This window comes from Eptesicus fuscus, chromosome 1, assembly GCF_027574615.1.
Source record: "Eptesicus fuscus isolate TK198812 chromosome 1, DD_ASM_mEF_20220401, whole genome shotgun sequence".
In the NCBI taxonomy this organism is placed as follows: Eukaryota; Metazoa; Chordata; class Mammalia; order Chiroptera; family Vespertilionidae; genus Eptesicus; species Eptesicus fuscus.
In genome coordinates this window covers 113,710,132-113,998,489 of record NC_072473.1, presented here as the reverse complement: position 1 = coordinate 113,998,489, position 288,358 = coordinate 113,710,132, and the positions used below count along the sequence as shown (strand labels likewise).

The following is a 288,358-nucleotide window of genomic DNA, read 5'->3' as shown; positions in this document are numbered from 1 at the left end:
ACCTCAGAATTTAATTTTTAAGAACAATTTTCAATTTATGGAAAAGCTGTGAAGATAGTACAGAGAGAATACATGATATTTATTTTAATCTAAACTGAGATGCTTTATTTTTGAATCTATATTTGATATTTTGTCCAAGCTATAACTAATAGTTTGCAAAAACAATGGGACATTACCCCCACTTGTTATATGGAATTACATTTATTATCACAATTTAATTATTTACTTTTTTTAAAATTTAATAAATCTTTATTGTTCAGATTATTACAATTGTTTCTCCTTTTTTAAAATATATATATTTTATTGATTTTTTACAAAGAGGAAGAGAGAGGGATAAAGAGTTAGAAACATCGATGAGAGAGAAACATCGATCAGCTGCCTCTTGCACACCCCCTACTGGGGATGTGCCCGCAACCAAGGTACATACCCTTGACTGAAATCGAACCTGGGACCCTTGAGTCCGCAGGCTGACGCTCTATCCACTGAGCCAAACGGTTTCAGCATGTTTCTCCTTTTTATCCCCCCATATCTCCCCTCCACCCAGCTCCCCCCCCCTGCCCTTACCTACCCCCACTGTCCTCATCCATAGGTGTATGATTTTTTCCAGTCTCTTCCCATACCCACCACACAGACACCCCTTTCCCCCTTAGAATTATCAATCCACTCTGATTCTATGCCCCTGATTCTATTATGTTCACCAGTTTATTCTGTTTCTCAGATTTTTAATTCACTTGACTTTTAGATTCACTTGTTGATAGGTATGTATTTGTTGTTCATAATTTTTATATTTACTTTTTTCTTCTTTTTCCTCTTTTTAAATAATACCCTTCAGCTTTTCATATAATACTGGTTTGGTGGTGATGAACTCCTTTAGCTTTTTCTTATCTTTGAAGCTCTTTATCTGACCTTCAATTCTGAATGATAACTTTGCTGGGTAGAGTAATCTTGGTTGTAGGTACTTGCTATTCATCACTTTGAATATTTCTTGCCACTCCCATCTGGCCTGCATAGTTTCTGTTGAGAAATCAGCTGATAATCGTATGGGTGCTCCCTTGTAAGTAACTAACTGTTTTTCTCTTGCTGCTTGTAAGATTCTCTCTTTGTCTTTTGCCCTTGGCATTTTAATTATGATGTGTCTTGGTGTGGTCCTCTTTGGATTTCTTTTATTTGGGGTTCTGTGCACTTCCTGGACTTGTAAGTCTATTTCTTTCACCAGGTGGGGGAAGTTTTCAGTCATTATTTCTTCAAATAGGTTTTCAGTATCTTGCTCTCTCTTTTCTTCTGGAACCCCCATAATTCTGATGTTGGTACACTTGAATTTGTCCCAGAGGCTTCTTACACTACCTTTAACTTGCTGAATTCTCTTCTCTTCATGCTTTTCTGGAGGCGTGTCCTTTTCCTCTTTGTATTCCAAATCTTTGACTTGATTCTTGCGTTCCTCTAATCTGCTGTTGGGTCTCTGTATAATATTTTTTATTTCAGTCAGTGTATGGTTCATTTCTAGTTGGTCCTTTTTCATATCCTTGAGTGTCTCATTAAATTTATCGGCCTTTTCCATGAAATTCTTGAAAAACCTTATAATCGTGGTTTTGAACTCTATGTCCATTCGTTTGTTCTCCTCCATTTCTTTCATTTAGGATCTGTTTCATTGCCTCCTCATCTCTTTGCTTGGGGTTTGGTGGTTTTGGAGCAGTTTGACTGGTGCTTCAGTTTATTTGGTTAAGCTGCCACAAGGCAGGCCATTTATATGCAAAAGCCGCTGTGTGGAGCCTGGGCGGGTTTGTAGAAGTGCGGGGCAGGGTCTCAAGCCGGGGCGGGATCTCAGGGCAGGGCGGGGTCTCAGCGCATCACTAGGCTAGGGCGTGGCAAGCGGCGATGGCTGCCATCAGCCATCTCTGCCTTTCCACATTTCCAAGTCCCCGCATCCCACGCTCCAGTGCAGTAAACACTGATTGCTGGGCGCACCTCTGCAAAAAAGTCACTCTCACTTTCTGACCTGATGGCTGAGAGTCCAGCTTCTCCCCTTAGGTGTCTGGGTCCCCCGCGTGTCCCCAGAAACTAGATTTCAGAGTGATTGGGAGCTTGTCTCCCTTCGGGTTGAAAAAAAGCCATGCGCCCTGTTGTCTGCCACCAGCCCACTACGCGTGCCTCCGTACCTCAGCTTTTCCGCATTTGTTCTCTTTTCTTTTTCCTTCTTAGTTGTAAATCTACCATTCAGCCAGCTTTCCCATGGTTCTGGGTGGTAGATGTTTTGTCTTTTAGTTGTATTTTTGAAATTGTTGTGCGAGGCGGCAGTTTAGTTGTTTAACTTTGCCGCCATCTTGGTTCCTCCTCTGAGTCATGTTTTCTTAAGCAATCCGTTACCTTATCTCTTTTGATTGGGGCATTTAATCCATTTACTTTTAAAGTTATTATTGATAGGTACTTGTTTGTCGCCATTTTTATTCTTTACCCCTCTGTTCCTTCTTTGCTTCTTATTTCTGTTTGGTTTTTTTTACAGCATTCCCTTTAGCATTTCTTGCATTGCTGGTTTGGTGGTAATAAACTCCCTTAATCCTTTTTTATCTGTGAAGCTCCTGATTTCACCTTCAATTTTGATTGATAGCCTTGCTGGGTATGGTATTCTTGGATTCAGACCCTTCCTTTGCATGATTTTGTATATTTCATTCCATTCCCTTCTTGCCTGATGTGTTTCTGTTGAGAAATCAGTCACTAGCTTGATTGCAGATCCTTTGTAGGTAACTTTCTGTCTCTCTCTGGCTGCTTTTAATAGTCTTATTTTGTCATTGGTATTTGCCAATTTAATTATAATGTGCCTTGTCGTCGGTCTTTTGGGGTCCACTTTGTTTGGGACTCTGTGAGCTTCTTGGATTTGTGTGGGTTTTTTCTTCCCTATATCAGGGAAGTTTTCTGTCATTATTTCTTCAAACAGGTTTTCTATTCCTTGCTCAGTTTCCTCTCCTTCTGGCACGCTTATTGTGCAGATGTTGTTTTGTTTCATGTTGCCCAAAGTTCCCTTAGGTTCTCTTCCTGCTTTTTAATTTTTTTTTTCTAAAAGATGCTCTATTTGGGTATTTTTTTCCTACCTTGTCTTCTAGGTCACTGATGTGGTCCTCTGCTTCTTTTAGTCTACTCTTGATGCTTTCTATTGAGTTCTTTATAGCAGCAATGTCATTTTTCATTTCTTCTTCGTTCTTCTTCATTTCCACTTGGTTCTTACACATGTTGTTGAATTTGTCTTCCATTCTTTTCAACCACCTTATGACCATTTCTCTGATTTCTTTCTCTGACAGGTTGCTTGCCTCCATTTCATTTACTTCCTTTTCTGGTGATGCCTGCTTTTCTTTCATATGCGGGCTGTTTCCTTGTCTCCCCATGATCTCTCTTCTCCCATTGTCTGGTTATGTAGTTCTCTCTCTCCTGCATTGATTTAAAGGCACAAAATACAACACAACAAGGAACAACGCACAAGGGACTGAACACAAATGTATTCGTGATATTAATAACCCCAAATAAAGGTGACCACCAGAGAAAGGCGAATTAGAGGATAGGAGAAAAAGAAGAAGAGAAAAATAAGAAAAAAAAGAGGAGTGCAAAAATGAAATTGGGAAAAGGAAAAAGAGTAAGAGAGAAAAGAGAGAATAAGAAAGAACAGGAGGGAAGAAATCAAGATGGCGGCATAGGTTAAACACCTAACCTACAGCCTGGCACAACAATTTCAAAAATACAACTAAAAGTCAAAACGGACATCATCCAGAACCACAGGAAAGCTGGCGGACTGAAATGCCCACAACTAGAAGGAAAGAGAAAACCACAAGGATAATCAGAGGAGCCGTAAAAGCCTGAGGTATGGAGACATGGGCGGAGACACGAGCAAGCGCGTGTGCGGGGAGGACTGAGCCAGAGAGGAAGGGGCGGCTGACGGCCTGGCCGGCGTTCACTAGCAGGAAGGAGATAAAAGCTCCAGATTGTGCTGAACACCAGCTCCGACTGCACTGAACCCCAGTTCCGGGCAAAACCCTGGGAAGCCAGGCGCATGCTGGGGGAATGAATCTGGGCTGTGGGGCGCAGGCACAGAGGAGCAGCGGAAGGCAGAGCTCCAGAGGCGCGCATGGGAAGGTGCGCAGAAGAGGGAAGGTTGCCTGTGCCGCTGAAGCGCCAGACTGCGCTGAGACCCACTTCCAACTACACTGAAACCCAGTTCCAGGCGAGAATCTGGGAATCCAGATTCATTAGGGGAGAGACTAGACTGTTTGGCAGCGGGCGAAACTCCAGGGCGCGTTTCTCTCAGAGGTGTTTGCAAGGAGTACAGAGGGACACAGACACAGGAACCTCATAGGGCGGGGCTGACAGGAAGCCAAGGTTGTAGGCTCCACCCTGTAGCTCCGCCCCATCCAAGCTGAGCAGAAGCTTTTCCCTGCTGAGTGCCTCAGGCAGTAGCTGACCTACACTCCATTGGAGACCCAGAAACGAGGGCATCTAGTGGTCGGTGTGAGATGACACCAGATTTCAACCACGCGCACAAGGGTCACATTCAGGAGGCAGACTCAGTGAGCGCCAAGGCATTGCTGCATCAAGACCCGGCCCATAAACATGTCTCCTGCACAGCAACTCTTCCTATATAGACAAAGAGGGCCCTCACGGCCAATTGGCCTGGAGGACAATTCCTCCCAGTGACACCAACAACAATCAAGACTTAACTATACAAAGGAGGACCAAGATGGAGGCATAGGGCAGAAGCCTGATCGTTGCCTACCACAACAATTTTGAGACTACGACGGGATAGCAGAGCAGACACCATCCAGAACCACCGGAGAGCTGGCTGAGCAGATGCTCTACAACTAGAATAAAAGAGAGGGGTACGTGGGATGATGTTGACGCCGGTGACCCAAAGTCCACACTTTAAGAACTACGGCTCAGGCGACACAAGGGCAGCCTGGAACGTGCTCGGCGCAGTTCCCCCAGCGGTCTCCGGCTGAGGGGACGGCTCCACTCGCTACCGAGCACGGACAGACGAGCCCCTGGGAGACATGGGGTGGGAGACTCTGCGCATGCTGACCTCCGAGTCTTTCAAGAATCTCAACGCCCCAGAAGCGGCCAGGTGCGCACGCTCGGCGACCGGCCACCGATGCAGACCCAAGGGCCGATGCAGCGACACCGGACCAGCCCGCTGCCGCGCACCGGGCACACCGGAGCTTCGCCGAGCCCGCCGCCCAACGAGTTCAGCGGCAGCCACCCTGGAGCTCTGAGAAAATGACCGAAGGAATTGCTGAGAGGGAATTCACCAACAGGAATTGGGATCAAGAAGACGAAACCCTGCTGAGACCTGGGTCCAGGCGAGGCTGCGAGCCTCTGGGCTCAGGCGTGGTCATACGCCCTTGGGTCTAGGTGAGGCCTCACGCCCCTGGGTTTGGGTGAGGCCACGCGCCCCTGGGTCCAAGTGAAGCCAGATTCCGGGTTCCGGTGAGGCCATGCGCCCCTGGGTCCGGGTGAAGCTGGAATCCAGGGTCCGGGTGAGGCCGTGTGCCCCTGGATCTGGGTAAGGCTGGGTCCCGGGTCCGGGTGAGGCCATGCGCCCCTGGATCCGGGTGAGACCATGCGACCAGGGGTATGGGAGAGGTCACGCGCCCCTGGGTCCAGGTGAGGCCACGTGCCCCTGGGTCTAAGTGAAGCTAGATCCCGGTCCGGGTGAGGCCGTGTGTCCCTGGATCCGGGTGAGGCTGGGTCCCGGGTCCAGGGGAGGCCATGTGCCCCTGGGTCTGGGTGAGGCCACGCGCCCCTGGGTCTGGGTGAGGCTGGAGCCTGGGTCCGAGTGAGGTGATGTGTCCCTGCATCCGGGTGAGGCTGGGTCCCGGGTCCGGGTGAGGCCTCGCACACCTAGGTCCGGGTGAGGCGATGCGCCCCCGGGTCTGGGAGAGGCCACGCGCCCCTGGGTCTGGGTGAGGCCATGTGTCCCTGGATCCGGGTGAGGCCTCGCGCACCTAGGTACGGGTGAGGCCATGCACCCCTGGGTCTGGGAGAGGCCACGCGCCCCCGGGTCCAGGTGAGGCCATGTGTCCCTGGATCCAGGTGAGGCTGGGTCCCGGGTCTGGGTGAGGCCATGCGCCCCTGGGTCTGGGAGAGGCCACGCGCCCCTGGGTCCGGGTGAGGCCATGTGTCCCTGGATCCGGGTGAGGCCTCGCGCACCTAGGTCCGGGTGAAGCCACGCGCCCCTGGGTCTGGGAGAGGCCACGCGCCCCTGGGTCCGGGTGAGGACATGTGTCCCTGGATCCGGGTGAGGCCTCGCGCACCTAGTTCCAGGTGAGGCCACGTGCCCCTGGGTCTGGGAGAGGCCACACACCCCCGGGTCCAGGTGAGGCCATGTGTCCCTGGATCCGGGTGAGGCCTCGCGCACCTAACTCCGGGTGAGGCCACGTGCCCCTGGGTCTGGGAGAGGCCACGCGCCCCCGGGTCCGGGTGAGGCCATGTGTCCCTGGATCCGGGTGAGGCCTCGCGCACTTAGGTCCGGGTGAGGCCACGCGCCCCTGGGTCTGGGAGAGGCCACGCACCCCTGGGTCCGGGTGAGGCCTTGTGTCCCTGGATCCGGGTGAGGCTGGGTCCCGGGTCCGGGTGAGGCCGCGCGCACCTAGCTCCGGGTGAGGCCACGTGCCCCTGGGTCTGGGAGAGGCCATGCGCCCCCGGGTCCGGGTGAGGCCATGTGTCCCTGGATCTGGGTGAGGTCTCGCGCACCTAGGTCCGGGTGAAGCTGTGCCCCTGGGTCCAGCCGAGACCAAACCAGAGGGAGTCGGACCTCCGTTACCACCATTTGTCCACCATCCAGAGCTGAGGGGTCAGTGCTGACATGTACACATAAGGAACTGGTGGACATTGAAATTGGGTCTCAAAAGAACTGTTGGTCCAGAAAGAAACTCACTACAGACTGATTCATCTGCCTGTCACCATAACTATTATTGCTCGTCTCACATTCAGTTCTTATAAGTATATCTCTAGTGACACATGATCTCGCTCATCTAGGGGAAATAATGAACAACATAGACTGATGAACAAGAACAGAACCAGAAACAAGGAGGCATTGATCAGACTATCGGGCCTCAGAGGGAGGATAGGGGAGGTTGGGGGGAGGGGGGAGAGATCAACCAAAGGACTTGTGTGCATGCATATGAGTCTATCCAACGGTTAAGTTCAACAGGGGGTTGGGGCATCTGTGGGGAGGGGTGTGGTATGGGAATGTGGGGATGAGGACAAATATGTGACACCTTAATCAATAAAGAAATTAAAAAAAAAAGAAAGAAAGAAGAGGGGGGGAAATCTATATATATGGGGAGAAAACTCCAATAGAACAGCCACTAATCCCAACAAATGCCAGCAACAAGTACCTGGAGGTGAATGCAAACTTCAAACAACAACTAATATCCAGGAAGGCGAGGGAAAACAGAAGCAAAAAACAAAGAAACACAAAACAACAAAAAGAAAAAGAAAAACAATCTCACAAGCAAGCATAAAAAATCAACATAATCAACAATCAAGCAAACAACAACAAAAGGACAGAGAGAAAAAAATTTTGGATAGTGAAGGGAGAATAGAGAGGTGTGTATGGACTTGGAGCAGGGGATTGGAAATTAGATATACAAGTAGAGTGAAATTTTAACAGGGGGTAAAAAGAAGAAATAGGGAAAATCTAAAGCAGGAATAGGGTAAGAGAAACAGGACAAAAAAGAGAGAAAGTGAGGAAGAGAGTGTTGGCATAAAGGTCAAGTTGAGATAGAGTAAAATGATGCTAAAGGAAAGATGAAAATAAAATGTAGAACACTAATCCCAAAGTAAAATAAAGAGAAAATAAAATGACACTTAAAAAAAGGTAAAATAGTAGTAGTAATAATACTGACTGAACATAAAAATGTAATAATTAAAAAGGTAAAATCAAGTGAGGAAAAAAGAAAAAAAATTTAGTTTCTTAAGTAAAAGATGAAAAAATAAAAATAAAAATGTGCAGTAGTGAAGGTCATTCACTTCCTCTACTGTTCTGTTTGGCACGCCTGTTTCCTAGTCAGGACAGTTTTGAAGTTCCCTGCGTTCCACTGCTCCTCAGTGTTGTAAGCCAGTCCTGATTTTTAAGCAAGCAATACGTCTCTATTTCTTATTTTCCTTTATTTGTTTTTACACAGGAGTCAATTTGTGTTTCAACCCCTGGGTGGCAGTGTTTCTGGATTGACCTCCGGGTCTATAGGTTAAGGTGACCAGATGTCCCGCTTTTGGCGGGACAGTCCCGATTTTTAACAATTTGTCCCGCATCCTGCGGCATTTTTAAAAAGTCCCGATTTTTGGAAAGAATGCACGACAAGCTAGGGAACAGCGGGAGAACGGGAAGGGAATATATGGTTTTTGGCGGCCATGTGGCTATTTAGCCAGGATATGAGTTTTATATTATTTTTGTTAATTTTATGTTAAACTTTAATAATAACAAATAATTGTTGAGAACTGATTATTGAGAACTGCTTATCAAAGTTCGCATTGTTGATCAGTTGTTAGAATTCGACCACCATTGTTTGGACTTAATGAACAATGGCATTTTTTGGGATTGGCAACGACGAAAACATTTTGTAACTGTCTCTCAGACAATACACATCGTACTGCGTGCTAGTAAGCTAGTTAAACAAGTGATGTCATTACAAATCAGCTATTCAGATAATTTAGGTAAGTAATTTATTTATTTCATAAATACATAAATTTTCTTGAATTTAGCAGACAGTACGCGTATTATTTATATTTTATAGTGGCGGCAAAAAGTCTAGCGCAGGCCTTGAAAGTGACACGACTTACGTTATGGCAAATTCAGAGGAAAAATAATACATGCTATTATTTAGAAAGAAATATAGGATTAAAATAATTTTTAAAATATAGTTACTTTATAACAATCAAATTAATTTAATTTATAAACTAACAATAAAATATGTTCATGTAATTATGTACCTACTTACTGTGTTTTTAAGCTATATGTATATAATAATTTATAATATAATTTTAAATTATTATTTTTAGATTTTTAACATAATGAGTAAGAGGATGCAAATTCAACGATGATCTAAGTGGATTTCCTTTTATTAAAAAAACCAAAAGCGATTACAATATAGACCAAATTTTTAATGAAGAACCCCACCCCCCCAGGCCGAAACCGGATTGGCTCAGTGGATAGAGCGACAGCCTGCGGACTCAAGGGTCCCAGGTTCAATTCCGGTCAAGGGCATGTACCTTGGTTGCAGGCACATCCCCAGTAGGGGGTGTGCAAGAGGCAGCTGATCGATGTTTCTCTCTCATTGATGTTTCTAATTCTCTATCCCTCTCTCTTCCTCTCTGTAAAAAATCAATAAAATATATTAAAAAAAAAAAAAGAACCTCTCCCCCCCTCCCGGTCAATGGTGTCCCGCTTTACCAATGTTAAAATCTGGTCACCTTACTATAGGTCCTCTCTAGCTAGTGTTTAGATTTGTTTTACCTGAAGCACTTAATACCGGTTTGGTGGAGTGGGTTGCCCCAGAGCTGGTTCTCTGATGGTTATTCCTCGCTCTGATCCCCAGGTTCCAGAAAAACAACTTTCCCCTGCAGTCTCTTACAGTGACCCCAATTGGTTGATCCTATGTATTGGGCTTAGTAATCAGAAGCAAGGATTTAAAGAGGGGAAAAAAGAAAAAAAAAAAGAGCCAGAGTAAGTGTGCGAACTCCAGGGTTGCGCGCAAGTCTGTGCAGTCTTTTTTCCCCTTGGGTCTAAGCAGCCGGGACACTTTTAAAATTTTTAGGCTGTCCTTTTGCACCCAGATAAAAATGGGTTGCTTTTTAGAGTTCCCTTCTGTTAGCACCTCTGAGGACCCCCTTCCACATTCACAGATCATGCCAGCCCCATGGATTTTCCTAGTCGCAGACTTCCCCAGGTCTCCAGCTCCCGAGTGCGCGTGTTCTCTCTCCTGCCTGGGCCAGAGACCTCACCTTATCCCAGGTGAAATCTGACCTTTCTGTGGTGGAGTGTCGAGCTCCTCTGAATCCGCGTGTTTGCACCACTCGGGGACCAATGTTCTCGGGTTCGCAGCTGTTCGGTGGGTGCCATAGTTGTAGATTCCCTGGGCTTTTCAGGCGTCCGATAACATCCACTTTCCCCTTCAAGATGGCGCATTCTCCACGTCCGATCCTGTCGCTCTGAGAGGGAACCCAGCAGCAGTGGGGGCTGCCTGGTCAGGGGAGCCCCGTCCAGCAGTCCCCCACCATCTCCTGGAATATAGCTGTCCCTCAACTCACCAACAAACACTCCCCATGCAACCCTCAGCTGTTCTTTCTATCTGCTCCAGGACAAGGCTTGGGACACGTCTGTCTATTCTGCCGCCAATTTCTCTCAATTATTTAATATATTTTTATTGATTTCAGAGAGGAATGAAGAGGGAGAGAGAGAGATAGAAACATCAATGATGAGAGAGAATCATTGATTGGCTGCCTCTTGCACACCCCCCTCTGGGGATCCACCCCACAACCAGGGCATGTGCCCTTGACTGGAATCAAACCTGGGACCCTTCAGTCCACAAGCCGACACTCTATCCACTGAGCAAAACCGGCTAGGGTTTTTAGTGCCTCATCTTAATGATAGAGACAGTACATCATCAAGATTGAAGCTGACCCTATGTTTCAAGCCAGTACCCCCCACCTCTATTACATATTGTCTTAACTCCTATGGGATTGGGATATTCATTCAACAGACCTTTATGAAGGACCAACTATGTGCCCAGTACTATGCTAGACATTGTTGGGGATACAAAGATGTACAAGACACAATCTTGTTCTCCTGTTCTAGGTTAAGGTATTACATCTATCTTGCTATTCAGACTTCCCAACAAGTCCAGAAAACAGAAAAGTCAGAAACAAAGGATGAAATCTGGTTCAGTGACCAAGTTCACTTAACTCTGGGTCATTTTCCTTTTTGTCCTGTTGTTTCCCTGTCCCCTTTATCCCACAATTCTTCTGTGCCTGATCTTATCCTTTGAAATTCAGACTGCCTTTCTCCCCTCCTCAAGTTATGACTCATTTTTTGTTCTTTAATATCTTCCTGCTGCTTCATGAAGATTTACCCCAAAACTCCCTCTGATACTTGATACTTCACCAACTCACATGCATCACACTACCCCCAATCCTAATACGTACACCACCAACAACAAAAAGGCCCCTGCAGTTTCAATTATGAGACCCTACGAATCAAAAACTGGCAACCACTTGGTGGCAGCATACCCAAATTCAAATAGCAGGAACTATTTCTAAGTAAAATCAGCCTGAATTTACAAAACTAAAGTTAGAAAACGACAGATATGCAAAGCTAAAGTTAGAAAATGATAACCATGTCACAGCTATAAAGTAATATCAGTTGTACTCAGGAAAATTGTATTGAGAATGTGTTGCAGTCCTTCCTGATAACTGGAGGGAGGGAAGGAGAGAGAGAGAGAGAGAGAGAGAGAGAGAGAGAGAGAGAGAGAGAGAGAGAGAGAAAATTTATTATGTAATTAAGGAATGCATTCTCAGGGCCATAACACAAGAAAGAGTCCTGAGTCCTAATGTTTTAGCACTAATGACAGAAAGAGTGTTGTATCTCCATATTCCCTTAGAGAAAACTGAAGTTAGACTAATTGAGTAATCCAGACTATTGGAAACAATGATAAGCTAAATGAAAATGCATATATAGATATTTTTCTTTCTGGTGTAATAGGTCATTAATAGGATACTTATAATAATACAAGCAGAAGTGTATGGCTTTAGGGAATGCACTCATAAGAAGTCAGCTCTTCTTCTGGGATTTGTATCAAATGTCAAATGAGCTCCCATTGATGCCGAAGGCAATGGGCTGGCGTAGATGTCAACCCAAGGCTCTTGAATTCTACTAAAACACGGAGCCTATATTCTAGTTACTAGTAAGTAGCCAGAACAATGTAATGATTAGCAGCTCAGCATAATAAAGTGTCCCTGATACCTTTGGAAATGTGAGGTTTAGAATAGCTTTGCAATTAGCCCTATAATCAAATAATCTCTAATTTATTTTAAAATGCCTATGCTTGCATCCTAGATGCCTGAAAAACAAACAGCTACTCCCTCTCTCATTAGAGCTTTTCTATTTCTAGTGGAGTAATTATATAGTTTTCATCTTTAATAAGAAACTCAAGTCAAGAAGTTCAATGATAAAAGGTATAGAGTGTTTTAACTAAGTTGGCATGCATATGGCCAGAGTAAATAAAAAACATAGATTGAGTCCCTACAAAGTACCCATCCCTGTGCCAGCTATGATAGGGTAAACAGTAAAAGTATAGGCATGGTGCCTCATCTCAAGGGCTTACAATCTAGTTGGGAGATAAGATTAATATATAAAATAATTAAATGACAAAATGTGTTTCAGGTTGTTTAGAGGCTAGGTATTAAAGGCATTAAGAGGAAAGTGATTGTGGACTGGAGTTTTCAAAAACTGTGAAAGGTCTGAGATCTTACTGTACTTACAAGCTGGCAAGTTATTCTGCCACATTTTCATGGGTGCTGGTAGAAAATATGAGATTCCTAGATTAGAGATGAAGAATAATTTATTGCTCATAGCAGTAGCAAGAGTATCGGCATTTTTGCATTGCTTCTGCAGTCCCAATTTCTACAGTGGAAGTGCTGTCGGCCCCGATGGGCCCCAAGGAAAGCAGGACCATGGCGGGATGGTGGAGCAGGTGAGCAGGCAGCATCAGGCCAAGGCAGGTGTGAAGGGAGGTCCCGGCCGGCAGCCGGGAGCCGGCAGCCACTAGGGACCCCACCCGTGCACGAATTTCATGCACTAGGCCTCTAGTCTTTTATAATGGGCAATGCTTTTTGCTCCACAGACACTGTCTCTGTATTACAAGGTTTTTCACAATACAAACATCCTTGAAAAAATAGTCCAGAACAATGGGAAGTCAGTGCCTCACTTGCAAGAAATTCAGGTACAGGAAAGACTTGGTAGTTAAGCAAGGGTTCATGGAGTCATGAACCCTTGGTAGGGAGTGCAGATCATAGCACAGATGGCTCATATAAATTCTTGTCCATTACAAAGCACATGTCCTAAAGATGAGAGATTTCTTAAATTGGCTAATAAAATCCTAAAAGGCCTTTGTCCAACACACTCATTTTGCAGGCATGGAAAACCAGTCCCAGAGAAGTCAAGTGGTCCTAATATCATTGTGATGTACAACTAGCACATTTCTCAGGTGTTATTAGATAGGTATATTCTGTACCCACTGAACAATGTCTTACTTTTTGTAGTAGGAAGCTAGTCGAGCACCTCATTAGGAATAAAATTACTACCTGCACCAGGTTTACACTAATGTATTGACATCTATAGCACTCATTAAATGAACTGTAAATCCAGTACACTGAAGTCATTTTCTACCAAATCAAGTCTGGCTTCAGTCAAAAGAATTAGCATTGTGATATAGTTAATGCCTGGCATTTTCAGGGGGTCTCTGACTAGATCATTTCAGACAAAGAGAAAAAAAGTTGTGGGTTCATGAAAGAGTCCTAATTAAATGTCATACTGCAAGCATTCTAACAAGAGCGGGAAGTTTGAGGGCAATAATCAACTCAAATTGACTAATTGGTGAGGCTATCTAAGGACTCACAGTTCTTTGTTTATTAATCTGTCTGCACTTCACTACTTTCTCAAGATTCACAAATAAATAATAATATTCACAAATAAATAATAATATTCACAAATAAATAATAATAATAAATAATATCCCTTGCTTTGTCTAAAAACACCTTTAGTCCTTCTCAATTTGCATAGCAGCAGAACTATGGAAAAGTGTGAGGGGGAATATAATAACTATCCAGAGTACTAAAACTGAACCCAAAGTACAGACAAGCCTTCTTGTATATGTGGGAAAACTGGATAAATGTAATAATTCCAGAGCAAGAAAGTTAATTGGACTTCAATATATTTTCTGGTTAGGTTTCATTAAACCTGAAAGTCAAAGGAGCAACAAATGAAAATTCTACTTATGAGTTTCTGATTTTGTATGCAAATCATGCTACATTGTGAGAAAATAATAGCTCTTTTAAAAACTGGGAGTATACTGGCATATAAAAACCAAATATGGGATGAAGTTAAGTGTGTCCTTCAGCCCCACACTATTTATGGTGAGAAGTTGCCTATTAATCTTTGGTTACCTTGTAAATGGTAAGTCATTTTTCTCTTGCTGTTTCCAATATTTTTCAACAGTCTGAATATAATGTGTCTTGGTGTGGCTCTCCCTAAATTTATCCTATTTGGAATTTACTAATCTTTTTGTTCTTCAACTATTTTTCTTCTCTTTTTCTCTCTCCTTTCCTTCTGGAATACTCATCATGTGTATGTTGCTACACTTAATTGTGTCTTATGTGTTCTGAGGCTCTGTACATTTTTCTTTGTTATTTTTCACTTTGTTCTTCAGATTCTATTATCCCTATTGATCTATCCTCAAATTGTCTAATTCTTTTATTCTACCAGCTCAAATCTGCTATTGAACCCCTTTAGTGAAATTTTCATTTTGCTTATTAGAATACAATTCTAGAGTTTCTATTTGCTTCTTTGTTGTAACTTTCATCTCTTTATTAATATTTTCTATTTGATTAAACATTGTAACATGTCCTTTAATTCCTTAAATATGATTTCCTTTGGTTCTTTGAACATATTTATAATGGCTACTTTCAAGTATCTGTCTGCTAAGTTGAAGATGTGGACACCCTCAAAGACAATCTCTATTGGATGCTTTTTCCCATGTACAAGTCATATTTTTTGTTTCATGTCTCATAAATTTTTGTTGAAAAAATATTTTTAGATTAAATATTGTACATCTCTAAATTCTACTACCCGCCAGAGATGGTTGTTATTGCTGTGTTTGTTTGTTTGTTTGTTTGTTGCTATTTTCTTGTCGGTGTTCCTGGACTAATTCTGTGGAGCTTATTTTCCCTGCAGTATATGGCCTCTGATAGTTCTGCTAAGTTTCTTTTGTGTGTGTGTTTTTTTTAATCTGCCTTCCTGAGGGTTGTCCCTGGGTAAGAATAACTTAGTGGTCAGCCAGTAATGGCTCAGAGATTGTGCTTAAAAACATCTTTAACTAGTAAGACCCATTTTTAATAGATTTGTGTGTGGCATGGGGAATGCTTTAAAAATTCAAACAATTTACAATCATGCTTTTGCAAGGCCTCATGTTTATCCAGGGATGATTACCTTATCAGGATCCTCTTGGTCTCTCCCAAGGGAGCACAGCCTTGCACATGTACACAGACTTACAGACCAGCAGAGATAAACAGAATCTTAGCAAGGACCTTTGGGTTGTCAAATTCTTGAATTGCTCTGTTAAATCTCTGACTGGTCTGTTAGTTTGTTGATTTTCTCCAACCAATGTCAGTACTGCCCAGGCTAACCACAATGTTGGCCTTCCTGGTTGTTTGCTACTAATATCACTATTGGTTTTGACAACTCCCCTGGATATGGGTTTTCCACACTACACTCCAAGTCAGCTCCCTCTGGCAGCACTCACAGCCTTTCCTGCCTTCTCAGGTGGAACTTCCCTGTCATGAAGTTGGATAAGGATAGCAACTCCAAATAGACTCCTTTTTCCCAAACTTCACTAGATTATCTTTAATAAATGCTTCTCAATGTGTATGCCTTTGGTCAATTTCCAGAGTATTTTCATGGTTGTTTAAACAACTTTGTCCAGATTTTTATCCAAGGAGCAAAGGATCACAGAGGCAGATTAACCCACTTTAATCTTCAGAGACCCAGAGTAAATAGAACTCCATGGAATGCAGGCCATATTCCTTAGAGGCCCATGACATTTGAATGTCTAAGAATATGTTTCCCAAACTGTAGACCCTGGATCAGTAGTAGGATAACACACATACACACACACTGGTCATACTTCTATTTTTTCCTTTATTGATTAAGGTATTACAAATGTGTCCTTATCCCCCCAATTCCCCCCCATGCCCCCACTCATGACCTCACCCCCCGGTGTCTGTATCCATTGGTTATGCTTATATGCATGCATACAAGTCCTTTGGTTGATCTCTCCCCCTTAGTCCCGCCCTTCCCTGCCTTCCCTCTGAGGTTTGAGCATCTGATCAATGCTTCTCTGTCTCTAGATCTATTTTTGTTCAGCGGTTTATGTTGTTCATTATAATCCACAAATGAGTGAGATCATGTGATATTTATCTTTCTCTGACTGACTTATTTCACTTAGGAACTCCTACCATTTGTAACAGCATGGATGGAGCTGGAGAGCATTATGATTAATATTTTTTAAATGCTTAGAAGAGGGCCTGGAATATAACATGAACTATATATGTTTGATAAATACATAAATTACCAGCTGGGAAACTTCCTAGCTGTGTGACCTTAGTCCTCAATGTCTTCATCTGGAAAATGGGGATTCCATTACATGCCCTGAAAAATTGTGGTTCAATTTACTCTCTGACATTCATGGTGGGAGTGCAAATTGGAGCCAGCCTTTTGGAAATACTTGTTTCCATGTATAAGAATCTTCAATTTTTAAAATTGAACACCTAAAATTAATTTCTATAACTCTAGAAGTGAACCAAAACATGGTGATCAAGGGTTATTTCCCCATGATTAAAGGTCATTGTAAAATAATTTATAATAACTGAAAGATGAAAGCAACAGCAGCGAAACCGTTAAATATAGTATATATACTTAGTATAATATTTTGCATCCATTAAAAATGATAGTAATAACAGTGTTACTGTAACATGGAAAAATGCTTATTTTATAACCAGATAGTAAATTAAATGCATAGTATAACTTTGTTAGAAAATGTCATTTCTGTTTTTTTAACTGCCAAAATTGTGATTAGTTGAGATGACAAAATTAAAGTTTTCTTCATTTTTCTATTTTCTAAACTTTCTATTCTTATATTTTTAATATATTTTATTGATTTCAAGGAGGAAAGGAGAGAGAGAGAGAGAGAGAGAGAGAGAGAGAGAGAGAGAGAGAGAAAAGAGAGAGAGAGAGAGAGAGAGAGAGAGAGAGAGAGAGAAACATCAATGACGAGTATCATTGATTGGCTGCCTACTGCATGCCCCCTACTGGGGATGAGCCCACAACCTGGGCATGTGCCCTTGACTGGGAACCTTCAATCCACAGGCTGACGCTCTATCCACTGAGCCAAACCAGCTAGGGATATTCTTGTATTTTTTAATATAAGTTTAAATTATACTAATCTGTCTTCTGTCTACATAACAGGCTTAGCATGAGGATTAATGAGACTGTACCATATAAGAAGTGCTTTGTAAACTCACATATAACAATCTGATCTAAGATGTTATTATTTCATGGAGAGTTGTGTACAGTGTGTACAGACCTACATGTGCATTAAATGGCACTTATGTGCAGTGCTTCCCTCATTTTCACATCAGGACACCCACAGAAAATTAAAATGGTTGGCAACACACAGAGGAAGATGAACTAGGCTGCTTACAACCAGAGCAATGGGCCAAGGTTCTGCCCATTACAGGCCCTGCCCCACCTGAGGATCAGAGGACCAATATCTCTGCATGCCAAATGGGAATCTCTGCTCTATTGACCTTGCACTTTTTAAAAAAGAGGCCAAGAAATATAGAGTCCAGAGATCCAAATGACCTTGGATATTACTCCACCTCTCATTTACAAATGGAGACAGCAGTATTCCTTTCTTCCTGGCCTCAGAGGGTCAAGTGAGTATCAAATAAAATGATGGATGTGAAAGTGCTTTGTTTGGGAAGAAAGGAGATAAGGACATGTGGTAACCATGTTATTATTTCACATTAAACTCCAAAATTGGACTTCGACATTAAGGAGATTAGAAGCCCGTATGCTTTCAAATGATACACAGATGGTGCTCATTTGTTCTGCAAGTGCTTACTGAGTGCTCCCTGCTCACAAAACACTGTGCTCAGTGCTGAGAACCAAAATTTCCTGTTCTCCTAAGAAAAAACTGATGGAATCTTTGGCCATAGCAACAAGTAACCCCTGGAGCCACTCTTAAACTCATTTCTTTTGTCAGTGACGCTCTGAAAGCCAGCCAATTAGTGGTAGCCCAGTACCTGGGAAAGAGCCAATCAACAGCAAATACCCTCCAATGCCATTTTGCCATAGCTAAAGATGTCAAGTCTGTAAATACTTCTGCTTCTGACATTCACCAATTCCTGAATTCCACATTTTCCAAAACCCGCCACAAGATAAACTCTCTGCTTTTCTCAGAGAATCTACACCTTATATAGTAAGTGAAGCTCTCCCTTGCTTAAGCAAGCAATAAATTCAGCTTTTATTTAATGTATTTGTATTGATTTTAGAGAGGAAGGGAGAGATAGAAACATCAATTATGAGAGAAAATCATTGATTGGTTGCGTCCTGCACAACCCACACTGAGGATTGAGCCTGCAACCCAGGCTTGTGCCCTGACTGGGACTCAAATCATAACCTCCTGGTTCATAGGTCAATGCTCAACCACTGACACATGCTGGCTGGACAATAAATTCACATTTTTATTTCAGCCATTGAGTAATAGCCTTCAACACTACTGAAAGATGTTACATAAATGAGCTAAAGATGGCCTCTGTATATAAGCCCTATGTTGTTGATTTCCTCATAGCAGGCTGGGATGTGTTAGCTCAAAAGCCAATAGGCACCACACTCAAATTTGTGCTCATCCAATTGTTTTAAATATAGCCTAAATTGGCAGATGTTTTAGCCTACCTGTTTTGTATACCCTGCAACTTCACCTAACATCTGCTAGGCATAGATAAGATAAACCCTATAGCTATAAAAGACTATAAGCCACTGCTGCCCTTCAGAGCTCTCTGACCCAGAGGATCCCCATTATGCTGCTGAGCAACATTGCAAGGACATGTAAGCTACCTCTCCAATTCCCTTCTTCCCTGGAAGTCTCTTGACACTCTCCCCTCCTCCCTTTCTGGGTAGTGACCCCTATATGGTGGCCTTTGGAAGGTCTCAGCTGTAAGGGACTTTTCTATCCCTACTCCAACCTCACCATGCAAACCTGTCAAATTGGAACACAAATAAATCTTACTGTGTGTTACTGCCACCTCGTGGTCATATATTTTATCCTTGATCAGCCTCCATATGCCTTCAAACTTAATGCAAAGAGAAATCAGCCTGGCTTGACCTTCTGCCCTCCTGGAGTTCTCAGGTTGATGGGGAATTATGACAAATCCATTCAGATCAGTTTGCCAGTTGATAGAAATAAACTACAAGTGGTCAAAATTGGGAGGAGGTAAGAGGTCACTGTGGACAAGGAAGTATCAGGACAGCTTCCTGGAAAATGTGGAAATTGAAATGAGTAGTGAGATGACTAAGTAGAGAAAATGATATAGAAACCAAAATTTAAAAGCAGGAGAAAACAAGTCAAACCACTCATCAATAGAGTGATTTTTTAAATTCTAAATCTTTTTCAAAGACCTAGTATAATTAGGTTCCCTAATTCTGGCCAAATACTGGAAACTCATTTCTACCAAGTGGCTCTGTATGTAAATAGTGTCTCAAAGGTTCTTCCCCCCATAATGGTCACTTAGAGTTAGAACACAACATGAAAATGGTCACAGGCTAAGTAATGTGTGGATCACGATATAGACCAATTTGATTACCCACCTGTCCCTGGGTCTACATAATCCCAGAGAGAAATAACCTCTATAAACACAGAGGAAAGATTACATCCCACCATGGTTTTTCAAACACTCACAAAAAAAAATGTTCATAAACACTCTTTGATTTCACCAGTAACAGAAGTTGTTCACAGGAAAATAAAACCATCCTGCCCCCTCCCCCATGCTGTCCCCAGTCTTCCAAAGGCTTCCCACTGCCCTGATCAGGTTATCCTCCTTGAAACAAAGTAACTTTTAATAAAGTGGGTCGCTGGAAGGGAGAACCTGATATGATCACACACCTGTTATAATAGGATTTAATTCTGTTTCAGATGTGGTTTTAATAAAAAAGGGATTGAGCAAATCGAAAATAAATTACATTGAAAGGTCAGGCTTATTGCTTGTACTGTTATGTTAACTCCCCCACCGACACTTTTAGAGACTGTATTTATGAGACCTTGTGATTTGAAAAAGAGAGGTATAAAATGCATCTACAATTTCCCTATTATTTGCAGTGGTATTTCATTTTCAAGTGTCAATTCCAAGCACTTAAGTATGGCATTCTTTAACAGGAGTAAATCTAAAAAGTATGAGTTGTTTACAGAATGCTGTTATTCAATATATTAATAAAACAAGTGGAAAGTTAGAAAATTCCTTCCAGAGTTTATGCAGCATGATAATTCACTTTAGTGCATGGGGAGCATTTATTAAGAATGTGTTGATTTGCCCTAACCAGTTTGGCTCAGTGAATAGAGTGTCGGCCTGAAGACTGAAGGGTCCCAGGTTCGATCCCGGTCAAGGGCATGTACCTTGGTTGAGGGCACATCCACAGTAGGGTGTGTGCAGGAGGCAGCTGACAGATGTTTCTCCCTCATCAATGTTTCTAACTCTCTATCCCTCTCCCTTCCTCTCTGTAAAAAAATCAAAAAATATATATTTTTTTAAAAAAGAATGTGTTGACTTCTAATTTGAATGGATATATTCCTTTGACACAACATCTCCTCTGCCAGAAGAAAAACCTGCTTGATTTAGTAACTAGGGATGGATGGGCCCACCAAAGATTATTTTCTACATCTTTCTAATGGGACATTCAAGTATATATAATGAGTTTGATTTTTTACTCAACTCCAAATTAACTAGAAATGTTACGATAAGCAATTCCAAATGCCCTTCCTTGTTCCTAGGTTGGTTTCATGATCCATCCATCAAACATAACAGAATGTGGAAGGAGACTTCTCCTATTGTGCATAAATAGGTGACTATAGTCTAAAACTGAAGCAAATAATAATAATAATCCGGGCCAGTGTTGCTCAGTGGTTGAGTGTTGGCCTATGAACCAGGAGGTCACGGTGTGATTCCCAGTCAGGGCACATGCCTGGGTTACAAGCTCAATTCCCAGTAGGGGGCATGCAAGAGGCAGCCAATCAATGATTCTCTCCCATCATTGATGTTTCTATCTCTCTCCCTCTCCCTTCCTCTCTGAAATCAATAAAAATATATTTAAAATAATAATAATAACAAACAATGAATACTTGCATGGCATTTAATATGTACCAGGCAGTGTATTAAACACTTTACAAACCTTAATCCAATTAGTCCTCATAATAACCTTATCATGTAGATATTATTATTATCCCCATGTTAGAGATGAAGAAACTGAAGCACAGAAAATTTAAGTGAGCTGTCCAGTGATACACATTTTATAAGTGGAAGAGTCAGGATTTGAACTCAGGCACTTTAGCTCCCAAAATGTCTTGTAGCCTAGACTATCATTCCAAAGACAGTCACCAACAAATGGGACCATATATTTTCCTTAGGATTTATTGGACATACTGTCATCTACTATGCTCTACTACCCTCTACCTCCAGTCTACTCCCCTGAAGCCTGGAGGAAGAGATGAGGGCAAGTTATTGGTATTTTCATCCTGGTAGAAAGAGGAAGTTTTTCTCTTCTCTCCACCAGAGCCAAGTGAAGTAGTGGTTGGGCCCCAAGAGAATCTCTCACAGATTTTGGGAGAGCCTAAAAGGAGTACAGACTGGCATCTTGCTCTCCAGTAGGATGCTTGAAGAGCTATAAACCCTACGTACTTACCCTCATGTATTTGGACAGAATAAGGTGAGACTCCTTAAGAGAATGTGATATAGGTTCTATAAAGGCAGAGGCTATATGTGAATATTGATGCTGGGACCTGCTCCTCACCTGCAGATTACTGAAGCCAGGTGATTTCTTGGAGTAGTCCATTCTGGTAAAACATGAAAGGACTGTAATATAATGTAACTTGGACAAGAATGAGATGATATTCCCACCCCAGATCACTGCCATCCTTAATAATCACAGAAAGGGACTACAGCAGTTCTATGACATCGTGTAAAGGAACATAGAGTAGAAGAGCAGGAACCTTAGTGCTATCCAGGTAGTTTCTTGTGTCAGAGGCCTAGACTCCTATTTCATCTTGTTTCTTCCATTCCCATTGTTATTTCATGGTCCTGGTTTGCTGCTGGGGCTTTATTTATGATGATCCAATTCTATCCAATAGAAAGTAGAAAAAAATGAGAAGGGCATGCTCACTCCCTTTAAGAACACTTATTGGAAGTTGCATGGATTGATTCTGCTTATAATTCATTGGTCAGAACTTAGTCACATGGTCAGACCTAACTGCAAGAGTAGCTGGGAAATGTAGTCCTTATTCTTGATACTCATGTGGCCTGCTAAAGAACTGAGGTTCTATTGCTGATGAAGAAAGGAGAATATATTCGGGATACAATTAATCTCTACCATAGGTAGGTACATAGCTCCCACCTATGACTGTGCATCTTGTAGATTTTAAAAAGCTGAGAGATAGGTGGAAGATGAAATCTAGCCAGTGCCCACTTAGCTAAACCAGTATGCCATAGTTCAAGGTTTAGTCATCCCAGAAGAAGAGGTGCCTTATTGTATTAGGTTGAACTATATGAATTATCATTTTCATAGATTTAAAATGATGGAATATTGGCCTGACTGGGTAGTTCAGTTGGTTAGAGCATCGTCCCAATACACCAAGGTTGCGGTTTCAATCTCCAGTCAGGGCACATACAAGAATCAACCAATGAATGTATAAACAAAAAAACAACAAATCTCTCTCTCTCTCTCTCTCTCTCTCTCTCTCTCTCTCTCTCTCTCTCTCTCTCTCCTTCTTCCCACACTCCCTTCTCTCTCTCTCTCAAATCAATAAATTTTAAAAAATAAAAATGATGGAATATCAGCTATTTCATGGTTCAACCTCATAATATGACCATACCAATATGCTACCTGATGGGGACAGGCCCCCCTTTTCCCCAATGGCTAAATGCTCAATGTTTAACAACCAGTAGGGTGAGCCCTTATTTGTAATATTTGCTGATTTTCATGGTATAAATACTCCCACCATGGCCAATCTCAGACCTCCAACTTGACTTCACTAAACACAGAGTTGGGAAGATACACTGAGTGGCCAGATTATTATGATCTCTGAACACATAATAATCCGGCCACTCAATATATATATATTAGAGGCCCAGTGCATGAATTCATGCATGGGTGGGGTCCGGCCAGCCTGGCTAGCGGGAGGGGACATGGGCGGTTGGCCGGCCTGCCTGCTGGTCGAACTCCTGGTCAAGGGGACAATTTGCATATTAGCATTTTATTATATAGTATATACACTGAGTGGCCAGATTATTATGTATTCAGAGATCATAATAATCTAGCCACTCAGTGTATATGCAATAGTACACCATACAGTATAAATAAATAATCTTGAGAGCATACATAATATTAAAATACCATCAGTTCATTATGAAGTAATGAGTATTTATTTTTAATATGATTTTAATTATATGTTTATATAAGTTATTTTTTAATTTTTAATAATGGCTGCATTTAAAACTTGGATTGCAATAAAAAAAAACTGAAAAGCTGACCATTGGATCTTATAATCCAGAATAAGCCAGCTCTAGCACATCGTTGTCTAAGGGTCATAATTCAATTATCCAGCCCAGCAAACTCCTTGCTTCTTTCTCTAAACCAATACCTAGCTAGCCATCTCTCCAGCCCTCCTGATGTATATGAGTTAATTGAATAGTTATAGCTTGGCCTACATCCTGGGATCTCTCTCTGTCTAAATATTACCACTTCTTTAACCTCTACTATTTATCTTTTCAGCCCATACTGTTCTGCCTGGTAATAAAATCTGTATATACTCGGCACTGGGTGAAGTCCATATTTCCTTAATTTATTTATTCTAAAGCAAGCACATTAGTCCTCTAACTTCAGAAAAGGTCTCTTATCCTCTTTTTAGGATCCAACATAGATAACAGCTCCATTTTCTCCTGCTCCCCACCCCCATTCATCTTCCTGATAACAAAAATCTCTATCCTGTCAGCCATTCTTACTCTATGTAGAGGAAACCTAACATTTTGTCCTGGTGGTCAAATTTATCCACCCATCCATCCAGAAGATGTATTCCCATATTCTCCTTGGCTAGTCTCATCACCTTCATTGTGGCATTAGATTAAACATTTAAAAGTTCATATAGGACCCTTTATAAAGTCCATATAAGTCTATTTCTGGAGACTCCAAATTTTGTCACTCCCTACCTCACACTTGACATTTCAGCAAAACACTGAAAAGCCTGGAGCACTTATACTCTCCCAGGTATTTCTTGCCTGGTACTGTTGTTTTTCTCTCTGTCTCAAATGCCCTCTTTCCCTCTCCTTCATGCTACATAATCATGTTCACTTGTCAAATGCTTGGTCATGTCTCTTCACTTCCTCCATGAAGCCTTCCCTGATACCTTGAAGCAGAATGAATGTCTCTACTGCACAGCTTCTCTATTATGTACATATTTTTATTGTTGTGTGACATATAGGGTGACCAGATTTAGCAAATAAAAATACAGTAAACCCAATTAAATGTAAATTGTAGATGAATAATGAATAATTTTAGTAAAAGTATGTCCTGTGTGATATTTGGGATATATTTATGTTAAAATTATTTTTTGTTTATTTAAAATGCAAACTTAACTGGGCATTTTGCATTTTATCTGGCAACTCTAGTGACACTACATTAATATTTGTGTCTGGCAGCTCATCTATGGGTTCCTTGAAGGCAGGGATTTGGGCTTGTTCACCTATTTCCTTAGCACCATGTAGTCCTTAGCACATAGTAAGTGCTCACTGAATGTTTTGGAAACTACATTTGGACACTGCTTTGTACCATTTGAATAGTTTTACGTACATCATCTTGACTCTCACAAAAAGCAATGAGGTTAAAAAACAGATATTATTATCTTCATTATACAGACAATAAACTGGGGGCCAGAGAGAAGTGATTTACACAAGATCATACAGTGTGACCACAACAGAGCCAGAACTGAGACAGGTCATCCTGAGTTCCTAGTTCTTTTTACTAAACCACACTGCTGTTTTTTTGTATGTGGCCACAGATTTTATGCAACTTTGCAATTTTCAGAACTATTTCCAAGCTTTAAATAAATGATCATACTTGCTTTGTTTTTAAATAATATTAGGCCTCCATTGGTATAGAAGTGACTTTAATATAGCTTGAGGTGCTTGAAATTGAGCTTAGTGAATTTTTAATTAGATATCAATCAAATCGAGAGACTGGTTATAAAGCATCATTTTCCAGTAAAGTCAGCAACATAGTAAATGATTTTATTGGTAAACCATGAGCTTTCTTTACACATTTATTATTATTATGCCAATACAGGTTTCCTCTATCTGCGTATGTATAGCAGTTGACAATATCAGCCACATTATTAGTTTGGTTTCCTCTGCTTGCTTAGCTTTTCAGTTGTGGTAAGTGAAATCTGCATTCCCTGTCTCAGCACTTTTGAGAAGTGGAATTTACAGTAAAACTTATCTTAACTTGCACCCAAGTAATAAGCCCTTCGTTAATTGAAAAATTTCTGCACTTGGCTCTTATGGAAAAAAGAGGCAATTGTATGAAAATGGATTGACAAACATTTTTTCCCCCAGAAATGTCTGACACTGGTCTATTCTGTCCAATTTCCTGTGCTACTTATTTCCATTTAGAGTTCTAAATAGTAATGGGTGATCAGAACCTTGGCCTTTACAAAGGACCCATCTCTTTACTAAGTTCTATGCGGTTCAAAAGAGGCAAAAATAAATGAACATTTATCAAATGACAATAATGAGCCTCTCTGGAAAAAATTCTCAAAAAAGTTGGTGTGTGGTTATCTCCTGGGAAGGAAACTGAGTGATTAGGGAATGGGAATGAGAAGGCTTATTTTGCACTACATTCCCTTGTGTACATTTGAAACATTTTATTATGCACCTGTACTAATTAAAGAAATTAAACATTGTTTTAAATGCCCACTATGTTCTTTGCATGATTTAATAAATTCTCACAATGACCCTTTGAGATAAAAATTATCTCTATATTTATAGAGAGAAAACTTGGCTCAGAGAATTTAAGTAGTTTGCCTCAGTTCACACTAGTTAAATCAGAGAATCAGAATCTGAACAAAGGTTGGCCTCACTCCAAAGCTATGCTAACTATGCTGCTCCCCCAAAGAAGATGAAAACCTAGTATTTGTCCTCAAGAACAATCTTGCCCAGTCAGCATTGCTCAGTGATTGATCATTGACCTATGGAACCAGGAGGTCACAGTTTGATTCTGGTTCATGGCATATACCTGGGTTGTAGGCTCGGTCCCCAGTGTGGGGCATGCAGGAGGCAGCCAATCAGTGATTATCTCTCATTATTATGTTTTTGTCTCTTTCTCCTCTCTGAAATCAATAAACACATATTTTTTAAAAAGAAGAATCTTGATGGACAACTGAGACATAAAATTCTGGAGTTAATTACCATATTTCACTGATTCTAAGAAACACATTTTAAATGTTCTAAAATTAGGATGTGTCTTCCAATGGATGGCATGTTGTAGTATATTTGTTATTGTTTTATTTCTCTTAGTGATTCATAAGATGATGGTATGTTTCCCACCAATGGTATATATTTTTTTAAATATATTTGTATTGATTTCAGAGAGGGATGGAGAGGGAGAGAGAAACATCAATGATGAGAATCATTAACCGGCTGCCTCTTGCACACAACCTACTGGGGATCAAGCCCACAACCCAGGCATGTGCCCTTGACTGGAATCGAACCTGGGACCCTTCGGTCCACAGGCCAATGCTCTATTTGCTGAGCCAAACTGACTAGGGCTCCAACAATGGTATCTTGACGTCAATGAAATAAAGTTCTAATATAATGCAGAGAATCACAAAGTCCAAATAGGCAGCACAAGTAGTAGATGCTGTAGGACAAGCGTGTCAAACCCAAAGGATAAACAAGGCATACGGCCTGTAGGCCGCGAGTTTGACATGCTTGCAAGTTCTAAGGAAGGAGTGTCCCCTTCTGTAAGAGTTGTAAGGGAAGGCTTTGCACTGATTTGAAATAAGCCTCAGTGATTGGGTAGTGTTGCCTGTTAATCTATTGCCACAATAATGCTGTGCAATGAACCACTCCAAAACTCAGTGGCTCAAAACAAAAACTATTTTCTAATTATTGCTCTTGGGTCTACAGTTTAGCTGAGAAGTTCTGATCATCTAGGCTGGGTTTGTTCATCTGTCCACAATCAGCTGCTGATCCAGTTTGGCCTCAGCCTGAGTGAGGGGCGATATGGCTCTGCTGCATGGGTTTCTCACATAGCTCCAGTGGGTTAGCCTAAGCATGTTCTCATGGATATGCAAGGGAGCAAGAACAGAGGTGCAAGAGTGAGCAGGAGAAAATGTGCAAGCATTTTTCCACGTCTCTGTTTGCAACATGTTTGCTAATATCCCACTGGGCAAATCATGACATGGCTTAGCCCAGAGTCTAGAGATGGATCAGAACACACTGCCTACAATGGGAGAAGTGATGAGGTTCATTAATGCAATCAATCTATCACAGGTAAACTTCAGATCTGCTGGTTGAGGAAAGGAAGGAGGTGTTTGCTGGCTAGGAGAGACCCTTCTGAAAGAGGAGTATCAACCAAATAGATTGTATGTGTGTTTTGAGGGGGTTGTTACATCAGCAAAGAAAGAACCAGACCAGGCTATAACTGAGAGTTTACTTAGGGACAATGTTTATAATGAAAACTCTGAATCATTGTTTGAAATAAGGATACAGCCAGTCCTCCCATAAACTCAGGCTCCCCTATCTCTGCACCCAGAAGCTCCTAGGGCTCAACCATGGAACCCTAGACTCTACCAAATACAGTTTGAAAACTACTGCATGGTATTCATGGCTCTAGCATCAGGCCTAGCCTGTCTTTGTTCAGCTTCCCAGGGCAAACATAATGAATTCAGCTTGGAGTTTGGGCATTTTGGTCCTGGGAAAGTCAACCTCCAGCTCAGCCATCTTGTGAAGCCAAGGTGTCTTCCTCACAGACCAGGATCATTCCTCAGTTCAACTCCCTGCAAGGCCAGAAAGAGTTCCCCATCTTAGCAGATGAACTTTAGAAGGACATGTGAACCATCTCTGCTGGGATACCATTGTGCACCCTAATAATGTTTGCAGGGCTTTCTTCTCTCTGATATTGGTAATTAACCACCTTTGAGCTCTGAATCACACAGGATATCCACAACACTGCGATTTTTCTTTGGAAAACAAAAGGGAAATCAATTTCAGCCAATTCAGTTGTTGCTATTTTATAAAGTTAAGATGTGCAGTGTAAATTAATGTTTTGAATGTATGCCTTTAATCAATAGGTGTAATTATTGATTAGAATCACACAAAGCCAAAAGCAAACCAATCATTCCTGACACTGTAGGCTTTATACCATGCAGATAAATCCCAAATAAAACTGCACTGATCTCAAGGCTTATGTGGCACCCCCCCCCCACCTCTATGTTACAAATCAACTCTTGAAAAGAATGCAAACATGTTTGCTTTTTGCCTCTCTTCCTGTGCAAACTTCTGCAGATTTTTTTAAATTAAAAGGATCCATAGATTAGAATGGGGGCAGTTGTTCCTGACTGGTCACTTGCCCCAGAAGTGACGAACACAGTTCCTTATTCTTAATAATCATATTGCCAGTAGGAAATGTAAATTAATCAGAATATACTGATGTAGAGCCCTCAGGCAAAGCTAGCTTGATTTTGTTATTGGAGGACCACTGAAGCCCCTAGCCCCAACCCCATGAGCTTGTCCTAGTTTCCAAAATTATTATTTATCATTGTCAGCATGCCCAAAGACCTTTCCCTTCTTAAGCCTCAGAATCCATTCTCAGTCTCAGGTTAACACTCATTAAAGTCTTACTTATGTGCCAGGCACTCAGCTAAGTATTTCACATGCATTACCTCACTGAATCTTTACAAAACTCTATAAAATAGGTAATAGTACCCTGGTTATGATTCCAAGATGTCATTGATTTTTAAAATTCACTATCAATTTAACAATTTCTGTGTGAGTCACACAGTAGTTATATCAAGTTATCATATCAAATACATATCAAAATCAGAGGTGTTATAATGTTAGAATCAGGAAAGTAGGTAATATCCCATTGACAGATGAGGAAACTAAAGCCTGGAGGAGTTAAAAAAAAAAACACAAAACAGTCCAAGGTCACAAAGCTAGTAAGTGGTGACTAGGGTTCAATCCCAGATCACTGATTCCAGTGCCTATGTCTGCCTATAGAAGCATGATCTCTTTGCCACAGGTCTCAGATGCTTTGTCCCTTTCCTCTCCAGATGCCATCTTCCATTCTGTTTCATGAAGTTCTGTTCACCCCTAGAACTCAGCTGCAAGGGTGACACAAACTAGCCAGTTCCTTATTTGCTGAAGACCTCAAACATCCAGAAATGAATGATCATGCCAGGAAATAAATAGAGCTAGTATAATTTGGTAGACAAAAGGTGCAGGATCACTGATTTCAAGATGGAAAGCCTAATACATGCTGCATACAGCACCATCCAGCACCAAAACTATTGAAATATAAAAGAATCCTTGAAAGACAAAAAGCATGTGGGATAGTATTAAAGAGAGAAACTATAGCCCAGCAAATAGGCAGTGAAACTGCTGTGTCAATGAGAGAGGTACAAAGGATGCCTCATGCTCTCAGGTGGTGTAAACAGAAAGGGTTCAAGCATAATCATAGGACAGCGATTGTCAATCATAGTAGGGTACCTTAACACCCTGATGACTTCTCTGGACCAGACAGAAGGACCTACTATACTTTCATAAGGTACATAGTAGGGTACCTTAACACCCTGATGACTTCACACCCATAGATCTTCCACACAAAAATTTAATAAGGAAACAATGACTCTAGATGAGTGGATAAAAAAAGCTGTGGTGCATTTTTTTACACCATGGAATACGATGCAGCAGTAAAAAAGAAGAATCTCTTACCTTTTGAGACAGCATGAAAGAACCTGGAGAATATTATGCTAAGCAAAATAAGCCAATCAGAGAAAGACAAGTATCACATGATTGCACTCATATGTGGAACCTAATGAACAAAATAGATGCAGAGAAAACAACATCTGCATAATAGGGGTTCCAGAAGGAGAGGAAACTGAACAAGGAATAGAAAACCTGTTTGAAGAAATAATGACAGAAAACTTCCCTGATATAGGGAAGAAAAAATCCACACAAATCCAAGAAGCTCACAGAGTCCCAAGCAAAATAAACCCCAAAAGACGACACGAAGGCACATTATAATTAAATTGGCAAACACCAATGACAAAGTAAGAATCATAAAAGCGGCCAGAGAGAGACAGAAAGTTACATACAAAGGAACCCCCATCAGACTAGCAACTGATTTCTCAACAGAAATTCATCAGGCCAGAAAGGGAATGGAATGAAATATACAAAGTCATGCAAAGGAAGGGTCTCAATCCAAGTATACTATACCCAGCAAGGCTATCAATCAAAATTGAAGGTGAAATCAGGAGCTTCACAGACAAAAAAGGACTAAGGGAGTTTATTACCACCAAACCATCACTGCAAGAAAGGCTAAAGGGTCTGCTGTAAAAAAAAGAAATAGGAAGCAAAGAAGGAACACAAGGGTAAAGAATAAAAATGGCGACAAACAAGTACCTATCAATAATAACTTTAAATGTAAATGGATCAAATGCCCCAATCAAAAGACATAGGGTAACACATTGGATAAGAACACAAGACACATATATCAGCTGTCTACAAGAAAACCACCTCAGAAAAAAAGACGCATACAAACTGAGGGTGAAGGGATGGAAAAAGATTTTCCAGGTGAAGGGAAATGAAAAAAAAAAAAAAGCTGGGGTAGCAATACTTATATCTGACAAATTAGATCTCAAAGTGAAGGACATAACAAGAGATAAGAAAGGCCACTTCATAATACTAAAGGGAGCAATCCAACAAGAAGAAATAACTCTGGTAAACATATATGCACCCAATACAGGAGCACCCAAATACATAAAAAAAACTCCTGGAGGATATCAAGGGTGAGATTGACAGCAATATAGTCATAATAGGGAACTTTAATACCCCACTAACACCACTGCACAAATCCTCTAAACAAAAAATCAGCAAAGAAACATCAATCCTAAATGACTCACTAGACCAGATGGAATTCATTGACATCTTCAGAACATTTCACATCAAAGCCACAGAATATACATTCCTCTCAAGTACACATGGATCATTTTCAAAGATAAACCATATATTGGGTCATGGGCAAAGTCTCTTCAAATTTAAGAAGATAGAAATCATATCAAGCATCTTCTCAGATCACAGTGGCATAAAACTGGAAATCAACTACAATAAAAAACAATCCAAAGAAATAAAACATATGGAGACTAAACAGCATGTTATTAAACAATGACTGGGTTACCAGAGAGATCAAGGAGGAAATAAAAAACATCATGGCAACAAATGACAATGAAAACACAACAATCCAAAATCTATGGGACACAGCGAAAGCAGTCTTGAGAGGGAAGTTCATAGTTCTACAAGCCTACTGCAAAAAACAAGAAACAATGGTAATAAATTACCTAACCCTACAACTCAAAGAGTTAGAAAGAGAGCAACAAGAAAAGCCCAGTGTAAGCAGAAGGAAGGAAATAATAAAGATCAGAGTAGAGATAAACGACATTGAGACCAAAGAAACAATACAAAAGATCAACAAAACCAAGAGCTGGTTCTTTGAAAGGATAAAGAAGATTGATGAACCTCTAGCCAGGCTCACCTAGAAGCAAAGAGAGAGGACCCAAATAAACAAAATCAGAAATGAAAGAGGTGAAATAACAACAGACCCCGCCGAAATACAAAGGATTGTTAAAAAATACTATGAACAACTCTATTCCAACAAACTGGACAACCTGAAGGAAATGGACATATTCCTAGAAAAATACAACCTTCCAAAACTCAATCAGGAAGAATCTAAACAGCTCAATAGGCCAGTAACTATGGAAGAAATTGAAGCTGTCATCAAAAAACTGCCAGCAAACAAAAGCCCGGGGCCAGACATCTTCACAGGGGAGTTTTAACAAACATTCAAGGAAGAACTAAAACCTATACTCCTTAGACTATTCCAAAAAATTCAAGAGGAAGGAACACTTCCAAGCTCCTTCTATGAAGCCAGCATCACCCTAATACCAAAACCCGATGAAGAAAACACAATGAAAGAATTACAGGCCAATATCTCTCATGAAAATAGATGCCAAAATCCTTATGAACATAGATGCCAAAATTCTAGCAAATTGGCTCCAGCAGTACATCAGAAATATCATACACCATGACCGAGTAGGATTTATCCCAGGAATGCAAGGATGGTACAATAATCACAAATCAATAAAGGTGATACATCACATAAGCAAATTGAGAGATAAATATCACATAGTCATATCAATTGATGCAGAAAAAGCATTTGACAAAATCCAACACTCTTTCTTGATAAAAACTTTCAACAAGGTGGGAATAGAAGGATCATAACTCAACATAATAAAAGCCATATATGATAAACCACAGCCAACATCATACTCAATGGGCAAAAACTAAAACCATTTCCCCTAAGAAGAGGAACAAGACAGGGATGCCCACTCTCACCACTCCTGTTTGACATAGTACTGGAAGTATTAGCCATTGCAATTAGACAAGAAGAAGAAATAAAAGGCATCCAAATTGGAAAAGAAGAAGCAAAGCTGTCCTTATTTGCAGATGACATGATATTGTACATAAAAAAAAAAACAAAAGACTCCATCAAAAAACTAATAGACTTAATAAATGAATTTGGCAATGTAGCTGGATACAAAATTAACGCCAAAAAATCTATGGCATATCTATACACCAATAGTGAATTTACAGAAAGGGAGACTAAAAAAACAATCCCATTTACTATCGCACCAAAAAAATTAAGATATCTAGGAATAAACTTAAATAAGGAGGTAAAAGACCTATATGCGGAAAACTACAGGACACTGAAAAAAGAGATAGAGGAAGACATAAACAGATGGAAGAACATAACATGTTCATGGATTGGTAGAATCAACATCATTAAAATGTCCATACTACCCAAAGCAATCTATAGATTCAATGCACTCCCCATAAAATACCAACAGTATATTTCACAGATCTAGAAAGAACTCTCCAAAAATTCATCTGGAATAAAAAAAGACCCCAAATAGCCACAGCAATCCTGAGAAAGAAGAATAAAGTAGGAGGGATCTCAATACCAGATTTAAAGCTGTGTTACAAAGCCACTGTTCTCAAAACAGCCTGGTACTGGCACAAGAACAGACATGTAGATCAATGGAATAGAATAGAGAACCCAGATATTGACCCAAACCATTATGCTCAGTTAATATTTGACAAAGGAGGCATGAACATACAATGGAGTCAAGACAGTCTCTTCAATAAATGGTGTTGGGAATATTGGACAGATACATGCAAAAAAAGAAAGAAAGAAACTAGACCACCAACTTACACCATACACAAAAATAAACTCAAAATGGCTACAAGACTTAAACATAAGATGGGAAACCATAAAAATACTAGAGGAATCCACAGGTAGCAAAATCTCAGACATATGCCGAAAGAACTTCTTCGCTGATACTGCTCCTAGGGCAATGGAAGCTAAAGAGTAAATAAACAAATGGGACTACATCAAAATAAAAAGCTTTTTCACAGCAAAAGAAAACATCAACAAAACAACAAGAAAGCCCACTGTATGGGAGAACATATTTGCAAATGGTATCACTGATAAAGGTTTAATCTCCAACATCTACAGGCAGCTTATACAACTTAATAAAAGGAAGATAAATGATCCAATAAAAAAAATGGGCAATGGACCTAAATAGAATCTTTTCAAAAGAAGACAGAAGGAAGGTCAAGAGACACATTAAAACATGCTTAAAGTCACTAATTATCTGAGAGATGCAAATCAAAAGGACAATGCGGTACCATCTCACACCTGTCAGAATGGCTATCATCATCAAATCAACAAATGACAAGTGTTGGAGAGGATGTGGAGAAAAAGGAACCCTCATGCACTGCTGGTGGGAATGCAGACTGGTGCAGCCACTGTGGAGAACAGTATGGAGTTTCCTCAAAAAACTGAAAATGGAACTCCCATTTGACCCAGTAATCCCACTCCTAGGAATATATCCTAAGAAACTAGAAACACCAATCAGAAAGGATATACGCACCCCTATGTTCATAGTAGCACGATTTGCAATAGCTAAGATTTGGAAACAACCTAGGTGCCTGTCAGCAGATGACTGGATCAGAAAACTATGGTACATCTACACAATGGAATACTATGCTGCCATAAAAAAGAAGGAATTCTTACCATTTGCAGCAACCTGGATGGAATTGGAGAACATTATGCTAAGTGAAATAAGCCAGTCAATGAAAGAAAAATACCACACAATCTCAATCATTTGTGCATAATAAAGAACATTATAATCTGGTGGACTAAAAGGTAGGTACAGAGGCAATAAAGCATCAAACAGACTGTCAAATTACAGCGGGAAGGTTAGAGAGAGGTGAGGGAGATAAGAGATCAACCAAAGGACTTGAATGCATGCATATAAGAATAACTAATGGATGCGAAACATTGGGGGGTGAGGGCATGTATGGGAGTGGGGGGGGGCAATGGTAAGATATGTATGCATATAATACCTTAATAAAAGAAAAAATAGATGCAGAGACATAGAAGCATGGAACAGACTGTTGAATCTCAGAGGGAAGGCAGGGTTGGGTTGGTGGGTGGGTAGGAAGAGACCAACCAAAGAACGTGTATGCATATATGCATAACCCATTGACACAGACAATAGAGTGGTGAAGGCCTGGGGTGGGGTTTGGGGCAGGCTAGAAGGGGTCAATGGGGGAAAATGGGGACATATGTAATACTTTCAACAATAAATATTTTTTAAAAGAACTAAAGATTATTTTAAAGCTAATTAGAGATCTGGAAAATTAAAATATGTTTGGAAATAAATAGCTTGATTGATGGGTTAAATAGCAAATTAGATTCATGTGAAAAGCAAACAAGCAAGCTTCAAGATTGAACTGAAAAAAGTATCCAGCAGAACCCAAAGAATTAAGACATAGAGGACAAAACCAGAAGTTTTAACATCAATCTAATAGGAATTCCAAGAGAAGAGAACACACAAAATAGAGAGGAGGCAATCTTTTAATAAATAATAGCCAAAATGTCCACATAATTAAAGAATGATATGACTCTTTGATTGATAAGGCCCATCAAGTGCCAAGAAAGATTAATTACACACACACACACACACACACACACACACACACACACACCCTTAGACTCATTGTACTACAATTTCAAAAAACAAGGTTAAAGTGTTGTAAGCTACCAATGATCAGAAGGAGAAGTCAGGTCACCAGAAAGGGATAAGAATTTGACATTGGACTTCCAACTGCAACACTGGATGTCAGAAACAAGGAGCACTTCATATTACTAAGGAATTCTATCAATCAAGAAGAAGGATAAAATACTTTTCCAGTCATGCAAAGACTCAGAAATTTTAAAAACCACAAACTCACACTGAAAGAATTACTGGTGGATATATTACAGAAAGAAGAAAATTCAATCCAAGAGGCATTAGTAAGACTCAATTCCAAAAATATCAAGATGAGAATTGGGGATGGAGAATAGTGGGTAGTAAAAGCATGCTAAGGTTATTATCTTTTCAGGAAGACTAAGTAGATACTAATTCTAGTGTTAAAAATATAACTATGTGTATTAAAATTTTAAGGGTGATTAATAAAACAGAAATAAGAGGTACAATTTTCCAACTTGAAAGAAGAGAGAAATAAAAAACCTTAAACCATTCAACAAAAAACATAAAGGAAAAAAATTAAGAAAGTGAAAGAAATGATAGGTTTATAACAGGAAATAAGAAAGCAGGAATAACTCTATGCATATCATTAATCACAGTAAATGTGAATGAATTAAACTTATTAAGAGAGTAAAAATTATCCAGCTAAGTATTATGAACAAGAGACACACTGGAAACAAAATGACTCGTGTAGATTGAAAATAAAGAGCTAGCCGAAACCGGTTTGGCTCAGTGGATAGAGCGTCGGCCTGTGGACTCAAGGGTCCCAGGTTCGATTCCGGTCAGGGGCATGTACCTTGGTTGCGGGCACATCCCCAGTGGGGGGTGTGCAAGAGGCAGCTGATCGATGTTTCTCTCTCATAGATGTTTCTAGCTCTCTGTCCCTCTCTCTTCCTCTCTGTAAAAAATCAATAAAATATATTTTAAAAAAAAAGAAAAGAAAGAGCTAGAAAAAGATAATTCCCAACAAATGATAACAAAAGGAAAACTGGTGTGACAATATTAAGAGCAGACAACATATAAATTCAAGGCAAACATAAATTAGAGACCAAGAGGGAAACATTATCGTGATAAGGAGAAAGGACACTTCACCAAGAACATGTAACAGTTATGAACTTTTCTGCACAGAGGATCAAAATATAGAAACATAAACTGATAAATGTACAATAAAAAGCATGCTTTACATAAATCATAATTGCAATGAGAGAATTTAAATCATTCCTCTGAAAAATTGAGGTATCAAATAGACAAAAATTAATATTATAGAAATCTTTAATAATACAATTAATATATAGAACTTTGTATTCAACAAATAGAGAATATACCTTCTTTTTAAACATACACAAATATTCACCAATAAAAAATGACCTTTCATTAGACTATAAGAAAATATCAAATTCCAAAATTAGAATGTTCTGTAGGCCATGTTCACTCTTCACAATGCAGTAAAATTAACAATCAACAACAAACATAATTCCTCAAAATATTTACACTTGGGAATTTTTAAAGAACACAATTCTAAATAACTCTTGGGCTAACATATATGTAAAATGGGAATTGTAAACTATTTTGAACAGAACTAATCACTAATCCCAAAACTTTAGGAATGGGAATTCAACTTCATTATTCATCAGGGAAATATAAATAATAACAGCAATGTAGTACCATTACATATTTGCTGAAATGGCCAAAATTAAAAAAAAAAAACAACAGCAAGTAAGTGTTAGGATGCAGAACTAATGAAAATCTCATATGCTGCTGGAATGAATACAAATACTTAGGGAAACTGGCATGAGCTTCTACATCTGAACACATATATACCCTCTGATCCAGCAATCTCATTACAATGTATATACTCAAAAGAAATGTGTGAATATGTTTATCTAAATATATATACAAGAAGGTTCAAATCAGCTTTATCTATTACTAGAGGCCCAGTGCATGAAAATCATTCATGCACGGGGTGGGTCGCTAGGTCTGGCCAGCAATCAGGGCCGATCAGGGCCGATCAGGGCCTCCCTTCCCCGGATGCCAGCTGCCGGCCAGGGCCTTTCTTCATTCCACGTCGCCCCCTGGTGGTAAGCTCGTGTCATAGCAAACGATCAAACTGGTCTCCCAGTCGAACTCCTGAAGAGACACTGCATATTAGCCATATATATAATTGCTAACAACTGGAAATAATCCCCATTTCCATCAATAATAGAATGGATAGATTGCAGTACATTACAATGAAATACTACACAGCACAGACAATAAAAATTACCCACAAAAATACACATGAATCTTATAGTATGAAGTGAAAAAATCCAGAATCAAAAGGATATATACTGTATCGTTCCATTCACATAAAGTTTTAAAAAATGATACCTTTCTGGGTCTATATGATGACTGCCTGGTGTCACATGATGCATAATTTTTTTCTTTTTTGGTACTAGTTTTTGTTCATCTAGAGAAGACATTTTGGGAGCAGATAGGTATTTGAGGGGAACCATCAAAGGGAAGCAGGCTCTCCCATTTCGTAGCTGCCCAGCTCAGATGTTTAACTCAAGGCTAATTTGTTTTCAGACTTTCTTTTCTTTTTTTAAATATATTTTTACTAGAGGCCCAGTGCACGAATTTGTACACAGGTGGGGTCCTGAGTCGGGGACGAGGGGGGCAGGATGTGATTAGCACTCTGGGCGGGCAGTGGAATGCCCTTGCTAGCCCAGGATCCAGATCCGTCCCACTGACATTCGCGCCAGTTGTCGGGAGCCACCTGGCAGCCACTTTTATATTGTTTCTTCCTTGCAGAACGTCTAGGGAGGGAAAGTGGCTGCAGTGCCCAAAGCTGACTTCCAGGAGGCCGGCAGCACTGTCGAGATTGTGCCGGTGGCGCTGGTCTGTCAGTGCCTGACCCGTGCTCCAGAGATTGGACTTGTAGGACTACTGAGGGAGGGAGTGGCTGCCGGAGGGCTGGTGAGCCGCCAGAACAGCTGAGCGGCACTCCCACTGCGGGAGTGCACTGACCACCAGAAGGCAGCTCCTGCATTGAGCATCTTCCGCCTGCTGGTCAGTGCGCATCATAGCAACTGGTTGTTCTGGTCGTTCTGGTTGTTCTGGTTGTCAGGTCACTTAGGCTTTTATATATATAGATTGATTGCAGAGAAGAAGTGAGAGGGAGAGAGAGTTAGAAACATCAATGATGAGAGAGAATCATTGATTGGCTGCCTTCTGCACGCCCCTTATTGGGGAATTGAGTCCGCAACCCAGGTATGTGCCCTTGACCGGAACCAAACCTGGGACCGTTCAGTCCACAGGCTGATGCTCTATCCACTGAGCCAAACCAGCTAAGGCTCAAGACTGATTTTTTGTCTCTTAAAAGGCAGCAGGCTACCCTGGGCATTAGGTAAGAGCTTTGAAAACATAGCTTCTGGAATATATTAAGATATTCAATCTGCCTTTCCCAGAATTGCTGGAGACAGGGCCCACTTCTCTATTAGCCATGGTGTGATTTCCTTGTTATAGACCACAAGCTCAGGAATCCAAGATCTTCTTTTAGCCAGTAGCTGTTGTCTAAGAGTTGAGACTGAGGCCACAGAGATCTGACCAGAAAGCTGCCTTGTAACCTTGCTGACCTGCTGGGACATTGAAAAGGCAAGATTCTTTCTCCAGGGCTTGAAATTGGCTCCCCCTTTTCATTAAAAATGAAATTCCCATAATTTAGAACTTCATGAAGTTGGAATGTTCACTTGCTGAATTGGCTTTTAATGGTCTCTCACTTCTCATCTGTGCTTTCCTGTGTTTCAGCCTCCAGCCAGCATGCCCTTATATAACATGAAGAAAATAGCCCTTTCTCAGCAAAATGCCTTGAGGTTCATAAAAGACAAATAGCTGAAAAGGGTAAGAACCTGTGACTTAGTTAGCTATATAAGTTTAAAATATGACATGTTTTATTTTTAATTATCTTTTGTTTTTTAATTTCCCCAGTGAATCATTGCAGAAGTTAGGTAGCCATAATTACAAGTCAAAGGGACAGCCCTCTCCACAGAATAATTGGGAAGATTTTCAGTCATAATCATCTTAGCCAAATACTTCATCACCTTACACAATCGTAACCTAGGCATTTACAAAGATGTTCCAAGATCTAAAAGTATATCCTTTTAAGAAGACATCAGATAAAAAGGTAAAATGGGGGAATTTGGGCAAAATTTTACATTGTCACTATACTATATTGTTAAGCTTTTTGAAAGACAGTATAAGCTTTGTTGTATGGTGTAACTCATTCACTCATGTTTTCATTCAGCAGATATTTTTTAATAACCTACTATATTTTAGGCACCATGCTACACACTGAGGATATAGTACTAGGCAAGATGGACCCTGTTTTCACTGAACTTATTGGCTAAGTAGGGAGATACAGTAATAAAGCAGCAATTATAATAATGCGTGATACATTCTATAAAAGGTTAGCCATTCAAGGAGCTGTGAGGCTACATTTGTCCTGGACTTGGGAGTGGGAATGAAGTTAGGAAGACTTCCCAGGGTTGGTCAAATTGCAGCAGAGACCAGAAGGATGAGTTAGTCAGGAAGTATGTGGATAGATGTGAGTTAGAGTCAGTAGAAAGCTATACAATGTGCTAAAGCTGTGAGGCTGTGAGAAGGGTACATACAGGAAACTAAACCAAGTTCATTATGGTTGGAGTATCTGTCTAAAAGATAGAGAAAGAGATGAGAGAGAGAGAGAAAGAGAGAGAGAGAGAGAGATCGTAGTTAAAAAAAAATGAGGTTGGGCAAGTGCACAGATGCCAGGTCATAAAGGGTTTTCTAAATTATGTTAATCAATTTAGACATTTTCTTTAGGCAATGGAAAGCCACTGAAGGCTTTTGAACAGGGAAATGCTGTGATCAGATTTATGCTTTAAAAATCACACTCCAGCTGCAATGTAGAAAACTGAGTGGAGGTGGGAGGGAATGGAATAGAGGCAGGGAGACCAATGAGGTTATTGCAGTCCAGCAGAAAAATGATGGTATTCTGGAGGGGAGTGGTCATCTATGGTTCAGTGATGGAAATGGAGAAGAGCAGAGAGATTCAAGAGATATTTATGAGTTAAAATGAACAGGACTTGGTGATTGAATGTCGGAGAGCAGATAAAAGGTGTAAACGATGAGTTCTTGATTTAGGACATAGGAAAGTGGGTGGGTGGTGATGCCATTTACTGAAATAAAAAAAAACACAGAAAAATGTGCAAACTTGAAGGACTCTAGGGAGGGGAAAGATGAGTTTAGTTTCAGAAATTTTTAGTTGGCAGCACATGTGGTATATCCAGATGGAAATGCATAATCAGTAATAGAGGAGAGGTTTGGGCTGGAAATATGACTTGAGAGTCACCATTATTTAGATTATACTTGAATCCATCAGATAAGATCTCCTAGGCAAATAATATATGACAAGTATAAAGGGCTAAGGTTCAAGTCCTGAGAAACCCAACATTTAAAGTCTAGTAATAGGAGAATGAGCACACAAATGAAACTGAGAGGGAGAGGCCGGAAAGTAGATGAAAACCAGAAAAATTATATCATAGAAGACATAGAAAAGGAGTGTGTTGAGCAAGAGGGAGTAGTCAACAATGTAGTGTGCTGCTGAGAAGCCAGGCAAGATGGGAACTAAAAAGTTTCCATTGGATGTAATGACATAGAGATAATTTTCTGCTCAGTTGCCTAATTCTTAAAATGTAGCCATTGTGTTCCTCTTGATCTTGCTCAAATTCAACAAAAGTACTTTTGATCTTTGTCTGCTTTACATATTTGGCTTCATTACATAAGATTCCATTTGAAGAAAAGTTTCCATGGATTAAAAAATACTCTAACGGGGGAGACAAAATGGTGGCGGAATAGGTCGACGTGTCCTGAGCCTTGTCCCGGAGCAAATAAAGTGAGTGGCCGAAATGAGTGGAATTCAGCCCGAATTGGCAAAGGAGACGTAGCTGGTGAGACAGTTTGCAGCCGGAAAGGGCAGAGGTCCCCTGGATAAAGGCAAAATCAAGGATCTAGGCAGGAGAGTCTGCCGGACCTCTGTGCCCAAAAGGTCAGGGAGAAACCACATGGCGCCAAGCCGCATCCCTGAGGACAGGCAAAGCATATAACTGTGAAAAAAGGGTCCACGGGACTGTGGGAGGTAGGGGATTTTAGACATTGGATTCTGGATTTTGGATCTAATCTCAGAGGTAGCCCCGAAAGGCTGGCCAGACCACTCAGTGCCAGCAAGAGAGGAGCTTGCAGAGACGCAGTCCTTCCCCACTCTAGGGCTTGTGCCTTTCTTCACTGAACCTGGTTCATAGGTCCTTTCAGATACAGACACTTACCTGTGGCTGAGGTGTGGGAGAAGGTGTGGACTTGTGGAATCTGGGGAGAGTAGGTGGTCCAGGAGAGGTGGTAGTGAGTCTGGTGCTGAGTCATACCTGAGCCCGGGCCGCCATTTTCTCCTGAGAGACAGCCCCTCCCTACAGTCTCCAGACAACCAATACAGCCACACCCAGATCCCACCCTGAATGACACAAAGGAATCTAAATACTTCCTGAGAGGTCACAGGAACTGGCCTAAAGAGAAGTCTACAGCCCCAGCAACGGGAAACTGAGAAACAGTACAACACAGACGACTGGGATCATAAGCCAGCCAAAGGAACGACACTTCACTTTTTTCGCTTTTATTTTTATTTTATTTTTATTTTTTATCCCTTTTTTTTTGTTTTGTTTTTTTCTTCTTTTCTTCTTTTTCCCTGGTTTTCCTGTTTCTGTTTGTTGCTTTATTTTCTATTTCTTTTAGCATTATTTTTACATCACTATATTTTATTTTTATTTGCTATTTTTAATTTTTATACCATTTTGAAGTCAATTTTTTGTAAATTTATTATTATTTTCTTCTCATTCTCTTTCTTCTTATCCATTTATTCCCTTTCTAATTCATCAATACTAAATTGAGGTCCTCCCCATATTCATACAATTCTTAATCTTATTTTCAGTATATAAGCTCAGCCTCTACAGATTCTGCCCCAACCCTCTTTGCTGGGTGTTTAGTGTTTGTTTTTTTGTTTTGTTTTGTTTTGTTTATCTATTGGTTCTGTGGTGTCATATATAAATATATATATATATATTTTCTTTTTTCTTCCTTTGTCTTTTATCTCTTACTAGTAGCCCATTTGCATGAAGATTCGTGCAATAGACCTTCATTCACCTGGCTGCCTGCACCAGTTTTCTGCCGGCACCGGGGACCCAGGCCTTGGCTGTGGCCACCGCCTTCTACCTTCTTTCAGGGCCCCGGTGCCGGCAGAAAACTGGTGCAGGTGAAAACTGCACCCTAGCGTCCCTGTGACCCAATCGCAGGAGTGAGCCGACCCCCCAGGTTGGCTCGCTCCTGCGATCGGAGCACGCACCCGGCTGGCGCCCAAGGCCCGGAAAGCCCCGGGCAGCTTCCCGGGCCTTGGGCTCCGCCCGCACCCCAGCGTCCCTGTGACCCGATCGCAGGAGCGGGTTCGGCTGGCTCCTGTGATCGGAGCAAGTGCTTCCCTGCAACGGTTTCCTGGTGGGCGTGGTTGATGGGCGTGGCTTGGTTGGTGGGTGTGGCTTGGGCGTAGCGAAGGTGCGGTCAATTTGCATATTTGTCTATTATAAGGTAAGATCTTTTTCTCTCTCTTTGATATCATTTGTGCTCTCTTTTCTCTCCCCTCTCTATTCTCAGGTAGTCACTTATATTGGAGTTATTGGTGTTGTGAGTACATTTGTGCTTAGTTCCCTTTGTGTTGTGTCTTGTTGAGGTGAATTTTATCCTGTCTGGCCAAGGGGCTTGAGAGCAAGCCACACAACCAGATACCTGGAGAGGAAACTCCATCCACAAAAGGGTCAATAATACCCCAGACCCAACTACAGAGGCAGGGAGAATGCGGCAGTGAGAGAGAGAGCATGAGTGAGGGAGTGAGGGAGTAAAAGAGGAATGTGTGGTCAGGTGGTGTGTGTGTGTGTGTGTGTGTGTGTGTGTGTGTGTGTGTGTGTCACAGTTAGATCCCACAGGACCTTCACGGGCAGGCTATCGAGCTCACCTAACTAGGCAGCTTCTGCTACCATTGCAAACAGTACCCAGAGACTGGCTCATTCTCAGAGTCCTAGCCTTTTTGAAGGGGAGAGCTGCTGTAACTGGGTGCCCAGCCTCAACTCCACCCAGGGTGCCCTCAGATAACACCTGGGACTCTACAGCCATCCCTGCCAGGGACCTGCTACCTAGGCTGTGATCCCACAGTCAATGAGGTTCCAGCCACCCTGGACGCAGGCTCCTGTGAGTTCTGAAGCACGCTCTCCTCTGACCGGCCCAACACTTTAGCCCAGGGCACTGCAACCATGTGAACAGCAGACACATGAGCAGCCCGCTCCTGTCCAAGGAGCAGCAGCCCCTTGAGTAACTCACCCCAAGCCTAAGAGCAGCAGCTTCATGTGGCCAGCCCTTGTCCAAGGAGCAGCAGCTGTGTGAGTGGCCAGCTCCCCCATCTGAGGAGCAGCAGCCGCTCAAGCAGCCCAGCCATGACAGAGGACCGGCAGCACCATGCACCCATCCCCTGTCCGAGGAGCAGCAGCTGCACGCAGCCCGCACCTTGCACCTGTCCGAAGAGCAGCAGCTGTGCAAGCAACCTGCCCCCATCCAAGGAGTAGCAGCTGTGTGAGCAGCCTTCCCCGTCCGAAGAGCAGCAGCTGTGTGAGACCACCCCCTTCCAAGGAGCAGCAGCTGCACGAGCCGCATGCTCCCATCTGAGGAGCAGCAGCTGTATGAGCAGCATGCTCCAATCCGAGGAGCAGCAGCTGTGTGAGCAGCCCACCCCCTTCTGAGGAGCAGCAGCCAAATGAGCAGCCTACCCCCATCCAAGAAGCAGCAACCACACAAGCAGACTGCCCACCTCCGAGGAGCAGCAGCACTGTGCAATCCGCACTGGTTCGAGGAGCAGCACCCACATGCAGCCTGCACCTGTATGACGAAAAGGAGCCGGGTGAGTGGCCCTCCCCTGTCTGAGGAGCAGCAACAGCACATGCAACTCACTCCCACACGAGGAGCAGCACCCGTGCAAGCAGCCCGTCCCCTGTTCGAGGAGAAGCAGCCGCATGAGCAGACCACCCCCCGTCTGAGGAGAAGCAGCCGCACAAGCAACCCACACCCATACAAGCAACCCACACCCGTATGAGGAGCAATAGCCCTTCAAGCAACCTGCCCCTGTCCAAGGAGAGGCAACATCATGAGTAGCCCGCCCCATCTGAGGAACAGCAGCAGCACGCAACCAGCACCCATCTAAAGAGCAGCAGCCACGCAAGCAGTCTGCCCCTGTCTGAGGAGCAGCAGCCACATGAGCAGCCAGACCCCGTCCAAGGAGCATCGGCCATGTGCAACCCATCCCCATCTGAGGAGCAGAAACCTCATAATCAGCCCACCCCTATCCAAGGAACAGCAGCTCTACGAGCAGCCTCCCCCACCAGCCAGAGGAGACACCACTGCTGCGAACAGCACCCACCAGAGGAGCCGCTGCCAACTGAGAAGCAACTGCTACCATGACTGCCCAAGGAGCAACTGCAGCCCAAGAAGCCACTGCCACCCAAGGAGCAGCCCCTGCATGACTCCACATCTAGATCAGTTGGTAAGACCAAAAATGGATAGACAAAGATATCCCCAAAGGAAAGACAAGGAGGAATCGCCAGAAAAGCAGCTAAGTGAAACAGAGGCATGCAATATGTCAGAGAAAGAATTCAGAATAAGGGTCATAGAGTTCATAAACTGGATGGAAAAAAAATCAACACCTTATGTAAGAATCAAGAAGAAATGGATGAAAAAATTAACAACTTATGTAAGAATCAAGAAGAAATGAAGAGTGATATAGCTGCAATAAAAAACACCATGGAAAGTTTCAACAGACTAGGAGAAATGGAGGACCGAATTAGCAAATTAGAAGACAGGGAAGCAAAACACAGACAAACTGAATTGCAATTGGAGAAAAAAATTAAAAGACAGAAGGAGAGCCTAGAGGGGCTATGAGACAACATGAAATGAAGCAATATACGAATAATAGGGGTGCCAGAATAACAGGAAGAGGAACAAGGGTTAGAAAACCTATTTGAAGAAATAATGTGAGAAAACTTCCCTGATGTGGTGAAGAAAAAAGTCACACAAGCACAGATAGTCCCAAACAGGATGAACCCGAAAGGACCCACACCAAGACACATCATAATTATGATGGCAAATATTCAGGACAAAGAGAGAATCTTAAAGCCTGCAAGAGAGAGACAGAAAGTTATATACAAGGGAGCTCCCATTAGATTATCAAATGATTTCTCAACAGAAACACATCAGGCCAGAAAAGAATGGAAGGAAATTTACAAAGTGATGCAAACCAAGGGACTGAATCCAAGAATACTCTATCCAGCAAGACTATAATTCAAAATTGAAGGGGAAATAAGGAGCTTCACAGACAAAAAAAAAAAAAAAAAAAGGCTAAGGGAGTTTATCACTACCAAGCCAGCAATGCAAGAAATGCTAAAGGGACTGGTGTAAAAAGAAGAAATAAAAAGGTAAGAATGAACACAGACACACACACACAAAAAAAAATGGCTATAAACAAGTACCTTTCAATAATAACTTTAACCATAAATGGACTAAGTGCTCTAATCAAAAGACATCGAGTGGCCGAATGGATAAAAAAACATGATCCATATATATGCTGTCCACAAAAGACCCATCTCAGGGTCTCACACAAATTGAAAGTGAAGGGATGTAAAAACATCTTTCAGGCGAATGGAAATGAAAAAAAAAGCTGGGGTAGCAGTACTTATATATGACAAAATAGACCTCAAAGTAAAGGCCATAAGAAGAGATAAGGAAAGCCACTTCATAATAATAAAGGGATCGATACAAAAAGAGGATATAACCCTGGTAAACATATATGCAGGAGCACCCAAATACATAAACAACTCCTGGAAGATATCAAGGGAGAGATTGACAACAATACAATCATAGTAGAGGACTTTAATACACCACTGACATCACTGGCTAAATCCTCTATACAAAAAATCAGCAAAGAAACAGCAATTCTAAATGACTCACTAGATCAGATGGACCTAATTGACATCTTCAGATCATTTCACCCCAAAGCCACGGAATATACGTTCTTCTCAAATGTACATGGGACATTTTCAAAATTAGGCCACATATTGGGTCACAAGCAAAGTCTCCCCAAATTCAAGAAGATTGAAAGCACATCAAGCATTTTCTCAGACCACAATAGCATAATATTAGAAATAAACTACAATAAAAACATTCCAAAAAACTCAAACACTTGGAAGCTGAATAGCATGCTATTAAACAATGATTGGGTTACCAAAGAGATTAAAGAAGAAATTTAAAACATCCTGAAGACTAATGACAATAAAAATACAACAATGCAAATGCAATGGGACACAATGAAAGCAGTCATGAGAGGGAAGTTTATAGCTCTAAAGGCCTACCTCAAAAAAAAAAAACAAGAAAAAATGGTAGTAAATCATCTAACTCGACAACTCAAACAATTAGAAAGAGAGCAACAAGAGTAGCTGACAGTGAGCAGAAGGAAGGAAATAATAAAGATCAGAGCAGAAATGAATGACATAGAGACCAAAAAAATAGTAAAAAAGATAAATAAAACCAAGAGCTGGTTCTTTGAAAGGATAAACAAGATTGATGAACCTCTAGCCGGGCTCACCAAGAAGCAAAGAGAGAGGACAAAAATAAGCAAAATCAGAAATGAAAGAAGTGAAATAACAACAGACCCCGCCGAAATACAAAGGATTGTTAAAAAATACTATGAATAATTCTACTCCAACAAACTAGACAACCTGGAGGAAATGGACACATTCCTAGAAATATACAACCTTCCAAAACTCACTCAGGAAGATTCTAAAAAGCTCAATAGGCCAGTAACTATGGAAGAAATTGAAGCAGTCATCAAAAAGCTGCCAGCAAACAAAAGCCTGGGGCCAGACAGCTTCACAGGGGAGTTTTAACAAACATTCAAGGAAGAAATAAAACCTATCCTCTTCAGACTATTACAGAAAATTCAAGAGGAAGGAACACTTTCAAGCTCCTTCTATGAAGCCAGCATCACCCTAATACCAAAACCAGATAAAGACAACACAATGAAAGAGAATTACAGGCCAATATCCCTCATGAACATAGATGCCAAAATCCTCATCAAAATTCTAGCAAATCGGATCCAGCAGTACATCAGAAAGTTCATACACCATGACTAAGTAGAATTTATCCAGGGATGCAAGGATGGTACAATATTCGCAAATCAATAAACGTGATACATCACATAAACAAATTGAGAGATAATAATCACATAGTCATATCAATTGATGCAGAAATAGCATTTGACAAAATCCAACACACTTTCATGATAAAAACTCTCACCAAAGTGGGAATAGAAGGATCATACCTCAACATAATAAAAGCCATGTATGACAAACCCACAGCCAACATCATACTCAATGGGCAAAAACTAAAACCATTTCCCCTAAGAAGAGGAACAAGACAGGGATGCCCACTCTCACCACTCCTGTTTGACATAGTGCTGGAAGGACTAGCCATTGTGATCAGACAAGAAGAAGAAATAAAAGGCATCCAAATTGGAAAAGAAGTAAAGCTGTCCTTATTTGCAGATGACATGATACTGTACATAGAAAACCCTAAAGACTCCATAAAAAATTATTAGACTTAATAAATGAATTCGGCAATGTAGCAGGATACAAAATTAATGCCAAGAAATCTATGGCATTTCTATACACCAATAATGAACTTACAGAAAGAGAGACTAAAAAAGCAATCCCATTTACTATCGCACCAAAAAAATTAAGATACCTAGGGATCAACTTAACTAAGGAGGGAAAAAACCTATATGCGGAAAACTACAGGACACTGAAAAAAGAGATAGAGGAAGACATAAACAGATGGAAGAACATACCATGTTCATGGATTGGTAGAATCAACATCATCAAAATGTCCATACTACCCAAAGCAATATATAGGTTCAATACACTTCCCATTAAAATACCAACAGCATATTTCACAGATCTAGAACGAAATTTCCAAAAATTCATCTGGAATAAAAAAGACCCCGAATAGCTGCAGCAATCCTGAGAAAGAAGAACAAAGTAGGTGGGATCTCAATACCAGATATCAAACTGTATTACAAAGCCACTGTTCTCAAAACAGCCTGGTACTGTCACAAGAACAGACATATAGATCAATGGAATAGAATAGAGAACCCAGAAGTCTACCCAAACCACTATGCTCAATTAATATTTGACAAAGGAGGCATGAACATACAATGGAGTCAAGACAGTCTCTTCAATAAATGGTGTTGGGAAAATTGGACAGATACATGCAAAAAAATGAAACTAGACCACCAACTTACACCATACACAAAAATAAAGTCAAAATGGATCAAGGACTTAAACATATGATGGGAAACCATAAAAATACTAGAGGAATCCACAGGCAGCAAAATCTCAGACATATGCCAAAGCAATTTCTTCACTGATACTGCTCCTAGGGCAATGGAAACTAAAGAGAAAATAAACAAATGGGACTACATCAAAATAAAAAGCTTTTGCACAGCAAAGGAACCATCAACAAAACAACAACAAAGCCCACTGTATGGGAGAACATATTTTCCAATGATATCAACGATAAGGGTTTAATCTCCAACATTTACAGGGAACTCATACAACTTAATAGAAGGAAGTTAAAAAGCCCAATCAAAAAATGGGCAATGGACCTAAATAGATACTTTTTGAAAGAAGACAGAAGGAAGGCCAAGAGACATATGAAAACCTGCTCAAAGTCACTAATCATCTGAGATATGCAAATCAAAACAACAACACGGTACCATTTCACACCTGTCAGAATGGCTATCATCAACAAATCAACAAATGACAAATGCTGGCAAGGATGTGGAGAAAAAGGAACCCTCGTGCACTGCTGGTGGGAATGCAGACTGGTGCAGCCACTGTGGAGAACAGTATGGAGTTTCCTCAAAAAACTAAAAATGGAACTCCCATTTGATTCAGTGATCCCAGTTCTAGGAATATATCCCAAGAAACTAGAAACATCAATCAGAAAGGATATATGCACCCCTATGTTCATAGCAGCACAATTCACCATAGCTAAGATTTGGAAACAGCCTAAGTGCCCATCAGCAGATGAGTGGATTAAAAAACTGTGGTACATCTACATAATGGAATACTATGCTGCAGTAAAAAAGGAGTTCTTACCATTTGCAAGAACACAGATGGAGCTGGAGAGCATTATGCTAAGTGAAATAAGCCAGGCAGAGAAAGATAAATATCACATGATCTCACTCATTTATGGAATCTAATCAACAATGTAAACTGATGAACAAAAACAGATCCAGAGGCAGAGAAACATCGATCAGAACCTCAAACCTCAGGGAAGGTAGGGGAGGGTCGGGGTAAGGGGGAGAGACCAACCAAAGGACTTATATGCATGCATATAAGCCTAATCAATGAACACAGACAACGGGGGGGGGGCGGGTAAGGGCATGAATGGGAGGGGTTGGGGGGTAATGGGGGAATAAGGACACATATGTAATACCACAATCAATAAAGAAATTTTAAAAAATATATAAAAAATAAAAAGGCAAAAAAACACTCTAATGAAATGATGGAAACTATACACTAGGAATTCTAGCTCCACCTGGAATATTTACAATGCCCTTCCAGCTCCCATAGTCTGGTTCTATCCACTCAAGACACACCCCAATCTAGTCCTTTCCTATTTCACTGATATTATCTTCAAACAGTATATAGTATGAACTTTGAACCCTATTAGTCAGCCTCCCTACATTGTCAACCTCATATTAGTTTCTTTACATGCCTTTCATTCCTCTGTCCATCAAAATCCATCCAAGTCAAACTTAAGAGTCACCTTCTCTCAAAGGCCTTCCTTGACTCCAAGTCACACTGATGGTATGCTCCTTTGCCCTTATTTAGCAATTATCACACAGCACTTCTAACTTATTCTCTGTCTGAGGTATGTTAGTCTTATCACCCTGGTGATAAGACTGTAAATTCCTCTACAGCAGCAGCTATATATTTGCTACCTCTCTCCCCATGCCTGACATAGGCTATGTGTTCAGCAAGTGCCCAATAAAAACCATTTTCTCCCCTTTTAGCTGTTAAGGCAGCATGACCAAACACTACATTATGTTATTTGTGTATGCTTATTGTAAAGGATTTTCATTCTATGACATTTGCCACAGTTAGTGGGATGGAGCAGGGAGATGTCAATATTTTAGTTGTAGTAAAGCACAGAAAATAGGCAAATGCCACAGGAAAAAACAACAGCAGGCACTGTGTTCAGAAATCTGGAATCTTTGTGACAAACCTTTAAACCCCAACATGGGCCTGGCCTGGATAATTAACATTTCACACTGAGAGACACTCATTTTTTAAGAAGGTCATGCTTGCGGTCACATCTAGTGGACTGTATTGCTTTAATGGGGACAACACAAAAATCATACATTTTCTAAACAAGGACTGTGGGAGTGACTTTGCCTTGGCATATGATGCATTTATCCTGGAAGGAAAGCAGGTAAACATGGCTGAAACTTTCATTAAGCTATAAAAATTGATGGAGCCAATTATCTCCCTCTGAAACTCAGCCAATATGAAGAGAAGATAAATGGCTTAGAAATGGAAATGGGGTAGTGATAAAGGTATGAGAGGCATCCAGGCAGCCTCTGAGTTTCATAGTGGCTTATAAAGAAGAGAGAGTCCTTCTGGAAGAACAAAATTTGACTAAAGTCTGTCAGCTTTTACTTAGTACCTTCTTTTCCTATAAGCATTTGTATTGAGCTCTGTTGTAGATGATATGAAAATGTCAGGTTCTGGTCCTTGCTCTGTAGAAACCTACAGTGTAGTTGGTGGAGCCAAGACAAAGATATCAGAAACAATGAAAGAATATTTACAAAGTGGTATAAGCTGAAACAAAATGTAAATTAGCTTCAAACACCCAGGAAATGGGGAGTCAGGGAATCCTATGATGCATGTTTGTCCATAGGGTATATGTGCCCACTTATGTCTGTTGAGGAGGTGGTGGTACAAAAATCTGGGAAATTAAGCACTATCCTGAGGAAGTGTATAACTAGATTGTTGGAGAAAAAGAGCATTCTCTGTTACTATGAGCAATGAGTATAGAGGCAAAAATGAACAGGGCATGTAAAGAAAAGAATTTTAAAAATTAGGCTATTTAGACTGGTGGATCTTTGTGAGTAAGGCTGAGATTGAAGAGCTGGGCAACAGGCATGATAGTGGGGGTGGGAATTGGATAGATCTTTTAAGACTAGTTGGAAGAGAGCTTCAAAATCCACAGTTAACGTCATACTTAATAGTGAAAGACTGAAAGCTTTCACTCTCAGGTCAAGAACAAGATGAGGATGCTTGCTATCACACATTCTATAAAAGGGTAGCCATTCAAGAAGCTATGAGGCTACATTTGTCCTGGACTAGTTAACATTGTACTAGTGGTTCTAGCCCAGGCATCAGACAAGAAAAAAGAAATAAAGAGCATACAGATTGGTAAGAAAAAAAGAAGTAAAACTATCTCTATTTGCAGATGACATGATCTTGTAAATAGAAAACACTAAGGGATCCACTAAAAATCTATTATCACTAATAAACAAGTTCAGCAAGGTTGTATAGTACAAGATCAATATACAAAACTCAATTGTAGTTCTATATATTTGCAATTAATAATCAACAAATGAAATTATGAAAACAATTATATTTATAAGAACATCAAAAGAGTAAAAAACTTAGGAACAAATTTTAAAAGGACTGAAAAACTTATACTCTGAAAACTACAAGCATTATTTAAGGATATTAAAAATCTAAGTAAATGGAAAAATATCCCATGTTCATAGATTGGAAGATTTCATATTGTTAAAATGGCAATATTCTCCAAATTAATCTACAGATTCAGCATGATCCCTGTCAGAATCCCAACTGACTTCTTTGTAGAAATTGACAAGCTGATTCTAACATTAATATAGAATTGCAAGTTTCCCAGGATAGCCAAAACAACCTTGAAAACAAAGAACAAAGTAGGAGGACTCACACTTCCCAATTTCAAACCTTACTAAAAAATAATGGTAAGCAGGATAGTATGATAGTGGCACAGAATAGACATATAGATCAGAGGAAGAGAATCATGAGTCCAAAAATAACATTATGTGTCAACTGAATTTTTACAAGGGTGCCATGACTATTCAATCGGGGAAAATATTCATTTCAAAAATATAGTGCTGGGACAGATGGATAGCCACAGGCAGAAAAAAAAGTGAAGTTGGACCCTTACTTCATATCCTATACAAAAAATAACTGAAAATGGACCAAAGACCTAAATTCAGAAGATAAAACTACAAAACACTTAGAAGGAAATGTAGAGATAAATCTTCATGACCTCAGATTTTGCAAAGGATTCTTAGATATGACACCAAAAGCATGCAAAACAATAACAAAATAGATAATTTGGACTTCATTAAAATTTAAAACTTTAGTGCTTCAAAGGACACCAAAGTAAAACAAGGTTCCACAGAATGGGAGAAAAATATTTGCAAATCATATATTTGATAAGGGACTTGTATCTAGACTATAAAATAACTCACATTTCAACAATAAACATACAAACAACTCAATTTAAAATATGGTCAAAGGATCTGAATAGACATTGCTTTAAAGAAGATAAACAAATGGCCAATAAACATATGAAAAGATGCTCATCATTATGAGTCATTGGTGAAATGCAAATTAAAATCACAATGAGATATCATTTCATACCCTTAGGATGGCTAAAAAAGGAATAATAAGAAGTGTTGGGAAGGATGTGGAGAAATTGGAACCCTCATACATTTCTGTTGGGAATATAAAATGGTGCAGCCACTATGGAAAACCATCTGTAAATTCCACAAATGAGTATAATTACCATATGACCCAGTAATTCCACTTCTAGCTATATACCCAAGAAAAACCAAAACATCTCCACACAAAAGTTTGCAGACAAATGTTCATAGTAGTAATAGTCATATAACTCAAAAGTGGAAACTCAAATGTCCATCAACTGATAAATGGATAGACAAATACAGTATATCCATATAAGGGAATATTATTCAGCCAAAAAACAAATTAACTACTGATACATGCTATGACCTGGATCAACCTTAAACACATTTTTCTAAGCAAAAAACATTCACATTGGACCACATATTGTATGATTCAATTAAATGAAATGCCCAGAGCAGGCATATTTATAGAGACAAAAAGTAAATTTGTAATTGCTTAAGGCTGGGGCAGGGAGAGGGGGAATGGGGAGTGGCTACTAATAGCGATGACGTTTCTTTTAGGGGGAATAAAAATTTTAATATTAGATTGAGTGATGTTTACAGTCCTGAGAGTACACTAACAACTATAGATTGTACACTTTAAGTAGGTGAACTGTATGGTATGTGGATTGTATCTCAATAAAGCTAATACTATGAATTGAATTGTGTCTCCCAAAAAGATATGTTAAAATCCAAACCCCTAGTACTTGTGATTATAGCCTTATTTATAAATAGAATTTTGCAAATTTAATCAAGTTAACATGAAATCATTAGATTGGTCTCTAATTCAATATGACTGGGGTCCTTATTAGAAGGGGGACATTTGTACAAAGATGCAAATGGAAAATGCCATGTGAGACAGAGGCAGATATTGGAGCAATGCAGCTGCCAGCCAAAAAAACACCAATGATCAATGGCTACCACCAGAAACTGAGACAAGGGATGATTCTCCCCAGAGTCTCAGAGGGACCATGGCCCTGATGATACCTTGATTTCAGGCTTCTAGGTTCTATAACTATGAGACCATAAATTTCTGTTGTTTTAAGCCACCTAGTTTTTGATACTTGGTTATGAAAGCCCTGGCAAAATAATTCAGTAATCCAGCTGTTAAATAAACAAACAAACAACCCAAAGAGTTTCAACTTGTATAAGATATTAGAAATAACACTGGACTCAGAGTGAAGGACCTAAGTTTTTGTCCCAATTCTCTTGTGATTTACTGTATGACATTAGGCAAGTCTCTAGCTCTCTCTGAGCCTAAGTTTTCCCATTTATGAAATGCAGAGATTGGGTTGCATAATCATTAAGTTTCCCTCAAGGGTGGCATTTCCCACCACTAATGGAACTCATTTGTTTTAAAATTCTGATTCAAATGACACCAATAAAAACTAGCGAAATATTTTATAATCAAATTAACTCCTTCCATCTTTTTCTCTTTTACTCATCTTGAAATCTCACTGGAACTAAAATCACCCCCATTCTTCTTAGCTCCTACAGGAACATGAAATCATTCCCCAAACCATATGGGGACTATGAATTGAGACACAACCCAGTTTGTGAAATACAGTACAATTGTGAATTAAATTCCAGTTGTCCTTTCTCTTATACTTTGTAAATGCAGAACTTCTTTTTCAGCATTGTATTAATAAAAACCTAGGTGATGCCAGCAACTAAGCCTCATTTAACCAAAGAAAGAAAAGTAGTATTGTCCTAGTTATACCTTGTATTCAAAGATGCTTTATGTAGTTTGTAAATCTTTGGTTTTGAGGTACATTAAAGAAATCTCAAGCTGATCTTCCCTTTGTTATTAAAAATGTATAGCATTGTACAATACAGCAAGTGTTCAAAATGGCTCCCCCCTCCCCTTTTGTGTTAAAGATTTGGAATATAATACTCTTTCATTTATGTTTCCATTATGCTTTTTAAACTTCCTTTTATCTCTCCTGTGGTCCTTTCTCTCTGCAAGAAAAATCACTTGACCCTCTTGACAATGGCAAAACTCCATTGTATCTCAAGAAATGGAGTTTGCATCAGTTGCTGAATTGTGCACACGCCATAAAGATGTCTCTTCTTTAATACATAGCCCCCTGTGAAGTTTAACTTAACTTTCCAGATCACTGCAACCCAACAGAATGTTTTTTCACAGGCTGAATATTCAGGAAGCAGTTTTGTATTTATATTCAAAATAATGAACTCTTTTAAATGCCAGCCATTGAGTTTGGGCAAGTCATTATGGTTTATATTTAATAGTTTGCCTGTTGCATTTAAGATTTTTGAACCTACTATTGCTAATTTGTATCAAAATTTTTATCCTGTAGGTTTTAATAAAATGGTATTTTCAATTTCATGGTACAGTAGTTAGTTTTACATTCATTCAGTCAGTCACTCATTTATTCAGTATTTGTTGAGTAGTATGCAAAATTTTATAAATATTGAATTTTTAGAAATTAAACCGCATTTTAGTACAATACATGAGTGGCTATTTAGAAGAAATCTAGAGTTGATCCTTCTGCAAAATAATCATTTGGTAAACAGATACCTCTAACCTAATGTATGTTGTATTGAGTGTACGTGAAGTGAAGACCCTATTAGTTATCATAGATGGAACATTAATGCTCTTAAGAGGATAGGAAGTGTGGTCTTCAGACCACACAAGACAGAAAACTGAAATTGAAACTCTTGTTTAAAATTAGGATCCTCAAAATCTACCTATTCTGTGTGAAGGAGACTAGAACAGTTTCACCCATCATCTCAGGGAAACACCAAAGACACTTATAGACTATGTCCAGAACTGGTAAAACTCCTAAATCTCTTGCAAAATGAAAAAAAACAACAACAATTATTTAGAGACACCTCCACATCCTAGGGTGCATGGAACACCCACAGAAAGGACAATGCTGAGTTTATAATAAAAGCATAGAGACCACATTAGGAAATTAACCACTGTGAAAAAGAATCAGCTGTTACAATAAACAGCAGGATTAGCATCTCAAGAACTGAACAAAACAAACAATTGCAGGAGATTATAAAATAGGAATGTTTAAAATAATTAAAAAGATCAAAAAGTAGGATTTTTAAGAAAAAAAGATGAATTTGAAGAAGAAACAAAAAGAACTTCAAGAAACAAAACATATAGTCATTGAAATTAAAAACAGAATACAGAAGTGAAACTACAGTCTAGATATAGCTGAAGAGAAACTTTGTAAATGGAAGTTAGCTGGGAAAATCACCAGCTCAGAAAGATAAAAGAATGATGAAAATGTGAGTGATTAAAATGCCTAAGGATAAAATAAGCAGAGTATAATTGAAATGGTAGCATTATTTTAAAATCCCATTCACAATATACAGAAAATGAGTTACAAAAGAAATGAAACAGAATGGAGAAAAAGGCAATATTTGAGGAGATAATGGCTGGAAATTGTATATAACTGAAGAAAGACACTAGTTTTCAGGTCAAAGCACACTGAGTCTTAAGCAGGATTAGTAAAACCAAAAGCATATCTAGACATATCATAGTGAAATGCAGAGTACCAAAGGTAAAACAAACAAACAAAAATATCCTACAAAGGAATAACAATCATATGGACAATAGAGGCTCAAACAAAATGAAATGACAGTGTCAAAGTGATGAGGAAAAATATCTGCTACCCTGAAGCCTATGTCTGGCTATCATTAAGAGTGGGAGTAAACAAAAGGCATTTTCAGATAAAGAAGACTAAGAGCATTTTTCACTCACAGATCCTTGCTCAAAAGCAATGAAAACATATACTTCAGTAGGAAAATAATAATTTTAGGAGAAAGAGTAGGACACAAGAAACAAAGGTGAGCAGAAAAACTGGAAAACATGTTGGCAAATTTTAAACACACTAAATATAAAAATAAACAATAATAATAGCTAGGGATGGTTAATAATAAAGTTAACATCCTATCTAATAAAAGAGTAATATGCAAATTGACCATCACTCCAACACACAAGATGGCCACCATAAGATGGCCAGCAGGGGAGGACAGTTGGGAGGGACCAGGCCAGCAAGGGAGGGCAGTTGGGGGCGATCAAGCCTGCGGGGGAGGGAAATTAGGGGTGACCAGGCCAGCAGAAGAGGGAAGTTGTTGGCCATCGGGCCTGCAGGGAAGGGCAATTGGGGGGGACCCAGGCCTGCAGGGGAGAGCAGTTGGGGGGGACCAGGCCAGCAGGGGAGAGCAATTAGGGGTGACCAGGCCCGCAGGGGAGGGCAGTTAGGGGTGACCAGGCCTGCAGGGGAGGGCAGTTAGGGGCAATCTGGCTGGCAGGGGAGCAGTTAGGTGTCTATCAGGCTGGCAGGGGAGTGGTTATGGGGTGATCAGGTTGGCAGGCAGAAGCGGTTAGGGGCAATCAGGAAGGCAGGCAGGCAAGCAGTTGGGAGCCAGCAGTCCCGGATTGTGAGAGGGATGTCCGACTGCCCGTTTAGGCCCAATCCTACTGAGATCGGGCCTAAACAGGCAGTCGGACATCCCTCAAGGGGTCCCAGATTGGAGAGGGTGCAGGCTGGATTGAGGGACACCCCCCCATGCATGAATTTCATGCACCGGGCCTCTAGTACTAGATAATAACATGGAAGATGGGGTGGTAATAAGTATTTGTGTTCTACTGCCCTGGTATTGTTTAGAAAAAATAGATATAGTGATTAATATTAGACTTTGTTAAGTCACATTTATCTGGAAACATCTAAGAGATCACATATTCATTTAAATTTTTTCAAACCACTAGAAGAGCAGGAATAAAAATGTATGACTTCCAAATGAATAGAGGATAGAAAGAAAAATAAAGAAAGCTTCATCAATAAGAAGAATCATCATTGGAAGTTTCTAAAAAAATTAAGGTTCCCATGTGAGCCAGTAATTCCACTCCTAAGTATATACTCAAGAGAATTGAAAACATGTCCACACAAAAACTTACAAATGAATGTTCATACACAGCATTATTCATAATAGCAAAAAGTTGAAACAACCCCATGTCCATCAACTGATGAATGGATTAACAAGATGTGTTATAGCTATACAATGGACTATTAGGCAGCCGTAATAAGTAGTGAAGTACTGATATATGCCACAACATGGATGAACCTTGAAATCACTATGAAAAGTCAAAGAAGCCACACACAAAAGACCACATATTTTATTATTCCATTTATATGAAACGCCAAGAATAGACAAATTAATAAAGAGACAGAAAGTATGTAAGTGGTTTCCAGGGGCTAGAAGGAGACAGGGATTGTAAATGACTGCTAATATGTAAAGGGTTTCTTTTTAGTTTGATTAAAGTGTTCTAAATTTAAATTGTGGTGATGACTGCACAACTCCGTGGATATACCAAAAGCCACTGAATTTTACAAGTGAACAGTATGAATTTTATAGTATGTGAATTATATTTCAATAAATGTTATTAAAAACAAAAAAGAAGTCTAAATATATCAGTAATCACAATAAATGATAATAGATTAAATTTAGCTATCAAAGGCCCATATGGTTTTGGAAGCAAGTTAACCTAAAAAATGTATAATACATATTTTATATAAATATTACAGAAAAAAAGTTAATTTCTTCAATTTCTTTTGTGAGTCTAATATACCTTGATACTAAAACTAGAACAGTGCAAAGAAAGGACAAGAACAGGACAATCTGCCTTATGGTCATTGATGAAATCTCCTAAATTAAATATTACCAAACCCAGCAATGTATTTCTAATACATTATGACCAAGTGGTATTTATCCTTGCAATGTAAGGTTAGTTTAACATTATCAAATCCATATAATTCACAAAATTAGGTGTCCATGAGAGAAAATTCATCAAATCTCCTAGGTGCAGGAAAAGTGTTTGAAAAAATTCAATACCTGTTGATATGATTTTAAAAAATTCTATTAGCCAACTTAGAACAAAAAGGAACTTTCTTAACTTGATTAAGGTAGCTCTCCAAAACCTGCAATAAATATCATCCTTAATGGTGAATCAGAAAACAAATAAAAAATTCTCATCACTGTTTCTACTCTAAGATGGGGGGACAGGACAGAACAATAAAATTATATAAAGAAATGAGAGAAGACATTTTAAAGAAAGTTGCCAGTACTTTCAAATGATACAATAATCTACATAGGAAAACCTACAGAATATGCAGACAAACTATTGGAACCATTGGCACTAATAAGAGATTTCAGCAATGTTGCTTGGTATCCAACCAACATACAAAATTCAGTGTACCAGCAATAATCAATTAGAAAATGTATAACCCTTTTTTATATTTTACTTACTGATTTGAAAAAGAGAAGCATTGATTTATTGTTTCACTTATTTATGCATGCATTGTTGCTTCTGATATGTGCCCTGACTGGGAATTGAACCCACAACCTTGGCATATCAGACGACATTCTAACCAACTGAGCTACCTGGCCAGGGCTATCTTTTTAAAATAGCATTCACAATTGCAGAAAAAAATATAATACACTTAGGAATAAAATAAAACTAACTAAGTACATGTAGCCACATAATGAAGAAAATTATTATTCAATTCGATTCCAACCAAAATCCCAACAGTATTTTTTTCATAGAACTTGACCAGCTGATTCTAAAATCGATATGGAAGAGTAACAGTCCAAGAACAGACACGAAAAATTTGAAGAAGAATGAGTGGTGATACAACCTACCAGATATCAATTTATTATAAAATTATATTAAATTTGAAACAATGTGGTAATATCACAAAAATAATCAATAAGAGATTGGCAAACTTTCTGTAAAGGGTCAGATAGTAAACAGTTAGGCTTGTCATGTAAGGGGAAAAATTGAAGATAATATGTAGGTATTTATATAAACAAGAGAACAACTCCTGCCTCACTCCACCCTGTGTGTCTGGGGTGGGCAATCTCAGGCCTTCAGCAAGTTTTGCAGCCTCCATTTGAGACGTTTTCCAGATGAAGAGCTATCAGCCAAAGTGTAAGGTAACCACTGACCAACCAGCCTGATTTGCCAGGAACTTCCCTTCTTTTAGCTTTGAAAGGCCCATATCCTGGGAATCCCCTCCATTTCCAGAAAAACAGGATGGATTGTCACTCTACCTAAAGGAGAAAGTTCTGGCAGGCTTGAAAGAGGGAAGGCTGGCAGCTACCACAGTGCAATTCATTTTGGGCCCCAGCAACACCCTTCTCTTCTCCCAGAGAGTTTAGCTGTTTTAACTTGGGCAGGTGGCCAGAGGTGAGGAAACTCACTTAGTCGCTGACTCCCAGACTGAGATTCCACTGGACTGAGATTCCACCACTCTGCTGGCAGGTGCCAACAGCAGAGCCTCCAACAAGTAGGCAGAGACCAGTGTAAGCCTTGGGCAGCAATGACACAGGTCTGCCAGAAGGGGAAGCAGGCACTGGAAGCAGAGAGGGCAATGGGGTAGAGGAGTATGCCCAAGCTTCACCACTTACACTGCTAGATGGCTTGAGTATACCTGTGGGTCAGAATTGGTCTGAGGGACATAGTTCACTGATCCCTGAAATAGATCAGAGCTTTATATTAGAGTGGCCAGAATGTGTGTGTGTGTGTGTGTGTGTGTGTGTGTGTGTGTGTGTGTGTGTGTGTGTGTGTATTTTTTTGGCAGCGGTGGTTCTTGGGTGACACACCCCGGAACCAGAGAGGAGGGAGCCCGATTCCTTGCGGGGCCGAGCGATTCCACCTTCAGCAGTGGGTTATGTTGCTGCTGGGGCACTGTCGGCCCAAATCTGGTTTACTGCACACTTGCGTTTGCATTCCACACCCTGTATAACAGCAACTTTGCAGAGTGTCCTCTCATACTCCGGGACCCCTATCTATCTGTCTGTCTGTCTATCTATCTATCTATCTATCTATCTATAATCTATCTATCATCTATCTATCATCTATCTATCTATCATCTATCTATGTACAGATAGATATAGATGGGTATAGATAGATACGTAGATGATAGATAGATAGATAGATAGATAGATAGATAGATAGATATAGATAGATAATAGATATAAAAGACTAAGTGACCAGCCATTATGTCCAATTCGCACTGGCAATTTAAAAATAAACGTTGACAGGCGCATGTGCGATACATATAAAGCTCTCGCTGGTGCCAATTGCATTCATGTGTTTTGATCTGTTATTTGCAATCATGAATTTAGTTGTGTTTTTTGGTGTGTTTTTTTCTTTATTGATTAAAGTATTACATATGTGTCCTTATCCCCCCATTGCCACCCAAACCCCCACACTCATGCCCTCACCCCCCTGGTGTCTGTGTCCATTGGTTAGGCTTATATGCATGCATACAAGTCCTTTGGTTGATCTCTCCCCCTTACCCCCACCCTCCCCTACCTTCCCTCTGAGGTTTGAGGGTCTGATGGATGCTTCTCTGTCTCTGGATCTGTTTTTGTTCATCAGTTTATGCTGTTCATTATATTCCACAAATGAGTGAGATCATGTGATATTTATCTTTCTCTGACTGGCTTATTTTGCTTAGCATAATGCTCTCCAGTTCCATCCATGCTGTTTCAAATGGTAAAAATGCCTTATTTTTTACAACAGCATAGTATTCCATTGTGTGGATGTACCACAGTTTTATTTATTTATTTATTTACTTACTTACTTACTTACTTACTTAATTTATTGTCTAAAGTTTTACATATGTCTCCTTTTTCCCCGCTTGACCCCCTCCCAGCCATTCCCACCACGGGCAAGACCTCACTGCCCCAGTGTCTTGTCCATGGGTTATGCTAATATGCATGCATACAAGTCCTTTGGTTGCTCTCTAAACCACGCCCCCCCCTTCCATTTGTCTCTGGATCTATTCTTATTAATCAAATTATGTTGATTATTATATCCCATATATGAGTGAGATCATGTGATATTTATCTTTCTCCGACTGGCTTATTTCACTTAGCATAATGCTCTCCAGTTCCATCCATGCTGTTACAATGGTAAAAGTTCCTTCTTTTTTTATAGCAGCATAGTATTCCATTGTGTAGATGTACCACAGTTTTTTAATCCACTCATCTGCTGATGGGCACTTAGGCTGTTTCCAAATCTTAGCTATTATAAATTGTGCTGCTATGGAAATAGGGGTGCATATATCCTTTCTGATTGATGTTTCTAGTTTCTTGGGATATAGTCCTAGAAGTGGGATCACTGGGTCAAATGCAAGTTCCATTTTTAGTTTTATGAGGAAACTCCATATTGTTCTCCACAGTGGCTACACCAGTCTGCATTCCCACCAGCAGTGCACAAGGGTTCCTTTTTCTCCACATCCTCTCTGGCACTTGTCATTTATTGATGATAACCATTCTGACAGGTGTGAGAAGGTACCTCATTGTCGTTTTCATTTGCATCTCTAAGATTATTACTGACTTTGAGCATATTTTCATATGTCTCTTGGCCTTCCTTATGTTCTCTTTCAAAAAGTGTCTACTGATGTCCTTTGCACATTTTTTGATTGGATTGTTTATCTTCCTTTTATTAAGTTGTATGAGTTCCCTGTAATTGTTGGAGATTAGACCCTTATCGTTGATATCATTGGCAAATATGTTCTCCCATGCAGTGGGCTTTCTTGTTTTGTTGATGGTTCCTTTGCTGTGCAAAAGCTTTTTATTTTGATGTAGTCCCATTTGTTTATTTTCTCTTTAGTTTCCATTGCCCAGGGAGCAGTATCGGTGAAGATATTGCTTTGGCATATGTCTGAGATTTTGCTGCCTGTGGATTCCTCTAATATTTTTATGGTTTCCTGTCTTACGTCTAAGTCCTTTATCTATTTTGAGTGTATTTTTGTGTATGGTGTAAGTTGGAATTTGGTTGTTTTTGTTGACACTTCTATTATAGAGAAAGGGCAAATAGCAATATTAAAATATTTCTTCTAATTAATTTCCTGTCACTGTGCATGAATCCATGCACTGAACAACTAGTGTGGGATATAAACTCACAAACACAAACAGCAGTGTGGTGATTGCCAGAGGGATAGGCGTGGGGGAGAAGGGGGTCCTAATATAAGGTGACTGGAGAATTTGGATGGTGGGCACACAGTGTAATGCACAGATCTCGTAAACACAGAAGCCCACCCCTGAAACCTATATATTCATGTTGACCATCAGTTGCTTATATTTTATTTCAATACTAGAGGCCCAGTACATGAAATTCGTGCATGGGGCGGGAGGGGTCCCTCAGCCCAGCCTGCACCCTCTCCAATCTGGGACCCCTCGAGGGATGTCTGACTGCCAGTGGGATCGGGCCTAAATGGGAAGTCAAACATCCCTCTCACAATCTGGGACTGCTGGATCCCAACTGCTCACCTGCCTGCCTGATCACCCCCTAACCACTCCCCTGCCAGCCTGATAGACGCCTAACTGCTCCCCTGCTGGACCAATTGCCCCTAACTGCCCTCCCCTGCTGGCCTGGTCACCCTTAACTTCTCTCCCCTGCGGGCCTGGTCGCCCTTAACTGTCCTCCCCTGCAGGCCTGGTCACCCCTATCTGCCCTCCCTTGCTGGTCTGATCACCACCAATTGCCCTCCCTGTGGGCCTTGTCCACCCAACTGCCCTCCTCTGCCAGCCTGGTTGCTCCCAACTGCCCTCCCCTGCTGGCCCGGTCACCCCCAACTGCCCTTCCTAGCCAACCTATTCGCCCCTAACTGCCCTCCCCTGTGGGTCTGGTTGCCCCCAACTGCCCTCCTCTGCAGGCCTGGTCCCCCGCAACTGCCCTCCCCTGCAGGCTTGGTCACCCTCAACTGCCCTCCCTGCCAGCCTGGTTGCCCCTACCTGCCCTTCCCTGCCAGCCAAATTGCCCCTAACTGCCCTCCCCTTCTGGACTGGTCACCCCTAACTGTTCTCCCCAGCCAGCCTTGTTGCCCCTGTCCTCCCCTGTAGGCCTGGTTGCCCCTAACTGCCCTGCCCTGCCAGCCTAGTAACCCTCAACTGCCCTCGTATAAGGGCCTGGTTCCCCCCCAACTGCCCTCCCCGGCAGACCTGGTTGCCCCCAACTTCCCTCCCTTGCTGGCCTGTTTGCCCCTAACTGCCCTCCCCTGCCAGCCTGGTCGGCCCCAACTGTCCTCCCTTGCAGGCCTGGTCGCCCCTAACTGCCCTCCCCTGCCAGCCTGGTCACCCCTAACTGCCCTCCCTTGCGGTCTGTTCACCCTTAACTGCCCTCCCCTGCTGGCCTGGTCGGCCCCTAACCGCCCTCCCCTGCAGGCCCGGTCACCCCTAACTGCCCACCCTTGTCAGCCTTGTCGCCCCCAACTGCCCTCCCCTGCAGGCCTGGTCACCCCCAACTGCCCTCCCTGCCAGCCTGGTGGCCCCTAACTGCCCTCCCCTGCCAGTCTGGTCACCCTCAACTACCCTCCTATGAGGGCCTGGTCCCCCCCAACTGCCCTCCCCAGCAGACCTGGTTGCCCCCAACATCCCTCCCTTGCTGGCCTGTTTGCCCCTAACTGCCCTCCCCTGCCAGCCTGGTCACCCCTAACTGCCCTCCCCTGCTGGCCTGGTCGGCCCCTAACTGCCCTCCCCTGCAGGCCTGGACACCCCTAACAGCTATCCCCTGCCAGCCTAGTTGCCCCTAACTGTCCTCCCCTGCAGGCCTGGTCCCCCCCAACTGCCCTCCCCTGCAGACCTGGTTTCCCCCAACTTCCCTTCCTTGCTGGCCTATTTGCCCCTAACTGCCCTCCCCTGCCAGCCTAGTCCCCCCCCCCAACTGCCCTCCCCTGCAGGCCTGATCGCCCCCAACTTCCCTCCCTTGCTGGCCTGGTCACCCCTAACTGCCCTCCCTTGCCAGCCTGTTCACCCCTAACTGCCCTCCCCTGCCAGCCTTGTCGGCCCCAACTGTCCTCCCCTGCAGGCCTGGTCGCCCACAACTGCTCTCCCCTGCCGGCTATCTTGTGGTGGCCATATTGTGTCCACATGAGGGTGGCCATCTTTGACCACATGGGGGCAGCCATCTTGTGTGTTGGAGTGACGGTCAATTTGCATATTACCTCTTTATTAGATAGGATTATTATATATGCACAGACACCCAGGGATCATCAGTATTTAAAGAAAAATTTGCAACAAAAAAATAGATCAATAATAAACAGAAGAAGGGCCCCAAGAAAACATGAATACTTCAGGGAATAAAGAAAACTGAAACAGTAATAAGAATAAAAATTTTATTGTGGTAAGAGCACTAAACCTGAGATCCATTCTCTTAAATTTTTAAGTGCACAATACAGTATTGTTAAATATAGGTACTATGTTTTACATCAGATCTCTAGAACTTACTCATCTTGCATGACTAAAACTTTATACCCACTGAACAACTCCTCATTTTCCCCTCCCCACAGCACTTGGCAACCACCTTTAAATTATCTGTTTCTTTGAATTTGACTATTTTAGATACCTCAAGTCAAATCATACAGTATTTGTCCTTTTGTGACTGGCTTATTTCACTTAGCATAGTGTTCTCCAGGTTAATTCATATTTTAGGATATGGCAGGATTTCCTTCCTTTTTAAAGCTGCATAATATTTCATTATATATATATATATACACACACACCTCATTTTCTTTATCTTAATCTATTCATCATACAATGACATTTAGGTTGCTTCCATGTCTTGGTTGTTGTGAATAATGCTGCTGTGAACATGGGAGTGCAAATATCTCTTCAAGATCCTGATTTCAATTCTTTAGGATATATAACCGGAAGTGAGATTGCTGGATCATATGGCAGTTATATTATTTTTTGAGGAACCTCCATACTCTCTTCCATAGTGACTGCACCATTTTATATTTCCACCAACAGTGTGCAAAATTCAAATTTCTCTGCATTCTGGCCAACATTTATCTTTTTATTTTTTTATGTTAGTCATCCTAACAGGTCTGAGGCACTATATCATTATGGTTTTTATTTGTATTTCCAGGATTATTAGTGATGTTGAGCATCTTTTCATATATCTGTTGGCCATTTGTATGTGTTCTTAGGAGAAATGTCTATTTAAGTACTTTGACCATTTTTAAATCAGGTTATATTTTTTGGAATTGAGTTGTAGGAATTCATTATATATTTTGGATATTAACTCATCAGCTATATGGTTTGAAAATATGTTCTCTCAGATGGAGAGAAAAAAAATGGCGACAGAATAGAGTAGGGTTTGGAGTCTGTTCCTGGGGCGGAGTGTAGGAGAAGCAGAGGCTCACAGAAGGAGTGTATGTGGGCAAGCCAAGGGACAGCTAAACTCCAGGAGAAGGCGGGGGAGTGCTAGGCAGTGTTCCCCTGACCGTGCAGCACCCACAGGGGCTGGGTCCCCTCCCGGAGCTGCGGGCTCACAGGGCGCCTCGCCATCTTGCAAGGAAAGGAGGATTTTATTGGAAACCTGACTTTCCGCGACACCTGCAGGCACTGAACGAACTGCTGCGATCACCAGACCACCGGTCCCCTACCAGCGCAAACATTCGGATTCAAAGGAACTCTTCACTGCACCACAGAAAGGTCAGATTTCGCCTGAAATAAGGTGTGGTTTCTAATCCCCGCGGTGGGTGAGGGAAGCGCTGGGTGAGGGAAGCGCGGCAGCCGCAGGACCGGCAGGAACCGGGAGGTCTGTGCCTAGAAAAATCGGCGGCAGTTGCAACTGCCGTGATTCGTGAATATGGAGGGGGGTCTTCTGAGCTGCTAACAGAAGTGACCTCTTGAAAGCAACTCATTTTAATCTGACGAGGAGGGTCAGACTAAGAATTTTCAAAGGAGTGCAGTATCCTTAGTCTGGCCCACAGACCCACTGTCCGCACACTTGGGCTCTTTCTGACTCTGATTGCTAAGCCCAATACATAGAAAGACCCAGGTGGAGGGGCCCTGAAAGACTGCAGGGGGAAGTTGTTTGTTCGGAACCTGGGGACCAGAGCTGGGTGTGACCATCAGAGAGGCAGCTCTGAGGTGCACACCTCCACAAACAGGTAGTGAGAGCCATAGAGGGGAAAAAAAAAAAAAAGCTAGAGAGGCCCGGAAGTCAATTCAGAAACACCGCCACCCAGGGGTTGAAACGCTAATTGTCTCTGGTGTAATCAAAAATAAATATGAGAAATTAAGACACGGCCGGCTTAAAAAGCAGGACTGGCTTCCAACACTGAGGAGCGCTGGAATGAAGCTGAACTGAAATACCGCCCAGACCGGGAAACAGGCGTACCAAACAGAATAATAGAGGAAGTGAATGACAGCCGCTACTGCACATTTTAGTCTTCCTATTTTTTAATTTTCAATTCTTTTTTCAATTTTTTTAATTTTTTATTCTCATTTTTTTAATTTACATTTTTTGCATCTTTTACTTAAGAAACTAAATTTTTTCTTTTTCCTCACTCGATTTTCACCTTTTTAATTATTACATTTTTATTTTCAATCAGCATTATTATTACTATTATTTTACTTTTTTTTTAATGTCATTTGATTTTCTCTTTCTTTTATTTTTGGATTAGTGTCCTACATTCGATTTGCATCTTTCCCTTACAATCGTTTTACCCTATCTCAAAGCTAACATTATGCCATCACTCTCCTCCTAACCTTTCCCCTTTTGGTCTCCAGTTTATCTTAACCCTTTCTGGCTTTAGATTTTCCCTACTTTTTCAGTTTACTCTCTGCTAAAACTTCACCCTACTTATATATCTAATTCCCAACCCCCTGCTCCAAATCCATACAAACATCTCTCTACGCTACCTTAAAAAAAATATTTTTCTCTCTGGCCTTTTGTTGTTGTTTGCTTGAATGTTGATTAGATTGAATTTTTTATGCTTTTTTATGAGATTGTTTTGATTATTCTTTTTGTTGGTTTGGTTGGTTCTTTTGTTTGCTTTGTTTTTGTTTGTTTTTTACTTTTGTTTTCCCTTGCCTCACTTGATATTAGCTGGTGTTGCAGTTTGTATTAATCTCCAGGCTCATGTTGCTGGAATTTTCTGGGAATAGTGGTTGTTCTAGTGGAGTTTACTCCCCATATATATAGTTTGTTCCCCTTTTCTCTCTTAGTATCGTTCTTGTCTCTCTTACTTTTTTTTCTTTTCTTTTTCTTTTCTTTATTTTTCTTTTCTTTCTTTCTGCTCTTTTCCCAAGTTCAGATTCACACTCTTTGTTTTTTTTTGTTGTTGTTCTTTCTTTTTACTCTCCCTCTTCCACTTCTATTCCCTAATTTGTCTTTCTCTGGTGGTTACCTTTATTGGAGGTTATTAATATCGTGAATACAATTCTGTTCAGTGCCTTGTCTGTTGTGCCTGGTTGTGTTGTATTTTGTACCTTTAAATCAACGCCAGAGAGAGAGATCTATATAACCAGACATCCGGAGAAGAGAGACCATGAGGAGACAAAGAAATAGCCCCCACAGGAAAGAGAAGCAGGCATCACCAGAAAAGGAAGTAAACGATTTAGAGGCAAACAACCTATCAGAGAAAGAATTCAGAGAAATGGTCATAAAGTGGCTGAAAAGGATGGAAGACAAATTCGACAATATGAGTAAGAACCAAGAAGAAATGAAGAAGAACCAAGAAGAAATGAAAAATGACATCGCTGCTGTAAAGAACTCAATAGAAAGCATCAAGAGTAGACTAGACGAAGCAGAGGACCGCATAAGTGAGCTAGAAGACAAGATGGAAAACAATACCCAATTACAACAGCTTCTAGAAACAAAAATTAGAAAGATTGAGGAGAGCCTAAGGGAACTTCGGGACAACACAAAACAAAACAACATCAGGATAATAGGGGTGCCAGAAGGAAAGGAAACTGAGCAAGGAATAGAAAACCTGTTTGAAGAAATAATAACAGAAAACTTCCCTGATATAGGGAAGAAAAAACCCACACAAATCCAAGAAGCTCACAGAGTTCCAAGCAAAATGAACCCCAAAAGACCGATGCCAAGGCACATTATAATTAAGTTGGCAAACACCAACGACAAAGTAAGAATCTTAAAAGCGGCCAGAGAGAGACAGACAGTTACATACAAAGGAACCCCCATCTGACTAGCAACTGATTTCTCAACAGAAACTCATCAGGCCAGAAGTGAATGGAATGAAATATACAAAGTCATGCAAAGGAAGGGTCTAAATCCAAGAATACTGTACCCAGCAAGGCTATCAATCAAAATTGAAGGTGAAATCAGGAGCTTCACAGACAAAAAAGGACTAAGGGAGGTTATCACCACCAAACCAGCAATGAAAGAAATGCTAAAGGGTCTGCTGTTAAAAAAAAAAGAGCCCTAACCGGTTTGGCTCAGTGGATAGAGCATTGGCCTGTGGACTCAAGTGTTCCGGGTTCGATTCTGGTCAAGGGCATGTACCTTGGTTGCGGGCACATACCCAGTAGGAGTGTGCAGGAGGCAGCTGATCGATGTTTCTCTCTCATTGATGTTTCTAACTCTCTATCCCTCTCTATTCCTCCCTGTAAAAAAATCAATAAAATATATATTTTAAAAAAAAGAAAGAAAGAAAGAAAGAAATAGGAAGCAAAGAAGGAACACAGGGGTATAGAATAAAAATGGCGTCAAATAAGTACCTATTAATAATAACTTTAAATGTAAATGGATTGAATGCCCCAATCAAAAGACACAGGGTAACAGACTGGATAAGAAAACAAAACCCATATATCTGCTGTCTACAGGAAACCCACCTCAAAAAAAAGGACGCATACAGACTGAGAGTAAAGGGCTGGAAAAAGGTTTTCCAGGCGAATGGAAATGAAAAAAAAGCTGGGGTAGCAATACTTATATCTGACAAATTAGATCTCAAAGTGAAGGACATAACGAGATAATGCAGGCCACTATATAATACTAAAGGGAGAAATCCAACAAGAAGAAATAACTCTGGTAAACATATATGCACCCAATACAGGAGCACCAAGATACATTAAAAAACTCCTGGAAGATATCAAAGGAGAGATTGACAGCACTACAATCATAGTAGGAGACTTCAATACCCCACTATCACCATTGGACAAATCCTATAAACAAAAAAACAGCAAAGAAACATCAATCCTAAATGACTCACTAGAACAGATGGAATTCATCGACATCTTCAGAACATTTCACCCCAAAGCCACAGAATATACATTCTTCTCAAGTGCACATGGGTCATTTTCAAAGATAGACCATATGTTAGGACATAGGCAAAGTCTCTCCAAATTCAAGAAGATAGAAATCATATCAAGTATCTTCTCAGATCACAGTGGCATAAAACTGGAAATCAACTACAATAAAAACAACCCAAAGAAATCAAACACTTGGAGACTAAACAGCATGCTATTAAACCATGACTGGGTTACCAAAGACATCAAGGAAGAAATAAAAAACATCTTGGCAACAAATGACAATGAAAACACAACAATCCAAAATCTATGGGACACAGCGAAAGCAGTCCTGAGAGGAAAGTTCATAGCTTTACAAGCCTACTGCAAAAAACAAGAAATAATGGTAATAAATTACCTAACCCAACAACTCAAAGAGTTAGAGAGAGAGCAACAAGATAAGCGCAGTGTAAGCAGAAGGAAAGAAATAATAAAGATCAGAGCGGAGATAAACGACATAGAGACCAAAGAAACAATACAAAAGATCAACAAAACCAAGAGCTGGTTCTTTGAAAGGATAAACAAGATTGATGAACCTCTAGCCAGGCTCACCAAGAAGCAGAGAGAGAGAGGACCCAAATAAACAAAATCAGAAATGAAAGAGGTGAAATAACAACAGACCCCGATGAAATACAAAGGATTGTTACAAAATACTACGAACAATTCTATTCCAACAAACTGGGCAACCTGGAGGAAATCGACATATTCCTAGAAAAATACAACCTTCCAAAACTCAATCAGGAAGAATCTAAACAGCTCAACAGGCCAGTAACTATGGAAGAAATTGAAGCAGTCATCAAAAAGTTTCCGGCAAACAAAAGCCCGGGGCCAGATGGCTTCACAAGAGAGTTTTACCAAACTTTCAAGGAAGAACTAAAATCTATCCTCCTCAGACTATTCCAAAAAATTCAAGAGGAAGGAACACTTCCAGGCTTCTTCTATGAAGCCAGCATCACTCTAATACCAAAACCAGATAAAGACAACTCAATGAAAGAGAATTACAGGCCAATATCCCTCATGAACATAGATGCCAAAATCCTCAACAAAATTCTAGCAAATCGGCTCCAGCAGTACATCAGAAAGATCATACACCATGACCAAGTAGGATTTATCCCAGGAATGCAAGGATGGTACAATATCCGCAAATCAATAAACGTGATACATCACATAAACAAACTGAGAGATAAAAATCACATAGTCATATCAATAGATGCAGGAAAAGCATTTGACAAAATCCAACACCCTTTCTTGATAAAAACTCTCAACAAGGTGGGAATAGAAGGGGCATACCTCAACATAATAAAAGCTATATATGATAAACCCACAGCAAACATCATACTCAATGGGCAAAAACTAAAACCATTTCCCCTAAGAACAGGAACAAGACAGGGATGCCCATTCTCACCACTCCTGTTTGACATAGTACTGGAAGTATTAGCTATCACAATTAGGCAAGAAGAAGAAATAAGAGGCATCCAAATTGGAAAAGAAGAAGTGAAGCTGTCCTTATTTGCAGATGACATGATATTGTACATAAAAAACCCAAAAGATTCCATCAAAAAACTAATAGACTTAATAAATGAATTCGGCAATGTAGTGGGATACAAAATTAACGCCAAGAAATCTATGGCTTTTCTATACACCAATAATGAACTTACAGAAAGACAGACTAAAAAAGCAATCTCATTTACCATCGCACCAAAAAAAATTAAGATACCTAGGAATAAACTTAACTAAGGAGGTAAAAGACCTATATGCAGAAAACTACAGGACACTGAAAAAAGAGATAGAGGAAGACGTAAACAGATGGAAGAACATACCATGTTCATGGATTGGTAGAATCAACATCATTAAAATGTCCATATTACCCAAAGCAATCTACAGATTCAATGCACTCCCCATCAAAATACCAACAGCATATTTCACAGACCTAGAAAGAACTCTCCAAAAATTCATCTGGAATAAAAAAAGACCGCGAATAGCCACAGCAATCCTGAGAAAGAAGAATAAAGTAGGTGGGATCTCAATACCAGATTTCAAGCTGTATTACAAAGCCACTGTTCTCAAAACAGCCTGGTACTGGCACAAGAACAGACATATTGATCAATGGAACAGAATAGAGAACCCAGATATCGACCCAAACCACTATGCTCAATTAATATTTGACAAAGGAGGCATGAACATACAATGGAGTCAAGACAGCCTCTTCAATAAATGGTGTTGGGAAAATTGGACAGATACATGCAAAAAAATGAAACTAGATCACCAACTTACACCATACACAAAAATAAACTCAAAATGGATACAGGACTTAAACATAAGACGGGAAACCATAAAAATACTAGAGGAATCCACAGGCAACAAAATATCAGACATATGCCAAAAGAACTTCTTCACTGACACTGCCCCTAGGGCAATGGAAGCTAAAGAGAAAATCAAGAAATGGGACTACATCAAAATAAAAAGCTTTTTTACAGCAAAAGAAACAATCAACAAAACAATAAGAAAGCCCACTGCATGGGAGAACATATTTGCAAATGCTATCACTGATAAAGTTTTAATCTCCAACATCTACAGGCAGCTTATGCAACTTAATAAAAGGAAGATAAATGATCCAATAAAAAAATGGGCAACAGACCTAAACAGAATATTTTCAAAAGAAGACAGAAGGAAGGCCAAGAGACACACGAAAACATGTTCAAAGTCACTTATTATCCGAGAGATGCAAATCAAAACAACAATGAGATACCATCTCACACCTGTCAGAATGGCTATCATCAACAAATCAACAAACGACAAGTGTTGGCGAGGATGCGGAGAAAAAGGAACCCTAGTGCACTGCTGGTGGGAATGCAGACTGGTGCAGCCACTGTGGAGAACAGTATGGAGTCTCCTCAAAAAACTGAAAATGGAACTCCCATTTGACCCAGTAATCCCACTCCTGGGAATATATCCGAAGAAACTAGAAACACCAATCAGAAAGGATATATGCACCACTATGTTCATAGCAGCACAATTTACAATAGCTAAGATTTGGAAACAGCCTAGGTGCCCATCAGCAGATGACTGGATCAGAAAACTGTGGTACATCTACACAATGGAATACTATGCTGCCATAAAAAAGAAGGAATTCTCATCATTTGCAGCAAGCTGGATGGAATTGGAGAACATAATGCTAAGTGAAATAAGCCAGTCAATGAAAGAAAAATACCACATGATCTCACTCATTTATGGATAGTAAAGAACATCATAAAGTGATGAACAAAAAGATAGATACAGAGACAGTAAAGCATCAAACAGACTTTCAAATTACAGGGGGAAAGTTAGGCAGAGATGGGAGTTATGAAATCAAACGAAGGACTTGTATGCATGCATATAAGCATAAACAATGGACGCAAAACTCTGGGGGGTGAGGGCATGAATGGGTGTGGGGTGGGGGAGGGTAATGGTAAGATATGTACACATATAATACCTCATTAAAAAAATAGTTAATGGATATAAAAAAAAATATGTTCTCTCATTCTGTAGGTTACCTTTTCACTCAGTTGATTGTTTCTTTTGCTGCACAAAAGCTTTTTAGTGTAATATAGCCCCACTTGTCTATTTTTGTTTTTGTTGGTTGTGCTTTTGGTGTTATATCCAAGATCATTACCTAGCCCAATATCATAAAGCTTTTCCCCTATGTTTCCTTCTAGTGCTTTTATAGTTTCAGGTCTTAAAATATTTAATCCATTTTGAGTTGATTTTTATGCATGGCATAAAATGTAAGATGTTCAGTTTCATTTTTTTAAATCCCATTTACAATAGCATCAAAAAGAATAAAATACTTCAGGATAAGGTTAACCAAGGGGGTAAAATATTATATACTGAAAACCACAAGACACTCATGAAAGATATTGAAGACATGAGTAAATGGAGAGACAACATGTGTTCTTGGAAGATTTGATATTGTTGAAATGTCTAAACTATTCACAGCAATGTACAGATTCAATGCAATTCTTATCAAAACCCCAATGGCATTTTGTAGAGAAAAATGTTAAAAGTCCTAAAATTCATATGGAACCACAAAAGACTCCAAATAGCCAAAGCAATTCTGAGAAAGAAAAACAATTTTACAAGGGTTCTTTTTATCCACATCCTCACCAGCACTTGTCTTTTGTTGATTTGTTGATGATAGCGATTCTGACAGGTGTGAGATGGTACTTCATTATTGTTTTGATTTGCATCTCTCAGATGATTAGTGACTTTGAGCATGTTTTCATATGTCTCTTGGCCTTCTGTATGTCCACTTTCAAAAAGTGTGTATTTACGTCCTTTGCCCATTTTTAAATTGGATTGTTTATCTTCCTTTTGTTAAGTTGTATGAGTTCTCTATAAATTTTGAAGATTAAACCTTTATCGGATATAACATTGGCAAATATGTTCTCCCATGCAGTGGGCTCTCTTGTTGCTTTGTTGATGGTTTCTTTTGTGATACAGATACTTCTATGAATAGATCCCAAGAAATCATAAACACCAGTCAGAAAGAATATATGCAACCCTATGTTCATAGCCACACAATTTACAATAGCTAAGATTTGGAAACAGCCTAAGTGCCCATCAGCAAATGAGTGGATCAAAAAATTGTGGTACATCTACACAATGGAATACTATGCTTCTGTAAAAAAAGGAGCTCTTACCTTTTGCAACAGCATGGATGGACCTAGAGAGCATTATGCTAAGCAAAATAAGCCAGTCAGAGAAAGATAAATATCACATGATCTCACTCATTTGTGGAATATAATGAACAATGTAAAGTGATGAACAAAAATAGATACAGAGACATAGAAGCATCGAACAGATCATCCAACCTCAGAGGGAAGGCAGGAGAGGGTGGGAGGGAGGGGTAAGAGATCAACCAAAGGACTTATATGCATACATATAAGCATAACCAATGGCACAGACAGTAAGGGGTGAGGGCATGTGCTGGGGGGTGGGAGTGGGCAGAGGGAGAGGTCAATGGGGGGGGGGAAGGAGACATATATAATACTTTAAACAATAAAGTACTTAAATGAAAAATACATAAATAAAATAAATTTTTAAAAGTGCAACTTAAAAAAAGAAAAATAATTTTAAAGAGCATCTGCAGAAAGATTCAACCAATCAGAGAAAAATAAAGTACTTGTATAAATTGAAAATGTGATTTCCAAAATAAAATTTAGTTATAAGGTTGAGCATAAAGCTGAGGAAATTTCCCAGAAAATAAAATGAAGAGACAAAGAGATGGGAAATCTGACTAAAAAGATAATAGACATAGAGGATCAACCCAGAAATTCTAAATCTGATTAGCAGAAGTTTCAAAAAAGAAAAATGATAAAGGAGATGGGAAGAAATCATCAGAACAAATAACACAAGAAAATTTTATAGAGCTCCATGAAGAACAGAGTGTCTGTATCAAAAGGGCCTCCTCAGTGTCCAGTGCAATGAATCAAAAACACTCCACACTTTGAGACAGCATGGAGGGACCTGGACAGTATTATGCTAAGCGAAATAAGCCAGTCAGAGAGAGAGAAGTATCATATGATCTCACTCATATGTGGAATCTAATGAACAAAATAAACTGAAAAAAAAAAATAGACCAAGAGACACAGAGCATGGAATAGACTGACAAATTTCAGAGGGAAGGTGGGGTTGGGGTGGGGATGGGAAGAGATTAACTGGGGAACTTATATGCAGACTAGAGGTCTGGTGCATGAGATTCGCGCACTGGAGGGGGGCGTCCCTCAGCCCGGCCTGTGCCCTCTTGCAGTCTGGGACCTCTGGGCGATGTCCACCTGTCGGCTTAGGCCCAATCCCTAAGCTGGCTGTCAGACATCCCTCTCGCAGTCCTGGACCCCTTGCTCCTTACCTCCTAGCTGCAGTGGAGGCAGGAGTGGCTCCCACCACTGTCCCTGTGCTCACTAGCCGTGATCCCTGCTTCTGGTTGAGCAGTGCTTCCCCTGTGGAAGTGCACTGACCACCAAGGGGCAGCTCCTGCACTGAGAAACTGCCCCCTGGTGGTCAGTGTGCATCATAGCGACCAGTCATTCTGCCATTTGGTGGATTTGTATATTAGACTAGAAGCCCGGTGCACGAAATTCGTGCACAACGGGGGGTTGTCCCTCAGCCCAGCCTGTACCCTCTCCAATCTGGGACTCCCGGAGGGATATCCGACTGCCCGTTTAGGCCCATTCCTGGTGGGATTGGGCCTAAACGGGCAGTCGGACATCCCTTTCACAACCCAGGACTGCTGGCTCCCAACTGCTTGCCTGCCTGCCTTCCTGATTGCCCCTAACCGCTTCTGCCTGCCAGCCTGATCACCCCCTAACCACTCCGCGGCCAGACTGCTTGATGCTTAACTGCCCCCCTGCCAGCCTGTTTGCCCCCAATTTCCCTCCTCTGCCAGCCTAGTCACCCCTAACTGCCCTCTCCTGCAGGGTTGATCACCTCCAACTGCCCTCCCTTGCAAGCCTGGTCCCTCTCAACTGCCCTCCCTTGCAGGCGTGGTCCCTCATAACTGCCCTCCCTTGCAGGCCGGGTGCCTCCCAACTGCCCTCTCCTGCTGGCCATCTTGTAGTGGCCATCTTGTGTCCACATGGGGGCAGGATCTTTGACCACATGGGGGCAGCTATATTGTGTGTTGCAGTGATGGTCAATCTGCATATTACTCTTTTATTAGATAGGATAGAGGCCTGGTGCACGGGTGGGGGCCAGCTGGTTTGCCCTGAAGGGTGTCCCGGATCAGGGTGGGGTTCCCTTGGGGCGTGGGGCGGCCTGAGCGAGGGGCCTGTGGTGGTTTGCTGGCCAGCCACACACACTGTCGACCCAAGAGAAGGCCCTGGTATCTGGAATTTATTTTCCTTCTACAATTGAAACTTTGTAGCCTGGAGCAGAGCCAAGCCTGCTGCTCCCTCCGGGGCGGCAGCCATTTCTGTGGCAGTTAATTCACCTTCTATAATTGAAACTTTGTAGCCTTAAGTGGGTGAGCCCAGCCAGGGTGTGCGGAAAGCTTTGCTTCCCCTGTTGCCACCGGCAACCCTGGCCTGCTCTCTCAAGCTCCATTCTGCCGCCATTTGTTTGAATTTGTTTACCTTCTATAATTGAAACTTTGTAGCTTGAGTGGAGGCCTAGGTCTGCAACGGCTATGGGAAAGCTTGGCTTGCTCAGTTACCTGGGAAACCTTGCTCTCTGTGGCTGTAGCCATCTTGGATGTGGTTAATTTGCATACTCGCCCTGATTGGCTGGTGGGTGTGGCTTATGTAGCGGAGTGATGGTTAATTTGCATATTACCATTTTATTAGAGAGGATTTTTATTATATAGGATATGCATAACCCATGGACACAGACAATAGTGTGGTGAAGGCCTGGAAGGGGTAGGGGAGGGGTAGAGAAGTTCAATGGGGGGAAAGGGAGCACATCTGTAATACTTTCAACAATAAAGATTTTTTAAAATTTTTCCACAATAAGCCACATCATTGTGAAATTCCAGAATGCCAAAAATCAAAAGAATATGGTAAAACCTTCCAAAGAAAACAAAACTGGTCATCTAGAAATGTACAAGAATCAGACCAGCATCATAGGTTTCATCAGCGGCATCAATTGCTAGAAGACAACTGAGCCATGCCTTCAAATTCTGAAACAAAACTGCTTTCAAATGAGAATTATGTATCTACAAACTTATCAATCTAATATGAGAATAGAATCAAAACATTTTCAGACACTTAAAACTCAAAAAATTCATCTTTCACATGTTCTTTCTTAGGAAGTTACTTGATCTATTCCAGCAAGATAAAGTAGTAAACAAAATCAAAAGACACTGAGATCCAAGAACCAGTTGCTCCACCCAAGGACTGTAGTGAAGAGAAGTCCTAGAATGACTGCTGCTCATCAGAACTGGGGAGGAATAAGGCCAGATTGGGGCAAGGCAATAGAGGGCTCCAGCTGTGAGGTATCCACAGAAAATAACAGGAACCAAGAGATGTTTATACTATCCTTTAAATGTTGGAACCATCTAAGATGATGATAAAGGCAGGCAATGTCTGGGAATTAGGAAAGCAGCCAAGCAAGCAATAACTTAGGTAATACAATGCCAATTAACCCTTCTGGAAAGAAATACTTAAGAATAAAATGCATCCTGGCAAAAGATAAGCAAAATAAAAATCTTATAAATGGAGATTCTTTGGTAAAATAAACTGGTGTTCCAAGCAACTAAGGAAATTGAGGTTACAGAGATGTACCACATTAAGCAATGTGGGGAGTAGAAAAACTATATTCCTCAGCTGCCCCTGTACAGCTGGAGGGGTGGCAGTCAATGGAATATAAATGGCAATAGGGTTTCTGGAAGAGTGGTTTTATACCTTTCCCCCTTCCTGCTTCTTGCCTGGAATATGATGACTAGAACTCCAGCAGCCGCCTTATGACCTTGAAAAGTCACACACTAAACTTGGCAAAGCAGGAAGACAGAGCAAGCTGGGTTATTAATGAGTCTGTGGAACCTTTGCCATGTCCTGACTCCAGTCTTCCTTCAGGTGAGAGACTAAATTCTTATGTAATTAAGTCACTATAGTCAGGTCTCTATTATCTGGCAATTTCTAACCAATTCCTAGAACATAAAGCAAATGTTATGAACCTTGACAATGTGATATCCTATCTAATAAAGAGGGAATATGTTAATTGACCCTCACAGCATCGCAAAGATGGCGGCTCCCACAGCCAATAAGGAGTGAATATGCTAATTGACTGCCCCACCCTCAAAGATGGCAGTGCCCACAGCCAATAAGGAGGGAATATGCTAATTGACTGCCCCACCCTCAAAGATGGCGGTGCCCAGAGCCAATAAGGAGGGAATGTGCTAATTGACTGCCATATCCTCAAAGATGGCAGCGCCCACAGCCACAAGATGGTGGCGCCCAGTCCCTTCAGCCACCGCCAGGGTGGCAGGCACGCGGCAAGAGCGGGCCTGGCCACTCTGCATGCCTGCCTCCAGAGTCCCTCAGTCCCCTCAGCCCCCCAGCCTCCCAGGGCTGGCCCGAGGCGCAGGGAAGCCTCGGATAGCAGCTGCCCAGCCATCCAGGGCTGCCCAAGGCTCAGGTAACCAGGGCTGGCCAAGGCTTGCGCTGCCGGCAGTGGCAGCAGCAGAGGTGTGATGGGGCGTCTCCTTCCTCTGACCACCGGATTGCCTCCCGCCCCTGAGGGTTCCCAGACTGTGAGGGGTGCAGGCCAGGCTAAGGGAGCCCCCCTCCATTGCATGAATTTTCATGTACCAGGCCTCTAGTATTATTATATGAAACAAAAATTGGAAGGGAAGAGGAAAAAACAAGTGTGACTTCATCTTTCATGGCAGAGAGTCAGTTAATATTATGAAAATTTATTATACTCATATGCATGCATACAAGTCCTTTGGTTGATCTCTTATCTCCCCTCTCCCTCCCTTCCCTCTGAGGTTTGACTGTCTGTTCCATACTTCTATGTCTCTGGATCTACTTTTGTTCCTCAGTTTATGTTGTTCATTATATTCCACAAGTGAGTGAGATCACGTGTTATTTATCTTTCTCTGACTGACTTATTTCACTTAGCATAATGCTCTCCAGGTCCACCCATGCTGGGGGGTGGGAGCAGCAGGGGAGAAGTCAATGGGGGGGGAAGGAGACATACCGTATTTTTTGGCATATAATACGTTTATAATACATTAATAATAGTTTATATGCCAGAAAATACGGTAGTCCAATATATCTAATCCATTATATCTAATCCCATCAATATAGTCCAATATACCATATTTTCCAGCGTATAAAACAACTTTTTAACCCAGGAAAATCTTATAGGCCCAGTCGTCTTATATGCCGGAATGTACGGTATATAATCTATACTAATAAAAGAGTAAAATACAAATTGACCATACCTTCGCGACGCCCACCAGCTAAATCAGGAGTGAATATGCAAATTAACCCAACAAAGATGGTGGGTTAATTTGCATATGCAGGCACCGAGGAGCTGGGGTGGGGCCGGACGACACTTGTGTCATCACCATAGCGACGATGCAGGAGTTCTGACCTGCCCCAGCCACTCCAGGCCTCTGGGCAGCGTGGGAAGGCAGAAAGGCGGCTCTGGCCTAAGCGAAGGCGGTGCCGGCAACCAGGGGAAGGAAGGCCCATTCTTTCACAAATCTTTGTGCATCAGGCCTCGAGTACTTTAAATAATAAAGAATTTAAATTTAAAAAATATGAAAATTGAAATGAGAAGGGAAAAAACATGACACCAACCTCATAATGCTTTTTTTCATCAATTTTTTTTCCTCCACATTAGAGGGATCTATTAGAAACTGATATTCCATATGGTAAATAAATATTTTTCCAAAGTGTATAGTTTCTTCAGTTTTACTTCATTTTCCCTTTATGTTGTTAAATGCTAGTAAATGTGCCGGAAACCGAACATTGTCACTAATAGAGAAATGTGAAAAGGGAATCCGGAAGGCTGGTCAACCTTAATCGCTCTGAATGGTCGGAGCTATTCACTCATTGTTTAGTTGAGACATTGGTAGTTAAAGCAACTTTCACCTGTTAATCATATGTAAATTCTTGCTGATTGTCTATTATTGGAATTTCTTGCCTAAAGGATATGGGCGTATCTCAGAACCTCAATAAAAGGGATGGCAAAGGCCAGAGCAGGGGTAGTCCTCCCCCTAGAGGTGGACTCCTGCCTGGCCCCCCATTTTCCCAAATTAACTCTTTTCATTTTGTTTGTGGCCTTCTCCAGAAACCGGACCCTAAACAGGAACCCTGAAACACGCAGGACGTGAAAGGGGCTCCCACATAAATGTAAAATGAATACTTTTGATTAACAATATGTATATGGTCCAACTTTTAGAAAATATATGTGTATTGAGCTATCTAGAATGCTGTTAACTGCATGTTAATGGTAGCTGTGTCAGTGTGGTGGGAATTGCTCTCAAAATCTTAGCTCTCAGTTTTTTACTTTACATTGATTAAATTTTTATAATGAGCTTGTATCATTTTTTAGGAGAACAATAGTCATTTTTTGGTTGATTCTCACCCGAGGATATTTTTTCCATTGATTTTTAGAGACAGTAGAAGGGAGGGAGAGAGGAGGAGAGAGAAATATCGAGGTGAGAGACATATCAATTGGTTGTCTCCCACACATGCCCTGACCTGGGCTTGGGATCTAAACTGCAACCCAGGTACATGCCCTTGACCAAGAATCAACCCGCAACCCTTTGGTGTATGGGTCGATGCTCTACCACTGAGCCACACTGGCCAGGGCAATAAAGTAATTTTGAAATGAGGGGATTAGACTCAAAGATCTCCAAGCTCTAAAATTCTATGATTTAATATTCTATACAAACATATCCATAATTCAGTGATAAAAGTCTCCACATTAAAAACAACACCTCACCTAATCTTATAGCCTCCTTTAATCATTAATCTTTGTCTAGACCCAATGTCTATTTTAAAAGCACTAGATGACCTCAAGTAATCTGGCTGGTGTGGCCATATGGTTAGAGCATTTGCCTTCACACTGAAGGGTCCATGGGTTTGATTCCTGGTCAAGGGAATGTGCCTGGCTGGGTTGCAGGTTCACTCCCTGCCCCCAGTCTGGGTGTGTGCAGGAGGCAATCAGTCATGTGTCTCTCTCACATCGATGTTTCTCTCTCTCTCCCTCCTCCCTCTTTCCCCTCCTCCCCTCCTCCCTCCCTTCCTCTCTCTCTGAAAAAACAATGGGAAAAATATCCTCATGTGAGGATTAATAAATAATAATAAAGTGCCTGCCCAAAAAGAATAAACACAGTATGTTCTCTCATCAACCAAAAGCAACTTTTCTAATACAAATGAAAATTTCAAAAAACAGTAAGTATGCAACCTAATCCAAGAACAATAGAGAAACATTAACTTACACATAAAGTAGTTTTAGTATTTAATTGTTATGATGGCAAATTGTCTACTTAGAGAGGTTGTAAATATAACTTAGATTGGCATCCCTTTCTTCAAAACAAGGAATATCCACTATTCCCCTAATCTAGCATCTCTTTCATACCTGTGTCTATAATGCTTTCTACCTTACCTATAATTTGGATAAATACCAATCACTCGACAACACCTAGCCCTTCCTACCACTACAGGCCTATAGCACTTGATGTGTAACTCTGTTATAACAACTCTTAGGGCCACTGTTGTGCAGGTTCTGCATTGCACAAAAGCACACAGATGAGAGAGTAAGTGGTGTTATAATCCTTCCTGAGCTCAGTTGCCAAACCAGGTTGTACCTGCCTAGAGGAGTGTCCATTAAATTTGAACAGTGGCACATTATAGGTTCACATTAACTGTTACAGTAGTTTGGATTGAAATCAGAGTTGAATTGTCTATTGCTCTTCCTACTGTATGCTCACCAAGGACCTGGCATAGAGTAGGAACTTAATATTTGCTTAATGGGTCCTGAATAAATATAAGATACTAGAGGCCCGGTACATGAAAATTCGTGCACTCGGGGTCCCTCAGCCCTGCCTGCACCCTCTCACAATCCGGGACCCCTCGGGTAGGGTCCCTAGGCCTGGCCTGAGATCAGGGCCTATTGGGGCTTTCCTTCCCCAGGCTGCATGCAGCTGGCCCCACCCCCGCCACTGCCACTGCTTGCCATCTGTGCAGCGCTGCCTCCCCTCCCCTGCCACCAGTAGCCTCCCTCTGCAGGTGACAGGCTGGGGTGAAATGGCTTGGTTGGCCTGGGCCTCCCTCTTTCTTTGCTGGGGGGCGGGGCCAGCCCTGCGAGTGGCCATCTGCCTACCTGATCACCCCTACTGCTGGTCTGCCTACCTGATCACTCCTAACCACTTTGCCTACCTGCCTGCCTGCCTGATTGCCCCTAACTGCTTGCTTGGGGGCGGGGCCAGCCTGGTGAGGGGCTGTCTGCCTGCCTGATTTCCCCTAACTGCTGGTCTGCCTACTTGATCACCCCTAACTGCTGGTCTGCCTACCTGATCACCCCTAACTGCTAGTCTGCCTACTTGATCACCCCTAACTGCTGATCTGCCTACCTGATCACCCCTAACCGCTGGTCTGAATACTTAATCACCCCTAATCACTCTGCCTGCCTGCCTGATTATCCCTAACCGCTTGCTTGGGGGCGGGATCAGCCTGGCGAGGGCCATCTGCCTACCTGATCTCCCCTAACCACTGGTCTGCCTACCTGATCACCCCTAACCACTCTGCCTGCCTGATTGCCCCTATCCACTTGCTTGGGGGCAGGGCCAGCCCAGAGAGGGGCCCTCTGCCTACCTGATCACCCCTAACCACTGGCCTGCCTACCCGATCTCCCCTAACCACTTGCCTGCTTACTGATCACCCCCTAACCGCTGGTCTAACTACCTGATCACCCCTAACCGCTGGTCTGAATACCTAATCACCCCTAATCACTCTGCCTGCCTGCCTGATTATCCCTAACCACTTGCTTGGGGGCGGGGCCAGCCTGGCGAGGGCCGTCTGCCTACCTGATCTCCCCTAATCACTTGCCTGCCTACTTGATCACCCCTAACTGCTGGTCTGCCTACCTGATCACCCCTAATCACTCTGCCTGCCTGATTGCCCCTTAACGCTTGCTTGGGGGCGGGGCCAGCACTGACTTCCGGTTGGTCAGCCTCTGGTCGTTACTGGTCGTTACAACCCAGGGTTTTTATATATTAGGATAAGCAATTCCCTTAATCTCTTAACATCACAGTGAAAACAAGTGTAAAGCATATTTCTCTCCCTATATTTAGGTTGAAAAGCTTTTTTAAAATTGTACAGAAAAAAGGAAAATAAAACTAATATTTCATGAGTAGTAACTGTATGTCGAAAACTTTACATATATCTCATTTTATGTTCCAAATAACCCTACACATTCAGTCTTATTAGTAGTGATAGTTAAAATATTTACCAACCAGTATAGCATGGGCACCCATTAATCAGAGGCGACAGTGGCCCGATCAGAACAGAGTCCAGCTGTAAACAACAGCTACACTCTTGCTGGCAAATACAAGGTGAATGTCAGCTCTGGGTATATCAACCCCATCTTACAGATGGGCGAATGAATACTCAGAGGTAAACTAGTGTGTCAAGTTCACATAGCTAGTAAGTGGAGAAGCCAGAACTAGATCCTGGATAAGTCTAATTCTCCCTGGTCTCTACAGCCCAGCAGGAATGTGGGAATTCGGGTCTAAGTTTCCTGATGTATAATCCAATATCTATTCACTAGACTACTTCGCTTCCCCAAAGAGGAATAACCACTTTTTATGATTCTAAAGAAATGACCCTCATTCTACAAGTCACACACAACAGTCATTTTGCTTTAGAGTCATGCTTCATACCTTAATAAATCTGGATGGGATATTTTTATTACTTTATACATTGAAGGGGTTAGTAAAAGGAGATAATTCTTGAATAATGCTCCTGGCTCCCTTTGCATTTTTTAAAGCCTGTATTCTTTAAATTTGAACTACATAATGCAGTTCCTCTCAGCAAATATACTTCATCTGTTGAAGAATACACCAAATATAATTTTGTTCTATGAAAGTTCAGGGCAATACTTTTCCCTACACATTTTATTATTGGTTGATGAATTCTAGCTAGTTTCTAGACCTCATATGTTCTATGAATACACTGAGTGCCAGATTATTATGATCTCTGAACGCATAATAATCTGGCCACTCAGTGTATATCCTATATAATAAAAGGCTAATATGCAAATTGTCCCCTCGACCAGGAGTTCGACCAGCAGGCAGGCCGGCCAACCCATGTCCCCTCCTCCTGGCCAGGCTGGCCGGACCCCACCCATGCATGAAATCATGCACCAGGCCTCTAATTTATACACACACACACACACACACACACACACACACACACACACTGAGTGGCCAGATTATTATGCATTCAGAGATCATAATAATCTGGCCACTCAGTGTATATGTTCTATGAACATTATTCATTTCAGAATACTGTATTTACTCAATCCTTGGATCAGCCATTGCATAGTAATATGGCTAGTCACTATGCATCATGCCAAATCTCTACTGGGAATGAAAACATTTAACAATGTTTGGCTTTCCTTGAGGTTATTTTTCATTACAACCCTGTAGGAGATTCTAATAAATTTGTTTCTACTATGAAATCAGTTCTTCTCTGCAAAGGAAAAGTGATTTTTTTTCCTTAGATCAGTTTTATTGGAATATAGTACTAACCTATAGACAATCAACTCATTCTGATTTGTGACCAAAATTTATTTTTCTGACAATAAAAGAGTAAACCCAAGGAAAGATTATCATTTAAAAATGCTTTTTTAAAGACACAATTTCTTCTTTTTTAACAGAAATGGTGAATGCTTTATTTTTTTATTTTTTTAATATATTTTATTGATTTTTTTTACAGAGAGGAAGGGAAAGGGATAGAGAGTTAGAAACATCGATAAGAGAGAAACATCAATCAGCCGCCTCCTGCACACCCACTACTGGGGATGCGCCCGCAACCAAGGTACATGCCCTTGACCGGAATCGAACCTGGGACCCTTCAGTCCGCAGGCTGACGCTCTGTCCACTGAGCCAAACCAGCTAGGGCAGAAATGGTGAATGCTTTAAAAGTGCAAATGTAGAAAAAGACATGTTAAAATGGCTTTAGAATACCACCAAACTATGAAATGCATTATTTACAAGTACACGGATGAAAAAACACATAGAAAACTTTGTACATATGCCTTTTATAATATGTGCTTTGAATCCTCCTTCCATGCAAGTCATGGGAGTGGCATTCAAAATATTAACAACCTGAATCGCACAGGCATGAGCCATCAAAATGGAATCCAACTCTATCCTGGAGCAGAGTCCTCTGTTATACCACAGATTAACCCTTCATTTGCTGGGTAGTAATAAAGATCTTGGGGTTCCCAGGGAGAAATCAGATCAGCTTGGATGAGGTGAGACACTTGAGGGGCTCTGGGAAGAAACTATTTACCAACCACTAAGTATTCAATATTGTAGTAACCACGTATCACTGTTTATTAAGTAATTAACAGTAGTATATTTTAACTTCTATTATATTTTAATATTACATTTAATATTACCATATTATTAAAAATAAGCAGTATGGTCGGTACCATCTGAAAATCAATGTCCACGTGCACCTGCCATGCCCCAGGCCCTTTGTTCCCAGGCCCTTTGTTCCAACTACCCTACTCTTAGCCCCTGCTGCCCACCCAGCCATGTTATATACCATATTACTCAGCCCTTCACTAACCACAAACAACAAAACTCAGTATGCACTTACAGGGGCTGAAAATCCAAACCGCTCTACAGCAGCGGTTCGCCTAAGACCATCGGAAAACACAGATATTTACATTACGATTCATAACAGTAACAAAATTAGTTATGAAGTAGCAACGAAAATAATTTTATGGTTGGGGGTCACCACAACATAAGGAACTGTATTAAAGGGTTGCGGCATTAGGAAGGTTGAGAACCACTGTCCTAGAGGCAGATTCTCAACTGCTGACTAACTCAGGTGCAGCCATGTCAGTCAAACCACTTTCCTACAGTGTGACCTGATGCAAAAGATGATTTCTATTCCTATGATTCTCCCAATCAAAAATCTGAATAAATGAAAGGTAAAGCTTACCAAAAATGCCCTCAGGAAGAGAAAGATATATTAAGGATCGTGGTAAGGCAAAGTAGCAATAAAAGCAGAATGCATTGCACAGCACGAGGTTCCAAGAAATAACATCAGTAGGCCATCCATTAAGGCTATAGACACATATAGAGAGAAGCAGAGCTATGGAGAAAGAATGACAATTGAAAGACATCATGCAGTCCTGGAGAGAGATGGTATGGGGTCACACCAGGATTTAGCCCAATTCCCTCCTGACTGGAATGGCGTCTGCCTGGCCAGGGGCCATAAGGAGCAGAGCAGCAAAGACCCAAGTGCCTTACCACATCCTTGACAGCTAAACAAGCTCACCAGAGTCTTTGTCCTTGGACTGAACACAGGCTGTTCCCAGCACAGCTCCCTCCCTCTCTCCTCTGCTAGAAGCCCCTATCTGACTCTGGCCTAGGACAAAAACTCACCCAACAGATCAGCAGCCATCGGGTCTTCTCCAGATGTAAGTAATAAAGGCTATGACCTTCCTCTCTTATCTCTCACATGTTTTTGTTGTTGTTGTTTTGTTTGTTGTTGTTTTTTTGGACTAGCAAAGAAGTGTGGCGCTCCCTGGATTGGAGCTCCGACATTACAGATGGAAAGCATAATTGCCTGTATTCCTGCTGGAAGGTGTCCCTACCATATCCACCTTTTCAGATGTTAGTACTTGTTACTGGAATGCCAGAGGCAGAGGCTATTTAGATGCATTTGAGTGTAAGCAGGTGAGGGCAATTAACAAGATTAATGCAACACAGTGGATGAGAGAGACAAAGAAAATGAAAGAAACATAGAGAACTCACAGACCAACTCACAGACCAATGGAGACAAAGACAGTTCATAGGGATACAAAACTTGAAGGGCTCTCTGTCAGAGAAGGGGTCATGGTCACAACCCCTTCTCCCAGGAGTTTAACCTGGAGTCCAATTAAATGAAAATGAATGAATGAATATACAAATAAATAAATTTTGAATTAATACACAAAGTTAATGACATATGTCAGGATGGACAGAGGTGACTTTGGCCAAAGCCCAGTGGCAGACAGAGCAACAAAGCTTCTGAGATCAAATCACTATGAGTGGGCCAGCCCTTGCCTCAAGCCATGTAGTCAAAGAGGAACAGAAGGACCGGATCTGTGGAGTGACAGATCCAGCAACTGATCCCACTCCAGCTCTTCTGGTGTCCTGAAGGAAAGTTAGTTAATGTGTCTAAAGAGCTTGAGTGTTTCAAGTCCCGATCAGTTTTTGCCAGAGTACCTTTGCTGGGTGGTGGCCTGGGTGGGGAATCTCACTTAGGGACCAGGGAAGTGATGGAAGCAGGAGTGTTCTGCCATAGACACATCAATTCAGGCATAACAGGTGACTATGCACAATCCAGTACCAGCAAAGACAACAGTGGCAATATTACAAATCTTGCCAACTTCACTGGCAGCAAAAGTGGCATGAAAACCTGTTCTGAAGCAAACAGCTAAGGGTAGGAAAGGTGAAGTTCTCCAGCCTGGAAGGGTTTTGTCTGAGTTCTGGGCCAGTGCCAAGAAAGGAGTGGCAGGACCAGCACATGTTGGTCCTTGGGGCATTTCCAGATAACACGGCTCTCACTGCCTATTTTGACCCCAAGGACATTTTTGCTCTGCATTTTGTACTTTCATACACCCATAGTATGAACTGTTCGGGTTAGAAGAATTCAACTTTACCATGAGTTTAATACCTCTACTTCAACTATACATTTCTTTGAATGTATAAATAGGAATTTAATACCTTACAAGTAGCTGAGCCCATTAGAGGAAAGACATCATGTGCTGATCTTCCCAGTTATAGAGCTAGCACATGTTTCATTAGGTTCTCTTCTGAGTACTCCTGCTTTCCCAGTTTATAGCTATGAACCTGGAGCATGGTGCCTGAGTAAGAAAAAAGCTGCCTCAAATCTGAAGTTGGCCTGTTGCTCACAGCTAAGCTGTCTTATTCCCCTATTGGATATTTAAAATTTCATATAATACCAACTTCAAACAAGGTTACTCTGAGAACATGAGAATGTGTGACAAAACAAGGCCACTTCATACTTTTGTCTTAAGCATAAAGTCAAGGCCACTGTGCCCCCAAAAAACTACTCAACACTACTTCCTCTTGCCTAAAATGAGTAACTGCTACTTGTTTACCAATTATCGATTCATCGGCTCTCTAGCTGGACCTCCCTATAGATAAGGTTATATTGAAATACCCTGACAACATCCAATCTAAAATGAACCCTCACTTCCTTAGACCCTACCTCAACCACCTAACCAAAGCCCAAATCCTGTAATAGGTGGTTTCAACTATCCTCTCATTGGGAGACCCCATATTTTCTTCCCCATAGTGTGTATTCTCCCACCCTGAAACAAGTAATAAACCCAACTTGTTCAAATGCAGGTGTGTTCCCGGTGAGTTTTAACTGAGGGGCATTGGCATGCCCCTAAAATGCATTCTTTTCATTTATTTTGTCTTGTTGTGTGTTGTGTTGTGTTGTGTTGTGCGTACGTGTTTTGCATTAAAGGTTGAAGGATATAAATTTTCAGTATCATATACATAATTTGGCGGGGGGGGAGGGTTAACAGAGTTTTAGATGTTGAACATATCATAGCTACAAATAGTTTAAGGAGAACTGGTAAATAGCCATAATTATATTAGGAGAAACTGCATAGTTAGGTTGTATTACAATAAGTAATGTAAATTATAAAATCATAAGCCTGTTTTAATGGAAATGTGTTGGTTTTAACAAAATGGGTATCAATTTCAGAGCTCAGGGATGCATAACATTTTTCCCACTTAAAGTAACGGTAATTGCCACTGTGACTCAGGAGGATTTGCACTAAAGGAGACTGCTAGGAACAAATCACAAAGGAAAAGATTATATTCATAAGTATTGGATGTGCAATAGCATGGATCCATCCTGAAGAATGGGAAAATTCTGGAACACCTGACGGAAGTTGATAGCATTTTCCTCAAGGAATAGCCAAGAAATTAATACCAATTTCCAAATAATAATAAATATAACTATTTGAACTAATCAACACAAAATAAAATGGTCAATGTCTAAAACAGCACATAGTAAATTTTATTAGAAACAAAATACTTAAAAACTACATGTCATTTGTAACATTGAAAACTGTGAAAAGTAACCTGAGAAAATAACCTCCAAGGGAAAAAATGACAAGTGGTGAAATTGCACAAGATAAAATTTATTGACAACCATAATTTTACAGAAAAATCACACATTCATGAAAATTTTAGATCTGTAAAATTTGAGTCAGGAAAATACACCTTGATAAAAAATAATGTTCACAAATGAACATTTATAATTCAAGGTAAATTTTTGCTATGAAAATAATTTTTTGATAAAGCAAATCCTTACTCTAAAGTTAAAATGAAACTCATCAATCCCAATGGCAATAATTTGGGTAAATTAAAAATACAAATGGAAAGATGGAAATGGTTTATTTGTACAGTTTAGAAAATTGATTAAGAATCTTTAGTTAATGAAACTAGACTACCAACTTACACCATACACAAAAATAAACTCAAAATGGATAAAGGACTTAATCATAAGATGGGAAACCATAAAAATACTAGAGGAATCCACAGGCAGAGAACTCTCAGACATATGCCGAAGCAATTTCTTCACTGATACTGCTCCTAGGGCAGTGAATGGCAAACTGCAGCTCGAGAGCCACATGCAGCTCTTTGGCCCCTTGAGTGTGGCTCTTCCACAAAATACCACGTACCCTAATTAAGTTAATAACAATGTACCTACCTATATAGTTTAAGTTTAAAAAATATTACTCTCAAAATAAATTTCAATCGTTGTACTGTTGATAGTTGACTCTGTTGACTAATGAGTTTGCCAACCACTGTCCTAGGGCAATGGAAACTAAAAAGAAAATAAACAAATGGGACTACATTAAAATAAAAAGCTTTTTCACAGCAAAAGAAACCATCAACAAAACAACAAGAAAGCCCACTGCATGGGAGAACATATTTGCCGATGTTATTACCGATAAGGGTTTAATCTCCAACATTTACAGGGAACTCATACAACTTAACAAAAGGAAGATAAACAACCCAATCAAAAAGGGCAATGGACCTAAATAGATACTTTTTGAAAGAAGACAGAGGAAAGCCAAGAGTCATATGAAAACGTGCTCAAAGTCACTAATCATCTGAGAGATGCAAATCAAAACGACAATGCGGTACCATCTCACACTTGTCAGAATCGCTATCATCAACAAATCAACAAACAACAAGTGCTGGTGAGGATGCGGAGAAAAAGGAAACCTTGTGCACTGCTGGTGGGAATGCAGACTGGTGCAGCCACTGTGGAGAACGGTATGGAGTTTCCTCAAAAAAACTAAAAATGGAACTCGATTTGACCCAGTGATCCCACTTCTAGGAATATAGCCAAAGAAACTAGAAACACCAATTAGAAAGGATATATGCACCCCTATGTTCATAGCAGCACAATTCACCATAGGTAAGATTTGGAAACAGCCTAAGTGCCCATCAGCAGATGAGTGGATTAAAAAAACTGTGGTACATCTACACAATGGAATACCACACTGCGGTAAAAAAGGAGTTCTTACCATTTGCAACAGCATGAATGGAACTGGAGAGCATTATAAGTGAAATAAGCCAGTCAGAGAAAGATAAATATCACATGATCTCACTCATTTATGGAATATAATGAACAACATAAACTGATGAACAAAAACAGATCCAGACAGAGAAACATCGATCAGACCATCAAACCTCAGAGGGAAGGTAGGGGAGGGTGGGGGTAAGGGGAAGAGATCAACCAAAGGACTTGTATGCATGCATATAAGCCTAACCAGTGGACAAAGACAACAGGGGGATGAGGGCATGAGTGGGGGGGATGGGGAGTAATGGGGGAATAAGGACACATATGTAACACCTTAATCAATAAAGAAATTTAAAAGAAAATAATCTTTAGTTAGCTTAAGGAAATTTGTCTCAATGAAAATTTGTTTAATATCCCTGACCAGGTGGCTCAGTTGGTTGGAGTACCATCCCATGCACCAAAAGGTTGTGGTTTGATTCCCGATCAGGGCACATACCTAGGTTTCCGATTCAATTATCTAAATAAACCACTGCTACAGGGAAGGGACACCAACTAATAGCCTGGAGCACACTTAATAGCCTGGGCACCAACTTTGGCCTTACAAAAAACTTGGGAACACTTTAACCTCTGCTTAATAACAATTCCCATTATTGTCGCTATTGGTGATATGAAAAAGTCTCATTGTTAATGGAGAGAGGAATTAGAATCTAGTACTTTGTACCAGTGTAGACTATCCTGATCCATTCACACCACCCACTAACTGTCCACAAAATTGTAGATTTTCTAAGACCAGATCAATGATACACTACCCAGTCACTACTCTCTTTAATGCCCTCCACCTTTTTATGAAATAACTAAGGGTTAAGAAGAGCTATATATATATGGGGTTAGTGTCTTAACTTGGGTTTCCTAAGAAGCAGACCCTGAGAGAAAGAGGCTAATGCAAGTTTATTTAGAAGTTGACCATAGAAAACACCCACAGGGGAGTAGGAAGTGATACAGGGAAAGGAAAGCAGTCCATAGTGTGCTATCAACCCAGCTACTACTGTGGGTGACTAGAGCTTAATCTGTTGGGAACCATATAGATTACATACCTTAGAGTGACCTTGCTCAATAGGTGAGATAGCTGGGGCACTTATACATAACCTCCAATCAGTTTTGGGTTAAGAGCCACCCTCCACCTCTTCCAGCCTATCATGGAAAGGGTAGAAAAGCTTTCCAATGCCTCTAATAATGCACATAGACAAAGAGATATTGGCAGTTAGAAATCATCAGCTGAAACACACAAAAATGATAAGGCTGAGGAATAGGGGACATGACATGGCATTAGCTACATGTATTTGAATCACATGAAAACATTACCCCTTGTCTATTGGGGAGGTTAGCTTAGGCAGACTAAATAAAGGAGACATGGGATAGAATACTGATAGAACTTTGAAATTTGATGGAAACTGAAGGATCTCAGGAGTTAATAAGAACACCTGGAGAGAAAGCAATGTGGACACAGCATTATTGTGGGCCTTGAAACTGGCCCAGGAACCTGATTGGCTACTGTACCATAAAGGAGGAACAATAGATCACAGTGGGGAATAATTGCATTTTATTTTGGTGACAGTTGTTTCACCAGATGGGTAGAGGCTTTTCAGACCAAACACACAGCAACTAAGATAGCTGTAAAGTTTATAGTTCAATAATTTCTTTTAACTGGGAAGTCTCACACAATGGACCAAATTTGGGGCATATTTCATGGGAATCTGACAAGTATCCAACTTTTCTATATAGCATAACTATTCATAGGCCAGGGAGCCAGGGAACAAGAAGGAATTGTAAGTTACTATGATGAAAATGAAAGATTTCTGAGCTCACTACCTTCTTTTGATTCTAAGGAAATTAGGATCTGATTAGCCAGTGAATCATCAAAGACAGGTGATTTATGAGGGCCTCTGTGGGAGCCCAAGGGTTTTTGGAAAAGCTATTCACCTCTTGACTTCTATAGACAGAGGCCTTGAGTGAAAGAATCCACTTAGGGTCCCCGTTTTTCTACTTACTTCCCTCCTTGCACATTCTCCAAACAAGGAATCAGGTTAGGTAAGATTCCAATAGAATCAATTGGACCATTTTTGCTGGTGGGTTGATTATGAATGTATAAGATTGTATTCATGGATACAGCACTTTCTTCTGCTTCCTTTAACCTCTAAGCAGCCAACATAATAAACCGACTATCCTACTTTTTCTCCCCAACATGGCTCCCAGGTCTAGGGGCTACTATCCCATCACTCATAAGTCTAGGCCTCTTGTTTGAAATGGAATTCTTTGTTGGGAATTTTAAATTCTCTATGACACCTTAATTTCTCTGTAGAAAGTTGAAAGTAAGAGAGATTTCCTATAAAGACTTGGGCCATTTTATATCCAATCATTGTATTATTTGGACCATGCTATCATCTGGTGTTCATTGTCTAGTCCTACTTGGTAAGATATGTTCAACAAAGATACTGTATATAATCTAAGGTGAGGAATACAATAGGTGTGGTGTTTAATATCCTGAATAAAACGCTTTCACAAGTTTCTGAGAATGACATTAGAGGCATTCACTGAACACCTTAGATAGCTGAATTTCACATCTCTTTGGCCCAAGAAAGGCTCATAAGAGCCATGATACAGATTAGTAATAACATTTTGGGTTACCAGAGAAACAATAAGAAATAGAGATTATTAAATTTCCATGAAAGAAGTTCAAAGATACTAATTGTACCTGCTCCCACCCTCCATTTTCATTCTGTCTTAAGAAAAGAAATGCTAAAAGGAACCCTCATTCACTGCTGATGGGGATGTAAATTGGTACAGCCACTATGGAAAACAGTATAAATGTTCCTCAAAAAATTAAGAATAGAGCTATCACATGACCCAGCAATCTCTCTTCTTTGTATTTATCCAAAAAAATGGAAAACATTTGTTTGCAAAGAACATGCACTACTATTTCATTATAGCATTATACATGGTAGCTAACACATGGAAACAACTTAAATGTCCTTTGATGGATGATTGGGTAAAGAAAATGTGACACACACACATACACCATACACGCACCACACACACACACACACACACACACACACACACACACACACACACACAGTGGAATACTATTCAGTCATAAGAAAAGATGAAATACTGCCATTTGCAACAGCATGGATGGATCTTGAGAATATCATGCTAAAGGAAATAAGCAGGTAGAAAAAGACAAAAACCATACTATGTCACTCCTATGTGGGACATTAAAAAGAAAGCAACAAACGAACAAACAAATTCACAGACACAGACAACAGAAGGGTGGTTACTAGAGAGGAAGTAAGTAGGGGAAGGATGACGAGAGTGGAGGGGGTCAAGTATATGGTGATGGAAGAAGAGTAGATTTTCTGTGGTGAGCACACAATAAAACATACAGATGTTGTTATTACAAAGTTGGACACCTGAAACTTACACAATCTTATTAACCAATATTACAACAAATTTAATACAATTTTTAAAAACAAACTTTTAAAAATAAAAAAAAATAAAAAAAAAATGCTGAACTGACTGATCAGAGTCCAGGGCCCTCACTGGGCTGTTTTTTAATGCACAGAACTTAGGGGTAACAATAAAACCTTCTCAGGTTATCATTTTCTCCTGCTCAGGTGAAACGTTTAATCTCATTAGAGTGAAAAATTCCAAAATTTTATTTTGAGTTTAAGAGCTCTAGATTAAAGCTGGATCCACAGCACCAGCTCCTGAAGTATTACTTTGCTTACCTTTGCCTCCTTTGTGGGCCTCACAGAAAGAGCAGTTAAGCCAAGGACGTATTTGGGTATCTCTGGGTTCCTTGATATAATATCATCCTAACAATATCTCTTACTAGTACCCCAATTTCACCCCAACCTCCAATAAAGTACAAGAGTCTCACTCCTAGTGCAGTGGTCGGCAAACTCATTAGTCAACAGAGCCAAATATCAACAGTACAACGATTGAAATATGGGTTCTTTTGAGAGCCAAATTTTTTAAACTTAAACTTCTTCTAACGCCACTTCTTCAAAATAGACTCACCCAGGCCGTGGTATTTTGTGGAAGAGCCACACTCAAGGGGCCAAAGAGCCACATGTGGCTCGTGAGCCGCAGTTTGCCGACCACGGTCCTAGTGGATACAGTAAAAGGTATCCAATCAGGGGTATGTCAGTAAGAAATAAGAAATCTGGGCAATAAATAAAAACTTGGAAAGTCTAGCAGATAATGGGCTGTCATTCTAGAAGATGTATTCTTGTTTCAGAACCTCTATGAGAAGACCGAGGATGTGAAAGATGCTGGCTTGTACTCAGAGCTACCCAAGATTTGTACCTGCTTCCACCCTCCATCTTCATTCCACCTTAAGAAAGGAAATGCTAAAAGGAACCCTCATTCATTGCTGGTGGGAATGTAAATTGGTACAGCTACTATGGAAAACAGTATGGATGTTCCTCAAAAAATTAAGAAGAGAGATACCACATGACCTAGCAATCCCTGTTCTGTGTATTTATCCAAAAAATTTGAAAACATTTGTTTGCAAAAAATATGCACCCCTATGTTCATTGCAGCATTGTTTCAGAACCTCTATGAGAAGATTGACGACACTAAAGAGAATTTTATAGGAAATGCAAAAGATCTTAATGGGGGAGGGAGTAATTCTTTATTGGTCCAAACCTTGTTTTGATAACTAACACCACTGTCCTGCATTCCCAGACTTTATTCGTTGTGTGTTTCACATTAGATTCTGATCCATTTTTATCTGTTTCCTTATAAACTAACCTTGACTTTGATTAACTGCACACCAGCAGTTTCATATGACAGACCCAAGTTCTTTCCTGAACAGAGAGCCCCTATAGCAGAGGAAATAATGTAAAGCATTCTAATTTGTCTCCCTATATTTGCCAGCCCACTTGCACATACATGGGACCACATGGCTAGGTCTGGTCAATGAAATATAAGTGGATGTGACATGTGTCACTTCTGGCTGAATCAATAAAGTGCCTACATGAAATTATCCAACATCTCTTTTTCTCCTACAGCATCAGTTGAACAGGCTACATGTCCCGATGGTGCAGCTACAAAACAGTGGAGTGACTGTGTGGAGCAGATTACCCTCCCATTCTCACATACCTCTCCCCAGCAATGGGACTGTGATATGAGCAAGAAATACACTCTTGGTGTGTAAAACTTCTGACACTTTGAGATTGTTATCTGAACATAATTGTATTCCTATCGAACACAGCCCCCTACTTCTGCATGCATTGGGCTTATTTCATACTCTTAACTTAGTCATCAATAAATCTGCATGTTAAACCCATAATCCTCTGAACTGGCTCTACTAGACATAAAATCGCACACAAGTCAGCAAGCAAAGCTTTAACTTTCAACCAAATACATAGTAGTGAGCAATACAATTCAGTAAATACAAATATTTTGTACTGCACAAAAAAACAGGAAATAATTAAATTTCGTATAGACATTTCTTTATTATATTTTCCCACTTGAATATTTAGAGAATAATTTAAATGTGATTCATACTGACAGCAAGCACAGTATCAAATATTAGCTTTTTAATATTTTTCTGTTCTCACCCTTGATTCCTTTAGGAAAAAAAATATTTAGATGACCTCAAAGAAACACTTATTATGCTAATCACAGTATGCAGTAATACAACAATCCCATACTCAATAGAAAAGAAAGCAACAAAGAAGTGAAAAAGTCTTTCTCCTCAAATCATTTTAATTCTTTTTTCCACAGCCATATAAATTTAAAGTATGAAACAACAATAATACAGCTATAGAATCTAGGTTTTCTTTCAAAGCAGCGGCATATAAAACATAGAAAAGCTAAAACCTCAGCACAAGCTTCAAAAGAACAAGGACTGAGAGGATTTGATGAAGACATGAAATGCACAAAATACAGTACACAAAAATACTAGAATGCATAAAATATAAAGCTACACATTTCAAGTAGAAAGCATTGTAAAATATATAAAATATGCAAGAAATCAAAACGAAAAAGATTTTTCTTAGAGTACCATGAATACACTGGAACTGGCAATTAGCATTTGAAGATGGGAACAAGAAAATAGCAGTTTCCCATTTAAAACTTTATTTCTAGGCTTTAGGATTTCACCTTCTTGACATCCTTCTTTCCAGAGCTCTCAGTAGCTGACTCTGCTTTTCTTTTCTGTGACTAAAATGGAAACAGATTTAATGTTCTGCTCCAATATGGATATTTTTAAATGGCCCAACAATGTTAAATCTAGGATGTAAATGCATTAAAAAAAATTTTAACATAAATATTCACTTAAATGTTATACTCACAATTAATGTTCTATATAGCCCAACAAACTATATAACCCAATGTAAAATAACCTTCAAATATATTTCTTTTTTAAAAAAGATATAAAATATGCATAAAAAATAGTCGTCAAGTGACTAGTTACACATGGTACTATAAATGTACTCTTATGTTAACTACTTAATACTGAAAGTTTTCTGGGCAAATGTTATTTATGAGTGTATTATTTATAAAAACTATATGATAGATATTAAAATACCACATTTCATGTATTTTATGATGCACATTTCTTTCCCATGTTAGCATCTCTGAAATCAGGATGCATCTTACAATTGATGACAAGTTAGTTATTTGGCAACAGTTTTTCTCAGTGGTACATAAAATAATGCTGTGTCTTAAGAGTAGAAGGCATCTCAGACTTGCTGAAATATGGTAGTTTACATAACCACACTCAAATAACATGACCCATTTAAGATTATTTTAAATTCTAACTGTACAAGACAACCTGACTGGATTAAAATCAAGTCATCTTATTATTCAACAGTTAATTTATGAGCAAGTAAACCAAGTAAAGCTCTGCTATCCACTCAAAGTTCTCATTTTCACTCATAGTTCCACAAAGAAAATTTATTTGATCAAATCAGAACTCCCTGTTTCAATTTCAGCCCCATCCCATACCCCTCCTCCAACTCCCACCAACAACTCTAGTCTCAATTTGAATGATTTTGCTTGCATATTTTTGCTTAAAGTCATGAGGAATTTTTTAAAACAGAGCACTGTTATTAGGTAGGGAGTTCATAACCATATGGTCTATAAACAAATAAGAAACAGTGGTTGTAGTGTAATTCTTTTTCTATCAAAAACAAATTAGCAATTCATAAAACCAGTTTTTATCATTGGTATCACTATGGCATTAAACATAATATAGGCATTTTAATTATGTAAAAAATGGGATCTACCTAAAAATTAGGAAAATGCTGAAAATTTTACCATTGGAGTTTTAGTTGTGCGTTTCTTCTTTTCTGCTCTCTCTCTTTCCTCAATTTCCATATTTTCTTTCTCAATCAATGAAATCAGAGTATTACAGCGTCTCTGGAACTCCTAAACCAAACAGTTAATGATTTTTAATTTCTGTAACCCAGGAATACTCATCAGTGATAATTCTTTAATTGTATCATTTCTGTGGTACAGATTTCTAAAGTTAGTATTCTTCAGAACAATATCCATAAAGGATATTAATACATTTAACCAAAAATATGGGGAAGAGGTAAATGTCATTCAATGGGTAAATGGGTAAAAAAAAAACAAAAAACTTTGATACATATGTACCATGAAATACTACTCAGCAATAAAAAGGAAGTAAGTCTTGGTATGTACAACAATCTAGATGAACCTCAAGGGAATTATGCTGAATGAAAAAAGTCGACCTCAAAAGGTTACATACATATTCCACTTATATAACATTTTTTAGAGAATTTTTTTATTGTTCAGGAAGAGAGCAAACAAATATATAACATTCTTGAAATGACAGTTTAGAAATAGAGAACATATCAATGGTTGCCAGGTGCCATGGAAAGGATAGTGGATGTGGCTATAAAAAGCTAGCATGAGGGAATCTTATGGTGGTGCTGGTTACATGAATCTACATGTGATAAAAATTGCACTGATCTACATTCACATGCGTCAGCACACACACATAAGAGCCATGTATAACCAGTGAAATCTGAATAAGCACTGTGGATTGTACTAATGTCAATTCCCTCATCATGACATTGTACTATAATTATGCAAGATGCTACCATCAGGGAAGACTAGGTGAAGGGTGCATGGGACCTCCTGTACATTTCTTTACAACTTCCTGTGAATCTATAAATATTTCAAAATAAAAAGCTAAAATCACACAAACAAAAAAATAAGGGAATATCTTATTGCCAGAATAAGTCTTGGAAGTAGTCAGTTTACAAAAATGAAACAGATTGCTGTAGTACAGGGCTCCTCAGAGTGGTCAAGTTTCTGACGAGCACTGTCAGCCACTAGGTGAGAGACGTAGTATGCAAGTAGTTCCCAAAACTATTCAACCAACAGAACTCTCTTCTCGCAGAACACCTTGTGGGATCAGAGTTCTGAAAAGCACATCTCAGGAAACACTGCTGTATTTATAAATTTGGAGCAAACAATAGCTGAAAAGATTCTGCATTCACCTTGCCACTACCTATATTTCACTGCCAGCAAATCAATGCATCCAACTATAAACAGTTTTTATGAATGTATGGTGAGTACCAAACATATGATTCATTAATATAGACATTCATATATGTTAACCCTGTATACTTTGCTGTATTTTAAAGGTAAATAATAGTTTAATATTAAAAAATAAGTAACATTTTAAAATATTCCTTTTCTGTACAAGCAAAAATACCTGATAAAATACAAAATAGCTAAATGTTTAAATGAAAATGTATGTTTATGGACAATTAAAACTCCAACAAAAAATGGTCAAAATACAATAGAAAACTCCTAAAAATTAAAATGTCCAAATACTTTTAATTTTTCACTAAAACTAATGATCAAAGAAATGCAAAGTAAAACAATATCGTCTTTATTAAATTTGCAATATGTATGCACATATGTATGTGGTATGTGTATCCAATGTCAGCAGTAAGATGGTGAAATGAGAACTCTATAATTCACTGATGATGAGATATCAATGTTATGAACTGAATTGTGAACCCTCAAAATTCATATGTTGAAGTTAGCACCCCCACATTGTGACTGGAGGTAGGAACCATAGGAGGTAATTAAGGTTAGTTAAACGAGGTCATAAAGATGGGGACTTGTGTTCTTACAAGAAGAGAAAGTGATGCCCAGAGATCTCGCTCTGTCTACACTCCAACAGAGAAAGGACCATGAGAGAACACAATGAGAAGGTGCCATCTACAGGCCAGGGAGAAAGGTCTCACCAGAAACCGACCCTGCTAGCACCTTAGTCTTAGACTTCCAGTCTCCAAAACAGTGAGAAATTTCTCTTTAAACCACCTGCAGACTAACACATTACCTTTCTAGAAAGCAATTTGGGAATATCAATAAAGCATCTTAAAAATGTCATACCTTTGAACTAACAATTCCACTCCTAGAAACTTCATATAAGGAAATAAGAAATATATACAAAGATTTACTGTAAAAGAATTTTTATAGCAGTGTTATTTTAGCAGGAAAATACTGGGGACTAAATTTTTGATAATTTGGAAATACAGAAATGCATCTTATTTACACATATATACAGAAAAATGCTGATAGAATATTATCTACAGTATTACTAATGGTTAACAGCAGGTATCTCTAAGAGTGGGACCAATGGTAACATATTTTCTTCTTCATACTAGCCTGTATTTTCCAAATTTTCTGCAATGAAATTTTAGGTGTTGGGTAATCTGTAACATTTTTAAGAAATGGAAAATTGTTTTTTAAAGACAGTTTTATCTGTCCAAATAAAAGCCAGAAAAATGGCATACAACATAGAAAATGTTACATAACAAAAATATTATCAACTATCCAAGCATTTTCTACTCTAAAATTCAAGCCCAAAAGGAAGCAGAAAACCAAAGATAGTCTAGACAGAAAAAAATTCCTCATTGACAAGTTATTGTTTAACTGTTAAAAATAACAGTACAAAACAGTGGTACATTCAAGTCTCTTGTACATATTCAATTACCCAAGGTTAAATAATTTAGGATAAATAACACTGAAATTTTCCTTACTTACCAAAACAATACTGGTATCCTTAATATGCAGACCAAATACTCTTCATAGCTTCATTCAATAACACACATACAAATTAAACAGCATGTTATTCAATTTATCTATTATAGAAAGGGCTAAGTTGACTCTGATGAGATTTGATCATTGGTTTCTAGGGAGACTAGATAGAGTCTTTATTTGAATCTCATTCTTGAATCATTAAGCTATACCCTCTGGCTATTACTATTCTCAGTAAGTAATAGTTGTCTGTGACTGCAGATATCTTTAGATACATATTCATGGTTTATATGGGTGATTCAGGAGAAAAATAATACTTTTGACACAGTCTCATGTGCAGAGAAGTAGAATATATCAAAATGATTATAAATAGACTGTATAATTTCTTACCTTCATTCCTTTTGTCACTAACTACTCCAGACACAGAAAAAATAGCCTAACTCACTAGATAAACACACCAAGGAATGGATGAGTATGAACGTTGCTTAACTAGCATAGGTACTGTCACTTTCTCTAGATATACCAACCCCATATTTTTAATTTTTTTTTATGAAGGGAGAATGAAAGAGAGAGAAACATCAATGTGAGAGTGAAACATCAATTAGCTGCCTCCTATATGCCCCCTACCGAGGATTGAGCCTGCAACCCCATGCATGTGCCCTGACCAGGAATGGAATCAGCAACCTTTTGGTGCATTGGATGACACCCAACCAATGAGCCACACTGGCCAGGACCCGACCCCGTTTTTTATTCACACACTTAAAGATTGCCTAACTAAACAGATGGTATTATAAATAGATCACTAGCTAAATCCAGAAATTACAAGGAGAAAGGCCAGATTACCAATAAAACAGTATTGTACTTTTTAAATAACTATGAAATGACTATGAGTAATTTCATGATGTCAAAAGCACTTTCATCCTATATAATTTTCCTTTCATTTATATACTAGAGGCCCGATGCACGAAGATTCATGCAAGACTGGGCCTTCCTTCCCCTGGCTGCTGGCACCGCCTTCGCTCCTGCTGGAGCCACCTTTCCACCTTTGCTCTGGCCCAGAGCCACCTTTCTGCCTTCCCACACTGCCCAGAGGCCAGGAGCTGCTGGGGCGGTGCAGAATGCCTGCGTCGTCGCCATGGTGATGACACAAGCGTCCTGCCCCGCCCCCAGCCGCTCAGCGCCTGTGTATGCAAATTAACCCACCATCTTTGTTAGGTTAATTTACATACTCACTCCTGATTGACTGGTGGGCGTCACAAAGATACGGTCAATTTGCATCTCTCTTTTTTATTAGTGTAGATTCTCCTACATTTTTATAACTCTTTATCTTCCCATTTTCCTGGGGTTACAGGGAGTGGTTTCTACAGTTCTATAGTCTAATTATCTCTTTCTCTCATCATTTCCCCATGCTGGATTTAGGAATGAAGTTGGAGTGAGAAAAATAGCATATGAGAGGAAGAGAGGATATGCTAAACCAATAAATACAACAGGAACATGACAAATGGAAAACTGTTCTGCAATGTTAATAACTGTGGCAAAAGAAGAAAGTACTTTGTGTTCATGCATATGGGAAAATGCTGGATTTTAAAAAGGTTAAACAAATTTCTTCATGGCAGGATTTCTCTGGGCATTTCACATTCTAATGTAGATTGGAAGCATCCAGGGAAGGATTCAGTATCAGAATTTCCCAAATCTATTTGAACACAGAACCCTTGTCCTGCATATCATTTATTTGCATATCCTAGAACAATGTTTGGTAAAAACTAACTAGGAAAATGCTGTGCAGGGTAAGAATGATGAATAAGGCTAAGTTTGGATCAAAGTTCACACACAATAAAAAAAAACAACTAGAAACTAAGAACAAAGAATGAAGAAATTTGACTTAATTCAGTTGACAATAGGATCTCATTGACAATTTTTGAGCTGGAGGAGTGATGTAATCAAAGGTGTATTTTGGTACTTGGAATTCTTTCCTGGATACAGGTTCTCAATAGTGAGAGTTCATAAAACTATACACTCTCAAGGTTAGAAAGGGCCTTTAAAAATTCAAGTTGATGCTTGAATCCCTTCTACTAGGCCCTTGTTAATTAGTTGTCCAGTATGTCTGAATTCTTCCAATGATAGGGTCCCCTCTATCTCCAAAGGCTCTCTATTCCACCTTTCAACAAGTTTAAAATGTCCCCTATGCAACACTACAATTTGCTACAATCAGTTTCCAACAATCAGTTCTAGGTAGAATTTTTTAAAGTATGATTTTATTGACTTCAGAGAGAGAGAAGCAAAGGGAGAGAGAGAGAGAGAAAAAACATCGATGAGAGAGAAACATCAATCAGCTGCCTCCTGCACACCCCCATACAGGAAATCGTGTTTGCAACCCAGGCATGTGCCTTGACTGGGAATCTAACAGGTGACCTCTTGGTGCTTGGGATGATGCTCAATCCATTGAGCCACACTGGCTGGGCTAGGTCTAATTTTTATAGTTATAGAAAACAAGCTGATTCCCTTTTCTATATGACAATATTTCAAATATTGCAAAGCAGCTATCATGTTTCCATCACAATCACCAACACAACCCCCAAACACCCCTCGTTTAGTAAGGGCACATGCTCGGGTTGCAAGCTCAATCCCCAGTGTAGGGCGTGCAGGAGGCAGCCCATCAGTGATTCTCATCATTGATGTTTCTATCTCTCTCTCTCCTCACCCTTCCTCTCTGAAGTCAATAAAAATATTTAAAACAGAGGTCATCACATCTTTTCTGAAAAGAGCCAGATAGTAAATATTTTCAGCTTTATAACCACATGGTCTCTGTCACAACTATTCAGCTCTGCCATATAGGATAAAAGCAGCGGTAGACAGTATATAAATGAAGGAGGGTGGTTGTGTTCCAATAAAACCTTACTTACAGATACTAAAATCTGAATTTTGTATTTATTTTCACATGTCACAAAATAGTCTTCTCTTTATTTTCTTTCAACCATTTGAAAATATAGAAATCATTCTTGGCTTGCAGGCGATACAAAAACAGGTGGTGGGTACAATTTGCCAACCAATTTAAAACTACAGACTTTAAATTTACTTAAACAAGTTTTACTGCCTTAGCTTTCCACGCCTTTTTAATTATGGTCTTACTCACTACAAAGTCACCTGAGTTTCAACTTTAAAATACTAAGATATGTATCTCTACCTTTATGTAATAAATGATGGAATGTTTGCAGTGAATAGCACTGCCCTTTAGTGTGTGGTAAACATCAGTCATGCTGGGCACCAAGTTCAAATATCATTTTCCCCAATACTCAGCTTCAAAGCATCAATTCAAAAGGCACAGAAAGCATCAGTAGTCTTGAAGTGACTTATTGAAAGAGATTAAAGAAGCTCCATATCACATTTCCTATGTACTAAAATCCTAGACACTAGCCCTACCTAATTCTAAATGACAGAAGGTTCATGCCCATTATGGTTCAAAGTCAAAAGCAGGTGAATGAGCAAGGGCAAAATATAAACTGCACTTCACATTGTGTCTCTAAATTTTAGGTAGTTCTATAAAGCCATAATTTTCTTCTACAGTTCTTAGTAAAACAAAATTGGTAGGTTTTTGCCTTTGCTCTTCTATAAACTCCCTATACTTTACATACAGAATCAATACCTTGAATTATACATTGTGTGATATATTTCCCAGGTCCTTTGTTACCTTGGAACCTCTATCATAATAACAAAAAGCAATCACATTCTATACTAGAATCTCAGGGCCCAAGCACACTGCCAGTTAAATGAGAAATAATATTCTAATAAATATATCATACATTTCTTAAAAACAAGTATCAAATGTTATGATGCTTTTACTTAACTGCTGCTGCTTAAACATAATCCTATATAATAAAAGGCTAATATGCAAATCAACTAAATGGTGGAACAACCAGTTGCTATGATGTGCACTGACCACCAGGGGGCAGATGCTCAACACAGGAGCTGCCCCCTGGTGGTCAGTGCACTCCCACATGAGGAGCACCACTCAGTCAGAAGCCCTGAGCTTGGCTTACAGCTGGTGAGTGCAGCGGCAGTTGTAGGAGCCTCTCCCGCCTCCAAAGCAGCACTAAGGATGTCCTACTGCCATCAGTCGGACATCCCCTGAGGGCTCCCTGACTGCGAGAGGGTGCAGGCTGGGATGAGGGACCCCCCCAAGTACACGAATTTCGTGCACCAGGCCTCTAGTTACTTATAAAATATTACATCACCTCCTCACAAGGTACACATAAGTATACTAAACACCTAAAACAGACTCCTGCTAGTGTATTTATTGTATCACAGATTGTTAGAACTGTTCTGCCTTAAATCAAACACTCTAGTTACTAATAAAACACATGCTATTTACAACTGACTATTCAAACTTATCCTATATAATAAAAGCCTAATATGCTAAGTGTCCGGTCGACCAGTCGGCCGTTCAACCAATCCTATCTAATAAAAGAGTGATATGCAAATTGACCGTACCTCCGCTACACCCACAAGCCAATCAGGAGCAAATATGCAAATAAACCCAACCAAGATGGCTACAGCCACAGAGAGCAGGAGGGAGGCTTGGGTTTCCCCAGTGATGGAGGAAGCCAAGCTTCCCGCCTGCCCTTGCCGGCCTAGGCCTCCACTCAATGCTACAAAGTTTCAATTATAGAAGGTAAATAAATCCAAACAGAAATGGCGGCAGCCATGGAGCTGGAAGAGCAGGAGGCTAGGGTTGCCCCCGGTGATGGAGGAAGCCAAGCTTCTGCAGCCCTGGCCAGCCTAGGCCTCCACTCCAGGCTACAAAGTTTCAATTATAGAAGATACATAAATCCCAACAGAAATGGCTGCCACCACGGAGTGAGCAGAAGGCTTGGCTCCACTCCAGGCTACAAAGTTTCAATTGTAGAAGATAAATAAACCCCAGATACCAGGGCCTCCTCTTGGGTCACCGGGGGGCATGGCCGGCCTGCAAACCACCACAGGCCCTTTGCCCAGGCCACCCCACGCCCCAAGAGAACCCCCACCCTGATCCAGGACACCCTTCAGGGCAAACCAGCTGGCCTCCACCCATGTACCAGGCCTCTAGCCTATCTAATAAAAGAGTAATATGCAGAATGACCATCACTCCAACACACAAGATGGCTGCCCCCATGTGGTCAAAGATCCTGCCCCCATGTGGACACAAGATGGCCACCACAAGATGGCCAGCAGGGGAGGGCAGTTGGGAGGGACCAGGCCTGCAAGGGAGGGCAGTTGTGGGTGATCAGGCCAGCAGGGGAGGGCAGTTGGGAGGGACCAGGCCAGCAAGGGAGGGCAGTTGGGGGCGATCAAGCCTGCAGGGGAGGGCAGTTAGGGGTGACCAGGCTGGCAGAGGAGGGAAGTTGGGGGTGACCAGGCCTGCAGGGAAGGGCAGTTGGGAGGGACCCAGGCCTGCAGGGGAGAGCAGTTGGGGGGGACCAGCCCTGCAGGGGAGGGCAGTTAGGGTTGACCAGGCCTGCAGGGGAGGGCAGTTAGGGGCAAACAGGCTTGCAGGGGAGCAGTTAGGCATCAATCAGGCTGGCAGGGGACTGGTTAGGGGGTGATCAGGCTGGCAGGCAGAAGCAGTTAGGGGCAATCAGGAAGTCAGGCAGGCAAGCAGTTGGGAGCCAACAGTCCTGGATTGTGAGAGGGATGTCCGACTGCCCGTTTAGGCCCGATCCTGGGATCGGGCCTAAACAGGCAGTCGGACATCCCTCAAGGGGTCCCATATTGGAGAGGGTGCAGGCTGGGCTGAGGGACATCCCCCCTACCCCGTGCACGAATTTCGTGCACCAGGCCTCTAGACAAAGTATAATATGCTAATGATATGCTAAGGCCACTCAACTGCTCGCTACGACGTGAACTGGCCACCAGGGGGCAGATGCTCCAACCAGTAGGTTAGCTTTCTGCTGGGGTCCAGCTGATCAGGACTGAGCAAGATGGGCCAGACATGCCCTGGAGCCCTCCCACGGTCCCTCCCCGGCTGGCCAACCTCCCATGTCTCTCCCCGGCCCTGATTGTGCACCAGTTGGGTCTCTCGGCCTGGCCTGCACCCTCTCGCAATCTGGGACCCCTCAGGTGATGTCAGAGAGCCAGTTTCGGCCCGATCCCGCAGGCCAAGCCGAGGGACCCCACTGGTGCATGAATTCATGCACTGGGCCTCTAGTGAATAAATAAAAGCTACAGGGATGAGAGCCAAATAAAGTCTAGCATTAGAAAAAGGTAGATGAAAAGAAAAGAACTCAACCCCATTGGTACATTTCTTCACTTTCTATCCAATTCTGCTCCAACTGCAGGGGTCTGAGATAGAAGCAAACTTAAGTACGAAAGTTCCAAGCTCATCTATGCCTACTTTGTGCAAGGTATTATGCTGGTCCCTTTAGATATAACCAGTTGCACTTAAAAAATTAAGAGAACAGTACAAAATGCCTCTGGGACAGATGGTAATACATAAGCCAAGGGAAAAAAAAAAAAGATGAGGAACAGAGAAAAGACAGAGACATCAATTTGGAGATTATCAGCCTATAGTTGGTAGGTGAGGTAGACATTTGACCACTTGCACAGAACAGTATTTCTAAAATGTAAATCTGGTCATGTCACTGACCTGTTAAAATCTTCCAATGACTCCCCACTTCCTATACACTGAGTGGCCAGATTATTATGATCTCTGAATGCATAATAATCTGGCCACTCAGTATGTGTATATATATATATTAGAGGCCCGGTGCATGAATTCGTGCATGGGTGGGGGGTCCGGCCAGCCTGGCCAGGCAGAGGGGATATGGGCAGTTGGCTGGCCTGCCTGCTGGTCGAACTCCTGGTCGAGGGGACAATTTGCATATTAGCCTTTTATTATATAGGATATACACTGAGTGGCCAGATTGTTATGCGTTCAGAGATCATAATAATCTGGCCACTCAGTATAGACTAAAGACCAAAGACTTCAATATAGCAGACAGTTATTTCCTCATTTCCCAGTACTTCCCTACTTACACCCTACCATACCAACCTATTTACAGTTTCTGAATATGCTCGGCTTGTTTATACCTTTGCACATGATGTTTCCACAACCCTGAATGTAGTCCCATGGCCAACTACTTTTAGTTTTTTAAGACTTGGTTCCAAGAAAGACCTCTTCTATGAAGCTATTCCTTGGATCTAACACTCAAGGCAAAGTCAAACACTACCCCCTCTGTACATATCTCTACATAGAACCTTTTCAAAATTAAGGCTGGAAAGGGACAGTTTCATCTTTTAAGTGCATGAGTTAAAAATATATCCCTATGAGCATAACTATATTGCATTTTTAATATTTTAATCTATAGTCAAGAAGAACCCAATAATACATTTTACAGTTAACCAGTTTTATCAATAATGTATTAACTCATATTTCTCACATTTCATTAATAATGTAATACTCTAAAATATCAATGTTAGCTGTTATCATATAATTAACTACTGACATGTAAAATCAAAAATTGTGATTGGCCTGCTTTATGAAATTTTCTAGACCATGCTGCATAAGCAACAAACAAAAGTAATTACTGTGACTCTAGAATAAGTTGGAAATTTTCAAATTTGACTTTTATTTTTCTAAAGTACAGTACCTATAAAGAAAATCTTTCTCTGACTATGATGAACTAATAACTTAATTAACACTATCACTGATAAATCTATAAAAAGGGAAGCAAGCTAATAAAAGGCTATAGTGATATTTCCTAAAAAGTATTTTTTCTCCTATAATTCTAATGAGAAATATCATTTTCTTGATTTTAAATAAGGAACACTTTCATTAATAAGTTGATTTAAAAACAAACAGTAATATCATGAAATTTTTATTACATTGTATACAAAGTGTGCGACTCTGAGAGGCTATCAGAAAAAAAATTTAAGCTACTACAAAAGGCATGATAATTGTAATAACTAATTACTAATACTTTGATTCAACTCCAAGGCACATGGCCACAGGCAATGTGCACATAGCTCCTTTAGCTAGGAGAGGAAAGAAAAAAAATGTCCCCAGAAGTTAAAAGGCAAGAATTCTTTTTTTTACTAAAATTAAGAGTCAAAGCAACCCTGCAAAGGATACAATAAATGGTTATATCAAGAAATGTTCTTTATTTTAGAGAGTTAAATTCTGCTTTTCCCCTTTAAGTACTTAAAAGGACCTAAGCAGATCCAAAAATGTACTGACTAAGCTTTGGGTACTTTTCATAAGTCCTTTCCAGCAAACTGACTAATGTGCTAAATCTTTTGGACCTCTCATATTCTTCTCAAATCTCCCAGTCACATTGGTCTATCACAAAATGAATGGAAATAGTACCCTAACATCCATTCCCTGAAAGGAATGGCAAGAAAATTAATGAGCTAATAGTGATAAAGGGATTGGCAAGCATTATATAAAAAGTACTATCAAATATGAAATATTATCATTTCTTCTTATAGTCATTTGGTAAAAGTCTTTGAATGCCCTAAGACTAAGACCCCATTTTAAGATATTTTTCTTTGGAGGGAAATGGTAGGGCTATTCATATGCTCTGAGTTTAAAAATCTAAATTGATCGTATCCTTCCTACTTGTTTATATAGTTCAATAGGCTTTGATTACTTAAAGAACACAGAAGTTTTCAGAGAAAGAAATCACAATCTTTTTAGCACAGAGAAATTAAACTAAAATTCATTTTTTTCTTTTGTAGAGCAAGAATTTTTAAATGGAGTAGAGCCTCAAAGAAATCTTCAACCTTTAGCTGAAGGCTTTCAAAGTGAGGCATATTTAGAAGTGGAAGTTCATGACTTTAAGCACTTTGAGACTGTTATTTAAGTCAGAAGCCATTAATTCAGTACTTTGAGACCTCAGAATAAAATATGACTACCAAGGTTTCTACTTTTTTTCTAAGCATTTCCATCCTATTTATTGGTATCTCTGGGAGAAAAGAAAGACATCGTTAAGCGAGATTATGTTTTTAAAGATAGCTTCTATAATAAGCTAAGTTCAAAGTTTAAACATTAATAAGTTTTTAATTGGAACACAGTGACACATACAATGAATCAAATTACATCTTCTGTATTTTTAAGATGGGATATTTCACCGAAACAAATTATTTTAACTTTGGAAATCACAACGGCCTCTTTCAATCTTCCTAGGTTGTGAATGTGATTCACTATACAAGAACAATTATTTAAAATGATGAGGCAAAGAGATCATCTAGGAATATTAATAATCTATTTCTTGGTGTTTTATTTTAATTTTTTCAATTATGTTTTACATTCAATATTATTTTGTATTCATTTCAGGTGTACAGCATAGTGGTTAGATAATCATAGTTAAGTAAGGGTTCCCCCATATTTCCAGTACGATATTATTAACTATATTCCCTATGTTGTACTTTACATTCCCATGACTATTTGTACTTCTGTACTTCTCAAACCTTTCAACGTTTTCACCTAGTCCTCCAACCCCTCTCCCCTCTGGCAACCATAGGTCTATTCTCTGTATCTATGAGTCTGTTTCTGTTTTGTTTGTTTACATTGTTTTTTTAGATTCCACATATAAATGAAATCATATGGTATTTGACTGACTTATTTCATTTTCCTAATGATTGATATTATCATAAAATATTCCAAAAAAGACGGTGTAAATATATTTTAAAATATATTACCTGTACTCTAATTCCAGATATATAAGCAAAAATGATCCATTACCCAGGAGGAAAATAAAAACAATATGACAGAAAAGTTAACAAACAAAACACTTTGTATTACAATATTCAAATATAAAATAAACTATTACATATTTTAAAGATTTGTTAGAAATCATAAATTGCACCTTCTAGAAGGTAATTAAGGACAGAGATGTCTTCATTTTCAAAAGACAAAATAAAGGTTTCATTGTTCATTAGCTATGTACAATATCTGCTCTTTGGAAAATATACATTAGAGATTTAAATATCTTGGTAAAGAAACAGGTAAATGTTTTGTAGAAAGAAGATGGAGGAAAAGGATTCTTTACAAGGGAGTTTAGGGACATCTAGTGGCTATTAATAATATACTTGTTTTTTTCTTGGAAGATGAAATAATTCTATATAGTTCTACAGGCATGTTCATATTACAAATAATATAAGCTTTTCCTTGCACTTCTGAAGCTACGGTATTTCATCCTACTGCTTTTGTTTAATGATTCCAGAAACTGAAAACAGCATTAAACTCTCAACCTTTTTAAAAATTAGTAAAATATCACTGAAATATACTTGAAAATTAAGCAAAAGTTCCACCACATAGAAGGGCGTGTATGATATAAAATACGATTCACCAAAAATTGCAAGTAGGTATTTGTCTTTTACAAGTTGTTGATGCTGCTCTAAATTAAATAGTTAAATGCACAAACCTCCAAATGGCTAAAATGCTAAATACAAGCGGTACAAACTTCCAATCTATATAAATAAAAGGCTAATATGCAAAGTGTCCCATCAGGAGTCCAACCGTGAGACCGGGAGTTCGATTGCCCGCTATGACGTGTGCTGACCACCAGGGAGTGGCATGGAACATGGTGGGTGACCAGTGGCAGCAGCGGGGCGCTGAGGGAACGAGGGAAGGAGGAGGCAGGGAGGTGGGGGGGGGGGGGGGACCGCACCATGGCAGCGCACGGGCGACAAGGGAAGGAGAGGGCGGAGAGGCAGAACCTGATTGGTCCTGATCGCTGGCCTGACTTAGGGACTCTACCGTGCATAAATTTTGTGCACTGGGCCTCTAGTTATAAAATAAATAAGCCATGGAGATGTAATGTACAGCATAGTGACTACAGTCGATAATATTACAGCCCTGGCCAGTGTGGCTCAGTTGGTTAGGTGTCGTTCTGTGCACCAAAGGGTTGCTGGTTCCATTCCCAGTCGGGGCACATGCCCATGTTGTGGGCTCAATCCCCAGTAGGGGGCATGCAGGAGGCAGTCAATTGATATTTCTGTCTCCCTCTCCCTTCCTCTGTATAAAAATCAATTTTAAAAATCTTTAAAATAATAATAATAATGTAATGCATACTTAAAAGTTGCCTAAAAGTTCTCACCACAAGAAAAAAAATTATTTCTAACTCTATATGAAGACAAATGGTAACTAGACTTACTGTGGTGATCTTTGGCAGTGTATACAAATATCGAATTATTACATTGTACACCTGAAACTAGTGTTATATGCCCATTATAACTCAAAAAATCCTTGAAATGAGTTCTCTGCAAAACATGGTCACAGATGTACTAAGCTAGAAGGCACCTTAAAAGGCCAGGAAGCTCACTGCCAAAGCCTCAGACAATCAAAATAAAATCTCATTTTGAAATCTAATAGACAAACTATTCTACAGTGTTCTTCAATGATCTATGTCAATTATCCAAAAAACCCTGTCAAACAACTCTTCACTACATCCAAACTTAGCCCTTCATGCTATAGATTAATTTTTTTATTCTCTTCCCAGTACTTTCTACTGAATCTTATTAACATACTAGAGGCCCAGTGCACCAATTCATGCATGGGTGGGGTCCCTTGGCCTGGCCAGCGATCGGGGTGGTCTCACCCAGTCCCAATTGGGGCTGATTGGGGCCAGCCGGCTGGAGGAGGGACCGTGGGATGTTGGCTGGCCACGGGAGGTTGGCTGTGGGAGTGCACTGACCACCAGGGAGCAGCTCCTGTATTGAGCATCTGCCGCATGGTGGTCAGTGTGTCATAGTGACCGCTCAAATGGTTGTTCGGTCTTTCGGTCATTCGGTCACTTAGGCTTTTATATATAGATACACCTCTTCATATTCTTTCAAACAAGTATAGCACTTTATATTTATTCCTATTAAGTATTATGTTGTAAGATCCAACGGATCCATCATTCCAATTTCTCTAGTTCTGTTTGGATCCTGGTTTTATCCAAAGAATTTGCTAGCCCTCCCAGCATTACATAGTCCATAAACTTGACAGGAACATTCTAATAACAATCCAAGAGAACACTCTAAATTTTTGGTAAAGTTTTAAGGAATATCTGATCTTATAAAGCATCTGCCAAAATTAGCATCTTCAATATGGCAACTCAGATTTTTTCTTTTCTTCTTATTCAACTTGAACTGAAATTCAAAGTCAAATCTTTGCACCTCTATGAAGCTTTGGCCAAGAAAACATTTATGGTAGATAGCAACTACTTAAGAAAAAAAGTTCAATATTTGGATTGTTATTTTCTGGTTACTTTTAATTTTTAGGCTGTATAAAAGCTATTTTGTTTTAATTCAGCTTTCAAAAAACTGATGATGTCTACATTAAAAATGTGTTGCATTTATTTCAATATCATCAGAACACTGCTAAGCAGCACTAGAATTTAACAAAAACACAATTCAGATTAGAAAATACCAGAATAAATTATAAGTAGCTAAAATAAAAATATATCTTCTACTTAAGTATACTTTGTCTCATAATAATTTTATAAAGAATCCACTTAGGCAACAATTCATTCTCATTAAAAATAAATCTTTAAGTTATATACACAGTCTCAAGTATCACCTGCCTAATAACAAAGGGGAAAATGTACCTTTAAAGTGGAGAGTTCTAGCTGTCACCATATTAACCATGTGATCAAACTTAGCATCACCAAGAGTGACAATCTGACATGATGTGCCTCATGATGTGATACAATAAGAAGAACCTATCATTTATGTAGTACTCTTGCCAAAAATGCTTAACCTAAGCCTAACAATGAGCAAAAACATAAAGTTGTAGATTAAAAGAGACTAAAAAGCCCTAGCCAGTGTTGCTCAGTTGGTTGGAGTGTCATCCTGTACTCGGAAGGGTCCTGAGTTTTACCCCTGGTCAGGGCACTTACCCAGGTTGCAGGTTCACATACTGAGAGGCAACTGATCGATGCTTCTCTCTCACATCTATCTCTCCCTCTCTCCCTCCCTCCCTCTCTTATTCTCACCCTCCCTACCTCTCTCTATCCCTCCATCCCTCCCTCTTCCTCTCCCTAAAATTGATAAAAACATAATAATATATCCTCTGGTAAGGGGGAGAGAGAGAGAGAGAGACACTAAAGCAGTGGTTCTCAACCTTTCTAATGCCACGACCCTTTAATACAGTTCCTGATGTTGTGGTGACCCCAACCATAAAATTATTTTCGTTGCTACTTCATAACTGTAAATTTTGCTACTGTTAATGAATCGTAATGTAAATATCTGTGTTTTCTGATGATCTTAGGCTCTACAGCAGCGGTTCTCAACCTGTGGGTCACGACCCACAGGTTGAGAACCGCTAGCAGGGTCGCCTAAGACCATCGTAAAACACAGATATTTACATTACAATTCATTAACAGTAGCAAAATTACAGTTATGAAGTAGCAACGAAAATAATTTTATGGTTGGGGGTCACCACAACATGAGGAACTGTATTAAAGGGTTGCGGCATTAGAAAGGTTGAGAACCACTGGACTAAAGAGACTAAAGAGACTCAACAGCCAAATTTAATGTTTGAATTTTGACTGGATCATCAAGTTTAAAAAACAGCTATGAAAGACACTTGTAGGACAATTGGAAATTTTGTACATGCACTCTATAATGGATAACATTATTGAATCAATGTTAACATTTTCAGGTAGGATCAAGATATTGTGGTTATGTAGGAAAATATTCTTATTTTTAGATAAATGCTGAGGTATTTAGAAGTGAACACTAATGATGTGTGCAAGTTACTTTCAAATGTTCAGAAGTATAAATATGTATATTTATAAATACAAAATAAAGATATGTATTTCTGAATGTAAACTATAGATTATATATATATATGTATAAGTATATACACACATATATGGGTGGGGGAGAAAGTCAATGTGTTAAATGTTAGCAATTAGAGAATCTAAGTGAATAATATATAATATTTGAAATTTTCAAAATAAAAGTTAAAAGAAGAAAGGAATACATACCATGGCAGTTCTAGACTTGATAAACCAGTCAAATCTAAACTGAGGAGCATTCCGTACACACTGTCTTAATTCTTCATAAACATTTTCTCTATCAAAGCCCATTTTGTGTAACATACAAATCAAGAATCTATCTTCTTCCTCAGTATAGTTCTTTCCTTTGCTGGTTCCATACTGAATACGTAACTGATGAAATGGAGCCTTGTATCTTGCAATCTGTGGATTTAAACAAATTAGTGTTTTAACTATATGTGCAATAATAAGTCAAAGCTAGTAACTATATCAATTAAAATAATCCTATATAATAAAACCCTAATATGCAAATCTACCGAATGGCAGAATGACCAGTCACTATGACACTGACCACAAGGGGGGCAACTGGTGGTGGTGATTGGGGGGCAGAGCCGGCCAGCAGGCATCACCAGGCCACCAGCCAAGGTGGGTGCCAGCAGGGGCCCTGCCCCACCGGTCACCCCACAGATGGCCCTGATCGCTGGCCAGGCCTAGGGATCCTACCCTATATATTGGGAACAGTCTCTTAGATTTAAAAATCAAAACCTGGCAAGGCTACTCTAACACTGAAAAAACAGGATGATGCAGCAATGACATGCTTGGACTCTGGCTTGCACATTTTGTGGTCAGCTCTGATTCTGATACTTACAACTGTGTGACAAAGCCAATTAACTTCTCTCTGATTCAGTTTTTCCACCCATAAGATGGGGAAAATGGTACTACTGCCTCAGAAGGATCATGTTATGTACTACTTTTTATAATCAGGGCAAAAAAAATGTAGCTGCCCATACAACAGCAAGATGTCTTTCACCTGTATGAAAAGTATGGTCACTGGTGCATGCAGCGTCCCGGATTGTGAGAGGGATGTCTGACTGCTGGTTTAGGCCCAACATCCCCCAAGGGGTCCCGGACCATGAGAGGGTGCAGGCCGGGCTGAGGGACCGCCCCCCCCCTGCAGTGCATGAATTTTGTGCACTGGGCCTCTAGTATAATAATAATTTCACAATTATGAAATATAGTACTTTGGCATCCAGAGCTTTCTTGATACTGATCCTCCGTTGAATTCTTGCTTCACCACGTTCAATTTGAGCCATAATTTTCTCAATGTCCTGTAATTCATTGCAACGTTCCCAAAATACAGCTGAAAGACAGAATTACTACTTAGAATACTATCATCTTAAAAGAACTAAATCCACAAAATTGTACAATGAAGAATTAACAGAAAAGGACACAGTAAAATGATGTTTAAAATTAAGATTCAGATCCATCTGTATATGTTAAATTATTAAATACAAATGGCATTTTTTATTATCCATCCCAAACGACAGGATTTCAAGATACTACTGATACTGATTTATGCTATGCTTTTATTCCAACATGATACAGAAGGGATAAAATACATAAAGTGAAACAGGAGAGAGGGTGACCATATAATTTAGAGAGCATTGCTTCTTAACAAGCAAAAAAAAAAAAAAAAGGAAAACATTATCAACAGATTATTCAAACTTCCTATGAAGCAGCAATTTCTACTGAAACCATTGCTTCGCCTTTGGAAGCACTCACTGTTCTTATTTTCAGTGACCTGTAGCTTATTTTTTAAACTTACTTGGAATAGCCTTTTCTCTAAAAAACAAAACAAAACACCAAGTCACCCTAATTTTATATGAGCTAAATAATCTGGCTGCATTAATGTAACTTCAGTGAAAAGACTTTTTAATGACATACTCTCAATTTTTTCATTTTTAGAGCCTATAAGAAGGAATGTTACCCTAATCAGTGTGGCTCAGTTGGCTGGAGAGTCATCCCATACACCGAAAGGTGGTGAATTTGATTCCTGGTCAGGTCACATACCCAGGTTGCGGTTAGATCCCTAGTCAGAGTACATATGGTAGGCAGCTAATCGATGTTTCTCTCTCACATCGATGTTTCTCTCTCTCTCTCTCTCCCTCTCCCTTCTTCTCACTCTAAAAATCAATAAAAACATATACTCAGGTGAGGATTTTTTTTAAAAGAAAAATTTTAGCACTCTAATTTGTATAAGCACCTGCATTCATTTATTCATTCTTTCACTTATTCATTCAACACATGTTTAAATGCCTGCTATGTATAAGATACTCATTAACAGCCAATTGTAGGTATTTCTTCTCTTATTGTAACCAACTACATAAACCATTCCAATTTCCCCAACTTCTGACAGAGCCCCGATTAAACCATCCTGAGCTAGTCATGCCACCAGGCCTGGTGTCAAATTTGAGGGAACATCTGACATGTTATCTTTTTGAATCACCTGTTTTCTTGCAAAATTAGGGTGACTTGGTGTTTTGTTTTGTTTTTTAGAGAAAAGGCTATTCCAAGTAAGTTTAAAAAATAAGCTACAGGTCACTGAAAATAAAATCAGTGAGTGCTTCATATACACTGATGCTATTTTGAAGAAAATTCTACTTCAGAATATCACTCTGCACATATCCTTTTACACTCTTTTATTCAACTCTTGCTGCTAAAATGTCTCTCTCATCTTTTTTACTCCCTCTAAGCCCCCAAGTGCTCTAAACTTATGTGGTAAAGCTTAAGAGTAATAGAAGTGTTATGCTAGTATCAAGGAAAATAGGAAGTTCATAAACTTGATTTATACTATATGAAATAAAAACTCAATATAATCAACCTCTAAAGTCCCTGGTAATCATCAGAAGACCCTTTCATATTTCCAAAGGGAAAAAAATGTATTCTCTAATTAAATCTGGACTTCTTCAAACACTGACACTATAGATACCTTAAGAGCTGGTCCTAGCTTATATTAATCCTTGACATATTTCTTAGTATTATAATGTCTCCTCCCTACAGAATTTGAGTTGTTAAGCTAAGTAGGATTTGAGGGACTAGCACAGAAACCTCAGACTACTTTGTAACATTGTTTTTATGGGGTAAGTGTGCTGGATTCTAAACAGCTAATATTCAGACTATGAGAGCCCAACCTATTTGAAAGTCAGAAACTTCCTATTCTACATATAGAAAATTTCCTAGACATAATTGCCTATATTTGATAAGAGTTTTTTTAGAAGCTGGAGGTTGAATACACTGTGGCATGGGAATTGTATTAATTCCATGTGCTTCAGCAGCTAACCTAGTTCTGGTCAATACCAAAGACACAGCTAAGTAAGAGAGGGACATGATTCTAGGATCAATCAACAGATTTATTCAAGCAGTCTTTTTAGATCTATTCCAGCTTTTCTGGAATTAATGGAACCCACAAGACCTGCCTGGAGTTCACTGGAATCCTGACAGTGTCTGAGGACCTAAAAGGGCCTAATAGGAATTCTCTACTTCAAGGATGACATAGAAAGACAATAATTCAATCTGCTGAACCTGAAATCTCAAACTTTACCCAGAAGGAGGGGAGGAGGGGGAAAATGGGGGTTAAGGACACATATGTAATACCTTAATCAATAAATAATAAAAAAAAAACTTTACCCAGAAGAGGACCAAATTCCAAAGGTGGGAAAGTGGGAAACATTTTCTCAATGCGCATCCAATAGCCCTTTTTTTTCATTAGGGCTTTACTTAGCTCCACTAGCTAACTACTAGGGACAACAGCAGTTACTTTGTTTTGATAACTCTTAAAAAATCTTTTCGTAGAAATAAAAATTATATTTTACTAGAGGCCCGGTGCATGAAATTCATGCACTGGGGCATGTCCCCTCAGCCCAGCCTGCACCCTCTACAATCTGGGACCCCTTGGGGGATTCCCAACTACTGGACATCCCTCTCACAATCCGGGACTGCTGGCTCATAACCACTCGCCTGCCTGCCTGCCGGATTGCCCCTAACCACTTCTGCCTGCCAGCCTGATCACCCCTAACTGCTCCCCTGCCGGCCTGATTGACGCCTAATTGCTCCCCTGCCAGCCTGATCGCCCCCAACTGCCCTCCCCTGCCAGCCTGATGGCCCCCAACTGCCTTCCCCTTCAGGCCTGGTCACCCCCAACTGCCCTCCCCTGCCAGCCCGATGGCTCCCAACTGCTGTCCCTGCTCCCAACTGCCCTCCCCTGCAGGCCTGGTCGCCCCAACTGCCCTCCCCTGCCAGCCTGGTCGCCCCCAACTGCCCTCCCCTGACAGCCTGGTCACCCCCAATTGCCCTCCCCTGTCGGCCTGGTTGCCCCCAACTGCCCTCCCCTACCAGCCTGATCTTGCCCCCAACTGCCCTCCCCTGCTGGCCTGATCTTGCCCCCAACTGCCCTCCCCTGCTGACCTGATCTTGCCCCCAACTGCCCTCCCCTGCTGGCCTGATCTTGCCCCCAACTGTCCTCCCCTGCTGACCCGGTCACCCCCAACTGCCCTCCCCTGCCAGCTATCTTGTGGTGACCATCTTGTGATGATGTGAGGGCGGCCATCTTGTGACGATGTGGGGGCAGCCATCTTTGTGATGACGTGAGGGCATCACGCGAGGGCGTGAGGGCCACCCAGGCTTTTATTAGTATATATACTCTCACCTGTACTTTATTCATAAAAGTTTAAAAGATCTCTTGACAATGGCACAATTACAGTGACACTAATGAAATGAGTAAGATTACAATTAAACATCATGTTTGAAGTTATATACAAACCTGAATACTCCATGACCTCCTCAGGGGATTTGCCCTCCACCTCTCGAGCTATATTATCAATGTCATCTCTTCCATACTTCTCATTAGCTTTAACAAATTGGTTAAAATCACGCTTAGTCCAGTTTGTGAATCCCTGTGAACAAAAAAATTAAGCATTATCAATCAAGGTTAAATTAACAAATCCATTTATTGTTCTATTTTCTTCTATACAATGATACATTGAAACAGTTTAAAAGATTGAAAATATTTCTCCTCATAAAATCCTAGGTGTTTTATGTTGGAATCAAAAATTGAATGAGTGTTATTTATAAAAATAACTGCTTTTCTATCATGAAGAGAATGTACTTCTCTCCAAGTACTAAAAATTGATTTATAGTTTCAAGATATTATATAATTTTTAATCCCATATTTTATACATGCCCTTGCCTTTGGGGTAAAGTTCATAAAATGTTCTCTACAACCAAGGTCCATAAGTGTGGTACCTATATTTTCTTCTATGTAATTTATTGTTTTGGGTCTTATGTTTAGGTCTTTGATCTAATTTGAACTAATTTTTGTACATGAGGACAAACTGTAGTCCAGTTTCATTCGCTTGCATATGACTTTACAGTTTTGTAAGCACTATTTATTGAAGAGACTGTCTTTACTCCATTGTGTTTCTGGTTCCGTAGTCAAAAGTTATCTGTCCATATATATGTGGTTTTATAGCTGGGCTCTCTATTCTGAGGAGCTATTAGCTTTTAAGTATGCAATGATGACCTTTAAAAGTTTCAAAAATCTCTCATCATTGTACTAAAGTTCTTTCCAAGAAAGGATAAAAAGCATTTTGAGAATTATGAAATTATTCCATAAATAAAATATTAGTAAAGTATAATTTCAGAGGACAGTTTGCATCAGTCAATAAAATAAATTTAAAATTTTAAGAATATGTTAGTAATTATTGTCTCAGGACTCATAGTGAATTAAATGACCTTATTATAATTAATAAAATACATTTCTTCTTTCTAACAATTGACACCTACATTTTACATTTATGTATTTCCTGCTTTTTCCATAAGATTGTATTTTGTGAAAGATATAAAAAAAAATAGGGATATTTGGTCTAAACACTTACAAAATAGTCCTAAGTTTTGTTAATGTATCCAGTCATGGTACTAGGCCTATATAACAAAAAATAAGTAATCTATATTTTCTTTTTTCTATTAGTTGACTAGAAGTATTTCAGTCACTTAAAATATTTTACTTGTGTGAGAAGTTTTTCCTTTTCTTCATTCTCCTCTGCTGTAAGAGGTTCAGCTCCATCTATCTTTTTTTGCTCCTCTCTTTGAGCCACAGCTGGATTTGGGATATCAGAATTTCTTGGGACCTATAAATTCAAAATATGAGTTATGAGTAAACTGTTGAGAAAAAGTAATTAGAATATATATATGTATACATATATATATATACATACATACATACATACACACACACACACACACACATCAATCTTTAGTAAACAATATAAAGTCATACAGTCATACCAGAATGACATATGATCCTCTCTACATTCCTACTGCCACATTACCAAAATAAAAACCTTAAATGTGCCACATGGTACTTTATTTTTTATTGAATTTATTGGGATGACATTGGTTAATAAAACCATATAGATTTCAAGTGTACAACTCAATAAAACATCATCTGCACACTGCATAGTGCGCTCACCATCCAAAGTCATCAAAGTCAAGTCTCTTTTTGTCCCCACTTATCCCTCCTTTGCCCACTTCCACCTCCCCACACTTCCCTTTCCCTCTGGCTATCACCATACTGCTGGCCATGTGTGTGCGTGTGTGTGTGTGTATAAATTTTTTTGCTTAATATACACTGAGTGGCCAGATTATTATGATCTCTGAACGCATAATAATCTGGCCACTCAGTGTATATCCTATATAATAAAAGGCTAATATGCAAATTTTCCCCTCGACCAGGAGTTCGACCAGCAGGCAGGCCAGCCAACCGCCCATGTCTCCTCCCCCTGGCCAGGCTGGCCGGACCCCACCCATGCACAAATTCATGCACCAGGCCTCTAATATATATATGTGTATATATATATATATATATATATATATATATATATATATGTATACACACACACACACACACACACACACACACACACTGAATGGCCAGATTATTATGCATTCAGAGATCATAATAATCTGGCCACTCAGTGTATATACATACACATTTTTTTGCTTAATCCCTTCACCGTTTTTACACACAGCTTTCTAATTCCCCTCCCCTCTGACAGCTATCATTCTGTTTTATGTATCTGTGCTTCTGTTTCTATTTTGTTTATTAAATTATTTTGTTGATTACAATAACCAAGATCTGGAAACAGCCCAAGTGTCTATTAGTAGATGACTGGATAAAAAAGCTGTGGTACATTTACACAATGAAATACTACTCGGCCATAAAAATGACAAAAATCTTACCTTTTGCACAGTATGGATAGACATGGAAATTATTATGCTAAGTGAAATAAGCCAGTCAGAGAAATACAAATACCATATGATCTCACTTATATGTGGAGTCTAATCAACAAAACAGTTAAACAAACAAAATATAAACAGAACCACATGGTATTTTAGAGTTAAAACCCATTGCTAAATGCCACATTATTTTCTAGATTTGGTTATACAATGGAACAAAATATATTGTAATACAATGATAAAAACAATAATGTAATTATCCCCAATACCAACATTATACAATAAAACCTCAAGCCCAGAAGAAACAGTTTGGCAGTACAAAAAGAGCCCATATTCATCCAGCAATATAGACAGTGGTAGAGAAATGGCAATGCACCTGAAGATTGTATCCAACATGTTGATCAAGTCATCATGCAAAGGGAAAGTAGTGTTTTTATTGCCTGACAGGGTATGAAAAGGGAGAGTATCTTCACATAACATGCAAAATGTCTAGAAATTACAAAATAATGGTGGAAAAAGATTATATATAGGGTGGGGCAAAAGTTGTGAGTATGTGAAACAGTTTATTCTTGGATTATAATGTATTAATTACTGTATTATTTTCCATCCAAACAACTGTAAACCTACTTTTGCCTCACCCTGTATATAAGAGGGTAGGTGTAGTGGAGCACACAAATACCTGTGATGGGACCCTCAGTCAAGGGAAAAAGACTCTAGTAGCAGTAACTAACAAATTATTAATTGTGTTCTAGGTACAGAGTTGTGAATACACTTACAACTAAGGAGAAGAAACACCAATGTGAGAGAAACATTGATTGGCTGCCTCTTGCACATCCCCTACTGAAGATCGAGCCCAGAACCCAAGCATGTGCCATGACCTGGAATCAAACTATGACTTCCTGGTTCATGGGAAGACGTTCATCCAACTGAGCCACACTGGCCGGGCTTAGCTTCAAATTTTAATTAAGAAAAACCTCTTTAATCGTAAGATATTTCTCTATCAAATACCTTCAAATTTTCTATGTCCAACAAACCATATTTTAACCAAATAAAATATTTCATAAATGTCTAATTTTATGACAGAAAATGGAAAATACCCATACAAAATAAACTCTTTATTCCTATGCAGATTACCCCAATACTAAAACTTCCCCCTCTGAACTTTAATAGGATCAAAATCAGAATATTATATCATACCATTAGATTTTAGGATCCACTGAAGACTGCTTCTTCCATAAACACCAGTCATATTTTAATACAGCAATGCCTTTATCAATATCACATTTACTATTTTAATTTTAGAAATTATTCAAATACATAGTTGCTAATTTTTTTAGAATTAGAAATGACTCAACATTCCTAAATTCCATTATGTCTTCCTATCAAAAAAATATCCTTTTTAATATTCATTTAAAAAAGGTATTAATTTTTTACTTCATGAGGTTCTTGTCAGCACTAAGCTTCCTGCAGTTATTTAAAACTGCTATATAATAATTAAGTAGGAAAATTACAGACTAATAGTACCAACCAGATACCTCAAAGGTCTCAAGTACTCACACTGTGATTCTTACTGATGGCTCCCAGCAACACTTGATAGCCACAATATACAAAAGTTATCTTTCAAAAGGAAGCATCTCTATTACTATATGGATTTCTAGTCAGACCCTAAGGAATTTGCACTTAAGAGCTGTGTTCCATGGAGAAGTGAAAAACATTTTTTTTTGCCTTGTTTCTTGGAAGGAGTTTTAGCAAGCATTTCATAGAAATATGAAATACTGAATTAAATGTGACAGCACACAAAATGAAAGCAGTAACCTGAAATCAGCTCACTGCATCTTAGTTCTACCACTGCAAAACAGGTGGCCCACGCTACCAAAACTCACAAAGATTATGGAACTTCCTCCATTTGTCAAATGTTCATATCCATCCCTAAAGATTTTTTTTTTATTGAGGATAAAGCTCTATAGCTTTCTTCAGCTTCAAATATAACAAAACTCTTTCACTCCATGTCTTAGATTTCAATAGAATTTCTAAATACTCTGGATTTTTTATTCTGCAATTGAAATTTCAATTAAGTCCTCTCTGTAAAGAGTTTAGTGAACAAGTTATTAAATGCATTAAGTAACTCTTTTAAGTTGCAAGAGCAATTAAACTTCTAAATATGTCTAACTTGTAACAAGGTCAAAGCTTAGACAGCAGGGGGAATTGGTACTCATGCACTGCTATCTACCAAGTGGTTAGGGCAAAGCAAACCTGTATTTCATCCAGCCTCCAATCAAACAAAACTCTAACTACAGATCTTATCAGCAATATTGCTGTGACCTTATTGGTCACAGAATATGGGGGAAGGGTGGGAGGAAAAAAAATAGAAAATAAAAATTCAAATAAGCAGGCCCTCGAGAAAAATACTCTTTCCCAACTGCTTCAAAACTATTGAGCCCCTTGCCTGGCCAGCATGGCTCAGTGTTTGAGCATCGAGCTATGAATCTGGAGGTCACAGTTCGATTCCCGGTCAAGGCACCTGCCCGGGTTGTGGGCTCAAGAGGCAACCGATCGATGATTCTCTCTCATCTTTGATGTTTCTATCTCTCCTTGTCCCTCTCTCTTACTCTCTGAAATCAATAAAAATATATATTAAAAAAAAACAATCATTGAGCCCCTCAGCCCTACCCCAAATCACTACAAAATAAGACTATGAGGGACTCAAAATGGACAAAACAGTACTGTGCACCACAGTGGCCCCAGCTATAGACCACACCTCTCTCCCTTGGGCTAGCAATCATTTAAGCAGAAAGGGAGTGGAAGGAGTCCCCTTTTGAGAACCTAACTTGTGTAGAGAATACCATGTAACTGTGCTATAGCAGTTCTTTTCATCTGACAATAAACTATTGTTCTATTCATTTGTGCCTCTGTTGAGTTTTCTGGAGATATGAAGAGGGAATCAATGCTGGATATTCTTGAGAAAATAGGTCTAAAAGTTATCAGTATCACACTGTCCTCGAAAGGAAGCATTTGCAGGTAATTAACATGCCATGCTCTTCTGTCTGTACTCTGAACTCACACATGAAACCCACCCAATTAAGTCACCCAACTTAACTCAGGTCCGTAGTTTCTGGTAAAAAATTTTAAAAGGCTCAGAAAGAACCAACATCCAGAATGAATTCTTATTTGTCATAAATCCTCAGCTACAGATGCATACAAAGGATCAAGGCAAGTCTAAAAACAATACAGAAGCAATTCAGGATGAATTTTACCCTGTTTCAAATGTCTTCAGGGAGGACAAGCTAAAGGTAGAGTGGTATGGGATCATTCCCCTACTGCCTCCTCCTCCAACTCCACCACCACCACCACTGCAGCCACTACACTCCAAGACACCACCATCTTCTCTTATCGTCACACTTCAAATGCCCCCTGGCTGATTTCTTAGAGAAACTCATCATCCTCTGTGTTGCAGCCAGAGTGATCTTTTAAAAGTGTAAATCTGATCATACTCTACCACTTACTTATATGTTGTTTGATTTTTAACAAATTATTCAGGGCAAATTACTCAACCTCTTCATGCCTCAGTTTCCTCATCTGTAAAATAGGATGTAGTTCTAGGGCTGTTATGAGAATAATGAGCTAATCTTTTTAAAGAACTTAGAACAGTAAGCATCACAAGAACTAAATAAGTAGCTATTATTATTTCACCACTCATCCACCCTTCTGTCTTAAAATCATCTCAATGGTTTTCCTGTGCTCTGAAGCTAAAGTTCAACCTCATTAATATGACCTATAACGGCTCCACATGACCCAACTCCACCTGCTCACTAGCTGCATCTCAAGTCACTTTCCTCCTCACTGGGCTTCTTTCAGTTTCTAAAGGGGCAATCCTCCCTACTGCAACACTTTTGCAGCTATGGGTGCATTACCTGAGCTTTTCTCTCCCACACTGCATTTGGCTAATTCTTGTGCATCTCTCTGATCTGTTTAAATGACCCTTCCTTAGGGACCACTACTTTGATCTTGCAGTCCACATTAGATATCCATGTTATGCTCCCTTGTAGCACCCTGTGCAAGCACTGAAACACACAAATAATAATGTCACTACTCTGTGGTACCTGCTTAATGCCTGTGCCTTTTAGAATGTAAAGTCCATGTTCCTCTTACTCATTGATTTATCCTCAGTGCTTGGCATAGAACCTGATACAGAGGAGTAATAAATATGTATCAAATTTTTAAAAAGCCCTCCTTTCACTCATTCTCCCTGTCTTGTCACTTCTATCTGGAGGTGAAGAAGAGAAAATAATAGTAAGGTGCCATAGCATGGATTCCATGTCACCTTCCCTCTCCTCATTCATCCCTTTCCTCTCTTCTTACACCTTCCTCCTTTCTATCACCCTTTGCAGCTGTCCCTTCATTCCTCCCTCTTCTAAGGTTTCCTCTCTCCTCCATCTCCTTCCAGTTGGCCACCACCCAACCAATCATTGTGAGACCTCGCTCTTCACTACAAACTGCCTGTAAGGAAAAGCACTGTTTACATTAAAATCAGAGGTATGATAAGAATGTGGTGGGCACTGTATTATTGCAGGGAACAGAATTTCAGTATCTTCAAAGAAGGAGCATAAACAATTCTATCCACAAAGATAATTTTTTATTGCTGCTTCTTGATTACCACTTGGCTCACCTCCCAAACATGTCACACCACTGTAAACATAGTCCTTATTTAGGGTTGCAGAAAGAAGCAGGGTTGTGTCACATGCAGAAATAGCCCAGGATGTTTAAGTGGAAAGAGCATAGCATTTGAACATTGAGAACTTTGGTTTGGGACCAGCACCCTTGGCAATTCTGTTAACTGTGTGACTCTGAACAAGTCATTTAACCTCTCTGAATTTCAGTTTCCTCACCTACTATATAGAGGTGATAACAACACCTGTTTCACAGGGTTGTTAGTAATCAAATGAACTACGAGGTCTAACATTTCAATTAATTTTTCTTTCAAGTCTCACCAATAACAGTCAAAAATAACAAAAAGTAATGATCTAAACATAAAATTTTTATAACCCTTAGTGAGATGTTTACCTCATGAAATAGTATTAACTACTTTATTAATTTCACTATTTTTATTTCACATTTTGTACCTATAACTTGCCTTTTTCTCTTGTCATATTACCATTTTCACTGTCTTTGAAATAGTTTTATGTCTGGTCTCAACGTTCAACTGGTTACTGTACACTTCTATAACTTCCTAAGAAGGATTTTATCCAGTCCTGTTGGTTAAATACATTCAAATTTAATAACATTTCCCTAACCAGATTATAACTAACTACTTATATTTACTTTAAGTTTCTTATTCCTATTTATATATATTTAAACTTTGGTACATGAAGAGCAAGCAAAGTTTTTTACCCTGTTTCAAATGGCAAAGCTTCTACTCTGTAATAATAGTAGAAATGCTCTCAAGATCCACTCTAGTTCCAAAATATAAATGAGCTAACTAAATACCTTATATACATGGAGCTTTTATAGGCACATTATAACTTCTAATCAAAATAATTGGGCATAGTTCCACTTGTGTTAAAGGCTCACAAAATAAATTTTAAAACACAGCGTCCAGTTCATATAACTGAAATTTTTCTAAAATTATAATAATGTTAATATTTTTATAATTTCATTTATACTATTGGTTATACTTCTAGTCATACCTTTTTGTTCACTATGAAGTCAATTTCAACATATAGAAATAACATGATATGCATAATTTTCAATGTGATAGCTTTAGTGTGGAAACATTAAATTTCACTCACAAAAATGGGTTCCTATTTTTCAATATAAATAAGAATTTTGAATTCTAAAATATCAGTTTTAAAGTATATAATTTATTGTCATGTTTATCATTAATACCTGTGACCACAGTCTACTAATCACCAACAGGGCTTTCATCAACCTTGAATAATAAACTCAAAAATACTATTTCTTGTTCATATTTTTAAAAAATGATCAACCTTCCTATCATCTATCATACATTCACTTCTACCTAATCACATACCTGTTGTTCTTTCTACACATCCTTTAACCACTTGAACACTAGCATTATTAAAATAATATGTTATTATAACTATTTTAAAATACTGGAGAATTCTCCATTAATCTAATATGGTATAGTGATGATCCTACTGGCAATTAGGTAGATTGATGCTTTACTTCTATTAAACCCTCTTTGGTTTTAAAAACATCACTATTTTGATTTACTCTTACAACCTCTCAAATTAAAATAAAACACCTTCTAGTCTACCTGAATAGATTATATTAGCTTAAAGGATTACATTACACTAGTCTAAAAAATTTAAATTTTACCTTATAGCCTATTGTCTTCCTATAATAAAGAATTTCTTTTTCCAGGAACTCAAATAAACGTGGTGGGAAAAATTGAAAATCCTGAACATTTGGCTGTTTTGAAGGTCGTGGAGCCTGTGGGGGGGAAAACGCATGATATATATATACACACACACACACACACACATATATGTATATGTATATATATACATACATATATATACATATGCATATATGTATATACATATATATACATATATATACATATTTTTTTCAGTACATAAGGTGAACATATTTACCTTTTACTATTTTTTTATATATAGAAAAATAAATACAATGAAATCCATTTATATGTCTGGGCCATATCAAGTACTTTTCTGTATTATTGTTATATTTTAGGGACTATGATTTAGCACTAATAGAAATAAATCTGATTCAAGATCAGGTTACAAAAGAATTCTTCTGTAGGACATAAAAACTGGCCTCATACTGTTTTCTTTTACCTTTGGAACCTTTGGCTCACTGACACGTAAAGCCTCTCTAAAGTAGGCATCCACTGCGTAGTTTGCTTTGCGTTCTCGTTTAGGAGGTTCAATCCATTCCACCATCCCGGGCTATACACAACAAACAAAAATGAGTAGTTTAATTACTCCAAACCGTTTTATAAAAATCAAGCACATCAAGGTTGCAGAAGCATGAGAAAACCAGAGCCCTTAGGAAGAACCAAAATTTGCTTTTTTATGTCACAAGAATGCATCCCAAGTGCCAAAACCTTGCCCTAAGGTGCAAAGATGGTTTTCTTTTTCTTTTTCTTTTTTTAAAGTAAGTTTAAAACTTGATTCTTCCTTAGCAATTGAGAAGAAATTGCACAATCTGGTTAGTTTTTGATGCCTAATAAATAAATCCAGGGTGGGGTAAAAGTAGGTTTACACTTGTGATTATTCAAAACATAGAGTTTATTCTTGTATTATTGCTTAATTATTATATTACTTTCCATACGAACAACTGTAAACCTACTTTTTCCCCACCCTGTAGTATCTACTAGAGAAAGAAGACTCACATTGATTCTGGTGACTCTGTTAAGTGTATGAAATAGAAAACAACTGAAAGGGGTAAATGATGAGTATCAATAATGACAGCACATATCACTTAAAATCAAGATAATTTTTTTTAATGAGACTTCTTGATAAGGTAGCTGTGGAAAAAGTCAGTGAAATCAGAATGACCTGAATGTGAAACCAGGTTCTGCCGCTTTACCAGTTGTATAACTTTGGAGAAATTATTTTTTCCATCTGTAACATGCAAATAATAATACCTACCTTAACGATTAAATGTGAATGTATATGTGAAAGCATTAGGTAAACTGTCAAGAGATCAATGTAAGTTATTATTTTTTAAATATATTTCTTTATTGATTTCAGAGAGGAAGGGAGAAGGAGAGATAGATAGAAACATCAATGATGAGACAGAATCATTGATTGGCTGGCTCCTGCACGCCCCCTACTGAGGATTGAGCCCACAACCCAGGCATGTGCCCCTGGCCGGAATGGAACCTGGGACCCTTCAGTCCACAGGCTGATGCTCTATCCACTGAGCCAATCTGGCTAGGGCTGTAAGTTATTATTAAGCATCCAAAGTGGGGTAAACAGTGATTTGGTAGTTTTACAAAACTTCACCCCAATATCAGCTAGAAAATACATTTTAAAAATAAGCAGACAATAAACGTTCTGGAATCTATAGGAATGGTTTTCTTGTTCAGACATTTTTCTTGAGTTCATAGTGCCTAGCCTAGTGCCTTTACACAAAAGAGGCCATTAATCTATAATTAATGGTCCCACTCCAATCTTATCTAAGGGTTGAGTTCCAACTTTGGTATCATATTTAAAGAGTGGATGATATACTCAGATTACAGGCTCAATCCCCAGTGTGGGGGCATGCAGGAGGTAGCTGATCAATGATTCTCATCATTGATGTTTCTATCTCTTTCTCCCTATCCCTTCCTCTCTAAATCAATAAAAATATATATTTTTTAAATAAAGAGTGGATGATAAACTAAGATGACTAGGATGGTTAGAGATCTACAAACTCGGTGTCTAAAGAAGTAAAGACTAAAGAGACATAATGGTGGCATCCACATAAGTAAAAGTCTATCAAACAGGAAAGAATACAGTTCTTCATTGATTCGTAAGATTAAAAACAACATGGGCAATCACAGGAAAGTAGACTTCCACTCAATATAATTTAATATGTCTTAAGTACCTACTGTATTATTTGCAAGTCAGTGTCACAGGTACACAAATGAATAAAATAATCTCTTCCATTACGAAGCTTATAAATCAAACTAGAGGCCCAATGCATGAAATTCATGCAAGGGGCTTAGTCCTCGCAGCCACAGCGGCTTGCCTTGGCCCTTGCAGCCCCGACTTCATCCAGAAGGTCATCCGGAAGGACATCCAGAAGGTCGTTTGGCTGTCTGGTCTAATTAGTATATTACACTTTTATTATTATAGGAAAGAAATTTTCTGAGAACCAGAGAATATAAAACAATGAAATGAATTATCCTGAGAAGAGTAGAATTCCCAACATGACCACATTCTCAGGCTGGATAACTATCATCTATATCATAAAAGGCCTGTGGTCATGACGCCATAACGGTGGAATGACCAAACAACGGGTCACCAGGAAGTGCATGGAGCAACTCTTGTGGGCCGGGACTCACAGCTCACGCAGCGAGGCGGGGCTCATGCGGGGCTGGAGGGGCTGGCAGGGCTGGCGTAGCAGAGGTGGGTCCTGTGGCTCACTGCAGGGCAGGTCTGGGGTCCCGCGGCTTGCGCAGGGCGGGTCTGGGTCTTGCAAGATTTCATGCACTGGGCCTCTAGTAGATACTATAATGGGCCTTCTTAATTACAAAAAAGATTAGAGTAACTAACCTTAAGGTCTCTTTTAACTCTAGACTTACGAGATATGGATAATATAATATGAATTTATATAAAATGAGAAATACCCTGAGCAGTGAAATGAGTTTTGTTTTTCTTCCCCTCAGATGGATTAATGTGGGATAATAGTAATATTTTATAAATAACCAATATTTTATTTGTCTCAATTGGGGTAAAAAATAAATCAATAATAATTTCCATTAACTCTCTAAAAGTAATGTATTTGATCATTTAAACTATACTTTTTTGAAGGTATAGGTACCCAAATTTGAAATAAGCATTAAATACCAATTCCTGAACTTTTAAAAACAGAATAAATCATGCTGAATTAGTTTGTTTCAGAAAGCAGTACATTTAATACAAACTTATTCAGATTAATTTATTCAGTATCAATGTCAGTCATTATGACTTAATCTACCAGGTATAGTTGTAAAGTACTGCAAGTGGTTCAACAAATCATAAATGAAAATCTACCGCACTGTATAACTCCCATGATTTACGTATAAACAACATTCTTGCAAGTTTTTGATTCCTTCAAACGATAGTATGAACCTATTTTAAGAACCTATCCAGGAAATATGAAAAGACAGAAATAAAATATAATCTCAACTCAAATACTCAGAAAAAATCTGATTCGTCAGACATTTAATTATAAAAATATATCATCATCATCATTACTAAAACTTCTCTTTATCTGTATATCATTAGTCTGCTAGAATTAGAAACACAGGAAAACCAGTTATATTAGAAACAGACAAGTACTTTACTAAGTCTAATTTACCTCTAAGAATGTAGTAAGAAGCTCCAATGATATCTAGACTCTTCACTGTAATATTTTTCCACTTTGTAAAACACTCCTAATATCAGTAAGCCCATGGGAATAACTATAAAATTTATAAAATTAACATCACATAATGAGATCTAGAAAGCATATTAGGGAGGCAATTTCCAGCCTGTGCATGTAGACCTTCACCTCTCTCTCATCACAATAAAATGTAAATAGTCAGAATTAAGGTTATAAATATAACTAGATAGATTTAAGTCAAGACACTAAAAACTAACTGAAATAATGAATGCAACAAAGCATTGTAAGCATACTAGTTGTACTGCAAACTAAAATGGCTTGTCTCATTTTTTCTGTAAAGTCAATATCCAAGAATAAGGTTTTTTTATTTTTTTATTGATTAAGGTATTACATCTGTGTCCTTATCCCCCCCCCCATTGCCCCCACCCCACTCCCGTTCATGCCCTCACCCCCCTGGTGTCTATGTCCATTGGTTAGGCTTATATGTATGCATACAAGTCCTTTGCTTGACCTCTACCCCTTACCCCCACCCTCCTCTACCTTCCCTCTGAGGTTTGAGCATCTGATCGATGCTTCTCTATCTCTGGATCTGTTTTTGTTCATCAGTTTATGTTGTTAATTATAATCCACAAGAATAATTTTTTTTAATAAAATTCACTTCTGAAGTTAAAAAATATAACAGCTTTATAAAACCATTTGAGCAACAAAATAATGATAGAATTGTATTAAAACTCAAAAATAAAATAACTTCCCTGGCCAGTGTGGCTCCATAGAGCAACGGCCTGGGCACTGAAAGGTTGTGGGTTCGATTCCCAGTCAAGAGCATGTACCTGGGTTGCAGGTTCAATCCCCAGACCCGGTTGTGGCGCCTGTGGGAGGCAACCAATCAATGTGTCTCTCTCACATTAATGTCTCTCTCTCTCTCTCTCTCTCTCTCTCTCTCTCTCTCTCTCTCTCTCCGCCCTCACTTCCACTCTCTCTAAAAAAAAAATCTATGAAAAAAAATATCCTCACTCCTCTAGTAAGGATTAAAATTTTTTTAAATCAATGGAAAACATATTCTTGGGTGAAAATTAACAAAAATATAAATAAATAAAAATAAGAATCCATGAGCCCATGTTGATATAAATAAATAACTGAGTATATAAATAAATGGGAAGGGACAGTTCTTCCTTACAACAAAAATCTCATTAATAAATGTAGATTTAGTAATGAAGAAAAATTTTTAAAATTACCATTAGGCAAACACTACAGTAATAACTGCTGTAGGCAAACTCCACCAATAGATGCTAAAATCAGTGAGTAAAAGTTTGAGGAATATCTTCCCCCAAGATATTTATCAATTACAAAGGGGAAAATGGTTATCCTGCAGTGGAGAAACCCAGCAGACATCACTTCAGCTAAGTGATAAAGGTTAACATCCCAGTAGTAAGATATAGCGGCATCACATGTTCCCTGATATGATGTATTGAGAAGGACATGGAATCCCTTCCATTGTATTCTTGCCAAAAATGCATAAGTTTCCATTAAAACACAAGAAAATGTTGGACAAACCCAAAAAGAGAGACAAACTACAAAATAACTGACCAATACTCTTCAAAAGTGTCAAGGTCATGAAAGACAAAGAAAAACAGAACTATCACAGATTAGAAGAGACATAGCAAGAAAAACATAATGTGGGTCAAGAATATGAGAAGACAAGCCACAGCTTGGGAGAAAATATTTGCAAAAGACATATCTGATAAAGGACTATTATCCAAAATATACAAAGAACTCTTAATACTCAACAATAAGAAAATAAAGAACCTGATTAAAAATGGGCAAAAGACCTGAATAGTAACCTCCCCAGAGAAGATATACAGATGGCAAATAAGCAAATGAAAAGATGCTCTACATCATATGTCATCAAGGAAATGCAAATTAAAACAAGATACCACTAAATACATATTAGAATGGCAAAAATCCAGAATACTGACAATATGAAATGCTGGTAAGGATGCATAGCAACAGGAACCCTCATTCATTGCTCATGGAAATTCAAAATGGTACAGCCACTTTGGAAGACAAGTTGTCAGTTTCTCATCAAATTAAACATACACTTACTATACAATCCATCAACCATGCTCCTTAGTATAAACCCATAGGAGTTGAAAATGTATGTCCACACAAATCTTTGCACCTGGCTGTTTATAGTAGCTTTTTTTCACAACTGCCAAATATGAAAACAACCAGCATGTTTAGGTGAATGGATAAATAAACTTTTCAACATCCGGACACTGGAATATTACTCAACACTAAAAGAAATGAGCTATCAAGTCATGAAAAGTCATGGACAGAGCTTAAATGCATATTGGTCAGTGAAAGAAGCCAATATAAAAAGGTTACATACTGTGTGATTCCAAATATATGATGTTCCAGAAAAGGCAAAAAAAAATATGGAGAAAGTACAAAGATCAGTTGTTGCAGGGGTTGAGGGGAGGGAGGGATTGATAGGCAGAGCACAGAGGATCTTTAGGGCAGTAAAACTATTCAGTATGATACTGTAATGGGGGATACAGGTCATTACACATTTATCTAAACCCATACAATGTACAAACCAAGAGTGAACCCTAATGTAAACGATGGTCTTTGGGTGATGATGATATGTCAGTGTAGGTTTGATGGTATCAAACATACCATTATTGTGGGGGATGTTGATAATGAGGGAAGCTGTGTTTGTGTGGGGGTAGGAGGAATATGGGAACTCTATTGTCTGCTCAATTTTGGTGTGAACCTAAAACTGTTCTTTAAAAAAAGCTCTCTTTTTTATTCAATTACAGTTTACATTTAGTATTATTTTGTATTAGTTTCAGGTGTTTAGCATTGTGGTTAGACAATAATATACTTTACAAAGTGTTCCCCCTGATATTTCCAATATCCATGTGGCACCATACACAGTTATTACAATATTATTGACTATATTTCCTATGCTGTACTTCATATCCCCATGACCTAGAGGGTATTATGCCAAGTGAAATAAGTCAGTCAGAGGAAGACAAATACCATATGATTTCAGTTACATGTGGAATCTAAAGAACAATGTAAACAAACAAAATAGAAGCAAACTCACCAATACTGAGAATAGACTGATGGCTGCCAGAGCGGAGGGGCGGGGGGGAATGAGTGAAAAAGGTGAAGGGATTTATAAGTACAGATTGGTAGTTACAAAATGAAGCTGTTTTTCAAAATTGCAATGTGGAATCCTGGACTACATCCCCTGTTGATTTCCTAGATTTGATCATTGTACTATAATAATGTAAGTTGTTAAAATTAAGGAAATCTGAGTGAAGGATATATGTGAACTGTACACTATTTTTTTCACAATAAAGTCTAAAGTCATTTCAAAATAAAAAGTTTTAAAATTTACAGTCACAATTCAATTAAACAAAATAAATAAAACTCCCATTTCTTCAAAAGATTCTTGCTATACGTAAGGCATTATTTCATAAATGAGAACACCTTACGAAGTCCTTCTATCATTTAAGTAACTATGTGTTAATAATATTATCACTAATATGTTTAGTACTAAGTGCTAAGTACATTGTTCTAATTACATTATGAATATTAACTCATTTAACCTCAGAATCATTCTAGGATATTACTATAACCTCCATTTGACAGGTGAGAAAACTGGGTACCCAAAGTCACTTAGTGATAGAGTTGGGATTTCAGCTTCAGAATCCAGGAACTCAACGGCACTCCCACAGTGTTGCTCAAAAACAAAAGTAGTAGTCATAAAAGCAACAGCAGCAAAAATGATGATGACAATAATGGTAATAACAAACCAGTAAAATATATTAAAGGTGGCCCTTTCATGAGATCTTCTGACTTACATCAAATTTCACTGTGCAACAGAGTATTGTATTAGGTAAGTACCAGCGATTTTTATAATTGTTATGGGGAGAAATGATCATTTGAGAGTCTAAGGGTTGGGGATAAAAAGTTACCTTCTGTTTTTCTCTATAATCTTCTCCTTCAAACTTGTACAAACTTTGTTCAGTGTCCATTCTAAAATTTCTCAGAGAAGACTCTCCCATTTTCTGCAAGCGTTCATTCATCTCTGCAGTCTACATTTGAAAGCATTGAAATTAGAAAATCATCACTGAATACTTATAAATATCTGAGTATACTCTATGTTTTTAAAAAGTCAAGTTTTGACACAAAATACCCAATCTGTTAACTTTTAAGGTAAGGATGTAATGCTGACATCAAACTTGAATATAAATTTAACTTGCCCCAAGTATTTTAAATACTTACCGTAAATGGTTCTTCCAAAGTATTCTTCAATTAGGCTTTCTTTAAAATATTTTATCATTGAAGATATAACCATATTATATTTTCTATTGCAAAATTTTAATGGGACAAATAGCTAGTACTAAAATACAGGAAAACTTGGATTAAACAATTGGCATACTAACATAAGATTGCTCAAAATTCAAGATAATATCTGATACATGAAAAGATTCTCAACATCACTAATCATCAGGGAAATGCAAATTAAAACTACAATGAGTATCACCTCACACCTGTCAGGATGGCTATCATCAATAAATTATCAAGCAACAAGTAATGGATAGGATGTGGATAAAAGGGAACCCTTGTGCATTGTTGGTGGAAATGTCAACTGGTACAGTCACTATGGAAAACAGTATGGAGGTTCCTCAAAAAAAATTACAAATAACACTACTATACTATCCAGCAATTACATTTCTGGTTATTTATTTGAAGCAAAGACAATAACTCGAAAAGATATCTGCATCCCTCATGTTCAATGCAGCATTATTTACAGTACTCAAGACATGGAAATGACCTAAGTGTCCATTGATATATGAATGGATATAAAATATATGGTGTATATGTATACAATGGAATATTACTCAGACATAAAAAAGAAGGAAATCCTGCCATATGCAACACTTGGATGCACCTTGAGGGCATTATGCTAAGTGAATAAGTCAGACAGAGAATGACAAATACCATGTGATATGTGGAATCTAAAAAAAAAAAAAACCTCATCAATACAGAGAATAGATTGGTGGTTGCCAGAGGCAGGGTGTGGAGTCAGTTATAAAATAAGTAAGTCCTGGAGATATAATGTGAATAAACAAAAAAATGGTCTGAAAAGTAAATTCTACAAACTTACAGAAAATATAGCAAATAGTGAACATGGAAAAATACCCCATGGGGATGGAATCAGCAAAATCCAGACTGTGAGCAACTCAAAAGGGAAATAACACAGTTTCTACACCACATAAATTAAAAGGAAAATAATACATAAAAAAGGGAGAACTACAGATTTTTAAAAATACAGATGACATATCAACCAATGGCAATGTGTGGACATTATGTGTATTCGAATTTAAAGAAACTTTTTTAAAAAGTATAGCTACTTGTGAAACAATTAGAAAATTTAATACTAACTGGATATTTGATATTATTAATGATTTATTGGGAGTTTTCAGGTAGTACAATTCTATAATTATTATGTTTTTAGAAAGCATTCTTACATTTTATTTTTTAACTTTTTATTTTTTTATATATTTAATTTATTGGGGTAACATCCTATATAATAAAAGCCTAGGTGGTGTTGCGTGACATCATAACAAGATGGCTGCCACAAGATGGCCATTCTCACATCGTCACAAGATGGCTGCCACAAGATGGCCACCACAAGATGGCCATCACAAGATGGCTGGCAGGGGAGGGCAGTTGGGGGCAACCAGGCCTGCAGGGGAGAGCAGTTGGGGGCGACCAGGCTGGCAGGGGAGGGCAATTGGGGGCGATATCAGGCCAGCAGGGGAGGGCAGTTGGGGGCCATCAGGCTAGCAGGGGAGGGCAGTTGGGGGTGATCAGGACAGCAGGGGAGTGGTTAGGGGACAATCAGGCTGGCAGGCAGAAGCCAAGGGACAATCAGGCAGGCAGGCGAGCAGTTAGGAGCCAGCAGTCCCGGATTGTGAGAGGTATGTCTGACTGCCGGGATTGGGCCTAAACCAGAAGTCAGACATCCCCCAAGGGGTCCCAGATTGGAGAGGGTGCAGGCCTGGCTGACGGACACCCCCCTCCCCATGCACGGATTTTGTGCACTGGGCCTCTAGTTGGTTAATAAATTATATAGATACTAGAGGCCTGGTGCATGAAAATTCATGCACTGGAGGGGGCGTCCCTCAGCCCGGCCTGCCTTCTCTCACAGTCCAGGAGCCCTCAGGGGCGGGAGGTGACCTGGTGATCAGGGGAAGGTGACGCCCCATCATACCTCTGCTGCCGCCACTGCCGATAGCACAAACCTCGGCTGGCCGTGGTTACCTGAGCCTTGGGTGACCCTGGGCAGCTGGGCAGCCACCATTCAAGGCTTGCCTGCCCCTCGGGCCAGCCCTGGGCAGATGGGGTGCTGAGAGACTGGGTAACTCCAGAGGCAGGCGTGCAGCTGTGGGCGCTGCCATCTTTGAGGGCGTGGCAGTCAATTAGCATATTCCCTCCTTATTGGCTGTGGGTGCCACCATATTTGAGGGCGGGGCAATCAATTAGCATATTCCCTCCTTATTGGCTGTGGGCACCACCATCTTTGCGACCTTGTGAGGGTCAATTAGCATATTCCCTCTTCATTAGATAGGATCAGGTGTACAATTCTATCATACCTCAGCTGTATATTGTATTGTGTGTTCACCACCACAAGTCAAGTCTTCCTCCATCACCATTTATTCTCCCTAAACCCTCTTCTACCTCCTCCCATCCCCTCCCCATTCCTTCTGGTAATCACCATACTGTTGTCTGTGTCTATGAGGAGTTTTTTTTCTTTGCTTAATCCCTTCGGCTTTTTCATCCGGCCCCCCTACCCTCCTCCCCTCTGACAGCTATCAGTCTGTTCTCTGTATTTAGCCTGTTTCTATTTTGTTTTTTAGTTTATTTTGTTCATTAGATTCTACATATAAGTGAAATCATAGTACTGGCTTCTTTCACTTAACATAAAGCTATGGAACATTAATACAATGGAATACTACTCAGTCATAAAAAATGAAGGAAATCTTACCATTTGTGAAAGCATGGATGGATCTGTCTACTTTTGCTTATGTTTAAAATTATCCAAAATAATTTCTGGCAAAAAGCAAATTCAACACAAAACCACAATATTCTGCAACAGCTTATTATATATACCTTAACAAATAATGCTTTAATATTTCATGAAATGTTCAGAAAAGATTTTCAGTTAACAAAATTTATCAGCAATTTTTAATCCAGTGCAAAAAATATAGTCCTGATATATGTGATTAAACACAAAATTTATTTTGTTTTTATACCAACTTTATTTTCAACAATCATATAGTATAAGGTCACTCAATGTTAAACTCTGGTTCATAGTCTTTCTTAAACTAAAGAAACCTAAACTACCCCAGGATATAAATCTACAAATTCTTAGAGAGGACATGAGGTTTAAAACATGTATTTGAAACAACAGGACATGAGGTTTAAAACATGTATTTGAAACAACACAAGTACAGAGAGCATGTTGATGTATGTTGATTTCAAAACAATCCATCGTGAAAACAAAATGCCATTTTAACTAACCTTCTTTTCCCCTCTTTCCAGAAGAGTTGTAATGTCTTCATCTGTCAGCTCACTTTCCTTAGAAGCAAAAACATGAGTGGCTCCATGACGTATCATTTGCAACATTTCCTCTTTGGCCAGCTTGTTAGACTGTTGGTCAATGAGTCTTCCTAATAGCAAAAATAAAAGTTATATATATTCTACTATATTCCAGAGAAAGCATGACATAACAGTTCTAATAAGACACCACTACATTTATCCATAAGTAAAGCTTTATAAGAACAAAAATTTGTGAGCTTTAAAGTTATTTTTAATTAACAGCCCTACAAGTTTTTCTTCTATCATACCTTCTATTTCAACATGAATTTCCTTCTGTAAAATTCAGCTAAAGCTCAGAAGAACAGAAACATTTTTTCAAGTACAGACTTCACTTTTTAAATCAAATTTTTCTGTATGGAAAGACACCCTCAAGTACCTGTTTTAAAAACATTTTAACTCAACATTTTGTCTGTCAAAAGACATAACATTGACATTTGGCTATAAGCTATTAATGTTTAACTAGCTTATAGTGAATGCAAGGCTTTAGCATTATGTTTTAAAAACTGACATTTTTCACTCACTAAGCTTGCACATTTTGGTCAACTTTCACTAAAGGTAATCTCCTTTGAAGAAAGATGCATGTACTTTTGAGAAAAAAAAACACCTAATTAAGTTTATACATATAAATACCTTGTTGTATAACAATTGAGTCAAGTCTCAGTTTTATCTCAGCTCTTTCTACAATCCTTTCTTCAACAGTATTGTCGGTGATGAGACGGAACACACGTACTGGCTTCTTCTGACCAATACGATGTGCTCGATCCTAATAGAAAAAAAATATATTATAAGATTTTGGTACTCTGGATAAAAGGTAATATAGCCACCATCTGCTATAAAAATCTGAAACTAAAATTAGTTCCTAACCTCTCTATACCTACGAATTTTGAAAAAAGCATAATGACTATAAAAGGTAAAGCCCTACCATATGACCTACCAAGTCCACTTCTGGATATTTATCAAAGAAAACAAAAATACTAATTCAAAAAGAAATATGGACCCCTATGTTCACTGCAGCATTATTTACAATAGCCAAGATATGGAAGCAACCTAGGTGCCCATCAATCGATTAGATGAGTGGATAAAGATGTGGCATATAGTTTTTTTTTCAATGAAATATTACACAGCCATAAAAAATGAACTCTTGCCACTTGCAACAACACAGATAGATCTAGAGGGCATTTTTCTAAGTGAAATGAGTTAGAGAAATACATTTATATATTTCACTTATATGTGAAATCTAAAAAACAAAACATAAATGGACTCAGATACAGAAAACAAACTAATGGTGACAGAGGGGGGATGAGCAATAAGATGAAGGGGATTCCGCAACACAAACTTTCAGTTATAAAATAAATCACGACGATATAATGTACAGCATAAGTAATGCTAGGGGCCAGGAGCACAAAATTCACGCACTGGGGAGAGGTCCCTCAGCCCAACCTGCCCCCTCTCACATACTGGAAGCCCTCAGGGGATGTCCTACTGACGGCTTAGGCCCGCTCCCTATTGGGAGCGGGCCTAAGCCGCAGTCTGGCCTCCCTTTTTGGGAGGCAACCGGGCTGGTCAGAGATAGGCACCAGCCCCATCACCCCACTGCTGCAGACACTGCCAGTCACCGCAGCCACCAAGGTGTTTTCATCAACACAGACTCCAGTCCTTTCACCATAAAAAAATGACAACTTCCTTTAGGCATTTTCAAGACCTGTCTTTCATAGGATATGACATTTCTTTCTTTTTTTTTATCCTCACCTGAGGATGTTTCCATTGACTTTTAGAGAATGTGGAAGAGAAAGGGAAAGACAGAGAGAAACATCAAAGTGAGAGGAACACTTTGATTGGTTGCCTCCTGCATGAGCCCTGATCTGGGCCCGGCCAGGGAGAAGCCTGCAACCTAGGTACATGCCTTTGATCAGAATCGAACCCCGACCCTGCTGTCTGCAGGCCGAGGCATTAGCCACTGAGTCAAACTGGCTAGGGCAGGATATGACATTTCTTAGCCCTCCAGCAGTGGACCCTCATTTTTTTCTCCAGGAGTGTGGTGGAAAAGCCCTAGATCACCTTTTTGGATTCTTATACCCAAGATACTAAGAATATTACCAGTGGCATACAGGGAGCTTAGCCAATGAGCGGTCAGAAAAGGTGTTTCCTCTGTAGTTTACACCTATCACTTCTGATCTCCGGCTCCACCCCTGACGAGGCCTAAAGCCTCGGGCCTGGGTAGGGGTCCCCCAGCTCCCTCTGATCACTGGCTCCACCCCTGCCCAGGCCCCAAGCCTCTGGCTGAGGTTTAGGGCCTGGGCAGGGGCCCCCAGCTCCCTCCGATTGCTGGCTCCACCCCTGACCAGCTCCCTCTGATCGCTGGCTCCACCCCTGCCAAGGCCTAAAGCCTTGGGGCCTGGGCAGGGGACCCCCAGCTCCCTCTGATGGCCAGCTCCACTCCTGCCCAGGAGCTCCCTGGCTCAGGCCCTTCCCAGGTTGCTCAGGACCCACACGGGGCCTACCTCAGAGTGACCTGGGTGCTGAGAAAGTTCCCAGGACCCAGGCTGCTGGCGCCTATGTATGCAAATTAACCTCCATCTTTGTTGGGTTAATTTGTATACTCACTCTGATTGGCTGTGGGCATAGCGGAGGTACGGTCAATTTACATGTTTGTCTATTATTAGGTATGATGATAGTCATCATTATAGCTTTGTGGACTTACCATGCTGGTCACTTCATAGGGTATACAAATGTTGAATCACTTTATTGTATACCTGAGACTAATATAATACTACATGCCAACTATATAAAAACTAGGGGGAGCTGAACGCTTCTTGACTAAGTTACTAAATAATTTTTAACCCACTAAATCCTAACACCTTCCACATGAGCAAGGACTTTTGTAAGTAAGGGACAAAGTAGTTAACAAGTGTTGCTATGGTAGCAAAAGTCAGCTTTATCTCATCATTGAAACAGTTCCTTCTGCTTGCTAAGGCAATTCAGGAATCTGTAGGAGAGTCATAAAAATTAATCAGATACTAATATCCTTACTGTATATTGGTCTAGAATTGGTCCTATGGTTTATAGTTGGTAAAGCTGACAAGTGGCAAGTTCTGATATTAAAACATCTAGGGGTAGTCGTTTTTAAAACACAGAAGCTGCTAGAGCAAGTAGGTGAAGGGAGGATGGTAGTTGAGAAAAAAAAATTATCAAAGAAACATAGTTCAAAACAGCTCCTGTACTAAATATAAAAATACCAGAGCCCAGTTACACTTTCAACACTGAAAGAGAATGCAACATCCCTACACATATTTTAAATTTCAAACTCAAATCAGTAAATTGTGAAACAGCTGTACTCTAACAATTTTATGGAAATAAAGGTTATAATCAATAAGTTTTCCATTTCAGTAACACTGTAACTTACTTGGCTTGCTCCTACTTAGTTATATCAAACAGGTAGTTTGGTACCATGCTAAAATAACAATTATGCCAAAGTATATTGATTATCAAATGTCCCAATGGTCAATATTTTCAATTCTCTATCATAAAAGAAAATGAAAGACTTCTGCCCTAACCGGCATGGCTCAGTGGATAGAGCATTGGCCTGCGGACTGAAGGGTCCTGGGTTCGATTCCAGTCAAGGGCATGTACCTTGGTTGTGGGCACATCCCCGGTAGGGGGTGTGCAGGAGGCAGCTGATCGATGTTTCTCTCTCATAGATGTTTGTAACTCTCTATCCCTCACCCTTCCTCTCTGTAAAAAATCAATAAAATATATATTTTTTTAAATGAAAGACTTCTAAGCTATGCCTCACTGGCATATGACTTCCAAAGACAGTCAGTTATTCCATAACTTACTGGGATTTTGAATGAATAACTCTTTTGAATCTTTTTACTTCTGAAATTGTATTTCTATATCTTAAGATGTGTCATATTGACAGAAGTTGTAGCTCTAGTTCAATAAATGACACCATGATGAAAGATAAGAGAAATAGCTCCCTGAAAAAAAATTTTAAGGTAGAACAGTTTCTGATATTGTCCTTAGGAAACAAATGTTTTCCTGGAATATTTTCCTTTGTTACCTTTTTACCTTCTCGCCCCAAATGTTTTATTACAAAAGTTAAAATCGCACCTCTCCCAATTTCAGTACTAAGGATTTTAATATATTTAATTGGTAAGCAGAATAATATTAAGAGACTTTTAACCCTCTTCATTAAAACATGCATGTGTCCTCTTCAAGACTTTTCTTTTTCATGATAAAAAGCCAAAAATCGACACTCAAATGCTATATAGTTAGATTTGGGTATGTTTATTTTCATTTCCTTTGTTTGTTTTTGCAGTTAGCACAATTGAAATATTGTTTATTTTCCAGAAGAATCTATTTTAGCATCTACAAAAACTCCCCAAAATTATTGTTACCCTTTTATCATAAATTGTCTTTGTGCTATATAAATAACAACAGTATTCTGAGCGAAAAAAAATTTCTGACATCATTAAAGATTACTAACCATAGCTTGTAGATCAACCTGTGGATTCCAGTCTGAATCATATAGTATAACCACATCAGCACTGGCCAAGTTAATTCCGAGACCTCCAGCCCTGGTACTCAGCATAAAGATGAATTTGCTGCTATTAGGAGCATTAAAAGCCTCTATTGCTTCCTTTTTTTAAATTGACACAGAAGAGGCAAGAGAAAGAGAGAAAAATCAGATTATATTACCTTAAAAATAATTTTAACATGCAGACTCAAAACCCCACTTCATAATATTCTCCCACCTTCTAAAATATAAACATTTAGCTATCTATATACTGTACTGTGTGAGTTGCTGTAGGAAGTATATTGCATAAAATTCCTAATCTTTATGAGAGTACATCAATAGAGTCCAACTTAGAACACTCATATAAACAAATTTAACTAAGCCAGTAATAAATCATTTGAATTATTTTAAAACAATAATAGTGAAAATGTTTTAACTAAGTGAGGAACAAAGGGGACAAAATGTCAGATATGTCAACTTCATTCCCATTAGTCTATGATGAATTAATAAGGAAGGTATAGTTTAGGAGATCAGCCAAGAAAGAAAAAGTTTTAGAAATGGGAATGAGAGCAACAGATATAGGGGAAGGTAAGTAGATTTATTTTGATAACCTAGAAGTAATGAGGAAAATCAGGAAGGTAATCAAGGGATATTTAGTAAAGAGCTTTAAAAATTAATGGAATGTTAATATCCTTACTATATAAAGATCTCATACAAATTAATTAGAAAAAAATACTAAGACCCCAAAAGAAAAAATGAGCCAAAAAAAACACAGACAATACACAGAAAAACAATCACAAATGGCTAATAAACACAAGAATAATGTTCAATCCACTAGTAATCAAATAAATACAAATTAAAACATAATACCATTGTTTGAAGATTTTAAAAAAATGATAATACTCAATGTTGACGAGGGGGGCGGTGAGACGGGCACTCTCATACATTGCTGCTGGGAGTGTAAATTGGTACAACCTTTCTGGAAAGCAATTTGGCAATATGCATCAAGAGTCTTAAAAATATTCATACCCTTTGACCCAGTAATTCCACTTCTAGGAAATTATCCTAAGGAAATAATCAGAGACGTGCACAAAGATTTATGTATAACGACTTTCACCTTACCATTATTTATAAATAGTGAAAAATTTGAAACGACCTAAATGATCAACAATAGGGGATAAATTATTCATAGTACATCCATAAGATGAAATATTACACTAAAATTATTTTTACAATGACTTTTTTACTGATACAGGAAAGTACAATTTGATGTTGAGTAAAAAGTATCAGGATACTGAACTTTATATATAATGTACATAGTATAACAATTATAATCTTTTAATGTATATTTTACATATACTCATACTTATATATTTAATATATACATGACTATATACATTAAAAGATTGACCAGAAATACTTTTCTTTTCCAAATTTCCTTCAGCAATCGAATATTACTGTTATAATCACAAAATATAGGCAGTTACACTTTTCATGAATGGAATGGCATGGTCAAAAGTTGCAGGCAGAAAAGGTGACTCCCACTGCCAGTCAGTATAGCATGTAGAAAGGGCAGTATAGAAAGCAGCATGGTGTAGTGAGAGGCAATTTGGTGTAGAGGAAATAGCAAAAACCTGGGCGTGAATCATAATTCTACCATTTATTACATATGTGGATCTGAGCAAGCATTTAACCTCTCTGAGACACAGTTTCAAGTACAGAAAAATTTACCAATACTTTACTGGGCTGCTGGACGAATTCAATTGGAACTATAAGTTGCCTAGCTTATAGTAGTAGTTGCTTGACAAATGTTAGTCCCTTTCCCTATAAAAGTGAGGATGCCAATTAAGTGCACATTACAGGAACTGAGTCAGAGGATGACCAAAGACTTAGCTGAATTTAACTGTATCAATGGAGAAAGGGCAAATCTGTAAGCTGTTGCGAACGAATTCTTCATTATCAGCTGGGAAATGATTAAAGTAAGGAATCAAATATGGTCTTCCCCTTCTTATTGGGAAAATAATAAAAATGATTGAAATGATTGTGTGGACAACAACATAATGAAAAAGCAAGGTATTTCCAAAAAATAAAAAATGATCAGCTCTGACTTTGCTGTATCTAAAGTCAATATATGCAATTTAAAGCCTCTGGAGGGAGAACAGTATTTGAAATTTTAAGAAAACAGAAGAATTTGGGCATAATTAGGTAACATCTATGATGTTTATGAGGAGGGAGATCAGCTAGAAATGCAAATTGGCTAGTTGAAGTCAGAAAGCATCTACTCTTCTGCCTTAGTATCATCTTTATTCCAGGAAGCAGGGTCATTATGAATGGTACTATATGGTCTATGCTTAAAGTGGATTTGGAGAAACCCATTCTCAAGAATAAATCGGCAAAAGCCCAATAAACCTTCAAGTTACCATTTCAGAAAGAGTAAAATACTATAGAGCAGGGGACAGTGTAAGCTTTCAAATGTCCTACTATTGTAAATGTTACTGCAAGTGTTTCCCCAAAGTGGGCAGCAGGTAAACCCTTAATATGAAAAGGACCTGTGTACCTATCCTATGCTCTAGCCAGGCTTCAATGCAACATACAAGGGACAGAGGGCCCGCCACAGCTATGGAGGGAGAAGGCCATGTGCTGAGTTTTTGTGACCTAAGAAGGGGCCCCAAAGCTGAGAGGTAAAAAGGATTGTGTGCAATCTCATGACATGCGCTATAAACTGCACCACACAATTTAAAAACTGCATTCATACCTATTATATCCAATGGTCCTCACAACGTTGTCAGATAAAAGAAGCCTAGGTATTAATATTACCCTTATAATACAGTTAAAGATACTGAGGCTCAGAGAATTAAATGGCTTGCACACACTACAAAGTGGTGGAGTTGGTGCTAAAATTCAGGTCTTCTGAAACCAAGTTCAATGCATTTTCCACTATACCATGAAATCACGATCTTTGCCCAGAGCATGAGTACAGACTTAAAACAGAGGCCAAAGACAGAGTCCTGAAGGATCACAGAAAAGAGAAGATAAATTAGCAAAGCCCTCCCCAAAAAGTGCTTTAAAATGTTTAAAATACATTAGACCCATGACATTCGTGAGGAATAATCTAAGACCTAGAAGAATTTCCAAATATGAGAAAAATACTGGATGCTAAGTAGGCTTCCTCACTAACTAAATGACTCTTTTCTGCATACCAAACTTTTAGTATTCCAAGATCCAAATGTATGATCAGCACCTATACCTATGTTATCCCATTTCAGTTTTACAAAATCTCTGTAAGATTGAGATTATTCCCTTTACAAATTACTGTTTCTTGAGTCTTTAGGGTTGCTCATAAAGTGGAAAAATCTCAATGTTAAACTCCACGAATGGTGAGGGTCTACTGTAGGAGGCAAATCAATAAAAGAAAATGACATTAAAATCAGAAGTCAAAGAGTTAGCTGAGAAGCAGTTAGTAATCAAAAGGTCAGAGATAGCAATGGTTAGAGGAGGTAAAGATGCAATAGTGTAGTATCCTTTAGATAAGTGAGAATGTCTTTGAAGACCTTGAAAAGAATGATTGGTAAAGAGTCAGTGTAATGGAAGCCAAATTGAAAATCTCAGAGAGAGAGAGGAGTGGCAGTGAGAAATTCAATGCATCTAGCTACAAAAAAAGGTCAAAGTTCAAAACTCCTTAATGATGAAAACATGGCTTAATTGAACTCTAAATTTTGAAGTCTTTATTTTCTCATCCTTACCTCTCTTTCTTCATGTGGGGTTTGTCCATCCAATCGACAATACTCATAACCACGCCACATACAATAATCCTCCAAAATGTCCAGCAAGCGAATCATCTGGCTAAAAATGAGGACCCTTGAACCTACAACATTTTACCAAAAAAAGCAAGTTATTCAGCTTGTGTAAAACTAACTTGAAAGTTACAAAAATAAAAGTATCATATGAAATATAAATATATAGCACATGAACACACACACTTATACACATACTCATCTTCAAGGCATGCTATACATTTGTTGAGGTGATCTAACACCTGACTTTCTCTGTCCTGAGGCTGAGCAATTGGTCATAGTATTCTAACTATTCTCTTCTCTCTAGTCTTTTCTCCTTAGTAGATTCCCCCATACTGCTTCCAAGGTTCTCTTCCAAAAATACAAGTCTGATTTTATCACATACCAAACCAAGTCTTCTCTGAATTGCCCTGCAACCCACCCTGCCTTCAAATAAGCACAAATTCCTTAAAGCATGTTTTAAAAGGCCTTTTGTAACATGGCCCCATCCATCTTCCCAGATTCATTACTGCCACTCTACCCCAAATACCATAAGCTCCATATTCCCTTCTTTCACACCTGTCTTCATTACTCTGGAAAACCCTTCCCCTTCTTTTCCAGTGGGTTACTTCTATACATTTTCTAGGGCTCACCTCAAATGTCATCTCTGTGACCACTTCCCCAACGCAACGAATCACAGCACTTATCACAATGAACTCCAACTATTCCTCCTTACCACACTGTAAGCTTCCCCAAGGCAAAGACTGTTTTGTGTGTCTATGTATCTTTTTTATAACCAGCCTATAGGACAATTCCTGGCAAATAGTAAGTACTCAACAATGTTTGCTGACCAAATGAATGAATGAATAAATGAATGAATGATGAATGATTCTGCAAAATGTTATTCATATACAAGTCATTAATATTGTTATTTCATGTTAATAGAAAGACTTGTAACTCACCCTGTTCTTTGAGTTTGGCCAACAGTTTATCAAGAACTACCATTTTACCACTGTTGCTGACAATGTGCTCATCAGTAGTATAAGGTGGACCAGGTTCAGCACCATCAAACAGGTAAGGATGATTGCAACACTTTCGTAGCTGCATCAGAATGTTTAATAGTCGCATCTTGTCCATCTTGCCAGCAGAGTTTAAAACATCAATATCTTTCATCAGGATTTTTGTATACCTAAAATTTTAAAATATAATTAATCACTGATTATTAGAAATGTTTAATGCCATAAAAAATATCCCTTGGGAGGACAATTTAGACTCCTATTTAAAGATAAATAAGATTTGAGTCCAGCTGGAGTGCCTCAGTAATTGAGCATCGACCCATGAACCAGGAGGTCACAGTTCAATTCCCAGTCAGGGCACATGACTGGGTTTCAGACTCAGTCCCCAGCAGGAGGCATACAGGAGGCAGCCCATCAATGATTCACTCTCATCATTGATGATCCTCTTTCTCTCTCCCTCTCCCTTCCTCTCTAAAAATCAATTTAAAAATACACTTAAAAAAGATAAAGATTTGATAGTAAATCTGATCAGCAAATCCAAGAAAGTAATAAAGGCTGAAACATTTTAACTTGTCTGTTGCCTATTAACCTGTTCCTCTACTTTTTCCATTACTAGAAATTGCAATCAGCTGATAACTATTCAAATAACTATATCTGATAATTATTCAATACACAATCGCAATTTCTTATATCTGTCTTCCCAGGTCTTTTTTTTTCTGATCCAATAACATTTTTCATTTTCTTTTCTAGACCTTCATCTTACTGTATCCACCTGAACAGTAAGAATATTTAATTATAATAAGAGCCAACCTGTACTGAATGGAAGTGCCAGATATCATGTCACGGGCTTTATATGAATCATCTTGTTAAATCTTCATAAAAACCCTGAGATTTGTACTATTATCACACCCATTTTACAGACAGAAATTCAAGCAGCTAAGAGAAGTGAAACAACTTACTCAGAGCTACAGAAGGGATAAAGACAGAGTTTGATCATATGCCTCAGTCCAGAAAAATATATTCTTCACAACTACCTTATACTGATTTCAATAGTAGAGAAGTCATTATCCTACCTAATAAAACAGTACTATGCAAATTGACCACACCTTCGCTACACCCAAAGCCACGCCCACCAGCCACGCCCACCAGCCAATCAGAGCTAGTATGCAAATAAACCCAACCAAGATGGCGGTTAATTTGCATACATAGGCGCCCTGAGCTGACCCCCTGCGATGGATTGCAGGGAGCTGGGGTCCGCTCTGGCACCAGACCGAAAGCCTCCGCCAGAGCGGACACCCAGCTCCCAGCTTTCGATGGATGGTGGGCGTGGCGGACACCCAGCTCCTTGCTCTGATTGGATGGTGGGCATGGTGAGCGGACCCCCTCGTGCACCTGGCCGAGCACAAGCAGACACCCAGCTACCCTGCCATCGAAAGCCGGCGGCTTTTGGCCAGGTGCACGAGTGGACCCCTGCCATCGATTGCAGGGAGCTGGGGGTCCGCTCCTGCCCAAGAGGTTTTCGATCTGGGCAGGCCTGGGCAGGGGCTGAGCCGGTGATCAGAGGGAGCTAGAGAGGCCTGCCCAGGCCTAAAGCTTTGGCCAGAGGCTTTAGGCCTGGGCAGGGCCCAGCCCTCCATTGGTGTGAACTATAGAGGAAACACCTTTTCTGACTGCACATTGGCTAAGCTTCCTGTATGCCACTGGTAATATTCTTAGTAACTTGGGTAATAAGAATACAAAAAGGTGATCTAGGGTTTTTCCACCACACTTCTGGAGAAAAAAATGAAGGTCTGCTGCTGGAAGGCTAAGAAATGTCATATCCTGCCCTAGCCAGTTTGACTCAGTGGATAATGCCTCAGCCTGCAGACAGCAGGGTCCGGGTTTGATTCTTATCAAAGGCATGTACCTAGGTTGCAGGCTCCTCCCTGGCCAGGGCCCAGATCAGGGCTCATGCAGGAGGCAACCAATCAAAGTGTTTCTCTCTGTCTTTCCCTTTCTCTTCCACATTCTCTAAAAGTCAATGGAAACATACCCTCAGGTGAGGATAAAAAATAAAGAAATCCATATCCTATGAAAGACACATCTTGAAAATGCCTAAAGAAAGTTGTCATTTTTTCTTGGTGAAGGGACTGGAGTCCGTGTTGATGAAAACACCTTGGTGGCTGCGGTGACTGGCAGTGGCTGCAACAGTGGGGTGATGGGGCTGGTGCCTTCCCCTGACCAGCCCAGTTGCCTCCCACAAAGGGAGGCCAGACTGTGGCTTAGGTACACTCCCTGTGGGGTGCGGGCCTAAGCCATCAGTAGGACATCCCCTGAGGGCTCCCAGTATGTGAGAGGGGGCAGGTTGGGCTGAGGGACCCCCAACCCCCCAGTGCACGAATTTCGTGCACCGGGCCCCTAGTATGTTATAAACTAATTTTATTTATATAAGCATCATTTTGTTTCTCTTAGCAGCATTATTATACTATTAACATGTCTAATTTATGATTCCTTGTCTCTCCTCTTTTGATAATTTCCTGTTTTGCTTGTATTTATAAAACCATATGAGCTTCTATTTTTATAATATACATAACCATCGACATTTTCACCCATCTCATTATTACTGATTGTTATTATATTTATTACTATTTCCACTGATGAAAAAAATAGCAAATGTGTCTGTGACTTTATCCTCTTTAACCATGATATCATCTTGATAAGCTTATTATCCCCATTTTAAAGAAGGGAAACTGAGGTGACATAACTTGCTATTTAAGCTATTAAGAGGAAAAGCTCAGGATTCAAACACAAGTTTATGGACTCCAAGGCCAATGCTCTTTCCCAAATGTTAAATGAAATACTCGCCAATTTTCCATTGAAATATGTGAACTACTTAACTCGCCATTGAAACATACAATGTAATTTTTGAACTAAAGGCATAACTGAACCACTTCAAAGTTAATTTCTAATAACTCCTTACACATAAATTCTAATAAAAATAAAATAGCTCACCAATCTCGTTGCATTTTACTCAGTCCCAAGTAAATCTTTATTTCCTTTTTAGGAGGCAGGCTCTTCTCTACATCGGTTTTTATACGACGTAACAAAAATGGTTTTAAAACCTAAAAAGTTACAGTTTTTATAAAAGTTTATCAGACATTTCATATATAAACCTAAATTACACATGCATAATCTGATGGCACAAAATACAACAAAAAGACAAGATTATTGAATAAGTAAAAAAAGCCTTAAAAAATCTGCTGTCATATAAAATTTTTAAACCTTTGAAGAAGTCAATTTGGAGTCTCTAAAAGTGAAATAAAAATTCAGGCAACTTCAAAATGGTTAAATATATGAATGAGGAGAAAATGGTCCAATGTTAAGGAAGATATAAATGAACAGAGAAAAAAGATGAAATAATGAGTGTATACTTACAAGGCAGATTCTATCACAAGAAAATAATAGTGCTACCATCTATACAGTACCTGCAATGTGTCAGACACTACACCATGAACTTCACACTAGTACTGACTCCTTACAATAAATCTTTTAGGGAAATGTGATTATTTTAATTTTTAAAATATCACCAAAGTTACTTGGCTAATAAGTGGTAGAAGCAGAATTCAAACCAAGATCAAGTTAATTCTACAATCAGCTCAGTCCCTAGTTAGCTATCATGAGCTGGTCAATTTCCTTAACTCTTCGAAGCCTGTTTCCTCATCCATTCATCCAAAACTATATATATGGTATATATATATGGCAAGCATTTTTAAATGGGGATAATGATACCTAATTCTAAGGTGCTGTGACAATTTGTGGTAGTACATATGTAGAACTTAACCACAGCAGACATTACTAAACTATTGCTATTATTATTAGAGATCAATGGTAGATAAGGAAAAGGGAGAAATAAAAGCAGATTTCTGGTTTTTTATTTGGGCCTCTTAAATTTGTCTAAGGCAGTGGTCAGCAAACCGCGTCTCGTGAGCCACATTCGGCTCTTTGGCCCCTTGAGTGTTCTAATGCCACTTCTTCAAAATAGACTCGCCCAGGCCGAAAACTGACTTCTGTGCATGGGCCACGAAGTTTCAATCGCACTGTACATGCGCGCCCGCATGTGGTATTTTGTGGAAGAGCCATGCTCAAGGGGCCAAAGAGTCGCATTGGCTCGTGAGCCGCGGTGTGCTGACCACTGGTCTAAGGGATATTCTTTTTTAATTTATTTTTATTGTTGAAAGTATTACAGATGTCCCCTTTTATTCCCCATTGACCACCTCCACCCCCCTCAGGCCTTCACCACACTATTTTCTGTGCCCTTGGGTTATGCATATATGCAAACAAATTCTTTGGTTAATCTCTCCACACCCACCCCAGCCATCCCTCTGAGATTAATCAATCTGTTCCATGCTTCTGTGTCTCTGGATTTATTTTGTTCATCAGTTTATTTTGTTTATTAGATTCCACATGAGTGAGATCATGTGGGGGATTCTTAAGAGTTTAAACTGCCTGTAAGATATTTATGCAGAAGACTTAGAAGGTAGTGGGATATATAAGTCTAGACCTTAGGACAGAGATATGGAGAGATAAAATTGGGAGTTATAAGTATACTAGAGGCCCAGTGCATGAAATTCATGCATGGGAAGGGTCCCTAGAGGCTGCCAGCTGCCACCCAGGATGCCTCCCTTCCTCCGGCTGCCTGCTGCCTCCACTGCTGTTCCCTTCCCCCAGCAGCCTGCCACCACCGCCACCACTGCTGTCACCCCCTGGTCAAACTTCCAGTAGAACTCCCAGTCAAGGGGACAATTTGCATATTAGGCTTTTATTATATAGGATAGGTGATAGCTGAAACTATAGGAATGGATCCCCAGGGAGAACATGTATGCATAACCCATGGACACAGACAATAGTGTGGTGAAGGCTGGAGGGGGGAGTGTGGGGTAAAGGAGGTCATGGGGGAAAAGGGGGACATCTGTAATACTTTCAACAATGGAGATTAAAAAAAAAACACAAAGAAAGTCAAAGACAAAGCCCTACAAAACACTAAATTTTGGGGAACAGAGAAAGAAAAGCACATAAAGGGGACTGAGAGGAGCAGACAAAGTGGTAAGAGAAGAGAAAATCCATCCCATACCCTAGAAATAAAGCAGGTAAGAGTTTCAAGCAGGAACAATGGCTAGCTGTACTAAATAGTAGAGAGAAGCCAAGATACTGACCAAAAGGTGTACCCTGAATAGCACAACTTAAAAATCATCGAAGACTTGTGAGATAAATTTCAATTGTATGGAATGGATAGAAGCCAGTGGTCAGTGGATCCAGGAGTGAATAAGGCCCACTAGAGACAGAACAACCTGTCCCTAAATCTGACCAAGTTTGACACCTGAGGCCCAACTATACTACGACTTGTATGACAAGATTCTTGGGAGATTTGTCTTCTATTCCTATTCTGCATTCTTACAATAAATGCCCCATTACTTAAGATAACTTGTTTTCTGACTTGTTCTGTTTTACTCTGAACAAATATTTATAGCATGATGGCTGTTGGGGATTCAAGTCAATGAATGTTTAATGAACAGTTACTATGGATCAGGTACACAGGGCATAATGTGGTGGAAAACAGAGAGGGTTTCTGCCACATGCAGCTTATACATGGGGAGAGAGATAGAGGTGGACAATACGTTTTTGTTTTTATTTCTTAATTTGTAAAGAAGGCTTGAGATTCTCATTAAAAACAACAGACCAAAAAAATAGCAAACAGGGAGAAACCAAGATGGCGGCATAGGTAAACACCTAAACTGCTGCCTCGCACAACAATTTCAAAACTACAACTAAAAGACAAAACGTCTATCACCCAGAACCATGGGAAAGCAGGCTGGGAGGAAGTTCTACAACTAGAAGGAAAGAGAAAAGAGCATTGAGACGTGCACAAGCTCTGAAAAGCTGAGGTACGGAGGCGCGCGAATCGGGCTGGCGGCGGGTGTCTGGGTGCGATGCTTTTTTCAACTGGAAGGGAGATAAGCTCCCAATTACTCTGAACTCCAGTTTCTGGGGAGATGCTGGGGACCCAAACTCCTATGGGGAGAAGCTGGACTGTCTGCCGTTGGGTTGGAAAGTGAGGGTGACTTTCTTGCAGAGGTGCACCCAGCAATCACTGTTTACTGCGCTGGGGCACGGGACGCGGGCACTTGGAAACACGAACATGCAGAGACTGGCAGCCATTGCTGTTTGCCATGCCCTAGCCTAGACACTCCCTGAGACCCCGCCCCTCACAATCTACAAACCCACCCAAGCTCCACGCAGCGGCTTTTGCATATAAATGGCCTCCCCCATCACAGCTTAACCAAACAAACTGCAGCTCGGGTCAGACAGCTCCAAAACCTCCAAATCCCAAGCAAAGAGGAGAAAACTGTAGTTCTCGCTGTAGCTCCTACTGGGTGGCCTCAGACAGTAGCTGACCTGCACCCGATTGGAGATCCAGAAGCTAGTGTATCTAGTGGTCAGTGTGAGACAACACCAGATTTCAACTACTCACATCCATAAGAGGCAGACTCAGTGAGCACCAAAGCCCCACTGAAGCAAGTCTTGCCCTATAAGTGTGTCTCCAGCGCAGCAGTTCTTCCATTATAGACACAGTGGGTCCTCACAGCCAATTGCCCTGGAGGTCAATTCCTCCCAGTGACACCAACAACAATCAAGACTTAACTACAACAAGACTGTACACACAGTCCACAAAGGGGTGCACCAAGAGTGTCCACCTCAGGTAACTGGGAGGCCGACCCACTAGCCCATATAGGACATCTAGCACACAAAGCCACCCTACCAACTCAGGGAAGCAGTGAAAATGCAGAGACAAAGAAACAGATCACAAAGGAAAGAAATGGAGGAAAACAAATGACTGGATATAGAGTTCAAAACCACAGTTATAAGGTTTTTTAAGAATTTCCTAGAAAAGGCCAATAAATTTAGTGAGACCCTCAAGGATATGAAAAAGGACCAACTAGAAATTAAACATACACTGACTGAAATAAAAAATATTATACAGAGACCCAAAGCAGACTAGAGGAACGCAAGAATCAAGTCAAAGATTTGAAATACAAAGAAGCAAAAAACACTGAACTGGGAAAGCAAAAAGAAAAAAGAATCCAAAAATTTGAAGATAGTGTAAGAAGCCTCTGGGTCAACTTCAAGTGTACCAACATCAGAATTATGGGGGTGCCAGAAGAAGAGAGTGAGCAAGATACTGAAAACCTATTTGAAGAAATAATGACTGAAAACTTCCCCCACCTGGTGAAAGAAATAGACTTACAAGTCCAGGAAGCGTAAAGAACCCCAAACAAGAGGAATCCAAAGAGGACCACACCAAGACACATCATAATTAAAATGCCAAGGGCAAAAGACAAAGAGAGAATATTAAAAGCAGCAAGAGAAAAACAGTTAGTTACCTACAAGGGAGCACCCATAGGATTGTCAGCTGATTTCTCAACAGAAACTATGCAGGCCAGACAAGAGTGGGAAGAAATATTCAAAGTGATGAATAGCAAGAACCTACAACCAAGATTACTCTACCCAGCAAAGTTATCATTCAGAATTGAAGGTCAGATAAAGAGCTTCACAGACAAGAAAAAGCTAAAAGAGTTCATCACCACCAAACCAGTATTATATGAAATGCTGAAAGGTATTCTTTAAGAAGAGGAAGAAGAAGAAAAAAGTAAAGATAAAAATTATGAACAACAAATACATATCTATCAACAAGTGAATCTAAAAATCAAGTGAATTAAAAATCTGAGAAACAGAATAAACTGGTGAATATAATAGAATCAGGGGCATAGAATGGGAGTGGATTGATAATTCTCAGTGGGAAAGGGGTGTGGGGGTACGGGAAGAGACTGGATTAAAATCGTACACCTATGGATGAGGACAGTGAGGGGGAGGTAAGGGCAGAGGGTGGGGTGGGAACCGGGTGGAGGGGAGCTATGAGGGGGAAAAAGGAGAAACAATTGTAATAATCTGAACAATAAAGATTTATTAAATTTAAAAAATATATAAAATAAAAAAAAATAGCAAACATGCATCTGCATCCACTTCCACACAAAACTCCAATAAGATATTTTTTTAAAAAAAATTAGAACTGTACATAAAAATAAGAGTGAAGCCCTATCCGGTTTGGCTCAGTGGATAGAGCCTAGGCCTGCAGACGGAAGGGTCCCAGGTTTGATTCCAGTCAAGGGCACATGCCCAGGTTGCTGGCTCAATCCCCAATAAGGGGCATGCAGGAGGCAGCCAATCAATGATTCTTTCTCATCATTGATGTTTCTATCTCTCCCTCTCCCTTCCTCTCTGAAATCAATAAAAATATATTTTAAAAAAAGAGTGACTAGGATCCCTGGCTGGTTTTGCTCAGTGGATAGAGCATCAGCCTGCAGACTGAAGGGTCCCAGGTTCAATTCTGGTCAAGGGCACATGCCTGGATTGCGGGCTTGATCCCCAGTGGGGGACGTGCAGGAGGCAGCCAATTGATGACTCTCTCTCATTATTGATGTTTCTATCTCTCTTTCCCTCTCCCTTCCTCTCTGAAATCAATAAAGATACATATTTTTTAAAAATAAACATTTTAATAAAAATTTCATAACTTAATTGAAAAAAAGAGTGAATAGGAGATTAGCTAACAGGGATGGAGAGGATAAACAACTCTTTCAAGAAGCTTAACTATCAAGGGTGAGAAATAAAATGAATCACTGAGAGGGCACAATGTTGAGAGGGTACTGTTTTGTATGTGTGAGGGTGGTTAGCATAGGTGTAGATTTGGATTTAATAAATGAGATACCTGAGAATGTTAAGGGAAACAAGCCAATATGGAGGGAGAGGTAGAAAATTCAGTCAGTAAAAAAGGATACATTATGGGGAAAGTTCCATAGCAAACAGGAAGAAATGAGATTCATGGTTCACATGGGAAGAATTAGGCACTGCCCAGAGAAACAACACCTGTTCCACTCAGACAGAAGGTAACACACATGCAGATACGCTTGGAAGATGGATATCCTTGAAGAAGTTCCTACCCTAATGACTTCTATTTTCTCTTTGAAAAAGGAATATTGTTACTTGCTGCAAAAGGAGAGGGAACACGGAATACCTGGGATAGAAGTCTTGGGGAAGTAGGGGAGGTGTGAAATAGCTGTTATAGAAAATGGGAAAGAATGCTGTACAAGGCCATGGTGAAGAATCTAGCCTCCTCAAATCCCAGCTTACATTAGGGAACATGAAATCGTGGTTCCAAACTGTACAGTTATATAATCTTATTATCAGTGTTGAGCAGCCTCAGTACAGAGTAGGTCACTCTGCTAATAAGTGGCACAAGCAGAATTTACACCCCAAGACAGACACACAGTTACATTATTCCAGTTTAGGGCTTTTAGGTCAGAAATGAAAGATCAAGAGAACAAGGGAGTTTAGGAGTATTCACAAAAGAGTGGTCCAAGTGTTAGAAAATGGGCTCATCGCTGGCTACAGAAAAAAAGTAACCACAGAAATAGGCTGATGGAGAGAAAAAACAGGAGTCCAGGACTGGAGGTCACTGTAAGGTAACAAAATAAGTACAAAAGGAGTTACATGAGTGAAAGTATTAGAAGGATATGAGAAGTTATCAAAGAATGTAAAATTGGTGTTCAATAAATGTGAGGGAGTCACCTGGTGATGAGCAGATGACAAGAAGAAATGGGTGGCAACATGAGTCTCAAAGGAAGAATTCTGTACATGAGTGGAGAAGCAGTGGCTTAGAACTGGCATTGGGGAACTAGGAGAATACCAATGTGCTCTTGAGGACCTGTGGAGAGTGGAGAGTGAACAGTCTCTTCTGGAGAGGACCACATTATCCATTGGGGAGAGCAGAAGCAAAAAAACTATTCCATAGAGAGGCTGAGGAAACAGTACAGTTTGTTTCCCAAAGAGGCTGTCAGAAAGGTTGAGAGGAAGAAGTGGTGAGACTGAGTCAAGAGGCAAACCCACAGTCCAAACAGATTCTATGGCAGTTTGTTTCTTGGCTTGCTAATCTGTATTTAATTACTAAATTTTCTTATCTGCTATTACTCACTGCGTGAAGTCTTTCCACGAGTTTTTGATCACCAAGACAATTTTTAGTGTCAAACCAAGAATCAAAGTCCTGTGGAGGGGAGAAAATTCTGCAATAAGTGCAAAGGTTTGGGTTTTTTTTTTTTGGGGGTTTTTTTTTTATGTTAACTCAATATTCTATAAATTTTTATGCAATTGACATAGCAATAATTCATTTTAAAAGCACTTTCAGCCCTAGGTGGATTGGTTCAGTGGATAGAGCATCAGCCTGCAGATTGAAGGGTCCCAGGTTCAATTCCAGTCAAGGACACATGCCTGGGTTGGAGGCTCCATCCCCAGTGTGGGGCGTGCAGGAGGCACGGATCAATGATTCTCTCTCATCATTGATGTTTCTATCTCTTTCTCTCCCTTCCTCTCTGAAATCAATAAATATATATATTTTTTAAAAAGCACTTTCAAAATATGTAAACTGTGATGGCCAATATTATTTACTTCTGAAAATAGAAAAATGTTGGAGCAGCTAACAAAATTTTGAACTCCATTATACAGGAACTCAATCAGCAGTTTGTCCTTAAAACGATGTTATTAGGCTTCCCATACCATAACAGCATTTTATCCAGGAGTATGAATATAGAATCGAAGACATATAATGATATGAAAATGCTAATCCAACAATAAAAAACAAACAAAAGCAAGATAAGGTATACAAACCAATGGATAGCTAAACTTGGTACTTTTTGTTATCAATTAATATCAGTAATGAGGAAAATCAAGCTCAAAAGTCCTTAAATCATTCTATTCATAATCTTGTGTTAATGATAAAAGCAATATAAATCATACATTTACAAAATGCATTGTTTTCTAATCGCATACTATGAGCTCCTTAGTACTCACCAAATGTTAATGCCTACAATAAGCAAAGATCATTTTAAAGACTCCACCTCCCAAATCACTCCGCGGAAAGCCCTCCCAATTTGATTAAAAGAAAACTAACTGTGAATGCACTACTCTGAACTCAACCTATCTCAAATCATAAGTTGTGGCAGCAATGTGATATAAGCAAAGTTTAACAGGCAGGATAATCTCAAGGGGGAAAAAAAAACCTATTTCTCTAAATATCCCCATTTGAAAAATTTGTACTTAAGAACTCTTTTCTGAGAAAACCGAAACACACAGATAAAGAATTACAAAGAAAAAAGAATTATAAATTTCAATCTATATTCTATGCTTTGAAAACATATGCCTGTGAACATAAGAAAAGTATACGTGATACATATGACTTAAACTTACCTCTGCAGAATTAAAGGCATCAGGCAATAAAAAGTTGAGTAAGGCCCAGAGTTCATGCAGGTTATTCTGCAAAGGTGTTCCAGTTAGGAGCAAGCGGTTAGTTGACTTGAATTCACGAACAATCTCTGAAAGCTAGAGAAATAATAGTTACGTTAACATTGTTTTATTTATTAGAATACTCAACATTCAGTCCTTTATCCAACCAATACAGTTTTTGAATAAAACAAAACTTAGCCCTAGCCGGTTTGTCTCAGTAGATAGAGCATCGGCCTGTGGACTAAAGGGTCCCGGGGTTCGATTCTGGTCAAGGGCACATGCCCGTGGTTGTGGGCTCAATCCCCAGTAGGGGTCCAACAGGAGGCAGCAGATCAATGATTCTCATCATTGATGTTTCTATCTCTCTCCCTCTTCCTTCCTCTCTGAAATAAATAAAAATATATTTAAAAATAATAATTAAAAAATAAAACTTAAAAAGGATTTTTCTATGGAAAACATTCTAGTGCAGGTGACATTGCCTCAGTAAAGCAAAACTGAATAAAATATTATACGCATTTCTACACTTACAAGAATGCAGATTAGAGTCATACCTGAGACCCTTCTCCCACTTCAAAAAATTTATTGTCTCCATTTTGGGTTCACAGAAACAGTCATAACTCTGTGGAATTCAAGCTAGTCACTTTACACAATATCTTCCTCACCCTGTCAATTATGTCATCTACATGCCTAGCCAAGTTTTAACTTGACCTGGATGCAACTTTTAAGCAGCAGTTGAGCCCAATTTCCCTGTTATCTTACATTGACTTTCAAAATACATGGCCACATAAATGAAAGCACAAAAAGTATAAAAGAACAGTAATCTTATCAATAAAAATACACATCTTTAGAATACTCTCAAATAAACAATTATTCTCTAACATGCATCCTTTTATCTAGTATTAATTCCAATCTGAAAGGAGTATGATCCACCTAGTGGTTTTGCTCCACTTCTGTCCCTATTTCTCTCAAAGTAGCCCAGTGATCCAAAGAGAGGTTCATCATAATAACTGATGCTTTTCCTACTGTTAGTGGAGTTGAATGGCAAGAAATATAATATTTTTATGTTAACACCACACTCTAATTCACACAAGTCAGATAATTCCAAGAAATGACTTTTTCTAATCCAGATGAATATACATAAGATAGCTCCTCAATAAAGATAAACCAATGCAAATTACATTTGCACATAAAATATTAACAAAATATCAAAATACTGTTGCAGAACAGAGTTAGGCTGCAACAGATATAGCAAATGAACAACCAATTTTCATTACATTAAAAACTGTGTTCAATTTTCATGTGTTTTGTATTCAATAATTTAAACTCTAAAACCATTTAAAATACTGACTTTCATTCATATTCCATGAATAAAATCACAATCTTCCTTCAGTTTTTTATTTTGAATATAGAGAAGTAAACAGACATAATAGTAAAATAAACCTTTAATAAAAATATTGAGAACTGGCTTACCTTAGATTTTTCATTCTTTATTCTGTGAGCCTCATCAATGACTAGGTATCGCCAATGAAACTTTTTAAATACAGATTTTTCTTTAATCACCATCTCGTAAGAAGTAACACAAACATCCCATTCTCCTGGCATCATTTCATCACGAATAAAAATAGCCTAATGCAAAATAAGAATCCTTATATTAGAGCAGTGGTTCTCAACCTGTGGGTCGCAACCCCGAGTGACCCTTTCATAGGGGTCGTCTAAGACCATCGGAAAACACAGATATTTGCATTAAGATTCATAACAGTAGCAAAATTACAGTTATGAAGTAGCAACGAAAATAATTTTATGGTTGGGGGTCACCATAACATGAGGAACTGTATTAAAGGGTCACGGCATTAGGAAGGTTGAGAACCACTGTATTAGAGTATGCTGACAAGATTAACACAGAATTAAAGCATCAAAAGAAGATTAAAAATTCTAAGAGACCCTGGAAATCATTTGGACTCATCCATTTTAAAGATAGGAAAACTGAGGCACAAAGATACCTCAGTGTCAATTATTGGGATGACATGCTAATATATCTATATATATAAAAGTCTAAGCGACCGTCGCATCCGAAACAACCAAATGGATGACCGAACAGGTTGTATGGGGCAACCAGGCTGGCAGGGGGTTAGTGAGGGATGACCAAATGACTGAGCAGCGGGCTGCGTGGGGCGACTAGGCCGGAAAGGGGGTTAGTGAGGGGAGACTAAACGACTGAGCAGCAGGCTGTGTGGGGCAACCAGGCCAGTAGGAGAGTTAGTGAGGGGCAACCAAATGACCAAGCAGCAGGCTGCGTGGGGCTACCAGGCCAGCAGGGGGGTTAGTGAGGGGTGACCAAACAACTGAGCAGCAGGCTGCATGGGGCAACCAGACCGGCAGGGGGGTTAGTGAGGGGTGACCAAACAACTGAACAGCAGGCTGCGTGGGGTGACCAGGCCTGCAGGGGGGGCAGTTGGGGGTGACCAGGCTGGCAGGGGGCCAGTGAGGGGCAATCAGGCCAGCAGAGGGGGGCAGTGAGGGGTGACCAGGCTGGCAGGGCAGGCAGTTGGGGGCGATCACACTGGCGGGGGAGGGCAGTAAGGGGTGACCAGGCTGGCAGGAGGGCAGTTAGGGGTGGCCAGGCTGGCGGGGGAGGCAGTTGAGGGCAACCAGGCCCAGCGGGGGGGGGGGGGGCAGTAAGGGGCAACCTGGCCGGCAGGGGTGGGGGGGAGGTTAGGGGCAACCAGGCTGGCGGGGAGGGGCCTGTTGTAGGCATCTACGTCAGCAGGGGGGCAGTTAGGGGCGATCAGGCAGGCAGGCAGGTGAGCAGTTAGGAGCCAGTGGTCCCGGATTGTGAGAGGGATGTCTGACTGCCAGGGATCGGGCCTAAACCGGCAGTCGACATCCCCCGAGGGGTCCTGGATTGGAGAGGGTGCAGGCTGGGCTGAGGGGACACTCCCCATGTATGAATTTTGTGAACCGGGCCTCTAGTTCATCAATAAAAGAGAAGCAATGGCTTCCCTTAAACAAGTACAGAATATATCACCAAAAGATTACCAAATTACTAGGCTTTCTCTTCATATCACAAAGGGTCCAAAAGGACATAGGCAAAGTAACTGTTTTCTGAATACCACATTCTTACCAAGATCTAAGCATTACCAACATGATATAGTTTCAACAAATGGAAATAACTCAATATACATGAGAGATTTCAACCCTTTTGAGATCTCTAACAAGGACAAGTCATATATTTGGTTAAGGCCATGGTCGGCAAACTGTGGCTCACGAGCCACATGCGGCCCTTTGGCCCCTTGAGTGTGGCTCTTCCACAAAATACCACGGCCTGGGCAAGTCTATTTTGAAGAAGTGGCGTTAGAAGAAGTTTAAGTTTAAAATATTTGGCTCTCAAAAGAAATTTCAATCGTTGTACTGTTGATATTGGCTCTGTTGACTAATGAGTTTGCCAACCACTGGGTTAAGGGGTCATAAAAGCCTATTCATGTTTTTGTGAACATCCTGATGTTGTTATGAGGCTATAAATGTGATTTTATAAATGATACTTGCTCTATCTTAGTAAGGAGCCTATTTAAAACTATTTTTAAATATTCACAGGCAGTGGCCAACATGGTAGCCAATTAACTGATAGCACTTTTAACTTGTATGAACTGAATTCCAGATGAATGGGTCAAAATAAAACCACAGAAGTTAACAGGGAGCAGCAAAAACTATTTGGTGGAGTTGGTTAGTATTATAAATCTGAAATTACAGTGCATAAACAAAATTAATTGTTCAATGCAGCCGAAACCGGTTTGGCTCAGTGGATAGAGCGTCGACCTGTGGACTGAAAGGTCCTGGGTTCGATTCCGGTCAAGGGCACGTACATGGGTTGCGGGCACATCCCCAGTGGGGGGCGTGCAGGAGGCAGCTGATCGATGTTTCTCTCTCATCGATGTTTCTAACTCTCTATCCCTCTCCCTTCCTCTCTGTAAAAAATCAATAAAATATATTTAAAAAATTAATTGTTCACTGCAAAGCCTTTACTTCATAAATTCACAGTTATGCACCAAAACACTGTGAACTCATTCGACAAATATTCACTGAGTGCCCACTATGTATAAAAGGATTGCCCAGACTGAAGTAAAGAACAGAAGAAAAAAAAAGCCTTTATAGAAATCTCAGTTGCACTCTTGGAAGTAGTCAAGTTAAAAAAGTTAATTAAAATATTTGGGGAATTGGAAACAAAAATAAAGGGAACCAGGGTGCCAGACCCCATTCAGTCCTGCAAACACTTAATCCTTGTTTGATTTTGTGAAACACTCAGTTTAATGGTTCCTCTTACTGTTTCATGGACTATATGCACATTTTAAAATTTAAATTAGCTCTGCTTTGAAATTTGTTAACTACTTGAAAGATTTCGATATCTTGACAAAACATTTAAGATCACAAAATCCAAAAGCTCCCACTTTATAGGTGACAAAATTAAGGCCCTTCAAGATCTACTTAACATCAAACAGTCATAGCAAAGCCAGAACTAAAAACAGATCTCCTGTTTCTATGTCCCTGATCTTTGATGCCTCCAGAGTGGAAAAGGAAAGGGTCAAAAAATCATGTTTGGCAGAATGATCCAGGTTTCTTGGATTTTAACTGAAATGTTCAAAGAAACTGCTAAATAATCTTTTTCCTTCAGACATAATTTTGTTAGGGGACATGACCATAGTGATCTTGATAATGGGGAAGGGCATATAATAAGAATAGAGCTACAGTTGTTTAATTGTTCACCTTACTAAGTATAGATAAGAGGTTTTCTTACAGATCCTGGGAAACTTAGTGGGGATGAAACAAGGTTGGAAAAAGATAAGATGCCTCAATGGGTCCATTACACAGAAAAGAAATACATTTTGAAAACAGACCAAGGACAGGACACACTTTGATTTGATTGCTGTGCCAGGACCCTGACCACCTCCAGGAGTTTATCTCAGGAACTGACCATTCTCAGGTCCTAGGAACTGGGCTGAGCTGTTTGTAACATCATAGATTAGCCACCTTGTTATCGGACTTTGAGTTCCAATGAAGGCCTGACCACAGACGCTCCCCTCCTCTTTCTGTTACACTTGCAGCTCATAGCTGCACAGAGTTATCTTCTCCTTCATCCTATCTAATAAAAAGGGAATATGCTAACTGACTGCCACACCCTCAAAAATGGTGGCGCCCACAGCCAATAAGGAGGGAATATGCTAATTGAGTGTCACACCCTCAAAGATGGCGACACCCACAGCCACAAGATGGCGGCACCCAGTCCCCTCAGCCCCGCCAGGGTGGCAGGTGCACAGCAAGGCCGGGCCACTCCGTGTGCCTGCCTCTGGGGTCCCCCAGTCCCCTCAACCCCCTAGCCACCCAGGGCCAGCCCAAGGCGCAGGCAAGCCTCGGATGGCAGCTGTCCAGCCACACAGGGCCGCCTGAGGCTCAGGTAACCAGGGCCAGCCGAGGCTTGCGCTGCCGGCAGTGGCAGCAGCAGAGGTGTGATGGGGGCGTCGCCTTCCCCTGATCACCGGGTCACCTCCCACCCCTGAGGGCTCCCAGACTGTGAGAGGGTGCAGGCTGGGCTGAGGGACCGTCCCCTCCAGTGCATGAATTTTCATGCACTAGGCCTCTACTGTGTATATAATCAGCCAACTCACAAGGGGGATCAGATCAGAATTTCTAGGGTGACCAACTGCTCTCCCCATACTACTGACATTATTGGAATAAATGCTCATATATGATTAAAAAAACAAAACACCATGTTTGGGAATCACACCTCTATATACTTCAAGACTATACTAGCATCAGACAGGACCAGGAATACCTCTAATCATTTCCCAACTCAATTAAACACCTATTGTCTCCTACATCAAATTTTTATTACTAAAATATTGACCTCATATAATGTTTACAAAAGGCCAGGAAACCAGAAAGGCCCAATATATCTTTCCCATGTGGTACCAAGGTTCAAATCTGTCAATGCATAATGACCTGGATTTTCTCTATACATACCAATATCAATATCTAAGTGTTGAATAAGGCACATTATTTATATAATTAATAATTATTGGTTTTCAAACTCTTTTGACCATGGCCCATAGTAAAATTACATTTCAGGTTGCAATCCAGTATATACATACATGTTCAAGTTTGTGTATATAGAAAAAAGCAATGTATATCCTTACTATGTATAAAATATTCTACTATTTCTATTCTATTCTATTCTATCTCAATGTTTTATGAAATTGTCATCACCACCCACTAAGATTAATTCCCAACCTTTGAGTGGCAATTTGAAAAACACTGTTTTGAAGATTAGTTTTCAAAATTAAGAAAATGTTGAAACTACCAGAAGAATGCCAACTTCCCATGGGGTAGAGATAGGACAGTCACAAATTAAATGCATCCACTCTTTCTTTACAAGCCATTAAATACTTCAGAGATACTTCATAAAACTGCTGGATTCTATATAATATAGTTGAAAATCACTGACATACATTTTTACTGAGATATGAAAACACAAGCCTAGATATTTCTATTTTGCTTGTGATCTTCATCAAGATATCATTTCAGAAAAAAGAATTCAATACTTTAGAAATACAAAGTTTTATAAGGAGTAATATAATATTAAATCAGCAATTTTCAACTGGTGTGCCCCAAGAATGTTTAAAACATCCGCTACCTATTTAGTCAGGGAAAACTAATCTGTTTTCCCTTAGATTGTCAAATTAAAAATAATGAATTATGCAAAAAGACAAAAATTAATAATCAACAGCCAACACAACAGTAGCCATCTGGTGTGAATGAATCAAAATTATACTTATTTTTTTGTCAGATGTGCAAAAAATATATTTTTTGGTGTGCTGCAGAATTTTAGTAATTAGTTTATGTGTGCCATGAGATGAAAAAGGTTGAAAATTGCTGCATTAAATAACAGTAGTGATTAGAAAGAGTGCTAAGTGACTAATCTGCTACTGGAAAATATTAGGCACAGGGCAAAATCAAGCCTATAATTCTAAATGTATGAGTTCAATATTTAAAATTATTTATAAGTTAAATTTAAATAAATTTACATCATTTTTCTTCAAGCAAAATAAGAATAAAATTACATAATTCATTATGCTACCATCCTTTTGAATATATATTTTGATAACCTATCTAAAATATGTAAAATAGAATAACTCTTTATACTCTAAACTATGCTCTCTGGAGGCAAAATAAAGACAAAGTTTAATAATATGCTTTCTAAGCTGATTATTAATTTTTGTATTTTTGCACAATTTATTATTTTTTAAATAATTCTACACTTCCAAAATAATTGTAGCCTAGATTGACAAAAGGCTAATTTAAACAAGAGCTCAGAGTTTCGTATCTAAGAATGCATGCAGACATACACTGAGTGGCCAGATTATTATGATCTCTGAATGCATAATAATCTGGCCACTCAGTGTGTGTGTGTGTGTGTGTGTGTGTGTGTGTGTGTGTGTGTGTGTGTGTGTTAGAGGCCTGGTGCATGAATTCGTGCATGGGTGGGGTCTGGCCAGCCTGGCCAGGGGGAGGGGACATGGGCGGTTGGCCGGCCTGCCTGCTGGTCAAACTCCTGGTCAAGGGGACAATTTGCATATTAGCCTTTTATTATATAGGATATACACTGAGTGGCCAGATTATTATGCGTTCAGAGATCATAATAATCTGGCCACTCAGTGTATATTTTTCTATTCAATGACCAAAGCTGAAAGCTGTATCTATGCATAAACACAAAACACAAGGCTCTCAATACAAACTGAAAAGGTTCCATTCATGTGTGTGTATGCGCATGTGTGTGCATGTATACAAATCAAAGTCAAAAGTCAAAAACTTAAATATAAAACCTTAAGTCATGCAAATTTACACATTTCTGGTGTCAAAAGAGCACAAATGATAGAGTTACTGATGAGATACACTGTTAATAAAATAACGTTTTTAAATAAAATGTCTCTTAAAAGTACAACTCAAACATGCTTAAGTTAATGAGCTACTTAAAAGTAAATGCAGCTCTAGTCAGTTTTGCTCATGGTTAGAGCATTGGCCCTTGGACTGAAGGGTCTGGGGTTCAATTCTGGTCAAGGGCTAGATCCCTGGCCCCGAGTTGAGGCACATGCAGGAGGCAATCAATCAATGTGTCTCTGATAGCGATGTTTCTGTCTTTCACCCTCTCTTACACTCTCCCTAAAAATCAATGGGAAAAAAAATATCCTCGGGCGAGGATTAACAGAAAAACCATAAATGCAGATAAGCAAAATAATGGACTATTATTAAGTAACACATCTACCACATAACAGTGTTGTGAGAATGAAATTAATATACTAAAAAGCACTGAAACAGAGCCCGAGAAAGCACAAATTAAGTGTTATTTAGTAGTAGTAGCCAACTTAAATGTCTTTATGGCAATAGTGTGCAACTTAACCTCAGAAATAATGTTAGTCTTGATTGCCTTTTTAAACCTGTTTCTCACTTACTCTCACATCCTTGTCTCCGACGAAACAAATAACACGAAGAGATGGGACCCATCGTTTAAATTCATTCATCCAGTTGTGTAAAGTAGACTTTGGAACTAAAACCATGTGAGGTCCAGGAAGGTTTCGGTAATGTTTCAGGTAACCAAGCAAAGCAATCGTTTGTAAAGTCTTACCAAGACCCTGCATTATCATCACAAGGAAAAAAATATCCATGAACATTTTTTATTTAATGAAACATTCTGTTAATAACAACATTACAAAAGATACTTGTCAACTATCTCACATAGGGAAAAGTTTAAAAAAAACTTGCTTGTTTTTAAAGTGAATAACCATACCAATTCAATAGTTACTGTGAGCACAAAAAGAAACTAAGAACTTGCAATTAGAAAGTTGCTCAACAAAGCAACTCTCTATTTAGAAGACTTAACTCCTAAAAAGCAAACAATCTACTATGTAATTTATTCTACCATTTCAAAATTAAGAATTTTGAGTGTATATTTCACAAAGACACATTTATTTTACCAGCCTGCTTAGATACCAGTCTTTCTTGCCCATTGTCCCCACCACTACAACACAGGCATGAAGTATTCAGACTATGCATGTCAAGGGGCATGTGGCTCTATATAAGTACCTCACACCCTTGAAGACCTAAGGAACCATAAAAGAACAGAACATAACAGAACTCTTAAACCATAAAGGATATTAGAGATTATCTAGTCCAGTGGACTTTTAAAAATAATATATTTACCACCAAGAACATACCACCTAACCATGGGAAAGGGAACAATGTCCTATGCTGTATGGCTTTTAAAACAACTTCTGGCTTTATCTCTATGCAAAGTATATATTTTCTTTTATAAACCTAAACCTAAAAGTTCTGTCTGCTTCAGTTTTCTATGCTACACATCAAAAGTTTAAAATGTTTATACTCTTTAACCAAGTAACTCCACTTCTAGAAAACCTATGAAAATAATTTGAGGTACAGAATAAATTACAAGCGTTCTCATAATAGCATTATTATATAACACACATGTACACGCACATGCACACTACATCTACTGATCCAAATGATCAGCAATAAGGGAGGAAATTAATAAAATGATGGTTAGTACCTCCTTAGGATTATTATGCAGTAACTAACAATTATTCGTATTTTTTTATTTTTAAATATATTTTATTGATTTCAGAGAGGGAGAGGGAAAGATAGATAAGAAACATCAATGATGAGAAAGAATCATTGATCAGCTGCCTTGTGCATGCTCCCTACTGGGGATCGAGCCCACAACTGAGGATGTGCCCTTGACTGCAATCAAACCCGGGACCCTTCAGATCACAGGCTGACGCTCTATCCACTAAGCCAAACCGGCTAGGGCTAACAATTATTTTTATAAAAAGGTTTAAAGTATGTGGAAAATACATATGAATGTGAAAAAAATAAAAATACTTATATATACACTACAATCTTAACTATGCAAAATAAATACATCTGAAGGGAAAAAAACTGAAAAGAAATATGTCCAAATGTTCAATGTGGTTATTGCTGGGTAGCAGAATTATGACTTACTTTTAATATTTTTCTTGTTTTTCCCCCAATTTTTCTATACTCCTTAAAGTATCTTTCCCTTTTAGTTATTAAATCATATCTGGTGTCACTATAAATTCAATATGGAGACTCTTTAGAGTAGTTATGTAAATGAGTCTCACTGGGACATATAGATCTAGAACTCCCCTTGTCCTCTCTTAAATTCCATCTTATTCCTTTGGTCTTAAAATACCAATCTAGGCCTTTAGATACTCCCTTTATCAGCTAAATTAGCATCTGAAATATCTTTACTTTTTATCTTTGATCATTTTATTTATATGTCATTTCATGGCTTACTTCCTGACTCCCAACTGGCACTCAACTGTCAAGACTCAACATTGCTCTTTACTATTTTGTTCTTTATTCCATCTATTCACTTTCTGGTTGCTCACACATGGAGGCATTTACATTCATTCATGCATGCATTCATTTGTTTTATTATTTGGTTTATTCATTCATTCATTTAGTATTTGGCTTATACACCCTGCCTCATTCCCCAAATAAATTCAGATAGCCTACAATGAAAACTCGTTTCAGGTGGCCTGTGATGAAAACATGGAACGGAAATTAATAGTGAAATAGAAATAAAGAGGGATCAAGGAAAATAAGACTAAAAGGTAAAGAATAGGATAAGGCACAAAGGGCACACAATAAGCAGACCATTAAAAATTAACACAGATGCTCCATTCTGGCATTCATTTTGGCTCTGAGCTTCCTGGAAGCCAAAGTGCAAACAAAAACAAAAATACAAGGAGGTTTTTATGCCATTTGAGCAACTCTCAATAAGAATTTTGTGGCTAGCCCTGGCCTGTGTGGCTCACTTGGTTGAGTGTCCTCACATGGACCTAGAGGTTCCCCAGTTGGATTCCTGGTCAGAGCACATGCCCAGGTTGTGGGCTCGATCCCCAGTAGAGGGCGTGCAAGAGGCAGCCAATCAATGGTTCTCTTTCATAGATGTTTCTCCCTCTCCCTACCTCTGTCTCTCTAAAATCAATAAAAACATACTTTAAAAAAAAGAATTTTATGGCCAGTGACGTATATGTTCTAAAGGTTACTTAAAGAAACCATTCTTGACTTTACAAATGCCTTTCATGCTATAATAACTAAATAAAATTAGCCTCCAAACCTCAGAAGGGCAGTTCAGCTCAGTTATTTCAAGTTCACACACACACAAAAATAGTATTGATAACTGAGAATGCACTTTTGGCTACCAACTCCTTACCATTTCATCGGCCAAAATACCATTGATTCCATTTTCATACAAAGAAATCAACCAGTTCAGTCCTCGAATCTGATAATCTCTCAGTAGTCCTCCTTTCACATCTGAAAAAAACAATATCTCATACATTAATACAATCAAGTACAATTTTTCTAAAACCAAATTAGAAAAAAATAACATGATGAAGTACTCACATGAAGGTGACACCTCAAACCTAACACACACGTTAGATGTCTTCCGACTTTCTGAGAGTAGCTCTTCATCCTCCTCTTGCTCCGTGCGCCTGTGGCGGTAGCTGGGATGAAAAAAGAAACATCTTCATATTCAACCCAAATGCTAAGGTGTCAATTAAGTCAGTATATATTGCTAATATCTCTTATGAAAAAAAAAGCAATGTGTTACCTAGGATCTTGCTCAGAAGTGGGTAGAACCAGCCTACATTTTTACTGATTAACTGCTAGTGAGAAAAAAATATTATTGCCTATGAAATATATTTGTACTAACAATAACCTTATTTTTTGAACATAAGATTATACTGAATATGTGAAGAGGGAAGGAGTGTATGAGGAGAGGGAGAAGGGGGAACAGGAGGAAGAGAAAGAGAAGAAAGTAGAGAGAGATGTCAACATACTCTCCAGCAGAAATTAAGCTCTGCTTGTCCTCTTTCTTTATTTGAGGGTGTCCCAATTTCATGTTGAGAGGAGATGTTGGAGATTTCTGTGCTGAAGGTTGAATGAAATGTGCAAAAAGTTCTGTCTGCTTCAGTAAAAATTCAAATCTCTTCGCTCGGTCTGCTTTCTAGTTCACAAAACAAAATAAAAAGTAATGATTTTCTTTTTTATTCATTCAAATTTATTTAATAAACATTTATACTGTACTTACTTTGTATTGTTCTAAGCTTTAAAACATACTAACCCATTTAATTCTCTTAATAAACCTATGATATAGGTACTAGTATTTTCCCCTGTTATAGATGATAAAACTGAGGTACAGAGAGAGTAAATAACTTGGCTCAAGCTCCCACAACTAGTAGGTAGCCAAATCTGATAATGGTATTTTCAAATATTTTGAATAGAAGCCAAATGATCTGCCAGACTTAGTAAATACCCTCAATAAGAAGTGCCCTGCTTAAAGAGTTGTGGCCAAAAAGCAAATCCTCTTACCAAACCATAACAATTTTATTTTCCTGAGCAGTTAACAAAATTATCATAATATATAATGTATCCCAGATATGGAAATATAAATTAACCATTATATATATATATATATATATATATATATATATATATATATTGAACTCTTAAGAATTTTCAAGCTGCTTCTAGAAATAACTGTAATCTTAGAATCCAGTGTCACCTTGTCTCAAAACATTTTCAATGGTATGGTACAATAATGCAATAAACATTTTTCTCTTCAATTACAATGATCTGGAAAATTATGTTTTATGATAACAGTATATAAAGTTTCCCCCCAAAGTAAGCAGGATTTGTAGGAAAATACACACACACACACACACACACACACAGAGGAAATAGTATATTTACTACGGAAAATTGATATATATTATAATTTCTCAATACATTGTAAAAGGTCATAGAACTTGTACCATGTAAATGCAAAAAACTCTTTTCACTGAAAATCTTAAAAGACCAAAAGATGTATATGTTTCATTCCAGATAAAGAAAATAATTAAGATGATTTTGTATTCACAGGGTAGAGAATATTTGATTGCTAATCAAGGATGCATAATTAATAACACCAGAAACTTACAAGAGATTATTAACATAAATACAAGAATTAGACAAATATATTCAGACCGGTAGCTGGAAGGAGGCCAAAACCTTTTCATTTTATGTTATCCTCACTGGAATGTTGTTTTTAGAGTTGTTAAAACATTAACTGTTTGTTAGCTATGGCCTTAAACATTAAGGAATGGACTTTTATAAAATCACAATGAAGCACCAAAAAATGTACTTCACCTCTATTTATTTTTATAATATCACTGCAAAAAAACAACCCCTCAACAAAAAAAACTCAGTTCCAACTACCTGTTAATTTCTGTTTAAGTCTACCAAATTCACTGGTCTTAAAAAATCTCAAGCATAAAAATATATAGTTAAATTAAACCTAAAATATGGATTTCAGTGACTAAAAATTAAATAATTAAATGTAGAGCAAAGCAGATGAGCATAAATTAAGACTATATTGCTTAAACATGTAATATTTTCACGCACTGGGAAATATCCTTACCTTCAGAAGACATATTACCATATTACATGTTTCATAATGTGCAGCATTCATAAATCCAAAGCAATGGAGAGAGGGAGCAAAAAATATGTCTGGCTTTGTGACCTGCTTTCTTTCAGCCATATTGATATTGACACAGGTATTTTCACTTAGTGGATAAAGTACTTCTAGCACAAAACACCTTATTATGGGGTAAAGAGCACTGAACAAAAATGAAGAGATATGGCTTCTAATCCCAAATATTCCATAGTTTCTCTGCTCTTTTATTTCTCATCTGAGAATGATGTGGTTTCTAGTCCCAAATATTCCACATAGTTTATCTGCTTTTTTATTTCCTCATCTGAGAATGTGGAGATACATTTCTTCAACAAAAAATCCAATTCTAAAATCTATGATTCTGTACTCATTATACATACACATGTATTTTTTTAAATCTTTCAATTCTCTATAAAAATCAACTACAGTATTCACTGTCCTACCCAATAATATATTTACCATTTTCTCTTCATATTCTGGGTCGATTTCCTTTTCAGATTTAGAAACTTTAGCAGCAATTTTGAGTTGAAATGGAGAAACGCTTTTCTAGAATTTCAAAGGAAATAAATCATCAAATTGCAAAGCAAGGTCTTTAAAGTGATCAACATTCTCATGTGAAGAAAGTAAAAATTACTTAAATACTGAATAAATAAATAAATAAATAAATAAATAAATAAGAGCCATGCATGGACTAATGATGACAGCATGTTATGAAGCAGGGCTTATGATTAATCCAGTTCTGTGCACCTGAAGTCCAATAAAAAAATCCAAAGAATTGTGAAAGCCAGAGCAACAACATTAAATAAAATAAAAGCCAAAAGGAGGGCCCTGGCCCCCTATGGTTCAGTTGGTTGACCAAAGCGACAATTAAAGGAAAATTGGATAACAAACCCCACACCTTTATTATTCCTTGAACAGCTATATGAAGTCATTTTCAAATTTCAAAACAGTGAAAATTACTTTACCTCATATATACAAATAGATATCTAATAATGTGGGATTTATAAAAAAAAATTAAGGCTTTAATATTAGAAAAACATTTTACTCATTACTTTTTTTGTGCTTACCTTGCAGTAAAATACCATAAAATTTTAATTATATGCTAACTAAAATTCTTAATCTTGAACAGTGCTATTAAAAGATGTGGGCAATTACTTAATTGGCACTATCTTCCACAAGAAATTCTAAACCTACCCTCTACACCTTCTTATTTGTATACGTGTATGTTTTCAAAAATATGCTTCTCATACAGGAAAAGATAAAATGTGACTATGCTATTCTAATAAATTCCTTATGGACTTTATCATCTGGTAATTGAGATGCCATGAGAATGTAGCTTAAGGTCATCAAGATGCCCTGTCTTAAAAAAAACCATGACCTTTTTCTTGATGTTTTTATTACCAAAAATACCAGCTCCAGTTTAGATTATCTAACAGTGAAGTTATACAGCTATCACTTACATCAAAAAAAGTTTAAAAACCAGAAGGTAAGCAAAAATACCTATCTTCAAAAAGTTGAAGAACCAGAAGATAAGCAAAAATACCTATCTGTCGCTAAATGTCAGAAGTCAATCCACTAAATCTCATCTACTTTATGCTTCATGAAAATGCTCTCATTCAGAGCCTATTTTCTTTTATTTGATATACAATTCTTAGCAAGCTTAATAATCTGGCTTTCCAAAGTACAGAGAATAAAAACAGCAGCAAATGACATGAGAAGGACCACTAGAAGAAGGCACACTGTCAACAGTAAGAAGGGATGGCAGAAGCCCAGGACTAAAATGTGACTTCCCTACAGTAATGTCCCTTTTCCTTGGTGTCCAGGTGTAACTATTTCCCTCTCCCCGCTGCATCAATTGTATTTTTGTATTTTACAGTTACTTTCAATCTTTTACATCTACAGCCATTATCATAAAAAATTCTAATGAAAGTAGATGAAGTAATTAAAAAGTGATAGCTAACAGCCTGACAATTGAAGGAGAAAGCTGAGAAATTATTGAAAAATCAACACAATACTGAAAGTTTCTGGGAGGTGGTTACTTAATTGAGGGAAAACAACCTCTTAGATCTCTAATGCCTTTGTACAGAGTACAATAATTGATGGATATGAGGAAAAGGTTAGTTTGCACTGCTAGTACACCATTTAAGGAGTCAAGATAATGTGTAATATAGTGTGGTTTTGTTTTGTTTTTGGGGGGAGGGAGGTTACCAAATTAAGTTTATTTGAAGAAATGGTACAAATAAAAAAAAAACAAGTAGATGTTTTGGTACTATTTAAATTTCAAGAAAATTTTAAAATAAAAACAAAAAGATGTAATGAGTAAAGTACTAGTAAACTTCAGATACCCAGAAAGTTCCTGCCATGCAGCACCTCACTTCCCTATGCTGAGTGGACAAATAAGGTTCCATTATTAAGGCACTTTCTGATGAGGCTACAGATCTCTTGAATATATATATAAACTCAGTGCTTATTATACAGGCTATTTTAATTGATTCCCATTCTTTTCACAATTCAAAAAATGTATTCATCATGGAAATTCATCAACCTTTAGAGTCATACAAAAGGCAGTTTAGCAGTTACATTTGCCCAGTCTGGGGAATAAAATACACCTTAGATGGGTTTCTGAATTTCCCAACATTTGATTTATATTGACAGTTGGTATTTAGCCCAGCTTTAATCATCAATATTGTCTTACCGATCCAAGTAACGCATGGATCTTAAAATGCATGTTTTCTACTGTTTTCATTTAGCACTACAATTGTCTTTCTGTTTAGTCAACCTTGTAACAGTAAAGTATGTCACTTAAGCAACTGCTGAATTTAAAATTATTCTAATTCACAGCGCAAGATGTAAATTTCCCTCAAAAGCTTTTCATTTGGTCGTAGTCTGATATAATGATTCAGACAAAGCCACTTGAGATCTCTTAACCATAATTTTAATTACCCACCGTTTTTTAAATTGTGATGTCTATTCATGAACGGGAAAAAATCCACCCATAAATTATCTATCCTACAATGTTGTTATACATCAAAAATCCTTATGCCCCATCCTATTTTTATATCAATTGTGCAATTCCTTTCATAGTTTTATTTGCAAGTCTCGATCCACATGAAATATGCCTTTTGGAGGTAATACATATTTTCTGGATTTGGCTTTAATACGTGTCTGAGCAGTCCCCTCGTGCATATTAGCAGCAGCTCATCCTGGCGAAGCTGTTTTTTTTTTTAAAAAAAAATTTTTAACCTGCCTGTGTCCAGAAGCCAGCAGAGCCTACTAAGAGAGGGAGGAAGAAGCCCAAAAGGCTTGGGGCCGGATTGGGGGACCATTTGGGTGGCCCTGGAGTGAAACACTATACCGTTGGGGGCGGGGCAGGAGAGGGTGAGGGTGCACACGTTGGAAATTTTCCTAAGCCCAGCGTCCAGGGTTCCTCAGTTTGGGGTTTGAACTGGGGCGGGAGGTGGTCCGGCGCGAGACCTCCTTTTCTCGGGGTGACACCCCCCACCTCAGCAGGCGGGAACCCACAGAACAAGGAATGTGGTTTTTCTCCCCTGCCACCCAAAAGGCCGACATTGCCAATCAGAGCAGTAAAAGTCTCCCCGAACGAACGTCCTCTGCCTCCCAACCACTGGCACCTTGAAATTCAAATTTGAAAAAAATAAGCCCCAGCAAAACCCCTTTAGCGCGAGTGTGGGACTGAAGGGCCGAGATTTCCCAGGCAGAGGCCGACGGGAAGAGGGGGAGAGGGAGCGAGAGGAGAGGGAGAGGCGGAGGCTGGTTCCTGCACTGCCCCATCCCCCACCCCGCGCGTTACCCCAGTTCCGGGAATGCGAAGGGGGCTGGGGGCTGCCGAGGGGCTCCAGAGCCCCCGAGCCCAGGGATAACGGCGCCCTGCACCCCGCGCAGCGCCCGCGCCCCAGCCCCGCCCCCGCCCTCCAGGCGGCGAGAAGGGAAGGGGGAGGGGAGCGAATGCTATAAACTGTGCCGCCGCCCCCACCCCACTCCGCGCCTGCGACCCCCATCCCCCCGAGCTCGTGGGTACCTGTCGGCGCAAAAAGGTCGCGGTCTGGGGCCCTCCCCTCCGAGTGGCCGGCACGGGATCTCTCTTCACCACCACCCCCCCACACACACATACACACACCCCCTTCCGATTTACCTCCTTCTTCTCGCTCTGTTCCGTGGCCACGGTGGCTTCGGCGGCCGCGGCGGCCGCTCCCTCCTCCTTAGAGGTGGACGGCCCCTGCTCGCCCTCTAAGACCACGATCGTGGCGGTCGCATCCGAGGCTGCCACGGCGGCTGCCACTGCAGCGGTGTCCTGCTCCATGGCGTTGGAGCGGGAAAAGCAGAGAGGCGAGGAAGCGACGAGGACTCCTGGGCGGCGGCACAGGCTGCACTGGAAAGAGCTAGATGGAGCAGGCGTGGGGAATCACTCTGCTTCCAACCCCTATGCTCGGCCCCCCTTCTTTAAATAACCCTCAACCCTGCCCCACTTCCGTCCACCCACCCTACGTCATGGCCTCCCCCCGCCCGTCACCCTCCCCCTTTTCCCCACCCCCCCTCAACGATCGCGAGACTCCCCCTCCCCACTCCGAGCCCGAGCTGGCCCCGCACGACCAACTGTTGCCTGAGTGTGGGGCACGGACTGGAGTGGAGGCGGGAACCCACAACCTCCAGCCCCCTTCAAATCTCCATTCCCATAAGCCCCCAACAGTCAGCCTGAGCTCCCCTCGCAGATGTGTGCACAAGGAATCTTCTTTCCCTTAAATCTGCTCTTTGTACATGGAGGTGCTTTCCCCTTCCTGCACAAAGAACTTTTCCTCTGTTTATAACTGTACTGGCGAAGGTCTTTCTCACCATTTGCAAAACCCAGAATCTCCTCCCTCCCTCCCTCCTCCTCCCCCAGGACTGCCCTTTCCCAGGTCCAAGGGGCAATGGATTGGTGGTGCTTATTCCCACCTCTGTACATTCTGCACAAGGAAAAGCACTCCTTGAATCTCCATTGTAGCGGCAAACATACCCTTCCAAGGCAAAAATGACTCTTGGGTTTTACGCATATGTGTTCTATTTTCAACTCATACCTCTCAGATGGCCAATATGCCTTTCCTTTGCCATAACGACTGAATTGTAAAAATCCTGGGGGCAAGGTCAAGGTCCCCACAGAACCTGGGAAACTCATGGTAAGTGCCTAATGTTAATAATTAGATTGAATTACTGTGATTTTTTTTGGTGTGTGTTATATTTGTATACTCGTTATTATTTAGCAATAATTCAGTGCCAATAATATACATGATCACGAATATAAAAGCATTTTGTAAAGGGTGCAACAGTGTACAAATATCAATTATTAAATATCACCATTTCTATTTCTCATCACCCTTTATTTTTATCAATAACGGGGAGATTTACCTCCTAGTTTTTAAATTCCAGAGACAAAAGAGAGCAAAACATAGCAAACAACAGTCGCAAAACCTATAATTTCCAAAATGAAGCAAATACTTTCCAAAGTGTAAAGAAATTGTGATTAATTTCCCTCAACACTCCTTGGTAAATTACCAATTTGAAATCAAGTGTGAATTCTTCAAAATGCAGAAAGGCACACAATTGCTGGCCCCCCTCAAATATATCGCTTTTACCTGGAGATAATACCTTAAATTCCTTTTTATTTTAAAGTTGTGACACTTAATATTTTTTTAAAAAGTGTGACAATTTAGCTATTATTGGTCATTTACACTTTACTGTGAGTGAGATCCTGTCCTGGGACTGGTTTTGCAGAGAAAAGAATATGAGCAAGATACTGGTGATTGAAGGAATGTGTCACTGATAGGGGAAAGGAGAGGCTGGTGGCGCTAGCTAGCTTTGCTCTGATTTTACTTTCATTGGGTTCTCATTTACTATATTTTTCCCCCATTACCATTAAACCCTCCCCCCATGCCCTATTCTATCTCTCCAGCCCCATCTACCTCTGGCAATCACCACACTGTTTTCCTAGTCCATAGAGAGCAGGCAGACAGCTCTGGTGGGGGTCGAGAGGGGGGGTGGAAGGATTGAGGGGAAAAAACTCATTTACTTTACATCTTCCCCCTGATGCCCTTGTTTCTCATCCTTAAGTACACAAGCATACTGTCCAACAGGAACAGTGAGCATCAGTATAAAAATGGTTCATATTTCTGGAGCATCAACTTTAGTCAAAAAGTGGGACGGAATTAACTCACTTAATGATTGTTTTTAAACACTTTTTTTTCTATTAAAATGTGCAGATGTGTTAAGGAATACACTACACAGTTTGAAGTTTCTGCAAATAAAAGCTTAAGAGACTTCCAGTTAGACATTCTGCCTCTTCCCCACTACCTATTCAATCTTCTCAGTCATTAAGGGTTCTTTGATGAGAAAGTTCAAGAAGCACTGAAAAAGAGGGATGCTGAAATGCATGCATCCACCTGACTTGAGAAGGACCCTTCCAAGCGAGGACAGTGAAGAATTTCTTTTTCAGCAAACAGTAGCTATGGGAGGATTGAATTCCCTTTTCATTGCCTGAGGCTTCAAAGGGAAAGGATCAAGAAATATTTGTTGTGTGTTGATGTGTTGCTGCGTGCAAGGGTACTTACTTCATTCCATTGTATTTCTCAGGGCCAATGTACAGTATTTCACTTACATCTTGGGCTAAATCTACTCTTATGAGGAAATCTGGGAAAGTCACTTCCTTTTATAACACCTTTTCTGTGCAAACATGTGTTCCAAGTTCCAAAACAAAACTTTAGAAATTAATTTTGGGGGGTAGAATATATTTGTACATTGGCAATTTTCCATGTATGTATGATGTGATCCTTTCTTTTCAAGATGACATGGCTGAAAGTGCTACCAAGTCTGAGTTTGGCTGGAAAGGTCAAAGCTTGATCCATAGACCTTGAGACAGGATTCATGTAAATATTGCCCTTTGGCTTGTGGCAACAGCTGCTATTTACAGAGCATGTGCTACCTTATTTGCAAATCTGCCTAAAATTCATGATCTGTAGACTTTGTTCAACAAATCACCTGGAAGGGATTAAGAAGTACAAATTGGTAGTTACAGAATAGTCATGAGATGTAAAGTACAGCATAGGGACTATAATCAATAATATTCCAATAACTAGGCGTGGTACTGGACTGGTGCAGGATTTTTTGGGGTGATCACTTATTAACTAATGTAATGTCTGGTCACTGGGATATACACCTGAAACTAATATAATAATGTATGTCAACTATAATTGAAAATAAAAAATGATTTTAAAAAGAACAAGAATCACCTGGGTTCTGATCCTACTCAACACCTTGCTCTATCTGATACTAGTAGTGTTTTTGTTTCTTGTCTTTTCATTTGACATGGTCTTTAATTGCTCTGCCCCATTGAGGTTGAACAACAAAGCAACATTTTGTAAAGAACCTTGGGGCCATTTTTGGGAGCGTCAAAATGAATCCTAGTCTACTGGATAATACATCCATTTTGTCAGATTGTGGATATTGTAGAAGTTATCCAATTGTCATTTTTCATAGCCAAACTTGTTTAGTAGCCAGCAGAATACATGTCCAATGGTGGCATTACTAGTAAATACTTTTATAAAGTTCATAAAAGTGAAGTCAAGGGCTTGGTGTTCCTTCTCTGATGCTGTACCTGGTTTATCATCGAAATCACAGCATGACTTAAAACCACATTGTGATCCCACTGGTCAGTGTTCTTCAGAAACTGGTATAAAAGATTCTGGTAATAGTATCTTGCTTACAGCTTTAGTAACCATCCTGTTTATATCAGTAAGCTTTCTCACCATTCTTCTTGAACACATTTACAATAGTGGCATTTTTAAAAAGGTGATATTTCCTCAGTGTTCTGTATGTTAAGGAAAAGGTAATGGTAATAGCTTGCGTACATCTACCATTTTTTTGAGTACCCACTATTGTGTCAGGCACTGTTCTAGATTCTTTACATATTATATTGCTAATACTACTGGGAATTTTATGAAACAAATGCTATTATCACTATTTTATATATCAGAAGACAAAGATTTAGGAGGCTAAATAACTCATCTAAGTCCTATAGCTTGTGTCAGAAGCCATAGTCAAATCTTAACTTGTCTGGCTTCAAAACTCATCTTTTCACTTCACCCTTTTTAAGTTCTCTGTCCCTCACAGGGCTTTCTCATTGACAGTAGAAATCATATTGAGAAAATGAATGAGAAATATTTTTGCCATCTGTCTTTACAGTGTTCCCTTTGAGTTTATAAGGAGAAATTGTCAATCATAGGCTCTGGTGTAAAGATGGCCAGATAATTTCTTTAGGTCTACATAAAAGTTATTATAAGGTGGAGGTTGGAGAATAATTTGGGATTCTTGCATGTACCCAAAGTAAATTCTTGGAACAATATTGGGACTCATGACAGTTAGAGTGCAGAAAAGGGAGAAACCTAATAGAAACAACTTAGATATCCAAGAAGAATTGTTTGACAAAATATTGTACAGTACATTTATAAATGGAATACTGTGCAGTCATTATGAATGATTTGGTAAATATATATCTGTGAATGTGGAAATGTGCTCCTAATATATTGTTCAGTGAAAAAAAAGGCAAGGAAGAAAGTAGAATGGCCCAGCCAGGGTTGCTCAGTTAGTTGGAGTGTCATCCCGTACACCAAAAACATTGTGGGTTTGATTCCCTGTCAGGGCACATAGCTAGGTTGTGAGTTTGATCCCTGGTTGGGACACGTAGAGGAGGCAACCTATCCATGTTTCTCTCTCTCTCTCTTCTCTCTCTCTCTCTCTCTCTCTCTCTCTCTCTCTCTCTCATCAATAAACATCTCCTTGGGTGAGGGTTGTTTAAAAAAGAAAATAAATGGTCCCATTTTTGCAAAAAAAAAAAAAAGAAACTATTTACATAAATAAATTTCCACAAAGAAAAATGTCTGGAAGGTTCTACTCCAAATATCAACAGTAGTTACAGCAAGGTGGTAGGATTATGGGTGACTTTTTTATTTTTGCTTTTCTATTCTAATTTTCTTCGATGAAGGTATTTATACTTATATAATAACTAAATAATATTGTTAAAGATGAATTGAAAAATATTGCTCAAAAATGGACCAGTTGAAATGTTCCATAACAGGAGTGAGACAGAGTGAGTCCAAAAAAAAAAACACAAAAAAAACCAATTTCATAATGAAGAATCAATGCAGTTATTTAATGTGTAATGTAACAAAAGAAATATAAATTACTGTGCTATTTACAATAATGTTACCAGGTTAAGGAACTGTTTATGACATTATCCTTTTAAGTTGTCTGCAAAAGAATTTTTCTACTTTTAAAAATTATCACGCGGCACGGCAGGCATGGCTCAGTGGTTGAGCATTGACTTATGAACCAGGAGGTCATGGTTCGATTCCCAGTCAGGGCATATGTCCTGGTTTCAGGCTTGATTAACAGTGTGGGGCATGCAAGAGGCAGCCAATCAATGATTCTCTCTCATCATTGATCTCTCTCTCTCTCTCTCTCTCTCTCTCTCTCTCTCTCTCTCTCCCCCCTTATTCTCTGAAATCAATAAAAATATTTTTTTAAATTATCACACATAATCTAGCTTAGGAAAAGGATAAAGCTGCTTTTTAAATATTTCCCTCCCTGAAATTCTACACACCCATGCATCCTAAAACATGAAGCACATGCTAAGTAATCTGAATTTGGTTTGCATTGTTTTGCAATATTGCAAATGGTGAATATTATTAGAGGCACAATAGCACAATTATTACCAGCTTGGGCTCTAGAGTCAAAAAGACTTGGCAGTCCAATTCTACCAAATTATTTAACTTCTCTAAACCTCAGATTTGCATCTGTAAAATAAATATAATGACACCTAACTCAAAGTGGCTTTATGAGGATTTAATGTAAAAGTATATGTAAAGCATTTAGCATGGCCTTGGCATGTAATATGCACTCAGTTGATGGTAGTTAACAAAAAGAAAAAAAAAAAAACGCAGTTATGCTTTGAGCTTCACACTGAGTGAGCCAAGGAAAAAGCCAGGATATGAGAAAGTCACTCTGGAAGTCAGTCCTATACCAAAGTGGGAATAAAGCAAAAACTGTTGTTTGCCAAGTTAATTTTCTCTGTTCATTCTCATTATTAGTGTCAGTAATTTGGTGCAATTACACTTCCTCAAAGGTAAGTTCTGAAGAAAGGCAGTAAATGAGAGAGAAGAGGGGAAACAGGACACGTCCCTACTTAGAGTGTGACCTCCTTGAGGACAGGGACCATATCTGATTCATCTTTGTTAAGAATCTACATAAAATGAGGTGGAGGGATGAGGATCCAGGGGCTGGATCCCTAGCTACATTGGGTCTTCCTTTTTCCTCCATACATACCCTTCAGATTTTTATGTTGCCCTCTGTGGTTTCTCCCACTTTTCCTCATTAATTTTGCCCAGGTGTCCATTTTGACCAGCTTTCACATGCATAAGAATACATTTATAGAACACTTTTCAAGGCTCTTTTACAGCTTATCCACTACATGTAGAACAAGATATCAGGACTATGAAGATTTGCAAAGAAAACAGATTAGGTCCTTGTCCTGGTCCTAGATCAGGAGTCTCGAACTTTAACACATCAGCATTATCTGGAGGACTTGTTAAAACACATATGGCTGTTCTCCACAGTGGCTGCACCAGTCTGCATTCCCACCAGCAGTGCACGAGGGTTCCTTTTTCTCCGCATCCTCGCCAACACTTGTCATTTGTTGATTTGTTGATGATAGCCATTCAGACAGGTGTGAGATGGTACCGCATTGTTGTTTTGATTTGCATCTCTCGGATAATTAGTGACATTGAGCATGTTTTCATGTGTCTCTTGGCCTTCCTTCTGTCTTCTTTTGAAAAGATTCTATTTAGGTCCATTGCCCATTTTTTTTATTGGATCATTTATCTTCCTTTTATTAAGTTGTATAAGCTGCCTGTAGATGTTGGAGATTAAACCTTTATCAGTGATACCATTTGCAAATATGTTCTCCCATACAGTGGCTTTCTTGTTGTTTTGTTGATAGTTTCTTTTGCTGTAAAAAAGCTTTTTATTTTGATGTAGTCCCATTTGTTTATTTTCTCTTTAGCTTCCATTGCCCTAGGGGCAGTATCGGTGAAGAAGTTCTTTTGGCATATGTCCTCAAAAAACTGAAAATGGAACTCCCATTTGACCCAGTAATCCCACTCCTAGGAATATATCCTAAGAAACTGGGAACACCAATAAGAATGGATATATGGCCGAAACCGGTTTGGCTCAGTGGATAGAGCGTCGGCCTGCGGACTCAAGGGTCCCAGGTTCGACTCCGGTCAACGGCATATACCTTGGTTGCGGGCACATCCCCAGTAGGGGGTGTGCAAGAGGAAGCTGATCGATGTTTCTCTCTCATCGATGTTTCCAACTCTCTATCCCTCTCTTCCTCTCTGTAAAAAATCAATTAAAAAAAAAAAGAATGGATATATGCACCCCTATGTTCATAGCAGCACAATTTACAATAGCTAAGATCTGGAAACAGCCTAGGTGCCCATCAGCTGATGACTGGATCAGAAAACTATGGTACATCTACACAATGGAATACTATGCTGCCATAAAAAAGAAGGAATTCTTACCATTTGCAGCAACCTGGATGGAATTGGAGAACATTATGCTGAGTGAAATAAGCCAGTCAATGAAAGAAAAATACCACATGATCTCACTCATATATGGATAATAAATAACATTATAAACTGTTGAACAAAAAGATAGATACAGAGGCAGTAAAGCATCAAACAGTCTGTCATATTACAGCAGGAAGGTTAGGGAGAGGTGGGGAAGATAAGAGATCAACCGAAGGACTTGTGTGCATGCATATAAGCATAACCAATGGATGCAAAACTCTGGGGGGTGAGGGCATATATGGGAGTGGGGTGGGGGGGGCAATGGTAAGATATGTACACATATAATACCTTAATAAAATAAATAAATAAATAAATAAATAAATAAATAATAAAAAATAAATAAAATAAAACACATATGGCTGGCCCACTCCCAGAGTTTCTGAATCCATAGGTTTGGGGTATGGCTAGGAATTGCCTTTTTAACAAGTTCCCAGGTGATGCTGATGCTGATGGTCTGGAACCACACTTCAGAACCAGTGACCTAGAACAGGGATCAGCAAACTTTTTCTTTTTTAAAAAATATATTTTATTGATTTTTTTACAGAGAGGAAGGGAGAGGGACAGAGAGTTAGTAACATCGATCAGCTGCCTCTTGCACACACCCCCACTGGGGTTGTACCCGCAACCAAGGTACATGCCCTTGACTGGAATCAGACCTGGGACCCTTCAGTCCACAGTCCGACGCTCTATCCACTGAGCCAAACCGGTCAGGTCAACAAACTTTTTCTATAAAGGGCTAGACAGTAAATAGTTCAGGATTTGTAGACTGTAAGGTCTTTGTCACAATGTCTAAACTCTGCTGCCATAGACAATAGGTAAACACAACGAGCATGGCCAGGTTCCAATAAAACTTTACTTATGGACACTGAAATTTGAATCTCATATAATGAAATATTGTTTCTCTTTTGGTTTTCACAACTTAAAAATATAAAAAACACTCTAAGGTTGAGGGGCACACAAAAATGGGCATCAGGCTATGTTTGCTGACCCCTACCTGAAAGAGACTGATTATCTAAGGAAGACAAAACAAATACAAGTTTTTAAAAAAAAGACATAAAGCAATAAATACATGAGAAAGTGTTTAACCTTGATAGTAATCAGGGAACTGCAAATTAAAACCAGAGTGAAGTACTGCTACACATCCACTAGGGTGACCTTTTTTTTTTTTTTAAGACTAACAGTACCAATAATTGATGAGGATGAGAATCAATGGGAACTCACACTCACATAAGAGTGTAAATTGCACAACCACTTTGAAGGCCAGTTTGGCATTATTTACTAGAGCCAAATACATATGTATCCTATTGTGGTAGAGAAACAGAGATGTACCGCCCAGATTCTCCTTCAAGGAAGGCCACTCTGCACAGATATAGAAAATGCTGTCTATAGATAGCCTTTAGCTACCAGCTCCTTGAAGGTCTGCCTTAGCTGCAGAGAGTTACTTTGCCCAAGGTCACGCTGATCCTAAGGTGAGTGAGCAAGGTAGGAGTGGAAATGAGCAAAGCCTGATGCAGAACACATTGATGGGCACTCCTTATATTCCAGCTCCATGTCAAATTGATCCAAGCTTTGTCAGATTTGTATTGCTGTTCATCCTTTCCCTCTGCACAGTTGTACTTCCTCTGCCTTACATTCATGAGTTTTGGTCCCTAATAAGCATTTTGTACTCAGCACTCCATCCTAGTTTTTGCCTCAGGAGAGCCCAACGTGCGATATATTTGACTGAGGAATTCCACTAGGATAATATGCCCTAGAGAAAATAATTCCTAAGTGCACCAAAAACTATGCACAAGAATGCTCATAGCAGTTTTTATTTATTGTAGCCAAAGAGAGGAAGCCACCCAACTGTCCATCAACAGGAGAATGAATGAACTGTGATATATTTATATGATGAATTATTACACATCAATAAAAATGGTAGCTATATACAACTGCATGCATGACATAATATTGAGTGAAATAAGCAAGGTATAAAAGAGTACATACTGTATGGTGCCATTCATATAAAGTTCAAAAACAGGTTAGCAGTATTTAGGCAGCATTCACAAGTGATAAAACTATAAAGAAAAGCAATTAGATGATTATCACAGAAGTCAAGATAGTGGTTATGTCTATGGGATGATCATCAAAAATTTTAACAATCAATCACTATGACGCAAATCTTGACCAATGAAGCCGGGCTGGTGTTCTCAATGGCTAGCGTCGACCCATGAATTGGAGGTCACGGTTCGATTTCCAGTCAGGGCACATGCCTGGGTTGTGGGCTCCATCTATTCACAGTAAGGGGCGTGCAAGAGGCAGCCAACTGATGATTCTCTCTCATCATTGATGTTTCTGTCTCTCTCATCCCCTCCCTTCTTCTCTCTGAAATTAATAAATCAATGAAGCATACTAAAAAATAATAAGTAAATAAAGATGTGAGAATTTACATGATGCTTAATATCTTTCTAAAAAATCTAGACCAATGAAAACAGAAGTTGTTGTTTTTAAGAAGTTTTTGAATCAAGAGCTTTGTTGGGGTTTTTTTAAAATATATTTTTATTGATTTCAGAGAGGAAGGGAGAGGGAGAGGGAGACAGAAACATCAGTGATGAGAGAGAATCATTGATCAGCTGCCTCCTGCATGTCCCTCACTGGGGATCAAGCCCGAAACCCGGGCATGTGCCTTTGACTGGAATCGAACCTGGGACCCTTCAGTCCACACACCGACGCTCTATCCACTGAACAAAACCAGCTAGGGCCAGACAGAAGTTTTATACCTCACCTGAGTATCCTGGCTCAATACTAGTCCTGGTTTAATTCTGGGTGGGGGAGGAAGGAATGATTATAGAGAGAGGCACCTTGTTTGAGGGTGATTTCCAAAATGCTAACGATGTTCGATTTCTTGGCCTGGGTGAAGGCTATCTAGGCATTCACTTTATAATCATTTGTTAAACTGTACATATATATTTTATGCACATTGAAAGAAGGAAATATAGACATACTATAGGAAAATATAAATAAATGTTGCTCTGGTTGGTGTTGCTCAGAGGTTAGAGCATCAACCAGTGCACCGAAGGGTCATGTGTTCAATTTCCAGTCAAGGACATGTACCTGGGTTGCAGGTTTGATCCCCAGCCTTAGTCAGGGTGTGTGCAGGAAGCGATCAATCTATGTGCCTCTCCCACATTGATGTCTCTCTCAGGCACGTGTGCTCTCTCTCCCTCCTACCCTTCTTCCTGCTCTCTCTAAAAAAATCAATGGAAAAATATCCTCGGGTGAGGATTAACATAAATAAATAAATAAATAAATAAATAAATAAATAAATAAACAAACAAACAAATAAATACTTTATAAATGTTTACTTTAAAAAGTATAACTATAAAGCCCTGAGAAGATTGTGGGGGGAATGACCAGCACTATCTTGTGCTTATGCACTCTGTAACAATATGATAACAAAGCAAACCGACCTTGAGAAATTCCAAGTTCTATAAGAGGTACACAGAGACACTGTTGTTCAGAAGAGGGTGCATTCTTTTCCAGCTGAGAGGTGACAGGGAAAAAGCTTCACAAAAGAAGGACCATTTGAGGTGAGCATTGAAAAACAGAGAGGATTCTAGCAGGCACAGTTGCAGAGGGGGTTGGGGGGAAAGACAGCATTAACGTGATGGAAGTAAAAATAAGCATGTGATCAAGAAATTAAATAGTTAAATTGATTAGAGTAGCATCTCCCAACTTATTTTTTTATATATTTGTATTGATTTCAGAGAGGGAGAGCAAGATAGAAACATCAATGATGGGAGAGAATCATTGATTGGCTGCCTCCTGCATATCCCTGACCATGCAGGAGCCCGCATGTGTCCCAACCAGGAATCTAACCATGTCATCCTGGTTCATAGGTCGAGGCTCAACCACTGAGCCAAGCCAGACCAGCTCCCAACTTGTTTTGATGCTTATCACCCGTAGGAAAATTCTAAATCATACATTATTTTCTCTAAGGAATAGTTATACATTCCACAGATACCACTGAATAATTACTATGCTACGTGCTAGGAATACAGGCATCCTAGCAAGACAGATAAGGTTCTGAAAATTACACTGCCTATATCTTGGTTTAATTTCAACATTCTTCCTGAGAGCAGAAAACAATCTAGACTCATCCACAAAAAGGTGTGTGTGTGTGTGTGTGTGTGTGTGTGTGTGTGTGTGGTTTCATGATTAAACTCAGATTTAGGGTCACCCTCTCCCTCCTTCATGACCCTACTATTGATTTTGAACTCCAGAGTTTTTGTAAGATTAAAATAGCAGTGGTGAGAAGGAGGTGTCCACTTCTAGGGCTCTTAATATATTCCGCACTGGCCTTCCCTAAGATGTACAGTCACCTTGTCATCCCTCCCTGCTGCCATCCATTAAGGTGGACAACTCCTCATCAGGCATCTAATGGCATGGTACTTACTGCCACCCTATGCTGCTTCCCCTCATCAGGACCACAGACCCCAGCTTCTAAGTTCTCTTTTCCTACTTGTCTCCTTCTTCTCATCTGGGAACTTCTTACCTATTAGGGTGGAGGGATGAGGTAAGTAACCTAACATGTCTTACCCAGCAAGCATTCTTCCCTAAATTTTTCTGTCTTATACTCTGGAATGAGACAGAAAACAACCTAAAAACCAAGAGTGTATTCTGCCCTTCAATTGCGACAATGGCAGTGAGATCAGCCTCATGGGTCACTGCCTGCCGTGAGAAGGTTCACAGGGTTAAAGGCAGAAGGGAGCTCAGCTAATCTTCATGGTTTGCCCCACTGGATCCATCAAAGAGTTGATTAAATGTCACAACTAGACAAAAACTGTTTTCAAGATCTGGTTGATTTTTAAAATTTTGTGCTTTAAAAAAATATCAGCTTGCTTACTTTAATTTCTGTGTTTTGTTTCCAAATAATGAGATTAGATAAATGTTTTTACTTGGCAGATGTGGATCATTTTTATTCCCAATAAGCTAAAAACTGAGTTGAATTTAGCCATAACTCTACTTTATCTTTTAAGATTTTCAAAGTACTAGAGGAATCTTTACGTGCTCTGTAGGAATTTTGATCAGATAAATGCAGCTTATGGGTCTGATGAGTATCATCTTGAGAATTTGTAGAATTTTTATCATTTTAATCACCTGTGTTTCAACATCAGCATGTCTTTGTTTCTTTGTAGATATACATTAAACAACTATGGCCAGTTGTTTTTTTTTAAATTAACAATATCTAAAGATCAAGACCAAAATGTCAAGTTAGCATTACTCAGCTGCATGATCAACAAAGTACCTGAGTCATGAGCACACCCATCTGATTGCCACTAACCACTGCCCATGTTCAATTTCTAAGGGAAATGTTGGATAGGGCATAGGATTTGTGAAGACTGTTCTTGGAAGGTAACTCTGAAAAGGTTTGTTCAGGACAGATTCCTTGGAGCCTTAAATACCAAGCTAAGTCTATATTCTTTTAGTTCATATCTCCAATCCCTGAGGACCTGGCTATGGGATTCACTGAGCTGACAGGAGAGCCTAGCCTAGGAGAATGAAATAGGACAAAGGGAATTAAGAAACTAGCGTGGGCAGAAATAAAGTAGCAAAGGGAAGGTGCCTGTCACCATCTAATGAGCCTTTCTCACCCCAAATTCTACAAGGAATGAAAAACATAAACGAAAATACGTAAATAAAAATGAGCTCTTCTGCATGGCTCATAGTTCACTTCCCAGTAAGGGCACATGCCCTGGTTTCGGGCTTGATTCCCAGTGTGGGATGTGCAGGAGGCAGCCCATCAATGATTCTCTCTCATCATTGATGTTTCTATCTTCTCTCCCTCTCCCTTCCTCTATGATATCTATATCTATATCTATATCTATCTATCTATCTATCTATCTATCTATCTATCTATCTATCTATATCTTAAAGAGCTCTTATTTATGATTCTCTGTATGGAAAGAAATATCTAAGTTGGACTTGTGCATATGAAAAGCAAGGCTTTTCAACTAGTGGTGATTTAAAAATCATTCAATCATTTATACTTCTGCCTGATCTGCTTTCCAGCCTCTGGCTGCTGACTCACCTATTCGAAATCTTCCTCTCCAGCCTCATCTATGTTAAGCAGGCCTGTTTTTGCCTTTGCAGGCCCAAAGATTTCTTGCTTGTGAAAGCTTCAGCTTTCTGCATTTAAAATATTTATATTTTTGCTGTAAATTTTTGAAAGGGCTTTTGTAAGTTTGCTCTTGAAATTATTTGTGCATAACTAATTTAATTGAAAATGGCTATAATTTCTCTATAATTATTATGCATACTTGGAAATTCTTGGGAAGTGAGATGATCCAACCTAAAAATTGTTTTCAAAAACAACTTTTTTAATAAATACAAATTTTAATAATTAATGAACTTAGTATAATGTTATATTTTGTAACCATTTCATTAAATGGTTATTATTTTGAGTGTTCCTTTTCTTTTAGTGTCTGATAGTCTCTTTTTCAGATCTCAATTTTTTATTTTGTCTCTAAAGATCCCATAAATCCTAAGCACATAGTTATGGTTGTCTAATGGATAAAGACAGGCACTGAGTACCCATTTAATTGTGTGTGTGTGTGTGTGTGTGTGTGTGTGTGTGTGTGTGTGGTAATGAAGGTAGTGAGGCCTGTGTTTTCTTGAAGCTAGTGTTTCATTTATTTGAATTTTGTTTAATGACCATTTAACTTTTTGCATTGGATATCTCTTGTATGTAAATACAAGTATAGGGCACAGGACCTTTTTCTATTAAGGCAAAATGCCATCTTATAGGTGAGAATGATCAGAGCTCTACATTAAGGAATTTACTATAGAAATGGCAAAACTTGAGTTTTGGAGTATCATAGGTGAAGGAGAAGCAGGGTTGGTAGATAAACCTGAAGTTTCAAACTTGAATGACTAGTTAAACAGTGATGTCATTAACAACCACAGATGAGTCAGAAGGCAGTTGTGAACTTAAAAAAATGATTTTACTCAACTTACAAAAATGACTTTACATACAGAAGCACATACAGTCCCCAAAATGATCCCCCCAAAGGAGATATAACAATTTATCACAGGGTCAGGCCTAAGGAAATGATTAAATTCATCAGGATTGCCTTTGTCCCCTCTGCTGGCCCTAGTCTGAGGGAATTCATATCTTCACTTAACTTTTACTCTAGGGCCAGCTATTTCAATGCATCCTAAGCACCACTTTAGACTCTCTCACCCCGTGACCTTCTGCTGTGTCTGCTATACTAATTCCCAAGCCTAATGTACCTTCTTGGTATATTTTCTTACCCTTATTTTCCATGTGTCAAGCATTGTAAAAAAAAGTTATAGATGCGTGCTCATTTGGATCACTGTAGAAAGTCATGCCATCTGCTTCCAATAGGGCTCTCTCTGTTGTTCTAAAACCCTTTATTAACTTTTCTGCATTTGCTATCACTCTCCAACAGTGCCTTCCCTCCTTCTCTGCCTTATTTAAGTTCTCAAACCCTCCTCTACTCTCAACTTTAATTTCATCAGATTAAATGTGATAATTCAGGTAGAGCAGGTACCGTAGTACCTGGCACATTGAAGGTTCCAAATAAACACTGTTTTTACTATTAATACTGAATGAATGGCAAACTATCTTGGTTAAAAAGCTCTGGCTTTGCCTGGCTGGTGTGGTTCAGTGGTTGAGTGTTAGGGCACATGTCTGGGTTGCATGCTCAATCCCCAGTGTGGGGCGTGCAGGAGGCAGCTGATCAATGATTCTCTCTCATCCTTGATGTTTGTATCTCTTTCTCCCTCTCCCTTTCTCTCTGAAAATATATATATATTTTAAAGCTCTGGCTTTGAATTTAGACAAATGTCAGTTTGAATCGCGATTCTGCCAATTACTAGTTAATGACCAAGTTGCTAAACCTCTCTGAGTCTCAGTTTTCTCATCTTTAAAATAAAAACAATATTATTTCTTTACAGAGATTTAGTGATAATTAAAATTTTAAAAGTATGTATGCAAAGCCATGAGGAATGTCTGTCATTGGAGTATTCAATGTTAGCCACCAGGATTAGGGATTATTTTTGTTATTGCAACATCCACTTATTACATTTTTTGAGAAAAGCATCATCTCCTCTTTAAGAAACCAGAAGTTTTAGTGTCCTCACCTCCATTTCTTCACAACCTCTTTTTTGTTGTTGTTTGTTGTTATTTGTTGATTGATTGAGAGAGAGAGAGGTGGGGGGAGAGAGAAACATGGATTTGCTGTTCCATTTAGTTATGCACTCATTGGTTGATTCTTATATGTGCCCTGATCAGGGATCGAACCTGAAACCTTACCATATCATACCGGGACGATGTTCTAACCAACTGAGCTACCCTGCCAGGGCACCACCTCTTATTCTTTACAACAAATACTTGAGTACTCCACTATATGCAGGGCACTGTTTTACATGCTGGGGATACTGTAGACTTAGAGGACGAAGTATGAGCTTCTCTAAGATTGATGTGTCCATCTCCACTTTGGATCCTTGCCCTTCCTAATTACTGAGGATTTTTTCTTGCAAAGTTTCTGCTTTCCTCACTAGTATCTTAAATGTGCCCCCTTCACTGGTTCCTTCCCCTTTGTGTTAAAGTGGCTTCAGGTTTTGCCAAGTCTTTCTCTTTGACCCTTCTAACTAATTTAATTAAAATTTTATTCCACTCCTTTTTATATTCAAACCTCTGCAATACACGATCTCTCATTTCCTCATGATACACTCCTTCTCAATTGTCACCTTGTTTGTACCACTTATTGAAACCATTTATTTTGTGGTCTCCAGTGAACCCCTTGACATATCTGAAGACAGTCTCTCAATCCTCATTTTTCTTGTCCTGTTTTCAGCATTTGACACTGCTGACCCTCCCCTACATATTATTTCTTTTTCATTGATAGCAAACAATTTAAAATGCAGGAAATAACATGAAATAACCAATATATGTAGCAACCACCCAATTATATCAATTCTTTTTAAAAAATATATTTTATTAATTTTTTACAGGGAGGAAGGGAGAGGGATAGAGAGCTAGAAACATCGATGAGAGAGAAACATCAACCAGCTGCCTCCTGCACACCCCCTACTGGGGATGTGCCTGCAACCAAGGTACATGCCCTTCACCGGAATCGAACCTGGGACCTTTCAGTCCGCAGACCTTCCAGTCTGCCTGCTCTATCCACTGAGCCAAACCGGTTTCAGCTATATCAAATCTTGCAACATCAACTTTCAGATTGTGTTTAAAAAAATAAATATTACAGATATACGTGATATTCCCTGTATGCTTCTCTCCAGTCTCAGTACACTCCTTTTCTTGGTGGTGATTATGCCCTTTCATGTTTTTTTTTTTTTATTTATTGGAGAGAGAGAGAGAGAGAGAGAGAGAGAGAGAGAGAGAGAGAGAGAAAGATTTGTTGTTCTACTTATTTACTCATTCATTGATTGATTCTTGTATGTGCCCTGACCAGAGATCAAACCTGAAAGTATCAGGTCAACGCTCTGCTCTAACTGAGCAATCCGGCCCTGGCCTGCCCTTTCATGTTTTATAGACTTTTACTATTATATCTATGTAGCCATAAAAAACATACAATATTTGCAGACTTTATATAAATGGTATACTGTACATATTTTGCAATATTCTCTTTATGCTCAACATTGTATTTTATAAGATCTAACTCTGTTAATACATATAGTTTGAGTTATTAATTTTAATTTAAAAATAGTAACCAACTTCATGAATACTATGCTTTATTTATCCATTCACCTGTTGATGGACATTTAATTTGCTTCCTTTTTTTTTCTGAGAGTGCAAAGAATTCTGCAATGATCATTCTTTTCCATGCCTCCTTGTGCACAAAGTGCAGAATTTTACCCAGGTCTACAGCTAGAAATGGAATTTCTGGGTTGAAGTATATTACATATACAATTTTATTATATGATGTCAAATTCCTTTTCATAGCAGTTCTACCAACTTATACTCCTTCTCACAGTGATCAGAGTTCTATCTGTTCTACATCCTCAACAACACTTGATGTCATCTGAATTTTCATTTTTGCCAAACTAATGGTCGTGAAATGCTATCTCATGGTTCTAGTTTTCAATTTTCCTAAACAGGAATAAAATGAAACATCCTTTCGTGTCTTTATTGGCCATTTGGGTATCCTTGACTATGAGGTTCTTATTCATATATTTTGTCAATTTTTCTACTAGTTTTCTTTTTTTGCTCACTGATTTAGAGAGGAACTTATATAGTCTAGCTACTAGTTCATCCATTCATTTAATCAATATTTTTCTAGCATCTACTCTGTTATAGGAGTAGTTCTAGGCACTGGGAATGAAGCAATGAACAAAACTGACAAAAATGCCTGCCCTCATGCCCGGCCGGTGTTGCTCAATGGTTGAACATCAACCCAGGAACCAAGAGGTCACTGGTTCAATTTCCATCAAGGCACATGCCTGGGTTGTGGCCTCGATACCCAGTATTGGGCATGCAGGAAGCAGCTGACCAGTGATGTTCCTCTCTCTTTTTAAAAAAATATATGTTTTATTGATTTTTTACAGGGAGGAAGGGGGAGGAATAGAGAGTTAGAAACATCGATGAGAAAGAAACATCGATCAGATGCCTGCACACCCCCTACTGGGGATGTGTCCGCAACCAAGGTACAAATCAAACCTGGGACCCTTCACTCAGCAGGTCGATGCTCTATCCACTGAGCCAAACCGGTTAGGGCTGATGTTTCTCTTATTGACGTTTCTCTCTATCCCTCTCCCTTCCTCTCTCTCTAAAAATCAATAAAAATACATATTTTTTAAAAATGCCTGCCCTCGTGGAACTAACATTCTAGTAGGGGAAGGGACACAATAAACAAAATTAGTAAGTAAAACAGATAGACTAATGGATAGTGATAAATCCTCTGAAGAAAAATAAACAAGGAAGAGAGTATGGGACTGGAAAAGGAGATTATTGAACTGCAATTTTAAATAAAGTTGTCTAGAAAGGCCTCATTGAGAAAGTGCCATTTTAGAAAAGATCTGAAGGAAGTGAAAGTGCAGGCAAGGTAAACAGCAACTGCAAAGGCCCCAAGGCAAGAGTGTGCCTGTCAACTCCTAGGAATAGCAAGGAGCAGTGTGTCTAAGCTGAGTGAATTGGGGAGAATGGTGGAAGAGGAAGTCAGAAAGGTGATAACAGCTGGAAAGGTAGAACCTCACAGGTTATCCTTTGTCAGTTATATATACTGAATGGCCAGATTATTATGATCTCGGAAAGCATAATAATCTGGCCACTCAGTATATATATACTAGAGGTCCGTTGCACGAAGAGATTCGTGCAATAGGCCTTCCTTCCCTTGGCTTCCAGCACCAGTTTTCTTCGGTACCCGGGACCCAGGCCTTCGCTCCGGCCAGAGTCTGCCTTCTTTGTCTTTGCTGAAGGCTCCAGCCAGAGTCTGCCACCTTCATCTTCGCTGCAGACTCCGGTCTGAGTCTGCCATCCACGCTGCAGACTCCAGCCACAGTCTGCTGTCTTTGCTGCAGACTCCGGAGTCTGCAGTCTTCATCTTCGCTGAAGCCCGAGTGCTGCTCCTATAGTTCCCTTCGCCCCCTGCCCTCCCACTCATAGCAGGCATCCTGCCCCACCCGGCCACTCTGTGCCTGGAGCAACTGGGTGGCTGCCATCTTTAGCCTTCTAATTTGCATAGTCCCTCCTGATTGGCTGGTGGGCATAGTGGAGTGATGGTTAATTTGCATGTTTCTCTTTTATTAGTGTGGATTAGAGGCCCAGTGCATGAATTCGTGCATGGGTGGGGTCCGGCCAGCCTGGCCAGGGGGGAGGGGACATGGGCGGTTGGCCAGCCTGCCTGCTGGTCGAACTCCTAGTTGAGGGGACAATTTGCATATTAGCCTTTTATTATGCATTCAGAGATCATAATAATCTGGCCACTGAGTGTATATATTGAAAATATGCTCTCCCAGTCTGTGACTTGTCTTTTAACTTCTTTATGTTGTCTTGGAGTGCATGCATTTTGAAGTGTAATATAGTTAAGTGTTCCAATCAATTCCCTTATTGTTTATCCTTTTAGTATATTAAGTAATTATTCTCATTCCGTATTCTAAGGTCATAAAGATGGTCTCCTATTTTCTTCTGAAAGTTTTAAAGATCTGCTTTTCACATTTACATCTTTAATCTACCTAGAATTGCTTTTTCCCCTCTGTGGTGTGAGGTAGGGATATAATTTTATAATTTTCCATGTGGATGATCTATAGTTCTAGCACCATTTAGTAGATAATCGATTTCCCCCCACTCATTTCAAATGTCACATGATGCATATCAACTTCCATATATGTGTGATCTGTATTGGGGCTCTGTATTCTGTTCAGCTGGTCTATCTACCTCTATAACACACTGTCTAAATTACTCTAGGTTTAAAATCAGACATATAGTCCATTATAGATTCTTGAGCAAATGAATAACAGCTGAAGCATTCCTCTGGGAATAATATTTTTATGACTGTCAACAGAGTAAAATGGTCAAAGGAGAGATCTATCACAATGGCTTACAATAAAGTGGTGGTGGTGCGAATAGAGAGAAAACATAATTCCAAAGGAAATATTAGCAAGGTTTGTTGACTGATTGGATACAGAGAAATGAGGAGAGAGGAAGAAAGCATATGGCTTTGAAGTTTCAAGCCTGGGTGGCTGTGTAAAATTATGATGAGTTAATTTTGTTATTCAGTGTTGTGGTAACAATGGGGTATAGTAGGCAAAGGGGCAGGGGCAGGGCTATACTTTTGGTCGTTGCCTGCATAGAGGTGACCTGGAAAGGGCTCAAAGATCTGAGCTCTGGTGATTTTTCCGATATAGTGGGTGGAAGGAATAAGAGGAAGGAACATCTGAGAGATACCCAGGACCGTGCATTGTAACTGTAATAAGGACATTTTGAATGGATGATGTGGGTCCTGTTGGCCCAACTCCTTTGAGTTCCCTCATAGATATGACTGTTTTATTTCGGTGGCAATCTTCAAAGTCTCCAGAACAATTCACGTGTCAAGGGCAGCATTTAAAATGTATTCCATGCTGGACGTGTCAGAGACACCCCATCCGTCGGGTATCTCGCTGCAGTTCCGCAGGTTGGCCGCAGGGGGCGGGCTCCGCGGCGGCCTGGGAAACTGGCGGGGACGCGAGGCGACGCTCTCTCTCTGTCCAGCTCTCGGCTCCCGGCTCCGGCTTGCGGCTCGCGGCGTGGAGCTTTCCCTAACCGACACGCAACAGAAGCGCGCGTGTAGGAGAACGCGGGAGGCAGTGTCGTCGGATCCGCCCGCAGTCCGCAGCCCGGCCGAGTCTGGTGGCCGCCCGGATGGAGCCGCCGCTTCCAGTGGGAGCCCAGCCCCTTGCAGTATCCGCCTGAGGGAAGGAGGAGGGGAGGCCGCGCCGGGCTAGGGTGGGGGTCGGAGGGACAGTGGAATGCGGGTGGGGCGGGAGCAGGAGCCGTTAGGCCCCGAGGCCGAGCCTCGCTGAGGGAGGGGGCCGGCGCCGGAGGCCGAGTCTGAGGTACAGGGGTGGGCGGGCTGAGGGGCGGCAGTCTCCCTCCGTCCGGCAGTGGGCTACCCCTCACTGGCCGCATTTTAGTGAAAACCCTTGACTAAAGCCCACAGACTGTGGAGGGTGTGGAGATCAAGGGTCTTGTCCTGGAGCCCTGCCACCTGACCCTAGCCCAGAGGAACGGACAATATGAGTAAGTAACAGCTGATTCCCACAGTGTAGCCTGCCATTCCCTCCCAGCCCCAAACAGAGGAGCCAACCACCTTCCCCCCACTGATGCCTGTGGGCAACAGGTTCAGGGCCAGGTGTGAACTGCGAGTGCTCTAACCGCAGGGCCTTGTCTCCAACTCCTAAGCTGCTGGATGGCTCCTGGAAGTGTGGCTCCTGGAAGTGTGGCTCAGTGGAAGGACTCACTGGGCAGGGAAGCAGGAAGCCTGGGTTCTTAGTTCCCGCCCCTGCAACTGACATGAGTTGTGTAACCTCCGGCAAGTCAATAAAGGTGTCTACGCCTTACTGCCGTCATCAGTTAAATAAAAACATTAATTGCTTACCTTATAGCCTTTGGAGTTGCAACTGAAAGAATAATAAATGTGAGAGTGGTTTACAAAAAGTAAGAGTGCTATAGAATCACTTCATTGTTAACCTTTACAGAAGTGCCTTTTCTTAACCACATTCAACTGGTTCCTCCAGTCTCCCCACTCGCTTAGTCCACTGGCTAGAAGGCATATTCATTAATTCAGTAATGGTTTAATGTAGCCCAGTAAGTGCCTCATTTATTGACTTGACTGTTAGAAAAAGTAATGAAATGTGCAGAAATAGAAATGACATTTGGCATTTTTTCTTTGTGTTACCTTTTACTCTGCCATGCATGTAGGAGCTCGGTAAATACTGTTGACTGATGGATCAAATGATTATTTTGATAAGCTATCACTGTAGCTGTTGGTTTCACTCCATTGCCACTAATGCCTCATCTTAAAAGTATCTATGGTGACCATTACATTTCATAGGTCCCTATCTATCCCTGTGTGCTCAAGCCACCTCTCTTGGTTATTCACAGGTCTCTTGACATTAGAGTTTAAAAATTGTTGATCACTTAAATCCTGCCATCGCCCAACATTGGATTCTGCCTAAAAAAAACAATTTTTTCTCAGTCCCTGCTTTTAGGTTATCCAGACTCAGTCTGTATCTAATTATACAGAAGACATTCCCGCTGGCCTATCCTGCCCTTTTCTGAGACTCTTAGTGCCACCCTATCTGGACATCAACTGATTCTATGAAGTAGCTCTTCCCGAGGGCCTTCTTGGTCAGTTCTGTTGATGTAGGAAGCTTGTATTCTTTTTCCCAGGTTTCATCAAACTCTTCAAGACCAATTTAATAAAAATCAGTTTAGCCCTAACCGGTTTGGCTCAGTGGATAGAGCATCGGCCTGCGGACTCAAGGGTCCCAGGTTGGATTCCAGTCAAGGGCATGTACCTTGGTTGCGGGCACATCCCCAGTAGGGGGTGTGCAAGAGGCAGCTGATCGATGTTTCTCTCTCATCGATGTTCCTAACTCTCTATCCCTCTTCCTTCCTCTCTGTAAAAAATCAATAAAATATATTTTTAAAAAATCAGTTTAACATAAATGTGAATTGAAAAGTGGACCACCACTGCCACTTCTCAGAATTACATTGTGTGACACTAGAAAAGGGTGGAGATATGTGACCCTTGGGCAAATCAGTAAATTTTTTTGTGCCTTGGTTTCCTCATGGACAAAAAAAAAATTATGAGGATTAAATAAAATAGCTGCATTGTTGAAATCATCACAGCCCAGGATTCAGCTAATAAGGGAGTGAGCAGCTGGCCTTGAGATAAATGTCTCACTCTATCTGAACTTGTACTAGAAGAACTTTTAAACTTGCAGTGGTAGCTCTTCTGACTATTTGTGTCTTTCCCACATAAAATCCAATTATTGTGTTCCATATCTTCATAGATTATGGGGGTGTAGCAACAACTAACATTTAATGGCTTGATTTGTGCCAGCTACTCTTCGAAGCACTTTTCATCATCCCCCTTTTATGTAGAGAGAAATTGAGGCACCCAGAAATTAAGTCACTTGCTCACAGGATGTAACATAGCCGAGATTTACACCCATATAACAATCTCAGAATTACATTGTCTGAAGTTTATTTAGAGATCATTTATTAGAGACACCCAATACTATCATACCATCTATAATCCTCAAATTCTTATCTTTTGGGTTCCTTCTCTGAATTGGGTGTCCAGAACTTTTTTTTACTTTAGGCATTTTTGTCCTAGAACTTGAAGCCTATTTTAATCTTTATTTCTGGAGTTGCTTCTATTGACCGTGGAGAAATTTACATGAGAGACTAACATTACCGTTAAAAATAATAAGATGTTTGGAAATGGGATCAAGCTAACATTTCCTTTTCCCCCCAAGGAAAATAGATTATGATGCAAGCTGTTGTTTCATCTTGAACCTACCTTGAACAAATCATAGTATTTCCTCTGAATCCACATTTACAATTTGTCACTCTATACTGCTTGATAACTACCAAATTCTGATTTCCATTGTTTTGTCATGTTCCTTTCTGTTCTAAAAGGAATGGTTAAGTAGCATTTTTGTGATTATTCTTAGCCCTACTTTCTTGCCACAATTTATTTAGTGACTAACATGTAGATATTCATTAAATGCTTGTGGAATTGAATTAAATTCTCAGATTATCTTTGTTTTCTTATGGGCTTTTGTGGGGGTTGCATTTCAGGTGTACAGTGTAAAGATTCAATATTTGTATATGTTGAGAGTTACAGTTTTTTAAAGTAAGTTATGGGAATGTAACATACAGCCCCATAACTGAATCTGTGTTTCTTTTTACCACCGTCACACATTTTGCCCACCTCCTACCCCCTACTTCTAAAGACTACCAATCTGTTCTCTGTATCTCTGAGTTTCTTGTTGGGTTTTGTTGAGATCATACAATATTTCCTTGCTCTGTCTGATTTATTTAACTTAGCATAATGCCTTCAAGATCCATCCGTGTTGCCTGTTTTGTGATCATTTTTAGCAATACATTCCAGTTGAAGCTTTACTGCTAATGTTTAACACGGTTTCTAGTTTAGTTACTTTGAGATTATATTGGTATGTGTTCATTTTTCTCAAAATAAGTTCTTCCTCCTTGACCCTTGCTTTGTCAGCCTTTATCTAGTTTCTGGTCTCCATCTGGGTTTATAGGACTCTGCTCAACTCATGAACTTTGCAGGTTGAAAGGGTCCCACATTCCCCTAGTCACCTTAAAATACAAACCACTGCAAATTAAGGTCAGAGCAGGAAAGCAGTATTCTTTTCCTTAGTTTATTTCCCTTAGTTCTGTCTAAGCAACTTCTTTCTCCAGGTTCTCTCCCCAAATGATAACAAAATAGAAATCAAACCCTTCAAAACAATGACGTTTTTTATGTCAGATGTTGAACAGTTATATTTAGACATTCATATCTGTTTATAGTTTAATCTAGTTTGTTTATTCAACCAATATTTATTATTAGGCAGGAGACAAAGTGAATATGATAGGGTCTTTGCTTTCAAGGAGCTCACTTGTTTGGGAAATAAATATAACTATGATGGAGTATAAAAGTGCTGTATTACGGGGGCACACAAAGGGGATGAGGTCTCAGGCTCTGCCTGAGGTATTGGGGGAAGTTTCACATGGAAGGTGATATTTGAGGTAGCTCTTGGGAAGAAGAATGTTCCTGGTAAAGAGAACCACCTGAAAAGTGATAGGTTTGGGGGAAGTGTGAATGTGTTCAGAATGGCCATTTACCAGTAGGTTATACCTTGATTCTGGGCCACAATGGATAAGTAGTGAATGAAAATTAATATTTCAGGTGTGCATAGGAATTTAAAATTCTCACATTTTATACTGGGGGGGGGGGGCAAGTTTTTTAGTAATGTTTACTTAGAACTGCCAGCATGAAGTTGGAAACCAGAGGAAAAAACATAAGGGATATAAAGGCAGTCTGGTGATATCTGCTACCTTGTTGGCCACTGTGGTTATTTTGAGTGATGCAGCTGGCTGGGCACTTCCTCTTAGTCCTCCATGAACTTGTATACTTCGAAGAGATAGAACCATTCTTTGGTAAAAGCCATGAGGATATAATTATAGAGGTATTTTATGAAATTTCTAATTCATTTATTCAACAAACTTGAGCAATTGCTATGTGCCAGACACTGTGCTAGGTGCTAGAAATACTATGGTAGAAAGCTACAGTCCCTGCCCTTATGGAGTTCATACCTAGCTGCTATTAGTTCTTCACTCTGGTATGCATACTCTGAAGGTATACGTGCTGTAATTCATGCTCTTAAGATTGTAAGCTGTTCTTAGGACATAGGCTATTCTATGTTATTTATGGCGTAGAACAGTGTGGGTATTCAGATATTGATCACCACTAAATCCTTTTAGACCTATAGCAATATCTAGCTGTCATGATGCTCAGATCCAGGGAACAAGATACAGTAAGCCTAATCAATACAGTCTAGATTTGTGTAACAACACAGCACTGTATTTTGTTGTTAAATGTTTGGATTTTTCAGTAGCTATTCGTTTATACATTCTTCTGTTTCCTAGGTTAATAATCCAGTTGCACGGGAAGGAACAGCATGTTCAAGATATCATTCCTATAAATAGCCACTTTAGATGTGTTCAAGGTACTAGCTTTAATTGCTTAGCTAGTTTTATAATGTTTTTCCATGGTTATTATTGCCTTGTGTAATACCATATATATTTAAATTTATCACTGTATATAAAATGAAACATACTACTCTTTGCATGAACCTACTATTGAGAAGATGATAATTGCTGTGTCTAAGAGAGCTGAAGGGTTATATTGAAAAAACAAAACAAAACAGAAATTCTCTCTCTCTCTCTCTCTCTCTCTCTCTCTCACTCTCACTCTCACTCTCACTCTCACTCTCACTCTCACTCTCACTCTCTCACCCACTTACCCGCTTCCCAGGCTGGGGATTAGAAATGTAGTCTGTTACCTATGTAGGTAGTCTTTTATGCTGACAGACTCATATGTATATTTAAGTGACATTCTTGGGTTTAATTGACAAACTGCTCATTGTAAAGTATCAAGGTTGCTGGGATTCACACACATTCAGCACTTTATCCCCTCACCGTTTGAAATTAAAACATTTGGCAATTTACCTTGACATTGATGAATCATAAGAAAAATCAGCTCTGGGGAGGATATATTTGGCTTCCTGCCCTCAAATTTAGGGACAGAGAACAGAACATGTGTTGTTTCATCTGCTACAATGAGCAGCAAAAAATTGGGAGGTTTGTGTAGGAGGTGTTGCTTGTGTCATCTCACATTGCTCTCCAACGGAAACTGATTACTAGAGAACAAACTCATTATGTTTCCAGTGGGTCCCTTGGCTTCATCAGACAGAAGCATTCTGTATAAGCTGTAGCTCCTTGGAAAACTTGAATTCTACCTTGCATGGATTCTTTCTTAAACTACATTGAACTTTTTTTGTCCCAAAAGTTTATAATAAAAATTTTTGGAAGAACAGAAATGTATAAACCAAAGCAAATTCCCATCCTTCAGAGATAAACACCTACATTTTCCCCTTTTTCTACACATGTAACTTTTAGAGTTGGTGGGACTCAAACTATATATAGTTTTTTGTCCATTCTGCATGCCATCATGTTATGAGTGTTTTCCCTTGCCATTAATAGCTGTATACTATTCTGTTTTATGAATGGCCCATAATGTAATTATTTCCCTGTGTTTGACATTTGGGTTATTTTCTGCCAGTATAAATAGTAATAGGATAAATATTTTTGTACGTAAATCTTTCTACCCATCTTTTCTTTCCTTAGCATTTGTTCTTGCAAGTAGAAATACTAAGTGGATATGACTTTTTAAGGCAGCATGTATTAAGAATGAAAAATACCTGCAATGAATGGTATCCACATTGTAGAAAAGATTGAAGTCATAACCATTCAGCTTGCCCTGTGTGAGAGAGACATTGAACAAGGCACCTGCATACCACACAAGTTGCTGTAGTCACTTCACTTTTCATGGTATAGCACCCTTTGTTGCATACCCAGACCTTTAGGGAGAAAAGCCAAAGATGGCTTTAGATTAGTATCCTATTAACTCTATACCTTTTTGTACTACTTCTAGAGTCTCTTTTGCCCCCTTAGTATTGTTTTTAATAAGAAATACAACAGTGTTAGATTGGAATCTAGGAAAATATGTGTGCACACACACAGTAGTTCCCCATAACAAAAGGAAGTTACTTCGAGTTTTCATATTTTCTGTTTCCTGACCTGTGCCCTGTTTTGAAAAGTCTATAAATACTGGGTTTTAAAGAATTAGTTACTGAAGAACAAAGGCAAACATATAAACAGCTATGTCCTGATGTCCCTTGCTTCATCATGCTAGTGAGAGTATTAAGACTGTTTCCTAATATTAGACAGTTTAGTTCCTTACCAGTTGCTTCTGTTGTGCCTGAATAATGGAGCCAAATATACAATCCTGGCTTGTGAAGGAACTAGAAAAGGCTGAGACTACTCCATTTGGCCACAGTCGATCCAGGCTAATCCCAAGGACTCAGTACCCAGAGTGCAGCTAACCAGGAAGGTCTGGCAGGTGCTGTAGGTCAAATCCAGGGAAGTAAGAGAGGAAGAGGTGGGTTGGATCTAAACACTAAAGGTAAAGAAGGAATTCCAGGAGAGCCATGGAGAGAAAAGGGAACTCTGAACATGGAGACTATACTTTGCCCCAATTTATACTTCCTTTTTGGGCGTAGGAGGCCTTGGACCCATGGGTACTAGTTGTAGCCTAAAGATAAAGAACTTTGGGTAGTCTTTGTTCCTAAATGGGGCTGGGGCGGAGGTAATGAGATCACTGAGAAATTTTCAGAGACTAGATCTGAGTGTAAAAAGTAATTAACCTCTGGGCTTTTGGGGTCACTTCCTTGGGTTTTTATAAAAATTATCTAAATTATGCTGATTATATGAATTTGTATGTTATAGTTGGGGGGATTTAAACTCATCTTCACTTGAATTAACATGTTATGTTCCCTACTATTTTAATTCCTTGATTTGCTTTGAGGCGTTCCATTTGGTTAATTATTCAATTCATTTTTCTTTTAGTTGAATTGCTTATAATCTTTAGCATCTAGTACTATTAAAATTCTTTTTTTAATGCTAAACAAAAAAGCAAAGGATTTTTAAAAAATATGTGTTCTAGGACCTAGAAGTGGTGATGGAGAGAAGCAGTTTTTTAGTTAGACATATACTTCTTTTGGTTGTAATGACTGGTTTCTCTTCCCTGATCCTATTCTTCTTTCCCCTCAGAAGCAGAAGAAAATCTTTTGATTGATATAGCTTCAAACAGTGAGTATCTTTCTGAATGGAAGTAATTTTCATTCAACAAACAACTACTTGAATACCCACTATATTTAAGACACCTTTTTGCCACATTTTTTATCTTACCATCTTATCCTATATTCTCCATTTTCTTCAGGCAGCCATACAAATGAGTATTTCTTAGGCTAAGCATAAGAAAAAGCAGGTGGCTGGCAAGAATTTCTTTAAAAGTTGAAAATACAATCTGTGTTTCTAATGCTGAACTTCTTTGAGCTACCAGTATTGTTGCTATCAATTAAATATTTGCTATGGAATTGATAGTTATAGGAAGGGCCAGAAAATGTTTAAAGCACATAAGGTTTATGAGTTTGTTTTTTATCCTCACTGAAGGATATGTTTATTGATTTTTAGAGAGAGAGGGAGGGAGCAACATCGATTGAGAGAAAAATATCGATCGGTTGCCTCTCATGCATGCCCCTACTGGGAATTGAACCCGCCACCTTTTTAAAAAAAAAAAAACATTTTTATTGATTTTCGAGAGAGGAAGAGAAAGAGATAGATAGAAACATGGAAGAGGGAAACATCAATCAGCTGCCTCCTGTACACCCCCTACTGGGGATCGAGCAGGCAACCCTGGGCATGTGCCCTGACCAGGAATCAAATGGTCACCTCTTGGTTCATGGGCTGACACTCAACCACTCAGCCATACCGGTCAGGCAAACCCACCACCTTTTGGTATATAGGATGATGATCCAAACTGGCCAGGGCATTGGTTGTTTTTTAACTGCTGTTATGCTTTAAGCTTTTTTTTTTTAATCCATTTATTATTTTTATATGTTAAATCATAATGTTTTCCTTTACTTGATATATTCTTTTGGGAGGCTATAGAGTCCCTCTTACCAGGTATACCTTTTTTTTTTTCTTAAAATAATTTTGGGCTTTTATTTTAGCCCCATCCCCTCAAGGCATCCCTTTATTAGAGAGAACATCATCTTCTCACTGTTTTCATTCTTTCATTTGTATCTGAAGCAAATCATTGACTTTCTGTGCAAGCTGTTCTTTGCTAATCTAATTGTACTGTGTTATGGGGAGGAGAAAATGGGCACTGTTTGATTGTTGTGGAAAAGAGTATGTGACCATAGGAATCTGAATCAAACTGGTTGCCTTATCTCTTGGTTGAGTCCTTGGATGAGTGGGGCCAGGCTCTTATCTTGGAGTTGTGAATTGTATACACTTTTGTCACTTTTGTTTAGACACATAGTCCCTGTCCTTGGCACCATTAATTTGCATTTAACAGTTTGGGTGAGCTTTTCCGGTTTGCATTTTATTATTCTTTTCTTTGGAAGTCTTGGATTTTGGAAATCTTAAGGGCTGATTTCTAAAGGTTAAGAAAACTCAGCTCCTGACTTCTACTGCAGGTATCCAAGAGAGCAAATAACTTTAAAATATATGTTTTCTTGTGCTTAGAAAGAAGGCAAAAAGAACTCTAAAAAAATTTGAGCAAAGGTAGTTCAGCAGTGACTAACATTGCTGCTGAAAGAAGAGACTAAAATATTCTGTTCTTAGTGTGGAAATAGGTATTTCATCCAAAGCTGAAAAATTAAACTAAAGTGTGCCTTTTCTCTTATAAACACCTAGTTTGTGGCATTAGTTTTGTTGGCCTCTCTTACATAGAAATTAGCCATGTGTTACTCTCTCCAGAGTTCAAATTACTGGATCATAAAAGGGAAATAAGTAACCATTTGAATAAAATTCTTTGTTATTTCTGCCCATTTAGTAATATGCCCTGAAACCAAATTTTATCTTGATCCTTGGACTTCATACATAAACTTTAAGGCACACAGCATGTTGCAGGAGGTGGACCTTGGGTTTGTTAGTATAAATATACATATATATCTCCAAAGCTCAGGCCTGGGTTTCTAGTATATAGATAGTATTTGAAACCAAGAGAGAGAATGTGATTGCATATAGATCTGTGCTATCAGATACTGTATAGTAGCCACTAGTTACATGTGCCTATTTAAATTAATTAAAAATAAAATGAGCCGAAACCGGTTTGGCTCAGTGGATAGAGCGTCGGCCTGCGGACTCAAGGGTCCCAGGTTCGATTCCGGTCAAGGGCATGTACCTTGGTTGCGGGCACATCCCCAGTAGGGGATGTGCAAGAGGCAGCTGATCGATGTTTCTCTCTCATCGATGTTTCTAACTCTCTATCCCTCTCTCTTCCTCTCTGTAAAAAAATCAATAAAATATATTTAAAAAAAATAAAATAAAATAAATAAATAAAATAAAATGAGAATTCAGTACCTCGGTTGCACTAGTCACATTTCAAGTGCTCATTAGCCACATGTGGTCATTGGTTACCATATTGGACAGTGCAGTTATAGAACATGCCCATCATCACAGTAAGTCCAATGACAATGCTGTTATAGAGTGAGAAAAAGGTTTAGGATTGAACTCTAAGGAACTCTACTTTTTAAAGGTTAGACAGAGAAGGAGATGCCTCAAAGGGCTCTGAAAATTAGTGACAAGAGGGAGGGAGGGGAAGAGGAAGGGAGGGAGAGGAACTAGATGGTGTCATGCCTTTGGAAGAAATCATTTCAAGGAATGGTCAACTGTTGATATCTGCTAATATGTCAAATGAGGTAACTGAAGTGTACCCATTGGATTTAGCAATATGGAGGTTATTGGTGACTTTAGCAAGTCAACTTCATAGAGGCGGTTGGAGCCAAAGTCATATTGGAGTGAATTTAAGAGAGAAATGGGAGATGAGCAAGTTGAGACTTTGGTTTTTTGAAGGAGCTTGACTGTGGAGGGGAATATAGATATGGACTAGAGTTGGAGCAAATATGGAATCCAGGAAGTTCTTTTTTATTTTTAAAACAGGAAGGATTTAAAACATGGTTTAATTTAATGATGATGGGAAGTAGCCTACAAAAGGGATCAGGTTAAAAATATTTGGGGGAGGAGTCTAGGAATGATTCTAAGATTCCTGTGAGAATCAAAGGGGTTGTAATTCAAAGAAAAGATGGCCTTTGATAGGGGCTGTAATTAAAAGAAAATGTGGCCTTTTTTTCCTTATATCTGGAGGGAAAGGAAAAAATGAGTACAAATACAGGTAGGTTTTCATGTAATGGCTTCCATTTTCTCTGAAGTGTGAAGTGAAGCATTCAGCTTAGAATAAGAGTGCCTGAGAAGAGGGGGATGCAAAGATTGAGGATAAATGAAAAGATGTGAAATAGTTGTTCTAGATTGTAGTAGGACACTAGTTGACTATGAAAACTTAGATTGCTCCATATCATAGAGTGCCCGGTTGAGGTTAGCAATCAATTTATGATGTGTGTGTAGTTGCTCAGGTATAAGTAAAGAGAAGGCAGATAGTTGGATCTCTCAGGATTGGATGTTTGCCAGCTAAGTGCTGTGGAAGAACAGAATGGAAAGGAAGTTCTGGGCTTTTGGAACAGAGCATAATGATGGCATCTGTTTGGTATAAAGGGAAATGAAAGCAAAAGGGAGTGAGTGAGTGGATGCTGAGAAAGAGGAAGGATCAGTGGGCTGGAGAGGTTGCCATATGAGCAAGTAAGGTAGAAGGAATAACAGGTCAGAGTGGGATATTTGAGTTAGAGATTTATGAAGTGGTGGTGTTTCTATGATGAAAAGGTCCAGTGTATAACTGAGGGAGTCCCAGTAAGGACTAATGGAGTAGGTGACTGAGGTGGAGGGGCAAGGTCATTGGATAAGGAAGTTGAAGGCATTGACTGGGTTTTCTGTGCTAATTTTGAAGGGACCAAAAATTAAGGCAGGAGTTTGAGTGGAGAGGAAGTCTTATGAGTCAGATATTGAACCCTGGATTCAGAAGTTTCTGGGAAGATAGTAAATGATCTCATGGAGGAAGGAGGGGAAGAAGCTGGTATACACAATGGGCGAGTCTCAAAGGAGATAGGATTTTTCCTAGGGAGAAGAGGGAATGGACTGGAAATGGCATTAGGACAAATAAAGACATGAATCTTTTTTTTTTCAATTTTTTTATTGATTGAGGTATTACATGTGTCCATATTCTCCCATTGCCCCCCCACCCCACTCCCATACATGCAAGGACATGAATCTTAAATTACATAGGGTGTGGGAGGCTACAAACAGCCTCCATTTCAGAGGAGTACAGGGGGACCAGCCAGTTTGCAGGTGACTCTGATTTTTAATCTGGATCCACAGAGAATCACTCAAGGAGTAATTTAAAAACTACCAGTGCTTGGGCTTCACCCCCCAGAGATTCTGTTTTATTGGCCTGAAGTGGGGCCTAAGAGTCAGTATTTTCTAAAAGTGCCTCTGGTAATTCTAATGAAGCTGTAGTTGGAAACCACTGAGAGTTGCAGGGAATGTTCAGAAAAGTTGAGGATCTAGGTGTGTTTGTTGATCACAGAGAGTCCAGAGGGTTTTAAAAGGGAGCCAAATAGAAGGTAGGGTCGTGGGGTAATTTGTCCTCTTTCCCCTGCAGCATGGGAAGAGAGCATCTAGTGTTATTTTGTAAGCAATTTCTGGAATCTTCTGTCCATTAAATGTGTTAATTTATTTTTAGATGTGCTAAAATATCTTTCAAGGATTGTGAGAGAGAGAGAGACTATGTGTTCTTGTTCTAAGTTTCTATCAGATTGAAATTTCTCTTATTTATTTATTTTGCTGCTTTTAATATAAATGATCTGAGAAAGAAAGGACTACTTGTGCCCTGAAGGAGCGTTTCCCTCTATCTCACAGCTGCTCTTAATTGGCAATCTATTCATGCCCCCTCTTTTTATCGCCTCCTTACAGTGGCACCATCATTGATTTTCTTATTTCTGATCCCTTGGGTGCCTTCTTTTTTATTTATTTCTCTATTTTATCTCTTTTCTGATCACTAAATCTATGGAGATAGAAACTTAAGGAAATACAGAAGGAAAAAAAGAGTCAAAGGTTCAGCAATGGATTTCTACCATGAGAAACTAGGATTTTCATTTCTTTTTCTTCATCTCTTTTTTATTTACAAGTATGAAAGAGTCCAGTTAAAGTCATTTATTAAATGCCTTCTGTCTGCGAAGTCTGTCATCATGTCATTGTCACCGGTAAAGTGACCAACTATCCCTGTTTGCCTGGGACATTCCTAGTCTTAGCTTTGCAAGTTCTGAGTCCTGAGAAGCCCCTCTGTTGTAGACAACCCTGGGAGACCATCAAAAGTATGTGCTTTCAGGTTGCCTCTTGCTATCAAGGAGCTTATAGTTTCCAGGGGCATGAGAAAGCAATAGATGTAAAGAAATCAGTTAAAATAAAAATATAAACAAGTACATAGGTTTCCTAGATCACCATATCCAGATGATTGATATAGATGATAACTATAGGGCATCAGAAAAAAAGGAGATTGTATGTTGTAAAGTCCTAGATAACTTTGCTTGTAATTATATTGTTTTCCAATTGGTTGTACTTGAACCAGACCACTCCTGAACATAGGTCATTATATTGCTTTTATAAGTTTATCCAAGACATATGTTTTTCCACTAGTAATGAAGTATACATGCTTCTTTTCAGAATAATTTAAACCAATCCCATATTCTTTTCATTTTAATTAGTTTGTAAATTTGATTGCCTAGGTACATCTGTACCTAGGAACAATCATCCTATTTCTTTTACTTTCTTCACACTTCAGATACTCTTACTATGTGATCTGGATTTGAAATGGTAAGAATTTCCAGCTAGGAGATGGGAGGAGGGTGGTTGAAGAATTAATCTTTTGCTAGAATTTAGAAGTCCCTGCATTGACATCTGAGAAATATATCAGAACATACGAAACTATGATTTTAGTATATATTATATCACTCTATTGGGCTGCTCATTGACACAGTTCACCAGCCCCTTAGATTTCCCTCTCTGCACCACCCTCCAACCCTGTATTACCCTCCACCACCACTATCACACTGAACCTCTTGATCTGGTAGACATGTTTCCTACATTAGAGGTCTGAAATATTTGTGATCTGGACTTTCTCCTATTCATTTGGTAAGTTGAGAATATGATCCCAAGAAAGCCGTGTATTTCATAGCTATATGTGTATGGATTTCAATTCTTTTTAGGTGGCTCCAGAATTCGGATTCAGGGGGACTGGACCAGAGAGCGCCGCTTTGAAATCCCTAATGAGGAACGCCGTTTGAAGTTCCTGTCAGAGGTCCTTGCTGCCCAAGAAGGTAACTCAAGACTCAGCAGTTTTTCTTTCTACTATTTGAATAGGAATGAAGTTCTGACATGCTGATACAGAGGCAAGTGGCCATAAACAAAGTACCTCACCCCCTGAGTCTTGATAGCTGCTGTTTTTTAAATTCAAGAATAAACCCAATGATGGGTTAGGGAACAAGTCTAGTCACCTTTAAGGACACTGAGCCAGCTTCCAGAATCTTCATTATCATGACATGACAGCTTACAACAGAGTGTATCTGCCTTCTGTCCCCAAATGATCCCCAAGCTGCCCTCATTTTCTTAGTTTCTTCCTTTACATTCAAGAATGCTGCTGGCCCTGCATTTGAGGAGTGCTGAGTGAATGGCTTTTGGTTGTCGTAAATTCCACCCAATGATGGGCTCCCCAGTTTCTGACCATGACCCTTATCTCTCCAGCACACTCACAACTTCTTGTTCCAGAACAAAAGGACTCATCCAGCTGGTACCAGAAATTAGACACTAAGGACCAACCTTCTGGTTTTTCAGGTACTGAAAAGATTCTTTTTTTCCTGGTTGCTTTGATCATTGCAGAATCAATAGACTTTATCTAGATAGCGAATATAATGTGGATTAATATTAGTGTCAGGCATCTCCTATGGAGTGGTTTTATGGAGTCCATGCCCACTGACCAAGGTGCACTCCTGATCCTTTCCGTGGTATGTTAGCTCTTCAGGAGCCAGCTTAGCAGTGTAGTTTTAAAAAATGCAAGCTCCAAGGCCACACTTCCTTGGTTTGAATCCCAAATTCTACAACTTATTAGTTATATGACCTTGGTCAAGTTGCTCAACAACTCAGAGCTTCCATTTCTTTTTCTGTAACATGGGAAGATTTTTAATAGCACTGACCTCACAAGGTCTTTGTGATGATTAAGCAACATAAGATATAATCCCTTACCATCAACCAGGCATTGTGCTCAATATTCAATAAATGTTAGCGCTTATTATTTAAGGTTCAAATTAACTGTTCTAGTTAATGTGTCAGTGCTCAAATCAAACCCATTGATCAAAGCAAAGCCCTATTTGTCCTGGATAAGTTGCATGTTATCCCCCAACCCCCCGCCACCCCCTGGTTTGATGCTGGATTCTGTGTTCTTCAGGGATTCTTGGATTTGAGGATAATTTTTCATCTATGAATTTGGAGAAGAAAATAAATTCACAAAGTCAGCCTATTGGGATTCACCGGGAACCTCCACCCCCACCCCCTTCAGTGAGCAGAATGTAAGTCCTATGTCAAAACATATTTCCCATGTAGAAGACTTCTATTTTAGGCAGTTTAACTTTTGGATTTCTCATTTATTTGCTAGGCTTCCACGTGACAAAGAAGCTTCTAACAAAGAACAGCCCAAAGTTACTGATACCATGCGGAAGCTCTTTGTACCAAATAACCAGTCTGGGCAGCGGGAAGGTCTCATCAAACATATCCTGGCAAAGCGAGAAAAAGAGTATGTCAACATTCAGACTTTCAGGTAGGTCTGTCTTGCACTACTGAAGTATAGCAGAAAATGGCCTTTTGATATTTAAGGTATTAGTTTAATTAGCTTAATTAAGAATCAAGGCATAATGAAAAGGAATGGTCAGCTGATTCAAGCCCCTATGTCTCTCCAAAATAATACAAATGGCACAATTTCCCTTGGATTTTCTAACTACTAATGATACTATGTCTACTAATGTTTCTGTCTACTCTTAGGGAACCAGATCAAGCTTACATGTTCTAGAGCAGCAATTTTTAACTGGTGTACTTGAAGAATTTTTAAAAACATGCAATACCCGATAATTTAGTCAGGGACACTGACCTCTTTTCCATTAGATCATCAAATAAGAAAATGACAACAGCCAACACAACAAAGCCGTCTGGTGTGAATGAATCAAAATTATACCTATTTTTTGTCAGATAGGCAAAAATATATTTTTATTGTGCCGCAGAATTTTATTAATTAGTTTATATGCCACGAGATGAAAAACGTTGAAAGTCACTGTACTAGAGAATTGTCCCGTAGCACAGTCCATAAGCAAGTGTGTTTATCTATCTGGCCTGCTGAATTTTCCCCCCACAAATACTGCAATATTAAAGTCCACCATAACCACTAGATCTTAACTTACTTACTTTGGTAGTTAACTAAAGAACATTTCACCTAATCCTCTTGGTGGGGAGGTATGTCTTAGATTCTTTCCTCTGTATTATGTTTTTCATGTCACCCTTACTTGTTGATATCTTCTTTTCTGGACCCAGTGTGTGGTATATGATGTGGCATGGCCTGGTGTGTATTCCAATGTACAAAGCAATAACACTTTTCTTTATTTGTGAACAGCATGTACCCTTCTGTTCCAAGATTCCAGTCCCATCTGCTATCCCATTATGCCTCATTTATTCTAATTCAATCATAGCTATATCCCTATGCTAAAACCTTCAATTCCTTATAGTCCCCATGATGCTTATATTTGTGTGTAAACAGTTAAAACAATCAGTAGTTTTTCCTCTGCTTTCCCCCTTAAAACTATATCTTACTTCCAGAATTACAGACACCTGTAATTCTAGAAGTAAGTTTTTTAATTCAAGTATAGCTCCTTACAGAATAGTTATCCATATTAGACACACAGCATGAAGATACCTCTTCCCCATCAACAAGCTCTCCTTTCAAGTATGAGTTTGGATGGAGTTGAATTGAAAAGAAATATGGCAGATCAATTAACTTTGTGTTTTTAAAATAGAATTTGGCTCCTTTCTGTAGATTCACCTAATGTAAAGCTAATAAGCTCACTGCCTTTGTGTTCTACGTGCAGGCGGTTTTTCTTATTATGGCAAAACATTTGAGAAATTATGTTGGCTTATTGTGAACATACCATTGTATAGAAGTGATGAGAGAACTTCCATTGTTTCATTCTTGACATTTGTTTTTACTTTTTTTTTTGTATTATATATTAGATTTTTTGTTGGAACTTGGAATGTGAATGGCCAGTCTCCTGATAGTGGGTTAGAACCTTGGCTGAACTGTGATCCGGATCCTCCTGATATCTATTGCATTGGGTAAAGAATATGTTTGGCCTTTCCTTTTGGCTGTATGTTTGGTGTTAGTTTATGTGAAATTTTGCCTTCCTTTTTTAAAAAAAACACAAACCTATTTGGTAAAATCCTGCTGTAGACTCTAAGTGAGAGTTACTTGTGGGTCAGATTTGTGAGATCAAAAATGAACAAATGCCTAAAATGGTATAAGGAAGCATCTAGTCCTCTCGAAAAACACTATAAACTATATTCTTTACAGAAAACTATATTCTTCACAGAAACTGAGACATGGAGTCAGTTCTAACTGTTACTATTTCTAGGATGTATAAGCAAAACTCTACTGTATCCCTTGTGGAGGGTTGTGTGTATACATCTTGCATAGTCTGTGCATATACTTGTGGGGAGTCTTTTGAAAAGAAAGCTACTTATCCTTACAGATCACCTGGGTCAACAGAGTAGTTCTATAAAATTTCTCTGTCTCCAATTTCTTTTTTCACCTAATGTCTTAAAATGGGATAGGAGGTAGTCAGCTATAATTATGGGATATGTATAGCTTTTACATCCTCTTGCTTCTCAGATTCCAAGAGCTGGACTTGAGCACAGAAGCCTTTTTCTACTTTGAATCCATCAAAGAACAAGAATGGTCTATGGCTGTGGAAAGGGCTTTGCATTCCCAAGCCAAGTATAAGAAAGTAAGTCACATTTAATTATCTTTTTAGTGTGTGACTAACTAGAACTGTCTAGAATTTATTGTTATGTATAACTTGTTCCAAAAGAATGATTTAATTGTGTGTTTTTTCTCAGATGTAATACTGGAATAGGGCAGACTAATCCTTTTTATACCTATCTTAGAAAAAAAATTCCCTGAGCTTTCTGATCCTGTATTTTCATTGCTCAGGTAGCTTTTAGGAGAAAAAAAAGAATTTTGTTCTTATAACAATAATTAACTCCAAACAATTACCTATAAGGCCACTGATTTGTGGAGTAGGAGTTTAAGGTTGAAATTGTTCACTGACATTGTCAGAAATGAATGCTTTACAGAAAAGCAGTTTGAAGCATGCGGATGCATAGGGTATGTTTTGGAATCAGAGCAAGAATACAGAGTGTTGTGGTATTTAAATGAGTTCTAAACTTGGTCATAAGTTAAGACTTTAGCAAGGTGGGCCAATTTGTTGGTCTTTAGAAGGCACAAGGTAGAGGCTACCATAAGAGTTGTTTAAATTGCAGGGCTACCACACTAAGACCTTTAAAAGGAGTTATTTGCCTGAGTAATTTTTATCTGTATCTTCTAACAGTTGATGTAGGTAATAATATCCTGATGATGTTATTCCTCTCAAATTGGCCCCTGCCTAATACATATTTCAGACATATGTCTAGCTCTAGTTCACAGACTTAAGATAATCAAAATAAAAGGGAAATTAGAAACTAGGAAGGAGGGAAAAGGGAACAAACTGGGATAGAGGTTTTCTCTTGACTATTTGAATTTTTAATACGCCCTACTCCTGATAGGCTAAAAAAAGTGATTAAAATAATGGCTCTAGAGCTGAGTACACTCATTGTCCCCCAAAGACTTTTAACTTACTGGTCAGAAGAGCTTCTCAAGAGAAATTTTGTTTCCTCTGCATGGAGGTCCACCAAGAAATTAGATGATTTGGATACATATTGGTATTTGTTATGTCTTCTTGATGGAAATTTAGTGTTTGAAGTTAGATATGTGCTATCTAAAAAGAGTGGTATTAACATGAACCTTTTCTAACACCTTGAATCTCATAGGTTCAACTAGTTCGCCTTGTTGGAATGATGCTCATGATATTTGCCAAAAAGGATCAGTGGCAATATATCTGTGATGTTGCTACAGAAACAGTTGGAACCGGAGTTATGGGGAAAATGGTGAGTTCCTTTGGAAATGAGCTTGATTATTACTTACGTCCATGTGAAGTTCAATTGCTATTTGTATCTTTGAACTAACTGAACAATTACTCTTGCCAACAGGGAAACAAAGGTGGGGTAGCAGTGAGGTTTGTATTTCACAACACTACATTTTGCATTGTCAATTCCCACCTGGCTGCCCATGTGGAAGACTTCGAGAGAAGGAATCAAGATTATAAGGACATCTGTGCACGAATGAGTTTTGTGGTCCCAAATCAGGCCCTCCCACAGCTGAACATCATGAAACATGAGTGAGTGGTCAAGTCTCCTTTAGCCTTGGAATAGTAGAGCTGAGAAAAGAATAAGCGTGGTGAGAAACTGTAGAACTGTGAAGAGTAAGGGATTACCATTTAGGGATAGGGTCACAAAGAAGAGGGGGTTTGGAGGAATAGATTCATTGAGGCAGAGAAAGTAGATGCTATCAGAGGAAAGGTTAATTCTGTTAGAGCCGTGGTCGGCAAACTGCGGCTCGTGAGCCACATGCGGCTCTTTGGCCCCTTGAGTGTGGCTCTTCCACAAAATACCACGGCCTGGGCGAGTCTATTTTGAAGAAGTGGCGTTAGAAGAAGTTTTAAGTTTTAAAAATTTGTCTCTCAAAAGAAATTTCAATCGTTGTACTGTTGATATTTGGCTCTGTTGACTAATGTGTTAGGGCATCTCAAGTAACGCAGGAAGGGTTTGTCCATTGGAGTCAATTTTTATTGTTTTCTAATTATAAAATAGAAATGTTTGTTGTAAATGTAATAAGGATAAGATTAAAAGTAAAAATCCCTCATTTCTTATCCTCTACTCTCCCCAGCCAATCCCTCTCTCCAGAGGAAACCACTACTAACAGTTTGATGTGTATCCTTCTAAGTCCATGCTGTCCAATATGACAGCCAGGAGCCAGGGGTGGCTGGGGTTCTGAAAAGCAGCTAAGCTGAGCGGAGATGGGCTAATAAGCATAAACTATACAGTGGATTTCAGAGATTTGGGAAAACATGTCAAATATCTAAAATTTTTAGTATTGATTACATGATGAAATGATAATAACTTGGATATATTGAGTTAAATGAAATTTATTGTTAAAGTTATTTTCACTTGTTTCTTTTACTTTTTAAATGAAACGACTAAAAAATTTACAATTACATTTGTGATGTGCATTGTATTTCTTTTGAATAGTGCTGTTCTAGACTTTTCTTTATGCACATACAAGCACACGCTTATTATATGGGACTATATTGTCCTATTTATTGTGGATCTCTTTTTAAGCCAGTATATATAGATCCAGATTGTTCTTTTAATACCTGTGAATCATTAAGAATAGGAGTGGTGGAGATTTAAAGACCCCAATGGATCAATATGAGAGAAAGTTTAGTGAAGAATGGGACTTAATAAGGATAGAAGCAGAAATCAATTGAGGAATGGGTTGGGTGGTAGAAAATGATCAGTTGTAATGAAATTAATACTGGTACTTGAAATTCTGAGAGGATGATGTGGTTTAGAATAAGTGGTTTGAGATGGGAATTGTAGGAAAACAAAAGATAATCTCAGGGTATTAGAATCAATAGAGAGTCGGGTAACTGAGGAAAGAGTAGGGAAGGATAGTGATGTTGGCCTGTTTTCATATTGTCTCAATAATTAGGATCAGATGGAATTCTGTTTCACAGCGGCAAAGTCAAGGCCTTAGCATTAATGGTCATAAAGTTGCCCTGAAGTTCCATAAATTTATTTCCCCAGGATTCCAGAAATTCCATGTTGCACTTAAGATTGGCAAAGAGACTCATTCAGTGCTTGAGTATCTCACAGGAGAATCCATTTTGGTATGGTAATTTCAAGATCTCACCTATGGGGTTCTCAGCACATGTAGGGGCCTGTTGGTGTGATTGGGAGCCTGAGGATACCATGGGAGCTTATAGATTCCCAACATATTTCAGTCTCCTTTCTGCTTGGGATTTGGAGCACAGATCTGGGGCAGGGGTAGACAGATTGGCTGCAGCAGAGAGCCCTGGACCCAATTTTTCGAGTGAGCCCTGCCTGGGAGAGGTGTCATTCAGACCACGCAGACCTTAGTGGAGAGCCTGCAGAATCCAGGGCTTCTAGAGGCAGAAAACATTCAGATTCTCTTCCCTTAGAGACCTGGCAAGCAGCCAGGCAAAATTTTGAAGCTAGTCCAGCAAATAAACTACATGCTTCTCTCAGGCAGTTAACTCCTTGGCTTCTGAATCCCATACATATACTGTGTTATTTCCCCGTCATTGTTCTTCATGTTTGGAGTGCCTACCCTCCTGCCTATTTTATAATCCCTAGTCCCTCTCAGGTATTGATAGTGCTTTCCCCTAAAGGGAAATTACAGCTTCAGCCCCTTGTCAGATGGTGACAAACAAATCCTTATCAATAATCTGCCCATTTTTCTTCTCTGATTGATGCTAATTATGGCTACTTCTGTTCATATATTTCTCTTTTTTAAATGTTTATTAAATTGATTGGGGTGACATTGGTCAGCATGAACATATAGGTTTCAGGTGTGAGTTTCAGTGTTACACAATCTATATATTGCACTGTGTGCCTACCACCGAAAGTCAAATCTACTCCTGTCACCATATATTAGGACCCTCCTCCCTCCTTCCCTCTAGCAATCACCACACTGTTTGTGTTCATGAATTTTAGTTTTATATCCCACATATGAGTGAAATCATGTAGTTCTTAACTTTTTCTGACTGACTTATTTCACTTAGCATGTTCATATATTTCTTTATCCTCAGTGTGGTCATCTGGTTGGGAGATTTGAACTATAGACTTTGCATGCCTGATGCCAATGAAGTGAAGAGTCTTATTAGCAGGAATGATCTTCCGAGACTCCTGAAATTTGACCAGGTAAGTAAATTTTCATTTTATAGGTACTTTCCTAGATAGCAGATAAAATTGTTATGAGACAGACGTGTGGGAGGTGTGTCTTACTCTAGGAATAGGTGGAAGGGTCTCATTGTCTTGGGAAACAGTGTGATTAGTGATGCAGTGAATGCACACAAGGTTTGTGGTGCTTTTATGAAGCGCTTAGATGGCAGGAGGTGAGATAGTGATAAAGAGTAAATATAAGGTTATTCGTTAACTTTTTATTAAGAAAAGATTTGTGTCAATGAGTTGGAGGATGGGTGGGATGAATTCGAGAACACTTCCTGGAGGAAGTGGGCCTTCAGCCATGTTGATGTGGTTTGGCAGATGGAATAGGGAAAGCTGCTCTATGATTATTTGGCAGGCTCAGCAATAGTTTGGAGGTAAAAGAGGGAAGTCCTATAAGGGAATCGGGAAGCACAGAAGAGGTTTGGGACAAATAACACAGACTGTGGTTTAATGTGAACTGATTGAGAGGTTGGGGTTTGTTAAAACCTGTGGGGAAACTATTGCTTTGGTAATATTTATATAAAACTTGATATTCTGGAACCTAGTTTTCTGTAACTTTGCCTCAGAACCTAGCACATGACTTGAATTTTTGTTTCAGCTTGTGAGTACTGGATGCTAAAAGTGAATGCTTCTTATTTGAATGTCTTTAAATCCTTCCATGAGCCTTTTGATCTGACTTAGTCAAATTTCAGGTGTTTTGCAGTAAATGGTTTTTATAGTGAGCCTTTCTTGGCTGTCTTCCTTCACATTGAGGTTGGTTGGCTAATTTCTTTGCTTGGCTTTATCTACTCTGCCTCCAAGGGGGTTATAGTTGGATTAAATTCTTAGTCTTATGTACTTCTGGTAAAATATTTGAGTGAGGATAACTTTCAAAACAATCTGTAGCTCTTCACTGAATTTGACTTTTGGAATTATCCATTCAACATTTGTGTGGTGTTTTTTTTAATCCTCACCTGACTATATTTTTTTCATTGATTTTTAGAGAGAGTGGGAGAAAGGGGGAGAGACAGAGAGAGAAACATCGATGTAAGAGAGACACATTGATTGCCTCCCACAAGCGCCCCAACTAGGGCCGGGATCGAGCCTGTAACTAAGGTACGTACCCTTGACCAGAATAGAAGCTGGTGACCCTTCAGTTTGTGGGCTGATGCTCTAACCACTGAACAATGGGCTAGAACTATGTGTTTTGTTTTTGTTTTTGTTTTAGAAAGAGAGAGGGAGAGGGAGAGAGAGATATAGCAATAACAATGATGGGAGAGAATAATTGAATGGCTGCCTCCTGCACACCCCACACTGGGCATCGAGCCTGAAACCTGGGCATGTGCCCTGACCAGGAATCGAACCATGGCTTCCTGGTTCATAGGCCGATGTTCAACCACTGAGCCATACCAGCTGGGTATGTGTGCTTTTTTAAAAGTAAAATTGTGCTAGATGGTTCTTGTCCAACTTCAGGAATTTAGGACTATTCAGATTTAATAGGAATGTGCCCTGACCAGGAATCGAACCATGGCTTCCTGGTTCATAGGCCGATGTTCAACCACTGAGCCATACCAGCTGGGTATGTGTGCTTTTTTAAAAGTAAAATTGTGCTAGATGGTTCTTGTCCAACTTCAGGAATTTAGGACTATTCAGATTTAATTTTTCCATTTTACCTGACTATTATTACCAATAAATAATCAGCAGTGTGCTCATAATGAGCATCCTATATGTTGGTGAGCTTGAGTGCTATGGGAATTACATGATTCAATTCATAAGGTACAGAAATTTTATTTATATATTTTGACAGTTGGAAAGGCTGTGGAACTAGCTACTTAGAAATGGCCAATCAATCAGATTGTCACTTATATTAAGACTAGAGGCCTGGTGCATGAAATTCGTGCACAGGTGCAGTCCCTAGGCCTGGCCAGAGATCAAAGCATGAGCGTCTGGCGTGGAAGGGCAGGTCCCAGCTGACCTCTGGGTCCTGGGCAGCACCTGGGCCCCTAGGCCCCCATGTGACCCCTCCACCTGAGTCACAGCGCCCAAGTCCCCCTGGAGATGTGGTGAGTGTGGCCGGATGCCACAGTCTGGGATGCAATGTGGGCCTCTGGCCACCCAACGGCGCAGCACGTAAGCTGGGCGGGCAGCGCACTCTCTCCCAGCTGGCCTCGCAGACCAGCTTCTGCACAAACCCATGGGGAGCCTGACTGACCCCTGCGGTCCTGGCAGCTGTAGCCCGGCTCACCAGGAAGACCCCGCACATGTGCGGGGCAGGCTCCTCATGGGCGCCTGGCACCTGAGTGTGGGGGCTTCCCTGGCATGTGAGCCCTGGCATCCCGGGGGAGGGTAGCAGGGGAAGTGAGAGCGAGCTCCGCGGACACCCTGCATTCTCAGCGCACCTCTGTCCCCGTCAACCCCGCCCCCAGGTAGCCCACGAGAGGTCATAGCACATTGCCACCAATGCCTGCCATGTTCTGTGCCACCCCCTGGTGGTCACCACACGTCATAGCAAGTGGTCAAACTCCTGGTCAAGGGGACAATTTGCATATTAGGCTTTTATTATATAGGATAAGGTGGTGTGACCCTGCTTATGTGATGCTTCTTTCTATTTGTAGCTAAATATTCAGCGCACACAGAAAAAGGCTTTTGCTGACTTCACTGAAGGGGAAATCAGGTTTATCCCCACTTATAAGTATGACTCCAAAACAGACCGATGGGATTCCAGGTAAAGTAGCAAAAGCCTCCTCGTGGAATAGGTTAAGGCCTGATTTTATTTCTGCCCCCCATGGTGGTGAAGGGCTAGGAAATTTTTAGGTAATGCCAGAAGCAGATATAAAACACCTAATGGTCCAGTGCTATTATAGAAGAGTTTTTAATTCACGTGAACTCAAAGATGAGCATATTTTTAAAAAGCATAACTTCTATATCAGGGCTGTGGCAGTCTTATGGACTATCTGCAGTACCTTATTTCTCTCACCCTGGCAGACTTGCTTAGATTTTGACCTTCCTGATCTCACCCCTGTTTCCTTAACTATTGCCCTTTTTCAAACTGTTTCTTAACTATTTGACTCAAGACACCAGAAGATAAAAACAAAAAGCCATGGAAGTTCTTCCAGCACAGTGGTTCTCAGTCCTGAGTACACTTTAGAATCTCTTGGGGGACTTTAAACAATACTGATGTCTGGGCCCAACATCTGCAGCTGCCAGAGAAAGCTGAGACCCACTGTCTGGGGGACCTTTGTTTCCTAATTACCCCTAGTAAAGTGCCATTGTCAGTACATTTCTGGTAACTATTTGTCTTCTACCTATTATCTATTTCTTTGTTTCCTAGCTGGCTGAGCCCCTGGACATATTCAGCTTCTTTAGACTCAGGGTGGGGAGGGAGGAGTCTGTACTTCACAGAAGCTGGTCAGAAAGTGAAAGGTGACACTGGCAGAAGATCTGTACTCTTGGCCTTGTTTCTTCCACTCACCTGACTTGAAATTCAACTGAAGAGCTACTGATAAGAACTTATTTGTGTCACCTTCTAGATCAGGTGTTGCTTATTTTGATAGAATGATGAATGGAATTTTTTCCCACCTTTGGTATTCTATGGGCTCTTAAGTATTCAGACTGGCATGCTTAGATGTTAGTTCATTTCTATTAGAAGCTAGACTTGTCCATAAAAATCCAGGTTTAAAGGAGAAATCCAATTACTCATCTCCAGGGAGTAAGCCCAGTCTAGGAATATAGTATTGGATTTTTAGATTTTTATTAGTTGTCTATCTGTTGTGAAGTATCATTGTAGTTTATAGAGCAAAGGAAGAGGACATGTTCTGTATATAATCCTGACCTTCTGAGGATATTTTAAGAAGGTACCATTATACTTTCCCCCAGGACAGTGTTGTTGAAGATGTAATCCTAATCTTTAGGAGCACTGTTTATTCATTCATTAGATAAGTGTTCATTGAACACCTACTTTGCAACAGATACTGTACTAGGGACTGGGAATTCATTGGCAAACAAGCAGACACAGTCCCTTCACAGAGCTTGCAATATAGTAGAGACAATAAAAGTAGGGGTTGGTTAATGAAGGAGAAGTATATAACAAGAGCGTGTGGTAGGTATTACATTCTTGTGTGGTATGTTCTCATTATAATTCCTTTCTTTATTTGCAGTGGGAAATGTCGGGTTCCAGCCTGGTGTGATCGAATTCTTTGGAGAGGAACAAATGTTAATCAGCTTCATTACCGGAGTCACATGGAACTAAAAACCAGTGACCACAAGCCTGTTAGCGCCCTCTTCCTTATTGGGGTAAAGGCTTCTTTGTGTATTCATTTCTTTATGTGTTAAGTATCTATATTATTAAAGTATTCTTTTAGACTCAGAACAGATCAATATTTCAGTGAGCCATAAATGTTTCCATAACCAAACAGTCATTTGCAGCATTGAGAAGTTAGTACCCTTGACCCTCCTAAATGCTATCTCTATGGCTCTTACTCTGCAGGCCTTTTAGTGACACAGATGTTTCTCATGCTGCATAATGGCGAGGGAGTATCCTCAGCCTCCTAAAGTCCTTATACATAAAGGATGAGTGGCTTTTCTTCAGAAATAGTAAGAAGTTGAAGCACCAGGAGAGAGGTTCCTGGTGGAGGGGTGCTGATAGCAGGAGCAAAAGCACAGACTGGTCAGAAGACAACCAAATTTGTATATATGTACTGTACCTTAAGAAGCATATTTTCAGCCCTATAATGAAGTCTTCCCATCCAGGAACACAGGTTTCTCATTTCTTTTTAACTCCATTGTACCCTGGGCTGGGTAAATGGCCAATTATTTAACTTTTTGTCTCTGTTGTGAGTAAAGCTTTTGTTTTCACATTGTATATTCTAGCTGTGTGTTATTAGTATGCAGGTTATATCTTGGGATTGTGTTGATTTATTACAGCTAGTACATTTAGATGATTTCCTGTAGATTTTCCAGACCTTCAGTCATGTAATCTGTAAGAATCTGTATAGTGCAGTGCTTGATAGAATGGATTTTATAGCTAGAACTGCTTAGATTCAATTCCCAGCCCAACCACTTTCTGTGTAACCATGGAAAATGTATATAACATCTCTATGCCTTAGTTTTATCCTCTACAAAATGGGGTTAAAATAGTACCTACTTATGAGGATTAATGAGGTAAGACAAGCCAAACAGCATAGGAGGATAATTACTTTCCTCTGAGTATATGTTGATTTGGGGGGTTTCTGAGATAGGTTATCACTAACATGTCTTATCCTACTCCTGTATTAAAGGGGAATGAATTTGAGGTATTTCTTTTATGTACAAAATTAGTTTTTTCATCTTAAAACAGATTCTAAATTTTATTGAGGCAATCATGACTTCACTTTTGTGCATTTTGAAATTTTAAAATAATAATAAATGTTCCTCAAATAGTAGCTAGTGTGTGCCAGGGTCTGTGTAAGGCAATTTACACACATCTCATTTACTCCTTCCAATAATGCTTTGAGTTAAATATTTCTCATTTAACAGATGAGCAAATGGAGAACCAATGCATTTAAATAACTTCTTTAAGAGCATTCAGCTAGAAGGATTGCTGAAATTCAAATCTGTTAACTCTGTTTAACTCCCAAGCCTACTAGTATAGATGTTCTTTCCATTACCCCACAATGCTTCTATAGGTCTAAAGAACTTACTGACTAGATATGCCTTCAGATACTACTTTTAGCCCACCTAATTTCTAGTTTGTACTTTGTGGGCTACCCTGTTTTATTATTTGAGTTCTCTTAATCCATTTTTTAAAGGATGTCTTTCCTGAAACACTATCTTTCTGATTTAATCAGTTAAGCTTGGCTTTTTTGTTTGTATTTCTTTTCAGAACCTTGGAATATTTGTAATACTCCATACGTTTTACTTCATAGCTTCTAGCAGGATATTTTTCATGCTTCCTGTCTATCTTTAATTAAGGTCTATTAAGGTCTATCTTTCTAGTTTTTACTACTTTTTAAATTACACAGGAATTCAAAAGTTCTTTCTCTTTAAAATTAAATTATGTAAGCAAAATTTATAGATAAGGCTGAAGATCTTCAATTCCTTTTCTATCCCTTTTCCCCCCTTTGATCAAACTCCCACTCCCCAGCTAAGCCAACTACCCTTATGAATTTATATCTTTCTAGACCAGTACTGTCCAATAGGTCTTTCTGTGATGATGGAAATGTTCTAGATCTATCCTGTCCAGTACAGTAGCTACCAGCTGAAGGCAGCTATTGATCACTTGAAGTGTGACTAGTGTGACTTAGGGAACTGAATTTTCAATTCTGTTCACTTTGAAATAACTTAAAGGTCCCTATGTGACAATTATATTGGACAGCACAGTTCTAGACCTTTACATATGCTTTTCTGTTTACCCGCAGATGTTTGCTCAGCTTTGATGTTTTTATTTTCCATATTTGCTTTACAACCTCTAACTGCCTTCATACTGAATTTGTGAAGTTTTCTATTCTAAAAAGAAATTTGGATCTCAATAAGTTAAAATGCTGTGTTAATTATGTTCATTTTTGGCTTTGATTTGTATGAAATCTTAATAGTGAAAAAAAACAGCTATGTCAGGAAGCTGAAAGTGCTGTGTCAGATAGGAGGATTTTTGATCTTTTGGTCAGGATGACTCATTTTTCTGTTATCATGCTTTTAGTCTAATCTAGGACATTTTGGGTCAGCTGTTTTCTAAAATGGCCATAGGCTCCATTTACTAACATACCTTTATCATTATGAATAATCTGACTGTTGATATCATGATTCTTGGCATTGTGCATAGCAGCTAAGAAAGTTAAACGCTTTAATCATATTTTCTGCTATTTCAGCACTTTATGACCATTGTTAGAAACAATAATAGGTATGTTTTGACACTGTCATTTTGTACAGTTCAGGAAATCACTTAGAAAATCATCACATTTTCTCCACCCCCAAATAACCATAGAAAAAGAAACTATTCTTTTCAAATATGTTATTATTTCCAAGCTTCTTAGCACAGAGGTTTCACTTTTTTAGGAAGTTAATCAATTAACCTTACTTTCATCTTAAAGTGTGTGATTCTCTAATGTTTAGTTTCATTTATGTTTGCCTTAGTCACTTTAAAAAATGTTTTTATTGATTTTAGAGAGAGTAGAAAAGAGAGAGAGAAACATTGATTGGTTGCCTCCTGCATGCACCCCAAACTGGGATCGCCCCCACAACCTGGGTATGTGCACTGACCGGGAATTCAACCAGAGACCTTTCGGTGCATGAGATGACGCTCAAACCAACTGAGCCACACTGGTCAGGGCTGCTTTAGTGATCTTTTAAAAATTGTTAGATTCTTAGAGATATTTGAGAGCCCATAAGACTAAAATAAGGGTCTCAGGCAAAAGTTTGTATGGAGTGGGATAACAGAGAATGTTGAGGATGTTGTTTGAACCACAGTTTATTTTAAATGATTGCTGTAATGACCAGTTGTAATTGTTAGGTAGTCTCAAAAGATGAACTAGGAGCATGTAAGACTGAAAAGAGGTTTGTTTTCTTTCAGGTGAAGGTTGTTGATGAACGGAGGTATCGGAAAGTGTTTGAAGATAGTGTACGCATTATGGACAGAATGGAAAATGATTTCCTTCCTTCCTTAGAAATCAGCAGGAGGGAGGTGAGCAAAAACACAAGCCAGCCTCTTCTGCTGCCCATGGTGGTTAACACAGGGAAAACTATGTGACTTAGAGAAGGCAACAGAGCAAAATGGTGAAGACAATATCTGCTGAAGTCAGACTGCCTACATTCCAGTCCCAGCACTGCCATTTAGTAGATTTATGACCACGGCTAGTATCTTACCCTTTTAGAACTACAGTTTCCTTTTCTGGATAAAGGGGTAGTTGTGAGGATTACACAAGATAATACATGTGAAGCTCTTAAAACAGTGCCTGGTACAAAATAAGCCCTCAGGTTTTAGCTACTCTTAATATTTTAGAGTTGCTGACTAATTCATATCTCAGGAACCCTGACCCAAGGTTAGATTATCCTGTTAGTATCCCAGGAACAATCAGAGTAGCCTAGAGAAGTAGCAAGGACTGCCTAACTCTGCTGCTGGTATGAGCATAGTAATATATGAGAGGGGATAGTGTACATCTGGCTCAGTTGGTGAGTGTGTACGGCAGTTGCATACTTGGTTAATAATTACCTCATTCTTTATTTATATTTTCTATGGAATAATCCAACTGACTTACTTCCCCTACTAGTGATGCATGTTTGTGTCTGTCCTTCCTCAGTTTGTGTTTACCAATGTGAAGTTTCGGCAACTACAAAAGGAGAAGTTTCGTATCACCAACAATGGACAGGTTCCCTGTCATTTTTCTTTCATCCGAAAGCTTAATGACAGCCAATACTGCAAGCCATGGCTTCGGGCTGAACCTTATCAGGGCTACTTGGAGCCAAGTGAGTTTTTCCTTTACCATTGTCTCTGCTTGTGATGTACCATCTCCTCATGACTCCCATATCACCTCCCTTTGTTTAACTTCTTGTTCTCTAACCACATGTCTCTTACCTTCACCGTCAGTATATTGGGATACCTCTTTTGTGTGTCCAGTCTCTGCTTTGTTAGTTGATGATTTTTTAGAGGATATTCCTTCTGTTATTTCTCATCCCCATTTTGTTTTCCCCTTGGAAGTTTCTTTTACCATGTGTCATCTCTTATATTTCAGATGAGACAGTAGACATTTCCCTTGATGTGTATGTCAGCAAAGACTCTGTGACCATCCTGAACTCAGGGGAAGATAAAATTGAAGATATTCTTGTCCTTCACCTGAATGGAGGCAAAGATTACTTTTTGACCATCAGTGGAAATTACCTCCCCAGTTGTTTTGGTACATCCTTAGAGGCTTTGTGCCGAATGAAAAGACCAATCCGAGAAGTTCCTGTTACCAAACTCATAGACTTGGTAAGAAACATCCTAAGATATGAACCTCCTTTAGATATACTTTTCACAGTACTTAAGTGATGTCCTCATTGTCTCTTTGCTTTCTTTTTTTGTTGGGGGTGTGGTGGGACTGTGGCGGGCTGTCATGTGATAAATGAGACTGTCACTTACTCTAGCACTACTTTCATTAGATTAACCCTTTGCACTCGCTTGCTTTTTTCTCGATTCCTTTATTCTAATGCTAACCGTGTCGAGTCACACTCAACATCCGAGTGCAAAAGGTTAAGCCTAAACGGAAAGAGGAAAGGGTAATCTGTAATAGGCTCTTGTCAAGAATATAATAGGTAATATTAAAATCACTGAATTAGATTAAAGGTTCCCTTCTCAAAGATATGATGCTTGTTTGTTACCCTCTTCATACTTCCAAGTCACTTTTGTATAAATTGGCATGTATATGAGGTACAGTAGGTGGGAGAAGCAGTATTATGCTCATTAAACATATGAGAAAACTGAGGCACAGAGACAGTAACTTTTCCAGAGTGGAATAAGTTAAGACAAAATCTGTCACCCAGATTTTCTGACTCCCAGTCCACTGCTCCTCGCTATATCTTATCTAATCTAAGTCAAACTTGGCTGCTTATTGCAGCCCAGGCCTGTATGTGAACCTCAGAATGACTGCCTCAGAAGCCCTGGGGTCGTTACGCAAGTGCAGGTACCTCCCCTGACCTCTGGCAACAGAATCAGAATCTCAGGGTGTGAGGGCCAGGAATCTGCACGTATCAGCATTCCAGAAGATTATAATGTTCACAAAAGTTTGACACATGGTGACTCTCTTAAGAAAGGAAAGGTGAAGGATTTCCCCTTCCCTGTCACTAAGCTGTAATTATTAGTGTCCTTATGGAGGAAAGTTATATTATCTTTAGGAACATACATTGATTTATTAACAAGTTCATCCTATTAAGTTTTCTTCTGAACGAATGTATTGTTGGATTTGTGTGCAGACCTCTTTAGGCTATAAAAGTATATCCTTGATCTTTTGCCAAAGAAAAGTAGATGACGTGACAGCCCTGCGTTATCACTACCATTAGAATTCACTTGATCCTTTTGCCTGGCCAGAGCATGATTGTATCATCTAGCTAGAGGGCTGGGCCAGCAGGCAGACTGCTGGCTTGTCTGCCTGTGATCTGTTCTGTTGCCATGGGATTGTTTTAGCTATGACTCAGATGGCAGATTAAAGTACTTGAGTCCAGTCCCAGCATTCTTTCTTGGAATTACACGTATTTCCCTAGAGCCCTTATGACTGAGGGTATTACCCCCATCCAAGAGAAAACCATTTTCTTCAGAAATTCATATCCTGACATTCTGTTATTTTTCAGACTTGTTTTTTCTTCTACCATCATAGTTCTGTCTTTCAAATTTAACATTTAACCTTTTAGAATATATTCTAAATGAAGTTGTTTTTCTTTTTCTCATACCCTCTTATCTCTATTGCAAACACTATTTCCAGCTTTCTTTGTTTCAACTTTTTATTATGAAAATGGCAAATGTGCAGAAAAATTGAAAGAACACTACATCCCTGGCCAGGTGGCTCAGATGGTTGGAGTTTCATCCCGTACACCAAAAGGTTGTGAGTTCGATTCCCTATCAGGGCACATACCTAGGTTGTGGGTTCGAACCCCGGTCAGGGCATGTATGTGAGGCAACCAGGAGACGTTTCTCTTTCACGTCAATGTTTCTTTCTCTCTGCCCCCTTCCTCTGTCTCTGAAATCAATAAAAACATATCCTCAGCTGAAGATTAAAAAAAAAGAAAGAACAGTACAATGAACACTCACATGCTTTACATACATACAGGAGTGGGGTGGGCAAAAGTAGATTTACAGATGCAATACAAATAAATCATACAATAATTGTTAAATACTAATACAAGAATAAACTGTCGTGTACTCACAACTGTAAACCTACTTTTGCCCACCCTTGTATATATAGAGAGGGGTTTTTTGTGGGTTTTTGTTTGTTTGTTTGTTTTTTGGCTTTTCCATTTGAAATTGAGTGATGATATGTCACTTTCACCAGTGAATATTTCAGCCTGCTTCTCTTAAGGAATAGGACAACTTGTGTATAAGCACAGTAGTACCATTATTATGCCTAAGGAAACTAGGCAGTCCATATCTAGATTTCTCCAGTTGTTCCAAGAGTTATTTTTTGTAGCTTTGTTAAAGCCAAAATCCAATCTGGTTTCATACAGTACATTTGGTGAGATCTTAAGTCTCTTTTAGAGCAGAACAGTTCTCCCTTTTTTTCTTTAATAGAATTGAATTCTTAAGAGTCCAGAACAGCTGTCTAGTCAAGAATACACCATTTCCAAAATTTGATTATTTCCTCTTGATAATTTTTTAAACTTATCCCTTTTTAAAAAAAATATGTTTTTATTGATTTCAGAGAGAGGAAGGGAGAGGAAAAGATAGAAACATCAATGATGAGAGAAAATCATTGATTGGCTACCTCCTGCATGCCCCACACTGGGGATCGAGCCCACAACCCTGGGCATGTGCCCTGACTGGGAATCAAACCAGTGACTTCTTAGTTCATGGGTTGATGTTCAACCACTGAACCATGCCAACTGGGCTAAACTTATCCCTTTAAACTCCCTCCTCCCATCTATTTCCTGTAAACTGGAATCTAGCTTTACTTTTGGTCAGAGTTGGCAAAAGCATTACAATACCCACTGTAATTGTCCCATATTAAAATGACTGGAAGGAGCTCAACAAGCATACAATTTAAAATTTTTATTTAAAATATTATCAGGTAATTTAAACATGTTTGACCATGAATAGGAAGTAGCCAAAATCTTTAGTGGAGTTAATGGCTCTGTAGGAAATCCTTTCCTTCTTTTTGTGCACAAATGATTCAAGGTTTAAAAAAGTAGAACCCTGATCAATTTTTCATTACAAAATTGCTGAGTTCTTATTAAATTGTATATGTGTGGTCATCATTTATTCTTTTAAAGCTTTTATTTTGTAGAATTTAGGGTTTTGATTCTTTTCACAGCCTGTTGCATTTTCGCATTATTAAATTCCTGTATTTCATTGATGGGAAAATTATCCATATTAGTATGGGCAGTAAACAAGAAATCTAACATTATCTGTACCCCAATTGTATTACCTTTCTCACTCTTGATTTTGCCCTTCTGAAATGCGTTGTTCCAAGTCTCAAGATGATATATTTCATATCCCATGAGGTGATGCTATTAATAATGGTATCTGTTGTCATCTTTGTATTATTTAATCTAAATTTGAGTGAAACAAGACATGAGTTCAGTGCCTGTGTTGACTCTCCATGTACAATTTCAGAAAGATTCTTGTGCCAAACCCTCTTGGCATGAGTACTTTCATTCTTCATTCCCATCTCAATGACAGTGACTTTGCCCCTCTAGAATAGTTGGGATTAGCCCAAGTAGCAAGCAGGAGAATCTGTTTGTAATTATTTTTATTCTTTTTCAGAATTAAGATAAGACTTTTATGGTTTATTAAGATTAGCATATAATCACCAGTATTTACTTATTACACATTGGATATAAAGTACTATGGAGTTTATGTGGTAATGAAAGTTTTCTTGTATGTACAATATGGCTAAATTCTAAATCAAGGTTAATAGGGAGTTCGGTTAGAGATGATGTAAACATTAACCACCTTTACTGGCTAATGTCCAGTGTGTTTGGGAAGTCAATATTTTGGAATGTCATTTAGAATGAGAGTTATGGAGCTTGTAATTTGTGTTAATAATAGATTCCTTTCCTGAGCTGTTTATTCAAGCCCTTATATGCTATAAAAGCTTATTGATTAACCAGCTAATCTTTGTAAAAATCAATCTCAAAATCAGCCTATTTTGGCTTTAATGAATATTTCGTGCATGTAGTATTAACATCACTAGAAATTAGTTCAGCACCTAAGAATAAAGTGGACTAGGAAAGTGTTTTGGGGTATGTCATAGAAGTGTTTTGAGTCAAGTCCCCAAATATTTAAGAAACATGTACTAATATATTAGGTAAGCAGGCTCTTCCAGGCATAAGGGACATAGTACATTAAGGTTAAAAGATGAAAGTGAAAAGTTATAAGATTTCCCTGGGAAGAGTGTATATTAAAGATAAGAGTGTGTGGAGCTGGTTAGGTAGGGTGGGGACCGGGAATAGAGAGTCTCAAAGTCAACAGATGAGTTTATAGAAGAGCCAGAGAGCATCTAGAGCCAGCAGGAGGCTTTGATAAGTGGTGTGAGCTTGTAAATGGACACATTAGGAGGAACATTCCAGTGTTGCTTGTAGACTAAACTACAAGTTTGTAATTTGTGTTAACAATAGAAATCTTGTGATTTTTTACTTTTACCGTTAACCTTAATTCACTATGTCCCTTATGTAGAGGAGAGCAGATTTGAATGCACCAGATCTGGTTTAAGGTTTGACTTGTAAATACAGAGATGGGACAAGTTGAGTGGTGGGTAGACAAACTGTACTTGCTTGGGGACATGTCTATTAGGAAAATAATATCAAAATTTTAATATAACAAGAAAAACAACTTGGTGGTTAATTCATCTCCAGTGATTTCTCTACTAGGTGTTTCCTTTGTATTACTAATCTAACCATCCATTTCTTATCCTGTTAGGTGTATGATTTGTGTTTCTTCTCTTTAATTTCACAGGAAGCAATCCTTTCTAGAACATCAATATCATTCAGTTTTCTGATTTTAATTTCTAAATTTGAATCTGCCTCTAAATGACTCTTTTACATTATTTTAGCTGCACTTACTACTAGGGAAATTCTTCTCAGGGTATATGCTGGGGTAAAGAATGATTTGCTATACATTTCTAGTGTGCCAATGTTGCCCCACTGAGGAAATCCTGAACGAGGTTCCCTTTTTAAATGTGGTCAATGGTATAGCCTTTTGCAGAGAGTGGGCAGGTCAGTTGAACTAAGGAATTAGCAATAACCATAGGACTACCTTACGAGTATGCTGTTTGTTAGTGGGGGCTAAGTGGTGCTTCTATTTTCAGACTTGAGCCTAGTGTTGAAATAACTGTAATTTACATCCACTTTATGCCTGTAGCCAGGGAAGTAAACTCACAATGTAAATCTACTGCCCATCTAATCAAAATCCTTTTGACTGTTCTTTCAGAGACTGCTCTTGTGCATACATTCTTTTTTTAAAAAAAATATATTATTTTTCGATTTGTAGGTACGGTGTTTACTCTCTCCTTCTTGACACACCTTGATAGCTTTTTGACATTCCCTTTGCCTCTGTATCCTTATCCTTTCATTTCTTCCTCTTCAGGGATGTCAGCTTGGTCTTTCTGTAATACAACTTGGGGCCTGTCACCTCCTTGTTTAAAGGTAGTCAATGGCTCCCCCATGCCTGCTGAATGCAATACAAATTGCTTTACCTGTCACTCAAGGTCCCCCAAAGTCTGACTTCAACACACCTTTTCATATTTATTTCCTACTGTTTTTGTCAACATCTTTCCACGCTCTCCACAAACCTGCTGACTAAATTTTCCCTAATCTCACCTCATTATTTACCGTCTCTGCACCATTGTTTACTTCTGCCCTTACACTTGTAATGTCCTCACTCCATTGCTACCCTTTAACACTGTGAATCTTTTAAGGGCTAGTTAGGTCCCATCTCTGTTGTGAAATGTCCCCCAACTTTCCCAGGTGAAAGCTGTTTCTCTTTCCTTTGAACGCTGTTTTATTTGTTTGTTGGTTTTAACCCTTTACTGAGAACTCATATTTGTAAATTATAACAATATCAGGCCATAAATTCTGGGACTTCTCACCCCAACTCAGTTGCAAAATCAAGAGAGGGACTGTGTCTTTCTTCTCTATGGCCTCATTTTCCTCCTCCCCACCCTCCAGAGGCATTAGCACAGTACCTGGTACTGCTAGTGGTTGCTGCTCAAAGAAAACTGCTTTGAGGGCCTGGTTTGACAGGTTAGTATATAAAAACTCTGCCTAGTTTTACTCATCATATCATGTGGCATGTATTCGTGGGAGAGAAAATTGAGTGTGTCAGATAGGCTAATTCTCTATTTATTACTAAGTAGTCTACACTTGTTTTCATTTTTATTGAATTTATTGGGGTGACACTGGTTAACAAAATTATATAGGTTTAGGCGCACAATTTTACAGCACATCCTCTGTATTGTGTGTTCACCACCACAAGTCAAGTCTCCATCCGTCACCATTTATCCCCCTCCCTTTACTCTCCTCCACCTGCCTCTACCACCCCTCCCCCTGGTAGTCATCACACTGTTGTCCAAGTCTGTGAATTTTTTCTTTTTTCTTTTTTTTTTTTTTGCTCAATCCCTCCACATGTCCATCCCGCATCCCCACACACACAGCTGTCAGCCTGTTCTCTATGAGTCTGTCTGTATTTTGCTTATAAGTAGTCTACATTTTTAAGAAGGTTCTGCTCCATAATTGTGTTAAATTAGATGTTTCGCACTCAGAATTAACTTTTAAATTAAAAGGTATTACAATTATCTATATATATAAAGAGCCAGGGTCGTAACATCCACAATGACCGGAGGCTCAACCAAACACCAGGCTGCGCGCGGGCTGAACTGCTGACCTCTCGGAGAGAGAGAGAGAGAGGCGGGCCTCACCAGCAGCCAAGCCTCTCTCTCTCCCAGAGGTCAGCAGTTCAGCCTGCTCGCCAGCAGCCTGGACCAAACACCAGGCTGTGTGAGCAGCATGCGAGTGGGCTGAACTGCTAACCTCTTGAAGAGAGAGAGAGGCGGGGCTGATCAGCGGCAGCAGCTGCTGGCGAGACCCAGAGAGAAGCAGGGTGATCAGACCCTGCTTCTCTCTCCAGCCCTCGCCAACAGCCAAGCCTCTCTCTTTCTCCCAGAGGTCAGCAGTTCAGCCCGCTCGCCAGCAGCCTGGGGCAGCTGCTGATCAGCCTCACCTCTATGATCAGGCCTGGAGATAGGCCTGGAGATGCTGACTGGCATAGAAACCGACCAATCAGAACCAAATCTGGGTGAAGGGTGAGGAACCAAAGTCTGCCTAGGAGGCGGAGCTTTTGACGCTAACTGGCATAGAAACCGACCAATCAGAACCAAATCTGGGTAAACTGCGAAGGCAGAACCCTAAGGTGGGGGCTGAGGTGGAATTTTAAGGGCAATAGCTGTTTGGTGTAAGGTGTAAGAAAGTGATTCAATTTTTTAATGACCAGTTTGGCAGTATAGTGCATATGGCTGGCTATCAGTCCAGATATAGGGATTATGTGTTTTTGTCTGCCAAGAGCATCTCCTCCTGCTGAAAAAGGCTTCCTCCCCCCAATTTAAGCAATCCTATCCTATATAATCTATCTATACTAATAAAAGGGTAATATGCTAATTAGACCGGGTCGACCAGCCATCTTCCAGACGTCCGACTTCCTTCCAGACAAAGCCATGGTGGTGGAGGCCGAGGCAGAGGCAGTTAGGGGCGATCAGGCCAGCAGGGGAAGGCAGTTGGGAGCAAAATCAGCCCAGCAGGGGAGGGCAGTTGGGGGCGAGATCAGGCCGGTAGGGGAGGGCAGTTAGGGGTGATCAGGCAGGCAGAGGCAGTTAGGGGTGATCAGGCCAGCAGGGGAGAGCAGTTAGGGGCGAGTTCAGGCCAGCAGTGGACGGTAGTTAGGGGCGATCAGGCAGGCAGGGGGCAAGATAGAGGCGATCAGGCCAGCAGGGGGGTAAGGTAGGGGCGATTAAGCCAGCAGGGGTGCAGGGTAGGGGCAATCAGGCCAGCAGGCAGAGGGGTTAGGGGCAATCAGGCCAGCAGGCAGAGGGATTAGGGGCAATCAGGCAGGCAGGCAGGTGAGTGGTTAGGAGCCAGTCATCCTGGATTGCGAGAGGGATATCTGACTGCCAGTCGTCGGACATCCCCCGAGGGGTCCCAGATTGGAGAGGGTGCAGGCCAGGCTGAGGAACACCCCTCTGTGCACAAATTTTGTGTACCGGGCCTCTAGTCTATAATAATAAAAGTGTAATATATGCTAATTAGACCGGACAGCTGAATGACCTTCAGGACGAAGCTGGGACTATAAGGGCCAAGGCAGCCTCAGTGGCTGTGAGGGCTGAGGCAGCCACCGAGGCAGCCACTTTGGCTGCAAGGGCCTATCCCTGCACAAATTTTGTGCATCGGGCCTCTAGTAATACTATAAATACTATATACTTTATGAAGCACTGTTACTCTGATTATTTTTATTTCATTTTATATGTGGTATTTAAAAGCCCAGGTAAACCCACAAAAGAATGTTTAATTCATAATATATCTATTAATACTAACAACCTACCCGCCGTATATCATAGTCCTTTGGGGGGAATGCACTCAGCATTACCACTTGAAATGCCAGAGAACATACTCCGTCGCTCCCTCAGCCCCAGCACATCTCTGATAGCAACATGAGACGAGATTTCTCCTTTTACTATTAGACCTTAGATGTGTGATTTATACTCAAGTTCTTTTTTAAAAATTATTATTTATCTGTTTGTTTTTTAGCATCTTTTTTTTTAAATCCTCAACTGGAGGTATTTTCCCATTGATTTTTAGAGAGAGTGGAAGAGAGAGGGAAAGACAGAGAGAAATATCAATGTGAGAGAAACATCGATTGGTTGCCTCCTGCACTTGCCCTGGAGCCTGCAACCGAGGTACATGCCGTTGACCAGAATCGAACCCAGGACCCTTCAGTCGGCAGGCTGATGCTCTATCCACTGAGCCAAACTGGCTAGGGCTATCCTCGAGTTCTTGGTGGCCCATGGCGGGATTGGAAGGATTCCTTTTGGGAGTTGCTGGGCAGGTAGGAGGAGCTTTGAGAGACCCAGGCCTTCTGCTGTCCTACCGTCCCACCACCGCTGGGTTTAGGCTGCTTCTGTCCCTATGAGATAAATTTTGTTATCCCTGTTTTAGAGATGAAGAAACTAAGGATTTACAAAGTTTAGTAACTTGCTTAAGGTCTGTACAAAATTAATAAGAGAACAGAGATTTGTGCCCAGGACTAACACCAATGCCTGTACTCTTTCTGCTAACTATGCTGCCTTGTAACTAGGGTTTCTCACTGTCTTTAGCCTGCTATGGAGTGGAATACGTTCTCACCGTTTTTCCTTGCCTCTCTGTCCAGGAAGCAGTCAGATTGTCCTTTTTGAGTTGTCTAAGGGAGTATAGTGGTAATGACTGTGGAGTCAGACCTGAGTTCTAATCCTCTCAGAGCCTCAGTTTCCTCATCTGTAAAGTGGGGATAATACCTACTTTGCACACATGTGCAGAATAAATGACATTGTGTATGAGCACTTTGCACAATTCCCACTATATGGCAGAAGCTCCCTAAGTGGTGGTTCTGTAGTTATTGTTGCTGTTATTGGATTGTAATAATAACACAAAAGACAGATGCTTAGAACGCTTTTTAATTCAGCGCTTCTTCCCTTTCCCCTGCTTTTCTTTTTTCCTCTTATGTCCTATAGGATGAACACAACAGGGATAAAGATGGATGTTCTGGCCCGCAAATATCTGAAATAAAATTAATTTACATTTCAGAGGGACCTCCATATTTGGGGACTCTAAAGTCCTTTGAGGAGGGGAGTAGATATGAGGAGATGGAAAGGAGTGTGGCTAGTCAGGGTGAGAGGAATGGCAGTTGAGAGGAGAGAAACTTACCACCTCCTTCTGAATGACCACCATCAGGCTTACAACCAGATTTTTCCACTGAAGTGGCATTAGAGCAGGGATTGGGGAACCTTTTTTCTGCCAAGGGCTATTTAGATATTTATAACATAATTCACAGGCCATACAAAATTATCAGCTTAAAAATTAGGCTGCTATATTTGGTCAAACATTTAATTAACTCACCCCTAATGCCTTGGCAGGACCAGACCAAATGATTTCAAGGGGCTTATATAGCCCGCAAGCCGGACGTTCCCCACCTCTGCATTAGGGTGAAGCAAGAAGCTGCACGGTGCAGCAGCAGGGCCTGCCTCCAGGCAGCACAGGAAAAGGAAACATCAGGGGCATTCGACCAGGTCAGCTGGCAGCTGCCAAAGGACACAGGAGTCTAGAACTGCACATGAATGTTTCTTGAGTGATAGTCTCAGTAAACTGAACAAAAATTTAATATGCATAATAGAGAACTTTGCATATGAGAATTGTTTCATTTTCAATCATGATTTATTTGAAGAAGTTAAAATTGTTTAAAGCTAGTTGAGTTCTAATAATACTGATCTGTTTCTAATTCTGTAAATTAATTCTAATAATTTTCTGTCTGTCAATGACTTTCTTTTCCTGCTCTGCTCTCAGGAAGAAGACAGCTTCCTAGAAAAGGTAATGCAATCTATGCGTTTCCCTGTGCTTGATTAACATTTAACTGTGGTCCTTGGAATTTGTCCCTAGGCTTTCCCATTTCAGAGACCTCTGGCTCTGTGAAAATCCCCCAGAGCTGGCTTTTAGTGTGTCTGAAGTACAGGAAGGATACTTACTCTACCAGTCAAGTCATTGAGACCCAGGACATAAAAGCAATAGGACTCAAGGTTCCATACTTGTATTTTTGAAATGAGAAATAACTAAAGAGCTGTTTATACATCTGAAAACTCATGAGATAGAGGAAGGTACCACTTAGCTATCCTCCATTTCCAATGATAATAAAACCAAAAGTGGGTTACTCTTGCATTAAGAGTGACTTGGGTCTTCCAGGTGGAACCCAAGTGCAGTGGTGGGGCAGGGGCTAGCAGCTCCAGTGGCAACCATGGTATACAGTGGTTTCTTGGTGCCTCTGATCGTGATGAGCATGTTTTGGAGTATCGTCGGCCTCCTGGTGCCCTGGTTCATCCCTAAGGGTCCCAACCGGGGAGTTATCACCATGTGGTGACCTGTTCAATTTGCTGCTATCTCTTTTGGCTGATTGCAATTCTGGCCCAACTCAATCCTCTCTTTGGACCACAGTTGAAAAATGAAGCCATCTGGTATATCAAGTATCACTGGCCTTGAGGAAGAAGACCCGCTGCCCACTGCTCAGCCATCAAGGTCAGGACGTGAATTCCTCTAGAGGTGCAGTCACCTCCTCACCTGGGCCACCTTCCTTGGCTCTCCTGCTCTGGCCATCAGCTGCCTTAAACACGCACACCACAGTTGACCATCTTATTCTCCAGTGTAGTATTTTCCTGTTAGATTTTTTTACACTTTGATGAATTATATGCCTCCTTAATCTAAACTGTGCTGACGCCATCAAATGTTTAGGCACTCCTCTGAGACAGAAGGTGTTCTTCTGGGAAACACGGCACTCTCCTTGGGACCTGTGGATCTGAAGATGGCTCCTGCCTGCTCATGACATGGGAAGCAGTGATGTATTTAAAAGCTGTCATAAGACAGTAAGACTCCAGTGCGGCAGCCAATAGCAGAACATGTTCAAGGGGAGATCTGTCCCGACAGAGTTAACACCAAAGTATATTTTCAAGATGAATTTCTTACTTTTGCCATCTTTTGGAATAAATTATTTTTCTGCTTCCTATGGAAAAAAAGTTATTTGGGATTAGTGATAATAGTGATTAATTGCTGAAAGAATACCCAGATCTTGTCAAGAAATAGAGCATAAGAATAAAATCATAGAGCTGAAGGAGTTCCTAAGGGGTCATCTGGTCCCACTCTCTGCCTTCGGACAGGGTCAGGTGTTTTCTCCATTCTGTTGATGAGGCAACTAAGGCCCAGCACAATTGAAAAACTCACCGGAGTCATACTGTTCCTGACATCAAGGGTGTCAGGAGTGTGGGGCAAAGGAGACTAGAACCAGGTCTCCTGAATGGCTAGTGAAGCGCTCCTTTTGCGGCTTCCCGCCTCGTTGAGCTGGAGAGAGCCTGGCTCCATATAGGGCTATCAAGTAGAGAAACGGGCTTGAAAAACATTCTTAAAACACTTTCACACAGTCACTAATGTGACCTCCACATTTGGTGCAGTTAAGACCTTTTTGTGGTGGGGATAATGTACTGTTTTTTTTGTGCGTTAGTTATTAGCACTAGCATTACATTGTGTGGGCTCATCATACACTGAATGTGTCTCGTTGAAAAAAGACAAAATGTGCCTGGTTTCTCTTTGAAAGTTAAGAGCTCAGGATAATTTGTGGGCTTTTAAAAAAGTGTTAGTTCTTGTGCATGAACTTTCTCTAGACTTCAGAGACCACAAGTGTGACATTTCGTATTATCACACATGAATTTTAAAATGGATAATGGATGGTGTATATAACCTACTGACATTTTATTAACCTTTTTAAACCACTAAGGATTGTGACGGTTCTGCTCCCAGCCTTTTCCTGTTAATAGCAGGCCAGGCTCTGTCTTTTCATCTTGGACAGTGCCTGTGTTGCCTTAATGCCTTAGTGCAGGAAAAAGTGCCGATTGGATGTCAGATATTTTTTTTTATGAGTATATGAATCAGTGCTGAATAATTTGTATATGCTAAGTTTGGTGGCATCTTCTACAGAATCTGTACTTGTGTTGCATTTGGTCCAAAAAGTGAGCAGAGTGCATTATGGACAGTGTTTTGGCTCAAGTACCATGTGGATGCCTGGATTCAATACTCGCAACCAGAAAGAAGTTAGAGGATGAGCCACTGTTAGAAGTTCTGGCAGCTCTAGAGAACGTGAATATAAAGTAATAGAAGCCTGGAGGCGGGGGAAGAAAGGAAGCAAAATAAATGTGAACAAAATAGATTTTAAATGGTAACCAGCTGTCATGCTCCCTTCTCTTTCTCATCCCCCCCCCCCCCCAGAAAGACTCAGGGGCTTTAAAAGGTCACCAGTGCTTATTGAAGAGCCCTTAGCTCTGCTCTGGTGTACACAGTCTCTGGAAGTAGTAAAATGTTTCTTTTCTTTCCCTTAAAGCTACATGGCTTGAGGGTTGTACATGGAATTTACAGAATTTCCTAAAGTTGAATATACATAATATATGACCATAAGCTGGAGGAGGAGGATAGGGAAAAGATACAAAAAAGTTGGTCACTGTTTTCTCCACTAGGATTTTTCTGAAGGCTGCCTTCAGTTCCCTTTTAACCCATTTCAGACATCTTTTGATATAATTTATATTTGACTATATAAACATAAGAAAATTGAGTTCATTCACACACCATTTTCAAGTTCAGATTTAGTTATTGATCCAATTTATGTCACTTCTGTGTTTTTCCTTTTAGATTCTTTCAGGAGAATTTAACAGATAGTAAGTAGAAAGATAGGTAAAAGGAGTCAAAGCCCCAAGAAATGTTTGCTGAGCTATTAATATAAAAAATAACTTCTGGACTCAGACCCTAGATTTTTCATTGTATTTCTGACTCTTGGTATGCTGTATTCAGTTTACTCTTTTTGGATCTTAAGGCTTACGACTTTTAGTGCCTTAAGATTAGACCTTTTGTCAAGCCTGAAATAATTCATGTACGTAGATCTAATGTGAAGAATTGTATTGAATTCCTGAGGACCAGCGAACCTCATTGAAATCAACAATGAAAACTCTAATATTTGTGGTAAAACCTGAAAGAAGAATAAGTTAGAAGTAAACAAAAACCTAAGTAGATGCGGCTCTCACAGAGTACTGTGTTGACAACTGCAATTTAATGGTCCACAAGTCTCTGGTGGTGGGTGGACTCTACCGTGACCGAATCGCTAGAGTGCTGGTTCTCAGTGTCACCCTTGAAAGGATTTATAGCACACAGTGCATCCAAGTGATAAACCTAATAAACCCAAATGGAATGCTTAATGGTTAAGTGAAGCATCTAGAAAAGGAGATCCTTTAACTGTGGAAATCAGTATCAAGTACCTTCTGACCAGAGGTGTTCCCAGTGATGGGGAAAAAAACACAAAAATATTAACAGATGAAGATCAAGTTGTACCCATATAAGCAGAATTTGGAGAGTAACAGACAAAAGTTTTTATTGAGGCCCTTTTGATTCTCATTCTTTTTAATCTCTTAGGAGAAATCCCTTCTGCAGATGGTTCCATTGGATGAAGGCACAAGTGAGAGACCCCTTCAGGTCCCCAAGGAGATCTGGCTTCTGGTAGATCACTTATTCAGATATGCCTGTCACCAGGTAAGTGAGAGTGGGCCTTCTCTACCACTTTGGACGGTATGTGAGTCCAGTGGGAAATGATCATACCTCACATCAGTCTAGAGCTTTTAACTGTCCCAAGATACCTCCACAGAGCAGCACTGTCAGATCGTCTGGGCACATGGAAGTATCCCTATTGACGGATGTGAGAGCTAAAGCTTGCAGGTTAAGTGATTTACCTAAGTCCAGAGCATAAGCGTAGTGGCAGAGCTGGGTCCTGAACTGAGTATGCCTGTCTCCCGGCTGCACATGCTTTTCCCTGGACCACTGTGTACCTGAGTCTGTTATGCCTGCTTTTGCTGTCATGTAGGCATTGCAGATTTTAAAGTTTAAAGCAAACTTCAAGCTTATTTTTTAAATTTGGTCTTCATTTTGCTTTTAAATCCTAATATACTAGTCACCCCCAACCTATTTCCCCCCAAAAGAGAAATCTCTTGGGACCAAATTGAGCGGCAAGGTTTGCTGTGGACATGCCATTTACTCCTGTCCCAGCATTCCATAACACAGGTCTCCCCCGCTATCTGGAGCATTTCTATGAAAACTTTCATAAGCCAAAATGGTGTAAAGTGAAGAAGTAATTACCATTGATTTATATGAAAATATTTTTGAATGTTCCTAGACCTAAAAAATGACCTACCAAAGCATACCAAATAACACATAAAACCTAAAATAACACTAACATACAGCAAAATCAGGAATGCATAAATAAATGGAGATGAAGCACAGATGCTCACAGACAGTTCAAAGCTATGGTGGCTTAATGCTGAAATGCTGATGCTGGGTGTGGTTCGTGGGGAAGGAGCTTGTCCAGGCCACTCTCATTGCTTGGGTGTGGGATGCCCGTATAATAGCTTGCTGCAAAACAAACACTGAATGCTATTTTTGTTTTCCGAAAAGCAAAAAATTGTTTTCGGATTGCTTTCAGTTAGCGAAAACAAGTACTAGCATAGTTCTTTCGTAAAAGTAAAGTGGCATAACGTGAGCTTTCAGAAAATGAGGGTACCTGTGTCAGTGTTTGAATGTGGTTCTACTGTTTAGACTCTGTCTTCTACTTGTCAACATGGTAGAGGTGGGAACACCTGGTTTCCAGATCTAGCCATCTAGTCCAGTGGTCGGCAAACTGCGGCTCGCGAGCCACATGCAGCTCTTTGGCCCCTTGAGTGTGGCTCTTCCACAAAATACCACGTGCAGGCGCGCACGTACAATGCGATTGAAACGTCGTGGCCCATGCGCAGAAGTCGGTTTTTGGCCTGGGTCAAGTCTATTTTGAAGAAGTGGCATTAGAACACGCAAGGGGCCAAAGAGCCGCATGTGGCTCATGAGCCGCGGTTTGCCTACCACTGATCTAGTCCTCTACCGTATCTGGTACAGGCTAAAACTTTTGAAGATAATTTTCTGGTTTGAAATAAGATTTTACACAAATTATAGAGATGACAAAGAGAGCAGGCACCATTGTCACACCTCCATTCCTAATAATGAATATGCACACCATCCTTCCCTTTACTTCCTGCTACTCTCCTGATCCCTGGGTAGTCTTCAGAACCTTAGGATTATCTTGCCTTGTTCCATCCCTTGTGACTTCTTTGGTAGGAGGACCTGTTCCAAACCCCTGGAATGCAGGAAGAGTTACAGCAGATCATAGACTGCCTGGATACCAGCCTTCCCGAGAAAATACGTATCCTTTTTGACAAAGGCTTAGGAAGCTGGATGAGTACTTGGCCAAGCTCTTCTTCCCACCTACATTTGATGTTTGTGCTTCCATCTTTTCTTTATACGTGTCTTTTGTTTTATTTTTTATTGTTTAAAGTATTACAAATAGTAGTACATATGTCTCCTTTTTCCCCCATTGACCTCCAGTCTCTTTTATTATAAGGTAATCATTGACTATACAATTGTTTCTCAGTTTCTTTTAAGAAAATTTTGACCTTTCTTTGTATCAGACTCTTATTATAAAGAATCAAGGGTAAGTAACAATGACTTTTTAAAAATATTTTTTTATTGATTTCAGAGAGGGAGAGATAGAAACATCAATGATGAGCTAGAATCACAGATCAGCTGCCTCCTGCACACCCCACACCGGGCATATGTCCTCACCAGGAATCAACCTGTGACCTCCTGGTTCATAGGTTAACACTCAACCACTGAGCCACGCCAGCTGGGCAATAATGACTTTTAATAAGTACAGAAAATAGGACCCACAGCACTGGTACTGTTCTGCTTCAAGCCATTTATCATTCCTGCCACCACATGTCCTGTCACTATGACAGGGAGGAGGATGGGGGTAGTTTCTGGGACTGATACAGTGTGGACTGTCATTCTGCAGACTATATTCCCCTGACTCTAAAGTTGGCCCAAACCTCCCAAGGGTCTGATCAATTTTGTCACAACTCAGCTGCAGTGTACATGGACCAATAAAATAATCAAACCCCTATGAGGATCAGTATGCCCTGAATAAGGGGAAGAGAGCAGTTGTTGAGGGGAGCAAATCAGATGTGTCCTTTTTCCTGGAGTTCCTTTCCCTTGACTTAAGTCTATCCAGCTGGCAGTAATCACTCTGTGGCTGAAGCTTTGCTCATTTTCCTGGAAGCCCTGCCAGAGCCTGTCATCTGTTATGAGCTGTATCAGCGATGCCTTGACTCTGCTCAGGATCCCCGGGTTTGCAGACAGGTAAGTTTTATTGCTCTGAGGATGTGTTTGGGGCAGTCTCCCCCATAAAGAAACCATTGAGTTTACAAAACCAGATGGGCAGCCAGGTACATGGTAGGACAGGTCTGAATCTGTTTTTCATGGCTTGACACCAGCATTGAGAGTTGGGACCCTTAAATTTTAGATTGTGTTATCTCCTATTATATTTTGCACCCTCTTCCAGTTGGCCCATTGAATAGGGTAGATACCTCTACTGTGGCATAAGCTTATGGAAGCTGATCACACATGGGATTCTGGCTGACACTACTTGTGAGCCTTCTTTTTATCTTCTTGGTGTAGCAATAGCTGAGAATACCTCTGAATCAGATTAGTGAGTATTGGGAGGAGCTCCCATCCATGCTAAATTACATAGCTGAGAAAACTATTCAGCTTGACAGATGCCATGGGTACCTGCTATTTTCCCATCATGAGGAAATGAGAAAAGACAAGATTAACACTGACCTGCTTGTGATGTGAGGTGTGCATGTGAATGTGTGATGATGGCATGGCCTGGTCATTGAGTGGACAGGGGCCAAATAGTATGACCATTCTGACTTGGAAATTATTAATGGGCAGGTACTGTGTTGGTCATGAGTAAATCAAGGAGGGTTGTGACAGATGAATGGGGTCCTGTAAAGATTCGATTATAAACTACTTTTCTTGCAGCCATGGGCTCTTCTTACTCCCTTCTTCCAACTGTTCTCCTCACTACCTACCCCCTTTTTAAAAAACAGGTGATTTCCCAGCTTCCAAGATGCCATAGAAATGTTTTCCGTTACTTGATGGCATTCCTTCGAGAACTCTTAAAATTCTCTGAATACAACAATGTCAGTGCCAACATGATCGGTAAGACTACCTAATAAGAGTGGCCACAGTGGATGTTGATCAGAAAGTCCTTAATGTCCAGGCACAAGGACAGTCCCTTCCTTCCCACTGCCCCTATCCCCTGACCCCCACCCCCATCCCTGAGGCTTTGCTTAGGTTTTTGTCTGACAGGGGTTTTTCCCTTTTCTTTCTCATGCCCTCTAGCTACTCTCTTCACAAGTCTTCTCCTAAGGCCTCCACCTAACTTGTTGGCAAGACAGACTGCAAGTGACCGCCAGCGTGCTATCCAGTTCCTTTTGGGTTTCCTGTTGGGAGGCGATGAAGACCAATAAGCCCTTTCTCTTAACTACTCTCCAAGATTCTAGAGGTGGAAGATCTTGGACACCAAGTATTTCAGAATGATTTGCAAAGTCATGTAACAGGAAGGGTCTATTGCAGAATTTTGAGGCATGAAAAAGGAAGAGTTTCCTAATCCCTCCCTTGCCATATCCTACACAGTAAAATACTATTAGACTTATATTGCCAAGCCAAAGTTACCATATTTTGGTGTTTTTGTGTCCTCTCTTTATAAGACAAAGAGTTCTGTATTTACACTCCTTTACCTGGGGATGTGTTTATTGTCCCCTGCCCAGCTGTCATGATTGTCCTTAGCACCCTAGGCCTAGATTCTGTGATGTTCCTGTTCTAGGCCTACAAGCACTACTTGGTGTAGCTCAGACTTGTGTGTAGTCCTTCCTCTAAAGCACTTTTGCCCTACCATCCCCACTTTGCCTCTTTGCACTCTACTAGTGCTATCACATCGAAGGAAGTCAGAGTGAGGCTAGTGACTCCTTGGGTGTCCCCAACAGTGAGTTAACGTTCTACATGTTTTTGTTACATGCATTTGTGCATTTCTACTACAGTGGTATCCATATGTCTCTGTAACATTGGCCTTTTCATGGATCTGCACTGGGTGGAACCATATTCTCTTGTCTCAGACCTCATTTTGTAGCAGAACTTTAGAGACTATTAGAAATAACATTCCATTGATGTGAGAGAATCAGAGTGGGAACACTTTGAGTATTCACAAGTGAAAACATTCATGTTTGACAGGTCCTGCTTCCTACCATCCCTTCTCTTTTTCAAATTTTACATGAGAACTATGGGACCCATCTCCCACTTAGAAACACTTACACCACATTAAAAAAGCTAGTCTGCACCTCAAGCAGGCCTTTTTAGAGATATTTCTCCTCCCCCACCCCAGAAAGAGTACTGAGGATTGAGGATAATTCTGGGAACCCCCTTTCTAGTCTCCTGACGTACAAGGGGCCAGTGTCGCCCCATCCCTCATCAAGGCTGACTGCACTGTACAGCCAGCTCCCTTTGGCTCCCAGCCACTTTGTCCAGTACTGTTTAAGAGAGATTGTGCAGTGAGGCCAGCTAAGCACCTTTCTCTGCCACTCAAGGCAACCCTCTGCGCTCTTCATTTACTCAAGCTCTGTAGGGCAGCCTTTAAAAAAAATGTAATCTATGTCGGTTGGCAAACCAGCCACTGACTGCAAAACTACCTTATACAATTGGCTTCCTCATGGTTTTCTTTCATTAAAACCACCCTGAGTTAACTTATTCTTGCCTGTTACTATTAAATCCAAGGAGCCTAATGGACAGGCATTATGTCCAGTGTTAGGCGTTGACTCCTAACTCTGGCACATCAAAGGAGAGAGCCAATCTCCAGTTCCATCATCTAAGTTGAGTTTTTTTGGGGAAAGAAAACATATCTTGTAATAGACTGGTTAAACCCTTTTCCGTCTGGGATTTATGGTACTAGGAATCAAATTATTGGTGCCAAATAGCTACGGATCTGATAGATTAAAGGCTAGGTGTTGATGTAGTCAGTGGAAGATGGTGAACAGAACACTTTTGTCATCTCTACTAGGCCAGAAAGCGATTATAGGTGAGGCATATTATAGAAGATGGGCAAGGTCATAACACAAAGATAGAGCAGTGCCTGTCCTGGGAACTGTATGCAACATCCTAGCTCTTTCCTCATAAGGCAAATGCACTTAGTTCATTGCCTCAGCCTTTTTTTCCAGCTCTGGTCCTGAGATGTACACATGGTTGAGAGTTTTAGACAATCTCTAGGTAGGTGAGACAAGAAATAGAGCAGACATAAGAGATCTGCCTCCCTACAGTGCCTCTAGCACCCCAACCTCTGATTCCTAAGTACCTCCAATGTACTAGTCCATAACACCTCTGAAGTAAGTTCAGATCTAACTGTTAGGGAAGGACTGCATCTTTGGTTTTAGGGAAGAAACTGTTCAAACTTATGTGGTAATGTTGCATTAGTCTCCCTTTCACTGTTTTCTGATTCTTATTCTGTAATTGTTTGTTACATTTCTCAAACATGTTTTGGTCACTAAGCAAAGCTGCTAGTGGGATTCTGTATTTTGTGTCATCTTTTTTTATTATAATTTATTGCAAATTTTTTTCTGAATAAATATATGTTGTGTGAAAAATCTTAAGTGTGATCTTGGTGAGGAAGAACTGAGGAGGGAGCTTTATGTCCCTGGGCCCAGCTGACTGTTGCAGTCCCCACAGCTATGCCTGTACTGTCATTTCCTGTCTTACAGGGAAATATCAAGAGTTCTCAGTATATTTGCCCTTGGACAGGAGAAGCAGCTGCATGTTTTCAGAGGCTAATAAAGAAGTCAGTGCTTTCAGAGGCCAGCCAAGGATCCTTATTTTAACCCTGGGTATTCAGGCAACAAAATAATCCTGTTAGGAGAAGGAATGTTGATACTTAATGCACATAAGTGTCACATCAGGTCAGGTCCATGAGAACTCCAGGCCCAGAAATCTGACAAATCTCAACGTACACATTTTGTGAGAACCCTGCTATCCTTGCTGACATAGCCTCAGTAGTGTCAACATATCTCCAAAAGAGCCTGTTTTCACATAATTCATTTTGCAACTTTTGAAAACCAGTTTTGAGCTTTATCTCTTGGGGTGACGAAGTCCATAAATTCAATACTTGGGGGAGACTCTAATATGAGCTCTAGCACTTTAGGAGGAAACCCCTAACTTGAGCATTATACCTCATCCCCCTGCTATCTGCAATTATGAACTTGCACATTCTGATTCCATTTCCTTTGAGACTAAAGAGGCCTCAGCTGGAGGTTTCTTCTCAACCAGCGCCCTCTTCCAGTTCCTTTTCACTGTGAGCTTGACCCTGATGAATGTGCTGACTCAGTGTTGTCACGAACAGTGTTTCTAGCTCCACCCAAAGCCTTGGCAGAAGAAGGTGGAGTTTTTTGTCTTTGTTTTTTGGGGGGTTTCTCCCCAGTGGATGGAGACTGACCCCAGCAGTTTTTTACACAGCAGCAGGCAATGTGGCGGAGCAGCCTCAGTGACCACCTTTCCAGATCTTAGAAACTGCATCCCCGGCTGCTGTTCCAGGAGAACCATTAGGGCCTTTCTGACTGCAGGGCAAATTAAAGACCTGATTCTTGGTGTAGTCTAATAATCTAAAGCCACACTCTACCTCCTTAAGTTCACAAAGTGTTACAGAGAAAACCTTAGTGATGATCTAATCCAGTCTCATTGTTCTGATGGGCAAAGTCAGGCTCAGAGGGGACAATGAGAGACTTAAGATCACTTAGGTTTCATGTGAATGATTGCACAGTATATACATACCCCCGCTCCCCCATCCCCCAGTAAAGCCAGCCATACAAGATCTTGCAAAGAACCTTTCAAGCAAAGCAAAGAGCGAATGCAAAGGTCCTGAGGCAGCAAAGCATCTTGCCATTTTTAGGGGACAACCAGGCAGAACACAGTGTGGGTGAGGGGGTGTTGGATGAGAGGTGGGCAGGGGCTTGATAACTCAGGCCTGTGGGGCCCAGGGCAGAAGGCTGCCTTTCATTCAATGTGCAACAGGAAGCCATGGATGGCCTTACTCAGGAGTGACATGATTTATGCTCCTTCCCCTAACCTTAATAATAGTAATAATAACTAATAACTAGAGCTATCACTTATCCCAGGTGGTGTATTAATACATTTTACCTCACCTTTGGCCTTGACAACCACCTTATAGCGTACTACTGTATCCCACTTTCATAGGTGAGTCTCAGAGAGACTAACTTGGTACTCAGCTAGTGGCAGACCAGAATATGACCCCAGACCAAAATTTGACCCTTAAACACAGCCACTATCTCCCAAGCTTGAGTGGAGGTGAAGGTGGGGATGCACCTTAAAATTCCTCTCTCTTGCCGAAACTGGTTTGGCTCAGTGGATAGAGCATCGGCCTTCAGACTGAAGGGTCCCAGGTTCGATTCCGGTGAAGGGCATGTACCTTGGTTGTGGGCACCGGTGAAGGGCATGTACCTTGGTTGTGGGCACCGGTGAAGGGCATGTACCTTGGTTGTGGGCACCGGTGAAGGGCATGTACCTTGGTTGCGGGCACATCCTCCTGGCAGCTGATCGATGTTTCTCTCTCATCAATGTTTCTAATTATCTCTCTCTCCCTTCCTCTCTGTAAAAAATCAATAAAATATATTTTTAAAAAATTCCTCTCTCGCCTGGCCGGCCAGTGTGGCTCAGTGATTGAGCATCAATCTATAAACCAGAAGGTCCCAGTTCGATTCCCGCTCAGAGAATACGCCAGGGTTGCAGGCTCCATCCCCAGTGTGGGGTATGCAGGGAGCAGCCAATCAATGATTCTCTCTCATCATTGATGTTTATATCTCTCTCTTCCTCTCTGAAATCAATTTTTAAATATATATATATTTTAAAAAGTCCTCTCTCTTCTAGCTATATCCCAAGATTTCAAGTCAGCTGGTTAACCTTCCAGGAGCTCAAATTCAACCTGACTTTGAACCTGATCAGCTTCTCCTGGCATCCTCTTTTCTCCTATCACCCAGGCTTGAACCCTTGGTTATTTTTAGCCCCTGCCCCACTTCTAATCAGTCACCAATTGCAATTCAACAAATAGTTATCAAGCACCTGCTAAGTGTAGGCCACTATGCAAGGTTCTGAAGGAAACCTAAGTGAATAATACTGGTCATAAAATAAGACATGATATTTTTTTTTAAAGAAGGAAGGAAGAGGAAGGGGAGGGGAGAAAAAGTGTGATGGGGCATCCACAGAAAAGGGGCCAAGGTCAGGTCCTTTATCTGGCCCTTCCTTTCCACTGCTCACTTTCCACAGTCCACCACCAAATTCAAACCCTCATTACCTCAGGCCTAGTGTAGTCCCCTTCCTTTAAAAAATTTTCAACTACAGTTTACATTTAATGTTATTCTGTATTAGTTTCAGGTGTACTACATAGTGGTTAGACAGTCATACTTTACAAAGTGGTCCCCCGATACTTCAAGTACTATGGCTCCGTACATAGTTATTGCAAGATTATTGACTACCTATGCTGTACTTTACATCCCCGTGACTATTTTGTAACTACCAATCTGTACTTCTCAATCCCTTCACCTGTTTCACCCAGCTCCCTAACCCCCCTACCCTCTGGTAACCATCAGTCTGGTCTCTGTATCTATGGGTCTGTTTCTATTTTGGTAGTTCACTTGGTTCTTTAGATTCCACATATAAGTGAAATCATATGGCATTTGTCATTCTCTAACTTACTTCACAGCATACTGGGTTATCCCTTTTAACCTTTTCTCACCAATTTCTCAGCTGCCAGTAACTCTCCCTTTTAGTCTATCCACACACATCACTGCCAGACTAACCTTCCCAATGCACTGCTTTGACATCACTCCCCTAATCAAAACGCCTCCGAGGCCCTAGCTGGTTTGGCTCAGTGGATAGAGCGTTGGCCTGTGGACTGAAGGGCTGCAGGTTCAATTCCAGTCAAAGACACATATCTGGGTTGCGGGCTCTATCCCCAGTAGAGGGTATGCAGGAGGCAGCCAATCAATGATTTTCTCTCATCATTGATCTCTCTCTCTCTCTCTCTCTCTCTCTCTCTCTCTCTCTCTCTCTCTCTCCCTTCCTCTCTGAAATCAATAAAAATATATCTTTAAAAAAAAACCACACCTCCAAGCCCTTAACCCCACTTACCACAGAAGTTTGAATTCTTCATCCTGGTATTAAAGCTCTCCTTGACCTCTTCAACTCAACTCTCTGAATCTCCCACTCGACTTCTCATGCCCTCACCTTCCCTAAACTCACAGACACTTTCTGCTTTGGCTCAGTGTGTGCCAGCCTCCTGGAACCCTGTAAACACTATCACACCACCTGCCCAAACCCTATCACACCCAAATGTTACCTTCTCCAGGAAATCTTTTCCCAGGACTCCTCTCTCCCCTGAACAGCTAGAACCTTCCCTTTGCACCACAATTTTAACACACCACACACCAAAGGGTATTGCTGCCCACTCTGGGATTAGAGGCTTTGTGAAAATAGAAACCAAGCTGGATATATTTTTGGTTTCCACGTGATGCCTTGCACAGAGCAAGTGCTCAAAAATATTTGGTTAAAAATAAAGATTGTCCCTCAAAGCACTTAGACACAAGTCATATACAGTTGGTGTTCCTGACATGTGTATACATTTAATTATTCACACTGAGCTCCTTTAACTATAGAGTACTGCATTCATAGTACTTAGTAAGGTATATTAATGTAGTCCAAGAAGAGAATACCTTTTAGCAGCCAACACTATTTTCTATTGTCTTATAGGCAACAAAATCAGTCTTGCTGAATTTGCTTTTTAAAAGTGATTCTCAAGGTTCCTCAAAAAATTAAAAATAGAACTACCATATGATCAGCAATCCAACTTCTGGGAATATACCCAAAAGAATTGAAAACAAGGACTTGAACAGATATTTGAACGCCCATATTCATAAGAATATTATAATAGCCAAAACCTGGAAGCAACCCAGATGCCCATCAATGGATGAATAGAGAAACAAAATGTGGCAATATGCATACTATGGAATATTATTCAGATTTAGCCTTAAAAATGAAGGAAATTCTGCCACATGCTGCAATATGAATGAACCATGAGGACATGCTAATTGAAATAAGTCAACCAGTTTTCAAAAGACTAATACTGTATGATTCCACTTAGATGAAGTACCCAAAAACTGGTGGAATTCATAGACGCAGAAAGTAGATTGGTGGTAGCCATGGGCTGGGAGGAGGGGGAAATGGGAAGTTGTCATTTAATGGGTAGTTTCAGTTTTGCAAGATGAAACGTTTTGGGGAAAGGTTGCACAATAATATGAATATATGTCCCACTACTGAGCCATACACTTTTAAATGGTTACAGTAGTAAATTTTGTTATTTTTTTAGACCACAATTAAAATTTTTTACCACAATTACAATTTTTTAATTTTTAAAAAATGATTCTCAAAAGGCAAATAAAAACATTCAGTAGCTTCCTGCAATTCATTTTTAATATATATTTTTATTTATTTCAGAGAGGAAGGAAGACGGAAAGAGAGAGAAATATTGATGAGAGAGCCCTAGCCAGTTTGACTCAGCGGATAGTGTCAGCTTTCGGACTGAAGGGTCCTGGGTTCGATTCCAGTCAAGGGCATATGCCTAGATTGCGGGCTTGATCCCCATTGTGGGGCATGCAAGAGGCAGCCAATCAATGATTTTCTCATCATTGATATTTCTCTCTCTTTCTCCCTCTCTCTTCCTCTTTGAAATTAATTTTTTTAAAGAAACATTTATGAGAGAGAGAGACATTGATCGGCTGCCTTCCATGTGCCCCCTACTGGGGATCGAGTCTGCAACCCGGGCATGTGCCCTGACTGGAAATTGAACTAGTGACCGCCTAATTCATTGGTCCATGCTCAATCACTGAGCCACACCAGCTGGACTTCCCGAAATTCTTATAGGACCCACAAGGCCCAGCAGTTCTGAGTGTCACTACTCCATCTTCTTCCCACATCCTGCCTCCCCCTTTCTCTTGGCTTAAACCATGAGGGACGTGTGTCCCAAACCACTCTCTTCTCCCTCTTGCTACATTCTCCTCACACCTCCTCCAGAGCATGCATCAAAGTTTGTAATTATACATCCATTATTTGATCAAGGTCACTCTCTCCCACCATGTCAGGAATTCAACGGAGTCATAGACCACTTTCTTTCCTTTTTCTTTTTTCTTTTTTTTCCATTTCCTTATTATGGTACCCCAGCACATAGCCTAATGCGTGGGACTAAAAAACCTGTGTCATCTACAACTCCAGTGTCAGCGAAGGCAAGCAAAAACGTGCATGTCTGCTGCTTGTCAAACAGTAAACAAGTGTCACCTTCCAAGAAGCAATATAGCAGTATGTAACAAGAGCCTGGAAACATTCATAGTAGTAATTCACTTCTAAGAAATTACCCTAGAGGAGCACAAAGGCATAAATCCATAGAGGTTAATCCCAGCATTATTCATTCGAGCAAAAAACTGGAGGCCCAGCAAGCGTGGTTTATTGGTTGAGCATCGACCTATGAACCAAGAGGTCATGGTTTGAGTCCCATATGTGGGAGCACATCCCCAGGTTGCAGACTCAATCCCCATTGGGGGGCATGCAGGAAGCAGCTGGTCAATGATTCTCATCATTGATGTTTTTATCTGTCTCCTTCTCCCTTCCTCTCTGAAATCAATAAAAATATACTTTTTAAAAGCCGGAAACACTCTGCATAACCTTCAGAAATGAAAGGTGGGAAAACACATTGTAAATTTTTATGGGATCATGTGTATGTGTGGTGATGGATGTTAAGGAGACTTTTTGTGGTGATCATTTCAAACTATATACAAATATCGATCAGTATATTATACACCTAAAACTAATTTGTCAATTATAAATGAATTATATCTCAATTAAAAATATTTTTAAAGTTACAATACATAGGCACAAAAATGATGAAAGTTGATGCTCCATTCTGTAAAGAATAGTCCCCTCTAGCTAGTAGCATTGTGGTGGCTCCAGAATGTCATTCAAAGGGAGGCTAGGGGCTCTGTCTTGAAATTGCAAGTTGCTTTCACATAGCAAGCAGAATTTATTCTTAAATTGCATGTGTATTTCAAGTGACTTTGGGGGTGCTGGTGGAGATTATGGTAAAGCCCCCAAGCCACCTTCTGCTGCCAACCTAAATTATTTTTTTAACTTTTATATTTGTGTGGTTTTTAAAATATTTTACAACTAGAGGCCTGGTGCACGAATTCATGCACAGGTGGGGTCCGGGCTGGCCAGGGGGAGGGGGCACAGAAGGTTGGCCGGCCCGCCCTGCCCCCAATCCTGGTTGTGGGGGGGCCGGCCAGGGGCAGGGCCAGCCGGGGGGAGGGGCCTGGAGAAGACCCACTGAGCTGGAGCTGAGCATGGGCTCCAGGCTTCCCAGGGAGGACGGCCTCAGCAAGGAAACAGAAACCACCAGAAGGCTCTGCAAACAGGCCCTGAGCTCCCTTTGGCCAGGCAGACTCAAAGCTGGTGTTTCTGTGAGTACATTAGACACAGCCCGGCACTTGCCTTTGTCTGTTGGGCAAATCCATTGCATTGAAAAACGTGTTCCCCTTCTTCTCTTTGGGCCCTTACAACAAATACAGGCCAACTGGAAGATGCGGGCCCCAGGGGCAGAGCCAGGCCCCACAACCACCCGGAATTTAGGCCTAAGACATTTGGGTAGCAAACTCCATGGAACAGAACACACTGTTTTAGAGTCTTAATTCTCCCCTAAAATGTGCCCAGCTGCTCCTCTTTAGCCAGGATAGACTGAACTGAGGAACCAAAGACCCAGTTTCCTTTGAGGTGGGGTCCACTGGGATCTGGCTGGTGGCAAGGCCCCTCACAGGCGGCTGCCTTCCCCCCAAGTTCGGTGTGCTCTGAGCTGGTCTGTTTCTGATGGTGCCGGGTCCTGGGCTGCTGGTTGGGCAGCAGGTACACAGGATTTCTCTCCACCGCCTTCCTGGCCTTCTGAGCAGTAACCTCCAGCCCGGCGCACGAGGCAGCTGTCACTAGAGCTGGGACTTGGAGAGCAAAGGAGCTGGCCCTGCGCCGAGAGGGACCTGCAGGTGGCCAGGCTGCACCTCCCACCCTGCTTCTCAGTCTCTCTCATGTAGATCGGGCCAAAGCCCACTGCCCGAGACTGGCACCACATGGAGAGAGTCTCTGTGGGGAGAGGGGCACCCTGACCTGCCAGCCTTGGTGACAATCATTTCAGTTCCCAGCTGATTGAATTCGTCCCACAGAGCCTTCATCTCAAGCTGCACTCTCACGCTGGTTACCTTCGGATTCTTCTTTACTGGCGCCTTGGAAGCAGCAGTGCAACTGGCCCTGGGGCCCTTGGGCTCGGCAGCAGCACTGGTGGCAGCCGGTCATTCCAGTCGTTCCGCCATAACGGTCACTAGGCTTTTATTATATAGATGAGCATGCGCTAATTTTTATATCAGAAAAAAATTAAAGAAAATATTATTTCATAAAAGAAAGAAACATCTCTGTGTTGTAATGAATGGACACAGTGTCTTGCTCAGGCATGTATGCAGCTGAGAAGGCCTTAAGGGCACAGAGTGGGGCCTACTCCGCCCCACTCCCTCGCATCTCAGGCCTGCTCTGTTCTTTGCATCTACAGGCTTCTCTCATCTAGCTTCTGGCAGGTCAAGGTTCTCGGGTTCCCTGGCTGGTCAAGGTCCCATCTTGACCATGGGCCTCGGGACTCCATAGGGCCTGGCATTCTAAGCCACCTCCATTCACAAGACAGAACAGTGGCCCTGACTCTGAAAAGCAGGGACCATTTGCCATTTGTAGCTGTGACCAGCAGATGGCAGAGGAGAACAACATTCCCAGTTGTGAGACTGGTATTTAAAGTTGCCCTTCCTTTTCTGGTTTCGTGATTTCCCTCTATTTTGAGGAATTTGACTGACTATTCTCCTTAAAATCTACTTGTAGCTTAAAAAGTCAACAAGAACAGCCACAAAACAATTTTTCAGGACTAGATTGAAATTGTCTAAAGACCATGGAAGTTTCAGCCCTATCTTCCACTGAAAACCAGAAGGAACTAAATAACATTTTCCTCTCTTGCTTCCTTCACTGTCCTCAATGTTCCACGTTACTTAGAAACTTTCAGCGAGGGTGGGGGGGTAATTTTTCTGCTGAAAGCTGATGAGTTAGATCTTCTCTGGAGAGAGGTGAACTGAAAGGAGGAATGGAGGTGATGAAACAGCTGGAGGAGGGGGAGGTGCAGATGGGAATGGGAGGAAACAGAATGATCCCTGGACAGAGGATTGGAGAGGAGTTTGAAAGAAAGGAACCCAAAAGGCTTGTTATGGATTGAATTGTGCCCTCTCATACTTCTCCCCCCGCTAAATTTCACATGTTAGTGTCCTAAACTTTAGTACCTATGAATGTGACATTTGGAAATAGAGTCATTGCACATGTAATTAGTCAAGTAAGATGAGGTCATATTGGAGTAGGGTGGGCACTAATCCCATATGACTGGTGTCCTTATAAAAAGGGGAAGTTTAGCCCTAGCCGGTTTGGCTCAGTGGATAGAGCGTCGGCCTGTGGACTGAAGAGTCCCAGGTTCGATTCCGGCCAAGGGCACATGCCCGGGTTGTGGGCTCGATCCCCAGTAGGGGGCGTGCAGGAGGCAGCCAATCAATGATTCTCTGTCATCATTGATGTTTCTATCTCTCTTTCCCTCTTCCTTCCTCTCTGAAATCAATAAAGAAATATATTTTTAAAAAGATAAATAATAATAAATAAATAAAAAGGGGAAGTTTGGACACAGACACACAGATAGGGAGAAGGCCATGTGAAGATGAAGGTAGAGCCCTAAGTGGTTTGGCTCAGTGGATAGAGCACTGGCCCTGGGACTGAAGGATCCTGGGTTTAATTCTGGTCAAGAGCAGGTATTTCAGTTGCAGGCTGGATTCCTGGCCCCAGTAGGGGCAAATGCTGGAGGCAACTAGTAGATATGTCTCTCTCACATCAATGTTTCTATCTCTCCCCGTCCCTTCCATTCTCTCTAAAAATAAATGGGGGAAAATATCCTTGGGTGAAGATTAACAACAACAGAATAACGCTGAAAGTAGAGATTGGGATTGATGCATCTATAAGCAAGGAACAAACACCAAAGCTGTCCAGCAAACCACCAGAAGCAATAGGAGAGGCCTAGAATGGAGTCTGCTTCCCAGCCCTTGGAAAGAACCAGCCCTGCCAAAATCTTTTTTTTTTTTTAATTCTCACCCAAGGATATGTTTATTGATTTTTAGAGAGAGAGGAAGGGAGAGAGACAGACAGAGAAACATCAATGTAAGAAACATCTATCAGTTGCCTCCCATATGTGCCCTGACTGGGGATCAAACCTGCTACCTAGATATGTGTCCTGACCTGGAATCAAACCTATAACCCTTTGGTGTACCAGACAATGCTCCAACCAACTGAGCCACCCGGACAGGACCCTGCCAACACTTTGATCTTGAAGTTCTAGCCTTCAGAACTGAGAGAGAATCACCCTGGATGGGTAACTCAGTTGGTTAGAGCATCATCCTGATACACCAAGGTTGAGGGTTCAATTCCCAGTCAGGGCACAAACAAGAATCAACCAATGGCCCTGACTGGTGTGGCTCAGTTGGCTGGAGCGTTGACCCCTGCACTAGAAGATTGTGGGTTCAAATCCAGGTCAGGGCACATACCTAGGTTTCGGGTTCAATCCCCAATCAGGATGAGTGCGGGAGGCAACCAATTTATGTCTCTCTCTCTCTCTCTCTCTCTCTCTCTCTCTCTCTCTCTCTCTCTCTTTCTTCCCTCTCTGGAATCAATAAAATAAAAATAAACCAATTAATACATAAATAAGTGGAACAACAAATTGATGTTTCTCTCTCTCAAATCAATAAATAAAAAGTTTTAGAAAAAGAACTGTGAGAGAATCCATTTCTGTTGTTTAAGCTACCCTGTCTATGGCACTTAGTTACAACAGCCAAAGCTCTCTGGGACAAATGAGATGATGGAAGAAAATGGACAGACTTCCTTCACTTGTCCCCAGGACTGTATGACAAGTAGACAACTGGAGACCCTGAGGGAAAGGGAGAGAGTTTGAGGCACTTCAGACCCAATCTGGTGTCTAGATCCTTGCAGAGGCTCAATCTCAGACTCTTAGAAGTATTTATTATAACAACAACAACAAAGCACTTTACACGTATTAACTCTGGTAGCCTGAGTGACCACCCTATGAGGAGAGTATTATTATTCTTCCCATTTTACAGATGAGGCACATGATAAGTTGTATATTTCTTCAAAGTCCTGGACCCAGGAAATTGGAGGCCAGGACCCCCAGGGGCCATGGCAAAGGCTGATGGCCAAAGCCTGCTAGAAAGCAGAGCACATGACATATCTAGGAAATGGCTCATCATCTCCACCCAGATGGTGCTGGAGACGCCAGCAGTGAGTCCATGATCACAGTGATCATTCAGCCTTCCCACCACAGCCTGGGGTGTCCCCAAGCCCCCACAGCAAGTGCCTACAGTCAGGGAGCTGTGTTTCCTGAGCCAGGATCCTTAGAAGACTTTTTCAGTTACTCCAAACCAGCCTTGCAGTCCAGCCCACAAGGTCATCTGAGGCCCTGATGTCTCCCTGCTCCCCTACTTGGAGCATAAAACCTTGGTTCTGGTCACACATTCACAGGCTCTGATGTTAAGGGGAGAGAGTGTGGGCATTTGATAGGTTCTTTCTAACTGGCTGTAATCCCAGAAAGGGTGGTGGCCTGCTGGAGATATGGCAGCCATCCTCTATGGTGGCCAGGCCCACTGTCTGGCTGGCAACATGCCCACTGTGGGGAACCCAATTGTGAGACCCACCTACAATTTTATGGGTGGGGATGTCCACAATCAGGTGAGTGAGGGGTTACTCAAACACAACTACCTTTATCTGTAGGGTGATATCTACCAAATACCAAAGGCTGTGGATTTTGGAGTCACCTGTTACACCTGGAGCTTTTTCCTGAGTCCTGCCAAGAACGGAGACCTGAGGGCCTAGTTGTTCGATTCTTCTGATGTCATCTTGGGCCACCTCTCTACCAGCAGGCCCTGGTAGAGAGGCCTGAATAGATGTGTTGTTCAGATCCCTAAATGCTGAGGACTGCCATTACCACTCCTGATGGATGGTCACCAGCATGGGGAGGATCCCTGTGCCCTGCCAGGGGAGATATCAGGAAAGTAAAGCTTTCCCAATGGTCTACAAACCATCTCCCATTTCACCTCAGCCTGCAGTATATATATGTGACCATTGGGCAGGGGAGCACTGTTGGGTCACAAGACACTCCAAGAAGCCAGGCCACCATTCCAGTCCCAGCTTTCTGGGGGTGAGAAAGCCCCTAGGGAAACCTGTGGCTTTTCCATTTTTGGGATTTTCCTCCATGGTACGAAGGAACTGTCCTAGTCAGTCGTGGAGGCATGGGCTGGGCGCCTCATGCTAGCTGTTGCAAAGAGTAGTGCAGAGAGGCAAGAACAGCGGACTGAAGGAGCCCTAGTTTAATTCCAGGCACAAGACCCTGGCTGATTAACTGGACCAAACAAGAGGTGAGACCAAAATGTAATACCAAGCAGGTGAGGAGAGGAATCAGACAGGAGGCAGAGGGAAATCTGGATGATATCTTTGCTCCTGGGTTCAGGGGTTTTCTGTTTTAGGAAGCGCTCTTTACCTCAGTGTGTGGGTGGTTAGGCTTGGGTGCAATTGGAGGACCCAACACAGAGCAAGGAGCCCAAATTAGAGATTGGGCATTATGTTTGACACCTCTCTCTCACCTTCCCTCATCCACATCACCCCAAGTTCTTCCATTTCTATCTCCTGCATACCTTTTGAGTTTTTCAACTTCTATAAAACCCACTTCTACCTTCACCCTAGTCCAAGCCTCCATCATCTCTTTCCTTGATGACTCTACTGCCAGATGCTAGGTGCCTAATTAAATTTCAATTTAAAAATTTTAAATATATTTTTATTGATTTCAGAGAGGAAGGGAGAGAGAGATAGAAACATCAATGTTAAGAGAATCATTGATCGGCTGCCTCATGCATGTCCCCCACTGGGGATAGAACCCACAACCCAGGCATGTGTTCTGACCAGGAATCAAACCATTACCTTCTGGTTCATAGATCGATGCTCAACCACTGAGCCACTCTGGCCAGGCTAAATTTCAATTTTAGATACACAAAAAATATTTTTAGTACATCCTATACAATATTTGGGATACACTTATTCTAAAAGTTTTTTCTCTTTTTGAAATGCCTATTTCATAGGCATCCTGTTTAGTTTTGTTTCTAAATCTGGCAACCCTCCCAAGGGTCTCCCCAGTATTACACTTCTACAACAAAACTATTCTCTACAAAACAAACAGAAGGAAATCACAGAAATTCATGTTTAACCGTGTCACTACCCTCCTCAAAGCCCTTCAAGGATTGCCTACCACCCAGGGATCAGGTCCAAGCCCTCCACGTGGCACACAAGTCCCTCCATGCCCTGACCACCAGCCAGCTTTCAACTTCATTTCCCACTGTCTTACCAAACCCACCCTATGGCCCCAGCATAGTGTGGGTTGTTTAAGCCACTATGACTGTGGTAGGACAGTGGGAGATGGGTTCCTTACATGTATACCCATGCCTTCACACACACACACACACACACACACACACACACCTCTATCATAAAGGCTTTTTTCCCTAAAGAAATCAGTCAGTCATCAAACAACCACCAGCTCTTCTTTCCAAGCTCTTCCTAACATGTCTCCATTTCCCTCAAGCCAAGCTCGCCCTCCTTGCATCACATAATGATCTTTAAAAGAGCACATTTAACTGTATCAAAATGATCTGTGTGTATTGTGCCCCACTAAACTGCAGCCCCCTTCAAGGAAGGGCTCTACTGTTATACATATTAGTACCCACAATGTACAGCACAGCACCTGGCCCACAATAGGATATTGTATAAGGCATGAACGAATGAGTGAACATAAGTTATTCTAAATTTCCTGAAACCTAGAACGGCCACTAACAGTGGCTGCAAGTGATAGAAGAGGACACCAGGGGGCAGAATAACCTTAGTTTTGTGTGGCTCAGTGAGGGAGTGGTACTGGCACTTGTTTCCTCTCTTCAGTTCCAAGGAGAGTTTTTGTTGGAGTTTTGTTTTGTTTTGTTTTGTTTTGTTTTGTTTTTAAATCATGGAAACACAAAACAGGAAGGGACCTTAGGAGAGCATACAAATAGCCCTCTGCTTTCAGGAAGTTAAAAAAGTCTTTCCATTTACATTTAATACCTGTTTTCAGGTAGAAAAAAACATTCTTTGGTTTGTTACAGATCAATCACAGAAAAGTTAGGAGATTTGCTCCAAGTTACTCAGCGACTGAATTATATAGTAGGCTGTGTGGCCTTGGATAAGCCACATCCCGTCTCTGAACCTCAGTTTCTTCAGATATTAAGTAGAGATGATAACACCTCCTTCGGGATCTGAGTGGATCAGATGAGATAGAATATAAGAAATGTGAGCTAGCAGAGGACTTCTTAGGTAGAGGAATACAATCAATATTGGTTATGGCTACTGTTATTAGGAGATCAGCAGGCATTACAAAGGGAAGGGGAAGTCAGGAAGGTTTCTCGGCGGGGGAGGGGGGAGATTAGGCTTGATCTTGACTTTGAAAGAGGAGAAGAATTTGGAAGGTCAGATAGAAGAATATTCTTGTAGGTAAGTCTTGCCAAGCATTAAACACACACACACACACACACGCACACACACACACACACACAAAACCACGAAGGCCCCAAAGTTCACTTCCATCCTCCCTCAGGGATGGTCCAAACAGAAGGTCATGTGGGTTGCCTGGCCCCAGAAGGGCATACCAGTGAGAAGTCACAGGGAAACTGAAGTGGCGAGATGGCCCTCCTGTCCTCCATGAAATTCAAACCTCCTCACAGCAGGGGAGGGCTAATCCTGGACCAAGATGTGTGGTCTGCCTCCAATATGTGACTTAGGGTGGCGCCCAGAAGCCTTGGGTCTAACTCTCCACCCTACCCTGAGAATTAGTCCTTAAGAATGTGCTTCCTGGTTGTCCAGTGGATAAATGAGTGTGACCCCTTCCAGGGAATTAGTCTGCATTTCAATGGGAGCTTTGCGGAGACAATGCCTTACCTCCCAAAGCTTCCCAACTTTTGAGCAGCATGAGCTCTTGTTTTCTTACTTGAAACTTGAATGGATTCCTTGAGCAGTTTATATCTTCATTGTTGGCTGAATCCCAGGACCCAGGAAGCACTTCTGTCTGAATACACAGAGCTCCCTGGGTCAACACTCAATCTTGCAGGACCAGAGAGAGAACAGCTGGTGGTGCCCATCTACTTTTGCTCTTGTTTGGACAAACATGGTATACATGTTCTTTCTCTGCTACTGTGCATTGGTCAGGATCAACTAGGTTATGCTGCAATAACACAGAAAGCCAGAAATCTCAGTTGTTGAACACCAGAAAGGCTTACTGCCTTTCACACAAAGTCTAATGCAAAGTGGACATCAGATAGCTGGGCTATGGGAATGTGTGATCGCCAAGATCTCCACAGCAGGGAAGAGAGAAATGGGGAAGCTTTGTCTTAATCAGCTGGAGCTGCCATGACAAAATATCACAGCCATGGTGGCTTAGACAACAGAATTGCATTTTTTTATCTCTCAGTTCTGGAGGTAGGGAAGGCCAAGATCAAGGTGCCAGCCAATTCAGTTCCTAGTGAGAGCTCTCTTCCTGGCTTTCAGAAAGTCGTCTTCTCACTGAGTCCTCAAATGGCAGAGCGAGCTCTCTAATGTCTCCTCTTATAAGGTCACCAATCCTATCAGATCAGGGTCCTACTCTCATGACCTCGTTTAACCTTAACTACTTCCTTAATCCAAATGTAGCCACACTGAAAGTTAGGGTCTCAACAGATGAATTTGGGGGGCTGGACAGGGGAGGGCATACAATTCATCAGCTCTTAACTGCTTCAGCTCAGTGATGGTGCACATTACTTCTGACAACTCACCTTTGTTCAGAATTTATCACATGGCCCAAACTTAACCGCAAGAGAGGCTGGGAAACGTAGGGGAACAAATGGATTTCTGTATAGCCAATCTTTGCCACACACTCTCTTCTGGGCTGAGTCTTGCTGAAGAAGGAAAGTCTTCAAGGTCAGAACAACAGCTCTGAGAAATAGTTAGGAAACACACATGATTGGGACTGTCTGTCAGGCGGGTTCAAGGAGTCAAGACCTGGAACCTGATTCTGAATAGGATTCTTGGGGGTGGTAGTGGGGGTGGGAAAGTAGGAAACTTGTCTCAGGACATGAACACAAATATTTCATCGCAGATGTATCAATACATGCTCAGGAAATTCAAATGAATTGGGCAGAGACCAGGCTTTTGATTCAATTTTCAAAAATCCACATATTGATTGTTCTCTTCTCCCCTCCCCCCCAAAAAAGCCCTGATTCTTTTTTTCTTTTTTAATCTTTTTCCACTACATATCAACATGAACAAGGCTAACAAAGTGCTGTCAAATTGGATTCTTCAGGAACCTGCTCTAATGGCAAGATAATCCTGCCCATTGGGCTGCACAGCCATGGTTGATTTCTAACTTGCTGGAGAGTCTGTTCTTTTAAACAGATGATTTCTGGTTCATTTGGGAGGGAAATACCACCAACTCAGCACAGCCTCCATGTAGAAAAATTCAAAGTTTGAATTGGTGAGGTCGAAAATTGCTGTTCTGAACTGTCCATAACCATGATGGGAGCATGCATGACTGCATGCCACATCTTCCCTTCATTTCCATAGCATGTAGGTAATTGAGCAATATGTTTAGACAGGTTGTTTTAGGGAAAGATCTTGGTCGTCTGAGATTGCTCTTTAATGACCTACCTTACTGTGGCTTACAGGGCCTGCCTACCGCTCTGACCTCACCTCTCTGCCTAATAACTCAGGCACACTGGCTTCCACTGTATTCCAAGAGACCCCAAGCCCTTTGATGCCCTGAACTTGTTGTTCCTGTCTAGAACAGTGGTTCTCAACCTTTCTAATGCCGTGACCCTTTAATACAGTTCCTCATGTTGTGGTGACCCCCAACCATAAAATTATTTTCATTGTTACTTCATAACTGTAATTCTGCTACTGTTAATGAATAGTAATGTAAACATCTGTGTTTTCTGATGGTCTCAGGCGACCCTGTTAGCGGTTCTCAACCTGTGGGTTGCGACCCACAGGTTGAGAACCGCTGCTGTAGAGCCTAAGACCATCGGAAAACACAGATGTTTACATTACGATTCATAACAGTAACAAAATTACAGTTATGAAGTAACAACGAAAATAATTTTATGGTTGGGGGTCACCACAACATGAGGAACTGTATTAAAGGGTCACGGCATTAGAAAGGTTGAGAACCACTGGTCTAGAATGTTCTTCTTCCAAACCTTGCAGCCTGCTTCCTCTTCATCTTTCAGATCTCAGCCCAAATGCCGCCATCTCATACAGACCTGATTACCCATATAAAGTCATAAAGTCTCCCAGCCATCCACCTACACGTATACTCATTATCATCACCCAATTTATTTCTTTGGTAACAATGATCACAGTGTGCACCTACCTGTTTCTATGACTTATTTACTTATGAATGGCTTGGAAGTGATTTCTCAGGGCTGGACTTACTAGACTGTGATTTTCCCTGGAGGAAATAGGGACTAAGGTTTCTATATCCTTGATCTTCCCTACAGGAGGGAGGGACATTGCCAACTCGTGTTTAGGAATATTTGAGTCCTAAAGTTGCAGGAGAGTTACTAAAGCCTTGGGTGGAAGTCACACGTGACATACAATTGAGCACCTACTGTGTATATATTGAACACTCACTATGTTCTAGGGCTCTAGGCAGCCTTGGTCCTTGCTTTGCCTTCATGGAGCTTGAAGTTCCTGTGGAAGACACATAACTCAAGTAATTACATACTCCTACTCGTCATCGTCATCGTCATCATTATACTGATAGCAGTAGTAATAGTTAACTCATGTTGTGCTTACATATTTTGTTCGGGACATAAAGGTAGGGGGGATATGGATCCTCTCCTATGGAGACACTTACCATCTAAAAATAACAGTACAAATAATAAGTGACACTTATATAGTGCTTGTTCTGTACCATGCATTGTTCCAAGCACCTTACATCTATTAAATCATTTAAGCCTCACAGCAACCCTATGAGGTAGGCACCATTTTCGTTCCCATTTTAACAAACAAGAATACTGAGGCTCAGAATGGCCAAGTACGCTGCTTAAGGTAACACAGCCAGTGTGAAATAAGTTAATATTAGCCACTAACCAGGGAATTCCCCTGTTTTTGTTGTGGCTGTTGTTGACCTCCTGTTGCTTAGGAAGTGCTACATCAACTCCTACAGCAGTTTAGATCCTGTCTGCTGATAGTGCTGATAAACAAACAATGCTGTAGGAGACCTGTGTTTGCCCAGAGCATTGCTGAATTTTCTCATTGATTTTGTATGGGATTGAATAGCTTTGAACCTGAGTCAGTGAGGTCCTTCCTGAAGAGTGGGGCTTGCAGTAACTGATCTTGGCAGGGAAGTCATGGTTATAAGAATTTTTCTTTGTTCTAAGTTAAGCTCTCACACTGGCCAGTTTAATGGCTATGTTCCCAAATGCCATACCTCTCCCTCAGGAATGGCTGAGGGCATAACAATGTAAATATTACATTCTGTATAGTGCTCAAAAGAATTGAAATCAGTGAATTCATTCACACAACAAATTCTTCTTGAGTGCCAACTATGTTTAAGGTACTATTTTTAGAATTGGGACTACTGCAGTGAGCAAAAGAGCCTTCTTTCATGGTCCATACAATGTGATAGAGACAAACAATAAAGAAAATTAATAGATAAAAAATGACATTTGATGATAAAATGCTCCTGGAAAGAAAGAAAGCATTGAAGGAGAATAGGGAGAGCTGGGGATGGGTGCAACTTTAAGTAGGGTGGACGGAGTAGACCTCACTGAGAAAATGACTCATGAGCAAAGATCTGAAGGAGGGTGAGGGTGTTCCTACAGCTTGGCTGAAGGTCCTTATATACACAATTCCTTCGGCATTGGCCTGGCTTGCCAGTGCCTAGGAGGTGGATCTCCTCTCTTTGACTTTGTGTGTTCGGCAACTGTTGGCTGGGGTTTGGCATAAGCAGTTCTGACCAAGGACACCCACTCCTCAGATACCCACTCACTCTGCCAGGGCTTGGGAAACTGCTTTGCTGAAATGATAACAGCCCATGCCCCTCCTGCAACCGAAGGAGCAGGTGGGCAACTGCAAGAGTCTCAAATAGACAACTCCCTCCCCAGAACGTTATCAGCTCCCTGCTGAGACCCTCAGCTGATGTCTGTCCTTCTGGCTCTGTATTTTTAGTGTGAAGGCAGTCCTGACATAGACCCTCCTTCCTCCTCCAACCTCTAGCAGCCTGTGCTCTGTAGAGTCACCTTCCTGCTGGGGTTTACATTTACACTAAAGTCCTGGATGTATGTGTGCGTGCATATGTGCATATGTTTGTGCATTGGAAAGGAAGCTGTATCTCAAACCTTTACATTTCATCAATTCATGTCTTTTGCTTTGAGCACGGGATTAATGAGGTCATAGTTATAGGTTCTAGTTTCTTTTATTCATTCAACACTATAAGATAGGGCTATGAGTCTTACTATAGCATCAGGTTGACTTGAACTTGAGTACAGTCGTCCCCCCTTATCTACAGGGGACATGTTCCAAGACCCCAGTGAATGCCTGAAACCACAGATAGTACCAAACCCTATGTGTACTATGTTTTTTCTTGTACATACATACCTATAATAAAGTTTAATTTATAAATTGGCAAAGTAACAGATTAACAACAATAATTAACAATAAAATAGAACAATTGTAAAAATATACTATAATAAAATTATGTGAATGTGGTCTCTGTGTGGTAACCCATCTAATAACTGAGCCAACTACTAAGTGACTAATGGGTGGGTATCTTGCAACATGGATCTGCTGGGCAAAGGGATGATTCATGTCCCAGGTGGGATGGAGCAGGACAGTGCAAGATTTCATCATGGTACAACTGCATGAAATTTAGAATTTATGAATTGTTTCTTTCTGGAATTTTCCCTTTAATATATTCAGACTGTGTTTGACCATGGGTAACTGAAACTGTGGAAAGCAAAACCACAGACAAGGGAGACTACTGTACTAGTCCATCCATATACTTGTTCTATGATCTGAGACAGGTCATGATTAACCTCTCTGAGTAGGCATTTTCTGTAAAATGAGACTAAAAAGCAACACTTTCCTCATAGGGTTGTCAAGATTAAACGAGATAGTCCTTACAAGGTGCCTAGCACAGAGCCTGACACATAGCAGGGATTCCACAAATGGCAGCTGTCATTCTTATTAATTAGCAATGACTTACTGAGCAAGCACTGTATGCTGGGCACTGTGCTAAGGGTGGGAGAGTTAGGAGGAAGAATTCAGAGATGAGTTAAAGGCCAACTTGGCTCCATTCCCCACCCAGCCTTCAGTCCAGCAACCTCATCCATGAGACCTTACAGTTGGGTGTGCAAGCGCCTGGTGTGGGTCCCACAGAGTCCAGGCAGAGAGTGTCATTGGCTTGGTGTACCATTCATGCCCTCATCCTCCCCACACCCACCACTGCTAGAGCCACAACTGAATGTGAGTGCAAGGCCACAGGCAGAGCAGGGCATGCATTTCCAGGTGTACATGAGACAGGGGTTGGGGTGCCAATGCTGTGTAGATTTTAACTGGGCCACTGTTTTATTTTCCCCTCCTCAGCTTCTCAGCCACTGGCAATTTGTCATCACTATCTACCTTTTCTTGGGAAGTGGCTTGCTCTCCTCATCAGAGACTTCCTATCATCTTCGTGCCCTCTTCTTTTTTGTCACCTGCCCACTCCCTGATTTTACAGTCTCCAACTCCTGGTCTCAATCACTACTAGCCTTAGTGGTCAGTGGATCCCTCATGTCAATGGGGAGGCTCATTGGATGTCTTACCGGCTCACAGGGCCCATTGTTGGGAAGAGGAGAGAGGGGAAAGAGAATAAGAAAAAAGAGGATTTTGCCTCTGCCCTGGCTGATGGAGACTATCATCTTCTGCAGGAGAGAAGGAAACCCAGTGTGAAACTATGCAGCCTATACTTTATGTTGTGGAAGAAAAGGAGAACAACAGTGAGAACCCGGGTGGAGGAAGTGGGACTGGGGCTGGACTTTGAATGAGAGGAAGGATTGCGATGTGGTGGGCAGATTCAATTCCTACCAAGTGGGATGCAATCAGCTGTCTGAGAGCTGGTATCAGGGACCAGTAAGCAATGAGGAGTGAAGGAGGGCAAGAGATAAGCTACGCAGGTGGGGGTCAGAGGTAGCAGCAGAAGAAAGGTACAGAAGGGCCTTTGGCTAGACAGTTGCAGAAGCCATGTGGGCAGAAGTGTGCACCTTTTTCTCCAAGCCTTAGTCTGTTCTCTTTTAGTCTACATTTTTTGGCACCACTCCCCCTACCCTCTCCCTTCTTTGGGTCTCATTGTGGTCCTCTTCCCTTTCTTTCAAGTCTCAGTTATTTCATCTGCAAAGTAAGAGTGCTCATACTGGAGGCTGGTGGTGTCACCTCTCTGCTTTCCATTCCAGTTCTGAAATCAGATTCAGTAAGAACTGCTGCCTACAGGCTGCTCCCCATGGCCTTGGCCTTGTCAGCACTGCAGATGTTTGTCCCAGAGTGGAAGCATGAGGGGCCAGGCCTTGGGTGTCCTGCTCTTATTTGTTGTGGATTGTTTCACTTCTCACCCAGGCTGGAGATGGGCAACAATGCCAAGACTAGGAGTTGCTTTTCTTCCAGAATCAAATGGCTTCCTCTCAGCACCAGATTGTTTAAGATGAGATGGAAGCCAAAAGAGATCTTTGATGTTGTTCAATTGAAAAAGCCATCAGGTGGGATCGAGGTTGGAAATGCCAAAGTGAATGGCTCCATCCGTGGTAGCTTGTTGGCGGGAGTGCTGCCTGGACTTTTTTTTTTTTTTTATGACAAATGTTCCCTAATATAAACACAGGCATAGTAAGGAATAACAACATTCAGTCCCAAAACAAACAAAACAGGAACAGAACCTGCCTTACACGGGTGATGGCTCTTGTTGCAATGATGCAGCTCAAGGGGCCTTCACTGTGGAATTTCCTGCCTTGAACATGATGGATTTTCCATTCTTGTCCCTGAGTGAACACTGGCTTTAGAGCTTAGTGGATGACAGTAGGACTGGACAAGCTTTCCTGGAAATGGGAAGCCCTGTCTCAGCTTGGTCTGAGGGGTACACCTCCCTTCTTGAGTCAGGCCTGGGGTGAGTGCTGCTACTGCACTCCTCAAGTGCCATGAGATGCATTGCCCCCAGGTGCCTGAAAACTTAGTTTGAAACCACCTTTCTTCTGTACCCCATCATGGACTACTCCTCTTCATGCACCAAACACTCCAGCCATACTAGACTAGTCTCTGCTTTTCATAAGGGGGCCATGCTTTCTTGCATCCTCTCTGCTTATTCTATTCCTTGGACCACTCTGACTCCCTCACTCCCCACCATTTTTGCCCATCCAAGAGGCAGTATAGTATAGTGGTTATGAGCATAGACTGTCTAGGATTGATTCTAGATTCCATTGCTTGCTATCTGTGTGGCCTTGGACAAGTCAGTTAACCTCTCTGTGCCTCCATTTCCATATCTGTTAACTTGGGGGTGATAAAGGGTCTTACTTCACAAGATTGTGGTTAGCCCTAAATGAGTTACTATTTGTAGTGCACCTAGGAGAGTATCTGGTACATAGTAAACACTATATAAAGTGTTAAGAATTTATATTCAAATCCTACCCCTTTTCAAACTTCTGCTCAAATGCTACCTCCTCCATGAAGTCTTCCTGATACACCCAAGTGGAAATGCTTTCTCCCTAACTTCCCATGGTCTTTCAGCTGGATTTGTCCTGAGAAACTAACTACTTGATGTCATAACAATGTATGCACAAGCATCAGCTACCTGAGGGCTGGGACCACTTCTGTAACTTCCACAGGACCTTACACCCAGTAGGTGCTCAATAGATCCTTTGTGAATGATTGAATGGAGTTGAGAAGGGGGGATGACAGGACCCAGGGGGAGAGCACAGCTGCTCTTCAACCATGGCTTGCCACCCCACTAGAAGGTGAGGGACCCATCACCAGCAAATTATGATCAGGCCTTCCTCATGAGCATGGCCAAGCCTATGGCACAAGTCCACAGGGGATAGCGTGGAAGGATGCACCAAGTAGCCTCCACCATGTTGACACCCTGGACCACATATGGGCTGCTCTATGCCCACTCTAACCCTAGGATTCTCAATCTACAGTATGGCCAGATCAATCAGGAACTCAGAGCCGAACCCTACACATTTCTTTTCCTTGAAATGCAACCTACTGGTCTCCTTCCCATATAATTGACCAGTTCCTGCCGACCCTGGGCCTCTAGATGCTGCCTACTTTCCTTCCCTCCTTTCCCTCTTGGTCAGGGATTATGGACACATCCAGCACCTTTTTTAGTCAGGCCCATCGTCTATTGAGGCTGGATTTGAGCTTTACCAGGGTGCTGAGCTCTATTCTAGGTAGCCCCAAGCTCTCCCTTATACCTTTAACTACTATATTCCTATTTTTGTTCTTTGCCTGTGCCATCTCTTGCTGAAATGATTTCTCTGTGGGATTTTTTGTATACTTCACAGCATATAGTATTGTGGGAGTGGAGGTTGACCTTGCACATAGTAAAGGCTTCCTTAATTCTTTGTTGTTCAATTGCTGAATTAGGGGTAGGAGAAGGGAAATAAAGCTACAGTAACTCTGATCATATTCTTCTTAACTTTTAAAATTCTGATCATATTAGTGTATGCCAGAGTTACCAGGGTCCTACATGCCCCTTGAGATCTAAATGACATTGCTTTGTGCTCCTCTCCACCTTAGTGCCCTAACTCATGTAAGTCAAGAGCCCTGTCCAAGGTTTTAGTGAATTTCTTGGAGTGGAGGAATTGGGAAGACTTATATTCTCATGATCTCCTGTGATCTAGGGTTCCTGCAGCTTTAGGCATGATCTTTGCTTTCATCACATTAACCACAGCATGACACCTAGAGCCTGCCTCGGTTCCCTGAGAGTAGAGTCTACTGAAGGTCTGTGGTGAGTGGAGTCCTGGGTAGGTAAGGGGTCACATCACACACAGCTCACAGACTTCCTCCATCTCTTCATTTACTCTGTGCTTCCTTCCCTCTGCTCCTTACCATTTCCCTCCAGGGTTTCTGAGGTTGCTGCAAATGTTCACCCCTCCCCGAAATCTACTCTCAAGAACTTAGCTAAGTATTTTTACCAACATAGTTAGTTCTTGCCCTGTGGATTCTTGTCATTAGCAATACATTTTTCTCCACCTCATTACATAAGTTCCTTCCCCTCTCCGGGACTCCGTTTTATGATCTGTATATTGGACTAGAATCATTAGATCAGCCCTGTCCAATAGAAAAGTACAAGCCAGTGTGCTCTCCTTCCCAGGAGCATGCTCTCGCCTCCACTACCCCCTTCTTCTGCTACAGGCATGCATCTCCTAAACTCTAAGGGACCCCATGAGGCTTGCAACCAGGGAGCAATGGGCAGGAGCAGTTACAAACCCCCTGACCCTGTCCCCAAGGCCCCCTTTTCTCTGACTTCTTAGTGATCCAAAGCAGAGCAGCCTAGGCTCATTTCCCCAGCCCTTTATTGTTTCACTGTCCCCAACTTTAATAAACACAGTCTAAAATTAAAAATATATATATATATATATAATGCAAGCCATATACGTAATTTTAAATTTTCTAATAGCCGCATGGAAAAAATAAACAGGTATAATTAGTTCATATTTACCCTCTCAGGTAGCAATGGGGAAGCTACTAACGAATTTTTTAACATTATTGAGGTATGATTGACATAATGAACTGCACATATTTAAGGTGTACAGTTTAAGGTTTGACATGTATACACCTGTGAAACCATACTCACAATTGAGATAGTGAACATATCTGTCACCCTCCAAAGTAGAGATGGGAGACAATCATTGATTGGCTTTGTATGTTCATGCCTCCTTTGTCAAATTAATATTTGACAAAGGAGGCATGAACATACAATGGAGTCAAGACAGTCTCTTCAATAAATGGTGTTGGGAAAATTGGACAGATACATGCAAAAAAATGAAACTAGACCACCAACTTACACCATGCACAAAAATAAACTCAAAATGGATCAAGGGTTTTGTTGTTTTATTGATAGTTTCCTTTGCTGTGCAAAAGCTTTCTATTTTGATGTAGTTCCATTTGTTTATTTTCTCTTTAGTTTCCATTGCCCTAGGGGCAGTATCAGTGAAGAAATTGCTTTGGCATATGTCAGAGATTTTTCTGCCTATGGATTCCTCTAGTATTTTTACGGTTTCCCATCTTATGTTTAAGTCCTTGATCCATTTTGAGTTTATTTTTGTGTATGATGTAAGTTGGTGGTCTAGTTTCATTTTTTTGCATGTATCTGTCCAATTTTCCCAACACCATTTATTGAAGAGACTGTCTTGATTCCATTGTATGTTCATGACTCCTTTGTCAAATATTAATTGAGCATAGTGATTTTGGTCAATTTCTGGGTTCTCTATTCTATTCTATTGATCTATATGTCTGTTCTTGTGCCAATACCAGGCAGTTTTGAGAACAGTGGCTTTGTAATACAACTTGATATCTGGTATTGAGATCCCACCTACTTTGTTCTTCTTTCTCAGGATTGCTGTAGCTATTTGGGGTCTTTTTTTATTCCAGATGAATTTTTGGAAAGTTCCTTCTAGGTCTGTGAAATATGTCATTGGTATTTTACATTTTGATGATGTTGATTCTACCAATCCATGAACATGGTATGTTCTTCCATCAGTTTATATCTTCCTCTATCTCTTTTTTCAGTGTCATGTAGTTTTCCATGTATAGGTCTTTTACCTCCTTAGTTAAATTTACTCCCAGGTATCTTAATTTTTTTGGTGCGATGGTAAATGCGATTGCTTTTTTAGTCTCTCTTTCTGTAGGTTCATTGAAATGCCAGAGATTTCTTAGCATTAATTTTGTATCCTGCTACATTGCCAAATTCATTTATTAAATCTAATAATTTTTTTATGGAGTCTTTAGGGTTTTCTATGTACAGTATCATGTCATCTGCAAATAAGGACAGTTTTACTTCTTCTTTTCCAATTTGGATGCCTTTTATTTCTTCTTCTTGTCTGATTGCAATAGCTAGTACTTCCAGCACTATGTTGAACAGGAGTGGTGAGAGTGGGCATCCCTGTCTTGTTCCTGTTCTTAGGGGAAATGGTTTTAGTTTTTTGCCCATTGAGTATGATGTTGGCTGTGGGTTTGTCATATATGGCTTTTATTATGTTGAGGTATGATCCTTCTATTCCCACCTTGCTGAGAGTTTTTATTAAGAAAGGATGTTGGATTTTGTCAAATGCTTTTTCTGCATCAATTGATATGACTATGTGATTTTTATCTCTAAATGAGTGACTTTTAAAAAAATACTTTTTATTGATTTCAGAGAGGGAGGGAGAGGGAGAGAGATAGAGACATCAATGATGAGAGAATCATTGATCGGCTGCCTCCTGCACGCCCCACACTTGGGATTGAGCCAGCAACCCAGGTATGAACCCCGACCGGGAATCAAACCATGGCCTCCTGGTTCATAGGTCGATGCTCAACTACTGAGCCACACCAGCCAGGCAAGTGACTTTTTATTACAAACAATGTTGGATTCAAGATTATCCCTATTATCAATAAGAATGGAGCCAGACTTCCCCTAAACAAGGTCGCTTTCATTCCAGGAGGCCTTCTTAGATGGGAGAGGAAGAGCAGGTGATAGCTTCTGTGCTGGAAATGATAGCTTCTGTGCATATGACTCCTCATATTTCCAGCACAGAAGCTATGACTCCTCACCTGTTTTTTCTACGTGGAACCCTTGAGCAGCCATTAAGGATCACTAATAGGTGTGGCTGTGATAACTACAAATGTGGGGTAGGAGTTGTCACAACCCGAGTATGTCAGTGGCAGCATGTTTGGAGTATGCTGCGTGCAAAAAAGATTGAGAAGTCCTGGAACAGGGCACTAGGGTGGGATAGGCTGTCCAGGGTGAGGGGCCTCTGGAGCCCGGTGCCATTCACTGAGGCACAGATGCAAGACATGGAAACTGAGTGATGGCCAGCAGGACTGTGCTGGGTGGGCCCCAGTGAAAGGGCAAGAGAGCAGGAAAATCTTCCAGACGCTAACAACCTCAGAACTGGTCCCTCTTTGGGAAAAGGAAGCATAAGCCTGGGGTCAGGCAACAAAAGAGCTATAGACAATCACCTTAGACTAGCCCAGCTTTCCTTCAGGCCCAAGGGGTGCCCTACTGTGGGTTGAGGGAGCTGCCTGACTTCTTCGGGGACAGGGAGAGAGGCTGGGAGTGGGAGCTGACGGGGGCCCTACAGCCCCCAACATCTAGGACAGCCATGTGGGGCCAAAGGGAAGCTGCATCTTTTGCTTTTGCAGCTGCAGCGGCAGTGAAGAAAGCGGGAGGGCATCCTGAGGCGGGAAATGCCTGTCAGTGTCATCCCCAGCTGCTTCCGGCTTCCTCCTTCAAGGATCCCGCAGCTCCTCTGTATCCACGCCAACCTCTCTCCTGCCCCAAGTTCTGGCAGGCAGCTGTGCACCCGCTCAGGGCCCACGTCACAAGTCCACTGAGGGGCTGTCAGCTCCCCATTGTTCTCAGGGCTTCTCCGGCATTCCTTTGGCTCATGAAAGGAAATGCCTGAAGCTTCCCCCCACCTTCTCAGAGATGCTTGCCCCCTCAAGGGACACTGCCTGAGTAGATCTGGCTAGGCTGGTACACCTGCTGGAGGCCGAAGACCAAATCTGAGAGGTTAATTAGGCCTCTGTTTCACGGACTCCTCCTAAAGGCTCCAGAAGGGCAGCTTTCCCTTCTCCCTCCTGAGCATGTGTGGTTACCCCACAGTTACACACACAGCCACACTCCCTATTCCCCATCCTCCTCATTTCCACACTGTTCCATACATGCCCTAATATGCACACTCCCATTCTTCTAGGGAAGCTGTCAGGTGTGGCAGTGGCAGAAGCTACTTTTGCTATGGGCATGGACCGAGACTTCCAGAAAGCCTTCCCTGGCAACCATATGTGGAACCCTTGAACAGCCATTAAAGATCACTAATAGGTGTGGCCGTGATAACTACACATGTGAAGTGGGAGTTGTCACAACCTGAGTACTAGTATGTCAGTGGCAGCACACCTGGAGTGGCAAACCTTACTGAGTGGAAGCTGTCCCTACCCCCACTCCCTAATTCAGTGATGGCAAACCTATGACACACGTGTCAGCACTGACACGCGTAGCCATTTCTGATGACACGCGGCCGCTGAGGCGGCCGTATGCCGAGGATGAAACATTTGCTGCTCCTGAAGATGAAACATTTGCGAAATAATGTTTTTTCCTCAAAGTGACACACTACCCGAGTTATGCTCAGTTTTTTGGCGAAGTTTGACGCACCAAGCTCAAAAGGTTGCCCATCACTGCCCTAATTACTATGTGCCAGGCTCAAAAGTCCTGCCCTCTTGGAGTTTATAGTCCAGTGTGCAGAGAGGAGAACAAGTAAATGAACAAGTAAAATCTATAATACTATGACGCATTGTTATGAGTGCTATGGAGGAAAAATAAAGGACAAAATGGGAAGACTGAGTAAGGAGAGGGTTTGCAATTTTACTTTATTTTTTTAAAATATGTTTTTCTTAATATTTATTTATTTATTTATTTTTTATTTAGAGAAAGAGCAAAGGAGAGGGACAGAGAGAAATATCCATGTGCTTCCTCCCTACGGGGGAATCGAGTCCACAACCCAGGCATGTGGCCTGACTGGGAATCAAACCAGGGACCTCTAGGTGCATGGAACAATGCTCAACCAAATGAGCCACACCGGCCAGGGCTGAGAGTTTGCAATTTTAAATATGGTGGGTAGGGAAAGCTTTATTGGGAAATTGACATTTAAGCAAATACTAAAGAATATGAGGGAGTAGGCCATGCTGATATCCAAGAGAAGAACATTTCGGAACAAGTGCAAAGGCCCTGTGGTAGGAATGTGCCTGGAATGAGCAAGGAGTAACAAGGAGGCCAGTGTGTTTGGAGTGGAGGACTCGAAGGAGAAACAGTAGTAGGTGAGAATGAAGACACAATGCAGGCCAGATCCTGCAGGACCTTATTTGCTATTGTAATGAGGGAGATGGGAGCTCCCAGAGGATTCTGAGAAGAGGCCTGACATGATCTTAGATGGTAAAGGATTATTCCAGCTTCTGTTTTGACAACAGACTGTAGGGAAAATAAGGGCAGACCCAGGGACACCAGTTTGAAATAATCCAGGTGAAAGGTGATGGTGTCTTAAGCCACAGTGGTAATAGTGGAGGTGGTGAGATGCAGGAAAAATCTAGATATATTTTAAAGGTAGAGTTGACAGGATTTGTCCATAGATTAGGTGGGAGGGAGTGAAAGAAATAAAAGAATTGAGGAAGTCTTAAAAGGTTCACAAGTGAGCCAATTTGGAGTTGCCATTTACTGCAGGGAGGTAGAGAATCAGGTTTTTACTGGACTAGGGTAGAGAACCAGGCACTCAGTTATGGCTGTATTAGGTTTGAGAAAATTATCTGACATCCAAATGGAGCCATGAGTGGGCAGCTGGGTACATGAGCCTGGAAGTGAAGAGAGAGACCCATACCTTTCCCATGCATGTTTTTATGCTTTTATGGTGCATTGTGTCTATAAACAATTTATAGGATTGCTTTATGAGTGTTTAAATTTTATATAAATAATACCATGTACATATCTTTTTGCAAATTGCTTTTTTTGCTCAACATGTTTTTGAGATTTATCATATTGAAACATATAGTTCTTTCTATTCAACTCTATAAGTATTTCACTGTATAATTATGTCCTAATTTATGTTGCCATTCCCCCTATTAATAATAGATTTAGGTTGTGTGGATTTCTGGGTGTTTTTATTCTTCCATGGAGTGTAATGCAATGCTTTCTGGCTCTAGGCCCACCAATACTAAATGACTGAGTATTTCTGTTCACATCCACCTGTGTGTCTGGGATTATCAATTCCCAGACAATAAGGAACAAACCATATCTGTTGATTTCATTGTGCCCTATTCACTAAGCTGGACCCTACCAAACTTTTCTCCCTGGTGGTATTTATTTGGTTAGCCACGTAGCTCAGACTGCTGGAAAATAACAGCCATGATTTGCACTTTTTCAAGTTACCCCAAAACTTAATGGCTTAAAACCATGAGTTTTTATCTCATGGTTGTGTGGATCAGAAATGGGGTATGGACTGTCTGTCTTGGGGTCTCTCACAGGCTGTAGTCAAGGTGTTGCCGAGGGCTTCAAGCACCTCAAGACTCAAGTGCTGGAGGATCGCTTCCAGCTCATTCACAAGACTGTTGGCGGGAAACTTCAGGTGCTAACTGGCTGTTGGACTGAAAGCTTCATTTCTTGCCAGCTGTCAGCCACCCTCAGTTCCTTGCCATGTGGAACTCTCCATAGAGCAGCTCGCAACAAGGCAGCCGGCTTCCACAGCACAAGTGAGAGATGGTGAGAGTGTGAGAGAGACAAGAGTCACAGTCTTACAATCTAATCTTGGAAACGACAGCCTATCACCTTTGCCATATTCTATTCTTGTGAAGCCAGTCACTAGGTGCAGTCCACGCACTGAGAGAGGGATTAGACAAGGGAATACCTGGAGGCTGGGATCATGGAGATCCTCATAGAGGCTGCCTACCACAGAAACCAGAGGGACAAGATCAAGGGAATCAAATGCCTGCAGAGACATCAAGAAGGGTGGAGGGTGAGGAGGTAAAAGCCAGAGAGCAGGAATAGGAGGATGGATGGACTATGGGCTGAGAAAATGAAGGCATCTGACAGAGAGCATTTGTCTCAGAACTTTAGCGGTGCAAGTAAAGTGTATGTCAGTGGAGGGACATGTCAGTGGGAAGACAGGGAATCTCGGAGCACATTTTAAGGCCCAGGGGAAGGAGCCAGTGTGGAGCCAGAATCCTAGGACAGGAGGAAGGGCATCCTGTCATCTACCGCTGAGCGCTCTAGATTACAATTACTTTTACATATACATTCCTATTTGATCCTCATGTCAACCCAGTGAGGCTGTTAATGCAGGTTATAACATCATCCCCATTTACAGATGAGGAAATAGGTGCAGAGTAGGGAAGTGGCTTTCCCACAATCAGATAGCCAATGTCTGAACCAAGATTAGAATTCAGGTATTCTGACTCCCAGTGTTTCAAGTTCAGTGCTGGTCCCTCACTAGGTCCCAACATTTTCAGCATGCTATTCCGCTGCTCAAGAACCAACCTGTCTTCCTTGTGCTTATGAAATTGAGGACCTCTCCTCACCTCAACGGGACTGAATGAAGGACTATAGTTTCAGTTTAAGGTAGGGCGGACCACAGCTGGAAAGGAGTAAGAATTCCTTGAAGGTCAAGGGGCTAACTCAAATAGGGTGGCTTTGGGTATGAGGAGGTATAGGAAAGACCCTACAGAGTGGTCTGGTGAGATATATGCCTCAGAGTCCATGGAACTCTGTCTGGACCCAGTGAGGGTGTGTGTGCAGGATTGCTGCCAAGTCCATGTGCACCAAGCAAGGCCTCGAAGGGGAGGCATATGGCCTGGGAGGCTGACTTTCACTATAGAGGAGCTGTCCCTGTGATTTTCTGTCCCAGCCACTCAGCATCACTGGGTCTGCAGGCAGCTGACAAGTTCAATGAAGGAGTTTCCATCCAGACCTAGAAGGCGCCAGTGAGATCTGGGCAGCTGCTTTTATCCAACCTCGCCATGGCCTGTCTCCCCTTTCAGAGGGAGCCTGACCCCTTTTGGGCAACATTCGGAAACTCGCTGGAGGGATGGCAGTGTCCCTTCTAAGACTCCCTGCCTCGGGCCCAGCCTGACCCCTACCATGACCTTAGCCCTTCCCCATGAAACCTAGAGTACCTTGAGACTATGGGCAGTGTCTCTCCTGATAGGCAGGAGACCCAAGCCCTGCCCTTTGTGATCCACAGGACATGCACAACTTACCCTGACACTGAGACAATGAAGCAATGACAACCGACAGGTCACCTGGAACCACCTGAGCTACAGGATTCTTGGAGACCTTCTGGAGCCTCATTTTTTTAGATAAGAAAATTGAAGTACAGAAGATGGAGGGGGTTGGTCCAAGATCACAAAGCTACTGAACGGCCAAGGTGCGGGGGCGGGGGGGTGCATAGTTTGAAGGGGACTTGATGCTAAGAAAGAAAAGACTGCTGTGCAGCTAAGGCAGGAGTTCTGAGCAAAGTGTAAAGAAGTTGATTGAAGCAATGTGAAAAGGCTTGGAAGTGGCATGCAGTAGGTATTTGACAAATGCATCATAAATAATAAAAACAATTGCTGCAGGAGTAGGGGGAGAGACCAGGCCACAGAGCTAGAAAACCCTGCCCTCTCTGGGTCCTGCCTGGTCCAAATCAGTGAGATTTGAATAGCCAGTTGGAGCTTTCTTCCCAGGTGACCCAACTCTGATCAGAAAGTGGGGTGGTGGTAAGGGGGGAAAATTGGAGGAAGGGAAGCCCCACTCTTACTTGGGATGAAGAACCCTGCCCCCTTGTTTTCCCTTTCAGTTTTCTTGAGTGTGGACTTGGTACCAAGCAGTATTAGAAACACACACACACACACACACACACACACACACACACACGATCCCCTATGAGGCAGGCACTATCAACACCTCCATTTTTAGTTCAGGAAACAGCTAGTAAGTGGCCATCTGGTTTTAATGCCCATGCACCTAACCAGTAGACTACACTGCCTTTTGGCTGAGAAGGGCATCTTGTAATGGAGCTGCTGACATTGCTGGTGACATAACAGGACATGATTTGGGGTTGCCAAAGTCCTGCACACTTGCACACAACATCTACATGCTATGGGGCCTGAGGTGCTCCAATAAACAGCCTAGTAAGCCATTGGCCACAGTGAAGGTTTTGGCATAAGTCTCAGACCTCTGTAAGGACAGCAGGGACTTAAGGAGACTGCACCATGGTGGTAATGTTTGAAAAATAAATGAGAAAGAATGTACAGGGCAGTCTGTCTTTTTCTCTATTCACTTAATACTTATTAAGCACCTACTATGTGCCTGTGCAGGGGTCTGGGGCTACAGCAATGAGCCAGAGAAGCCTGTCCCTGCAGTCCCAGAGCTCACAATCTAGAGAGGGAGAGCAATTAGCAGTTACACTGAAGTGTGACGAGGTCTGTAGGGGGTTAGTGAGAGGGTTGTGGGGGCACTGATGAGGGACCAAACCTAGGTATAGTCCAACCCCGGTCTACTGTGCCAGGGAGAGACTCCCTGAGAACTTTCCACTTTCAACTGAGATCTTGTTTGATTTTCACCACAGTCCAGTTTTCAGAGAGGGAAACTGAAGTCCAAAAAGCTAAATGATTTGCTCAGGAACTCAGTGAGTCACAGAGTGGGGACCCAGAGTCCACCCTCAGACTCCCGGTCCAATGTGCTCCCCACTTCAGCAAGAGCAAAGGCAAACAAGCTCTAATGATGGAGGGAGTTTTGCAATGGAGAAGTGTGAAGCAGACAGGGTTGGAGGAAAAGTGATCCTATAGGACATGGAATCCAAAGGAGGGGACAGGTATCCAGGGGGAGCATGTCCAGGGGGAGCAGTACAACCTGAGAGAATTCAGTGCCCTTTGGGCCCCAGTGAAGTTCCAGGAAAGCCTCTAGCAGCAGCCCCTACACTTGGCAGTTCCTGGGGCAGCCAAAGGAGGGCCATACACACCAGACTTACCAACTAGGAAGGCAAATCTGCTTGCTGCTGCCCCAGACCTTCCACTTGACAGACTTGGTGTTCATGACACCTGCCCTTGAGAGTCCATGGCAACTAGGAATCACTATCACTACCACCCCACCAAATCCCAACTCACAAGATGTTCTGCCTATTGTGGCCAGTAGCTCCGTGGAGCTGTGAAGAAATAGCATACACCCAACCTTCAAGACTGAATGTACCCTCCACTCATCTCAGGTGGGGCAGAGTTAGAAGTGGTTATTAGTTGTGGGGGTGCAGGTGAAAGAGGTCTACAATGTTTTGAATGCATCTATCTGCCTAAGCTCAACAGAGATAGGTCAGCATTCATCCCAGAATCCCCTCTGGAGCCAATCCAGAGGCATCCCTGTTGAAGAGATGTTCAATGTTTAATAGCCCTAGGTTTCAATCAGCCCCTGAAGCTTTCAGTTTCTCATATGCTAAAGAAAGATAATTCTAAATAGCTTGTCTAAACAGATTGTTATAAAGAAATAAGGTGACATCTAGCACAGAAAACATATTCTAGCAAAATGTCTAGCACATAGTAGGTGCTCAAAATGTCAATCTTGGGAGCTTCATTCTAAACATTTTTGCCCGACCCCACAATGAAAATTCCTCTCTTCTCCACATCCTTATTTTAACAGAAGCCCCAGTGAGTCCTTGGGAGTTCAAAGAGCCCAAGTTAGAAGTCACCCAGAAGTTCCTGGTTTATTGGGAGTGACCCTACAAGCATGAGAGTCCTGGAGTTTAGTCCTGGCTATATTAATGGCTTTCCTTGAGCAAGATACCTGTCCTGTCTGGTTCCCAGTTAGCCTCTCCATATGGACTATGAGGGGGCTGGCCTAGGCCAGAGGTTTTTCAAATTATGTTTCACAGAAGCCTAGATGCTTTGGGTGTGCACTTGTGGTAGGAAGAGGGATAAGACTGAATGAGTGAGGCTCTGGACCACCCCCCCCCCCCCCCCCCGCCCGCCGCCTCAATCTTGTTTTGATGGACTTCATAAATGCCACAATTTTGAAAGTTGTTTGAAAACTCTGGCCCATGCTCCTGGCTTTGCTACAGAAAGATGTTGCCTTGGCTGCTTCCTCAGCCCGAGTGCATGAGCCCCGCAGCCTGGGAGCAACAACAAGAGATGCTCCTGACCTAAATGGTGCCCCAACTCCATTTTCTCCCATGCCAACCTGCCTGAGCCCTCTTTCTGCCCCAGTCCTCCCTGACAGTCCCAACTGCCCAAACCCAGGCTGCTTTGGCCAAACACTCCAAGAAGTATGGTGAGGGAGGCTGGGGCAGATAGGGGGCCTTGGAGATGGAACAAGCCCTGGCTGGCTCTCCCTCCTTGGAAGGGAATGACAGGGGCCAAGCCCCCACGATACTGGCCCTGTGGCCCACCTCCCAGAGTGTTCTTGCTGAGTGTGGAGGATGGAGGTCTAATCTGCCTTTTGGACAAAGCCTACCTGGTGCTTGAGTGTTGTTGCCATGGAGATGCAGAAAGATGTTATTAGTATCTTTTCAACTCAGTGGCCTTGTGTGGTCCAGTCCCGTGCAATCTTAGCAGTAGCACATCATCACCCTGGCAACCCATTAGCCTAGTGTTGTTACCATGGAAACTGCAGCAAGGTCGATCAGCCTGGGAACTTCCATGAGGAGATGTGCTCTGGGGGATCTGCCCATGGCAGTGCCCAGTCTGCAGGCCTCCCAATGGACAGTGACCCACTCCTCGGACACTCCAGGTAGTTCAGGATCTTTTCTGGAGCGAGATCAGAGTCAGTGTGACAGGAAAGAATTTTGCCCTGTAGTGGCAGAGCTATGCCTTGTTGCCATGGAAATACTGCTTTTAAGTATCTCAAAGCACAGTGCAAAACTAACTCCTCCAGGAGATTGAGGCTGGCCGGAAAGGAGGCCGTGAGCCTGCCCTTCATTCACTTGTCCATTCAATCATTCAGCATTTATTGAACACTTATTAGTACAATGAAGGCTGTGTATGCCCTGGGCTCTAACTATAAGAACCCCTGCTCACTCACTCTCCTCAGTAGAAAGAGGAGTAGTAAGGTGGGGGAGGCATCTTACTTCCTGATTCAATCTCCATTTGAGGAGAAGGTGTTGACACACCAAAGGGAATGGGATCAGAGGGTCTGTGTGTGGACAGGGGTACCGGGAGAGTGTTTGCTTTCTTTTTTAAGAAATATTTTTATTGATTTCAGAGAGGAAGGGAGAGGGAGAGAGGTAGAAACATCAATGATGAAAGAGAATCATTGATTGGCTGCCTCCTGCATGCCCCACACTGGGGATCGAGCCAGCAAGCCAGGTATGTGCCCTGACCTGGAATCAAACTGTGAACTCCTGATTCATAGGTTAATGCTCAACCACTGAGTCACTCTGGCCAGGCAAGTGCTTGCTTTCTATAGTCTCCTGTTTTTAGCCTACCCTCTGCATAAGTCTTCAGGGAATTAGGATCTTTGTGTGGTCTGGGTCACCAAAGGCTTGGCCAGACATGGAAGAAGACAGGATACCCTGGGAACCAGTGAGTCCCCATCACAAAAAGTATGCAAGCAGAGGCAAAACAACTGCTTAATGAGTATTGTGTAGAGACCATAGAGCACAATGGCTAAGAGCACAGGTTCTAAAGCCAGACTGCTGGGCTTTAAATCTTGGCTCAATTGATTCGCTATGTGACTTTGGGCAATTCACTTAAGTTTATTGAGCTTTGGTGTGTAAAATAGGGATAAGAGTTTCTATCTCGTGTGGGTTGTTGTGGGGATTAAATGAGTATAATATGTAGAGCACTTAGAGCAGTACCTAGCATATAAGTGCTCAATAAATATTATCTTGCATTATCTAATGATAGCTCAGCACTGGGATTCTATATGACTGTTGGTTACAAATCTTCCTGAACACCTTGGAGATAAAAAAGGGATTCTGGCAAGGGTGAGACTGTCCTGCTGGGGAACTGGCTGAGGGGAGCACCTAAGAGCTTTGCACTCACCCCTTGCATGCTTCCAGCAATAATTTCCTTTTCAAAGTGGTTTTGGATTCAGTGTCTTAATTGAGCTTCAAGGCAACACAAAAGGTACAGTTATCATCACTATGTTATGGATAAGGCAGGTGACACTCAGAGGGGGACAGTGACACAGCTACCAAGTGGCAGAACTGAGATGGGAGCCTCCCCTCTATCACACCATCTCACAGTCCTCCAGGCCAGCTTGTAGGGAGGACAGCAGTTGGAAGGGGAAGTCATGCAGTGGGCAAAAGAGGAGCCCTGCTGGCAGTAGCCTGTGGAAAGCACAGGTTACTATTTGCATTTCTGCAAGGAGGAGCTGACCTCAAAGGCCAGGGAGCAGAAGAGGATCTTTTCTAGAAATGCTGCAGTGTGGCTGGTATGCCCCACCCATGGGCAAAGGACAAGGCTAGGTCTGCTCCTGGGTGCTTCCTTGAACCTGAACTTAAATCCTCCAGAGCTCCCACCCCTCTGAGCTCACTCAGAAAGCTGGGCCTTTGGGCAAAGTCTAAGGGAGTCATTAGACTCTGATCTGATTTTTCTGTTCCCTACCTAATGGTTCAAGTATTTATCTGATGGCTAATGGCTTCACCAAGGGATTTTTCTTGCTGGGACTAGTAAGGTGGACTAGTATTTTTATGCTATTTACAGGGGTAAATAAGAAGGGCTGGTTTTTTTTAAAAAAAAAACACAACAACAGCCTTCTCATAAGATTGAAGACAAGAGAACACCCTAACTCATGGTCTCCTGAAGCTCCAGGTTAAAAACAACCTGGGAGTGTGGGAAGTACACAGGGGTGACATTGAAAATCTTTAGTAACCAGCATAACATGCATAACATGGGCACCAACTAACTCCTAGCACACACAGAGGAAGAGAGCAGGCCTGGATTGAGCCTTGGCCAGGATCCAAGTGTTCCTTTAGGCCTCTCCTGTAAGCTCATGCAGAAATCAGTTTTGCTCATTGCCTTCAGAGGCTATGCGATCTCCCGTAACAGCTGTGAGTCTACATGATGTACTTGCTAGGGGGAAGACTGGTGGAATAAGGAAATGCTCCTTGGGAGCCAGGCAGCCAAGGAACATCCTGTATGGATGCGGACAGGGCCTGGCCTGGACTCAGAGAGCCAGCTGCTGCACTTTGCAGCCACAAGCTGGAGAACATCACCCTTGGGAATCCTTGGATGGCAAGTTCTCTTCGTTCCTCACCCACTAACATGCACAAGCAGTTAGTATGCACACAGACTTAATACAGTGCAAATGCACATACCTTCCCAGTCAGTGTTCATACATACAGAACCCACCTCTGCCCATTACCTATAGATGCACCTTCACCTCCTCTCAAGTTATGGGCATAAATCCAC

The 288,358-nt window shown here is 40.4% G+C and overlaps 2 protein-coding genes and 1 non-coding gene across 4 annotated transcripts; 2 read left to right on the top strand and 1 right to left on the bottom strand.

Annotated features, from left to right (window-relative positions):
• Positions 1 to 97,331: 97,331 nt before the first annotated feature.
• Positions 97,332 to 179,255, bottom strand: SMARCA1 (SWI/SNF related, matrix associated, actin dependent regulator of chromatin, subfamily a, member 1). Its single transcript, XM_008153909.3, has 25 exons — positions 179,088 to 179,255; positions 175,394 to 175,480; positions 173,283 to 173,449; positions 172,846 to 172,946; positions 172,655 to 172,755; positions 169,851 to 170,030; positions 162,823 to 162,978; positions 161,317 to 161,448; positions 160,049 to 160,117; positions 152,977 to 153,086; positions 149,932 to 150,158; positions 148,940 to 149,061; positions 146,226 to 146,261; positions 145,167 to 145,319; positions 141,311 to 141,443; positions 140,603 to 140,751; positions 136,987 to 137,106; positions 129,763 to 129,873; positions 129,281 to 129,394; positions 121,714 to 121,836; positions 120,471 to 120,603; positions 116,893 to 117,011; positions 115,862 to 116,074; positions 99,147 to 99,257; positions 97,332 to 98,048 (listed from the first exon to the last, which is right to left on the bottom strand). Exons 1-25 carry the CDS (start codon positions 179,253 to 179,255, stop codon positions 97,977 to 97,979), a joined length of 3,207 nt encoding a protein of 1,068 aa, XP_008152131.2. The 3' UTR covers positions 97,332 to 97,976.
• On the top strand, positions 175,622 to 175,693 carry LOC114227185 (small nucleolar RNA SNORD112). Its single transcript, XR_003613265.1, has one exon. It is a non-coding gene; the product is annotated as a small nucleolar RNA SNORD112 (small nucleolar RNA).
• Positions 179,256 to 199,861: 20,606 nt separating the features above from the next.
• On the top strand, positions 199,862 to 250,582 carry OCRL (OCRL inositol polyphosphate-5-phosphatase). Of its 2 annotated transcripts, XM_008153906.3 has the most exons (24): positions 199,931 to 200,011; positions 200,271 to 200,350; positions 204,776 to 204,855; positions 207,521 to 207,559; positions 213,631 to 213,741; positions 214,166 to 214,255; positions 214,866 to 214,986; positions 215,073 to 215,234; positions 216,692 to 216,793; positions 217,347 to 217,461; positions 218,543 to 218,659; positions 218,762 to 218,949; positions 221,443 to 221,554; positions 224,176 to 224,285; positions 225,718 to 225,853; positions 229,104 to 229,214; positions 229,831 to 229,996; positions 230,263 to 230,498; positions 240,797 to 240,820; positions 244,448 to 244,564; positions 246,173 to 246,257; positions 247,122 to 247,249; positions 248,002 to 248,113; positions 248,297 to 250,582. In XM_008153906.3, exons 1-24 carry the CDS (start codon positions 199,973 to 199,975, stop codon positions 248,422 to 248,424), a joined length of 2,709 nt encoding a protein of 902 aa, XP_008152128.1. In that variant the 5' UTR covers positions 199,931 to 199,972; the 3' UTR covers positions 248,425 to 250,582. The 2 variants fall into 2 exon arrangements, with proteins under 2 accessions (XP_008152129.1, XP_008152128.1); XM_008153907.3 differs by lacking the exon at positions 240,797 to 240,820 and having other exon boundaries at positions 199,862 to 200,011.
• The last annotated feature ends 37,776 nt before the right edge of the window (positions 250,583 to 288,358 follow it).

Coding starts and splice junctions, on each gene's coding strand:
- SMARCA1 (XM_008153909.3), bottom strand. CDS start 179,255: ATGGAGCAGGACACCGCTGCAGTGGCAGCCGCCGTGGCAGCCTCGGAT. Junction 173,450..175,393: donor CAGAATATGAAGAGAAAATG/GTAAATATATTA, acceptor TTTGTGAACTAG/AAAGCAGACCGAGCGAAGAG. Junction 146,262..148,939: donor CCCCACATGAAGAAAGAGAG/GTAAGGATGAGA, acceptor TTATTTCCTTAG/GATAATTTCCTAGAAGTGGA.
- OCRL (XM_008153906.3), top strand. CDS start 199,973: ATGGAGCCGCCGCTTCCAGTGGGAGCCCAGCCCCTTGCA. Junction 215,235..216,691: donor GTCAACATTCAGACTTTCAG/GTAGGTCTGTCT, acceptor ATTATATATTAG/ATTTTTTGTTGGAACTTGGA. Junction 240,821..244,447: donor AAGACAGCTTCCTAGAAAAG/GTAATGCAATCT, acceptor TTAATCTCTTAG/GAGAAATCCCTTCTGCAGAT.